The following is a 288,358-nucleotide window of genomic DNA, read 5'->3' on the forward strand; positions in this document are numbered from 1 at the left end:
TAACAATATCTTTTGTTTATGATACAAATAAATAATTTCATATACTTATTGTTTTCTTATTAACTCGCTAACGATATGGAATGACACCAATATCAAGCATATACAAATCAATATGCAGGTACTTTTTATTAATATTAGTAGTTCGTATCTCATTCGGTTCCTTATTCTTCCATTGTGTCAAAGCTCCTTTTAATTTCCATTAGCAATTTGTGACAAGAAATAATAAATATTTTTGAATTTAGTAATTACAATCTTCACACATCATCAGAGTAAAGCAACTTTGTTTTTGATACTATATAGTGTTAAAGTAGTAAAAATAATAATGAAAAATCTTGGTCGCCTTGAAAGGATTAAGAAAATCGTAATTAATGAAAACGGCCAGTTCTTCGAAGGTGGCCAAAAATAGGTTCAGAAGCTGGAGTTAATCGTTAAGATCTTTCTTATAATCGAGTTATTTGTGAAGTCCGTAAATAAAATACTTAATTAATTTAATTAATTCTTAGTAATTCATTAATACCTCTTCCACATTATCTGTTGTACCGGCTTCCGTATGAAACACGCGACGCCATTTTTATCTCGCGAAATACTTTCGCTATTTCGCTTTTTATGACCGAGAAATATCCTATCGTAGTCCCGCTACGATAGGTTTTCGCGCGAGAAAAACGGCATCGCGCGAGCCTTGCTACGGGGGCGATAAGAGACGCTAACCCTTTCCATACATACATAAAATCACGCCTGTTTCTGGGACTGATATTTTTTTTTCTTCATCCAAGCTCGTCCGTTTAGGCTACTCTTTAAATACTGACTTTTCTATTCCAACTAATATTATAAATGCGAAGTTAAATCTTTAGTTAAATCTCTTTTGTTTCTTGTCTCTTCGCACGATATATACTGAACCTTCTTGAAATTTTACCTATGTACCTTTCGTTTCGGTAATTCGTCCTTTAGTTCCCGTGGGATTTGCGAAAAACCTGTATTCTTTGTTGGTGGTGCTTAATTCGCGCGTGTGAAAGCTAGTAAGATATATAAAAGTCCATTTTTGTAATGGTTTATCCGATGTACCCGAAACCGCCGAGCTTGCATGAAGAAAGTTATGAATGTGGATGAAGCGAAGGAAATATGCAGAGATCGTGGCAAGTGGAAAGAGGTAGTCTCTGCCTACCCCTCCGGGAAAGAGGCGTGATTTTATGTATGTATGTTTATCCGAAAAATTGCTATCATATTACCCTAGATGGCGTTGCCCTGTTGGCAGTGTGACCATCAAATGACATAAAATTGCGCGGCGTTTTCAATAAATAAAATAATGCGCTCTCTTCTAATAATATTTGCTCTATTCATTTTACGTTTCGCTTTCTCCCATTAAAAATCCTTTTTCCTCGACGGGACTCGACAAAGCTGCTATTGTTCATATAGTTAAAAATAATGAAAAAATAATAGTTACAAAGTATCGTAAATTTAAATTCGCGATGATTGGTATGGTATCGAATGTATTTCAATTGAAATTTATTTATTACAAGCACTCACGTAGGTACATCAATTTTTTTGCATAATCTATACTAATATTATAAAGCTGAAGAGTTTGTTTGTTTGAACGCGCTAATCTTAGGAACTACTGATTCAAAATGAAAAATTATTTTTGCATTGAATAGACCATTTATCGAGGAAGGCTTTAGGCTATAAAACATCACGCTGCAACTTTAACGAGAAAACAAAAAATGGACTATGTGAAAAAAAACGGGGAAAATTATTCATCCTTGAGGGCTTCAATGATGCTCAAAATAACAATTCCACGCGGACGAAGTCGCGGGCACAGCTAGTCAATGAATAAAAGAAGTTTTAATTATATAATTAATAAAAATTTTTACCACCGGCTACAATTGTGTTATTTCTTAAATTCTCATGAGGCGCCATCTCGTATCGGGTGGGCAAAAAATAAATATTTAAACCACGGGAACTAAATAAATAAACAAAGCATAATGAATTTTTTAATTTAATCAATAAAATGCTATTTTTTTAATCATAATAAATATGATAATTAATTATTTATAGTTTTTTATATCGATTCAAAAATGACGAAATTCCATACAAACTTGCACCCCCTATTTCATCCCCGTGGGATAGAATTTCAGGATAAAAAGTAGCCTATATTCTAATCCAGGTTACTAACTATATCTGTGCCGAATTTCGTTCAGATCCGTTCGGTAGATTTTGCGTGATGCGCGTACAAACATACAGACAGACAGACGGACAGACAGACAGACAGACAGACAGACAAAAATTCTAAAAAAAATTGTTTTGGCTTCTATTGACCCTAAAAAGACCCGTTATAATATTTTTTCTTAAATATCTTCAATGTACAGACAATGTTCAGTTACAGTTTTATTATATGTATGGATACGTATCGCTAAATGTTATCCAATAGATACCTCATATGCTGCGAATAAAATTGTAAATGCGAGCTTAACGTGTTAACGAGCTAAGGGCGAGTGTGTAAAAAAAATGCATATCCAATTTCAAGCTATAAATTTACATCCACGCCACTAGCAATACAGGGTGCTTTCATAAATGAACAGCAAAGTTATGGAGAAAATGCGGAAATGTTTCACTTTTTGCTCGTTTTACCGACCTCAGCCCGACCCGCATTAATCGAAGCATAAACGCGGTATAAAAACCGTCTTCACTTTTCTTCAAGCGTAAACACCATTGTTAAATTGCAATAGAAATTTAATTTGCTAAAAGCTTTGTTACGTGTTCACACTTATTCAAACAACAACCTATAAAACAAAACAAAGCATTGTAAAATATTATAATATTTTAAAATTAAAAACTTTTAAAGTAACTGCAACTATTAAAAGTTATCGAAACTTGTTACAAAGTAATGATTACGGAAACTTTTGTTTCTTGTATTGTTATTGTACAGTTCAATTATTTGGATACTTACCTATTATCCGGTTGAATGGAGTGATGCCCGCTTATGTTTGTTGCAACGAATGCGCAAGAGAGACAGCGCACACCGCTTTAACAACTTTTTGATCGGAGCGCGACTGTGGGGCGCAGCGCGAGCCGCGGGGACCGGCGATTCATTAAGAAGGAGCATGGAGGCTGCAAGAACCCGACCCCCCCGCTCATACTTCACCCCTTCAACAACCACGCATGCGCCATATCGCCTCCAATCGCTGCCCTGTTGCTTCTGACGGCGACGTCAAAACGCAAACGCTATGAATACGCTTAATCGTCGCAAAATCTGCCGACAATCGCGATGATCTACGTTTAGATTAGGACAACTCCGCGGGCGATCGTGCCCATTATGACAGAGTCCATGAATAAAATATTAACTTTACGCCGCTCATAAACTTTATCATGATTATAAAATTGAAATGTTTTATCGCGGAAACTTTAAATTCAAATTTGGTGGCGTTCTACGAGATATGCTACGCGGCTACGCAGGCACGCGTTCGTAGCTGCTACGATGCTACGACATAGCGGACAGTAATTTTGCATAATAATAGTTTATCTTGTGTGTATTTTAATGAATAAAATCAGGGATCGTCCAGTGAAAAGATGTATGCTCTACCTGTCCCTCCGAGAAATAGGCGTCATTTTATTAAGACAACTTCTTAGTATCAATTTTTCATACGTACTTTGATTGTTATCGTTGAGTTAGGCAGATATGATTTCTTTGTTCGCTTGCATAGTAAAAATAATCAATTGAATTTGATACTGAGATGTGCAAGGTCATTATAATCAGTCAATATTGGATTAATCTAATATTAACTAATAATACTCAAGGACAAACATGACAAAGTTAACAAATTATACCTACCTACACCAATAAATAAAGTTTTTAAGTCTAAAATATCGGCCTGCTTATTAAGTACAAGACCAATTTATACCTAACTTTTACACAGTGAACCCCCATCAGGACGATACAAGCTAAATCCAAATCCCTTAAATGCGCTGGCCAGATATTTATGGCAGGGTTAATGGCATGAGTTAAGCCGAGGCCAGCGTCCCAAGAAGATTTACAATTTTACAAAAAAAAAATCTAATGCAAAAGTGAATTTTCGTTTAAAACGCGAAAAAATCTCGGAATCATATTTTGACCACTCTTTTATTTCTTGATGATAAGCTCCGCTGTCTTTTCAACAAGAAAAATAATCAAATGAATGAATGCCCTTGAGTCTTGAACATTCCGGGCTCGTCCTTTGAGAAAAGATTTCCCGAGATGAAGAAAAATATGTGCAGAAGGAGGCACATGAAAACATGATGCCGCAATACAAATCTTTTCAAAAGAATTCTCTGCGCAAATTACTTCTGTACAGACAAATAATACTTGGGAGAACATTGTAAATGGAAATTTACAAACGCCTACCTACTTTTAGAAGTTTTGGAGCGTTTATAACACAAGTTATCAGGTGAGGCTTCGACTGAATTTCTGGCAACATTGTCTCTGAAAACTTAGGAATTTATTCATAACACACTCCAACTTTTTGTAACAAAGGCCTAAATTACTTGTTTGTACATATATCGGTACATATTACTTTGTGTTATTAAATGAGTAAATTAAATTAAAGCAGTCTGTAACTTTGTTATTATGATTAAAGAAAGAAGCAGGTGGAGGAATTTACGCCCTACTAAAATGGCATTAGCATTACTAAAAACTAATACCAATTAAAGTAGAACTCGAACAATTAAGTATTTATATAGGTGGCTGATGCTAAAACAAGACAGAAACTAAATTTCATGGGTAAAATTGAATCTCAGAATACTTGCAATCGGAACATAGGAGTACAATCAACTTAAGAGAAATATTAGCCTATATGTATACAAAATCATAGAGGAATGAAGTTTCTAGACAGGTAACATTTAATATTTGATTTTAATTAAATATCTTACTAAGTCTCGACCAAATAATGTTAATCCAACCATTTGGCAGCAACACAAAACAAACGGAGCAGAAATGTTAATATTCAATTTCAATGCAAAGATAAAAACAAAAGAGTATCTTAACAACAGCTTCCGAAGAGACCATTACACACACAATCGTAACTTTTTCTATTTCATTAAATATTTATAGATATAAGTCTTCAGTTTTTTATTAATATTCTGCATGTAAATAAAAACTTAGGTACTATAATAATTTCTATATATTAATTTCTTTGTCTTTTCGATACTATGTATTAGTAAACAGAGGAAACTTTATTGGTTTATGCACCATAGTATAAGATAATATTAATAGGCAACCATGTAACTGTTTGCTTCCCTAATAAAGATAAAAATAAAAATAAAATAAAATCTTTAATCCTTCATGGGATAAGTCCGCCATTGCAAGTGATTTGTTACTTTTATAACTATGTACTTACTATTTTCTTGTTACTGTGTAAATTTCTATGCAATAACGATATTACAAACAAACAAACAAACACGAAGAAGAACCATTTAAGAGATGAGATTTTTGTGTCATTGTAATAACAATAATTAATCTCGGTTTTAGTTCAATAATAAATGGAGTTTCAATATGTAAAAAATCATCCCAACATAAATTTTCCACATTGTAATTTTTTATTTCAACGTTTTCTAACATAATTTAAGTGCTGCTGGAATTCAATCGGACTGAGAAAAAAATTATAAAGCTTTACTTTATAAACTAGTTGTGTAACATGTTTATCCGTAAGTTACAAGAAATTACATAAATTTTAGAGCAAAAATAAGCGAACCAAACTAAAGACATTAAAAGGGTCGAACATAAGCGCAGGTGTGTAAAATCAAATATACAGACACCTAAATGACTACTGGGTCGAAACCCATTTACTTAATCCCCTATACACATATAGATATATATAAAAGTTGGTCCGTTAACCTATCTAATGGACCATTTTAAATTGTGGCTGCTAACTCTTTTAAGTAAATTATTTTTGTAAACGTATTAGAACTTTTATATGTGACTGTATATGAACCGAAACTTATAATTTACTACTTTTTAGTGTCAATAAAGGTTTTATTAGATTATATTATATAAACACATACGGGGTAGATAGAGTCAAAAGTCTCTTAAAACTAAAAAACCACGCTCAGATGGAATAGCTTAGATGTAAAATTAATTTGCAGATCATGATCATCACTGACATCACTCTAAGTTGTAATTATAATTCTTTAATTTTACGTACCTCCTGTGCTGAACTTTATATGGTAAAATAATAAATTAACGAATGTCAACGTGGAATCGTGACGAATAGAAAAAACCAACCCCACTGGGAAACAATCGTGATTTTATATATAAGTATATACTTACAGAATCAAGTCTAGATATAAGCTATTTCTTAAAGAAATTTAGGAATTAAGACGTGTGGAACGAAGTGATCTCTACTTATTCCTACGGAAGAGAAGCGTGATTTCAGGTTTTAAAATCTAGTCTTGAAAAACTCGTGATTACGTATGTACGTGCAGATTTGCTCTAGTCCAGATACAATCTCGTTTCCCGATCTGCTCTCAGATGAACTCGTTGGCATAGCTATGTATGTACAGAAGTAGGCTGCATGTTAAATGCGCGCGCCACAATCACTTACTTGTGGTTGCCTAGAAGAGATTGCATAATGCGAATAGGCCGCCTTTTGTACATCACCTTAGCAAAGTTTTGGGTAAATTATTTTTGTCATGAAATTGGGTATTCTATCTATCTACCTTTGAAAAAGAGACGGATCCTGCTTTTAATTTTAATTGGATAAATAATGCTATAAAAGATCATCTCCATGCGGGCGATATGATGTCATGACGAATAAAGACATGTAGTCTCTGCCTATCTTTAAAAAAAAACGTTTGGTGGTTATATCTATGTGCAGATTAGCTCTCGAATATTATACTCTTAATATAAAAGATAACATCCAGGTGATGGCGATATGACTTCGTGACAAGTGGGACGATGTAGTCTATCTTTATATTCCGGGAAGGAACTGTGATTATATCTATGTACAGTTCTGTTTTGCTGTAAAATCTTGTCTAGATACAAGTTACCTTTACGTTTCCTGATCGACAGATGAGCTATGCACGGTAGTAGGCTACACTGCACATGTTAAAGCAATGCGCGCTCCACAATCACTTACCTTTGTACAAAGCCCGATCCTACCTCACTAACGTACTTTGAGTTCACGAATTGAATCTCGGCACTAGTTAAACAGTAAACCCGTTGTGAAATTAATTTACTGTCCCTATTGTTTGAATCTGTTACGACTTGCATGTCGTTGATTTCACTGTATTGTAGTAGAGGTTTGAAATTATTTTCGTAATTTATCATACATACATATGTACATATAATCATGTCTATATCCCTTGCAGGGTAGATAGAGGCAATAGTCTGAAACGACTGATAGGCCAAGTTTAGTTGTTTGGCTTAATGATAGAATTGAGATTCTAATAGTGACATGTTGCTAGCCCACGGCCTTAAACAAGAATCCTAAGTTTACAAGCCTATCCCTTAGTCGCCTTTTACGTTATTGGAAGATAAAAAGTAAAAAAAAAAAAATAACAGTCATTTATTTTTTGTAATTTTGATTACTAGATGCTTGGAGATCCCAGTGAATAATCCAAAGATGCTTGTGATGGAAATGACCCCCTACTTCATATAAAGATTTACCAATTTAAGACTACTATAATAATGAAGATATACTACTAAGACTACTATTATAAAAACAAGGGTATTAAATCTTGTATTGATATAAATAAATCTTTCATAAAAGTTATAATAATATATATTTACAAATTAAAGTTTACATTATAAATAGTACGGATTACAAAGCATTTTAGAAAAATTTAAAAAAGGGTGACTTAAAAGTAATAAGTTCCAAAAGTCACAGCAGTGACCCCGTGACAGAGACTTGAGAAGGGCCAATAAAATATGCAGATTTGACTGCGGACGTATTTTTCTCGGTGTAATCTGCATTATTCAGGCTTTGTCACGAACTTCGACAGTTTAACAGCGTTTATCTCCGCCTTGCAAATTGAGCTACGACTTTAAGACAAACGGCACTCACTCTCATTTCCATAATGGACCTCGGACGATTCTTTGTTGGTGAGCCGAAAGTGGATTCAGGTTGACATTTTACTAGACTTTTTCACTAGTTTTTCTGTTCGATCCGGTTCGCCTTTTGAGATTTGATGGAGATTGAAACTGGGAAGTATCTGTAAATCGTTTCTGTTTGAATACTTAGTGTTAGTTTATTTTGCGGTCAGTAATAATATATTTCAGTTAAAAATTATATATTTTGAAGAGAAATAATTTTTTTTCCTTAAGGAAGTTTTCATGGAACATTAATTACCTACTTAAAATAAAAATTTATAACAAAATCGAAATCAATGTTAAATCACCACTCTTTGTTGTGTTACGATGCCATATGAAAAAAGTTTGGAGACAAGACGTACAGTAATATGTTGTAATCCATCGTTTTAATAGGTTAATAAAACATTTGCCCGATCATAAGCAGCTATTTACCCCTCCATTCGGCAGGGTGTCCACTAGAGCAAAACTAATCGCTGATAGAGTATGTACGCGGTTGCCAACGATTCCACTATCGATTTGCTGCGAACCAAGCCTCCCTTACACTGCTTTATTTGGGTATAACAACAACTGTACAGGCCAAATTTATTATTTATTTATTTGTCTTTGAGTAATAACTTCGCTGGGGGTATCAACAGGGAATGAAAAAAGCAGTCAGTAATTTTTTTAAGAACGCGTGACAGTTATTAGATCAAAACCTTTCAAATCGGCGTAGATAAACAATCACGTTTCACCAAAATAACAAATTAATTAATTCAGTGCCTAGCCAAATCAAGATAAGAAAATTTGAGTAACGTTTCATACATAATATCACCACGATCACATAGATTCATGCAAGCTAGTTGGTTTCTTCCATACCATAAAGTCAGACATCTTGCCAGGACATTCCGGATTTGATCAAGGTACGTTAATATTTTAAAAATATTACCCAAATTAAAACCATATCAACAAAGTACATCCAAATTGTTCACATTTGTGTGGCACTCGAATTTCGTAATTGTAGATCTGTGATGCAATAACGCTAGGCAGTCAAGCGGCTGCGGCTTGCAAGCCTCAGAATCCATCACTGTTATAAGTGAGAGCGAGACAAACACATCCATTTGTAGAGCACCATCTCTGTCACGGAGTAAGTCAGAAATTGATTTGGACTTTCTACGTCTGAGAATGCTAAGGTTGGTTGCACTGTCTAAATAAATTTTACCTATAAACAAATAATTAGGACAATCTTTACAACTGAATGTTTGTTATCTAAGTCGTGTCGTATATAGTATTTTGTTATCACAGAAATTAGAAAATCTACTTATACAAAGGTAGAAACTAATTGATTGAATTCCTTTTGTGGTCTAACGGTGCACTGAGAGGATTTCCATAAATTTTCACATATCTATAGCTAACAAAAAAAGTGAATAAATACTAGAACACTGATTTGACTCAATCAAATCGATTTGCAAGCAAAACAAAATATTTATTTTCATGAAAATCCTAATTTTTTTTTATGTAGGTCCAATTTTTTTTATGACAGACAGGATTTTTAGGTCTTGCAAATAAATATTTCAAAGAACCTTCCACAAAGGCCTTAATGAAAAGGAATGAAGGATCAGATATCGCGACAAAAAACTTTGAAACTCAGATTTGTAGCAAAAAATGTGACAAGTCATCAAATCTACATATTTTATTAGTCTTTCTCGAAACTCGACCCTCTGGCGGTTGGGTGGCGGGACCATACTGTCGTAGTGATGGCGAAACATTTCCTCTTTTCAAAATTATCGATGCTATTTTATGCTTATTCTTATTACGACGGAAAAAAATGTTCAAGAATTTAGAAGCCACATTTCCAGACGAAAATCTATTAAGATAAATTTTCGTCTGGAAATGTAGCTTAATTATTCCACAATAGGAATTCCAAAATTTTAGAAATTCGTAAACGAGAGCTTTGAAGTATAACTAAATAACGTTACATATTTTACTAAAAAATTTACTATGTTAACTATTTGGAACATTCTTCAAACACATTCTTTGAATATTCTCAAAACTATTTATAAATTAAAATATTAATTCTTTATACAAAAACTAATATTATTCCAGTAAACCTAGCTTCCAACTCAATTCGCTTCAATATTACAAAAAGTGAATAAAACTAAGTTGAAAAGTGGCACGTCATCGCACCGCAACAGCGCGGATTAAGGCTATCTACAAACCTATCGATAATCGCACGACAGTTGGACGGCCAAGTCCAATATTACAGGACTCTCAAATAGGAATCAACGGGGCCGGGGGCGGCCACTGCGGCACTTCATAAAGAATACTTTTATACCCAAGCCTTTTATTTATGATCTTTTCACGTCTTCGGCTTCATTTTATTGTTTGATGTAGTATGTGGTTGAATTTGTTTGAAGAGGAAAATGTGTTATGTTTTTTTTGTTGATAACAATTTTTTGATCTTTCTTTACAGAGTATTCTTACATCAGTTTTCTGGTTTTGCGGTAGCATACTCGTATATGTAATTGAGACTTAGTACATTGCCTGCTTACTATTGCAGTTCATATCTGAAAAAAGTAGTGCATTATAAGGCAGTCAATTTTCAATCAGTTTGGAGTTTAATCATGATACGCAAACTAGAATTTTTTTTCATGAGGTCCTTTTTGATTCATGCTATTTGCGTACTTACTTTACTCATATGCGTAAAAAATTTTGATTCAAATAAAATCTTTCCAGGTTGATCAATTTCATTAAGTCCAAAAGCTAGAGAGATCCAAAAATGAGGGACCTTTTACCCGGCAGTCCCATTAGAACAATCAAGTGGCTCCGTCCTCGATATAGTATAGAATTAAAGAGTTGATATATATTATTCAAATGCAGATGGTCTTTTTACTGTGGAGTGGCGGTCGCGCGGTACAACGCTCCGCACTTCGGACGTGACCGAGAACCCGGATCATTTCAGTAGGTAGTTTTGTGCAGCTGGAAGAGACATTTATGTATACGTATATTAGTTTGTGGGGTTTAAGAAGGCATTGTTGTGTTGTGATCGCGGCTAACATATCATATCCATTGCGGGCAAGACTAAAAGGCCACATTCAGCTGTATGTCTTTATTTAATTATTCAACAATAGTATCAGTTTGCTAGCCTATCGCCTACAACAAGAATCCCAAGTTTATTAGCCTATCTCTAAGTCGCCTTTCTTGACATCCATTGGCAAGATATGGAGTGGTCATATTCTTTAGTGTCTGGAAACGGAATAAGTAATTATTAGTTGATTAAAATTAATACAAATATATTTTATAGTAAAATAAAAATATATTTTTTACCAAATTTCATACATCATCATATATTTTCTCATCAAATGCCACGATCCAGTTCAAGTCCTGTCCAAATTAAGAAAAGAAAGTAGCCTTCTTGCAGTTAGTACCGGTTCATCCTCTTTTGCCGAAATCGAGCCCGAAATCCCGATACCTTAATAATTACAATTTTTTTTATTAATACTCACGATCCGCCCCGGCTTCGCACTATATATATATATAAGTACGATATTGATAAATTATGTATGTAAACCTTTATCAGAAAACCCTCTTTCCAACATTTCAAAATCTGTCCATAACTTTCAGAGATTAGCGCATACATACATACAGAGAAAATACGGAGACTTTACTTTTTAATATGTAGTGATGAACACAAATACAAATGTATTAGTAAATAAATGGAACTAATACTTTTATACTTGGTATTAGCAATTACAGAAAATCCATATGTGCAGTTTTTAAAAGAATGGAGCGGAAAGCCTTTCTACGTCTCTAACTAAATGTTTCCAGGCAATTTATATCCGAGATTGAATGTTTTATTCCAGTTGAAGCCAGTGAAATGCCACGAATGGTTCCCGCCCGAATTACTCGCAAAAATTGTAAAGGTCCCCGACGGAAATGACGGTCATTCGATACACGGAAAACAAACGGACTGTCGTTTTATTAATTAAAATTGTATAACTGGTGACAGGCCAATTGAAATTTCATTAAACGGAACGCTTTTAAATTTGGTTCCAATTTTTAACGATTTTCTGGTTAATATGCACATAGCGGTAGGGTTTGTGTTCATGAATTTGCATTCCTTTTAATGAAAAATCAACAATTTTACGAATAAATACTGTTTGTTTCAACACAACCCAGTACCTTTTTTGCAATCTCACTTAAGACTTGCATTTAGTGTGCAAGGTCTTCTTGTCCGAGGTTTGAGTATTATAGAAAAAAGAGTCCGATTCTTGTCGGCCTCGAAAATATTAATATTGGAAGGAGTCCCCTTCGGTCAAATCCAAGACTCAAAGGTGTTACCAGGTATTAAATGAACACAATATTCTATAAAAGACACCTGCGGTGTCATAAAAAACTCAGATATTGCACGAAATTGCTTCACAGTTCATTGACTGTTTTCATTTCGAACGCAAAAACTTTTGCAAAGGTGATTTGGAATTATTTGATACTAGCTTTTACCCACAGCTTCGCCCGGGATTTAACGCCAGCTGCAAAAGAATACAGGTTTTACAATGGGAACTATAGTATTTACCGGGATTAAAAGTACCATATTCTCTGGGCTCTTAATTATATTGTATATAATATACACAAAATTTCAAGAAAATTGTTTTAGTAGATAACGTGTGAAAAAACAACAAACAAACAAATAAACTTACTTTCGCATTTATAATATTAGTTGGGATTTGCAAACGTTCGCTTTCTTACCCTTGTCACCAGAACGACCCACGGTTGCGATTAAACACATATTTTGTGGACTTGAGTTGTAATAAAACATGGAGGGACATGGATATTATTGCTGTAAGGGGCAAGACGCTGGGAAAATATATTTCATAGGAATTACTACAAAAATTGTGTAGTTGCTATGTATAACTGAAATAATAATTTCATGATACTCATATTTTAAAGAGATTTCTAATTTTTTTCTTATAATAATTGATGTATCAGATTTTTGTGGATTTGACGACTAAAATATTGGGTTATATTCTGACAATCAACCAACGAACTCGCTTGAAAATATTGAGTAGGGGAGAGCGGGGCTGGTACTAACAAATTTTGCCTTATGGTTTATATTTTCAATAGTAATTAACAATTTTGTTTTATTTTTTGTTTATAACATGCTTTGATTATCTGGCTATGATATTAGTAACAAAAACTATCAGCTAGGTAAGTAATTTTAGAAACAGACTAATCAAAACCAAAAAAGTCTTTTGTTAAGACATACCCCGTATCTGGGGCAAATATTAACAGAGCTGGGGTAAGTATTAACGTAAGGGGCAATAATTAACACAGACTATAATTCTATTAAAATACATAAATAAAATGTCTTTTATATTAATAAAAATGTTTTATTGTACTTAAGATTAAATAAATCAGTACTTTTTATGATAGGAACTGAAAGAATATAGTATATTGTTTTAAATCTACACTAATTAACAATCATTCTCACAGTCAAATGATTTTTAAGCCTATATAATATTGACACACACAACAACTTTAAACTTAATGTATAAAAATTAAATAAACTTTTTAGTGTTAACAGTCTTATAGAGTCCTAATAAGGTAAATAAAATAATATCTTCTTCAACAGCAACAACATAATCTTTTCAATTAACTATAAGTACTCAACAATCATTAGTCTATATACTTTCTATTTTTTTCCAGAACTTCTTTAGCTGCTAACTCTAATACTTCTTGAGATGTAGACCTCCTTGTGCTCTTCCTTTTATAGTTTCTCATTCTACAAAAAAAATACTATTGTAAAAAAACACTTAGTTAATACTGTATGTATACCTACATTCGGGGTAAGTATTAACATGTTAATACTCAATACTTAACATGTTAATACTTACCCCACTCAATTTGTTAATTTTAGCCCCAAGGCTACTTTTTTTACTTAACCAATTACAGCAAATAATCTAGTCAAAATAATTACAAACAAATAATATAGTTTTACTGTCAATAAATTACAGTTTGATTTAGTATAAACTTTGAATCAATTTAGGGAATAAATAAGTCTTAAATCAATTTATTGCAACACAAGAAAAGTTCTCTTACCTGTCAATCCGAGGTCACTACTCACAACTATTACATGCGATGGCCGGCCGGCAACTGACAAGTCAGGACACATTCGGCTGCGTATATAGTATTTCTAAACCGAGTCTCATATTTTTAACACTTTACGTTTGGCAGGAATAAGCTTGTTAATTCTTACCCCTGTTAACACCAGCCCCGCTCTCCCCTAAATAAATTTTTAAGGGACTGTGAATGATTGAGACGATTGAAGGAATACGATTAAGTAAATAAACGAAATGTAAAAATCATTTCACTTCTGGTTAAAGTCATATTAGTCTGTTAAAACATCACCGAAATTTTTACAGTAGTACTAGATTACCTACCTAGTAGACCTATGTTTTCAACTATTTTATTCGAACCTAAATCTAGTTATAAAAAAGAAATACTGGTTTCCTACAACCGCCATCAAAATTAACCTTGTTGTGCGCATCATACAAGCGGTCTGAGTTCACTAGACCAACTTCTCAAGTTCAGACAACTAAGATGAACCCCGGGGCGATAGCAAGTTTCGGCAGTATGTTGGGGATGAGTGTTTGATGGGTACAACATGTAGCATCTATATAAAGGACTTCTTTGAGGTCTAAAGTAACAATTGGTGTAGTTGAAGTTTACCGAATATTAATGTATTTACCCTAAGCTTCGTCTTTTGGGAAGAAATCTGTCTTTTATAATACGGATAAAGTTTACCTAGTACCTGATTATTTAATGAATTTAAGGTTTAAACTTCAGTACAGAAAGTTATAAAAGTAGAAATTACTGTAAATTATTACCGGTATAACAATTATAATTAATGTTAACAATTTCCTGGAGGTGTTTTCCCTTAGCGTAACACTTTGTTTGAATACTAGAAGAGAAAAGTATTTCTAACAATTTACAATAAACACATGTCATTTTCATATTAAATTTTCTACAACTTAATAGTATTACAATTAAAAGTAAACATTAAATGGATTCTTTATTTTAAACGAACCTCACGTACGTACAAAAAGACTTAAGTTTACTTTAAGTTGAAAAAGTTCCTATTATGCGAATTCATTAACAGTGCATCGGGATAGAATTCAGATTCCATTGAACTGCGGGCGCGGTCCGTGGAAATCGAGCTGAAAAGTTGGAAATGCCTTTTTGCTCCCCAACTCCAGAATAGTCCATCGGATACGGAATTCTGATTTGTTTTTAAATTCTTCTATTTGAACTCGCCGATAGATGTGCGGGCTCGACAGCGTGAAGTTAAATATGAATCGTGTAAAGGATACGAGTAGATTGGAATGCAATTTTTGATACTAGTTTTAGTATCGTATGTAAAGAGAACAAGTATTGAAAGATGCATCAGTCTTACGCGCGCTATAATGTTCCACTTATAAATTACATTCTAAGAGTGGTGAAAATGTGATTCTCCTTTTTGGAGTGACGGTCCATCAATTTGAAAGGTGTAACAGTGACTAAATATCTCAAAGGCTGCTCTGTGGAGAGTAACCAAGCCGAGTTCGTTGTTTTCTGCAGCTTTAGTGGGATCAGACCCAGTGATAATCTAGCAATTTTTAGTGGCAGATCAGGGCTAGAAACTTTTTGTCATTGTAAAAGAAAAACAAAAATCAATTTAACTCTTCTTACGCCTGGCGTAAATTCCAGTTGCATCCCCTTTCGGGAGAAGCCTGGGGTGTGCCTTTTGACTATGGTTCTGGATTGGTTAAGTCAGTTTTGACACGAAGCCACCCCCATCTGACCTTCGCAATGCTCAAAAACAGGGGCACCTATCACATAATGGATTATGGTTAAAGCTGCACTAGATTAATATGCCTGTAGTTCCTTAAAGACATATTTTACATCATTTACATAAAATAAATAAGTTCGTTGTCACACTAATAAACGAAATATAACAACAAATGTTCAATAAATTGAGATTATGTGCTCGGCTAATAGTCTCTTGAATACATCGAACGAGGTAATATTTTTAATATCGGAGGGTGTCTTAACGCTTATCTAACATAATTCAGTACTCGATCTGCATAAGCACCTTGTATGTAATTAAGTATAACAAAGTTATAAACTCATAATTACTTATGCACACACCTGTTACTTGCGGTAAGTACTTAATTGGTTTTACTACTGTACCTCGAAAACATGGACGTAAGTACAATGGGATGCCTATCTGACAAACTCGCCAAGGATTTTATTAACATAGTTGTCACAAAAGCTGGCAAGGTCACATTATTGTCTTATCTTCCTTCCCGTCTCTCTCTTTTTCTTTTAAACAAGTTCGACAGAAAAGAGAGAAGTAAACGTAAAATTGGCAACATTTGTGATTTGTATGAAGAGGGCTAATCCAAATAAGTCCAATAGCTACTGAGTCTCCAATATGAAGAGTCGACTAAGGTTTTAAGACCACTCAAAGCTCTCATCGAGATCCGTGTCTGGTATATGTACAAAAACGATCAAACAAATTATAATAAATAATTAGAATCTGCACAAATAAAAACAAACAGAAAAACGAAGTTCTGAAAATAATATGTGTATAATAATTGTATATTGCAACGTGTGTTTATTTCGCATACATTGTTGAAGTTTCTCTGTAGATCACAAAGGATATTCATTATTCGAGTAAGGAAATTTAATATTTGCCTTTTGTTCAGCAGAGAAACTGAAATATTAATAAAATTAACTGAATGGGACTCACGGGCTATCAAATAAAAAAACGTAGTAAGAACAATCATTTACTTTATTTTTCACCCATTTTTAAAACATTGAACTAATTGGATGCAGATTATTTAAATCCATATTTAGGGTGTACCCGTACTTAATTCTTTTTCTGTTTTTCGGAAAAGGAATGATAAACAATTAATTATATACAAATTGTCTTGTTTTAAATAAATAAAACAGTCATTGTCGAAAATATATCTACCATTAGTTACGAGATACACGACAAAACGTGAAATTCTCACGGACAAGGATACTTTTTAGTAGGTACCCTATGTGTTATTTCAGGATATATTCTCCTCATGTACGAAATTTTATTAAATTATATGTAGTTTTTAGTATTAAATTATACGCATTATGCGTTAAAGAGTAATAAATATATACATATGGATGTATATTTTATTATATTTTATATTTTTTTTTCACAATCCATTCTCACAAACTTTCACATTTTAGGAGGATACATTTTAAACTAGGTGACTTATAATCACAAAGAAACACTACAAATTACAGCATATTTATCAAGATTTCCAGTGAATCACAAGGTTTTCCCTCGCATTTCCGTCGCAAATCCGCTCTTGTAAGACACTCATCTGACAGGTATCGGCGGGAGCCATTAACGCGCCCTCGCCGAGTCCGCGGCGTGACAAACTGACACGCTGCTTGCGTTAGTCTTGACATCTCTATGCACTCCAATACATAAATATAAAGAAGAATCTTTCTTGAGGAGGTAGGCAGAGACTATATTATCTTTCCATTTGCCACTTTTCTTGCCAATTTAGACATCCAAGTAAATTTGACTTTTATTTTATAATTAGAGTATCCTATCTATACCTATCTACACCCGTGACTCCATCCGCATAAAACTGTATACTACATCTTTCCATTTCCCACTTGATAACTCTACCTTTATTGAATCAGAGCAATTGACTGTTAAAAATTACATTAATTAAATTGAAACAAATTCATTTTAGTATGTTATTTCTCCTGGCTTTAGTCTCGGTTGCATCCTCACCACTCTGAAGACAAGCTCGGGGTATGTCTTTGACCATGGACTCTAGATTTGGTGTTATTAGTCGGACTTAAAGAGAAAGCATCGATGAATTAGTTGTTTGAATGTTTAAAGTTTCAAACGGTCTAGATTCACAAAACCGATTATTGGGAAGTTCTGAGCAAAACTTCATAATGGCCAGGAAAATATTTGAGCATTAGTGGCCAGTCACAACACATGAGTTAGCCGACAAAACCAGGGCGCGCTGAAACAAAGTTAAGGCTAAAACGTGCTCTAGTTAGGTAGGTACATAGATATATCACATTTTTATTCATTACGGGGTAGCCGAAGCTACTAATTTTTAAAAGACTTGAAGGCGCTAAGGATGTGCGAATAATGGGATTGATTCAGATAGTGTCAGATAGCTAGCCCATCGCCTAATAAGTCTCCCGTTAAGAACCCTTCTTGAAGAGACGGAATACGGTTCCTTTAATTCCAAAAAATATATTGCTCCCGTAGTAATTGCAATAAACTACACTGCTAGTACTTCATATTTCACTAAAATAACTACAATTTACAAACAATCTTAATTTTCGAAATAAATAAATTCTAATTCGACATTTAGAATGAATACTTAAGTCGAATTCTTATCAACATTATTTGACTGGAGCTAAAACAAGCATCGGTTAGCTTAGAATCAGACAAATAAATAATGTACGGTAAACGAGGTTATTTACTTCTGTTCCAATCCAATTTACTGAGCGAACTTTAAGTTATGTAGCATCCTACCTTCTTGATTATCTGTTCGGGATGCGAGATCAAAGTGTTCGTTCCGCGCTCTAGCCACAATTTATTTTCTATTTCACGGTCAGATGATACTCTTTGGATGTTTCCACGAACATTTATATAGTTGAAAAGAAGTTTCTTCATTACTTTTATTTTATCTAGGTCCAGATGATCTTAGATAGAATGTGAGTCACGTTTAGAATACGTTTGATCGAAATATCGGTTCAAAATGTAGTAAGTTTTCCAGTGAAACATTTTTTATATCTCTTATCAATTTTATTATGATTTTGTGAAAAATCATTCTAAATGAATTAGAACAAACTTACCATAAACATATTATCACGTTTTTATCCCTTGTGCAGTAGATTAGTCTTTTCCTTAGCCGACTTTATTGACATCATGTATATATTTATAAAATTATACATTAGGTACGTGAAAATCGTCTTATCAATATGACTTTTTACAAAATAATTTTTCCTTGTAGAAAAATCATAAGTTCGTAGAATTATTACAATAAATTACCTATCACAGCAAAAATTCTAAGTAATCTTGTGTTGTTTATTTGGGTTTACTTTGAATTTCATTATTTGTAAAACTTGTGCTACTACATTATTTTATAGGTACTAGTAGATATAAATACAACGAATATTAGATACTTGTATCTATAAACAGCAATCATCTTGCAAAAATATTATAAATCGATGCCACAAACATGCTTATTTTGGGGGCTATGAACTTTGAATGCTTTATAGTGAGATTTAATTTTTGTTTTAATCCTCCTGGCATATATCCCGGTATAATCAGACTTTGATTGGGCAAGATCCTGGAATGAGAAAGTTATGTAATAATCCAAAACTACCCCCGTCTGACCCACATGCTGCAGTAGAATATAATCCGACTGTGGTCATGTTCACACATAGCAAGTAGCCTAAATATGCAGGTTTCCTCACGACGTTTACCATCACCGAATGAGCATCAGTTAAATTCAGACCAATATACATGACTCTGTAAATAATTTTTTAGTAAATATTTGCGGTAGTATTCGAACCAAGGTACCCCGCAGAGAGTAAACTTAAATCCATTGTTACCTTTTTACACCACGGAAGCTCATTAAAGAAGTATTTAATGATAACAACACCAAAGAAATGATCATGTCTGGGTTTAACTAAAACCAGTATTCCTTTACAATTTCACTTAAAAAATGCAAGCTATTATGTATTCTATTGCAATGCACGAAAGGCGTTTCTCTTTAAAATGAAATTGAAGAAATTCACTGAAGAAATCCAAATCTGAAGCACGCACTTCCGTATTACAAGATTGTTTTGACAAATTGTTGGACTGTGTTTAGTCGCATCTTTAAATTGTGATTTCTTGTTACGACAAATTGTTCGACTTCTGCCGCCTGTTTATGTTTTTGTTTCGTTTTATTATTGTACTTTGGTTTAAGTAATGTTCTAGAAGTCGCATTATGCTCTACAAATGAGGATGTTTTGTACAATCTCTATATTACTCTTATTGGTCATTACATGATTTTGGGGTTTATTATTAGTACTCGTACATACGTATTAAGAGCTTAGGATTCACTTTTGTAAGTATGTAAGTAATACTTGACGAACATCTGTTATGAGGTTAGTATGTTTATAAGAATTCTAGAATATGATCAATTTTTAGGTATAAATAGAAAACAGGCAGACATTCTCAAAAAATATGACAAATATATTAAACAGCAAATGAATCAACATAAAATAGAAATCAAGGAAAAATTATGTAAGAATGCAAAACATATAATCGCTTCTTATATAGAATTGAGATTTAAATAGTGACAGGTTGCTAGCCTAAGAAAATTCAAGTTTGTAAGCCTATCCCTTAGTCGCCTTTTACGACATCCATGGGAAACAGATGGGGTGGTCCCATTCTTTTTTGTATTGGTGCTGGGAACCACACGGCACAAGAAATAGTAGAAGACTAAGTTTGTAAGCCTTTTCCACTCTATGTTATTACTTCGCTACCTGGCTAGCATGGAAGCCTGCAATCAAGAATGTAAAATAAGACCTAGACACAGTCGAAGCGAATAACTTTCTTAATTTTTCTGTTTTATTTTACGATCAAAGTTAGGTTACTTTTAGTCAACATACTCTTAAAAAGATCAATGAAAAGCTTGATTATTTATTGTTTTGAATACCATGGAAAAATTCTCACTCGCTGTTCAAAAAATATAGACTCAACTAGTGAGAATTTTCACGAAACAGCGCTTGAGCCGTTAGCAGGAAATTGAAACAAACATTGAATTCCTACAGATATACGAGTATGTATAAAATGGAATTCAGTGCTAGCATTTTCATTTTCAAAATATTCAGTATAACAGGATCAATATAACTACTCAATTCATAAAGCTTTAAATGCGCGGAATACTTACTATTATTACGATGGTAATATTACCCTAAAATTGTGTACAACTCTGACCACAATTGTGCCTTTAAATTCAAGAAACAACTTTTTAGATACACTGGTTTCTAAGCACTACACTACACCATATACCAACCAATAATCAGCACAATACAACGTATTTTGTTATTCACAGTCCATATTCAAGTAATCTGCCACAAAACCTCCAATATTTCCAATGCTAAGAAGCCGCGCGTCGGAACAGTCTGAGATTGGTACATAATATTGCAATCTCCGTCGGCAAACACGACGTGTGTAAGGGCGGGGGTTGATTGAGAGCATATTGATGTAGTTGGTGAGCTTTGATGATGTATGAATTTATGTGAGTAGCCCAGACGGTAATAAAAAAAATAGTAGTTATCAGTTACATATATTAAAGAACCAAAAGGTGGCTTAGAAAACAGACAAACACGACGTGTTAGGACAGGCGTCGATTAAGCGTATATTGATGTAGTTGGTGAGCTTTGCTGATGCATTGATTTAAGAGAGCTTAACAGAAGAAGAGGCGATGGAAAGAAAGACAACAAAAGGTACCTTAGAAAATAAATTATATCGGATAAAGAAAAGTAAATTCAAGTGAGAGTAAGCTGATAATATAAGTCAAAAGGACACGTGGTGAAGAAGAATGTTGGAGTGATCATTAGACAGAAAGCCAATGTTCCAAAATACTAGTGTTGGTAAGTATTAATTATTATATACCAAGTATTGCAATCTCCGTTTGCAAACACGTGAGTCGATCGAGAGAATATTGATGTAGTTGAGCTTTGATGTTCATGAATTTCAAGGAACAACATACACTGGTTTCGATAGATTCGATTTAGAGGCATGTCTGAGCTCAAAAAAAATATCGGCGAGATTGTCCGGGAAACAGTGAGGGACACCGCTCGTTTCGCCAAATTATGCTACTGAAAAATTGCTTCATGCCCTCGTCTTTTTACTTCAGGGATTATACATACATATACACACAAAATCATGATAATTTTACGGAGGAATAAGTGGAGATTACTTACATTTTTCCATTTACCACGACCAGCAAACATCTTACTTTTCCATAAACCATATTTATAAGTCCCGTATCGGTACGCAGCTTTAGGAAGCAATACTTATACGAGCCCCGCGGTTAAACTTCCAGCGAACACCAATACGCTCTTTCGTGTTTAACCGCAGTGCTACGTCTTGTATCGTGTACAATGGGACGGCTGCTCTTTGATTCGCCAAATTATTTATTACATTTCCTCCAATTAGTTTTGGAATGTAATATTAGCTCTGAGATATCTTAGACTTAAGCCTTTATAACAAGTCACCTTGCTAGTGGTCTCTTAGATTAAATTCGTAATTGTTATTATCTCGCGAAAAAGAGATTTTTTTTTAAAAGCTGCAAAATTAGGAATTATCCGCGAAAATTGGTAACGTTATCCTTGTAACAGTTATATATTTTAACATAATAAGTGTAGGTAGATCACGATCATGAAAGTGTCATAGAAAGCAAATGCGACACCTACATGTATTCCACTGCTCCAGGAAGCAAAATAAACCATCCAGTTTGTTCTTTGTTTACGATATGGCCAAGAATGCAAATGCTAACGTCGCACAGTCGGATTCATAAGAGCACTTCGTGTTCATTATCTGCTCAAAACGTCGCTCCACGATTACCGAAATGGAAAATACAGAAATTAAGGCAAAGTTTCGGCGGGCGCCTCTTTTATGACGTGTCCTTATCTCTTGGGAGCTCCGCGTATGGAGACACCCGTACAACTTTACAAACTTATTAATTCATACGTCAATTAAAAAGCACGGATTACTTACACCTAATCTCCGCGGCATAAGACCGATTATGATTTGCTACAATGTAATATGAACGTTGTGGTAAGGTAGTTGTAGTACAAGTGGTGGTATTGTGGCATCGCGCTTTGTTTGCCAGTGTCGCCGATATATCTGGAAAGTTGTGCGGTGCAGCGACGCATCTCTATGGACTGTTTATATCAACTTTGTATCGCACTGTGACGCAACATCGTCTAATGGAAACATTAGATAGGTACACAACTTGAGTACGGGACTTAAAATGTTGCAATTTATCACTTTTGTTTCTTTAAGAGTAGAAGCTGGGTTATTTTTGGAATAATTTACCAAATCCTCCATTCTGGTAGTAGATTTAAAACTACACAGATTTTAAAACCGATGGTCTGGTGAAGACTAAGTTTGGTAAGGGTTTAGGTACGCTTTTTAGTTACTTCGACATTAATTTAAAATGTGTGAGGAAACAAGTGGACCTTTTACTAATCATGTTTTATACAACATACAAAACATCTTGCTGTAGGTCAATTTATCATTATCTCAATAAATAAATAAAACTTTATAATTTCACAGGCTTATTACGTTTTTACAAAGAAATATAAATACTGAAACTAGTTTATTTATAAATTACTTATTCAAGTTTCAAAATATTTTTCTAACCAACCGGATATTTATGCTTTACAAAACACTTCAACACTAAGGGTATCATTTAATTACATCAGAAAATGGAAAATTAAATTTGAATCCTACATAAAAACAAAGGTTTATTAAATGAAAAGGAACCACTTTTAACGTTCTTTATAGAATGCTAAGTCTCAGCACTTAGAGCTTTCTTATTCAGAACAATGAATAAATAGCACTTCAAGTAGATTCGTCTCGAGTTTTCTTAAAAGAATACTTGCTTTGAAAATGTTAATTAAAACATTTTCATTTTAAATCGAGATTAAAAACGATGAATCATTTATTGAAGAAGTGTTTTATTTTACATACCCTAAATCTTTTTTCAATTATTGCATTAAATGTGTCTGTCCGTCTACTTTACAAACCACTGACTGGTTTTAATGTAATATGATAAAAAATTACGACAGTTTAAAGGGAGTTGAAATATGGAATGACTTCTTTAAAATGTACACAAACTACCAAATAAATAATACACGATTAAGTACACAATATCTCAAGATTAAAAACTAGTAAACAAAAATTATCGGCTACTTATCTAATTGCATCACCTTAGAATGTTGTAGTAAAGATTTTCTCTCATATAAAAAAAATAAGAAAAGGAGTCTTTCTAATGTAGATTCCGAAACAACACAACCAAAACCTCTTAACCAACTAAAATGAAGTCGAGTATTTGCGATTCCTTGCTAGTTGGGAGTTCCGATCATCTTCCATACTTGCGCAAGTTAAATGTAGTGTAAACAGAGGTAGTTATCTGTACACTGTGCAGCACTTAATCTAACCGCGTGGTGCAACCGTTGGTCACGTCATCTACTTTATAATTCATGTGATACAAGGAAAATAATGATAAATATGCTTATTTATATGTATATCATTATAAAAAAAGGAAAATATGTCAATCTATGTATAGCCCAAACTTGAAAGTATCTTATTTAGTCACGAACATCACCAGTCTTATAATCTGTTAACTGTGTATCGAATATGATTTAGGTTCCCTAGCAAAGGTTGCAGTGGTCAGAAGGGAGTCATGGTCAAAGGTGCTCCTCCGCAGCGGAGAGAATGTAACCGGGACTAACGCCAGGAGGTGGAAGGGTTTATTAGGTATATTGTAACAAAAGTTAGTAGAAAGAAAGACGTAGTCTCTGCCTGCCCCTCCGGAAAAGAGGCGTGATTTTTTGTATGTATGTAACAAAAGTATGAAAACGATAAACTTCCCAAACAAAGTCTTAATTATGAATATCTAAGAAAAAGTGCATGAATACAAAACACAATTTAGTTATAATGACAAAAATTGATATTATATTTTTTACAGTATTCCATAACACAAGTCTCAAACTGACACTGTAAAATATGTCCGATATATATTTTTACATACAGTTGTATATTTTCACCAAAAAACACACTAAACCTAGTTCTAAATGCAAATTATTTTATGCAATATTATATCTTACCGCATCATACACGGCCATTAGTCATGTCACCTACCACTCACACTGTGTGTGAAAGAGTGACGCCGATAAAATATTTTGGTGACGTCAAAAATATACATGCCCGAGCCAATATTTGTTTTTGGCTGCATTTTTATTAAACTGGAATTTTTATTGCCCACAAACTGTAATTATAAACTAAAAATAAAGTTCCCTGAATGAACAGTTTTCTCCATGATGTTCAACCAAAATCGCGTTAATTCATCATGTTATTCCTCAGCATATGAGGTTAACTGTTATTATGTCATATGCCCAAAGAGTTTAAGTTACAAAGCAAAAGACAAAAAAAAAACTCTACGCGGATTAATAGTAGTTAATATTTGAATAGGTTTTTATTTTATTTATTTGATATCAGAAACTCGAGGGTCGCCCTGGCGAACATAATTATAGCGGAACATTTATTTGAGTGCACACCTTGCTTTACAAAGCTTTGACCGGACAAACAGCGGACGCAATAAGCACCATTTCGGACGAACGCTCAACAAATTTACCAACAGAAATACAGAGCTGTAGTTGAGTCGTCGTGTTAAAAAACAGGATAAGTAAATAAATGTCACTTTATATTTTTAGATAAAATATTCAGATAAAAAATTATGTTTTATACTGTTTTTGATAAAAGTTAAGATATAAAAACAGTTGAATAAGTTCGTTAAACGAATAATTTTGCTTGTTCTTACATTATGTTTCCACGGTCAGGGTAAACATCTAACGTAAAACCGGTCCAGAAAGTTTTAATATTATTGGTAGCAAAAAAAAAAACAAACATTTTCTTTTTTAAAATATTAATTAGGATTAATATGGAGGTATGGAGGACATTTCTATTGAATTTGGATGCTTCGCCCCGCCAATTAGGGTGCAAAACAATGGGCTTATGAAAACATGTCGCAAGCACTGCCATGCATGCAAATAGCGTTGTTTATTAGCTTAAATAACAAGTATTGAGATATTACAGCAATATAAAAAATACATACAAAGGAGACTAATATAAATATACACTAAATCTCGCCTCTCTTTCAGTTAAGTAGGCAGAGACTACATCTGTCCACTTGCTACAATCTCTGCATAGCTTTTTTCGCACCATCTACATTCGAAACTTTATTCATGCAAGCTCGGCGGTTATGGGTACTCTTGACCTATCCTTTTGCCAGGATATATATGTTGATTAAGAAAATTGCATAATTGGTTAATTTTAAGAAGCCGCCCGTCAGTCAAGGTTAATAGCTAGTTTTTATATAAAGGTATCATTTTATGAATTCAAAATGCCATTTTATTAACTATATTGAAAGCCTAGAAAAATAAGAAAAGACGCCGACGCAATTTATCGACTGAAATGGATTTATACCTAGATAATAAATTGAATTCGAGACCAATGTAAATAAGATTAAACGGTCTGGTTTTTAAATCACAGTCAACGTTTTGATTTTACAGTACTTTACCTTTCAGGGCTTTTAAGCGTATATGAATACTTTAAACAGAAAGTATGTAAAATAAATATTTGTCTGACATACCTGTCATCTTTGTAATCCAGCGGTCAAAGAGTATGCTCATAACCCGGCGGCGGTTGTGGGTTTAAATTCCAAAGGTATGAAGTTTAGATATACAGACGGGTTATTCACGAATGTTGACAGAGAATGTTATGTCATTATCATCCCTCCCACTCTAACTTTCAAGCAAACTGAAAAGATAGAAAGACATAAAAGATAAGAAAGCATTCTGAAAGATCGCAAATAGACCTGCTGGAGTCGTAAATAAGCTGTCATTGAAAACAAGACATTTCGTATCTAGCTGTAACATTTAAAAATACAGAAAATTGAGACTTTGTAGCTACTATACGTCGGAGCAAGGTCTACGACGTAGAAGTGTCTACGAAACCAGCCCATACATAAGCCGGAATAATAATTTCCTTGACAATATTTAGTATTTAAAGTAAAAAGTATTTTGCTCTTCTTATAATAAAGTATGATTTTTAATTTGGGATTCTTCTTTTAAACTGTGTGCGAGCAAATAATAACTTCAACTGAATCTCACTTTAATCATTAAGCCGTGCTGTGGCTTTTGAGGCTTACGAGTATCATCTCTGTCTACCTCATAAGGGATAAAGAAGTAATATAACCACGTTGATATGTCAGTCACTCAGTTTTATATAGGTGTAAAAAGATGTAGACATACCAAATTATTTCATGTTCTCAAAGATCCGCACATATGTATTTCAAAATTGTTATTCCATATGACATAACAGTTTTCCTCTATCAATTTACTTAATAACAGTGCGACCCGGTTAAGTGTCCGGATAATTAATGTCCCGCCAAACGACCGCCCGCACAACCGGATGCACCCGGTTATGGCACATCCGGGAACGTATCGCGATATTATGTAACCAAAACTTTTATATTTTTAAAGCTTTGTAAATCATGTTGTTATCACTTACGTAGTAGAAAGACTCATGGTCACCAGATTTGAAAGTCTCATTGAGCTGTATTATTTTACCCTTAGTCGCCTTTTTCGGCATCCACGGGAAAGACATGAAGTGGTTCTTTTCTAAAAGTGCCGAAAACCACACGGCCCCTACAAATATTTTGCTTTTTAATTACAAAAAGAAACTTTCTTAAAAGTAACCTTTTTCTAATGAATTAGTAGGTACATGTTTTTTTTTTAAATTACCGTTTTATATTTGATAACTGTTTTCAATGCATACCATTACTACTCCCGAATACACAATACAGTTTCACCCTGTATCATTTGTGAAGTAAATCGTTTATAATCAAGTGTCGCGACCCGTGACGTCATCAAGAACTGTCTCCAGGCCGACGTGTAATTTCCCGGGCGTCAATTGTCATAGGGCCGCGGTCGAGGGCGTCTGTCAAGACGTTTATAACACCTTATTACGAGTATGATGCCTATTACTTTATTCAACCGACTTTGTTGGAGGAGTATGTAATTTTTCAGTTTCGGTCCGGGATTTATGCAACCGATATGAATAATTGTTTGTATTTATTTGAAAAACAAATGTAATTTGAATGTCAACATCCTCTTCATTATACTTCTATTGTTGCCGAATAAACAATACATTTGTGCACGTTTATAATTTTCGTTCATTATGTAATTTTAAAGATCTAAGCAAGGACAGACGCGGGAAGCGACTTTGCTTTATACTTTTTCTTATACTGATAAAATTTCTTTGATAAAACATAGCATGTTCCAAAAAAATTCCGTACAAAATAATACTGGTCACCAACTTGATAACTAAATCTTAATTTCAAGATTTTAAAATACGAGTATATATCAAACCTAGCAGTAGTAAGTAATGTAAATGTAGTAATCAATTCCGAATCACAAAAACAAGCACCAGTGAATCGAACCACGAAAAGAACTAATCTACAACTACGAAAAAAGTTTCTTCTAGAATTAATCCCAACAATCCCCAGCTAAACTACAACCGGCCAATTTCGTATACCTACAAGGAATGGAACTTTAAGCAAAGGATATTATACCGTACATGTGTCACTGGTGGCCCGGAGGCACTGACGTGAATAATACGAGTACGCTGGACTATATCGATACTCATAAAGAAACAGATTTGTTTATTTATATTGCCTAATAAATAAACTTAATAGCTACAGTATAAAAGAAAATCCTCTAGATATCTCAAAGGGTATATTTTTCTGAAAATATCTGGTAAAAAAATCACATTCGCCGCAAAAAGCCACCATGGATTAAAAAAAACTCTGTGTTAATTTTCCTGTCTGTTTTGTCATTTCTATAATATATTCTAAAATAATATGTTATCTCTAAATATAAAAAAGGAAGAGGAAAATCTTTCCATGAGTAGTTCCATGGACACTCACGCCAATAACAGTATCATCAACGCCAAAATCCCCACAGTTAAAACTCGTCATCTTTACTTTACCTGTATAAAGTCTAGGGTGACAAGCATGTCTACATACACGGAGGCTTTGCCGGTTAAGTTCCGGATAATCAATTAACCCGTTGACCGGGTGCATCCGGGTGCAGCTATGACGAAACGTCGGATAAATGGATCGGAAACCTGCCCTGCGCTTGCCAAGAATTCGATGTATATTTGTATAAATTTCAATATAAACCGATTGAATTCGAGATATTTGATACTTACATAAATACTATTGGATAAAGTCTGTTTTGCTAACTAGACATGGGCTAGTTCAGAGTCGCACAAAAGGATATTTTCCTAGAAAGCAGTATGTAAGTCTAAAATAATATTTAAACATTAGTTTTATTTTAGTGTTAGGGTCTTTTTAAGAGATTTTGATAATATTTGAACAGTGAACGCATAACATTTGAGAATTATCAACTAATTTTCTATCACAATAGATATTTTTTTTATGTGCATTGATGTAATCGATAAGTATTTTTATTATTATGTGATATTGGTGAAATATGCGCAACAGAATTGGCCCGACAGTTAGGGCAGCCAATTATAGACAAATACTTGACTATTTTTTTAATGAGGAATTTCAATTAAAAGTCACGTACTCTTTGGCTAATTAATTAAAGACGCCCTTTTCTACAAACTATCACAAGGGATCCAAGACATGACATCAACAAATCTGTTCCTCTTATCTTCCAATCCAGAGGAACTTAACCCAAATGATTTCCGAGTCATTAACTCACTCCCGCTCTAAGCAAGACAGACAACTAGACTTAGATCTGTATCGTGTGAACCCACTCACATAGCTAATTCTTCAGAAAGTTAACTTAAGTTCAAGCGCATCTTAAGTTTTACAAATATACGTAGAACTGCTTGGAAGTCTAATAATAAATCCTTACTAATTACTCAGTTATCTTCTGATTAGAAAATAAAATTCTTAAATACGTACCTAATTAATAACAATCGCTATTTATTCTACAGAAATTTATACTACCTTAATTCTTATTTAGATAAGTATTATTATCTATTTGGTTATTTAAATAACCACCACATACGTAAGTACTTGCTAAATATGAAATTACACTTCACATAAAAAAATTGAAAACACAGTAATTAAACATAAAAGTTTACCCATTTATCTACTTATATTATGCTACTAACTTTAAGACTAACAATTACTGATCCTTCTGAGACAGCATCGGCGTTATCGGGCAAGCACGCAAAGAGGAGTTCTCCAGTAATACGGCTAAAGTACCCAATCAGACTAAACAAACCTCACTAATCGTATATCTATTCTATGTATAGCTGCGGGATTATTCTGTATCAAGGAGTTATAGTGTCGTAACCTCGAATGAGTTCGGTTTAGTGTACACTTGAATGAAATGTTAAAGATTCCGCTCCGATAGTGGCTTTCTAGCTCGTTTAACTTGGAACGCTTTTGATGTGAGGATTTATGTTGACGAAGACTTTGATACACTATCTCATTCAAGAATATCAAGTTGATATATTAATTTTGGGGCTAGGTTAGAGTCCATTGTACGCAGTGTTACATGCTACTATTTCTAAGGCTTTACGTTCAGCTTACACTTACAGAGTGAAAACGGGTTATGAACAATACCGCAATTCTGTTTTATCTTACCATTTACTTGATCATCAATAAATTTGTTTTTATTGGACATCAATAAATATGTTTGTATATTAATTTGATATTGCCTGTTTTATTCAATAAAATTGACAAAAACAAATTAAATATGTATATTTACATAAATACCAAATTCGGAAATGAAGAAACGGTAGTATAAAGTAAGAATTTGAGAAAATATTATCTGTTAGTCAATTTATCTGTTTGAACACTTATCTCCGGAACTACTGGCTGGATTAAAATTACATACATACATACATAAAATCACGCCCCTTTCCCGGAGGGGTAGGCAGAGACTACCTCTTTCCACTTGCCACGATCTCTGCATACTTCTTTCGCTTCATCCACATTCATAACTCTCTTTATGCAAGCTCGGCGGTTTCGGGTACTTTTGACCTGACCCTTTACCAGGACGTCCTTAATTTGATCAAGATACGGATTAAAATTAAAGTTATTTAAACTGAATTAATACTGCATTGCCAGAAAACACTATCTGTACACTAACCCATAAATGACTTAAAGTAAGTAACGTGTTCAGCCTGTGTCGCCAATGATTTCCAAGAAATTGTTTGGCCAAACTGACAGACTATTTATCTTGCAGTACGTTATCACTGCACCGCTGCAACGGGGCATTCCTAGCGGCAATTAATTTTGCCACCTCGCTCCATTTATTACGTCATTTTGATCGGGGGCAATGCATCCGTTGACTTTTAATTTTAAAGTTGCTGAAGGAAAATATTACTAACTTTACAACGTAGTACGAGTACGAGTTTACGTACAATACGTTGGTTTTTGTTTGTAATAATGTTGATACAATTTTTAACTGTGTGATACTAGTAAAATGAAAATAATCCATCCATGGCAAAAGCTATATTCGTGTTGTAGACGAGATTAAACGAACATCTCGTTTAATCTCGGTTACATATTCAGTTTTCTGGAGAGAAGCCTGGGGTAAACCTGGGGCATTTTGACCATAAGTCCTGGTTTGGGTGAATAAGGTTTTTCGGCGACTCCCACCTGATATCCAAAACCTTTTCAGGGAACCTAAACCCGTAATGGATCGACAATTGTTATAAAATATAGATATTAGTAACATGAAACATGCCTTTATTCATTGAAAAACAAATGGGAAGATAAGCGTTTGAAATTTACATACCGTAATCTTATTTCTCTGTTTTGTGTGTTTAGTTTCATTATAAGTTTGGTAAATTACTGCGGAGTTTAGAGGCTCTACACATTAATTATCTCTTGCTGGCATCTTCCAAAACCGACACGGCTTTACAAATATCGGGCTCGTCCAAACAAGCCTTCTTAACTTTGGAGGGCGCTTAGTCAGTTCTCGACGGAACAAAAGAGATTACTTCAGGCACTGGAACGCTACAAATAGTTACGTGTAGATACAAATAGATACACGGGATGGGGAAGTGTTGCCGTGTTTTTAATTGTACATTCTATTACACTCATAGTATTTGTGCAAGAACGTGGAGCCTTGTCTATATATTATCAAAGTAAATAAGAATATAATTAAAAATGAAGTATTGAATTGGAATATATATATTAAATTTTCATTCTGTAATAGATACCTACGTGAAAAAATATTTCAAAAATACATACATACATACATATAACCACGCCTTTATCCCTTGCGGGGTAGACAGAGCCAACAGTCTTGAAAAGACTGATAGGACGTTCAGCTGTTTGGCTTAAAAATAGAATTGAGATTCAAATAGGGACAGGTTGCTAGCCCATCGCTCAAAATAAGAATCCTAAGTTTATAAGCCTATCCCTGATTCACTTTTTATGATATCCATGGGAACGAGATGGAGTGGTCCTATTATTTTTTTTGGTGCCAGGAACCACAAGGCATAGGCATATTTCAAAAATAAATGAATAAAATATACGGGTCAAATTACACCGATTAAGTGAGCCTCAAAGTAAGTTCGAAACTTGTGTTACGAGATACTAACTCAACGATACTATATTTTATAATGAAAACTTATACAATAAACATCCAAGACCCCGACCAATCAGACAAAGTTCGTTTTTCGTCATGGCCTGACAGGGATTCGAACCCGGGACCTCCAGTGTCACAGACAAGCGTATTACCGCTGCGCCACAAAGGCCGTACATGAGATAAATATTTCTTAAGAAAATTGTTTCACTTTATTTTTAAACTCTCATTATTCGTTTCTGTTATAATTCACTAGTTATTCTTTTAAAATGATTATAACTGCTATCAATAACAGTAAAAAAGAGAGCGCGAGCTTCTGTGTCTAGGTTTCATTACATGCCAGAAATATCCCGCACAAACAACAGTATGCAGCGTCATAATTAAAATGTTACTAATTAAACGAATAGCTGGAAAATCACTCGCATTCTGACTCCGAGTCACCGCCCTACCCGGCACCACCATTGACAAGATATGAAAATAGAATACACATAAACATTTTTTTAAATTATATACTTCGTTAAAGACCTCCTGCATAAGGTCAGGTCAAGAGCAACAATGGACACAAGACAGATTCTCTTGTGGACGGATTAGCATCTGGACAGAGAGTACATTAATGAACAATGAAATATAAATAATTTTAAAAACTTTATAAAAAAAAATTAACTTTAAGCCGACTGCAATGAACAAAATTTTGTTAGGCACACAGATATTCTATAAAAAACTTAAGCTAAAAAAACTTTAAAAAGATATAAATGAAGGTTTTAGACCTTCATTTATATTTTTTTATTTCCAATTGGTAGCAATGTATACCTACTTATCTGTTATCTATTCCTTCTTATATCTTTAGTTTCAAAACTTGAACTGAGGATCAAACTTCTCTCGCGAGACAAGAAACTTGACTCGAGTGATAAGATTAAAATATTACATCGGCTTGCAAACTTCATCCGATATTCCTTTGACTGTTACAGTAGTCGTTTAAATGTTTTATCTACATTGTCAGACAATGTTTATACCGAGTACTTCAATATCGAATTCAAATTTAATTAAAATCGATAAAATATAACCTTTCTCACCATAAATCCATTCAAATAAGTTGTATAGCTATGTATGTAAATGTTTCTTTGAGTCTTATATCGTGTCTTCTACCATATTCTGCCTATACCTATTTGATAAGAGAAGATATGTGCATGTAAAATGATCCTAAGTGAACCTAGGAGGTTCCCAAAACCTCTTCTGTGAGGACGAAGAACCACGACAAATTAGAATACTAATACTATAAATGCGAAAATTTGTTACTCTTTGTTATTGTGGTTTAATCGCATTAGAATATTTTTATTCATTACCACATAACAGAACTTTATCAAGACACAATATCTTATTACTAACTGTCATTGTTAAATGAAAAGATGTATGAGAATATTCCAAACAGTACTTTAAAAAGAAATTGAAGAGCTCTATTATGTATTTTAAAGCGACGACAACAGTTGAACTAAAAATAATTTTAAAACGTCAAAACTCTACGAGTAGGGAGTTATATTATAATTAGCTGCATTTAATATCCGACGTCTCCATTCTGAATTTCAAACAACCTTTCTTGAGATCAAGGTGAACTTCAAAGGTATAATAAAACTAATTTGTATATGAAGTGCAAGGGTGTAGAGAGCAGACGGCAGGCCCGCGGCGTTCATCTAATGAGCATCCTGCCTTGCACAATGTTCCCAGATGATATTCAGCTGGGGCCTTCCCATTGTTACCATTGGAATAAACCCTACGGAGACTAACTTGGAGATATGTAGTTAGAAATGGACCGATGTTAAGATTTTACACAGATGACTTATATTTGAAGTTTGATGCCATATCCTCGGAACCGGACAAAAGTTATTTGGAAAAGACAAATTAAACATTAACGTATCTAAAGTATAATATAAAATAATGGAATACAAAGACCTTATATTAGTTAGTACTCTGTTAGGGTTCTTTAATTTTACACACATATGTCACGCCTTTTTCGCGGAAACGGTTTCATCATTTCCTTTCAAAGGTTCTGGATTCTTTTAAGCTTTATCTAAGTACATTCGTCAAATATTTTCATGGAAGCTAACCAAAACGTCGTAGATTTTATTAAGATAGGTACGTTCGTGTTGATCTTTCTCTTCCAACGTTATTTTTCATTTACAATAGCTTTGTATTTATCAGCTTGGCAAACCTGCTTTCATCATTCTTAATGTTATCATTCATTAATTACAAAAGGTTGCCATTTTATTTTACCCAGACATGAAAATATAAAAGTTGCAATGAAAATAAACCAAAGAACGTGGCCCGAGTCTCGACCACTATTATTATATTCCCCAGATAGCCTCGGGGCCGTGCAAGCCTTTTCAAAACTATGTTTCGTTATTCGTAGACCTCTAACTCGGCTCAGAATCGAGCTTTCACTAGTGCAAGTATGTTTATAACTTTATGGCACGCTGGAATTTAAACAGTTCTCAGGTAAAAAAGTAATAATTGGGAAGTCGAATTTAGATATTTTAAATATTAATGTTAAAAGTTGGATATCCTTACATATTTGAGAACGTGATCTGATCACTAAAAGTGTATACACTGAATACACCGTAAGTAAAGTAATGGTGGTCCTACACAACTACAATTAAATGTTTAATGCAAATCTGATGTCGGTGTTTATTTTTGTGTGTATTAATTTTGATAACGTATGTATCCTTACATCCATTTTAAATTATGTTTTTTTAAATAAATTTTTCTAGGCAAATTACTTCAAAATTAAAGGTTTCAAACTTTTTACACAATCCATAATCGTAATATTTATTTAAAATCTCTAAAATTAAATTTAATATTTATGTTTATATCTTGGATAGTACACTTCAATAATTGTTGTATCTAATCAATAATTTGACCTTTGTTGAACCCCTTGCAAAACTACCCAAAACATTATCAATTTAATTAACATCGGAGGTGTACAAGTTAATAGGTATTATGTCTTCAGACGCCCACATAAGTCTCCGATATAACCCCAGGAAATAACGAAAGTATAAACACTATCACACACCTGCATATTAAACTAGGTTAAGAATATACACTATTATTTAATTTAGACCTTAAATAATTTTAATTTATTTTAATTTATGTGATATGGCATTTTATAGCTGCAATAAAGATTATTATTATTATTTATACACTTGTAATCGCATAACAGTATTTTTAAAGAAGCACTCTTCCTACATGTATCAACTAAAAGAACTCACGGATAAATTATAAAACATATTTAACGTAATTCATACTTTATACATGTACCTTTATTTTCTCAGTGTTTTAAATAGCTTGAACCCATAAATAACTATAATAACTAAATGCTCAAAGTTATTGTCTCTTAATATTAGAATTCTTTGATTTTTTTATCTCAAGTTCCCTCTAAGATTTCCGTTCCAAACATTTTAATATTTAAAGTTAATGTATAAGTGAGAATTTTGTATTTTCTATATTCGGTGCGAACTGGTTGTGTGCGGCGCGCAATCCGACCTAATCTCAGATTAAGGGAGATCACAGGAATCGTTTACCAGCACCTTCCTATATACGGGACCACATTATATACGTATGTTATTTGCACAGAAATCTGTTCAATATCAGATTTCTATGGTTATTTGAGATGCGATTCACATAACTGAATTTAAATATACGCATTTTAGTATTTAAAAATAATACAGGCATTAAACGTGGTTATTTAATGCCTGTATTATTACGTACGATACCTTAATTTTATTCCGGATGTTTCGAAACATGTTACAATGATTTGCGGTCATCGAGCGACTGAAAACCATAGCGATTCACATAGGTGTGCTCATACTTATTCATATACATGATTTGCATACCCATACCAGCTCGTTCCCAAGACTGTAAAATCCTGTTTTTTCTTTCGACACTAATGGTACTATCCGCTTGCTGGTTTGCCAATTGCTCGGAATCTAATAGGCAAAATAAGTTGAATCCAATGCATAATGCGAAGTAATGACATTCTGACTAAATAAAAGTTAAAGTCACAGATTTAAGACATGTTTAAAAACAAGACCAAAATAGGCATGCCCTATAAAAAAATCATTCATTAATTTCTACACTCTGAAGACTTTATTATAAGTAGGTAATTAAAACTAAATAGATCACTATGTGTTAAATATACCAACATAATAATACAATAGATGATGCAAACTAATTTATCACCGCCAAAAACAGAGATCGGAGACTGAATTCCATCTCGTCTATAGCCAACCTAACTCAAAATAACGATTCATTGATTCAGCCAAGTAGTTCTTGTGACGAACATTGTAGATAGTGGCTATCTATTAAATTGTGAAAGTTTGGAGTTAACTGAGATATATTCGCAATTAATTAATAAATAATTAGAAAAGTGAAGGCCTTCCTGGCTATGGAGATAAGTACTACATATATTAGGTAATTATGTACGTACTACGAACTTTTCAAATCAGGACTATCTATGGAATGGTTTCCATAGATCTATTCGGAATAATGGTTCCATGGAGAGTCCTGATTTGAAATGACCTAAACGCAAAGATACGAGATCAAAAGCTAAAAGAAACGAGATAAGAGCGATAAGACATTCTCTTTTAAACTGTTTTACATGACATGTGTGTGTAAGTGACAATTTTATTTATATGGCCACTTTTGTCGAATCGAAATTTTTCGAGTACTTTAATTTGCTTCTGTCCATCTTATCGTGGATCTTCCTTGCGCTTGGGTACCTTCGACTTTGGTCTGTCTTACTATTCGCTTTATTGAATCCACGTCATTTTTATGAAGTATCCTTCACAGACCCACAAGATGTGGTGAGTACGAATACTGCGAGACTACTTACAAAACAATTTCAAGTTTAACTTTGACGTTTTCAGTCTCTTAAAGGATTGTCCAGTAGACGTACTTGGTAGTCATAGTATTGCAAATAAAAGGATTTTGTTGGAAAGTTTGCAAGAATCGATAATAAACAATGCAATTTTCCAATCGGCTGGCGTTCTAGACTAGCTAAGCGCGAATATTATTTTCCTTCGTATTTTCAACTTGACTGGGTATACAGTACCTACATTTACATCTCATTTCATCTTAATTGGAATAGTTGTATTCAAACTGCGATGAGCCGCCAATTTTAAAAAGTAAGATTAACGGGAACTACTTATATCATGTATGAAAGTTCTCTGAGTGAATTGAGACGATTCAGTGAGTATTGCATGTAGTAGCATGGAACCCAAACAAATAACTCAAGAATTTTATGTAAGTATAAGATTATATATAAAATTCTCGTGTCACAATGTTCGTTCCCGTACTCCACCGAAAGGGCTTGACCGATTCTCATAAAATTTTGTGAGCATATTAAGTAGGTCTGAGAATCGGCTAACATCTATTTTTCATAGCCCTTAGTGTCCATCCTTAACTATTTTTTTAAACAAAAATTCTTAAAATTTATTTATATGGCAAAACAACGTTTGCCGGGACAGCTAGTAGCTTTATAAATTTCCTTAAAATTTCGTTGCCTCTTCACAGTTACCGCTTAAATAAAAATGTCGTTTAAAAAAATATAAGTACTAAACCGCATAAATATAACAAATAAACCTTCCCATTTTGTGTATTGTTTACACTTTGAAATGCGCAATTGTGATAACCGTTTTAGCTTTAGGGGTGACCCAGAAAATAAGCCGTAGTCTGAATAGGGCGCAGTGATAATGCAACAATGCGATGGCACGACGCTAATGCTTGGTGAGTAAGGATTACTTCATTTTGTACGCCTAGAATTAACTGTACTCCATTTTCTAGTCTTTCCTTTATAGTGCAACATGCAAGAAGTTTACACAAAGAGCGTTTGGAGGGTTTAAGGTATGATCGTTGGATATGGTTGATGTGTTGTTTTCTTGACTGTCGTGTGGTTCCTGGCAAGAACAGAAAAAAAAGCACTCCATCTCCTATCCAAGGATGTCATTAAAGGCGACTTCGGGTTAGGCTTATATACTTGGGATTAGGCTTATATGTTTATATTTTGGCTAATATCCTTTTAGGCGATGGGATAGCAACCTGTCACTATTTTTTTTTTTTTTTTTTTTTATTTATTTTATTTGTTTCATTTTGGGTTTGTTTTTTGCATTGAGTAAAATGGATTATTTGTTTAGCTTCCTGGTTTGTGTGCTATTTGATGCATCTTCAAGCCAGGTTGCCAATGTTCTTGTGATGTGATGACGCAAATGGTTTATGATATTTATATATGAGTTTGTATATTTATATATATATATATTTATGTAATATATGTGTGTATATATATATCATTATTATTTTATTATTATATTATATTATTGTGGTAACCTGTCACTATTCGAATCTTAATTCTATCATTAAGCCTAACAGCTGAACGTCATCACTCTTTTAGAGACTGTTCGCTCTGTGTACCCCGTGGGAGATATAAGCAAAAGAAAATAAGATTAAAATATTGTAAATTTTTATAGTCTTGACCTGTTCAAACAAAGATATAAACTAAATAAAATGTTGCATTGCCGACTAATTGTACATTTCTTTGCATTGATGAGTTAGTTCCAAAATCTGTCACCCACGTAATAAGAAAGGGTGAATAAACGGATTGCCCTGTAAATTTAAGTTGTAGCCACACTAACTACTCGTACCAATCACGTTCCTCACCACTTCATAAGGACGTGTAGACAATTGAAGCCGACCCCGGATTTCCCGAGGAACTTTTCTTCGTTTGTCGGAGTTCAGTGACACTTCGAACAAACTTGCCGGCTGACTTTTATTTTCGGTCCCATTGGCTTCAACTTAAACTTCCCCAAGTGGCAATGGATACTGATAGTTATTGGTTTTAAATATAGTGAGTTTGAGAAGTTTCGTTTGTGCGGTTTCTCATTATAATTGAGTTTCCTTATTAAGTTATTTAGTAAGGCTACTGGAAAACATGCTAAACTTTGGTCTTTGTCTTTGTGTTTCAAAAAGGCTTCGTGGTTCAGTTTATTTCATTTGTGAACTAAACATTTGAAACATTACACAATTTTTTTTTCAAACAAAACCATTTTGTTTAAAGGCAATTTCCATGGTATAATAAAATGCTTTTCTGAAAAAATATTGAATAAGTCACAAGGAAAGTACCTTGAAAAAATATTGAATAAGTCACAAGGAAAGTACCTTGTGACTTATTCAATATTTTTTCAAAAAAGCATTTTATTATACCATGGAAATTGCCTTTAAACAAAATGGTTTTGGATAATGTTTATTATTCATATCTTGTGCCGGTGGTTCCCGGCAACAATTGAAAAAAGAATAGGACCACTCCTATCTCTTTCCCATGGCTGTCGTAAAAAACGACTAAGGGATAGGCTTATAAACTTGGGATTCTTTTTTAAGGCGACGTGACGGGCTAGCAACCTGTCATTTTATATGAATCTCAATTCTATCAGTCAGCCAAACAGCTGAACGTTGCCTATCAGTATTTTCAAGACTGTTGGCTTAGTCTACCTCGCAAGGGAAATAGATGTAACTATATGTATGTATGTATATGTATTTATGTTTAAATAAAAATAAAACCTTTACAATGATTATCTTATTATATTACTTGCTTGCTTCAGGCCGCGGTCATGCAATTACGTTTTGTTTCAGCTGGCTTTTCTCACGGCTTATGAAGAGTAATACATACTCGTACATATAATAACGGATATATCTCTTGGATGTTAACAGAGCCAACAGTCTTGAAAAGACTGAAACTTCACGTTCACCTGTATGGCTTAGATGGAATTGAGATTCAAATAGTGACAGGTTGCTACCCGATCGCCTACGGCAAAAATCCCAAATTTATTTTTTTTAGTCCTTTCCCTTAGTCACCTTTAACGACATGGAGTCAGATATGGAGAGGTCCTAATCTAATATGTCAGGCGCCAAAGCCTTTTTTAAATTAAAATATAACATATACAACTGTGAGCTATCTTATTACATTACTAGAGCTTGCTTCAGGCCGCGCTCATGCAATTACGTTTTGTTTCAGCTAGCTTTTCTCACGGCTTATGAAGAGCAATAACTATTTTAGTTTACACGATGAACTGAGAAGCGCCGGCTTTGCTGCAGTAATGGAGCCGAGTGGGATATACGACGCGTGATATATAAACTGTGGAGGTTAGCTTGGTTTGCCTAGCCTCTGTGAAATTGGAGATTTATAACGTTAAACTGAAAATAAGTATACCTACGAGTAGTAAAACAAAGCTTCCTACTATACATACGTGCAAATAATCATTTGTTTCAATGATTCTCTTACTCGGAGGAAGAGACAACACCTGTTCATCTTTCTAGCTCTGCATACTTCTTTTGTTACATTCAACATTTTCAAGGTCAATAACAACATAAAAAATTACTAATACCTAATAATCATTTCGACTTATGGCAACTTCAGGGAATATATTTGCACTTTCAGCGACTATTTTAGAAGAACTTATATTCGCAATTTTGTAGGTTTTTTATTCATTGAGAATGCTTTCCACATTGTCATTGTTACCGTTGACGATCTTAGTCCAACATCCTTTGATTAAAAAAAAAATAAACAGAAAAAAAATGATAAGTTTCTCTTTCAGTTTGTCATTATATTTAGTTACTTACGAGTAATACACTCTTACTATATTGATTTCACAACCTTTTTCTATTATGAGAATGCATACCGCAGTTGGCACGGAGGCGGCATCGTTCTACTGTATAATCCTTGCCTGAGAGGCATTATCCCTCCCGTATTGTGTGAAAGTGGCCGCTTTCTGACGCCTCCCAACGAGAAAGTATTCAAAGAAATGCGTTGGTTCGTATGTAAATACCTTATTCTGTTATAAGCCCTCTTTAAGTCAAATTTTTCAAAATGTGATACTCTTTTGTCACAGAAAATAAGTAAGCTTAATTAAATTCATAGTCCTGGTGAAAGGTTAAATCAAAAGTACCGACGAGTTTGCATGAAGAGAATTATGAATCAAATTAAGTAAATATGTAGGTATCGTGGCAAGCCGAAAAATGTAGTCCCTGCCCATCGCGCCGAAAAAGCTTAATTTTATATTTGTATTTTATTCCCTTAGACCACTTTAAAGTTATTCTCGATCTGCAACATAGACACTTAAATAGAAAATAAGATTTATGCCACTTTCGTCACCTGGGTGATCAAATTCCACATTTTTGTGTCCTGAAATCACCTATAGGCAAGTCACCTGGATGATCAAAATCAACAAGATTTTACACAGTTAAAATAATAAATATTTGTATATCCCAAACTAACGAAATATTTGTTTACAAACACCGAAACGCTAAAAACCTGTTAAGTACACTATGACATCTTCACGGCCATTACATCTGGTAACCTTCAGAAGTTTTCCGACAAGGGCGTATTACCTAAAAAGCTCTTTAGCTGTCCGCCGCACGCGAAGTACCGAAGCAAACGGCCGCCTTATAACTTCGGTTTTGGCAGTTCCTTATATTTGTTTAGTCTCGGTGTTAGTACTCGCATTAAGTAAGTATTGAATGATAAGTATTAGGTAACGTTAGAAGTTCGAAATTTTTTTGACCGTCTTCTTGAAATCATAGTGATTAATCTTTATTTTGTATTTTTTATAATATAATTTTTAATTATTTTTTTTATATCTTTATTCCACAAATTAAGATGAACAAAGGGCGGCTAAATGCCATATGGTATTCTCTACCAGTCTACCAGTTTACCAAACATAAATAGAATTTAAAATAGAATTAATAATATTTTTTTTTTCGTTTTTTTTTTATTTGTTTCTTTCAGTCATCTTCGTAGCCCATTCCTCATCAATTAATGCATTCCTCGGTCGTCCTTCAGTATCCGTCCGTGGAAATTCAACTAGTAGCTATTATTAGCCCACTTTTCTAGATGCATATGGTAGAGCTCCTAGTCCCATTTTAGTCTACACTTCGTTTTTCCTATATGTGCTTCTTTCGTCACGAAATACCTAGTTAATACCTTGGCTAGGATACTTCGCTCCGTTGCTCTCTAAAATATTTGATAGGTTGCTAAACATATATATTTTTGTATGTTTAAATATACAACCAACTACAATTCGAAACATACAACCACTCTTCTTTAGAGCCATCGTGAATAGGCACTGTAATTTTTATAAAAGCTGGCATTTGTCTTTGGATTTTTCCCAAATGTTGCAAAGACCAATAGGTATGAATACAAAAGACACATCGATGTCTGTACCTATGAAACAAAAGAATGCATTTTTGTCTGGAACTACAATAGACGATTTTTGTGTAGAGGAATGAAATGTTTATTTTTAAAATTCTTAATCAATGGACAAAGAAATGTAAGCAACCAGTCATAACATAAATCAGTCATACCCTTTTTTCTTATGTTTTACAACACAATGAGCCTAAATAACTAGGTATGGTTATTTTTTTAATACACTATATTGGAGTTACTTGTCCACTGCGTATCATAAAAAGGTTTTCCCATTATTTCGGATGCGATTTACCTTGCTTGAGAATACTGTGTGAATGTCAATTTTATCATTAAGCCTAACAGCTGAACGAGGCCTGTCAGTCTATCAAGATTGCTGACTTTGTCTACCCCGCAAAAGATATAGACGTGATTATATGAATGATGAGAATTTTGTGTTAAATAGAAAATATAAGTTTTGCGCAACGTCAACTCCGTGGTTTATGTGAAAGAAGCTGTAAGAAAAAGTCAATTCAAAGAAACCTAATCAATATTGCTGACGTGCCCCGAATTGCCACTGACAAGATTATTAAAATTATTTCTTGAAAATCAATCTCTCACAGTAATCTACATTTCGATTGTTATCTTCCTGGTGTAAGGACGAGTTTTAAGATTTATTCTAGATTGAGTTGAACCATAATTGAGGTCCATTCATCTGAATTATTAGTAAAGGGCTAAAGGGCAGTCGCCGGCGGCCCGCTCTGATTGGAATCTTTGTTGGAAAGGAGCGGTAATTATAGATTTTAAAAAAATCTTTACAATTTCTTTGGCTCTTTAATCGATAGTGCAAAAAAATCTACGGATTTATGAACGCCCTAGATGAGGCGAGATTTGAAAACAAAACATTTTCTCTTTGGAACTTGCGATAAATTTAAAACTTGGTCTATGGTTTCCTTTATATTTTTACCAGTATTTCTTTTTCATTTCTTAAGAAAAATATTGAAATAAATAACATTAAGTTCTCATTTAAGTCATAGACACTTACTGCACTTGTGATTAAGAATAGGCTTAGAAATCTAACTTACCATTTCATGAGTTGTCGAAACAAGAACCCCATACACATACATACAGGAAGAAATACAACGAAGATATTAATATGTGTGGGTTGATTAATTAACGCCCGTCTCGGCCGGGAAGTAAACAGGGATAATTATAATGACAAACTTAATTAAATCCAGCCAACCCGATTCCTTTGTATTTTTATAAAATACCTTTTATATTCATTTTCTACTAGATTTAACCCGCAGCTCTTTATACTATCAACTTCCCATTTTCCTCCTTCCGTTCCTGTGGAATTCATAGAATAAGGTTGCCTATAATTTGAGCTAGGATATTTAACTATCGTCATTTAATGACGTGTAGTTCCCGGCACTTGTTGAATAGGTCCACTACATCTCTTTCCCATCGATGTCATAAAAGGCGACTTAGAAAAAGGCTAACATTCTTGGGATTCTACTTTAAACGATTGGCTATACACATATGTCTGTATGTATATTAAGGATATGTGATTTACTGGAGTCCAGTGGTTTACTCGTTAAAGCGTAACAGACAGATTTTGCATTAAAAGACGAAATTATGGGTTATTGTCGTTAATATAGATAATATTTTTACATAACTTCCTCATTTATACTTAACTATGCGAAAAAAAAATTAAGTGAAAGATAAGGAGCAACAAATAATGGCTCTTTACCAAATTAGCCTTTGATAAAATCTTCGTGTTTGATCAATCATAATATAACCAACAGAAGTTTCTGTACTGATAGTACCGTGATGGAGCCACATGATAAAAAAATATTTATGCGAATATACATCATCAAACGTCAATAAGTATAAATTTATTTCTACGCACAAAAGCTAACCCTTAAACGCGTCGGGTGTATTCGAATGAGCAGCATGAAACGGTTCAGTTGGCGGCCGAGATGGTCTATTGAGGGTTTACAATAGGGCCAATCAGCTGGCAGCCCTCACGACCTCTCACGTCCGCTTCCGACTTACAGATACTTCACCAAGGATTGCGGGAAAAATTCCCAGAATTATTGGAGGGTTAATGATGTATTAATATGAGTTTAGCGAACCCTCAAGTTTATATTGAGTTCGCATGGCTTTTTGAAAGGGATTTATTATGAGGATAATGTTTTTATGTAGGTAATGTTACACTTTTCAGATATTCGCAATAAGTTGCTTTCCGAGAAATTGTTAAAAGGGAATTATATCGTCTTTCAATAAGAAATGCCACATTTTTGGAGGCCCTTTCCATCTCATTATAATGATATGAAGGAAATGCAAATATTCCTTTTTGAAACCTCTCTTATTTGTATAATATTATTATTTATTTAGTTGTTAATATTAAACCTATTTAATTTACGCTATACTACCTAGATACCACAAATTTGTAATAAATAAAATGCAACTAAGTGTAAAGAAACTGGAGAGAGGTTTCTTTTGAATTTTGTCATTGACCTCTAGAATTTGGAATCCAAATGGACAAATAAAGGCCACAAAAAAGAGAAAGGCTGGTATAACTAAAGATTTATCAATGAAATCCATCGGACGTTGACTAGTCGCAAACTACAAAGTTTCGTCTGCAGTCCGCCGACGTAGCAAATAGGTCGCTAGAAACTTTTGACACCTGAGGTTGGCAAAACATTGTAACTATCAATCTCATTTAAATTGACTACTGCTTAGAACCCCACTCTCCTGGGAATTTCAAGAAATTAATCTACTTTATCGTTATAAGAATGACATCCCTTTTCCTTATTATTAGGAATTTTGGATTATCCTCTTTTGGCGCTACCCCTCACTTTCCAAAGAATATACGTGTCAAATTTCAACTACATAAGTGGTTTTGGCTGTGCGTTGTCTGTGAATCGCTCAGAAAAACTCAAGCGTTTTTTTAAATGGATATGTGCATTGTCCAACAGTTTAGAAGATGAAAAATAGTTAAATTGAGTCAATTTTACATACATATAATCACGTCTATATCCATTGCGGGGTAGATAGAGCCCACAGTCTCGAAAAGACTGAAAGACTCAGCTGTTCAACTTAATATGGAATTAAGATTCAAATAGTGACAGGTTGTTAGCCTATCGCCTGCAAAAAAATCCCGAGTTAGCCTTTTCCTTACACCTTTTACGACATCCATAGGAAAGACATGGAGTAATTCTATTCTAAAGTGCCGGGAACCACACCGATTGTTTAATTTTATCATTAGAAAAGAATTTTGCCAAAAGTCAAAACGAAGTTGTTTCGAAATAGAGTAAACCGAAGAAAATCCGCCCAGTAATGTTTCTAACCTAGGAACCAATTTCACACTTGGCTGGAAATAAAGTACACACTGTATTTAGACGTGATGGATACGTAACTCAACAAAAATACACAACTGGACTTTATTTACAATGCATTAAGATCTAATGCCGCGTAAGTACGACGGGGCGCTATCAAATGTGCGCTGGTCGAAATCTGTGTAATCGAATACGCTTGGATTCATAACCGTTAGTGTTGCCGGTCAATAGTCTAGTATCGATAAGTCTATCGATAGTATGATACCACAGTTACCGTAAATACTATTGACACCTAACAATTATTATCAATAGTATCGATATCACAGTTACCGTAAATAATATTGATACCCAACGATACCTACTATCGATAGTTTTGAAGCTCAATATTGAAAGCAATCGACATACTCGATACTATTGCAATATTTATCGATAGACTTATCAATATTGTAAATGTTTTCCGAGGTCAACTATCGATAATAAAACTATCGATAATTCAGCAACTCTAATAACCATATTAGGCGGGGGTTGGTATTGATTATATCGAGCAGATACACATGTCGAAAGCGGAACCGATAGCCAAATAAACTAGCAAACCGCATCGATTACCTGTCAGCGGCAGGCGCAGCCGAGTGACCGCCCGAGTTGAACGTCTCGGCATTGGAACTAAGCAACCATGATCTAAGGGGAAAACTAGCCAGCGAGAAGGCGCGATTTTGCCTGAAGTGACTATTTCATATGGAAAATGCATGTATATATAGAAGTTAGGTGTTTAGCCTAATATATAAAGCTAAAGCGGCTGTGCCGTGTGGTTCCCGGCACCAATACAAAAAAGAATAGGACCACTCCATCTCTTTCCCATGGATGTCGTAAAAGGCGACTAAGGGATAGGCTTACAAACTTGGGATTCTTTTCTAGGCGATGGGCTAGCAACCTGTCACTATTTGAGTCTCAATTCTATCATTAAGCCAAATAGCTGAACGTGGCCATTCAGTCTTTTCAAGACTGTTGGCTCTGTCTACCCCGCAAGGGATATAGACGTGACCATATGTATGTATGTATGTATAAAGCTAAAGCTTGTACAACTTTATTTAAAAAAGCTTTTAACTACACAGTTTTTTTTCTCTTAGAACAATTTAAACATATTATTTTCGCTTACTCGTTTACCGTACACTGAATAAATTGACATTATAAAACTCCAATTCCAAGAAAATGGAATGTAATTATTTCACTATAGGTACGTGAACTTTATGTAAGTATTTATTTGAATAGACTTAACATTGCTTTAAAGATGATGGTAGCATTGAGTACTTACTTAATAAATCCAGTTAAGCGAAGCTGCGGGCAAGGCTTATCACATCGCGGTCTGACGCCTAATTCTAATTGTATTATGTGACGTGAGAATTCTGCCGTGTAAACTAACTTTTACTAATATTATAAATGTCAAAGTGTTCACGTCAAATCCACTGAAACGATTTCCATAAATGTATGCGTACCTACATAAAGTATGGAGTATTGAGAGGAACATTGGGTACTCTACAAGCGAGCGGAACCGCGCGCGAAAGCTTGTAGGTAATAAAATTATGAAATAAACTATCTGAAGACAGTCTTCCTATGTATGAATAGGATGTACTAAAAGACAACTTCGAAAATTGAAGCAGAAGAAAGCTTCTAAAACATAACCCGTGAACTTAAGACTAAGTAAAATCCTTTTCAAGAAAATGTATAGCACAAAAAATAAACGAAACTGAGTGAATTTTGTTCAGGGATTTTTGCTCGAAAGTCCCTCTAATTAATTACCTTATCTTCCTTATCCTTGATGTTGATAACAGTCTGACCACAGATTTTCCTACAAACAAAACGCACTGGTACTAACATACACGCGTAGGTAATGATGATCTATACAATATTAATAGACGCTGTTATTACCGCACATGACTATTGGTTTAATCAATCTAGTGCCATTGTTGCATCTGATTACCATATAACACAATCCCATTAATTAGGTCAATAGGGTCCCAAGGTCAATGCACCTTTAATATTAAAAAAAATACTCCTTTGTGCAGCTGTTTGGCTTAATGATAGAATTGAGATTCAAATAGTGACAGGTTGCTAGCCCATCGCATAAAGAAAAGTCCGAAGTTTATAAACCTATTCCTTAGTAATAAATAATAATCGCATGGAAAGACAAAATAACAGAATTATATAAACCCACATGGATTTAAAGAACTCTATTTCTCGAAAAAATACAATGGTATTTTATTTACTGAGAAACATCACTTACAAATAAAACATACAATTTTAATACTAATGGCAAAGACACTTACACTTGCTTATCTCTTGATACTCATTTCATTTCATTCAAACATACTAATTCGTATTTTTAATTTTGTTGGGAGTGAGTTTTAATCAGGGGAACATTTCACATTTAGCAAATTCTTTATTATACAAGTCATCGAAATATCATACCTTCCATTGTTATTGCTACGCAAAAAAGAACGTATCTACTCGTATTTATTACTGCGTCGAAAGTAGAGGCAGTCCCGCTAACTTTCCCACACTTTTAATAAGACCATTCATCGCATACTTTCCTTTGGTGGCAGGCTTATCGCTAAGTCGTGACACCAGAAAATTAAAAGTGCCATGTCATGCTTGGGCTATCTTAGAAATAGGGTGACTGGCTGTTGTGGGCTGTGGAGGTTAATTAATTGGTTCGTGGACATGTCTAACAATCGTCTGAACTTCGTTCTATTAAGTAGTGAATTGAGGTTTTACTATGCACTTATATGTTTTTGAGAGCTAGATATTCTTATTAAATCAAAGCTGTTGCCCTCAGCTTCACCCGTGTGCGCTTTTCGCATCTGTTATTCTATCTTTATGTTAATGGACTTTAACGCACTTGAAGCACATGCTTGAAGTAAATTTTCAAACTTATTTTTTCCTTTTAACCGATTTGGATATAACAACGCTCCAAATTACCTACCTACATGTGATCCACCTATGAAAACCGTGTTCAAATCCGTTGAGTAGTTTTTCAGTTATAACGTAGCCGACAAACAGATATACAGACAAAAAGTCAAAAAAATGTTATTTTTTGGTTTCTGTTACTTTTATTTATTGCCCCTTAACAGTTATTGAAAAATATTTCATGAACAGGCATTCGATTTTTACATACCTACCTATACAATATGTATATTGATAGACTTTTTACCCTAACTCTTAATTTACTCGTATCGCAATGGTATAAGACTTAAAGAAAATAAAGAGGGCTGATTATAATCTAGACAATCCCTTATAAATAACCAAATAGCCAACCAAACTTACTAACTTCTTATCCATTGACAACCAAAATCAACCTAGCCGTAGGGCTAGACGGGGTGTCATCTTATTAAACTCCACGAGCTTTTGGGAGAATAATTATTGTTATGGCATATTATTCTTTCTAAATACCAATATTCTACTACGTCAAAGCTCGTAGGAATGCTACGGCGTAGGGGCTACGACAGACGAAAAGGGCTACGCTACGATGCGTCGTAGCCACGTGGTAGACTGAACGATTTTTTCCATTAATCAACCCCTGACGTAAAAAGAGGTTATATATGTATATATAATCGCGTCTTTATCCCTTGCGGGGTAAACAGAGCCAACAGTCTTGAAAAGACTGATAGTCCACCTTCAGCAGTTATCTTAATGATAGAATTGAGATTTAAATAGTGACAGGTTGGGGTTATTTCTCTTTTAACGTCTTTGCAAACCGATTTTAATTAATTTTTAGATGTTTTAAATATAATTCGTAATACCCGTTCAGCCACAATCAAAAGGCATTATTATATTAAAGATAGGTCTGATGATTTTATGTACGTAATGAAAAACGTGTGGTTCCCGGCGCATTAGAATAGGACAACTCCATATCTTTCCCATGGATGTCGTAAAAGGCGACTTAGAGGAGGCTAATAGAATTCCATCATTAAGCCATACAGTTGTACGTGGCCTTTCAGTCTTTTCAAGGATTATGGCTCGATCTAACCCGCAAGGGGTATAGATGTGATTATATGTATGTATATACGTACTTATAAAAGATGACCCTAAATCATGACAAGGTAATCTATTGATGTTGAAGAGTAAAGTTCCAAACTCATGTCTGTCGATGACATGAAATCGATAACGAGACGTCCCATGGCTTTTTCAAAGCCTAAATGACGGCTACCCGTTGATACCCGCTCCATCCATAACTAAACCAAAGTTGATGAACCTTTTCCCTTTATTGACTCTTAAAATCTGCACGGGAAGCAGCTGACACAAACTATATTTTTCTAAGCTACCGGACCATCATTGAAGCTTGCACTAGATAAATGTGCGCCTATTCCCTTTGTCGCCTTTTACGACATCCATGGGAAAGAGATGGAGTGTTTCTTTTCGAAAGTGCACTTGCGGAATAGGTATAACGCGATTATTGCCAGTAAAAATTTTTTTCGCGCGAAAAAAATGTTTACTGACCATAAAACAACAATGCTAGCATACATAGGTCCAAATCCTACCTCGGGCATGTCTCACTCAATGAGTCTTTTCTGAGAGAAGTACATGTTTATGCCGTGTTTCCAGTACTTTAGAATCTTCCCATGGATGTCGTAGAAGGTGATTAAGGGAAAGGCTAACGAACTCGGGATTCTTCTTAACGCTGAGCTAACGACCTGTTACTATTTGTTTCTCAATTCTATCTGTATGTATGCATGTGGAGGGCTAAGAGGTGCTAAACGATGCTCTTACGATGAAGGAAAACTTTTCACAAAAGTTTAATTGTCATTTTGAGAGAACATGTGGTCCATCGAAGGTCCAAGAAAAAGCTTGTTAATAAATAACCACAATAATTTATCATTTCTACTAGCAATAAAATTCGAAACGCTTTTATACCAAAACGGATAAATTAATGAACACCTAAAATATTTTGAAAGAATACAATTTACTTGTATATAATGTAAGACACTATAACTCAAAGAAGAATCGATACTTAATTTACCGATTTAGTCTATGGTTTTCAGTTGGGATGCGAATCGGTAAAAATTTCACAATGGTCGGCGGTCGGGCACATCACTAGGTAAGACGCGCCGCGCCGCTTGCAGCTGTGCTGTCATTTTTCTTTCGTGTTTTGCAATTTCGAATTAATTTCATCAAAATAAAACTAAACAGAGTTAGTAAATGCTATGAGTGGAAGTTGGATAGTGACTGATAAAAAGGTCCCGTACTTAATTCATTAACTCGTTCCAGATGCAAGTAAATAGTGATTAAAATGGACCAACAATTCTCATTGTCGTGGAACAATTTTCACGGTAATCTGAGTAAAGGATTTGCCGGTTTACTTGGTAAAGGAGAATTTGTTGACGTGACCATTGCTGTGGAAGGGCATCTATTACAGGCGCACAAAGTTATTCTATCAATATGTTCGCCATACTTCAAGAAAATGTTCCAGTTGAATCCGTGTCAACATCCAATTGGTATTTTAATTATTTCTGCCTCTTCCTTCAAGCACGTTTATTGAATGTTACGTATTCGACTATATCAATTTACAATATCTAATTACTTAGTAACATGTATGAATAATAGATATTTATAAGATTTCACCTGATGCTCTCAAAATTGTGTATTAGAATGCAAGCTACTTGAGAGTTGTTAAGTACCATTGCTTGTTTCAGCAATTTATAAGATTGGCAATTTCTTACCAAAACCGAATGTATGATATTTACCTGTACTTAAATTTTTTTCCAGTTGTGCTAAGGGACGTTACACACAAAGCCATGAAAGATTTGCTCCAGTTTATGTACCATGGTGAAGTGAGTGTCAAGCGTGAGGATCTCAATAGTTTTATAAGTACTGCTGAAGTATTGCAAATCAAAGGATTGACAAACAAAGAGGTATGTAGGACTCAACATCAAGAAAACCATTTATGATAGATGCATTGTTAAAACGCTAAATGCTAAACTGAACTTATAATTATTTCTAAAAGGATTCCTTATAGAAAGATAACTGCACATTTTTGCAATATATTTACTGACTGTGATTCATGTGTTCTCACACTGATAAATTCAAAGTCCCACACCAAAAGAACAGTTAAGGAAACATACATATAATATCAGAAAAATGTCCACTAGTTGTACATTTTACCACTGACTCTGGCTTTGCCATCCAATGGCTCCTTTAGCCATGTGCTAATGGCCCGAGGTTCACAAATCACAACTATATATCTGCAACCATCATTTAAAATTCTGACTATTATTTATGACTATGTTTAAAAGATAAAAATCACTTTTTCAGACTGATGAAGATGACAGTGAGAAAGAACAGGATCTTTCAAAACATGTCACAGAAAATAATACTCCAGACGCAGAATCATGTGTGTCAGACACATATGAAAATACTGTGACTGAAGAAGCACAAAGCAATGAGTTAGAAATACTCAAACACAGGCAATTTATTGAAAAGTTACAGAGGCTTAGCAATCTGAAACGAAAATCTGATGAATTTTTACATAAGACATATTATTCAGATATAATGAATCCTGAAAAGAGGGTGAAAACAAAAGAGAAAATAACATACAAAAATCATATGTCACAAAATAGTTATGAAAATATGAAAAACCTCTACGAAGACAAACCAGTTGATATATCATCATCACACAATACACAAGTTCAGAATTCTGGCAACACAGAAAAAGAAACTAATGATAAAAATATTTCATCACCAGAAACTGCTTTAGAATTAAAAACTGAATTTGATGATATGGATATTATTGTAACAGATCCGGCTGTTTGCACAACCCATAAGAATTATGAGAAGTCAAGAGATGGGCAAAAAGAAGCTGCACTGCCTTTAGAGTACCAGTCTCCACAAGATAGTAAGTTGTCACTTCTTTTTTAATAATCACTTACTTCCTTTCACGTATATCTAGTTCCTTACTTACTTTGCATAATTACTTTGTATGCGTAATTACTATTTATGTTGCTTACTAATGCTTGTTTTCATTCATCCATATAGATTAGAGATTGTGTTGAAAATGCAATCATTTATTAGTTTTCATTAAAATTTTCTTTTGCAAAGCCTCCTTTAGTGAAAACACGATGGCATTTTCAACAACACATAATCTAATTAATGTCTGTATATTAACTAAATGTAATGAAAATGCCCATTGTGATTTCAGATTGCACCAGCCTAAACTCATTATTCATCGACCTTAAAAACTTAGTGAATGGTAAGGTGACTAACAACATGTTCAGAACTAACACAAATGAAGAATTCCCAAGGCAGTCGATGGAACACAGATTGGTAACAATACCTCAAAAAGAAGATGGAAAGAAAAAATATCCTCAGCGCTCATGTCGATTATGCTGGAAAATAGGAAAAAGACGAGACACACGGTTCATGTGCAATGCATGTGAATTACCTTTTTGTAAATCACCGTGTTTTGAGATTCATTTCAATGATGTACTCAAAGTATCTCAGTTGCAAGGGGATTACTATGCAACATAAATTTAGGCTTACCCTAAAATATTTTTTACATACTTATAGCTAGTAACATAAGGAGGATATATTTTTGATATAAAAATAATAAGAGCTAGTAACTGAAAGAGAACATGAACAAAACATGTGAATCAAAGATTCCACTGTTTGGGACCAAATTATAGAAGGATCAAAATTTTATACTTTATGATAGATATTCAAAAGGCACTTTTTGAAGATAAAATTATTAATCTTGTTATTAAACATTAAATACGTATAATATATTTAAGAACATCATAAGCACAATAATTTAAGTAATCAACTGTGATAGTGGAATTCTACTCTGAAGTGCCAATATGAAATACCTTTATGACAAGGCTATAAGAAACATTTTCCCTTTGGTCAGTGCCATGAAGTTTTACCATAATTTTAATATGAAGACTTTTATTGCTCATATTCTAGTCTATTTATTATTTTAGTATAAGATATTTTCGGACAATGCTTTGAGTAAACATAGTTTTTAAAAGCCTAATAAGATTTTAAAAATCAACAAAATACGGATTATTGCTTGAAACTGTTTCACACGTAAATATTCTAACTTTTAGTAACCAGTTTTGGTTATGTACACCCAAGCACAATTTTTTTTTGTTTGGCATAAAATTAATAAAGAAAAGACTATAATTGTACATAGAATTTACGTTTTTACATTTTTGATAATCTTAAAAATGATCTCTTTCTGAGCTATTTTTAATTTAATATTATTTAAACAAATTGAGATTACATTCCTAAATTTAATTTAATTTGGCTGTTTAAATTCCCAAACAAATGGGGTAATTTTAAATATAAAAATTGGTAAATTTTAAAAATTGTGTATTGAATTATATTTTATTATGCTTTGTGTGATGTTGAATAGTGTGGCTTTGTTTGTTTTTAAGTGAATGTATTTTTGTATCCATATTTAATAAATGGCATTATATCAACTAGTTTTAATCTCATTCCTCCTTTTTGTATACATGGAGTTTGCTTTCTAAATTTTGCACTAAGTATAATTCATTTCTAATTTTGGGCTCAATCTCCCATTTTATTGTGACCCTATTAGCCCACTTAACCGCCTAACCACTTAACTTAACCTAACCTAACTTCAAAGCCCAGAGTACGCTTTTTGGAATTTTTCTATTCTCTTTTAGATAGTGTAGATTAGATGGTGGAATGAACAAAAGTTTCAATATTTTCTGTCAAAAGATTATTTTATCGTATTATGAAACAGATGTAACAGTATATAAAACAGACAACAGTACTTCAACCTACTCTCATCTAATGCAAATTCTTCTATATTAACGCGTCATATATTTTGTGTTTCCATGAGGTTAACTTTATAAGCAGTTAACTATACTTATCCAAATCCATATCTTGTTAAATATTTTACGATTTTAGTAGAAACATTCCACATATTTGATAAATTTGTTATTTATCCTTTCAATTAATATCGGTCCACATTATAGACTTGACCTACCCCTCCACTGAAAGGTGATTTTATGTACGTATACGTGTTATAGACTTGGACATCATGACTACACTCTTTTTAAATGCTAACCAAATAAAAAAATATCTTTTTTACGTAACTGTTTTCTTCTCATTAAACCAAAAAATACTAATCCTTGTACTTCATTACAGGTGCTCTCTCGCTCGTCGTAAACGGTTCATGTGAAAACCAGCAGTTACCAGTACGTTACAAGTACATTTACAGTAGGAAAGGGCACAAACAATTAGTTCATATGAATTTCGTGTACACCAAGCACTCTACGACACACGGCAAAACCTCATGGAGGTGTGTACAATATTTTTCTTTGAACAGATGCCCAGCCACAGTGGAAACCATAGACTCTATGATCTATGCCATAAACCATCAACACAATCACGAAGACTGCTTCGAGAAGCTAGCAAGAAATAACATATACGAAATGAATGACTCGCCTGAATAGAAATGTGAATATAGATATAGATTTTAACAAAGTTCCTATATTTATTTTTAATAAGAAATTGATATTGTATGACGTTTAATATTAGTATAGTAAGTTAATAATATTCTCAGAATATTTTTTGTACCCAATACTGTAACCTGGACTCGTCTAGTCAGTTAGATTTATGTTCACTATAGCTTTCCCGTAACTATAGTCTTTTGAAGATCTGTATTGGAATAAAATAAGCTTTGTATTAAATTGATTTATATTTACACTAAAAACTACTGGCAACATTACAAAATTCCGTTTTATCTCTTGACGCGTTTGGATGTGGTCTGATTCGCAAGCATTGCTGCAATTTGTTTTCGTGGTCTATGCTTTTTACTGAACCCGACTCCTGAAAATAAAGTATTTGATTTTAATGACGTGTTCACATTTTTCAAAATTCCTTAGTCGAACTACAAACAGGGTGTAAAAGAAATAAAAAAAAATTTGGTATGTAATAGTCTTAAATTTTGCCTGATACTTCATCGGGAAAGTTTTACCTACATGTTAATAGGGTCACCAAAACCAGAAGGTAGTCTACCTGGCTGGTGTGCTCCTGGATTGTGGTATGGGATAAAAAGAGGAAGTTTATTATTTTATCTGATTGAAAGAGTACTTACGGACGTCAACATCAGGTTTTTCGCTCAAACCAAACGACCTGGCAACAGCATCCAGATCCATGGTTAGAAGGTTGAACACATTTTTTAACTTTTTCACTTCAAATGCTCTAATATATCCTTCGTACGCCTCGACAGCTAATTGGTGAAAGAGATCATTTTTCAAAGCTTCATCCAGCTGGAAACAAAATACATTTATACAACACCAACTTGCATTTCACAATGTACGTAGTTATTATCACTAAATACCTAAGCATTTGTACATACTAGTGTTGCCCAAATGCAAGAACAAGACGAGACTTAGCCAGTCTTGGTCTTGGTCTTGCGCCAATACTCCTGGTCTTGGTCTTGGTCTTGCGCTCCCAGTCTTGGTCTTGGTCTTGGTCTTGCAGCAAGAGTCTTGCAAGTCTTGCAATTACCTATTAGTCTATTACTATTTATTAAAGGTTACTTTAAATCTTAGAAAAACGTATTAGAATTGGAACATTGTGAGCTTGAATTAACATAGCCATAGTAAAGATCAAACAGATTAATAAATAACTGAAGATTTGATAAGAAATTCGAAAAATCAACTGACCTACGATATATGTCGTTTTCCATGGAAGTAACTGTTTCTTAATAAACATTTATGATTTATAAGCTTACATTTGCTAAAACATGTAAAAAAAACAAATTAATTACAATAACTTGACTGTATTTTAAAGAACAATACTTATCTGTCTAGAAAGGGATTGAACCCTCAACTTATAAGAAATTTAATAAAAGAGTTTTACGATATATCCTTTATTTGAATAAAAAATTAAATACACCACAAATCAACAGCTTTATCATTAGGTTATGATACTTTAGATCTGTGACTCAAACTCTCGTTACTCGGACTAGAATAATTTGAATCTTCGTCACTCATATTAAATTGTACACGTGATACGTTTTTAGAAAACAACGAGAATTAGTAAAAACAATTATTAAGTTAGACTCGAAGCACAGCGCAATTGGAAATGACTGGAATTAAAATAATTCCTTTCTTTATAGTACGTTTCCTTGCTTTCTACCGCGCCGCCTCGCCATGTAAATAGTGTCAAATGTTATGATTTCGGCGTGGCGGCAACGATTGTTTTAGATTTCAAAAGAAGCCGCCGGCGCGTATCATAACCATGTACTTCCGAAAAGCGGCAAATTTCTTTGAGAAGTAAGTACAAAACCTTTGATGCCGCATTATCAAAGTGCCGATGGTTAAAACATAACTATGCATGCACTCAGTTTGATTTTAATAGATATTTTTTTATTCGCTATGTTTATGGTATTAGTCGTAATGCGCATAGGTCCAGTTTTTCATATTCTTTGATACAGTTTTTTGCGTCTCATAGAATTCCTAAGCGTACCTACCTATACACCGAACTGTTACACCTAACTACTCAGTGAAATAGCGCTAAGTCCTAGCTGCAAGACGCAAGAGTCTTGCAGGCTATGTCTTGTTCTTGCTCAAGTCTTGCACGGTCAGTCTTGGTCTTGGTCTTGCGCCAATACACCTGGTCTTGTTCTTGGTCTTGGTCTTGCAAAAACGCAAGAACAAGACCAAGACTGCAAGACCAAGACTGAATTTGGGCAACACTAGTACATACATACATAAAAACGTCTCTTTCCCGGGGGTAGGCAGAAATACATCTTTTCATTTATCACGATCCCGGCATATACCCCCGATTTGATAAAGGTACGGTCGTCAAGGCCTCCTTGTAATTTTTATGTGCCTACACATGACCAAACCATCAAAATATACCCTTTTCTATTTCCGTCGTTTATTTCTCATCACAGCATTCCCTTATCAAAAGTCCACATGCACTGAATATTTACCTTAGGCTGTAAATTGCAGTAGTTGTCCCACGTTTCGTACTTGTCCAAGAAGACCCTAGCATCCTTCAAATGGGTGACGAAATCTTTTTCTTCAGGCCTTAGCAACAACACTGCGTTACCAGCAGCGCCTAGACCTCTTGCCGTTCGCCCTACTCTGTGAATGTATTCCTAAAAAAAAGGATGAAAATATAATTTGTTTTATACTTCATACAATACTAGCTTTTGCCTGGGGCTGCGCACCTGAAGGAATTTCCAGAAAAAACAAGTAGTTTATGTCTGTCTTATAAGTAACTATATCAATTACCTACATTAAAAAAATTACTTCAGCGGTAAAGCCGTGAAAGCGTAACAGACAGATTTTTGCAGATTTATTGTACCTCAAATATTAGGCCAAAGCAAAGCAAAAACATTTTGCCACTTTAATTTAACTTGACACTAATTTTAAGTGAAAATGGTTTCACAGTAATGATAACAATATTTCAGATTGTAAATAATCAATCCTTACATTAGTATCTGAGGGTGGATCAAACTGCACGATCCAGTCCACAGCGGGTATGTCCAAACCTCGAGCCGCTAGATCTGTGCAGAAGAGAGCTCCTTTTTCTGCATTGTAGAACTGAGATATTGTTTCTGTTCTGTCGACTTGGCTCATTTTACCCTGAAATTGCATTTAAAAAGTTTTAACATTCTTTAAAATCACCATGATCTACATTATTATCATAAAGATGATTTTTTTTTTGAAAAAATATGTACTCAAAAACTACTAGACCGATTTTAATAAAAGTTTGGCATTTCTCATCACATTTATGCTATTTGACATAAATGCGTTGTCTGTAGATGACAAATCCAGGGAAATATGTGTCCCTACTGTTAAAATTAACTATTTTACTTTATCTTAAACTTTTGTTTTAAATTATTAAGGTCTATTTTATACTTACATGTATGCACAGAACAGGCATGTGGCAAAAGTTGGAGAAAAATTTATAATGGTACTCTGCTGACTTGCAACTGGAGAAAAAAACCATAACCTTCTGGTTTCGCGTTTTCTTTAACAGCTTGTGTAACCACCACATTCTATACTCGGTTTGAATTATCACATAACTGAAATTAAAAAAAAATCTTATAGGTATATTGTTATAATGTCTTTGTATCACTATCAAAACAAACAGGGAGCACTATCTTTTTGCATAGGCGTTAGTGAGCTAATTTTGATAAATTACAGAATGTATTATTATTTGGATTTGGATAAATCATATAATTGTGCAAAAAATCATATTGAGTGCCATGTGGTTCCTGGCACCATTACAAAAAAGAATATGACCACTCCATCTCTTTCCCACGAATGTCGTAAAAGGCGACTAAAGGATAGGCTTATAAACTTAGGATTCCTCCACTTTTAGACAATGGGCTAACAACCTGTCACTATTTGAATCTCAATTCTTTCACTAAGCCAAACAGCTGAGCGTGGCCTATCAGTCTTTTCAAGACTGGTGGCTCTGTCTTCCCCGCTAGGGATATAGACGTGATCATATGTATGTATGTAATCATATTGAGTGAAATACATACGACATAAGGAGTGGGAAGCATCATGGTAAAGGTGAATTAGATAAGAAACTTCAACACAAATTGTATGAAGTTGATACACACCTACTAGACTAGAGACAGTAGTAAATAAAAAAAGGTGACAATGTTAGCTCGTTATTCAACATATATCTTACCCTTGTTTTAGTCCATCCACTGTAGCTTTTAAATTATCTTCATTTGTGTTTATGATCACCACATCCTCTTTCATGGCAGATTTTATCAGAGCTTCTGTAGTCTCAGACTGAGTGGCACTAAATAGCATCGTTTGCCTATTTTCTGAAACAACATGTAGAGTATTAATAATTCTATAGCATACAGACATTTTATCACATCTACTGATAAATGAAAATGAAAAATAAAAAATATTTTATTTGGAAACAAGAACAGGTACAATTTATCACTTGTAGGTATATTATTTCTTATCCCTTGTGGGGTAGACAGAACCAATAGTCTCGAAAAGACCAATATGCCATGTTCAGATGTTAAGCTTGATAATAGAACTAAGATTCAAATAGTGGCGACATAAATACAAATTAATATTGAAAGAAAGAAAAAATTTCTATCTCTCTAGTAGTGTCTGATGCCACTTTGTTGACATGTGTGTTCCTTCATCTTATAAAGATAAAAATACATGAGACCACAGCCCTGGGCAAGTTTTGTTAGCATGAGACTTTCTAGGAAAAATGGGAAGTTTGATCAGTGGTTTAGCTGTAAAACATACATATAATCACGTTTTTATCCCTTGTGAAGAGACACAGCCAATAGTCTTGAAAAGGCCATGTAGCTGTATGATTTAATGATTGAATTGAGATGCAAATAGTGTAAAGTTGCCTACAAGAATCCCAAGCTTATTAGCCTTTCCCTTAGTCACCTTTTAAGACATCCTATTTATAGTTTACAATATAATATATAACTGTGAAAGTGTGGTACTTTCTTACTTGGCAGGCGACTTGTTATCTGTTTCACATCCTCTTCAAACCCATACTGAAAAATCTTATCAGCTTCATCCAAAACCAGACATCTCACATTCTTGTAGTCAAACTCTTTTGTTCTCATGTGATCAAATAGTCTTCCCGGTGTTGCCACAACAATGTGCACGCCTGAAAAACAATTAAGTAAATGCATTATGTACATAAAGACACTGATTTTGTCTTTACTTAAAAACTTGTACCATAAAGGCTTCATGATGAAGAAGACAGACCAGCTTTGTTTGAAACATGATGCTGGTACACAATGCTTTCTTTTTTTCTTCTTTATTTGAAATCTTTTTTTCTTCTTTATTTGGACAAAAATTCTTGGGTCATATTGCATAGGTGACCATTGCATATTAAAATTTTGCAAAAAAAAAAATTAAATATTTTTTAACTATTGCGAACCAACCTTGTGAAAGTTCAGCACTCTGTTTCTTCCTACTTTCACCTCCTATGACAAGAGCAGAAGTAATTGTATCCTGTTCAGATATAAGCTCCTGCAGAACACTGTATGTCTGCATTGCTAGCTCCCGTGTGGGTGAGACGATTATACAGCATGTTCCTGAAATAATTTATTTAGTTATTTTAACTTTATTGCACTACAAACCATACAACGACTGCACTCAAGGCCATATGAAATTCTCTACCAGTCGAACTTAACTACAATAGCGCAATAAATAAATGTTAAGTAAATCAGTTAGGTTCACAATCAGAATGATAATTCTTTAAATTTATATTACATTCATATAAATTTTGACAAATATAACTTACCTTGCACTGAAATCTCAATGCACTTCACGACCTGTTCTATGGCTGGAATAAGAAAAGCAATAGTTTTCCCAGAACCTGTTTTTGCTGTTGCTACAACATCTGCACCTTCAAGAGCTTTAGGTAACACTGCATCTTGAATATCAGTCATATATTTGAATGACAAACGTTTCAAGGATTTTAAAACAAATGGGGATATTCTATTCTTCAAAGTTTTGAATTTATTTTTTATCTCTCGCTCCTCCATTTTTATAAAATTATACCTTTATTATAATACTTTTGTTGCTATGATAAAATAATTTCAGTAATTCATTAAAATCATCTTTAACTACAAGTAAATAATGAAAGTATCTTTTTAACTTAACCTTAAAATTTGATCTCGACTTGTTCATTTTGTATTGTTATGACAACTAGACAAGGAAAGTTTCATTTGACAGTTATTTTTCGGCTTGGTGGACTATTTTCCCCAAAGATTTTCCCTCGTCGAAGAACAAAATGCTCGGACTAAGTATTTTTACACAAAGTTGATTTCAACGTGTCCACTTCTTGCTAGCATGCAGTTTAGGAAATGTATTAATGTGCGCGACTAATGTGGCTCAAAACATATTTATCTTTATCGATAATGTGAACATGGGTTGGAAATATTTTTTTATTTTTATTGTTAATCGTCTTTATTTACAGACTAAAGAGCGTCCGTAGCTCCGACTGCGTAAAAGTCTCTTTGTCACCCGTTCCTCTAGGAATATCAAAAAATCCTTTCATGGTGGACGTCCTCTAAGCACAAAATACTGTAGCGACATTTCTACGCCACAGTTTATTGTGAATATTAATTTTAGTAATTTTCGAGATATCGCGATGAGTGAGTGATTTTCATCATCATTTTCATCTTTCATCGCCTTTAATAAAGTCTAATAGCTATAAATCCACTGACGTCCTATTTCTGGCCATTTAAGAAATCTGAAAATAAAATTATTATCCATAAAGCAAACATTCCGATTTCAATCAACAGTTGTATCATGTTCTATTGTAGATAATTGCATTTCTCGAGCTAAAACCAGTTTAAAAGATGAAAATATAGCAGTAACAATTAATGTACGTATGATATGACAACACTGGGTAATTGTTCACTGACACTGATGGATACGTGACTTATCGGCTCGTGTCGGCACGGCCAAACTTCTAACACCTCATCGAATTTTCGCCGTGGGTTAAAATAACTTCGGGGGGAAATTTGAGTAGGAGTTGGTAGCATTAAATTTTATGACAGTGGTCTAAAGGTGATAAAAGTGGTAAAAAATGACAGTGACAGTGGCAGATAGATGACATCCAGGTTTAAAATTGCATCTTGGCGGCTTGGCGGTCGGCGGTTCTGAATATTTTTGTGAATTTAAAATTTTATACAGACAGTACCTACATACAATTTTAGATATTTTTGAGTAAACTTGTTAAAATAAATATAAGGTATTTTTTAAATTACAAAATGAGTTACGGTAACGTGCACAGGTTCGTTCTAAGGTCAATAGCAAGTCGCGGCGTTATGTCCCTACCGGAGATTGAAGAAGCAATAAGATCATATTCAGGTGCGAAATGTGTGATTTTTACTATCCGTTCTAGACTTACAAGTGTAAAATCCATTGGCTAACTTTTCATAAATGATATTTTACAGATGATCAAGTTTCATCTCTTGAAGATATGATTCAGGAGATAAATGACAAAATACGGCCTTTTAAACAAACTATTAAATTGACCAATGATGAGTTAACCAATGAAGAGGTGGTGATATTTTTATCACTAGGATATGACGAAGCAACCAAAGCACAGTCATTCTTTACTGCTACAGAATTAGAGTATTTCAGGCAAGTATTCATATTGATCTAAAAGTTTCACTAAAATATGGCTAAACCAACACTCATTAGCCAAAAATATCTATTTTTTATTTTTGTGTATTAAAACATATGAGGAAAAATAATCAACTTATATTTATGAATGACTTTTAATTCTATCTGGTTGCAAGTTATAGACATACCCAACCCAGCATCCACTTAAATGTCTAATGTAAAAAAAAATCATTGCAAATGCCAAATATAGAGGCAAGTTGATTGTAACTTTTCCTTATTTTCAGGGTTCTCATGGAGCAAATAATGACTACAGAGGCAAGGCAAATTACAGGTATACATGCCTTGAACTTAGTGGGAAGCATGAAAAGCACATTTACTAAAACAGATGCACAGGTGAGATAACAAATATATAATATCAATATAATATATATTTAACAACCTATGTGGCGCAGCAGTAGTGTACTTATCTGTGACACCATAGGTCTCAGCCTGCGTCAAAAGTTTGTTTCTCATCATGCTCTGTCCAAAATTCTAACTGAAGTGGCCTCATACTCTGCGTGATACATTTAGTTGATATTGCATGAAGTTCTCAGATATGTATACTCAAATAAGGCAACCCATTCCATCAAGTCAACACAATAACACTGATATCATATTGTGAGGACTAGAATGTAAGTACCTACAGGTACATCAGATCATTAGACATACAGTACAGTCTAGAATGCATGTGTTCTGTGTCTTGATTTGATTAAAAGCCTTGAAGCAGGTTTTGAAATGATCTGATTCATACCACTGAATTAAAATTAAAGGATTTGATATACAACTTAATTTATCTTTCACTGATTACAGAAACTTTTAGATACATGGTGCAGAATGCGGTATTTAGAGAAGGACGAAAATAATTACGCTTTAGGAGTGCGCACTATACATGAATTTGAAGGATACCTCCGACAGAATATGCCAGACACTATTGAAGAGTGCTGTCTTTGTAAACAAATTGTTTTCAGAGTAAGTAAAAGCATAAAATATTTTAAAAATGAACTTCGTATAACTCCTACTGTGCGTGCATGTGTGCGGAGCAGGGAAGATCTTCCGACAGGTGTTATACCTGTAAGAACGCGGCTCTAACGATATTGTTTTGGAAGTTGTATATAAATATATATATAAATATATATGCTATTTTCCATGAAAACTTTGCTTGCGCGATTTAGATTCTTCGCTGTTATTGGCTGATAGCGTTGCGTGATTTGCTATTGTGATTATGTGATGTAGAGATGGCGCCACACATCTTTCTGAGCTAAATGTAATTATAAAGTTTGAAACCAATAACACAAAAAGAAGAAAATTAATACTTAAACTGTGTCATTTGTTATGAGTTGAAATATTTTGATTACAGGGTTACAACTGTCCTTCTTGTGGTTTAGCCATTCATACTCGCTGCCTAAAGCGGTACTTGACGAAGGTGGACAAGTGGCCGTGCTGCAAATGCGATTTCAATGCTGAACAGCTGGAGAGGCTTCAAAGCGCTGAACAGTGAGTATTATAATCATATTAAACATTTTACGCGTTTATTGTAAAAAAAAGCGTGATCCGCATGGAGGCAAAGATTCAAAAGAGAAGGATTTTTGAACCTGTGCCTCCAATAGAATAGAATAGAATAGATTTATTTTCAAAATTGGATACAAGGTATCACTTATTGACGTCACATAACTTAAATCTAATTATAACTACTACCGCTTCCAAAGCGCATGTGTAGAAGAAGCGGCGGAACAAACTACACTGCAGCATTTTCATAGGACGTCAATTTACAAATATAGATCTCTTAAATCAAAATCGTGGACGAATGCACATTGTCTACATTAAAAAACATGTATGAATGTAGAACTGATTATGTCAATACGAATAGTTCGTCAAATAAAATAAATATAAAATAAAATATGTACATACTGTACAAATTATGTCAAGATCATGTCAAAATACACAAGAATTAAGAGGCTATTATGTCCAGCTCGGGCCACACATGTTTATCATTAATATAATCATCCGTGCTGTAATAGGCTTTCCTACAAAGCTCAACTTTAATATACTGTTTGAATTTTCTATCATTCATTTCAAGAACACTTTTTGGTAATTTATTATAAAATCTTATACAATTAATCAGAAATGATTTCCCTACCTTAGCCAGCCGATGTGCTGGGATCGACAACTTGTAATTGTTCCGCAGTGATCTACTAGTACATTCACCTACTTTTTTGAAAGAGTCTAAGTTTTTCCTAACATGCATGATGTTATCGAATATGTATTGGGAGGGCAAAGTTAAAATATTTAGGTTTTTGAAAAAATCTCTAAGGGAATCTCTTTGTTTAAGACCGTAGATATATCGAATTGCCCTTTTTTGTAAAATGAAAATAGTTTGTATGTCTGCTGCTGATCCCCAAAGCAGTAGACCATATGACATTAAACTATGAAAATAACTAAAATATACTAGCTTAGCAGTTGCCACATCCGTCAAATGCCTAATACGACGAATAGCGTATGCTGCAGAACTAAGCCTTTTAGAAAGTTTTAAAATGTGAGCATGCCATTTCAAATTTGAATCTAATGTTATTCCTAAGAAAGTAGTACTATCAACTAAATCTAATCTTTTACTACTTATATTATTATCCACATTTGCCTGCCGCACATTGGGAAGTGTAAACTTAATGCATTGGGTCTTATTTGCATTTAACAATAAGTTGTTGATTGTAAACCAGTTAGAGATGGCGGCTAAAGTGCTATTCACATCATCACAGATTTCGCTACGGCGGTTCATTTTAAAAATTAGTGACGTATCATCTGCAAACAACACGATGCCAGTCTGTTTCTCAATCATGCAAGGCAGGTCGTTGATATATATCAGAAAGAGAAAAGGTCCCAAAATGGAACCTTGCGGTACCCCAATTTTTACCGTCGCTCCTTTCGATTTTGTATTATTTAAATCTACCGTCTGTAATCTATCACTAAGATATGATTTAATTAGTTCAACGGCAGCAGTATCGAACCCGTAATGAGCGAGCTTGAGCAGAAGAGTTCTATGATCTACGCAATCAAATGCTTTGGTCAGATCGCAAAACACTCCGATGGCATCCTGTGAGTCTTCCCATGCATTGAGAATATGAGTGACAAGAGTAACGCAACATTTGATTAAGCATGATTCTCTCGAACACCTTGCTCAAAATTGGTAAAATTGAGATTGGTCTATAATTACCAGGATCAGATTTTTCACCTTTCTTGAATAATGGAATTAGTTTACTATACTTCATTAAATTTGGAAATATCCCTTGGTCAACACAATTATTGAATATATATGCTAAGTCCCCAGCTATAATATTTATAATATGACATATCACAACAGCCGACATACCCCAATAATCCTCAGACTTTTTCAGATTAAGTTCTTTAAAGGTATTAATAATGTCAGTAGGGTCAATATTTAAGAATTTAAATTTGGAACTGCAAATGCTGACATTATTTTTAAGTAGTATTTCAGCTTCATTAGGGCATGAGTCAATATTTGAAGTTAATTCCAACGGTATATTTGTAAAAAAATGTTCAAATAAATTTACTATTTCTGTTGTAGAGGTAATTTTCCTATCATTAAATTTAATTTCATTAATATTTTCTTTAAAATTACTTCTACCAGTTTCCTTGTTTATAACACTCCAGGTTTCCTTTGTTTTGTTAGGAGCATTACTTATTTTGTTTTTAATGAACAAAGATTTTGCATGTAGACATACTTTTTTGAAAATTTTTGAATAATTCCTAACATGGTCTACGAAGCCGCTTTCAAATCGATACTGTTTTTGGGCATATAAATCGTACAAAGTCTTTCTACTTTTGTAGATGCCAACAGTAGCCCATTCATTGAATTTAAAGTTATTATTGCATTTCCGTTTCTTTTGTATAAATGTTTTAGAGTACGCGTCTGAAATGGTAGTAAATAACTTATTATAATGACCATTAGGATCGCTGCCCGTGTAAGTTACTGCGCAAATTTTATTTTCTAAAGAACTTGTAAATTTATTGATTTTATGGGCTGTGATAGGTCTGCACATAATTAATCCATCACATGTACTACGCGTAGTGGAAAACGTAACTAATTGACCGCAGTGATCAGAGGGTAATTTACTAAATACATTTTTATTATTTGGTTTTTGTTCACTAAAAACATTATCAATACATTTAGCAGATGTGGCAGTGAAGCGGGTTGGTTCCAAGAAGGCATTATCTAAGTTAAAACATTTAAATAGGTTAAGAAACTGTATTGTCACTGTGGAGCTAACTAATATGTCAATGTTAAAATCACCGCAAACAATTACTTTCTTATTACTTTTTGTAGCTACTATTAGAACTTCCTCCATTACATTCAGGAAATCCATAATACTACTGTTGGGTGGACTATAAATACAAATAACAATGTGTTCCTCAAGCTCGGCACAAGATACCTCAACACAGCGCTCAAGAGAAAGTCTGACTATGTCATGGCGCTCCTTACAGCGATGACCATTTTTAACATATATTACAGAACCGCCTCTGATTGCAGACCCTCTCCTGAAGCAGCTCACCGCATTAAAATTGTTAAGACTGGGCATCAGCTCACCCTCCAAGATCCAATGCTCAGTCAAACACACCATATTAACATCCATTTTTTCATTAAATAGATCAATAATAAGTTCTTTGCAATTTATATAAACCTCCCTCAATGTTATATAAACCTCCTTATTAACCTCCTCCTTCAATGTTACACAACATTGACTCTTTTTTTTTTATTTTCTTTTGTACATTAGTTTGAGTGCTACGGTGCAGCCTTGACGTATTAGTCAGTAATATAATATAGTAGCATAGTTTAAATGCAATCTATTTATTAGTTCCAGGTTAACACAACTCCCAAACGAGACGCGGCGGTCTGACGAAGACGTTCCTAAGGAGGCTTCCCAAGCATCTACCGTTGTGGACAGCGAAGCGAGCATCCCGGAGGAGACACAGGAGATTATTCCGGAGATTTCACAGAGGGTTACCAGGAAGAGAGCGAGGCCGAATTAGTGAGCCAGTTGTTTTGTTTATGTAGATAGTGTTTGTGTAGAAATAAGAATATATTATATCGAACTGTATGTCCTCTTGATTAGATATTTTTTTGTTTGTGTATATAGTCTTCAGATCACAGAGTGGGAAATGTCAGTCGGTAAAAAATATTGCGGGCTTGCTGTTCGTTTTAAGTATGTTTTATAAAGTATGTGATCATCAGCAAAAATTTGGTTTAAAAAAGTTGTTTTTAAAGTATAAATATAAAAAAAAATATTCTCGTGTTTTATGGTACGGCTGGCTATGTGTTTTTTTCGCCGTTTCCGTACTGACATTGATAAAAAGTGCTGGCATGAATGTCTCTTAACAAATTATTGTATTTAAGTTAAAAATATGCCAACCTTATCGTAGCAATCAAAATTCATCATCGCTGCAAATTTTTAATGCTATCATTTCCTTTACTTTGTTCCTTGAGTATAAAATATTTCGTCGTATTTTTACACAAATGTAATTGTTGGATTTATCTTTTGATAACTATTTTACAATTAAAAATTAGTATAACTATGAAAGTTCCTCCTGTTATAATGTTGGTTGGTACTTTGTCGATCCGAGATAAGGGTCACTTTTAGTATTATGTCAATAAAAGACAATAAATATTTTTTTACTTTTCATAATTATCTTTAATATCTATCACCTAAATCATCAAATAAACATAATATGAACTATATAGCTAAGTACACATTTTCCACTTTTCTTTGTACTATTTTTGCGGCCTGGGGATAAAAGTCGAGTAAATATTTCCATTGGTCCAACTTCAAGTAAACTATGTCTACAACTGTTCGTGCTCTGAATGAGAAATGATGACAGACTCCCACAAATAGACCCTGAAAAAATAAATTATTTCCTGTCTTGGAAATGCGAATAATATTTATCACTCCTTTCATGCAATATTTTGGGTACTCTTGATAATATATACACACATTGCACTTTCCCGCGGGAATTATGTCAAATCTTGATCTAGCGCATCTTTACCACATAAGAGAACCTACCCTATACGTATGCCAAATTGTAAATCTATAGACCGTGCTTTGGGCTGTGCGTTTATTATGAAGTCAATCGGCATCCTCTTTTTTATGTAGATTATTATACTTAGTAATATGGAATGAGCTGTGTAGCAAAGTAGAAAAGTATATTTCTACTTATGCGCCGTGCTGAAGGAGATAAATTATTACCTGTGCAATACCAAAACTGTCTTCAGGGCCAAGAATATCGTAGACTGATTCGGTCAGGTTTTGATGCACAGTCAGCACTTCTACCTGTAAATACACACATGCACAAATCACTACTGTGGTACAGTCAGAGCAAATAAAACTTAATGGTCACCTTTCGCTGGATGAATTTATGTCGAACGTAAGTTTCAGGGACAATAAAGAATCGTTGTATTAACCTTTTTTTTAAGATATATGTCATATAATGCCAGTTTTGTACTTAAATTAGAAGCAATGAAATAAATGCAAAATGTGCAAAAAATTAAAAAATACCACACATTGCCGTTAGATAATTTTATCGGTACCGGTATTTACGAAGGAAACTTAGTACCTAGTACTTTTACAGAAGCTTTGCCTACATCTCTGTCAGTTTCTGTCATCTGACGCTAATAGCTTTTAACCAACCTCTCCTCTATGAATAAAGTAAATGCATTGATCAGAATCTCCACATTGCACGATATAATTTCCTGGGAAAAATACGCAGTGTCTCATCCACATGCAGAGCATTCTTCTGAAATCGTCGTCGGTTTTGTTAAATATCATGGACTCTTTTATGTGGCAACCGTAGACTGCCTGCATGACTTGACATCGGAGGCGGAATGGCAGCGTACTTACTAGTTCTGGCATCTGGCAAGAAGAAAAAAATATATATTTGAAACGAACAGCTAAATGCTTGAGATGAAGAAAGAGAGTCTGATATTTATTTTGATATTTATTTTATTTATTTATATACTACAATTACAAAAAGACAGAGGTACATCATCATCTTCTTGGAGTCAGTTATCGGGTGCAGGAGAAGTCCTGGTTAGGAGCCTGGGGTCCATGATAATGATTCATGTCTGTCCCGCCTGACCTACATAACCCGGCTCTTTGAAGATTAACAAAAAAATAATAATTTCTTACTTACTTTTCTATTTTTTGTTTGTTTTTGTGTTGTTTGTATGTAATAGTTACGATATAAATATGATCCCGGAAAAAATCTATCAAAATTGGGGGAAAAATCCTAAATATAATATTTTGCCACCTGTCTGCCTTGATGTCTGTTCCACAGCTCCCTAACATAATCCCACATCTTATTCATCTGATGCACACTCAGGTCCATGTCTCTCAGCCCGTCTCTCAGTTCGTTTATGACGTAATCATATGCGATGCGAGACGACGAATGTGCTGTTATCATTGCGGACATTTCAGATATAAGCAAACCTAGAAATATAAAGATTTAGATATTTAGGATGTTAGCGTTTATCTTTTACATTTCTTGTTGATTAAGTACAGATAATATAGTTACTTTGTCAGTGCCCTGTAGCGACATCTATTAATGCAAAATCGAAGTATCAGATAGATCGGATAGCACTACTAAAATAAGTTTTTACAAATAAAACGTATTCAAATCATGACTTACAAGTACACCAATCTACACATTGATGTCTGATGGAGTTGGTAGGCGCCGCGGTTTCTTAGTTATATACATATATTTATTATTTACTTCTTTTTTCCAAAAAGCCGTTTGAGTTATATTAAATTAACCTGTTATGAACTTAGAAATCCTTTTGAACTAAATTATTTACCTGCACAGAATTTAATTACGATGATGATGATAATTGTCTCAATAACTTCAAAATCATTTTGCGATGAAACGTCTCCCGTCCCTGTGATTGTCAACAGGTTTATGATGTACCAGAGAGCTGCGATGTATATGGAGAAATAGTTTTTCTGAAAATATGTATATAATGTTTAACTAATTTTATAAAGATTTTAATTTTTTAAAGATAATTATAAAATTAGGGAAATAAGTTTTATCAATGTCACATAGTATGAAATTGATGTTAAATCTAATGATATTATATACTGTGCAATTCAATGCAAGTTTCTTGAAGTCATCCATGTAGTTTAATAGTTAAGATTACTTACTTCTTGAAACTTTGGTTTTAAATTAAGTTCTCTTTTTAACATCCAATTAGCCGAATTGCATTGTATTGGCGTGAGGCAGGATAATTTGAAAAACAGGCATGCATTAACATGGGCCAATATCGACGCCATTATTCCGATATTCCTAGGAGAAATTTGGTAATATCATGGTTTAAAATCTGCTTACCTATTTTACCTATAAACCTGTTTCTAATTTGGTAGAAGTAAAAGCACATAGAAATCGCAATTATATGTATGTAAACTATTTTGGTTGTTAAGAAAAGTCTCACATTCTTTAACTTTTAGTGCATAAGGAAATTCTGGATTAATAACAGATATGCTTTAATTCGAAAAACGAATTATTAAAACCTTTCAAAACTTACGCTAATTTAAAGATAAGATTTGCTGATCCTATATTAATCTTTCTGTGAGACCTGAAGGTGAATAAATATGAGATTCGAAACAGCTGTGGCGTTCTCATGTAGCAGAACAATGCTAGCTGCATCTCTTGTCGAAGGTTCAATGCAAACGCTAGGTAACAAAGCGGTAAGTTAGCCAGGAAGTCCCGCCTTCGAAGCATCACTTTTGAGAAGTACCTATAAAATGTCAAATTGGCATTTAGGAACTTCTAGGTCACGATATGGGTAATGATAATACTTTTATTTGTCCTTGAATTGAATTGATTTAGGTACTTACAACAAAAATTATAATTTTGGGAGTGAACGGAGACTGTCGTTTATTGCAACTTTTCAACATTAATTTTTATTTTTTTAATATTTATTGTAAGATAAGAAGGGGGTCGGTACAGTCGCCTTACAGGTAAGTTATTCAGTTTTCTTTACCCTATGGTACGTCCCAAGCCCTAAAATTCAAGTCCAAGGAATTGGGACGCGCCATTGGTTAGAGGAACCAAAGACACCTTGGTGTAATGTGATTGTGTTTGCAAGTAAGTTATAATTTAATCTTATATTTTAAGTGGCATCTGTTTTAAGAATACTTACATCTTTCTAACTTTCGTTGGGTTTAGAACGTATTCGCCGTATCTGTTCATGTACCCACTATGCACATCTAGAAACAGCTTGTACAAAAATACGGAGTCCATGGCGATGCAGAAATGCAAAAAGTGAGGGATAGATTGAAACGCCATCTGGTAAATGAGGCTCATAAAATCTACGTACGATAACACCATGATGAGTAAGTCTGTTGACAAGAAGCGAAATATTAACATTATAAAAATTGACAATACAGATCGTAGTTAGAAATAATATTATATATTAAAAATACTAAAAAGAGTCATTAATATCTTTTGGCGTCTATCCCGGTTGCAACATTTCTGGAGAGAAGCCTAGGACCTGCCTTTGATTGCGGTCGAGGATTTTGTAAGTCAATTATAGAAGAAGAATAAATTCTGTTAATTTATATAGTTACAATCAGTATTTTCGAAACTGTTGCCTACCGCGTACCTACCTAAGGGGATAAGAGGTTATATGTGTATGTCTGTAGTTATATGTTAATTTTCAGTAAAATAAATTATGGTAATTACCCATAATTGTTATAAGAGCAGAATCTGGGATAATGCTGCTTCTGAACCATCTGTAAAAAAAGAACAACTAAATGTTTATATTGCTTTTGTTACTAATTGATGTGAATACGTAATTTGTAAATCTTAAATTTTTAATTCATTTAAGTATCTACTCAAATCATAACGCGTTCATGTAACATATACGCATGTAGCATACACAAAATAAAGAAAGTTTCATAGGCATTAAGTAACTAACCGATGTGGCGAGAAGAGTAAAAGCGATGCAGGAATGTAATCCACATTCCCAGTAGAAGTGATAGATCTGGAGCCATGTGATGAAATCTCCGCCGTGCTTCGTTGTGGACTCTGAAACAAAATTGACTATGCGATACGGCTTTTCTGGTGAACTTATTTGTTGTTTTCTTACCTCTTGAAGAACAGGGTTCCAGGTTCGATTCTTGGGCTGGTTATGACAGGAAATGAAACTTTGAAACGGTACTTTAAACCGTTTTAGATAACTGTTACACATCCAGTTGCTTGAATATGCAGGTATATATTATTATTACATAGATTTTTAAATATAAGTTTTTAGGACCCCAAAAACTTATTATTAAGTATATCATACTAACGTACCCACCTCGATACTTGTATCAATATTCACATATTCATTTTCCTCTTCCTCCTCGCCAGATTCGTATGTCAATGGGTATGATTCTATCTGGAAACCAATATAGTGCGTATGGCATAACTTAACGTATCTACTTATATTTAAAAAAATATATTGTATAAGCACTTAAGATATGACGAAGCATAGTCAACAAGCAGACCAACATTATACATAACATATACTGACGAGTTTGCATGAGATTGACATGATTACGCAGAAGAAGTGCTTATGCAGGGCTCGTGACATTAGTTTTAACCTATATACATAAATAAATCATGCCTCCTTCCCGGAGGGGTAGGCAGAGACCACATCTTTCCACTTGTCCCGATCCCTGCACACTTCTTTCGCTTCCTCCAAATTCATTCATAACTCTCTTCATGCAAGCTCGTCGGTTTCGGGTACTCTCGACCAGTACTTTTGCTAGGACGTCTCCGATTTGATCAAAGGTACGTTCGTCTATAACCTAAGTATACGATTTTGAGAATTTTCAAATGGGTGATTATTTTTAAGATTATGTCTTAGAGCTCATAGTCATAAAGACACATTTCGCTTTATGGAATTGAGATTCAGACTTAAGCTATGATAATAATTATTTAGATAAAAGTATTTTTAATACTAAAGTATGGAAAATTATCACCTCGGTATTTTCATGTTCTGGAGTAGATATAATACTTGGTAACACATAGTCTTTGGGTGCTTTCTCGACGCAATTCCTTACTTTCCGCAAAACTGACGGATAGCTCTAAAACCAAAACAATTTAAATTAAGTGTTGATAAAGATACGATACTTTTAAAGACATACCCATTACCTAATAGAAAAATAATTTTCAACCTATTTTTAAAAAGGAGGAGGTGCTTAATGGATATCAAGTTTTAAAGTTTCTTTTAAAATAAAGTGTTTATAATGTGGGAATTCACCTTACCTTCAACAGTGAATAAAATTCGTGGCCCCTTATTACTAACAAATCTATATTCCTCGACGCAATAATATTTGATTGCGTCAAATATTTAGATGCCCCTTTGATATTTCCGAATATACCGCCTGGGCCCATGCACGCCTCCACTTCATTGTCATCGGACACTATATCCACCTACAAAATTTTAATGTTATCATTGACCAGGGTTTTTGATATTTAAGTGTTTCACTTTTCATTCGGTGTAAATCCTTCCTTCCTAAGACTTACACTTATATTTCAGAAACAGCTAAATCAGCCGTTCAAGAGACGAACGAACATCAATTGATAGAGCATTACCATTACCTACCGTCATACTAGGTAATATATTTACCATTTTTAGGTTAAAACCTAAAAATGGTAAATATATTAGTAATGACGGTGATAGTCGGAACTGTTCTGTGATCATTATTCATTTCGAGTTTTTAGGTACTTGGATAATCTTAGAATTAATCTCAAAATCATGGTAAATCTGATACGCCACTTATTGGGAGTTAAAAAACGTGTTATCAGTAAAAATATGACATTAGAGCACTCACGCACCTTTCCTCTGTAAATAATGTACATGGCTTCTATCACCTCGTTGGACCTCAACACCATGTACCCTTTTTGAAAATATCTTTCCTGTAATTTCTTCGCAAATGCCCGAAAGAAAGAGTACTCTACATCGTCGAAAAGAGGTATTTCACGCAAGGTCTTTTCATACATATACAGTACTGCGTCTTCGTTTAAATTTGCATGAAGCTTTCCAAATATGGTTTGGTGCTAAGGATTAGAATACATTAAAATGTGAGTCATGGCCATAGGAACTAATTTGTGTGGAATGCGCGATTCTGTCAACAGAGGCTAGTATGGAAGGTGAAAATGCATTGTAAATTCATTGCATAAGCTAACAGGCAGTATGCAGAGATTCAGTATTAGTATTTAAGTATTGACGGTGTATGATATGCACAAAGAATTTATGTATAATGCATTAAAGTTGTTTTGTTATTCTGAGACGGCGTACATGTAAGAGTTAGGTACCAAAAGATCCAGTATATTGGAGGTATTTAGACCTGAAAATTGAATAGAATATCAACTTTTTCTCCTATTCAGAGAGAGATAAACACCAGGAGGAAGAAGAATACTATCTAAGTTTATTTTCTGGAATAACAGGCTGTTTCCCTTACCGACCAACCTCCAGTGCGTTTCCATTGATATTTCCAGTATTCAATTACAGTTTTCTTAAGCGAAAACGATACACTTTCTCTGTTTAAAAACAGATCTAAGTGCTTCAAATTTTCTTGAAATTTAGTAAGGACTTGATCAGCCATTGCCTTTAACGACGCTATTCTTGCGTAGACATATCTAATTCAGAATTTACAATAAATGAATGTTCTGTTGGTGCAATGTTTCGAATTTTCCATATCTAACTACATAATATTTCGAATATTTCCAACGACAAACAAAGAATTAATGTAGGTGTTATTTAAATTGTTTCAAATTAAATTTATATTCCACGCCAAGGAACTAACAACAAAGAGCCTTATAAAAACAGAATATGATTCAAAACAACTTAATATTCCTATGTACTTATATGGGGAAAATTATAGAGCCGTACCCAAAGAACAAAACTCCATGTATGTTGATACAAATGGCCAGGATCATGTGGGCGGTGTCTTGGGCCGTGATGTCACCGAAGCCTGCTCCGCTGAAACTGGTCGCTGACCAATAGTAAGCCAGCAAATAAACTTTGACTGGCGCCATGTAATCGTCTTTCAGAAGTTTCGACTTGTCTACCCAGGATCCTTTGAAAAAAGAAGTTTGACATAACGGATTGTGGTGATGCAGTATCTATTAGGTATATAAAATTTTATATTTTTTATGTGTTGTACCTACTGTAATGTATGTTTTATGAAGAAATAAAGGTTTATCTACCATTATAATAATGAGTGTGTACATACAATTACATCTTCATCCTTTACGTGCTATACAGCGCCAACAACCCCGAAGAGACTGATGGAATTGAGATTCAAATAGTCACAGGTTGCTAGCCCATTGCCTTAATGAATACCTTATTTATTGTGGAGTGTATTTTGAGATACTTTTAAAATTTATTGGCTTACCAAGTGCACATATCATGTTACCGCCAGGGTGGTAAGTGGCGTTCATGTATGGACCGGGTAACGATAACTTAGTCAACTTTCTTTTGAACTCATGCTCGTCCGGCGCTGTCACATATCTGCATGACAGTATGATAAGGATCGATGTGTACAAATTGAGGAAAAACAGCGTCACAATGAGGAATTGTACCACACTCATAAGATAGGCCTGGAATTAAAAATATGATTAAAAATAAATGGTTTTTTGACGGAACGTTTGTTTTGAATAGCCTCAAGTACTTTAAAGCCGTGTATTAGTTGGGCTCGATATAAATAAAATATATATAAGAAAACAACTTATTGTGCACGGACCTCGCCTTCGTAGAAAGTTCCAATCTTTCCTTAGCAAGCACGCACCTAGCGCTCGTTTATACATAATACAATCACGCCTTTATCTCTTGCGGGGCAGACAGGGCTTATAATCACCAAATGATTGAAAGGTCACGGCATGACTGAGATTGAAATAGTGCGTAACGTGATAATCACTAGCAGTGTGATAAATTTCAGGGAAATTCACTCAGCGATTTCGTTTGGACATTTATGTACTTATATGAATATTAGTCTTATTTATTAAATATGTAATGCATTTTTATTTTAATTATTTATATAAAATAATCTACTGTATATATCATCTTATTAAGGTACTATTTTACTTTTAGAAAAACTGATTATTTCCTTAATAGTTATCAAAAAGAAAAGAACAATCCAGTGAGATATAATAAATTGTATAATAAAATTAATGTTATACCCGTTTCAGCGCAGACACAGAATCAGCCCAAAAGACGGCATAGACTTTGTATATTTGTAATACATTGATCATTCTAAACATGCAGTGGTACACGTGAGGGTTGACATTATGGTCAGCTTCTGTATGATCTTCGCTGTGCTTCGATACAAACATTATCCATATGGCATACCATGGTAAACAAGTTAACAAATCAATTGTGAAAGGGCCCTGTAACAAGAAATAACAATATGTTAGTGAATTATATCTACGCATTAATGAAAGTCAAATGAGTATCTGTGAATGATACTTACCTATTACCTGATTAAACTAAATGCTACTGATAAATTATCACTAAACCATTATTGCACAACTTTCCTTCTTTAAAGAATTACTAAGTATTAGAGAACCAATTCGAATATAAAAATAAAATTGGGTTTATTTCGATATTTAGCATTTATCATATTATAATACATGGGATTTATAATTAGGTTTTCTTTATATAATAGTGTTAACACTTGTACAGTTTGTAAAGCAAATAAAGTTAGCGTCGACGTAAGCGGTGGAAATCTACGATATTTTTAATTATTGACGTTTAAATAAAATTCCACTTAAGGTTTAAATGGAGAGAAACTAAGGCAAGACAAGTTTACTTAAAAAATGTAAAAAGTAACCTTCAAATAGTTTTTTGCAGTCAAATAAGGATGGTAGATGAGTTGATTCTTAGGCCCATAATAAGCAACGTGCAACATCAAGTAAAGATCGATGTAACATATTAATTCTAATACTAATAACGTTGAATTAAAATATCCACATAGCGGCGCCAAAGATAATATAACCTGAAATCCATAATTCACATTATATTCACATATTTTTATAATTTTCTAAAAGCAATTGTATAGGAGCTAGTGTTTCACATACAAAGAAATTAAATTAATACGTCAGCTTTTTCCGATTGAGGTCGATATTCACAAAGATCCTACTGAGATAAAACTTAATTTCTGTTTTAAATTATACAGATATTTCAATTTCATTATCAAACCGATGAAATTTTTTCTATACAAATATTTGATAATACGAAGTTCTAATATGTATTTAATATAATAATTAGTATTGAAAAAATGTACCGGTATCAAATATGCCAATACAATAGCAACTATAACTCTCATAATAGCCCAACATTTGAGAAATGTACCATCAGGTTTTATCGCAATTGGCATGAGTGTACAACGAGCAATGTTGTTGAGAATGTGAAACTGTTCGTAGGATTTCCAGTAACTTTCCTTTCTTTCGGCATAATAATTATAAACATTAATAAATGAATCTGAAAAAGGCCAGAAAAATATATTAATAATAGACAATACGAGTAATAAGCGCCAATCGTTTGGGACCATAGATCACCTTACAATTTGATCTGTCTGCTTTTCGTATTTATGACTTATTGGTAAACATCGAAAGTTATTTTAAAAACAAAAGCATTTTTTATAAAAACAGCATCACATATTATATCTTTCCCGAAGGCAAAGATTACATCCAAGAAAGGTTCTCTGCTTAACCCAATGGTGGACTGCTAGATAATGCTATTAGCATTAGGAGACCGCCTTTAGTACTTTACAAATTGTAAATGTTACAATAAATAATAAATAAAAAAATAAAAATAAGAAAGTACCGTATACGAGTAGTAGATCAAATTTAGGTAAAGGTTTCATACAGTAGTAGTAGCTATGTTAGGGTGGCTTTCATTTTGATGAAAGTAACACTTGGATTCTTCTCGGATTTTGTCCTAATCTTGGATACTATTTTCAGCGTCACTCTAAAACGAACCACTAGCAAAAGAATTTGTCTTTCACCAGTAAATGAGAGATTCTCCTGTTTCAAATTATCTCTGGCATGTGGATTTATTGTCTTCCGAGGAGTCGTTATGGTCTCAATGCCGTAAATAAACAATCAGAATACTATGGTAACTAGTATGAGTTTTATCTAACATGTCACAGTTAACATACTTTTGTTTCTTGATGTTATTTATTTGTTAACAAGTGTGTGTTTGCTATTTGTCTTTCACCAAAAAATCAAGCTGAGTAAGGCGTTAAGACACCAATTATTTGTGGTTTCAGTATCTTTTTGACTGCTCGATATTACTAAAGTTATATCACACACATATACATACATACTTTATATCTTTATTGTATTAGTATATTTAATTTTTTTGTAGATGTTCAATTACCAACCAAACCATCTCTAGTAATAAAAGAAAAGCTACAATACTTACTATCAAGAAAACGATTAAAAAGATTTCTGATTTTAACTGTATGCTTCTCCGTAAGTTTATCGTACCGAGTCAGATATCCCTCGGCTCTCTGAGCTTTTGCTTGGCATTCAATCATGCGCAGTTCTTCGAGTGTCAGCAAATTCTCATGTTCTTTCATTGCTGGGAATAAACTCAGTGCTGAAGTGTACGCTGCGTGGCTTATACTTATGAGCTGTAAGAGGCAAAAACTAAAAGCATCTGTCCATGAGTTATCATCACCATAAAACTATTTTTTACACGTAGAGCACATCAGTTTGTATAATTCATCCTTTAATAACATAAGCCTTCCTATCTCGGAATGAATCGCGACTTTACGTTGTACTATTGTTTTATTATTAGTTTAATTTTTATAGTGAACTACGCCAATTTCTATGGCTGAATCAATTTTTTCCACCCGCCTTGCAAACTGAGGTACTTTTAAAAAAATATATTCTAAAGTTCTTATTGATGTTTGAAATAACAAGCTTGCAGCTCATGTGGGTTTGATTAATGAAATGCCTTTTTAAAGCGTGGTCGTGAGGTCGAATTGATAAATATTGCTACCTACACGACCATATTTTATGCAGTTTTATAGATTTACTATTATATTATCTGCCCACAGTTTGACCTGTGTGAATATAATCGGCATAAAAATGGTCAAGGGTGAAAAAATACAAGTTACTGTCTCTATGGTAAGGCCCTGCTCTACATCGATATATAGTTTTTGTACTTTAATTAGAATGAATGTGTTTAAATGTATGTGCCAAATTACTTGAACAACACGTAATTCAAAGTACTTACTTTACAATGAGTCAAAGTTACGACAGTTCCAATAGCTGGAACTCCATACAAAAGAACCAGCAAACCTAAGTGGTTCCCAGGGCCTATAACTCGTTGTATTTTCATCTCGTTCGCTTCATGAGAAGTAAGCATACAGTATCCCTTTTCAATAATATACAGCTCTCTTGAAACTGTACCTCCGTAGTATACTATTTCTCCTGGTGGTAGTATGATATCAGTTGCAGCTACAAACAAAAAGTATATATTTAAAACTGATGCGTAGTGGCATCTGGACTATGCCCTGAATTGGAAACATAAAATAAAGAGTCTTCATTAATTCACAACAGTATATCATAAATAAAATAGGTTAAGTGGATGGTTAAAAGTGCAGTGACAATGCTTAAAACGTTTGTAGAATACTGACCCTGCTACAATCGATTGATTCTCAACTTTGGAGCATCTACAAATGCGTGATGATTGTTAAAAACAAATAAATTGTAGTTAAATTAGTCTAATGAAACACCAAAGTCAGCATGTAGGTAATCTAATACACTTATTCAACAATGCACAAAGCAAGATTAAACTTACTAAGTACAGTGAATTAAATATCGAATCACAGACTAAGTCTTAAAATTAGAGAAGTATCTTACTTTCAGTTAGAGTTTGAATGAATTCCTTGTTTTTAACTTGAAAGAAGCGTATTGATGTTAAAGCTCGAAAGCGTGCTTGATGAAGCACTTTCTTACGAAGTTCTGGTGGTATTACTGTTGCTTCTAACCAATTTTCTTCAGTTAGCTCTACTCCCTAAAGAGATGTTTATTACTGGTACAAATTTTCTTATATAGCTTCAACAAAATAATACGATGCCAGCATGTCATCTTTGTACATCATTAAAATTTAAAAAGGTGAGTGTAATAACATTTATTTATTTATTCTTTATCGTAACAATTACAATTTGTAAAGTACAAAAGATGGACTTAATGCTAATAGCATTTACGTACTGGCGTTGACATAACTTTTATTTCAGTGCTGTGAGTGAGTCAAGCCATTATCTGACTCTCTGTTCTACTTAGCCGTTTAGTCGACATAATATACGAAATATATTTACCGAATTATACTGCCATTGTAAATCGTAAAAAGACATTATTCTCGCCTTTATTGCTGGGTGCATGTTATTCTCTCTTAAGAATTTGTCTATAGTTATAATGACTTCCAAGAATGCGGTTTTGGTCCTGTAAAATAAGATTTAGCATTGTGATTTAGTAAGTGCAAAAAGTATGTATGTACCAACATGCAAACTTTTATAAAAATAAAATTTTAATAAGATGCATTAAAATTTTATTTTTATTAATGTTATATATTCAGAAAATGGTAGATTTTATTGATTTTAGAATAAAAGTAAACTTTTTAATTTACCTTGACCAATGAGTCACGATGGCTGAAAATTCAGAGATGCTGAACCCAATTAGCAAAACACCGTACAAACTTATGAAAGCTACAAAACCCATGTCAAATTTGTCACCAGGGGTATAATCGCCATATCCAACAGACAGCAAAATAGTCGTAGCGAAGTATACTGATGGTATTAATGGGTATTTTGTCCTGTAAAGATTAAGCATAAGTAAGACTAAAACACATTTACAACTTTTTGAATTTCTATAAAGAATTATTTAACTTCTTTAATAAAGTGGTAGCTAGTGCTTCTAGCATTAAGATCGCCTATCGTGCTATACATATATATTTTGTACAATTAAGTTCAATTCAATAAATAAACTATTTTAACTTTGTGAATATCAAATGCTTACAATCTAGATCATCAAAGAATTTACTTGTTAGCTCCTCTTAGAGTGAACTGGTCCTCCCAAGTCACAACTTTGCTGTACCATGAAGTTTCTGAACATCTGCTTACAAAACAGGATTCCATGTATAATATCACACCACACCAATAACACAACAAACTGATGTAAACACAGTATTTCGCCACCTAGGTAAATAAGTCAAAATTAAATATTGATCTTTAAATTATTTAATTCATTTTACTGCATACATACGAGTATAATTATTACAAAATGTAGCTCAATTTCATACCATCAATATTGATTGCATTGCTATTATTACCTTTACTATGAGAGTGTTTAGAAGCAATTTCTTTTCTAATTTTTCAAAGAAATTTGAAATTCTCCATACAAGACACAATTTTGAACCTTTGCATAGATAATATAGGTGATCTCTGTAGTTATCATGATACTTTACATCAGAATATGTATGAATTGTAACGATGTATTCGAAAGGTATTATTGCAACCACATCTAAATAAAAACCCAACATTTTCATTCTTTGATTGAGTATTTTCTTGACAGTTCTAAAATATTTCTTTTTCGTTTTTATTGCGGTCACACAGGATAAGAGTACGTTTAGTATCAAAATAACAGTCACAACAATATAAAACTGAAAGAATAATCCATCGGTCGGGAATCGTCTCTTGATTCCGATATAGTAGGGATAGATGATACAAATATAAAATACAATGAGGAGCATAACTTGCTCCCAGTATTTTACAAGATAACAATCCCATTCAAGAATCCAAGGTATTTTTTCATTTATGCAAGTAAATACTGCAGTCTTCTTTTTAATATGTTCTGACATAATGTACAAATCCAGGCAGTTTTGATCTAGTTCGCTATCTTTCGTTGTATCTGCGTCTGTTTTACCTGCAAAAATATTTTTGATGAGATATTTCTAAACTTTTACGGCGATTCTCATGTATGTTTTCTTATTACCTTGTATGTATCTCAATTTGTCTTTCAAACATTTGATGCTACTTTTTGGGCGATCTTTTGATACATATATATTTAGTGACAAAGGAGAGTTGTTGATTTTCTGTTTCTTTCGAAGACGGCTTCTTTCAATACGCTCTTGTAATTGATTGCGTATGCCATCGACTAGATCAGGGTAAGTTATCATTAGTTTGATGAACTCCGCTTTTTCTAGCACTTGACATTCTACGTAAGTAGCAGCTTTAACAGTGCACCTTGCTGAAATGTTTATGAAAATAAGTTGTTAATGTTTAATTTTCATTGAAATAAACAAGTGCAGGTGTAAATTGCTTACCTGGGATATTATAGACTAATGATATTTCTCCGAAACAAGTACCTTTACTAAAAGATATCATTGGACTTTCATCATCTTCATCAGATAACAATTCAAGTACTCCGCTGGTGATACAAACCTACAAAAGTTTTATTCCATTTATTAGTTATAATGTTTTTTAATACATAATTCATAGCCAAATATTGTAAAACTAATAAGAATGAAATTGATATAACTGAACTCGATTTCATTTAATTTAGTAAGATTCCTTACCAGAAAATTATCTGCTTAATTCTAGTTTACATACAGCTTGTAATAAGCATAATGCAGGATGTAAAAATATTATATTACCATAATAGTCTTGTTATGATTATGATTATAAACAATGTCACCAGGTAGATAGAACTGGTGATTCATAGCCAGAGATAGCCTACGAAGGAACGCCTCAGGAAGTTTTCTAAATATCAAGGAACTATACAGTGGTACAGCGTTCAAATCGTAACATATTTCCATTTGTAACGGCAAAGGCAAGAGCTCGAGTAATTCCGGTTTAAATACTCCAGACTTTTGATACCAGAGATCTTCATAATAACTGTAATATAAAACGTTAAGAATTATTTAGTTGTACTACTAGAAAAGAAGAATGACTTAATTGATATTTACCTCATAATACGTTTCGTGGTTTCTGCGTCCATTTTGATGAGATGTAAATAGTTCTTGATTTTCTTCAACTGCCTCACATATTTAGCACGTCTTGTCGTGATGGTTATAAATTGGGATGTCAATGATCCAACGTATACGATTGTTGTTAGAGCAAAACCCACTAGTATAGCCCCAATGGCTGCTATTCTTTCAGATGTTGTCACAGGGTACAAATCTCCTATAGCGTTTGTTGTAAGACACATGATTGACCAATAAGTGCAAACGAAATACCAATCAAATGTTTCTTCAGTTGGAAGATACACAGCGGCTGAAGACCATGATAAACGTATTTTGTGGATATCAAAGTTTCGGTATGAAAACAAAAACCATACACAGGTCCACGAGTGAACGCATAGCAATAAAAGTATCAGATATTGAAACAGAAATGTGGTCCATTGATTACTTCCAGCTTGAGATGATTTATTATAGAAGTATTCCAAAATTCTGTAAGCCCGTAATGTCGACATGATAGGGGCGATTATAGTGAAATCGAATACCGCTGTATCATCTCGAATTAAATAAAGAAGAGCATAAGGTATGGCTAGAAGAATTTCTATTACAACCTTATTAGTATTTGGTTCCACTAAATTAAGTGTTTTTCTCCAATTTCTTGAAAATTTCAAGCCACATACAATTAAAACGTCGAAAGTGTATACTGAATTCAGACAAACAATTAAAAGTATAAGCCACAAATTCCGCTCGTTAGGTTTGTAAAAGGTATAGATACAAGAATCTAAAACGTATTCTATGAAAAGCGTTGTGAGGACGAAAACTTTCCAGGATTGATCAGAATATATTAGAAGAAGAGCACGGAATTTGTTAATGGAGAATTCAATTCGTGGTTCCTGTAGTATGGCGTATCTCGTCGACTTTTTATTGTTATCCCTTTCATAAATGATATTTTGGCTTAAAACTCTAGGGATATCAGAATAACGAGTATTGAGAGACAATTTAGACCTCTCCGCCCGACGTCTGTACTTGTACACATCAAATTTGGCATCGTCATCGTCACCCGCTGGAATATAACGAAACGATCATTAGGTATAGCAAGATTTCCCTTCGTCCACTTTGATAACTAAACTTCATACGAGTAATATTGTACAACTAAACTGTGAAAAAATAATGGGGGGTTTCAGCTTCTGCTCTACTTTTATCGTGCGTAAATTGTAAAAATCAATCTTTGAAACGTGGGATTCTTATTTGAGTTGATGGGCAAGCTGTCCCTATTTCTGAATCTGAATTCTATCTATCTATCAGACACTCGTAAAGATATGTGAATGTATAACAAAACTGAATCTTAAAAGTTGAAAAAATACTTACGCATTTTCGTATAAAAACAATAATTAGCTATTTTCAATATTGAGCCGACTAATTAAACTATTAAAGCCTCAAAAACAAAGTTAAGATCTAGTCTGCATGAAAATTGACAAGTTGTACAATCCAGTTGGTTTATTTTTTCAAATTATCACAACAGTCTAAAGACTAACGAAAAATGCTACTTTGCAAGGTACTTTAAGGGGAAAATCATGTGCTCATAAAATAATTTGAACATGTGAACTATATGGTTGATGACGTAATGTTTTTCTCGATAAAAGTCGTAGGTCGGTGGACATGCAGGCAAGCGTGAGTTGCGCACGGCCCGTCAACCTACATACATGAACGTAAAAATTGTTGTGGCTGCAGCGTTTGGTAAATTCAATAGCATTATTGCTATTTTAACTGGAACCTTTAGAGTAATTATTAATTATCTTTATGGATCTATCCGTATGAGTTTCAATATATTTGTTAAAATGAAACTAAACTTTGGAAAAAGTATATGTAGCATTATGGAACACACTATTGTCATTGATTTCAAAATCGTAAGAAAACCTCATAAATTTGCTTTACATAATTATGTACACAGATATAATTTCTTGTATACTTATATTTATTCTGAAATATATTTGCTAACTAGACTCCTTATCATAACTTACTCTCATCTAACGAGGGATGGACAGTTAATGTCAAACATAATGGGCAATGATTGAGTAAGAAAGGGTTTGTTAAAAAATATTCGAACGTCTAAGTAAAGATAGCGTTTGGTAAATTAGGCTTGGGCCAGCTTCCATAGTAGGTCCGGTCGCATAATCATCTGACTTTTATGGAAGTGGCAGTCTTGTACCTATTGGTGAAAAATGTCGTCATATAACGCGTTTAAATATCTTTAGCATTTTACAGAGTGATTCGAGTTGCCTCGTTGGCTAATGAGGAAATCTTTTTATCTTAGATGTAGTTAATCTTGTACAGAAAAAGATTTTGTAATTTATAAATTTGAACTTTAGTAAATTAATTTTTTTGCTTATTTGATAGTAATAATGAAATTAAGTATGTATATTCTCTTTGTTAACATGTCTCTTGAATTTGGATTAACTTAACCTTATTTTATTGTTTTATGAGCCAAATGTCATTTGCCAATTGCCAATGTCGCATTACATCTCCAACGGTCTGGTTATGTAGAACAAATGAAAGAATATAAAAAAAAATTGCATAGATTTTTTGAATATGCTGAGTATACTAATTTTTTGAATATATTGAGTTTTTCATTCATTCGAGGCGTAATATTAAAACCTATATCCTAAGGCAGTATAACAAGACAGATAAGTTAGGTAGATTAACGTAAACACTGAGATCAAGGTGTAGCTTTGTTCCAATTTCAATATGTGTCATATTTATTTCTCTCAGGCATATAGGGCAATTAACTAGAATAGGTACGGTGGGCCTAGGAGGTAACCTGTGCAACCTTGTCTTTTTGGCGTATCGTACCCGAGGTGTACTTTGGTTTATCTTTAGTAAACTGTACCATGGTATTGCCGCTGTTCACTCATCGGTCAACGCCAGATGAATAAAAACTGTTCAACTGCTACAGTAGTTATGTTTATCGTACATAATATGATGTACACTTTTGCTTAAGTCCAATACGTATAAAATATTAAATTCTGTGATTCAAATACAGAAATCAGAATAACAATGTATATAGCGCTGATTATTTAGATTTCTATGGATTCTATGCATCAACTGAAATCTAGTTTTACTAGAACTTAATTTAAATAATCAAAACTTTTGTTAAGGACCGTAGAGCTTTTAAAAGTTTGTTAATGGTTTTAAGTTGCAGATTTGATTATCGAATCTTACAATGCAGGCTTTTCATGAGATAGTTTTCTGACATTGATTACGGAAAATTTGCATAAGATCGGGTATTCGATGCCAATAGATGATTACTAGGAGTAAATTGTTTTCAACACAAATAGGTATTACAATGACAGCTAATATGTTATTGTATGCTGTCGTTTCTTGAATCACGTTTGAGAATCGGAACACCTACTTTCTGCCATGACCAATTACGAAGAGAGCGTGAATCTATCACCTTTCTACGGGACTATTGTATTGTTTATTACGGCCTACTATGATGCATTTGAATTGTCAGGAAACATTGGGAATCACTTAATTTATCAATCAATTACTTTATTCACCGATTCACCAAGTAGCAATTTTAAAACGGTTAAATGCGTCACCTCAAAAATGTCATATATATTTGATTTCATACTTACAGTATACCGAGTATAGGTTGAAGTTGTGAAAAAAAGAGACTACGTACTGAATGATGTTATTTTTTTATTGTATTGGTGATTTCGAATAAAAATAATGTTCATTGCTATAAATACGTCTTACAGTAATAATCATCTTGTCATAACTAATTACTTCAATGTCGATTCTTCAAGGTCTTATTCGTCATGATGTCATATTTCTGACAAAACGTATAAAATCATAGAAAAGATTATTGTTCTATGCATCAATAGGCAATTAAAATTAACAGACTAATAAAATCCAAAAATAAATGACAGTTGTACCTGCTGAATATGTGAACAGTACTATAATCTAATAACATAATTTAATGATAATTTATTAAAATATAATATAGTAACATAAGGCACTAACATAGTCCTCAGCAATATGTTAGTAAGAACTTATAATAATAGAGACACTGTTATCTAAAATAAAATGAATTTATTAATTCATTCATTTTATCTGTAACAGAGAAGTATCATTCAACTAATAAGGAGTATGATAGGATGATAAAAAGGTAGTGCTTTTGACATTCACTTAGTTGTTTGACTATATCAGTGGGCTGCAGATGTAGCGTTATATTTACCTATTGAGTTAGGTAGGATAGCACACTTTCGCTGAAATGCAATTTATTTTCACGCTGCTCTTTTTGAATATGTTGTGCGGTTTTCTTCCAAATTTTCAAACCAAATTTCAGTTATTTTCAGTTAAAATTTTTAATGTATCTTTGAGTGTTCTTTTGGATCATCTTATACTAAAAATAATAATGACCGATTCAACTAAATGTGGAACGTGGAACTGTGTAATCCATTTAATTCGATAGATCCAAGAGCTTGGGATAGGGGTCAATTATCCATTTATCCCCTTAACGAAATTGATAAAACGAAACTAAGTTGGGTGATTTTAATTGATCGAATGTTGTTCAGTTAAAAACGAGTGCCAGTATGCTACAGTTTTATCGCAAATAAATTGTTTATAATCACAATGCTGTAGATTAGTTAATTAAAGGCGATAGAAATTTTCTATAATTTAGTCTTTTCCAAATTAGAACAAGAATTTCCTTTAAATATTTTAACTTATTTATTTAACATTACTGTTATTTATAAACTATTTTTCCCAAAATTATTAAATTAATAGCTTTTATTAAATTAATAGCTTAAAATCATAATTAAAATTTAATATAAAGAAAAATATTTTCATTGTTCCGAAAACGAAAATATTTGCAAGTAAATTTTTGGCAGCTTCTTTTCTACCGAACAATCGCCTAGATAAAGAATAAAAAATTTTATTTTTAAGAAATCATATCTACCCATATAGGTACACTTTTAATTTAAGCAAGTTTTTTAAAAAATAGCACCGAATATTAAATATTACGTCCATGTATTTAGGATGTAATATTTTTAATGTTTGATCATTTTAAAAACGGATGTTTGCATTTGGCTATTTGCCATCAGCGTACCTACTGACTTCAAACTGCTGAAATGTTGAAACATGTTGCTTATTTGTCTGTTTAAAATTGTAATATTTAATTGAAATTAACAATTTTGTTACATAATTAACTTACGTAAGTTAAAGAAAAGTAAATGTTAATTGCACATAAATAACCAAATTGCAAAACAATCATCATATTTTAAAGATAATTTAAATTATTAATTAATTAAGTTAGATTTTAACTATTTTTTTCCGATTGTCATTGGATGTGCCTGCTTCCTAAATAGTGTAACAGTTTTATCATACTACCTACCTCCTAGGTAGGTAATTGTAAGTTCAGTTTCATTTTATATACCTCTGTATCGGTCGGTTTTATTAAAAGCTTTTATTTATATCTACTGAATATACAAAACTATCCATCGTTTTTTCGTCAAAATTTCTTTTTAGATTAATAAAAATTTTCCTTAATGTGTACCTACTTGGCAGACTGAGATATACCTAAGTTTGATCATAAGAGATCGTAGTAAAAAGGTAGGTCACTCATTAGTATTATTTTAAGTAATTTTGAATATGTACTAAATATATTACATTCCAAGCTAAAAAGTATTTAGTATCAATTTAATAGACCCATTATGAAATTTGTAGTAGCTAATTACCAAAACACTAAATATTGTATGTTTTTACTTACTTACTGTGTTATATGTAAGTTTTATCTATAAAACAATGTAAGTACTTGAGTATTGTAAAATTATTGAATGGTTTTAATTAATGATTATGACTAATTCTACTAGATGGCGGGCGGGAGCAACCGCAGCAGTGTACGCCCGTAAGTACGTCTACGTCAATTATCTGACTGCGATAGCAAAACTTTGTACACGAGTTAGAGTGAGACGACTATAGTTTATTATTACGCCTACACCAAGGAAAGAAGTCGCACGCGCTTACAAAAAATCCATCTGACGAGAGCGCAGGCGCAGCGTTATTCGCCCACAACTTCACTTCGGTCAACTTCGTCATTTAGTGGTGATCGAAACGTCGATGTGTGTGGAAGTGAATTTAACTTTTCTAACATAGTCTCACAAAAAATAACAATAACCAGTAACTAAAGTACAATTTCTTATTTGAACGTGTTAGAATAAACATTTTACGTGCATTCAGTTGTTTAAATTGTATTCAAAATGTGTGATAATACCAATCCTTCGACGCAAAGTATAGCGGACTACTTAGCTCAGTTGCTCAAAGACAGGAAGCAACTGGCTGCGTTCCCGAATGTTTTCATGCACATGGAACGACTTCTGGATGAAGGTAGGTCGAAATAGTGTAGAACTGATGGCGATACATAGATCAGCTTGAGTATAGGAAGGGGTCGCCGATGAATGTCTCCAAAATGATCATAAATTGGATGCGTCTTCAAATGCTACAACGCACACGATATTAAGTTTATTTTTGTCTTCGCCCCGCCGAGTTATGGTCCAGTGGAGTTTGTAACGCGATCCCTCAAAACTGAAACAAAACAGATTGTCTCTACGATTGCAATATGCGGTCAGCGTTCGTTAGATTGTCCCCGACGAAAGAGATCGGTGAAATGGTTGTAAACGAGTTTTGTGTTCACATTTCGCAGTGGCAGCTGTTGTAGATAAATCTCTCTTAATGAGATCTGTTAACATTTGAGGTTATGATTCAGTATTGCGGTTATCGGTGACGAAGAATATTGAGATCTGGAGGTAACCTGTTCGCAAGGGCCGTGGTCGTGCATTCCGCACGGGTTGGTGGAATGTCGCCTGTCGGTATAGGTAGGTACCGTATGTACTCACGGCGCAAGAGCCATACGTATTTGTACGCAGAGCCGCGCGGCCAGTCGGCTCCTTGCCGTAGCCTCATTATATTGCAGCTAACCAGTCCGCAGATAGGTAGGTACTATGTAGTCCTTATCTCAGCTACTGAATGCCTACCGACGGGACTGGACTAACTTGTCACCGTGCGCATGCACTGAATTGATTTAGAAAATCGATCGATTGGCTACCTGCTTATAAGGTTATTCATATTTATTTCATTACCCGATTTGGTTATTAAAAAGTAGTTACTTGTTATTGTGTTATAGGAAAAAATAAAATTGAATTGAATGCATTAAGGGTCGGCAGACCTTATATATTAGGCACGAAAGCCACATTTTCTTTGATGACTTGATTGCATGGATTATCATAAATACTTTATTACCCAACCTTAGTTAAAATTAGAAATTTTAGCATTATTATTAACACTTTGTAAGGATTCATTTTGTCCTTATATCATTCATATTCATTGCCTAAGAGAAATTGGCGAATATAAGTGGCAAAGAATGCACAGGTAAAAAATATTCAAGAGAAACCGTTGTTGGGGACATAATGAGAAATTAGAAAGATGATTATATCAAAGCTTAATTTATATTAAACATTTGTAAAAATACATTGATAATTAAAAAGAAGAGAGAAACAAAAAAAAATAAACCACGGAAACACACATCATAAAAAAATAGTTATCTTACTTATTGAAGAAAGGCAACTCTTATATACTTTATCACAGCGTTAAGAGACATATTTATATAATTTCTATTTATATAAATCCGAATAAAACTCTTGTATCATTTCGATTTTGATGTTATTATGATTGAATAAATTTTAAACACATGGAATTTATATATATATCAGATTACTAAAATATGGACATCTGTTATTATGACTGATATAAATGTTAATCGAAAAGACAGCGAACAAGGTAAAAATTCATTAAGAACTCTGGTCACGTTTACTAACGTAGCAAGGTCTATGCGACCAATACTTCACATGTGTCGCAATAAAAGACCTATTTATTTACTGTTAGACTACAACTACAAAAATATTAAATTTATATTATATACGTTGGCTAGATCATTTTTTGATTCTCATGGGACATGCAATGCGTGGAATAAATATCAATATTTGTACAGAGCTCATATCGAGATCTTCGGCAGACACTGGGTTCTTTATTAGAGAAGTGAGAACAAAAAATTAAAATTTGGATGTTAAAATTTTCTTTGATAAAAAATACAGAATTGAAAAAAGAATGCTTAAAGGAGACTTTTGCTATTGATGATACAAATTAATTTATAACATCACTGTCTTGTCTTGAATGATAATATTACACCAAACTAGTGAATAGTAGTGTTCATGCGGCGTCAACATACACCATATGTTTTGATGTCCGCGTTGGTCTCACATTGTCGAATGTTTACTCGCATTTAAATGAGCACTTACAAAATGTGTCATCAGCACACAAATAATATGATTGGTTTCAATTCTTCATAGAAAGATTCCTCTTGATATTTGACGTAAAAATAATATTGCTAGTAAATTGGGTAAAGTGGAATTAAATATTTCGATAGTTTAGATTTTTTCATTTCCAAAAACTTGTTGAAAAACATTGGCCACAAATGGCAAGCTCTTCTCTCCAGAGTCGACTTGAGAGTTGGAGACTTAAATTTCGTGTTGATAATATTGGGCATGTCGTTTGAACACAAAAGAGCTGGGAGTTTACTTAACAATGCCTCTTTTATTATTTTAGTTTATTGTTAAATAGTTTTTGACACGTCGTCGGTCGAGTGAGAAGCTGTGAAATCTTGACAAAAATATCGACGTAAGCCTGACAGCCGACTGGCGTGGTGTATAGAATTACATAGAACTAACAAATTACTGGTGGCTATTTTCGACACTGGTTTAAACAGATAAAATATATAATACTTATATCTTCTTTTCACCTTAATGAACATCGGAACTAGGTTTCAGAAGTTGATTTGATGCCGAAATAGGATTTTATGCAGAATGGGATAACAGGTCAAATCGGTGTCTTCTAAATGTCAGGCTATGAATAATCAAAACAAAAGTTAACAGAATATGAACATGCAGGTTTAATAACTTGGTATGTTTGCTGACATTTAAAATTCGATCACCGCAAGCAATTTCATTTACTAGAGACTGTTTCGATGTTTGCATTCCAAGAGTCATGAGCGTCAATAGATTACAATGCATTAATAAAAATAAACATACAAATTCATTAATCATAACATGTTAAATCGATAAAACATGAATCGTTTATTGTACTACAAGATAAAGAGACATCAATGAACTATTATTTAAAAGTTAAACGATTACAGTTGTGAACAATAGCTTGTAGTAATATTATCAGATTTTTTGATAACTTTATCAGGCGGTAGAATGTCAAACATACTTCAGTTGCCGATTATACGGTGATAACAGATAAATACCTATATGAGTTTATTGGCCCTTATCTAAAAATAACTAGTGCTTCAAAAATCGAAGTAAGTACTTATGTAAAACTTACCTATTTCAGAATAAAAAATAAAATTCAATTTTTATTTAAATATCTCAGAGCCCTGTTTCTACTGCAATAACATAATCAACAATCATTAAACCATTCTATGACCTCGATGATTACATTAAAACGAAATCCAAGTTCGTATTAAAAATAATAATATTCGAATTATTACTTTTTGATGCGTAGGCGCCACCTACTTGTCTTTGAAGTTGCGATTCCGCAACCCCACGGCAAAAGTGAGTCTTAGTTGGGTCATTATAAAGTTGTTTAGCTTGTGATTAGTCTTTGCGCCCACGTTGATGACCAAATGAGGGTAGTCGTGGGCAGCGTGGAGGTGTAGGAGCCAAGGCTGTTCCAGTCTCTCCGACACGTCGTAACACGCTGTGGGCTGTTTAATTAAAACATTCAAAATAACCTGTCGATATCGCCGTCGTATTACAATAATAAAATGAAATATGTGTTGCCAACCTCTCCAACAATTGCCATATTGGATAGAGGCGGCTTATTATTCACAGAAAAGTATAAAGTAAACAATCTTTGAAATAAAAAATGTGCAACTACTTTTTACTTTCAGTCACGTCTTCAGAAGATACGAACCAACACAAGAAAGTAAATATTGACACGAGTGTCATTATCGCACCAACCTAGATAAGGCTACACTGCTTCTTTAGAAAACTGGATCATACGAGGCAGCCATTATTAATGTGTTCCCACGACATTGCTACTGCACCTTCATTTTGAACTACGTGCAAGTTCTATTAATGGAAAACTTTTTCCAAGACCATGAAAACTGCAATGTGTGAAAAATTAGAGCATATGTTAATTATTCTCAACTTTATTTTTAAGTGCTAGGGTGCGATCATAGAAACATCTGGTTTCATGTCAAATTCCTGTAAATACCTCACCAAATTAACTTCCCAAAAAATATGAGTATACCGTACACAATAAACGTGCATTGTCACAACCGGAATGTTAATGAAAGTGGGGTGACCATTGCTCAGTGTACTTGAACGCATAAAGAATGCATTCGGGAAGGGCGCGTGGGCGCATGAGCACTGTAATTTGAAATGAAAATCGATCGCTTCAGAATGTCGAGTGAACCTGTCCTGTGGGTGGGACTGGGACAGGCCTACGCGCCGAGGGCCAACAACCAATTCTAATGCTGCTCTTTCATTTCGGCTCCACAATAATATCACACCATAGAACTCCCACGCGGGTCAATATTTGGTGATATATATATCCGAGTCAAGTTTATCATGTTAAGTAAGTACATGATAATGGAAAAACCGAGCTGCCTTCCCTTTAGGTATTTGAAATGCAAAACAAATAGAAAATCAATTAATTGAAATAATTTACTAAACATGAGGAAACCAAGTTATACTAAACGTACAACAAGATATTTTAGTATCAAACCATACTTCAAATGTCACAGCTGGCAAGTTTATCTAGAATTATGCCTTAACAAATAACGTAATTTAGTTCTGAAAGCTCTCGCAAACTGATTTAGCATACGTGAATATTCAGTGACTGCAATCGAGCTCACCATGAGGCTGGTTGTTAAACAGCGTCTAAACAAAAAGGTCGGAGTCGAAGCGTGGGAGCTAACTGCCTACAGTTGACGAAGGTGACTTGTTGGGTGGACCTGCCTAGTTTAATTGTGGCCCTCACGACGCCTACGGCATTGTTCTTTGCTCGACAATGCCACACTTACGTCGAAGCGAAAGTAGGACCTCAAATAGATCCTATGCCATATGGATTGCAAACATTTTTATCTTGAGATAATTTTTGTTAAGAACTTCCTTATGTGCTGATCTTAACGCAATCCGGCGGATGTCTTCTGCTTATCTTACCCAAAAAAGGAATTCTTTGGGTGTGTTTTGTACTACAATGCTGTTATCGCCTGAGGCTGACTCCAAAATAAAAAGTTGGTGTACAGCGACACGAACGACGCTTATTACAGCTTGAATAACGGGAATTCCTTACATGGAGGATGGACTTAAAAACCTTAAGAATAAAAGACGAACGTTTTTTTTTATATGACAATGTATGAGAAAATTATATGAAGAATTAGGAATACATATGTAAAGTTCCAAAAGAAATTTCTTTCGGTCTGATTAGAAAAAATACATCGGTTGTAGTAGTTGTAGTTAGAATGGACAAATGCCTGGGCAAATTGGGAAAATTCCCAATAAATGCCCAGATAAGTCGCCGAAGGGAAGGAATATATGTGCATCTATTGGGAATTTTTCCAATTTGCCTTAAATGCCCGGGCATTTGCCCATCTCTAGTTGTAGTACAAATCATAATACCTACCATGTATAATGATGTACTTACAAGAGCAAAAAACATTGTATTAAATAGCCCTAAATAATAATAAGAATCGAAAGACCTAACACAAGATGATGATAATGAAGAGAAATATGTGTATCGACCCCAATTATTGAGATCAAATTACATAACAAAATTGCCGAATTTGCTGTAGAAGACAGCTATTCAAATTTAACATATTAATATTGTCAATACTTTTTATATCCCAAGCAAATGTGTGTCTCTTCGAAATGTCAGTTCTGATACCTACGCCGAAAAAATATCTTGCAACTGTATTGATTTAACTTTAGCAATACAAACTTATGTTCTTTGCATTAGCGATCACAAAGAGCGCTGGTGGTCAAAGTAAACACGCGATGAAAAACTGTTGACCCACAAAGCACCTCTGAGAACCAAAATCTCCCTCGTCCAATCCTTAGTCATTCCTACTATAGATTATGCCGACGTGTGTTACTGCGATCTTACTCAAGTCCTTCTCATTAAACTCAATAGATTAGCCAACAATTGTATTCGCTTTATTTTTAATATCCGTAAATACGATCATATTTCTTCTTTTCGTTCGCAGTTATCATGGCTTCCTATTCCTGAACGTCGTAAAGCCACAATTCTTTGTTTGTTGTACTCTCTACTCAATGATGCTCACTCTCCTCTTTACTTAAAATCTAAATTCCCGCTTCTGAGTTCCGCCCATTCCCGTTCTCTTCGCTCTGCAGACAACCTGACTCTGCGTACTCCTCTGTTCCGGTCTACTTTTTTGGAGAAATCTTTCCAGGTTCAGGCTGTGAGGCTCTGGAATGCTCTTCCTGAAATGATTAGGAGAGCTCCTAGTCGCTCTGCGTTCAAACATGCTGTGAAGGGGTTCTTTCTTCGGCAGATTAATGATGGGTCATCCTAATTATATATGTTATATATTTTATGTATGTATATGTATTTATAGTGTATATTATGTATCTTGTATGTATTTACGCATTTTTTTTTTGTAATGTATGTATTTTGTCAGTATGCATGTGCACTTTATCGCACCACCAACTTAGTTTTTTCTGTTTGGTCAGCTGGTTGACTGGTAGAGAATGCCAAGCGGCATTAAGTCCGCCTTTTGTACATTTTTGTTTTTGTGCAATAAAGTTTAAATAAATAAATAAAGCACAATAGGTGAATAAATCGTCTTGTTTAAACTAAAAACTTTGTCGATATATCTGTAGGAGTAGGTGTGTCTGACATTTGATACCGCACAGTTGCACTCCGGAATGGTACCTACTTATAATTATGGTTTATTGTTAGTTGAGAAAACTTAGCCAATAAAAATCATTACATATTGTAAGGTCTCTCTTTTTTCTCTGTATGCGTATATGTATGCGCTAATCTCGGAAAGTTGTGGTCGGATTTTGTTCCTTCTTTGAAATGTTGGAAAGAAGGTTTTCCGAGAAAGGTCGTTAGTACATAATATACCTACTATCGTTAGCTCTTTACTTCACATTCAGTAGTATTTTCAAAATACTATGCCTATGACATTAACCACATTGTTTGCTACTTTTACGCAGCTCAATTTGGTCAGCAGTTTCGACTGTGAATTCACATTTAAAGTCACCGCCTACTATCAGAATTATAATGTCATAAAAATAAAGGTATCACTTTGTTTTAAATTACATACTGGGGACAATAATACATACAACCTTCATTTGGGACTTATAAAGTAACAATCATTGCTCTACCACAAATCACAATCTGTAACAACAAATCTTAATATACCTAAATCCCTGTTTGACATTTTATTTGAAACATACAAAGTAATATGAGAAATAGCTTCGAGCGAATAGGATTATGTTGTTTCGTCTTTGAAGATAATACTTATAGTTACAAATAGCAGTAATCTACATAGTAACTCTAATAATCTCATTGAGTGGAACAGTAACTATTGCTTTAATGATATAAATTATGTACGGCGTGTAAGCATTATCATAGCTTGCTGGTAAGCATCTATTTGGAAATACGTAACTGAGCCACACGTATTGTGCTTAAGATGTTTAATTTAAAAATATAAATAGCTTTTAAAGGCTTTGAAAATAATATTGAAAAGATTAGATTAAATCAAAAACAGGAGAGCATAATTTTTCGTATATAATATAGGAACTAAAGAAAAGAGTGACGACAAAATCAATGAACGCGCAGTCGTAAATAATGGTAGAATTTCGCTGAAATTTTACATACAGTTAGTTAAAATTTGTAGTTTGAAAGATTTTTAATATTTGGAAAGGCATTAAATAAAAAATAATGGTGAAGAATATAGTAAAGCAATAGCTTTGGGTCACAATTACCCAGATATGATAAAAACGTCCGGCCTTCACACTATATACTAATCGTGATAGACGAAGATTTACAACACGTCATTACGCGCGATGTCTCATCTGTTTATTTTATTCGTTTACCGAAAAAACCATAAAATATTTTAAATTAAGTACTTATTTGAAGATAATATATATATGATTTTTACTTGAGTCGGAACTTCTAACTGGTTATTCCTTACTCACTACAGATTGTTAAAATACTGGAAAAAATGTGATATAAACAAGAATTGAATTAAAATAGTTAGTTAGTTTGGTACAAAAAAAATGTTAGTGAACCTTCTAGGTTGGATAACTTTCATGCAACAAGAAATAAAGATTAATTTGAATTTAATTTAATTAATTTGAATTGAATCGAAAAAACTGAGACAATTATAGGTAGAAAAATTTAATTCGCCTCTTTCCCGGGTAGGTAAAGACTACCTACATAATTCCACTGCCTGCATACTTCTTCCACATTCATCAGTTTTTTATGAATGCTGCTTTTTATGGGAACTCTTGATCTAACTTTTGGCCACGACTTCTCCGATTTGATCATGGCGTTTGTGTGTGCCTTTTTCTTCCAACGTTCTCATTCAAATTCCTTGTATATATATTTCGTCAAAAATTTTATATTTTTAACATCTTTATCACTTAAAACTTTGCAGTTCCGTTTACATTTTTTAAATTAGTTTTGGAATTTCTATTTTGTTTCTTGATAAATCTACACCAGTTTAAAGCGATGTGTGATATTCCAAGATATTTCGTAATTTAACCAAACTAGGCCAGTCTAGTTCTTCAACTTTCTACTATAACATGTAGGTGGCGCCTGAGCGGCGACATCTCGACTGGTTTCTCTCAGCGACAGTTTTATGGCTCAGAAGCACAAAAGATAACTTTATTATAGAAAATAATATTTAAGTAAATTATATACAGCGCAATTATTTATAATAATAATCATAATGACGATAACCAAAAATAAGAATCCTAAATAAGGTTATGACATCAACACTAAATATGCCGTTTTTCCCATAGACTTCAAGATTCGCTTTCTATAATCGATAGGCAAGGCATTACTAACAAGCTATACAAACAACCAGTGTCGAAAATGCCTCTGTTGCGCCACATGTGTGGGATGCGCAGGCGCCAGTGGGCTGACTCCATTCGTGTGTATAGGCGACTTAAGGGTCTCATTCATTTCGCGTTAAAGCAATTTAGTGAACGCACAGCATTTACCGTTCCATTCATGCATTGTGTAACGGTACTACTCGTATATAATAGCGTCGCTTTTTAATCACTCGACAAATATTGTAACACATGTCAATACTTAAATGTAAGTACCTACTTACTTATGCCACGAGTATTTTTCATCTTGAATAAGATTTCAAAATCGAAATCAAAATTATTATCTGCAAAGGTCAGAGAGAGAAAAACTGAAGTTTTCTAGTCAATATACTTCTGGCATTACGAAAAGGATCGCGTTTCTGCTTTAGAAGAGACTAAATAAAGACTCTGTGATGACGAAGTTTCCTCGTTTTACTATCCAAAACTAGATCTAGCCGGAAATCTATATGCTTAATACCTACATTAAAATTATAAATGTCTGTTCTAGATATAAGTAGCCAAATGTCGTCGTAATAATGAGTCACCGACGAGAAGTCAGCTGCTTTGAGTTTTGTCTATTCTACACATACTTTCTGAACTGATAGATTGAAATGATCTCACTCATTCTCGCATTTGGACATTTCCCTATCACTTTCTGTCTCGGATGTCAATCAAGACACAAGAATTACACTTAAATAATTAGATATATCTTTGCGCAGTTATGGTTCCTAGTTCTTTCATCCGAAAATAGCTATTCATAAATTATAAAAAGGATCTTTGCAGGGGATCGTTTCTTTAACTAAGAATAGATATAAAAAAATATTTTTACAAATGGGGGTGTTAAGGGAAAAGGAATTCTTTGATATTTCATATAATATATTTGCTACAGTACAAACTATACTATTGCTACCATTTTTTAATAAACACAAATTTATGTAAATATTACACCTTGCTTATGAATAAATAGAGTCGTCTGTGAGGTTTGACCTCAAAGGATTTATATTTAAAGATAAAAAAAATCATTCCACAGATCACAGATTTCTCCGATATGTGTGTTTTGACTTCCATTTTTCAATTTCAAGAGCTAGATCATATTATTGTAGTTATCGGAGGATCCTTCATTCTCCTCTTTTTTTCTAATGGTGTTTTATACAGAAATTGAGAGTAGGTTGATTAAGGTAGAAATTGGGACGATTCAAATGACTAGTGCATACCTATATGATTATGAGTCTATTTATGAACCTGCTTTAAAGATATAAAGGCCTTGTTAGTTTAAGGTCAGGTGTCTCACCATTATCATATTTTGTCTTTTAATTCTTACATTATTAAAACTAATGACAATGTTTCTCATTAAAACGCTACAGAAAAACGAGACAATAAAGTAACTAAGTTATAATGTATTGGGTGAGGTAATGAAGATTCTATGCATATACGCTAATGTTTGTATGAATACTGTGAGATAAAATTTACATTAAATGTGTAAAATTATCAGCGACGTATCATTTCTATATGGGAACTGCATTGAATGTTGATCTCTGGATCCCGGCCAAATTACATCTAATCGGGTCATTAATATAATTCACATTTTCTAAAATGTTTCCCCAGACATTCTTCGTCACATGCCGCAGAAATGTGAATGAACAAATGAGTTTATAAAACATTAGAAACACAATGAAATAAAAATACCAGCGAACAATAACTTCATAAAAACCTAACTGTATAAATGATAAGAATTTGCAGTAGCCCGCATGGTATTACATCGACTACTCCAGCATTTGGTTTATTGACGGTAACACTTTATTGAACAGTGCTAACTATAATTTCCCCCTTCATTATAAGCTACGGGTGTACTTAGTTTTGTTGATAGTTTTTTGTTTATATTTTACTTTTCGCTTAAACTTATAAGAAAAATCATATTACTTCTTTAATGTAAGTTATGCATTAATTTCTTTTGTATTTTTGAAGCAGACAAAAAATCAGTGTGGTGAATTGTGATAAATTTTTCAATTTAACTGATTTTCTTAAGCAAGCTGCCATCTTAACGGCATATATTGAGAGTTGGTTTTTGTTTGGGTACCTCACGCAAATAGAACTTATTACAAATTAATTGGATATTTTTAGGGATACTATTTATAAATAAAACATCTGGAGGCGTCTGTTCTCTGAATCTGCATCAAGGAAAGGGAAACTAAGAATTACTTATACATACGTATTAAATTTTGTTTAGATATTTTGTAAATTGCTGTACTGTACTTACTAGACTAATATGATACTTTTTTGTTGCAGGTAAGAAATGCGATGATAGCTATTCAGCTCATTAAGAAAGAGTAAGTTTTGATACTGATACAATTAATTTATTAATTAGGGTTTTTTTAAATAATTATATAACAGTTCACCTATATTGCTTCATTAAAAAACAAGCGCGTGATTTATAAATAATTTATTTGTCAGATAGTATCATGCATCAGTTATTTGAACAAAGAATGCGTAACAGAAATATGGGCACGCGCACACGCTCATTTAATCTAACAACAATGTGAGGTGGAGTACCAGAGTAATAAAAAGAACAAGACAGGAAGGGAGCGCCTAATGACACTTTAGCTGTATATACTTCAAGATATGGTTCCAATCCTTTTCAAGAGTACGTACTTTATGTACCAATACTAAGTCTAAAACCAAGTTTTGTTGTTGGTATGCTTAAGACTATAATGAAATTACTCATCTAGTGATTGATAATAATGGTAATGAGAAAAACATGAATTATTTTTTTAATACATTGATCGTTTTTTAATCATGAAGGCGACGAGAGTAAAGCATAGACACGATTCGAATCTACAGTTCCTTACATGGCTCAAAGATAACATCTTATGAGCTGATGATATAAAGCAAGCGGATAACATAACATACCGTGAATGAAACGTGATGGTGGTAAATTTTGATGGTTGTAAGTAGACGCGAGCCAATGACGCGCGGTTCCGCTGAGTTTCCGCCGCGCCCGGCCGGCATTCACGCGTAAACAATCGCCCAGATTTGTTTGTTGTTCGTCACCCTCCTGTAGAACACACCTATCTTGCAGAGAAAACATATGTAATTAATGCAATATCATAATGTAATTAAATTGACAAATGTTTCCTCTTAACTGAGTTTGACAAATATTGCGACCACCATCGCAGATAGCGTCAGTATTACGAAAATCTTCTGTTTAGAAGAAGACAGAAATGCGCACAGTTTAACGCGTAAGATTTGATTGATTTATTAGACTAGACCATCTGTTTACTGATTCAGTCTACAGATGTAGTATAATTATTTCGACCTTAAACAGTTTTCTCTTGCACAGATCGCGTTTCAGGTTGCGTAACCAAAATGCGTCGGCGCAGATTTCGTCACCGCGGAAAGCGCGCTGGCCCATTAAATTGTTTTATTATGAACCCGACGCCATCTTGTGTATTTTTGGCTGGGTTTAGGTGTTTATCTGTTGGGCCTCTGTCCAAGGAGTAATTAGTTAGTCTTACTTTATTTTTGTTGTGTCCGAAGATGTTTTGCAGGAAAATAAGAATATCCGCTGTTCGACCTACACTTTTTGAAATTTGTTATTTCTGTTTTTTATCAAGTCATAATTTATGAATTTCTAGCCCAAATTGGTGATCGTCGGTCATAATATCCAAATGTGTTTTCTCTTTCATAATAAGGTTAATGATCCCAATGTTTTTGTCATCCCAATTCGTCCCAAGCATCACCTGTTTCATTTTTCAGTTGAGTCGTAGACGATTGCTATTTAAATGTTCATCATGTTCATCAGCAAGATTATGAATGAGTCGTGGTAAGTGACATCAGTCTCATCTTTCTAAATGAATAACCCCCAAAACCGATGGGTAGGAATTATTAAAACTTAATTTTCTTATTAGTAAATGTAACCTCTACTTACAGAATAGAAGTAACGTGAATACAATGTATGCTCGGCCATAGCTCTGTTCAGTTTATTTTTTTCATGCAAAATGATCAATTGTTTTCATAGGAAATGCAAGCTCACAGCTTGCACGATAAAAGTGATGAATGATGCGAAAGAAGTATGTAGGATTATGGCAAGTAGAAATATGGAGTATCTTTAGCTTATGCCTCTGGGAAAGAGGTGTGATTTTATGTATGTTATGTTCAATTAAACTTAATTTCATTAGTAATTTCAATCAAAATATTTCGACATCTTATTGTAATGATAACATGAAGATGTTTATTTCTTTTCTCAAGTATCGCAATTTGTATAGCTCGATATCTTTTGTTAATAATGAGATGACTCACACTGGATGTCCACATCGCTTCACATGACGAGTGATGTAAGGATTTTGGACTATGGTGCGTAAAGTGCCGACACGGTCTCCTTAATAGGTAATGCACGAATGTTGTCGCATTAACAAGCCAACTCGCCTGCTTTTGAGACTCCAGCGCCTACGTGTCATTTATAATGTGCGCTTACATTTCAAAATCAAATGATATGTCTATTATTATATGTACTCGTTTTAATTTCCGTGATACGAGTACTGTCATTTCATGAGTTTTTTTCTGATCTGAAAAATCTTTGTTAGTAGCTAGTACTTGCTTAAAATTTTAAATTTGAACATTTTATAAAGCATGTAATATAAATATTCACAAAACTTAGTGAAGTTGTTTAATTCTTTAAACATTTTGAACACGAATTTCATGCGTTCAATTCCTAGATCCCATCGCATCTCGCAGGCGCCGCGTGGGAGAACCGGGACCATCGACCCCGCATGCAACTATAAATATACTACTCTCCTTATTCACGCATCGGAGAAAAGCTTGATAAAACACCGTCTTTTTAAAGTTCGGCAGTGTTTGTTTGTGCTTAGATATAATAGACTGAAGATAACGAGTAAATTAAGACCGGAGGAAACTTTAAACGGAATTTTGTATAGGTAGGTATATTTTATAAAGTGCATGACTTTTAATATTTCACTTTAAATCTTTGAAATTTACGGCTATGGATATTCTAATAAAATATATCTTAAAAAATATATGCATTTTCGCTCACAATTTCACTCAACTTATTAAAAGTATTCAACAAACTACTAACTGTTTCAAATTGTTTCGGCAAAGGTCAATGCCATCTTCAGATGATAGCAATTGAATCCGATCTACTTGCATCAAATTAAAGTTAATTAAAAGAGTGATGCGATATGAATAACCGTCGTACGTTTTTGCACAGACACTTTTCTTGGTCAATGACTATTTTCAAAGTTATTTACATTAGTTTTAATATTAACCGAGTCTCTTACGGTGAGGGAAAACATCGTGAGGAAACCTGCACATTAAGACAACTGGATGTGTAACCATGGATCCAATACGGGCAATGTTTACCTGCAAAGGTTGCGGAGGTCAGATGGAATGAAAGTCGCTTCTTGTAGCCTGACTCACCAAATCTAGGATCCATGGTCAAAGGTATACTCCGGACTCTTCTCCAGAGAGGTGAGGATGCAACCGGGACTAAAGCCAGGAGGAATAAGACTTTTCTTGGCCTAAGGATTTTCGTAAAATGATTCGTTGCACGTTAAGTCATTGACATTAGTTCTTTGATCATCACGAATAAGATATTGCCTTTTTCGTCCTAAACTAAAATTATAAAAATCTTTTCTTTGTGGAAGTATGCCTTGGATAAATTAAAATTGTGTACTAAGATTTTGCTTCAGGAGTATTATTCAAATTATTTTTTTTATATCCATAACATGAGTACAACAAGGTCTTAAATTTATATACCAGATCTTCATATTTACCTTTTCGGATGTTGCAAACATTTATATGAATTTAGTAGACATACTTTAAGAAATTAATGTATACATAACCTACTTAGTATCACATTATAATTTTAAATCTTACTAGATTTGTTTAAACCTTGTATTGCACAATTTACATTTATCTATTAGTAGATACTTATTTATTATTATTGGAATAAATAAATTTGATCTAATATCTCATTCGTTGGATAAGTTGTTAATAAAATTGCTCTTAATATAGGGTTCGAGAAACGAGTGCTTGTTCCTGATAGCTTTCCAGGCACTAGGTCAGTTCTGCGGTGTTCGGTTAACGGTACAATCAGGTTGTTGCCGTCCGTCGTCGCGTATAACAATGCGACTGCAGTGTCTGAACGTTTATCGGTCACTGCATCATTTGAATTTGGAATTAGATTATATGTTTGGTTTTTTTTAATTCCTTTGAAAATTTACAGTCATAAAAGCATATCTGCTACTACATACATACATACATAAAATCACGCCTCTTTCCCGGAGGGGTAGGCAGAGACTACCTCTTTCCACTTGCCACGATCTCTGCATACTTCTTTCGCTTCGTCCACATTCATAACTCTCTTCATACAAGCTCGGCGGTTTCGGGTACTTTTGACCTGACCTAATATCTGCTACTAATTGATTATTTATAAAAAATCTAATTGTTATTGAGAGAATACCTATGGTATTCAGATTATAAAGATAAAATGAGAATAATTGACAAAATAAATTAAGCAACAAAGTAAAACATCAAGTTTTATCTGATTTAGGAAATATTAGTATTAGTTACTTGCTTCTGTAAATCGTTGTGTTCCATCCTTCGGTTACCTATCATATAAGGTTGCTTAAATCGGTATGACATCACCTTTCGATGCTAAAAAGATTAGTAATAATGTAAACAAACAGAATCTTACGTCTTATAAGTCGGATCACTTAAGCATGTTTATTTTACGTTAGCAAAGATTTTTGAATATCACGTAACCCTGGTAAATTATGATCACTGTAATAACATTTTACAAATTAAAATGTCCTTTGATATGGTACATACTAATGCCCATTGTCATGATTTCCAAAATCATAAACGTGAGCATGAAATTACAATAAAATACAAAATATTCTATAACCTAGTATTAATTTAGTACCTATCATATTCGTATTACTATCTACGTGTATCCCGCCGATATCATTCAAAAGAACTATTTTGCTGGTTCAATAAAAATATCCGTTGATTTTGACCCTTGTCAAATGTCAGAAACAGGTGATGCTTTACCTGCACGCAGGTTCATGTTTATCCGATGAGTTCTGTTGTAGGGTACTACTATTCTTTGGACTACTCTGCGTGACGTCATTAGTGGGGAGCGCCACAAAGAATGAGGTAATCTCTAACTGTCTAAAAAAGTGTGAGGTTCTTTTTTGTATTGAATCTTCTTAGTAGATTACGGAATGCCATTACTCATAACATTTTTTTACATTCTATAAACGTTCTGTCGCACAGGTAGGTCTTGATGTCATGTTTTTTAGGGTTCCGTACCTAAAAAAAGGAACCCTATTACTAAGCCTCCGCTGTCTGTCTGTCCGTCTGCCACCAGGATGCATCTCATAAACCGCGATAGCTTAAAAGCTGAAACTTTCGCAAATTAAATATTTCCTTTGCCGTTAAGACAACAAATAATAAAAATTAAAAAAAAAAATTTAGGGATTCCCCATACAATAAACGCAGACACTTAAAATTTTCACATAAAATTTATTTGAATGTTATCTTTCAAAATAAATAAATTAATAACAATAAAGTAATTACTTAAGAACCCATATAACAAACAATTTTTTTTATCGTCAGCGCCATCTTATTAATTTCTCTGATCTCTGGCCATGCAACGTGGTATGTATTGACCGCATTGTTGTTCTACCGATTTGCGTTAGATGGCGTTTTATGTGATTTTACCGATATGTATTATTTATTATCCTATACATGTACGATTCCGATCAGATGTAAAATCATTCTAAAATCAACTGTTTAAAAAAACTAATCTTTAAACTCCTTTTACTTTCTATTTTGAAACCTTTTAATACTTTGCAATTTAAGCAATTTTTTTAATAATTCGATTACAAGATATGAAAAATAAATATTTAAGTAATAAACGTGATAATGAAACCCTTCGTGTGTGAGTCCGACTCGCACATGGCTGGTTTAAGATATTTTATTACCGTTGTTATGTGATAAGAATTTTGATTAATTTAAGACGTCTTTTTTTAATAAAACTAGCAAACATATGAATCCTACTAACCATCAGTTTAAAATGACACAGCAGCACGATGAAAACGTGCGTAACAATCACAGTGACCCAGTATCTGAAGAAAAACGTGTCGGTCGGAGAGGTAAAAATACGAAAACAGGTTATTCTAGTAATAAAGACGTAGTTTATTCAAAATGAATATGAAATTGAAGGCTTTTAGTTCATTTGGGTATCAAATTAAAATTTGTCACCTCTTCATTTTGTTTTGATATGATATTATATTATCAATAAAATAAATTCTGTATTGACAATTTTCGATTCTCGTTTAGTTCATTTAGTAAGTGCCAGTGTAAATAATTTTTATGATTTTTAATGAATCAGGCACTAGACTCCTTTCACTACTTTGAGTTTTGAATCTGTATTAAAAAAACATGTGTCGTTTAGATGCAATTACAATAACGGTGCTTATGCGTGCCCTACAAAACAATTGTGACATTGTACTCAAGTACAACATTACCACTTCTCTAAACAAAAGGATGACCACTAGTATTTTTAACTGTTTTGTTCGTCCCATGTGTTGCGTGCATAGTCTTAACAGTTTCTCTTGTTTCCTGTTGTTACCCTACATTCGCTCTTAGTACCCTTACGTTCCAGCCATTGTTTGAAAGAATTTTGACGAATCCTTATTTGCACTTACAACAGATATGTTTCGACAACTGCAGGAAATGGTATTGTGTATAGAATTTTTTAAGGGATTATTTTGTTATAAATATGTAATTGCTGATTAAAGTCCTTGTTCATTTTTGGTTATAACAACAAAGTGTAATTCGTATTTTATTTTATACTCTTTATCATTAAAATATCCGTTTACCTATTGTAGTAGGTTGAAATTGAACGCCTATTTGGATGAGGCACCGGTTTACATTAATAAATTAATAACTCTTTATTGCACACTAAACTAAGTAATACCTACATCATCGGTAAGGAATTAAATGGTACCAAGTTCTTATCGCTTAATTAAAGCGATTACTTCAAAAATACCAATGGATAGAAGAAACTAAATACAAAGAAAAGCTAAATAGCAGGATTTTTTAAAATTAAATTTTTAATTAAAATAGCCGCTGTTAAGAACAAATAATGAAAACCTATGCTTATTCACTATGTGACTGATTTATTTGACACGTATAAATGTAGTATTGTTGCCTTATAACAAAGCAACATAAACTAAAATTATTTAATTTCTTAAACTACTATGGTAAATATTGCCGCAGCTATGAGTAACAACACAATTATACCTGTTGATTCTTGGTCGAAAAGCTACAATTTAAAGTAAGAAAAAAAAACGTGTACTGACTGATCATTGTTTGTTAAACAACATGCAGTTAACAATTCTTCACTTCTTACAGTTCATTAAACTGCGTTTCATAAAATAGTACAATGTATTTACCAAGCCAGGTTTTATTAGAGTTTTTTTTTATTTTCATATTTGTGCAAAACCCGAAATAAAACAAATTGTGTAGACAATTTCTGATTATGGCATGACTACAGTTACCTTATTAAACTGATATTTGAAAACGCTAAGCAAATAGCAAACCGAAGCATTATCTATTTATTTCCTCCAATAAAACCAATCTTCCGAAAAATAAAGAATACCAATTTGTTTAGGTTCTTTTACCAGGTAAAATTTATAAATATTGTTAGAATAGAATTTACATATATTTTTGGCACTTCAAATTAAATATGTAGGACTTATCGAAAATTACTTCAAATGAAGTCTTAGAATAATGAATCTCAAGTCAATAATTAGAAAAAATAACATACAGTTAGTGCTCCGTTTCTAATGTGCATCTAACCGCAAGTCTTATGCCAAGTTTTAACCCTTCAAGTCCTGTTCCTTTATGTCTTATTATGTTAAACCTTAACACAATGTTTTTAGGATAGAAATTGGAACTAGCGAGTGCTACAAAGAGCATTGTAATATCGCCTGCATCGACATTGAATTCAATTGCTCTCGCAATAAAATCTATTTTAAGAGATCGATTGTTTATAACGCTAAGTGTGTCGGCAGCCAGAGTGGTTGCAGACATCTCATGTTTCAGAAGCGTGGTAGGTGTTAGCTTCAATGATCAACCGCTCTTTGTGCTAAATGACTGTAATTTACTTACTTCGTTGTTGTTAGCCATTGAATACTGTGTTCAACTTTGTTAGTACGGCTAATTGCAAAATGAATATTAAGTGCACTAAAATATTCTTTTGTATACACTTTTCGATCTTAAACTATTTTAACCATATTGATATTACAATTGTACATCGTAAGACTCACTATTGTAGAATTTTTTAAGTGAATACAAATATGAACAAGTGCTGTAATGAACTAGTAAAATGGAGAATTTTCAGTCAAACTTTGCTAAAGACCCAGATATCGATGATATTTGTCTAATTCTGAGTAAAAGAATTGTGTTCTTTAAATTACAATCTGTAAATACCATCAATACAAATTAATGTTATTAAGTTCTTATCAAAGACGAATAGAGTCAGACAGAGTCTGTCACTTCTATAGTATGGTTATCCCCATAGATTAACTCATAATAATGCATACATATTGCAAATGACGTAACTGAAATTTAATGCTACATAACACTATTCGTGAATTATCAGAACAGAATCGGATTAGGCATAATCTTGTCACGTTATAGGCGTGGTTAAGGTTATAGTTTACATTATAATTGCACGGTACAAGATGTTGAACAAATACAAATGCTTACAAACAAACCGTGCATATAGTTATTGAAATTTTAATACATTGGTTATTGTTGTGACCTGTTTAATTGTAAACATGTGACAATCCTCTATAGTGTAGAGTTCATAATGATGCCTCGGGAATATCCGGGATTATCTTAGACTTTCATGAAATGGAGTGAAAACATTTTCATAGTTCTATTGATCGATCACCTGCGTCACATAATATGCATAAATCTCCTAGATAAAATTACAGCAAATTATTACACTTTTTGTTTTCTCTCAAAACTCTTTAGAATTAATACAAGTTGATTTGACTTTATTACCTATTTGAAAATTTTAATATTCAGAGTTAGAAGTCTTTGCAAGATATTTTTCGGCCTCATTATTCTAATAGGTATATTTCTTACCACCTTATAAGGGTGGAGGCCGGGTTTAAGTTCCACCTACACTATATGAATGACCATATTCGTCATCATGGGCGGCTTGTGAGCACAAGAGCGGCGAATCGGCTACCTTTGTTTGTGTATCTTGATGACTTCTTAAACTGTGGGCGGCCGATTCACCTTCGATGTTAAGATTGTCTTGGCGTATGTAGGTGGTACTCACTTATACATTGCTTAGAGGAAGTGTCGTTATGTTATACTTTGATTTCGTAATGAAATTTTAATATCCGTGTGGGAAGATATCGTGATTGTCTATCATGTAATTGCGTATTACTTTGCCTTTGCAAAGGATTAAATATACAATAACATATGTATATACTATACATATAATCACGTCTATAACCCTTGCGGGGCAAGTAAAGCAGTGGCTTGAAGAGTGCTTCAAAAGACTTAAACACTAAGTTCAATATCGCAATTCCATCAGTAAGCATAATATGTTTCTAATAGCTGATGTTTTTAAGCACAGTCTCAAATTAGTACTAATTAGAAATAAATTGCATACTTAGCTTTGATGATCATAATTCATGGTATTTGGCAATTATTTCATCTTTCCAGTTTAATATCTTTTATTCTATTTAATAATTGCATCTATTGTATAAAATAGTATAATTAAAAGTAGCTGCTAATCTCATTACAGTCGGCCTGTTTCATCTTGACCTCTTAGGAATAAGTAATGGATATTCTTGCGAACAACAAGTGGTACACTAAGCCTCGGATATTTTAATTACTGATTTCTTAAGTACGTACTCAAGTTTCATGTATGCTTCATATAACAATAACTACGGATGGTTTGTATCTATTTTTATTTCTACGGCTTTCACATTGAAAAGAATCTCAATATCAATTAGGTACGCAGATGTTAAAATTTTTGTCGCTTTTGTTATAAGTTATATATAAAAACAATTAGGAACTACTAAGAAAAAGGGATTAAATGAAGACGTTATAATGTTTTTGTTAGATGTATACGTATTTATTATAAAACTTGAAATTAATATTCTTTATATTAAATTATAAAATATATTATCTTTGAGTTAGTATCTCGTTATACCAGTTTCAAACTTATTTCGAGGCTAACTCAATCTGTGTTATTTGTCCCGTATATATTTATTTATTTTATATTTATTATGGTAACAAAACTTATTTACGGACAAGAACTAAAATTTCACACCGGACCGATCCAGTAATTTGATTAAAACAAGTTTAATGTATTTTTTCATAATGTAAGTTTACTCGTATCTAGTTTTTGATCTTTATGACATTTATATTAATAAATTGAAAGTTAAATAGAATTAAGTTATTCTTAAAAAATAAGGCTAACATCCCCACAGTATACATAATCCACCAAGAACTTCATATTTTTTAAGAATTGGGGTTGTTGTGGTACGGTTTGTGACTGACCAAACGTGTTTTCGAAGCGAAAGCTTGTTACTGCTACAGTGTCCGCTTGTTTTTTACATAAACAATACCGCAACAGGTCTTAAGTTATTAAACACTCATTTGCTACAGACGGACTTGGATTATAAAATAATGTCGATTTAGTTTTCAAATAAAATGATTGTCGGATTTGAAATTGACGTAAATTTGTTTCTTGACGGATCTCAAAACTACTATTTAATTACTATTCAGCAAATGGATTATAATATTCTCATGATAAGTACTGTAACTTGTTTTATCCTAAATTAAATACAGGCTATGTTTATACCTTAGATTAATTTTGTATGAATAATCATGCGGTGACTGATATATTACTCGTCTGACAAATCGATTAATTGCTAACCTCACAAAAAAAAATACCGATCCGCACTAGATTATTAATAATGAAAACCGGCCGATGAATCGTCGTTCCTTGACGAATTTGACGAAAAACCACATTGATTGACATTTAATCGAGGGACCTTTGAACTTCCCTGTTGGACAATGGTCGAGTCTCAATTAGTTGGCGCTATGCCCATAGTGGGTGGTCTGATTCTTTGACCCTTAAGATAATGCGCCTATAGAAACACAGGCAGGTGACGGACAGCTTGGATTCAGAGAGGCTTTAAAGGTTGACGTAGCTTCTTAAATTAACTACAGCTCAAAAATGATAAAGGTACGAAGTACGAGTATAAGTGGCCTAAGTAGACAATATATTCATATTGAACCGTGTGGTTTTCCAATAACATTTATACATACATACCAATAATCAAGTCTATACCCCTTGCGGGGTAGACAGAGCCAACAGTTTTGAAAAGACTGAAAGGCGTCGTTGCTGTATGGCTTAATGAGAGAATTGAAATTCAAATAGTGACATTTTGTAAGCCCTTCGCCAACAAGAAGAATCTCATGTTTATTAGCCTATCCCTTAGTCGTCTTATACGAATTTACTGTATAAATTTCTCGCCTATTAATGCAGATTGCTGTGTAAGAAAATAATATAACAATCATTGTATTGTATGATTTCACATAATAATATTTTTGTAGATACAGGTAGTTAGCCGCTGTTAATAAGCAATGTTTATCTTATCATTTGCCTACTAGAATTTGAAATCTAATTAATTGTATCATGAAATTATTTCATAGAAGTGTCCGCTTGAGTTATGATAACAATTGGGACCACAGCCAACTACTTGATCGTACGTGCACCCTGTTAAATGCCAAAATAAATAGACTTTTATATCGATCAATGCTTGTATTAATTAAATGTACTATTTAAATTAGAACCGGATCATATATAGCCTGAAAAGTTTTAATTTGGTCTGAATAGATTAATGGTACGCCAATGTTCAGTCAAACGTGGGTGATTATGTTTAGATAGAAAAGATAATTTCGTTGCTTAGCCAACAAATTTATAAATAAGCGATTTCAATTTGCTGAATGTTCCGTGTTACTGAAAACGATTTTGAATCAAGAAAGAGAAAAGACTTTTTTTTCAATATTACCACTAATTTACAATAGGTTAAAAAAAATACTACGTATTACATTGTCTTAATTACCACATCTTGTTCAGCCACATGTGTTCCTTATTCCACCAGTGTTATTCACTCGAACAAACGCAGCCGCCGATTCTTGGCATGCGTTATAAAGATTTCATTTAAGTGATGAAACGTCATGTCATCGGGAATGCTCGTCGCAAACAAAACGATTAACCGGGGCATTTCGAGTTTTGCACGATATTATGCTGTTGTAGTGTGAAGCACTGGGTGCTGTGCCAAATGAGACATAAGCTACATAAAATTCGCACCCGTGTAATTGCTACGGACCGGAGTAACCGTAGCCACTCCACTGGTGGGAATTTTCAGAAATAAAATCATTATAACTTCTGAAGGTCTGTTTGAAATTTAATCAAATGTACATTTAAATATCTGTATTTTTTGTATCCCAATAAACCATTTTAACAGAAATTCTCTTTGTCAATATTGTTTACTTTTTGTGTTAATTACTGTGACTTTAAACATCACATATAAGATCGCATGTTTTCCATAAATATAACTTTATTTACTCTATTTATTTATTAGTTTCATGTCGCAAGCAAAATATGTCTCGTTTACCCAAAAAGGTGGTAATTGAGACGGTTGTATTTAATAACAGCAAATCATTGAGCCTTGTTAGGTAAAGTATGTAGTAATTGGTTCGGTATGTACATTATGGCATAAACAACATCGACGTCGATTAGATTTTATTAAAGTTCGATACATTTCATGTTCTATTTAAATTATGTTTCTAAATTATATTGATTGTTAGATAGACTATTTTACTCGATGCTTCATTCAAAACTAGAAAGTTTCTAATGCTTACAAATTCTGTGTAACTAATAGTAGTAGATCATACTTTATGTTTCTCTTATTTTCTTTATTCAGAGTGAATCCTGTCGGACCTTTGCGCCTTGTTATCCTTTAAGTTAGCTAGGATTATATTTTCCTTCACAGAGTAATAAATAATTGTAAATATTGTAAAAATAGATAAGTATTTAGATTCCACATTTTAGAGTTATTTTAAATTTTAAAATTATTTTGTAATCATCATTATGTTCGTCCATGTCAAACAATAAATTTTTATTTGTGGCAAGCACAGATTTCTTAATAACTCTTATCACGACTGGCGATTTGTTAAAAAAACAAGATTTTTCATTTGTACACACCTTACGAGCACTTGTTAAGTCGTCGTATATTATATTTATTTTCGTTATGCAAACCTCTCATAACGGAAGCAGTGAAATCTCGGACACATGTAGATATTGTCATACAAATATTACTTCTAACTGTTGCGTCACACGCAAACTTAACCAAATATCTTCTTCGTCGATCGATACACATTGTTGCGATCATTAGAAAGCAAATTGTAAACATTTGTAATTTATTAGTGTCAGATTAAGTCTATTTAATGTCTGGATTTAATGTTGAAACATTGTTATTGTTTGGATAAATATTAAATGATTTACTATCACTTCATATTATAAAGTAGTCACCCTATCTTCCCTGTCTTATAAGTTACTGTTTAAAATGTTAGAAAGATGGTTTTTTGAGGAAGGTTTATATCTATAAATGTTATGCATGAGAAGCCGAGGCGGGTTGCTAGTCTGCGATAAATCATGTTTCAACCCGCTTAGGTTTGTGGTGACGGTTAGATGAGAGCCGCTTCTTATAAAACCCGACTTTATTACAAGCCAGGATCGTGGGCATAGATTGACCTCTGCTCCTCCCCAGAATTAAGACCTAAGTATGACTTAAACCAGGCGGATGATGAGCATCGCCCTACTTTCTATCATCTATAAGCTTTTAAAAGTTAAGAGCATAATTTACAACTGTTAGTTTTGGCTAAAGATCAATAAATGGGTTTAATATGAAGTTTTTCTGCTTTCGTATGAAAATCATCATCTCGTATCGATTGTTCTTGATTTATCATAGTAGCTATACAGAAATACTTTAATTATTCTTTTTAAGATTCTTTTAATAGCATTTCTTAATTTTAACTTATTTATTTTGTTTTCAGGTAATTCAAAACTTATGAATTGTCTAATTCAATGAGTACTGGCGTAATGTAAGTAATGATAACGATATAATTACTAAAAGATTTGGCTATCTACAATTGTTTCCAAAATGTAGGCAGAATTAAAAAAGTATTTAAATACATATGTTTCTTACTTTGTAGATGGTAGCAGTTGATATCAAAACATTAACTTTAAAGCTTTCTTTATATAATACCATATATTAATCTTGGATTATTATTTATCTATTTGCTATTTCTTAGTTTCCAGAGCAAAGGACTTGATAGGTAATTATCATAATAATATATCCCAGTACCTATTAAATTATTCAAATTAACCTGACCTACCTGTTTAACATCTAGGACAATGTGTAAGACACCACGCATACATTCGTATAAATTATACTGCCATCTAAAATAACGCGTTATGAATCACAAACATGATCTAGAAGCGGTGAAGCATAAATAATATGCGTTTTTCATTCAATTGTTGCACCTAAGTATTTTTTATATCCGTTGATCCATTGACTAAAACTTATTGAGTTACGTTTGGCGCTTTAAAAATGCAAGCTATGTTTACATTTCTTTTTAATTTTGTAGTGAAATAAGGAGTAACTAGTTTGACACTCTTTTTTTTGTGCAGAGCACTGAGGGTTATTAATGCTTTTGAGGAATTTTTGCGATGACGAGAAGGTTTTTTTTTCAATCTACTTATTTATGTCAAGTATTGCACATGCTTTTATAGCGCACTACTGATTTTATCACTCAGCCAAAGTTCACCTATTACCTAAGATGAAGAAATAAAAATATTTTGTCTGTCTATCCCACTAGTCTCATTGAGTTGTCCCACGGTGGGATAAGTTTGCCAAAAATATATTTTTACAGGAACATGAATAATATTAATCAACCTGCGAGCATGATTTGACATGTGTCGATGATTCACAATGGATTCTCATGTTTCTTATTAATTATATGTTTATTGTTTTTTATCAGACTGCTGTATATCGTTTAATTTGATTAGTCATTTGCACATTGATTCAAAATTCTATTCCGTTTTACGCTTAGTACCTACCTAGTAAACAAATGGCAGTTCAAAATAGAATTTTCATTTTTGCATACCAATACTTCTTGATAATAATTTCTAAGTATTGCGGGTTTAGTGAATGTCAGTTTAGTGCATTTTAATAACACTTGATACTTGTAATTATTCAACGAGAGCCTTGAACAGCAATTTGTCGATAGATTGCAATAACGATTGTTCTTTCTTCTCAGTTAAAGTAGTAAGATTATGTTTTAAGTATTTAACTTTTATTTAAGTTTATAAAATTGATAGTACCAAAATAGTACTAAAACGGAACCAAGGGTTGTTAACTACATCAGAATGCGATATGAATGTCTAGACTGACAGCGATTCCGCTTGGTGCCAACTGTCGCCGAAATTGGCTCACGTCGGCAAATACTTGTTGCTCGGGTCGCACTTAAAGAGCTAAACAATAAAACATATTACATCTTACCAAAAAATATTATAAAGATCAAGTTTGAGATGTTTATTATTTAACATAAAATCATGCCACTTTCCCGGAGAGGTAACAGACAGTTTCTCATCATGCCCCGGCCAGGATTCGAACCCGGGACCTCCGGTGTCGCAGACAAGCATACTACCGCTGCGCCACACAGTACTGCTCTATTTCTACTAGTTTAAGATGCAACATCTTACTACTTGTCTTCAATTAGACTCGATTCCGGCATAAGTAGGTACTTCTCTTCCTTCGTATAAATTCATCAATCTTTTCATAGAAGCCCGTCGGATTTGGTTAATTTTAATATGTTTCATAATTATTAAATTATAAAACACGACAAATGTGAAAGTATTTCACATTACCTACAGGTGTGGAGTGTTTTTGCACGAGTAGAAGCCAAATCAAAAATACTTACAAACGAATAGCTATATTCTACATTTGAAAAGGCCTTACGTAAAAACAAGAAAATCAATTAATACCTTTTATAAAATTTAACTCTTAAATTTCAACAAATATTAAAAGAAGATAATTTTTTACAAATGAAATTTGATGTTTCGTTTTACAGTTGTAGAAGTTGGAAATGTAGGTATTTGTTATATAAACTAATTATATAAATTATCTTAATCAATAACATTACCAATTAATTTACTTGAATGAATAGATACCTGCTTTATTATCTATCTGGTATTAAGAATATCTCCAATCAAGATTATTGAAACTCTTTCCATATATTCTTGTTTGCTTATAATGCTATCAGATATCTAATTGTTTTTATCCATCCAATATCCTTCGCCATTGGCTAAAACTTAAAAAGCAAACTTTGATAAGATTGTTATCATACTAATAATCTATATGAATGTCGTTTTTATCAGCGTTTTTTATTTATATTATCTGCGTCTATCTCCGATCAACTGTTACCGCTGCCCTATTGGATAACCTCCCACGGAAGTCGATCGCATCTAAAATTAGGACACTCCCACTGCTAGCAAAATAACTTCTTTATTTTTAGCGTTCAAATAGAGTATATTAAAGAAAATTGAATTAAATAATTGCCGCAAGTAAAAGGAACATTTGGAAATTTAGTCTTTATTCTTACTAGAAATACTCATTAGTAAATGAATATTTTTTTCTTGACCTGACCAACGGTAATACATGAAGAATCTGATTCCTAACATTACAAATATGTATTTATTTAAACTTAATGCACAAAAAATGTGCAACAGGTGGACTTAATGCCTTAAGGCATTCTCTGCCAGTCGAACCTTTACGCTTTAAGAGAACAGTAAGTCTCAATGGAAAGTTTACCAAAATTAAGAAAATTTTGGTAAGCTTGCGTGATTTTGACAAAACTGAAAATAAGTAGATGGTTGGATAAATTTTTCTCGAACAAACAAACGATAAGGAACGAAGTATTTGATACATGACAACAAAATAGGAACGCCCTCTCAAACATTGTATGCGAAAGACTCAAACCAAACTAAGGTTGTAGGCGTTGATTGAAGGTGCTGACATATTGACAGTATTCGACTTGTCAATGTTTTCATTGTGATTATTTATCATGCGATTTGTAATCAATACTGGTATGCTTTACTGTATCTGAAATACGCACTACACGTCAACAGGTGTACCTAAGTAATGGCAGCTTACCTATAATGCGATGCTTTTAAGTACTTAACAATTTTATTTCGTCAATATTTAACCAATAAGTCTGTGAAAGAATATGAATACCTACTACTCAATTATTGATATTCGGTAAACCTTGAATTTTTTTTATATTGTCATTTTATAAAAAGTATTAGCGAAGTCATATTATTTTACGCCTTCCTTTACACCTGACACAGATTTTTCCATAGCTTCATAACAGGAACTCTGGAGATCATAAAGTTTCTATTACCTATTGAACGAGCATAATGGTGCATAAAAGTTGCAAACAGCACACTATCATACATAGCAGTGTTTATAATACCGATTTATAATAGCTGTAGTTTAATACCAGAGTCGCATTTGGTCGCTTGGCACGACATTAAATGGAAACCATAGTTTCCTAACAGTAAACCTGTCCTATTTACAGACTGGCAAGTAAACCGTGAAAAATAAATATTAGGCGATAAATCAGCTAAAATCCCTGGCTTACTCCATCGCTTTATAGCTATAATAAAAGAACCGTCAACTGCGGACAGTTCAGAGAATAAATAGTGTAGAACGTGGTGTGCATTCTGAAAACTGGGTAACAGCGAAACGACCGATGGTTTGTTACAAAATTCGACACATATACAAGTAGATGCTCTCAACTGGTACGCTTATTTACTCGAGTTGAACATGCGTAAATTCGGTGGAATGGCAGAGCAGTAAATCTTAGTCCAGCCTGTATGAAAACACATTTCCCTGAGTGCAAGTGTTAGAGAGAAACATAATTCTGTTTTATTATAATTAGGCACAGAATATTTTGAAACAGCTCGCGGTTGCAGTAACTAGTCATCCTACTAGCAAATATTTGTGTTGCTGGAAAATAAGGCAACTTGTAAATATTCTACAATAAAGATAAATGGTTTAATATGTATTTACTAATTGTTTATTCATTTCATGTTTTATTGTAAATCTTCAATACACATAAGTACATACATATAGTCACGTCTATATCTCTTGCGGGATAGTAGAGCCAACAGTCATGACAAGACTGATAAAGCCCCGTTCAGTTTTTGGCTTAATGATAGAATTGAGATTTAAATAGAGACAGGTTGCTAGCCCATCGCCTAAAAGAAGAATCCCAAGTTTATAAACCTATCCCTCGCCTTTAACGACATCAATGGGAAGGAGAAGAACTGGTCCTATTCTCTTTTTTATTGGTGCCGGTAACCACACGGCTTCAATACACACGGTATGTGTGTATTGAAGCCGTGTGGTTTACTACTTTAATTAACAGTCAGAGAAAGTGACAAGGATATAGCTCATCCCATAAAAGATAGTTTTAAGTTCTTAGCTTTGTTAACATAAACTATATTTTATAGTAAACATATGAAAATGTAGTGAGAGAAGATGACGAAATATAATTAAAGCCTATGACTAACATCATCAGGCACAGAAACTGAATTTGATTGTTCCATGATGTGCCCGTAGTAAACAGTAAGCGTCCGGCTTCATAATAAACGTGGAGTCGATTTTATACCGTGTTCTCAGGCAATACTCAAAACCACACTTAAGGTGCCGTTAACTTTTGTGAAACTGGCCGTAAAAGTAGCTGTTCCTGGAGACCAGTTATTGGAAAATTGATAATAATTTCGAACAGTGTAGTGGTTAGTGAATTATACAACGTTACGTTGTACAAATAAATTGAAACCTACACAGCTTCTTGTTTGATGACAAATATATGACGTATTTTCCAAAACAAATTTGTTTAAAGCATACTCGGTCTATTTGTCATGTATCGGTAGACAGATGAGAGAACCGTATAAATTTTGAGATAAAAAAATATTTTATTATAGTATTTACAATATTTTTTATATTAGTGGACTAGGATTCTATGGATTCCTAGTATATAACGACTGACCCTAATATTAAACTACAGATTTCAACATCTGTTCGAGTGTAAAATCGATTTAAACCTTTTCACTATTTGATTTATCTTCATTGGTACATGAAAACTGTTGATCAATTATTAAAGTTAACAGTTTATCGTAACTTTCGCAAGAATAAATTGAAATCTCATTAGTATTCCCGATCATAATCAGTTAACCCTTTGACCATGCATAGATTGAGATATCGCGATAAACGCAATTCAATCACAATTGTCAGGACTTTGCTGACATTTGAGACTGGTTTCCATTTTGAGATTTTGCAAGAATTCAGTTTTGCTGTCGACAGTGATAAATGTTTAAAATTTTGCAATGCTTTTCCCACTGAATGAAGTTGTATCCTTTGAACATACGGTTCATTGAAGATTGAGTCACGTAATATTCTGAGAAGAATTATTGTCATACATCCCACGCCATTAGTATGAATAATAGTTAGAATTATACATCAAGTTGAATTGAAGCCTTCGCCGTAATGAATCTCAGAAAAAGCAAATCAGATTTATTTAATAATTATGTGTTATATACTAATCATAGCTTTATTCAAACAACTTTATTTTTAATGTCGTCTTTTCTGTCAATTAACAGTTGACGTGATCATGGCATTAAGATGAAATCAGTTATTGACAATTAAATTTGCTTTTGACATTTACTTATCAAATATCATTCCTCCAATCGACAGCTGCATCCGTTGCAATAACAACATTATGCATAATTCATGCGTCTTTTAGTACGGAGTCGACGTATGAAGAGGAAGTATCTTCTATTGAATGAAAGTCACTGCTTGCTTAAACAACTATGTATACACTTACTACCCGTTTAACTAAAGCATGTGAAGTTTAAGTACATCTTACAATTAGAGCAACTGTTGAATTTCTTTATTTTTTTAAATTATTTAGTATGCACTCTTATATTTAGCATAGTCCACTAAATATAAAATTATTTTTTGTGTAGTATTTGGTGTTTCACTGCATATTATGAAGTTAAGTTCTTTATTTTAACTGTATGTGAACGCTTATCTCAAAAAGTTGTGGACTGATTTTGATTCTGTTTAATATTTTGGAAAGAGGGTTTTCTGGGGAAGATGTTTAAGATTGCATATATTTATAAATAATACCCGTGCGGAGCCGGGATCGCTTGTTTTTAATTAAAAATATCCCTATAATTTTGACAAATTAATCAAATTTAGTTTTATTTAGGAAGGTTAATTCATAAATAATTTGATTTGTCAAGCTGTATCACTTTACAAATTACTCCCTCATTTGTGGACAATGCAACAATAGTTCCCGCACAATTTTATCCACCGGATATACCGTGCTTTGTTTCACATTTTTATTAATTGCCTTCTTTTTGATTGAATTGTTCTTAAATAAACTTCTTATTTTAAATTGATTATCCTTCTCAGTTCTGTTTGTGTACCTCTAATATGGCTTTAATTCATTTTCATGAGACGACGACAAAAGAAAGGGGTGGGGTTTAAAAAAAATTGGTACCGCCTTTAGCTCTTTTGGATGCTCTGTGTCCTAATCGCCATTCAACTATAACTTTTCATCTGAAAGTCTGAAACCTTTTCACCTAGTCAGGTTTTCTCATTTTTCTATAATTATACATTAACTAGCACTTAGTATTTTTCCTCTGTAAGGTCGGCACTCCTTGTACATAATTTACGACTTTATTTATATTATGTTGTTTTCTAACTAGTACATTAGTTGTAAGACAAACTCGTTTTTATGCTGCATAAACATAGCTTTTTCATTAGCGTATTTGAATCTGTTACTCATTGTTCTGCTCATTTATGTATGTTTTAAAGAATTGTTTTGTATTATTGTTGACTTTTGTATTAACTGCTGTATTTTACGTTGCGTGATTTGATTTTGTATCGCGGACGCAAGTGAAGCAGTCGTTAACTGACCGTGTCGGTCCGTTTACGCATCAGAAATCATCGTGAGAATATTCCCCATTGTCCACGTTGTTCTAAACTCACCCTCATTTGTATTGTCCGCATGCGAACGAAATGTATCGACTGATCCATCATTGTCGACTCGTATACTAACTTTATTTTTTAAGTCTGTATTTATTGACACGTTTTTGCACAATTATCTACAAAATTTTTAATGGACAAGAAGATAAAAATGTTTCTAATTTAAAAATCTTTGACAATGAATTTGAAAATCGCAAGTTATCATTGATTTTGCATTTCGATATGAACAATTTCCCCGACGAAACTGAAATCAAGCTAAAATTATGGCCTGACAGTAAATAAAATTTAATACTTAAATTATGATGATAGAAGCTGATAAATGCGCGATGTAATTTCACCGTCTAGACACGGCACGTCCGCTTTCCACGCAAGTTATTATAGAAGTTGCGTGGTAAAGTTACAAAATGTACATTATCACACTTGGCGATGAAAGAAATTAACAGTTTCTACATCGTGAATCTGAGAACGAGAGTGATTTTGACGCGGAGACCACTGTTGCGTCTATTTATCGCTTATTAGCTGTTATAAGTAAACGTTGTGCGGTATGATTGTGGATGCTATAAAGAAGAACGTTGGATGTTAGCCAAAATCAGTGGAACCCCGCCGAATTTCTGTACTGAAAGTATACTTAGATTTGCTTTAAAACCACAAGGTCAATTGACGGTCGTATTATGTGATTGTCAAATGATAGATATAACGAGAGGTTATATGAAGTTACGCGAAATTAAAAGTAAAAGATTGATGAATATGGAAAGCGCAAAATAAGTATGCAGTAAATGGAAAGATAGTATCTGCTTTGCCTACCCTCCAGAAAAGAGAAAAGCTGAGTGTATGTGACAACATAGTGCAGTAAAGTTGTTATGTGATCTGCTTCCGCTCGATCTGAATCTCACGTAGAAATCAATAAAATAGTTGAAAACAAATCACTGATCCCAAGACGGTCATAAAAACCAATCACGTAGCCGGAAGGTTTCGGATCTGCTTGATCTTATCTTCTGGCCTTAAAAGTAGTCTCTGTATTAGAATAGTGTCGTGTGGACCCGGCACTTTAGAATAGGACCAATCCACCTTTTCCCCATGGTTGTCGTTTAAGGCGACTAAAGGAATAACAGTACTTACATCCATCTAGTGCAAGCTCTCATGCTTGTCTGTTAGGGAAGAAAAACGTAGTATGTGCTACTCCCGTTTCCTTCCCGTTTAGATCGTAAAAGTCCATGAAGTAAAAGCATTCCTATTTTAGGCGATGGGTTAGCAAACTGTCATTTAAATTCCATCATTATGCCTTGCAGCTGAAAGTGGCCATTTAGCCTTTTCAAAATGATTGGCTCATCTACTCCGTAAGGCATAAAGACGTGATTATGTGTACTTATGTATAAGAATATATAGGACGTATGGATTGTGGGCTAAGCTTGCATGCACTCCCATTGTGAATGATGACAATGGGAGAGATTGCATTATCTGGATGGTAAACGTATATCGGTGCCGCAATACCCTGGAGAGAAATCCGCAATGAATGTTATAAATCGGATGAAGTTCAAATGCAGGCAATCGATAGTTCTTAAATACAAATTTTAATTTAAATATATATCTATATTATATACAACATGACACACAAATGAGACAAAATTGAGATAGAATTTGTATTTTTGTTTGTTACAAATTAAATAAAAAACTAAGTAGATACTAGATATATAATACTTGGCACAGAGATGAACCACGTCATCAAGAAAACATAGTTTTTTCTTGAGGTTTCAACGGGAGCAAAACCTGCGCAAAAGTTGCTAATAAATGTAGAATTAAAAATAACACGATAACCAGAAAAGTAAAATATCACTTCGCAGATTTCTTAATAAATGGTGAAATTTGTAAAGAAGAGCGAGAAACTGGCATGTCGAGATTGAATTGAGGTTAATTTAGCATTTCTTCAGGATAATAACCACAGCTTTTTAAGTTTTTACTTACATACTCGTACTTATTACGAGTACATATGTATATATGTAGGATAGGTGATTTTATATGTATTTAAGCGAGCAGGAGATCGGATTTCTTAATTATTTTCTATAATTTTTTGTCTTAGTGCGTGTTTGTGAACAGGTAAAATGTAATATTACAATTTATTACATTTTTGCGAAATCATACTTTGTCTGTTAATAATAAGTAACAGTTTTTAAATGATAGAATTTAATTGAAAAAATTCGTAGGTCTTACAAAATTACAAGAACACATTATTATTTATTACTGTTTTCATCGTAAATATTTGGCATTAAATACGATAAGCGTAAGATTTCGTAGAAATTGTCGCGAACTAGTCTTGAAGTTCAAAATTAGTCTAAGAACAATCGTGATTGTGGTTTGAGTAACCGAAGTAAATTGTAAAATTAATCCTTGTTATCTTATACCACTGTACTTTGTGGTTTCTCATCCATACGCTATTATTATTACCTATTGAGATTAAAATGTGAATTTACAAAAACAGAAGTAGTAGTAAGCCAGTCAATATTATGAAGTAGAAAAATTATTAATTACTTTTATAAATATGTCGTAAGATATTACGGAATTTTAACCTCGCTTAGGTTAATCTAATTATGCATAAGTAAACCAATCTTCTTCACGGACTCAAGGCACAAAATGTTTCGAACACAGAAGATTATCCAACCCACCCAATAATATCACTTGCGCCTTTAGTTATCACTTTGTGAAAGAGAGCTGTAATTTTTTGATAATTCCAAAAATATTTATTATATAAGGTATTGTTATGAATCTTACAAGATAGGCATTTAAGCTTGGTTAAATGTTGGAATTGGGGTTTATACCTCTAATATGGCATTCAATAGACAGAATTGAATCAGGTTCATTTCTGTTACTCCTTTTTTGATTTGTGTTTTAAGGTACAAATGTTTGGAATGTTACGCAAAGAGGCGACCTCTCCAACATTGACAAATTTAAGAACTGGTTCATGTCACATCAAGTACATTAATCAAAGTGCGTACGTATTTGGAATGACGGACGGACAGCCTCCAAGATCACCTGTGTCAAAACATCTATTATTTGAGGCTTTTGTTTTTGTCGGCGAGGCTCATTTACTTTGAAGTTTGTATTGTTCAGGTGTCTTTACAAGTATTCCGACACCTATCAACGTTGACTGAGACAAGGTTCAAAAGATTTTCAAACTTCGCTCTTGACGCGACCTTGTAACGTTGACCATTGGGTTTCTCTGTCAATTTGATAAATGCTATTTTATTATTGGAGGATTGACATGTTGATTATAAAAAGTACCTACCCGTTGTTTGACAAACAATGATTTGATGCGACGTGGGGAACATATGTAGATTTGAAAAAAAAAACAATTCAAGGATCACTTCAATAGTTAGGTGTCAAATGGAGTGACTCAGCTACATAATTATTTGAAAATTTGAGCAATGTTGGAGTACGTACACATAATGAGAACGCGTTAGTTAAGTACCATAAAATTCATATTTTAGATATAGTCTAAAGCAGTATTGAATCAGAAAATTCAGGTCATCTTGACAAATAAAAAGATACGTATTAAGAATACCGAAAGAAATTTCGACTGGTTCATCCCGCCGGTCCTCCATCAATATTCACGCAAAGGTGGCAATTAAATGCACAATCAGATGCGGTCACAAAGGAACAAATATAAGAGTACAGATGCTAGAACCCTTATAAAAACACTTATTCATAGGTACAGCACATTTATAATTTTTTTAAATTACAATAATTGTTATTCTTATTCAGATGATAGCTTAAAAAGTGAAGTCCAAAACTCTTTTATATTTTTATCTTTGAACATTTTCCTATCTTTTTTTCAAGAGGTTTATTGCTTTATTGTTTACTAGCTTTCCGCCCGCGGCTTCGCCCACGTGTAATTCGGTTATATATAGCGTTTTTTAATGATCTCGACAGGGCTTTTTCTTCCACAGGCTGAAATCTTGTAGAAAATAAAATTCGGGTGTTTTATTTATGCATACCGATTACGCCGAGATTTATGGACCGATTTACGTGATTCTTTTTTTGTTCGGTAGAGTATACTTTCAAGTTGGTCCCGTTGTTACCTAGTCAGGATCTGATGATGGTATTCCAGGGAAATCAAGGGCAAACCTCAAATTTACAGGCAATTACGTTTTTGACAATTTCATAGATCTGTTTAAGTATTTGCGTCTGATAGTCATCATCCCATGTGAATGAGCTGATGATGGAAGGTACAACTCCTCAACGGTTAGGAGTTGAAAGAAAATTCTTACGAAGTTATACGTGCATGTGAGGCTATTAGGTTGACCTGATAATAAAAAGTAAATCTCATTAACGTTAAGAATTTAGGTGAAAATGGATGCGGACAAATTTCGTCTCTTCACTTGTTTCCTTTTAGCTGTTTGTATGGGTAGTGTTAACACAAAATAGGGATTTAAAGGCGTGATGTTATTAATGTTATGCATGTATGTACATAATTATGTATGTTATTATGTATGTTAAAGAGACGACTGAAAGTTGTCATACAAAGTCTTTTTTTTTAAGGATGGGAAATCATCAAATGACCTCTCCCGCTCTGGGTGGAACGGAAGGGTGTGTCAGACTTTTACTGACTAAAACCCACCTCGTTCCTTCAGTTGCCCTTTGCGTTCCGGGGCCACGGTATCTCGTTAGAACTTTCCCGCAGCCCCGGCTCAGTTTATCCCGTTTCCCCCCCTTGGGGGTTGACATTTCAAAAATCCCTTCTTAGTGCTCACTTATGTTACTAAAGGAACCTCTGTTCAAAATCTCAGACTCCTATACCGAGCGGTTTCGGCTGTGCGTTAATAAATCAGTCACCCAATCGCACCCCCTAAATCACGATTGGAGGGTAGTTTGAAAAAACTTATAATGTCAAACATATTTACTTGCCTATGTACGTGTTCATGCCAAGTTTCAAGTTTATAAACCCAAGGAATAAGATTTTTCATAGAAACGTTTTTACCCCTTTTCCCCCCCTTGGGGGTTGAATTTCCAAAAATCCTTTCTTAGTGCTCCCCTACATATCCCAAGGAGCCTACATTTCAAATTTCAGCTGTCTACGACCAGTAGTTTCGACTGTGCGTTGTCTGTCAGTCAGTCACTCAGTAACGGAAGAGTTTTATATATATAGATTACCAATAAACCTAAAAAATAATCAACCCACTGTAATGAAATTCAGCTTTGTAATAGACTAAACCTTCAGATTTGGCTATTTTTTTTTTGTTGAAGTCCCCAGGAGAGTTGACGAAGTCGTTTCGTGTAAAGCTTATCAAAGATCGTGTTCTCTTTCTCCCTGAAGATGGTGACGGAACCGGTACTAAAGTTAAGATGATGAGTTACGTACTTCTGTATTATCATTGTTTTATCCACAAGTCCTGTGGCGAGCAAATGGCTTGTTTACTTCGCCGTCCCTTATACGGTGTGAAAGCGAGGCACTGCCGCCGGCCCGCTGCCGCCAGCCGGATACCCGTGTGCCGTTTGATAGCGCAAGATTAAAAATTGACGAGCAACGGGTTTCGGAATATTGTTATTGTTTTTTTAAGCTTCTGATTCGGAATCTACATTAATTAAGCAACTAAGCTAAATGTGGCCGGAAAAGTAGAATGGAACCACTATACTTGTATAGGTGTCGTATTAGTTAGATCTGAACAGAAATATAAAAAAGAGAAGTGATTTGTATTTTTATTTGTTAGGAATGAAATCAAAAACTTTTGGACTAATTTTGATGATATTTCAAACAGAGACTGACAAAACCTTGTAGAGTAACATGACCTACTTTTTGTTTAAAAATAAATAAACGAAACTGTTGGTTATTTACAATCAACCAGGAATTTTGATTGAAAAATTACATTTTCAGAATAAATCATTGCTCGATATTAACTCTGAGTTCACAAGACATATATTTATTGAAGACGCTCGCGATAGAATACCGGTATTAATATCTGGACTAATTAGCGTAAAATCAGCTCATCAGTTAACAGACAGATCACTATGACGCACTGAGCCACGAACAAATAGGTCGTCGTAATGACACTTACAAACTAAAATGCAAATTTTATATCCCGATCATAAATATAAGTGACTTTAAACCAATTGAGCGGTAAACTTGTGCTCAAGAACGGGCACGATTTTTATGAGGATATCAAAAACAGATGGTCACTGATTACGTAGTTAGTTGACTCACAGCTTATCTGGATAAGAAATATAATATGAGACCCTTAGTTTGCGCAAGTTTAACGTAAGTTTAAGTAATCGATAAAAAGGCTTACAGAGAGGTTAAAAATATTTATGATATGAATTTCAGAACAAAAGAAATATTAATTTAAGAACATAATAAAAATACTTAAGTAATACATAAATCTATTTTTTTGTGGTCTTTAGGGAAGATGCACTTACTTTGATGAAGTACAATCACTTTTTGATAAAGTTTTAGTTGTTTTTTTTTTAATTAACCGTGGAAATATATTTAAATATTGTTTATAGGATATAATTGGAAGGAGCGAGAGATTATATGGAAAATAGACTAGATATTTCCTCTTGTTAAATATTTTTTATATGATCTACGAGTATTCCATTGTCTCTTTCATTGTGACAATGATTCTATCATGGATATAATCGTTTAGGACTATTGCATCAGCGCAAGGGAGGTCAGTGGGTAACAGTGCGTCATATTGTTAGAGGTGCAGCTCATAATCCATCAATGATTGTCAAATGATGTCATAATAACAATTTTAAGTTCCGTTTATTGGAAAGACTTAATTTGTTTATCTTGTACTGTACTTGAAAAATCAACCGATTACGAATTGACTAGTTAGTTGATTACAACTCAGACAACAAGTGTTTGTAAAATTATCCATCAAGTTAAAAAATCACTTAATCACATACTTAGTTATCAGGAAATAATTGGTTAACCCTAAAGTACTGATACATTTTTTTTATCTTCATCACCAAAGCCTTTTGGGCGGACTTCTAAACATAACGCCGTCAATTTGACATGTTGCATGTCAATTTGAAATTAATTGAAGCAGATGTTTACTCGTTTGCTAATGCCACGTTTCCTTCTTTACAGAAATAGCCAAAGTACGAGCGAGTTTATTCCAAATAAATGGAGTAAAGAAAGAGCCCCTCGTCTTACCAGAACCAGAAGGCATGGTCACTACGCTAACAGAAAAAGTATACGTGCCAGTAAAAGAACATCCAGATGTGAGTATTTTTGTAACACTTATTGAAGTTTGGATTAGTTGTGGGTTTTGTAAAGTACAAAATATTATCTTGGGCCATAATAGGCTTGGATAATAAATAGAACGAAGCGATTGATATTTTAAATTGTCTTTAACATAAATACGAGTAGGCATTAGAGATCGTTTATCTACATACTGTATTGTATATAAATTCAGTTTGCCACAATTGTCACGGAAAAGTAAGAGTATTTTTTTCAAGATCAATAGCAGTAATAACATTTGTAATAACAACGTAAATTTTTTTGGACCATTTTTAAATATGTTCGTATGTTCTTCAAAAGTTTGTTTGGATAAATAATAAATGACTTTCTCTTTTCACAAACTTTGCATATTTTTTACATCAAGAATGATTCTTATTATTATTTTTTGCTCTCGGTGTAATGACTAATAATGATTTTTCCTATTGAGAAAAATCTTTCGTTTTCCACGCTATCCTTTCTTTGTTTCCTCAAAGCGTACGATTGTGATACGCAGTTAAATTTCGATTACTGCATCAGTTACCTTACTCAGATTTTAAATCATTGGGTTTTATATTTTTACAACAATTATTTTTTGTCACTAAACTCCATCTTATTATTCAGCACCAAATATAAAGTTATCTTTATAACTGTTTTCTCTGAAATAATGGAAACAGTTATTTTTATTGCAGTTCGGACTAAAATAAATGTCACAGGTTGCAGGTTTTATTACAGTTGTAGGGACCGTGGCTACTCATACAGATAGAACGACAAGGTTGGCAGCTTGCTACATTTGGTGACTTATGTCAGGGCTAACACACCTTTGGAGCGGTTCACGTAGCTTATTCAAACCCGTACACGTCAGTGATGGCTTCTATTCATTGCTTCATATTTCAGGTTCATTTGCAAATGAACGGCTCACGTAAACCCATTTAGGGATCGGAGTTCAATGATCTGATGATTCATTGTTATTGAACACTATACATTGCTGTAGCTATATTTATTGTCGCTGATGAAAATATTGTCCGCGGGATATGTATCATAAATGTCATTTGCTTTATAAAGCAATCGTGATTTTTTGTGAGAAGAGTCCTGATTGTAAGACATTTCTGAGTAAATCTTAAATATCTTAGATAACATATGGTCTATTTAGTTGTTTAGTGTGAAAAAATTGTTCAATTTTAGACGACTTATTATTGATAACATTTTCGTCACATAATCTATAGCAGTAATTGGAAATAATTATTTCTTCCACACATAAAACACGTGCTGTTTATAGTAATAAATCGTAAACAGCAATAAATTTTATTTCTTTAATTACACCGACGAGTTGTAACACTAATCATCATATAATTTTCTGATATAAATGAGAAACCTTGTTTAAGTTATCATATCATATATTGGCCTGTGATATATTTGATATAATTTTAATGTTTCCTCGAGTGTGTTACGTGATGATCTAATGATCAATTATGATTCGATTGAATACTAGCACATGGTACAATTTTGAAGGATTTACATCTATATTAATTGCTTTAAAGATCTAACGATTCAATTTCCAACCGCGGTAGATTGTTATGAGATTTATCTTTATTTAATACTGTTTTGCAAACAAGGCATGCTAATCTCTGTAACTCCATAAACGAAGTCAAGTGAGGTCAAATTAATCCATATTTCTTACAATATTTGCCAATAGATCATACGGATAATTGTGTGGAATCTAACAATGTGAACATTAATCTTAAGATAAATTGAACGCTGAATGTTATTGATAGTCGATCAGAGAAGACGTTTTAATGCATTTGTGACATAAGTCTAAATAATTTCCTAATAAATTGTTTTTTGTCATTCGCTTAGAATCGTAATATGAGAGTTTTTGTAGAAAAGGAAACTCATCCCGTGTAATGTTATTAGAATATAACATTATCACTGTTGTAGTAAATAACTAACAGCATCAATATAATGAATGACAACAGCAACTCGTTTCGATTCATTATATTGAAACATTCGTTCTTCACGTCATATTTTATATCTATTGTTTCCATTCCAACGAGAATTTACATATTTGAACAATTCTTGAATGAAAACAAACATTGCCTTTTTATTCCTAACAAAATCTGCGGATAATGTAAACGGTAACTATTCCTGAAATACCTAACGATATGGTTCGGTATGTCGAACGTACTGTCGAAACAACACGAACATTCGGGGTGTGACTAATATCTTGGAATGTTTTACTTCGACATTAACGTTAGGCTTTATGACTGTGTAAATTTATCTTTTGTTTTCGGGATAGTGCACATGCGTTACTAAACCTATCAAATGCGACGGCTGTGCAAATATTGTGAAATCACTATGTGATTATAATTTATGATTTAACATGTTTTGCTACTTAATGGTTTTGAAAATTGAAGCCCCAGTTAGTAGTATCTGAATCAGAAGCTTGCCAAGATATCCAACTGCGATTGGCAAGTTTGAGTGCTTATGATGAAGAAAAACAGTTAGCAAACCTACACATTCAGCTGCTTGTGTTTTACATACATAGATACAACATAAAAATAACGCCTCTTTCCCAGAGGGGTTGACAGAGACTTGTGAATAAATAACATGTTCTAAGCTGAGTTAAATTTCAGAGTCATAAACACACCCCGGTCACCACGAAACCTTAGTAGGATAAATGCTTTTGAAAATATCAGATCTGAATGAGTTCTTAGTGGGCATTTAATATGTGATTTCCATAATAAAATGTAAAAAAATACTAACTAATGCGGAACCAGCTTGCATCCGCATTTCAGATTCAACCAATGATATGCTGCTCACATGCCTGGCTACTTCAAATAAGGTAGCGGTGTCATAGTTGTAGTTAACTTACACTTTCAGTTTTCTAATTATCTAACTTTAATGAAGCTGTACCTTCAGTTAACGTACTTACTTATCTAATACAGGCATTTACACTCAGTACGTGGTTATAAAAATATTTTTATCTGCGGCTGGAGTTTATGTTGTTTCAGTTAGTTATAGCTCCTTAGATAATGATGCTAGATGTGAAATATTTGAATATATGAAGTGATGATCTAATTGACCCATTTGTATGTAAATTGCCGACACTGTCTTTGATCTTTGTTAATTGCGGCTTGTGAGCACAGTCATAAATTTTGCAAATGTGCAATTGGTAATCAAGTTGCAGTTTATATTAACTTAATGTTTGTTTTACCTACTTTACCATAATTCCATGCTGGGTTGTATCAATTTTTTTTAAACTATCTTGTTTAATAATTCTTATATATGATGGCCAGAGAATAACTTATGCCACATCATATGCTGCCATGTCGCTTATACAAGTCGATCTTTTGGAATCTATAGCTTTCCATATAAAGGTGGAGGCGTTATTAAATCCAGCCATATCTGTGGACACCGTTGCTCCAACTTTTTATACGTCACGAGGTGCTTGCTTGACATCATTTATTTAAGAGCATTCATTTTTTATACCAGTCATAGTATAGTGTAGTTATTATTCTCTACATCGATCCTGATTTGTATTGATGTTGACATAATGGAGACTAAATATGGTGGAGGCTAATAGAGTATAATGTCTAGGGTAAAATTATCTTTAATTTTTTTTTATAAATCTAAAATACAATTTCTGTTTTAAGAAATATTGTTTGTATATAATAAATTCTACCTTTAAATATATGAAAATTTACCATTTCAATATATGAAAATAGGAAGCAATAGCGTGACCTAGTCATCAGTTTTAATAATTTTTAATTAAAAGCAACACTCATTGTAAAATACGTAGTTAAGGTAGTTATACTTCTAAATGAAAATACCAATATTTTCAATTAGAAGTATAACTAGGTAAAATAAGCAATTGCTTAACACGGTATTTTATGAAGGATCGTAAAAATATTTTTTGTAGGCTCCGGGTGGTTTCAGTAGAAACAAGTCTTGTTCAGTACAATACGACCAGTATGTGCTACATCATTCTCTTGTGCAAACATTAGTAAAAGCTCGCGAATGTTTTCCAAAAAGACTAAACATTGGAGTTGGTGCAGCATGTCTACTGTTTATCTTTCCACGTGAATTTTAGTTTCAAATGTTTCATTTTTGATCTGTTGCTAACTTATCGTATATTTCTATTATTTAACAAAGCGAAGGCAATTTTCAAATATCAATACAATTTTGTCGTCTATCTGTGGACACTTTAGAATAAGACCACTCTTTCTCTTTCCCATGGATTTTGTAATGTATGTTCAATACACGTTTTCCTCGTGGACCAACTGATAGGGAAGTTGTGCCATATATCCTCATTACCATTATTTACTATTAAAACTTGACTTTTCTTGTTAGTGCAAGCTCTTGTGAATACATATGCTTTTTGTAACATTTAAGTTGTACAACATGACTACATATTGAACATTGTCAATTTACAAACCCATTATGTAAATAGTGTATCTTTTTTGTTACACACAAACACATTATAAATAGTTAATAGAATCATTCAATATTCTAGTACAATATGTTCTATTATATTAGATAATGTCAAACTGTCAAAGTTTTGATTTGTATCTATCATATTTTTTGATACCTAAATCTGAAACGTGCGTGGGTTTATAAAATTTTATTTTATTTTTATGAATTTGAATGACAAAATGTCCTGAATTCTTTAAAGAATTGGTTTTAGTCAAATATTTTTAAAATTTGGCATAAAATGTGACGAACATAATGCCATACATTAAATGAGTTAGTAGCGATAAATTTTTATATCTTCCTGGAATATGTTGCGCTACATCACAGAGAAGCTAAGACATAATATGTAATAATTTTCCTAAATATGTAAACTATAGTACAAGAAAATTAGTTCGGATATCGAGACTAAAGAATTTTTACTCATTAATTTTGTTGTTTGAATTTAAATTAATTATAATTGTAAATGCTATAAATATTTTAATGTAATTTAATAAAATCATTGTTTAAGTTATGAGTATTCTACAACAACGAAGTAATAAATACTTTCTATCATTAGAGTAGTTTAAGAACATAAAAAAATCTCCTTTCTTACAATAGTTGGCAGCACTGACAATGGTAACTGGCCGTGCGCCGTAATGAGGTTTATTTGATTGGTCCTACTAACTGAAAGGCCACATACGGCCTCTGAAGAGACTGTATTGTTCTCGGTTCGTTATGGCATAAAATGAAGTATTTATCTTAGGAGAGAACAGGCCATTTTGTATGAAAGTTATCTTATACGTTCTATCAAACCTCTATGGATATCTAAAGCCTCTTAGTCTTTCAGAAGTTGTCCATCTATTAGATACTATTATTCACCACAATCCAGATTCAGATTCAGATTTATTTATTGCAAGTCACAAGTTATAAGTTGTTAAATAAATAGTAGGTACAAGTGACGCCCTGTAAGGGCACTGCAAACATGAGGGCAACTAGTTGCCACATTACTTACAAATTAAATTTGATTTACAGATTTTCGCTTTATTTGTAATAAAGAAATCAAAGTGAATTGGTAGGGAATTTATCGTCGAAAAATTCAGAAATATCATAATAACATTTACCTACGAGTAGATTTTTAAGATCTTTCGCAAATATAGGGATTTTTTTAATATTTTTTATATAATTCGGGATATGGTTATATATTTTTATAGCCATATGATGAGGGCTGGAAGAAACAAGTTTCATTTTAGTGATTGGTCTTTCTAGTATGTTGAGGTCTCTATTATTTCTTTTGTTTCTATTTATCCTTCGTATATACAGAGCCTCATGCTTCCTCACAAATTTGCATGCTTCTAGAATATATATAGATGTTAAGGTAAGAATTTTATGTTTTATGAAATATGTTCTGCAGGATGTCATCTGGTCAATATTTACGAGTATTCTAACGATTTTCTTTTGTAGCGTAAATATATCATTAATTGTACAAGAGTTTCCCCATATAACTATGCCATATGACAGTCTGGAGTGGGCATATGCATAATAAGCGGCAAGGCAGGTTTTTAGGTCAGTTACCCGTTTAAGTTGGTGTAATGCATAAGTAAAAGATGAAATCTTATTTTTTAGTTTCTGAATATGTGGTTTCCAAGTCATGTTGGTATCTAATTCGATCCCCAATAAGGTCGCCGTGTCGACTGTTTTTAAATTAGTATTCTTATAATTAAAATCCAACTGCAATGGTCTTTTTTGTGATGGTTTAAATTGTAGTAATTTAGTTTTATTTAAATTAAGTTCTAAGTTATGTGTATCCAACCAATTTATTATACTATCCATAGTAATATTTAATTTATTTTCTAGTTCAACTTCATCAGAACAGGATAGTAAAACCGATACATCGTCCGCAAAGAGTATGCACTCTTCTTTGATTTCGTCTGGGAGGTCATTGATGTATATGAGAAACAGAATACACCCTAAGACACTACCCTGCGGAATAGAGCCGGTGGAAACTGCTCTATTTGACCTTATAATTTCTATTTTACCCGATTCAAAGTTTGTATACCTAAGTTCGACGTGTTGTACACGTTTTTCGAGATATGATTTGAACCAGTTAAGTGCCGTGCCTCTAATTCCTGAATCAAATAATTTGTTAAGCAGAATATCGTGATTTACTCTATCGTAAGCCTTACTCATGTCTAGGAGGAGTCCTAATGAGTATTTTTTCTGATCAATGTTTTCGAATATTTTTAGTGTGAATTTATAAATCGCTAAGGTGGTGGAGAAATTTTTCCTGAATCCATTCTGATTTTCATGGAGCACGTTGTATTTTTCATAGAAGTCACTTAAACGTTTTACCATAGCCGATTCAAACACTCTCGCTGACGCCGGTAAAAGAGATATCGGTCGATAATTATTAATGTCTGTGGTAGGACCTTTTTTGTGTATGGGTTTGATTAGAGAAATTTTTAGCAAATCCAGTATTGGGTTAGTCAGGCTTTCAGTCGAAGTTAGTCTCGCCTGGTCTCTGCAAGCACATAGGGTCACCTTATCCATATTTGTTCATGGTTACACATCCGGTTGCCTGAATGTGCAAGAATACAATCTTATTTGTTTCTGTTGGAAGAGTTTTATTCTTCTTATTCTCAAAAAGTATTTTTAACATTCATATGATCACTGAAGCTAGGGTACGTTGTAATAAGTGCATTTTGTCTGGGTGCGGTAACGAGGTCGGCAGATTGGTCGCGCTCCGCACGGGTCACGGGTCGCGACCCGCTCCAATGTATTTAATGTTCTACAGTTTCTTGCATTGACTTTATCTCTATAATTAGTTATTACTACTGTTTGTATTATGTAAAATTAAATTACTACTATATTACTGTACTGTATTATAATACAGTATAGTAGTATACTACTGTAAGCAATATTTTCTCTTAGTCTATTTTGCGTTTTTACTTTTAAATAAAATAATGAAGTGCGTTTGTTTGCCAATTTTGCGATGGAGTGCTGCCGAATTTGTTTCTTAGGCATATCATGCTACTATTGCTGAGTCGGATTAAGACTGCTGTATTATTGCCATCTACTTTGTAAAGTATAACGTCCAAAGGCACCTTATCATTCGTGTCATTATTTAGGAACAGTTCTAATTCAATAAAAGTATCGTTCAGCCAAGAAACTTGTCTCGCGTCACTTCCAATTATCCATTACGTTAAATTTGGCACATCACATAAATCAAACAAAAATCATCGTCTTTGATTGTTCCTTCTCTAACTTCTTGTCTTCAAATAATTTATTATCATTCAGACAACAAGCATTAAAATATTTTTGTTCGCATGAACATTACAATGTTATTTCTAAAATGTGTTACATTCATATTTTACTAAAAATGTACTGAAAATTCTTGATGTATTTATGTATTTATTTATCATTTCTAAATGTTATGTTTGGTTTATAATTTGTATTTAATCCATACTTTACAAGGTATTATTGAATTATAGGAAGCACATTAATAATAGCATTATTATATTCTCATAAAACACAAATCGTGACTGCTTCTAAAGCCTTGATTTCATCGTTGTTTGCGTTACTAAGTATCATAGCTGTCGATCAAAAAATTAACAATATCAATACTGTTTTACTTTTTTAAGAAATAGTTTAATAATATATGAACAAAAAATGGATTCCCTACTGTATAAAGTTAGCAGTACAAGGGGGTGCTTGTTTCCGTTACTAATTGATATCAACTCAGATTATGCTTAAAGATATGCAGTTAAATTTTAATTTTTCACATTAAAGATAGGACGTTAGTTTACATGTGGTGTTTTAATTAATCAATAGGTACTAGGTAGGTAGAATTATTCAGTTGACATACCTACATGTAATGGATTTCTCCTCGGCTAACTCGGTATAGTATGTCTAGTTTAAGCGTCTAATCCTTATTAAACCATTAAATTAAGTAGGTTTATGATTTATTGAGTAAATTCATTGCCACGTTAAACATGATTATTGTTTCTTATATTGATTAAGCTTCTAAGATTGATTATGTCAAGTTAATAGTTTTACTCAGAAGGGAATAGCAAACCTTTATTAAGTTTGATTGAACAAATGTTTTGCATCACTATTCTGATAATTTTCTAAAACACATTTTCGGCACCATAAATATGTATACCTAATATTTAAATGATCAGATATTTTTGTTTTTGATTAAATCAAGAAATGGAATTTATTTCTTTTATACTTTTTAATTCAATGTGAAATTTTTTTTTTTTTTTTTATAAATATATACAGGACAAATTACACAGATTGAGTTAGCCTCGAAGTAAGTTCGAGACTTGTGTTACGAGATACTAACTCAACGATACTATATTTTATAATAAATACTTATATAGATAAACATCCAAAACTCAGGCCAATCAGAGAAAGTTCTTTTCTCATCATGCCCTGACCGGGATTCGAACCCGGGACCTCCGGTGACACAGACAAGCGTACTACCGCTGCGCCACAGAGGCCGTCAGAGAAATTGCAAATTTAATCCACCAAAACGGTATACGAACTCTGATTTAATTTTAGTTATTTACTTTTTCTCTTATTTAAGAATCATTTATAAATGTTTTTGAACTGTTTTCAGCTTTTTAAAAGTTTATTGAACAATATCAAAACTTATAAAAGAAACCCCGCGGCAGTATCGCACGTCGTGACCAATCGTGTACGACAATTACGATCGCATTAAACCATCAATCAATTGCAATATGGGTTTGTAATACCCGCCCACATCGTGGAATTAATGATAAACTAGAAATAAAGTTATTTACTTCAGAAAGCCAGTTCTCTTAAAGACAGATAAATGAGACAAGGATTCCACCACGTCCACTGAAGATGATTCACATTACGACGTGGTCCTAATTTATTGTAGGTATTTTTGAAGGAATATTAAACAGATAAATGATAAGAGTTAGGAACAGATGTATTATATATTGGCTTATCGTTCAACTTAAACAATTTAGAAACTGACGGAATATATTCTGTACATTAAATACTTTACACCCTTATGCCTACTGCAGATGATGCAGGTACAGCCTAATGACGGGCAATCAGTGTCGGTCAATAGTTCATCTAAGAATAATATGAGCTATTTGGTTTTATGTCCGTATTTGTTAAGATGCAACGGCTTGGAGTCTTATTGTTTGTTTTGATTTTCAGTGAATTTATTCAGAAATTAGTGAATAACAAGTGTTGCTAATTTGACTGTTAATTCATCTTTCACAGTTCTTTTTGTAAATATTTTTTTTTATTTATCATATAAAGTAGTTCATCATCAATTAAGTTAGAAAGACCTACTTATTTCAAATTTACAAATGAATAGTCCCAGAAAAAAAGAGATTTCAACCTAAAGCTTACAACATTTAGTGAGTTTACTTAGTATGTTTCATGCATGCACGTAATGTCGTCTTCTCTTACGCCAAGTTTGATTTATACCCGAGCTAAACAAAGGCATTTCATCCGGATAACTGAACTCGTATTGAATTCAGTGAACCGTTATAAATAACTAGTGTTAGGATCAAATATAAGAATAATTTACTTGGTACAAAGAAATTACAGCAGAATTTAGCGGATACTCGCTGTTTATGAAATGTGTGTGTATGTGTTTATTCGTAAACCTCGTGCTCAAACATGAGTGTAATATTGATGTGTCAGTGTGTGTATGAACAATATCAAGTGATGGGGACCAAGTGCTAACCATGTCTTTTAAAGCACGAAACATTTCAAATAATCAAATGCAAATAAACTAGATTCAATCTGGTAACGACTATAAACAAGTTAACGCGAGATGTGGATCCATGACCACCGCGTCATTAAGCAAACTGCATCATGCAACAGTTGCTTTTGATATCATTATAATTTATAGCGTAGTAATTTGTTAACTTGTAACCGCGGTCTTTGTGGTTATATCCCGACATCTAATTAGCCCACAAAACCACCATTCAGATGAACTAACTGCACGTTTCTAGGTACAACCATTGTGCATCTGAGTGCAATGTCACATAACTAATATTTCCGGGGTTTCGGTGCATGAAAGGTACTTTGTGTGGTAGACCAAATCAATAGTTGCATTGTTCGGCCGTATTAAATCTATATCATTTTCTCGGTTACGCTATGGCTCAGCGGGATTTATTATAAATCGAAAACAATACATGTTGGTTGTATTCATATAACAATATTCATTACCAGTACAATATGGTTGTTTGTTATTGTATTGAAATTTGATTAAAATCTAGATATTATGCGTTACTAAGTCAGTCGTATCAATAAATTTTGTGGCGTGAAATGTTTTTCAATGCAAACATGTACCGTCGTGCTAAACCGGTGGATTATAATTACAATAGTGAAGATTCTTTCTACTCTAGTTAAGAAGACTATATATGAAGTCCTAAGCAACATAGACCTAATTTGTTTCCACAAATTGAATAATTGTTGCTGCTATTTTCAACTGCAATTTGTAATCAATTAATTTATTACTCGGTAGATCAGATAAGCTGGATAGTGGTAATCTAAACATATCTTTAGCTAAGGCGTTATTTGCTTTCAGCTATATTGCGATTGGTTCAAGTATTATAGATGCGCCTTCGGGTAAATTCCCACATAGCAACGATTGTTTAATCGTCAACAATTTCCTCGTCTTTGTCTTAAATCGATATTTTGTAATCGATTTCATTAGTTTATTGTTTTGTTTGCTGGTTTCAGAAGTAAACTGCATTAACCTTATAATTTCTTTCCATGATAACAATTTTAAATTTTAAATTGGTACCTAGTTATAATGTTTATATTAGCTATTTAAAAGAAGGTTTAAATTTTTTTAAAGCAAATTTATCTTTTGTTTTTCTAACTTGTGGTTAACTAAATGAATCCACTTTCAGCATCGTGTAGAATCAAAATATAAAACATAATATTAAAAATTATCTGAACTAAACTTATAACCGTTAAACCTTTGAAATAGAAAAAAAAATGACTGCACTTTTATTCTGATTCCGGTGCCATGAAAACTGGTCTTGAACTTTTAAAACTCATACTCATTATACTCTTCATTTTCATTAATGAGGAATACAAATAAACGCGTTTGATTAGTCCCAAAAGTACAGTTTTAATCAACATCGAATATAACCGGGCCACATTACGGCGGACGAGAAGTGTGGCTAATTTGATTAGTATTTCAATTGAACGTGGCTATAATAAGGCCAATGTACAGAAAGTGCATTAAATAAAGCAATATCCATCTCAAACTTTAACATACTACGAGTACATACATATATTTTAGTTGCTAACCCATCGCCTACAAGAAAACTACTAAAGATTAGGTTTTGTTTATAATGATTACAATCATAAAACTTTTCTTGGATAATTAACAGGCGCTTATTTCCTTGAGTTAATCTTTTTGTGCATTGAATAAATTTTTTTCAAACTAAAAGCTAAGACTTTCTAAATTAATGGTATTAACGGTAACTATCGTGAAAAATCAGTTACCTGAAGTTAATCATTAATCTTTAAATCAATTATGAATGCTTACCGTATTATGAAATCAATGTTTAATTTATGAATGACCATAAACAAGTATGTAATCTTAAATTATACATTGGTTGGGATTTTGCTTAGTCAAATAAAAAATATTCGGTGTCTTTATACAACTGACATGACAGCTTATGATGAAAACCATTTATACCAAATATATAATCTACTTGTAAATTATTTTTCTGAATTAACGGTAGTTTCTGGATATTTTACCTACTATGTTGTACAATTTCGTAGTAGGTAAAATTATTTAATTTGTCTTACTCATTAAAGACAAATATTTACAAATGTTTCAGACAATGAGTCATTATAAGGATTTGTCGTCGCGCATTCCATCTAAAAAAGCCTATAGAAATTATAATTATTCAAGTGTATGTTTCTGATTGCATCCTTAGCGCTGTTGCTTAAGATCCCGAGATTGAGTAGTAGCTTAACCCAGGCAATTTGACAGCGGTGTTGGTATTATACAAAGCTACTGCTTGGACATCAGTAACCCAAGGGATAAATTAGAATCAAGCCCTAATATCAATTAAGTATGTTATTTACCTAGCTACTTCTTTTACTTGTTACTTTTGTAAATTTCCCAAATCTATAACTATACACAGATTTAGAATAATTCTTCTCTACTCTGTTAGAAACTACACGGCTATCTTTTATTATAACTCCTTAAACTGCTTTCATAAAATAAAACGAGCTGATTTGTAAATTTAGGATGGCGAAATTCCTTTTATAAATTTTTTGAGGAAATTTTATTCAATAGTGATTGTTGTGCAGTGTATGTTTTTTCGACTTCATTACTTTTTAATCGTTTGTTTACGTCCCCTTTTTGCTAGCAATGTTTTAGTAGTCATTTCTTTAATATTTTGTGTGCGGAATAAATTAAACCTTTGTAATAATCAAGCAACTAAGAAACCCTTATTTGTGAATTCTACTAGATATTAAGGAATACTGATTTTAACCTATATGTATGCAATGTGATCAAATTAGTCAAGGAGTTTGAGATACCAAATTATTTAACTTATTCATGCAAAACTATAACAGGTAACAAATACTTAAACTAACGAACAAACAAAATCCTTTACCTCTTACATCATGCACTGCAAATAAAATAAAAATTATGTCACGACGAATCCCGTTGCTGGACTGTACGGTTCTCTTTCTAAATTTAAGATGGCACTTGTGAATAGAAAAACAGATGAGTTCTGTCATAAAAATGTAGCTAACGAAGGAAATGCAGCGGTTACGGGCAAAGGGCCAAGTAGCGCGGCGGCCGGCATTTCGACATGTCACACTCGACGTCCGGTCAGGATTATATTCGGACCATTGTCTACGAGGAATATTTTGCACGTATTGTTTAACAAACCGCTTGTAAATTTAGATTTCTTGTAAACGCTGTGTCAAAGTCACACGTGGAAGTCATACGGGTATTTACGTAGGTACGTAATGCTTTACTACGATCCAGTAAAGTTTGAGTCAAATTCTAAGGAATTAAGATCAATTTACATGGCTGAAGGGCTGAGTTAAAGTAATGAGGCTGTGCAGTTAGATTTTTAAATTGGTTAACAGCTATTTTAATATCAAATAGATATTTAAATTGTCCGTAAAAAACAAACCATACTTAATAAAAATCTTACCCAAATTTTTTTCCTCCTGTGTTATCTGACCAAAAAAATCTGAACCGGAAATATGGTAAAATAAAAGAACCCCTTTTATTTAATGTCGAGCTATAAAGGATTTAGGCCTTAAAGTTAAAAATAAGACCGAAAAGTTCAAAGATCCCTGAGGAGGGCTAAAAGTGGACGCTTCATTTGTCATGTGTTTATTTACCTGACGGATGTTGACACTTTGAAAGAAAAATGAAGAAAGCAAATAACTGAATGCGAGACCTGACTGATATTTAACATACAAAATTAAATTTTCAACTGCTTTTGTTTTGCATACCGATAAGTATATATACTCTTTACACGTGGCTGCTGAACTGAATGATGAACTAAATGACATGAATTGAAAATTTGTGTCAAGATTCCTTTTCATTAAACTTTAGTTCAAGGATACAAAATTTTTAAAGTCACCTTTGAATTGTTTTGTGTTTATTAATAATTTTTTAAATCACTGACTTAAGAAGTAGAGATATTTATATGTATTTTTTAAAACATACTACAGAATTATAACGTACTGAGTCTACTAAGGTAAGCATAGCTTTTAGCACCTAGATTTCAAACCAAACCTAGATGTTTACTTTCCGATGAGACAATTTATAAATTACTTGACCAATAAGTATGTGAAATATTTAAACAATCCGGGGTCTGCCCATCAAAAGATATAATCTAATTGAATAAATTGAACACCTAAGACATAAAAAAATCAACTTAATCACATTTCAAAGAAGATGACTAGGTTTTATGAGCACTGCGCAATACAAAATAGTTGTGCCAGGACGGTTTTAGTGGTCGGAATGTAAAGAAAGTCTTCACAGGATGGTCGTTTTGTGGTGAACCACTAAGTGGCGGAGGACTGCCCGCCGCTTAGAATACGTTTTGGAATTACAGCTAAGATTTTATGACGCTGGGTAACCGCGGCCGTATAAATAGCTGTAAAGGGCTCTTTCTTGTACTCAATAATGATGAAACAAAGTACTTGCGTCACTGAAATATGTAAGGTGCAATTTGCTTAATGAAACATGGTTGTCTTACGGAACTTTGCTTGAATGATATTTTGTCACAACACAAAAATAGGCCGTGTTATATTTTTAAATCTCCGACTACGTATCGCACCGTGGTGTTTTTCAAACTGCCTGAGTAAATAGACCGACATCGTAAAAGTCCGGATTTGATAAATTTGGTAGCGAATAAAATGAAACGAATAAAGAAATCTGCTATTACGAATATTTGATTAATCTGAATCTTTGGATCAATTCCAAAAAGTTTATCAAAAAAATTATTAAAATTATCAAGCAATTTACTACTTTTCTCTTACCTGGGTCATAAATATGATGGTCATATTAAAAAAAAATTAAACGCCTCATTGATTTATTTCGAGCGTATGTGATATGAATCAGTGTCAAATTGTGATCCGATTGTTTCAATGTTGATTTACAATTCGTCGTCTATCACCGTCACAGTAGCTGGACCGCATCGGGTAATGAATGCTGTCTGGGTCTCGTTAGGAGTTGTTTCCGTCTCATATTTCTCATTGGGCCACATAAGTGTATTGTTACTTTGTTACGCTAGTAATGAATCTATTACCTCCTGACGTTTTTGTGTCGTAAAAATGGCATTTGTTACAGCCTAATTAATTTTCGTACATTAAATTTTGCTAAAACTTTTCTTAATTCTAGTAATTCATTAGATTATTTTGGGGGGTTCTTATTAAATTTGATTTTCCTCCTCATTTCTCCTCGTCCTTTATTCAGTTTCATATTCTCTCATATTTACTTATATATTTTTTTTTACTTTTCAAGTTTGTTCGTGCTATTATAAATTTTTCATATTTTTTGTTGACCGCTTAAGATTTTACAAGATTAAAAATTATTCTTCACACGAACAATTTCTGAAATTTTCTGGAAAGGTTTACTTAGTTGATAAAAAATTTCAAAGCTTTTGACGTCATCGCATGTCCATTCGAACCTTTCAGTCAAATCCAATACCATCGCCAAGTAATTTACACGCTGTCACGCAAAACTATTAAGCGTGACATACGTGACTAATTTCTAGCCTCAATTTTTACATATTATTAATATGTTAGTTACAGCATTCTAACGCATGTTTCCTCAAATATAAAATCTCAGAAAAAGAATTGTTAAAACTGCAATTGGCTCAGTGCCAGTTGGTCCATTTCTAAGCTTCGCAGTCTGCGGAATGATACCGGTTCACAGTTCATATAGATCGGCTTGACCGACGCTTTGAAGCTTAGGAATTGAGGTTAAACATAATGTGTGTACCTACATGTACATGCACAGGAAATATGGTTTATGTGTAGCGAAGCGAGTAATTAATCTCCCAGCTAATGCCATTACGTGTTGTTATGCGCGTCTTCTGATTTGAATTAAGGCCATTCCTCCGAGCTCAGTGACTTTTTACGTTAAATTCAGACAGTCGTGGAATGATATGAACTTTAAGAATAAGAGAGTTTAGAACTAAATCATAGACAATTGTTTTAGATTTAGGCCTGGCTTGTTATATACTCTCCTTTAATACGAATATTATTAGCATTAGCTAAAGATGTCACAGAACTTATTGAGCCATTGAGCCAAACGCGTTCTGGTCTTTATCTTTCCAGTCATAAACATAAAACTTAAGAAATATATCACAAAGACACAAATTTCCATGAAAATGACAGCGTTGGCACGATCACTTGTTATAATATGTTGTCAAATTGGTCAATAAATCTTAATAGTAAATTATTCTTTCGTTATAGTTCAACTTCGTGGGAAGGATTCTGGGACCCAGAGGCATGACAGCGAAACAGTTGGAACAAGAAACAGGATGCAAAATTATGGTCCGAGGCAAAGGATCAATGCGGGATAAGAAAAAGGTATGGTATCTTTGTATTGTTTACATATACTATATAAAAAAAAGTTTCTCTAAAATGTTAAAAACTCTTTTTCATTTCATGCAGCTTCACGCTAAACCTGGGATCCATGGTATTCTCGTTTTTTTTAGTATTTGTGTTATTTTTTTTTGGTATTGTTACTTACGTTCACTTTTTTAGGGTTGTAAGCTTATACGAGTACTAATACAGCCTATACACAGTACATTTCTAAAATATTGGTCAAACGGATCTCACAGTTGTGACTCTGGATTTTTTGTTGCAGTAATGGTAGTAAACACAATTTATATACGTATTCTTCAAAGCTTGGAAACAAGAGATAGTCACAATTCACAGATTTTTAAGAGAAAGATGTAAATAGATTTTATTGGTCTGTGCTAACTAGGAATGTGTGTATGAGCCGGATCTAAAATGCTGATAGGTTTGTTTATTGAACACATTTCAGGAGGATGCGAACAGGGGTAAACCGAATTGGGAGCATCTGGCCGATGATTTGCATGTCCTACTCACAGTAGAGGACACAGAAAATAGAGCGAAGATAAAACTCGCCAGGGCAGTAGATGAAGTCAAACGTCTACTTATACCAGTAAGTGTTGTTTTAATAGTTTTCTAAAACCACGTTAGAAACTGGACGTTTTTACCATAGCTTAATTATTTTTATCAGTAATTTTGGTAACCTTGATTGTAATTGCAAGAGGTAAGTATATAATATACTTGCTTCGGAGGTTTAATAATAATTATTTATAAACAACAACTGAACGATGATATCTAGATCTATTTACTATGTAACTCCGAAGATAATGTAAAAATCTTATTTTCAAATAGAATAAAATTTTTCATAAGATCATACAATATTTCTGATTGCCAGCGTTACTTAGGAGACATTTTTTTTATATTTTTCAGCAAGCCGATGGCGAAGATGAACTGAAGAAGCGTCAGTTGATGGAACTAGCCATTATAAACGGCACATATCGCGACTCAAGCGCGAAGGCTGCCATGCCTGTCAACGGTCAGTGCCTCATAAGTATGGTCGCATTCATGTTTTGTCACTAACCACTTATAGTAAGATCTACTAACATTCTGATTTGGGTTAATCAATCTTGGTTCATGATTTATTCACATAGATTTCGATATTTCCATTAGGACTCAGCATGGTTTCGTTTTAAATCTGCCCTACCCAAGTAGATTAATTTGTTTGAAAAGAAAATTACAAAAAGAAAAAATCTACATTAGCTTCACTGTATAAATACATTTCTTTATTCAATCGTCTAATTTTTGTTTTTTGTAAACTTATATCAGTATTTTTGTACATTTTAAAAGATCAAACACATTAGTCATGTGACGAACATTAACCAAGATCGAGGTTTTGTGATTTCTAATTAGATCAAGGTCACTTATGTTAATTACGTTAATACGAGTATCATTATGATCATGAATGCATACACAAAACGTTAGTGCGTTTTGATTTTTTTCAACTGAACATTACTGTTTATGGCGATGAGTCAGCGTGACGTCGAAAGATGACTAACTCAATGGATTTGCGGCATGTTACGGTTGTTAACTATTAACATGGGGTGATTTCATTTCGAATACCGATAATTTCTCTCTCTTTTTTTGTAAACTCACTCTCAGTTAGTGACGTAAATAAGAAATGCCATGGATAAGGCAAATAAAGGTTTAATCCATAATTGATCAGAATAACTTCACTTCTATTGGAATGCTTGTTACCTTGCTAATTCAATTTGAATTAGATATGAATTTGAAACTTTACTCAGTACATCTACATTTTTATTTACAAAACTTGGCTAGATACTATTTCAGCAATTTTAATATAAATCTTGTAATCGTTATTGCCACACCGTCTAGACGTTTTCCCCCAGTGGCCTAAATATAATGATGTCACGGTTCGATGAGCCAGTCCGCCTGCGTAATCACAGGTGCATGAGACATTACATCTTATTCCTTGGGTTCACTCTAGTGTTACATAATAATGGGATTGTTTTCGTATGTGTATTTCATTGGTTCAGATCGCACCACCATTTTATATCCTATGCTCAGAACGTTAAGGATATTGCGTCAAATAACAAGAACGTCTTGCTTCTACTGGGTTGTTTGTCTAGTAAATAAAAAGAAGGCTTTCATGACACCTAAATTTTATATCCTATGCCCAGACATTAAGGATATTGGGTTAAATAAAAAAGTGTTTGCATACTTTGGTTGTCCTGACTAGCAAATAAGTTAAAAGGTGTAATAAATTAAGAAATTGATACAATGTCGGGGTATTCACAGCTGAAGAGGAATGGCGAAGGGTCGCCGCTGCGGCCGCCGAGACACAGCGACTTTTGGCGCCGGGTGGTGGTGTGGCCGGCGTCGGTGGTGTTGCTATCCGTACACAGGCGCCTTTGGGGGCTCCACTGATCCTGTCTCCACGCATGTCTGCCGCGCCCGGGACTCAGGCCGGCCTTCTGAACGGTACCGGCGCAGGCGCAGCAGCCGGCCTGCTGTCTCCTGGCGAGCCGGCCCACCAGTTGATCTACGCGTCTCCATACGCCGAGTACGCTAACTACGCAGCCCTCACGGCCGCCGCCAACCCGCTGCTGACGGCGGAGTACGCCGCTGCTGACCATACGGGTGGGTTGTTCGCCCGTTGATCTCCAACGATTCGATACTTGATAACACTTTACTTGTAGCAAAATCTTGTACGGTTACTTGAAGTTTTGAATGACTTTAAGTATGTATCAACTGGATTAATATTTGTGAAAATATAAATATTGTTAAGAAATGCAATACGAGTTAGTATCATGTTATACAAAATTGGAATTTACTTTCACAATTCCAGCCCTTTTTTTATTTGAGTAAGAACATATTTGTCATAAGTTTTTCAAGTAGCTTACTAGAACTCAATTTATTACAGTTCCACATTTTTTATCAAGCAAAACTTCTGGTAGCCGTACAGATGTACTTAAGCGTCATTAGCGATTATATGATTTTAATTGCAAGCTCTGTCACGAATAACGTTGCAGTATTACCTACGCTTTGCCCTGAGAGTAGCTAATGACCTACTTTTTTGTAGGTTAATAACCGTGAAACCAAGGTGTTATCAAACATCGAACCTAGATTATACTTACTAACTATACACACGGTACCGGGTATCTACCTACGGTATGTAGACTCAGCGTGTAAGTCATTTAAGCATAGGAGTTAAAATAATCTAGCAAATTTAATAATAACCTAGGGTCTAGAAATTTCAAATAGGTTAACCATGTGCGTTAAATTCGACTTAAAAAATGTAACCGCATGCTTTGACGAATATTTTTAGGCGTTTTACTATTTTCAAAGTGCATGCCTCTTAAATTTTCGTTCATTTAGATTATTTAGACTAAACTAAGCTTCTCTTGTCTTGAATGTCTACGCTAGACGATAAAACATAAATAAAATAAAACATTTAACGTCACCATAAGGCAACGACACAATTTCAAATGTAAATCGGACGCGTGATTGCGCAACACTAACAAGACTAATGCAATTATTTTAACACATGGTGCAGAGTTTATATTTTACTGTGTGTGAAATAAATATTTTAATGGGGTTTGCAGCGTCGAGGTACCTACTTGCTGGCTTTTGACAATGGCCGCAATCTCCTCAGCCAACACTAAGATACGACAGACTCCAACACTCGCCGTATCTGCCGCATCACTATAACCGTCCTTGATACTTGAATACGCTTCTTACATTTTACAGGACGCATTATATACAGTCATAATAAAAGCCATCATATTAATAGGATTAAGATGTATTGTTTTAAGTACGATTAGATTAGTGAATCGATCATGTACCTACGAACTTAATTTTTTTATGATATTGTTTTTTTTTCTTCTACGACTGTTTGTACAGTTCCACAAGTATATTTTGTTTTCGAACAATCAAAGATTTAATTTGTTGCGTACAGATATATAGATATTTATTTATTAATTTAATAATGCATTATATTATTTATAACAGAATATTATATCATCGTTGCCTCGTATTAGAGTTGATGGCAGTTACGCATTATTGTTTGAAGTAGACATTATTTAGAGTAATCTTAATGAAACTGCCAATAGACTCCTTAAGTTACCGAATTTCGTATACAAAGACATAGATTTTTTTAAATCATTTATTTATTTACCTACATCGTCACTGATTTCCTACGATGATAGTTAGATCCATCATCTGTAGTTCTTGTTATAACCCTTGCTTGTAACACCACTAATAAATTAACTTCTTTGTAGTAGATCAAAATTTCATCTTTGTCGAATTTAGGTCACTTTAGAATTCACCATAGTGCATGAAATTTTCATACTTGTTTAGATTTTCAATCAGCACACCTAATGTGAATAACAGATTTTATTCTCGTATTAACATCAAAATCTCTGAATATTGAAATTATTTCCTTCGATTCAGCGATTACAAGCAAAAGGGACCAAATATGATTTGAACTCAATAAGATACAAAACTCTTATACTAAACATATAACAAAACTTACAAAATTAATATTAAAAAACACTACGATCAAATCTGCTGAACAATCTAGGCGGTTTTAAATTGTTTTAAGTATTGTAACAATAATATCGAGAGAAAGCGTAAATTTATGTTATTGTTACAATTTTGACATAATTTATTAATTTATTAGCCATATTATGTTTATGAACATACCATAGGATAAGTATTATTTTTATCTTTTAAAGATTTTTAGATAGGTTAGAAAAGAGTGAGCTTTATGAAAAATATATTCGTATTTTACTATTTTGTAGGTTTATTAAACCGCAGTAAACACTGTACAGTCAATTTATTTAAAATGAAATTAAAGCCGGACATTACCTGTACCTTGACCGGGCTTTCCGTTCGAGGTTTGAATATTTTATTTTGTTATTATTTCCAAAGCAATATCATAGGTATTTTAGGCCTAAGCGTAATTATAGAAGTTAGTGTTACTGCTGAAGTAAGTGTTTCGTAGCATTATATTGAAATTGACGATGAAGGCAGTAGCGATTAACTAGGTATTTGATATTGTAAGCGCAGAAAAATATGAGCTTTTGTTGGTTTAAATGAGATTAAAAATATTAGAAGCGTTCAGCGGCATTTGTGGCTAAGGGCTACAATTTCGTATCAGTCTTCTCAGTAGTTTAAACAGCTTTAATTGTTTTAAAAACCAGTGTTTTTGATTGAGCCTGGGTGGCACTCAGTGTTGATTTGAGGTTTAAATATGTTCTGTCCAAGACACAGATTAAAATGAGTATGCCGTTAGGTGTGGTGAGGAGGGCGGGTCGGCTCACGCAAGTGCGGGAGCACCCTTACCAGCGCACTGCTTTGCCGGCGCCTTAATTCGCCATATTGCTCTCACGCCGCCATTTTGTTCACAAGGTGAGAAGCGCGCGCGCACGCATGCATAAGATGAATAAGTTTGCTTGCACTGTAGACTTGTTGTGTGAACTTTGACATAAGAAAACGTTAAGTATATAAAGGGAAAACCTTTACGTGTCTAAGTTTTTTTATGTCAATATGACCTGAAACTTGCGTCATTACTGAATTAAAAAGTCAGTGAATTCCAGTAAAAAAAATAGTTAGTATAGTTTCGAGTCATAGATCATTTTGAACGTAACCATTTACTGGCAATTTATTTCCATTTTCTAGCAACCATATTCGTCTGTAGTATGCGTGGGTGCTTCTGCTTAGTTGTCTCTCTGTGTCTTTATATTTTTTATTTATTTAATTGTGTACTTATTAGTTTTATCTCGAGTATTAAGTGAAAATGACGTAATGTTGTCCATCGCTACATCATACTGCATCTGAAGCGACACTGCATAATTTGAAAACTGTGATTTTTTATTTCTTTTAATAGATATTTTAGATCTGTTACATGTTGTGATGCGCGGCATTGTTGTACAGACATTGCATTGTCTCGATTGTATTACTTTTACTTTTTTACAAATTAAATAAGCATTATTGAATTTTGATGATTTCCAACATTACTGTTCCTATTTTATGAAAATTCACAACATGTGCCTCCAAATAGCCGTGATTGAGTATCTTTATCAAAGTATAATATTATTTACATGGAAAGAAGGATCGCTTTCTCAAGTTTTAATACGATAAATCAAATTAGTTTTTTTTCGAGATTTATGATGCTTTGTGATTTTTGTTTGCCAAATAAAGTCCATGGAGGTGCTAAGGTCGGGTTGTGAGGTCCTTCTTTCCACTATCGCCCAGTATTAGTCAAAGGGATAGGCATTTTCAGAATTCGTGCCATCAATCCAGTATTATACAAAATGCCTCCCTTCCGACTTTTCATTTCATTATCATCACAACTTTTTCTTAGTCAATATAAGATTTTTATATGATTTTTATAAACTAGTTGTTTCTATTTTGTCTTAGGTAAGTATTATATGCTTTCTTATTTGAAAGTGATTATTATTAAGATAATTTGCACTTGTGTCCTTGTGGATTGAAAACGGCACCTATGTGCCGATTACGTATTGTCACGCTTCTTTTATCCAATTTTATTATAGATCGGAACGATATATTCGTAATTTTATTATCTGAGTTATATGAACCATGATGTATTGTGAAATATTATGTCACTTGTTGATTGTAAATAAATGCATTTTCAGAAGATATCCATGCAATAAATTTGTCTGAAATTACGAGTTTCTTTTTATTATTTTAGATCCGCGGTTAAAGTTAATTTGTGTTCATGTTTTTACTGCTAAGTGTATACAGTTGATGACGTGCAGTCATTGGTCGATTGTAGCCTCACACGACTAACATTGCAACTCCACAAGGCCAAGTTCCCGTTTGTTGACATAATAATAATTTTAAGTGCACTATCATAACAGCTATTGTCACAACTTGCAGATTATCTGTAACTATGTATTTATATTATATGAGTCACTAACATGCAAATATGTAATGACATTGAATTATGTTATCACAGATTTATTAACAAAATTAAGAGAATGCTACCATATACAAGTTTATTATTGAAATATTAAGCAATGTGTTGAATAACTTACATACTTGCATCTGGGTGCTATGGTTATACATAAGTGATAAAATTATTATGCTTGTTTGTTTGAGCGATGTTCGATGCATGGTCAGAGAAACCGATGTATCGAGTCTCGCTCTTTTGGGAACTATTGGGCATTTAATCCTATATTGTAGATTATCATTATCATACTAAATTATTTTAACATTTTTCAACCATTAACTGCGTAAACTAATGAAGTAAGTACCCGTTACAATAATTAATTAACCGGGCCATACCGAACACAATGTCGCGGCGCGAATGCCTGATAGCCTCCCCTCAATACTTGTTTTATCAGAATTTTCTATTTTATGATAAATACCGTACACAAGTTATATCAATCCGAGAACGATTTGCGCTTTTGTTGAATAGCTGCATGTCTTGCCCCCAAAAGTTTAATTCGATTGTATTATCAGTTCATTTATCCCTTTACCTCCTTCGTAATATTCATGAACGTTCTCATTAAGAGATGTCGCTGAGAGTACTAGTAATATTTCTAGGACGTTATCAGAAATGATTTTCCGCGCCTCTCGATAGTTTCAAACTTAGCATGCCATTTCTGATAGTGTCCCTCAGCATACGAACACGCCGCGGCAGTCAACATCAGTGTGAAGTCGTCTCGCGATTGGGGCACTCGTGTCGGACCATGACATTTTGATCGATACTAACATTCTGTTTTTTCTCTCTTCTCGTTAACCTGGCTAGGTGAGTGCTAACGGCGCCGAGGAACTAACCGCAGCCACGGCCGGCCCCCGCCCGGCACTTCGCCGTAACATATACATCGGAACATCGACCACCATAGTAGCTATAGCTGTTGGGCCTTTCACGTTAACATTACTATGTATTATAATAGTCTAACTATTAACATTTATATGCCTGTTATGTTTATAACATGATAATTAACCTATACAAATGGCACACGCCATCGACTATATCTACTTTTGTAATTGTTTATTTGTTGTCGCTTGATCGTGTTGTGTTAGCACGAGTTGTTAGAACCCTGGATACGCGCGGTGCTAAATGTGTATTCAGTTATCTTATACCTATCTTATCTTATGTTTGATATTCTTAACAGTTTTTAATATGAAATGCGTTCAATTATATATTTAACAATATCTAAAGTTTATTGTATTCACCTTTAGCGCCGTGCAATTTACATCTTATTTTGAATCTGTTGAAATAATTCTCAAGTTATTTAGTACTTATTACACAGATTAATTTCTGAAGTAGTCGATTTTCAATTTAATGCAACTGGAAAAAACTTGGGCAATAATGCTCATTAATGAACTAATGAGTGAGAGTTTTCAATTCTCATTTCATAATATACAGTACAAAGTTATTTATATCATGTTAAATGAAATGGAAGCAACGCTGTGCGCAGAATTATTATCAAGATTCCGGTATTCACTCGAGCTAGTGTCAAGTAAGTAATATATGTTTGCAAATTTCAATGAAAATATTGAGAAAACATTATAGATATTGGACTGATATTGGATTCTAATCTAGGTTGTCCTTCATATACTTATTGACCTAACAAATATGTTTTTGGCAATAAAATTATTTTACATTAAAACCAAAGACTAATATAATTTTGAGAGCTATATTTCAATCAAATTAAAATCGAATGTCTTCCTTCTAAACCTTGAATAGCGGTCAATGGGTGTATGAACCTATCTACTATATGTAGAGATATATTTATAGTATTTACATATTTTAGTGTTTAATATTTATAGATAAAATGAATATTTGTGCATCCCAAGTGCCTTAATTTTGTACAATGTTCGCCCACTGTGGTTCTATAAACTGTTAACTGCATATTAGTTAAGTTAGAAGAGATTAAATTATTGTTAACTTTGCTATTATATTAATCTTAAATAATAGGCAGTCTAGGACAATATTAAGATCATATAAATATATACATTAACACAATGTTATAAAATGAGATACTAAATATTTTTTTTGAATCTTTTTGAAATAAAATCTCTATAGAATCTCTGATATATTTATCTCATTTTTACCAAAAATATCTAAAAGGAATAAAAGTATATTTAATGTAATAAAAAAGAAACTCAAAGTTTTGTCAGTGCCTTAAATCTCTGTCGTTTTTCTGAAACAGTAATGTATTTTGGTAACTTAAAAATTGTAAGTGTTATGTATATAGCTTACATATTATATTGTTTAAAGCAATTATTTTAACAAATCATCTTTAAGTAACGTTAAGTGCAATAGAAATGTTATGTCTAATTAATATTTTATTATAAATAATCTCAATGTAAAATATATTAAGCAAATATTTTACAATTAAGGAGATCTGATATTGAGATTAATAAATCTAGAAGGATAATAACGTTACTTCTATGAAATGTCTATTGCGTAGTTTTTATATGAAATGTTTACATCATAGGCTTTACGGTAAAATTTATACAAAATTTTTATAAAGCATATTAGGTGCTTTTCATGTTATAATCTCAAAAGTATATACATTTACGATCAATAAATTCTATAAAACACTCTTTTTTCATAACACCTGAAACGTTCATTGATTTTCATTATATTTTACCTCGTATTTAATGCCATTGATATTATTGTATTTTTTTTTTCAAGTTGTTAACACTCCGTCCATGATTTTTATCATAAATAAGTACTTAAAACGTTGGTCTCTCGAGCATAATGTAAACACATATAATTTGAGACACCTTCCTATTCGAAATCACAAGTAGTGTTAACAAAAAATATCATAAAGAATATATTTGAAGTAACATTTTCAACTTCTAATTTCACAAGTCTGAGACATTTTCCAATTTGATGGTAATTAATATTAATTGTTTTTTTATATCGATCTAGCTCTTTAAAAAAAAACAGTTATCCGCAGGCCTGCGTAAAATTGTTCGGTTTAACTTAATATTTATTAATTTTTATATTTTATAATTAACAACATGAATCTAAATAAATAAAAAACACTATAATAAACATTTTCTGTTGAGGGCTCACTTTAACGCGCAAATTAGCTTAAATCCTTGTCGACTCATTTCTACATGGAAAAAAAATGAAATATAATGATACAAGATTTAAAAAAAGATGTTTTCATGGCATTGAATGAAAATAAAAATTGTATCTTAATTTCGTACAAATAAATATTACAAAATGAAGCATTTAACTGTAACTGTATAATAATGCCATAAAGCGTAACGTATAAATGTGACGAAAATAACAAAAAAAATAGGTCTATATCTAGTTGTGATTTACTTGAAGTAATAATGTACAAAGTAGCAGTTTGCAAGTAACTAGTATAATATTGTTGTGTTTCATTGCAATAATAATCATTTGTTTCTTGAAACATGTTTTGTGCCATGAAGACAGGCATGTCATTGTTTTATTATTATTACAATATTAATATTATTTTGTACTTATTGTGTTAAGGGCGATTCGCTTAGGGCTGTAGCGCAAAAAATACATGTTTATTGGAATACTAACACTTGTACGGTAATCAAGATTAAGATTTGCTATTACTATCAAACTGACAGGTACAAATAAAAAAAAATGAAGTAAAATTATAATTTAAATTTATTATACATACCTAAGTGTTTAAATTTTTTGTATTAAAACTTAATTTTTTTTTAATACAACCCTAATAATTTTTAATTGTTGTTATAATTAGTTTTCTTGCAAAATAAATCGTGTTAATTGCAGAGCTTGAAATAATGGTACCTAATTTTTTAAACAAATACCATAGCCTAGTATAGTCAACGACGTAATAAAGTATGGGTACCTTTTTAAATTTAGTATTGGTAACGACTGGAAATTCAAAAATTTCAATATAAAAAGAACTGGGAATCAAAATACTTTCCTCGAATGTCTTTTTTGCGCCACATTGCCATGGCACTCCCCTTAAACGGCTAACTTAGCGCCGTAAATGAACTTGTAGATATTTATGTTTTTTTTTTCTATATAGTATTATTATTAATGGAAAATCGTAATATCTTACATTAATTGTTTTCCAAAAACAAAATAGAGAATACTTTTAGTTAAGTGAGATTGTGCATATGTCTGTTTTGATGTGTGTTTAAGATGATTTGGTCTTAGTAAACATTTGAAAAAGTAGAATTTTTGTTTTTCTTTGTTCCCTGATTGATTATTTGATTATTTGATTGATATGAATCAATTAAAAATTTTTAAGTGCAGGCAATATTACCTTCTATAGTTCTATAGAAAAAAAAAACTGAAGCTGTAGTTCCTTAAAGTTACTTAATTTTTATAAGAGTCGCTCGTAGGTAGCCTGTTCGTAGTTCATACGAGTAGCATTATGTAGCACTTACTTCGAACCCTACGTGTCTCTAAACAGCGCTACCTAATGGAATTGATAAACATGAAGCAGCAGGTTTTGCCGTGCCCAAACAATCCTTCGAAGCATTGTAAGTAGATGCTATGGTGTACCTTTTGGAAGTTATCGAGCTGTGATATAGATGGCGTTTTAACAATTTCGACGAAAATGCCTTTCTGTGCATGTAATGTAAAAGTATGTTTCTACCAACTACATTATGTATTTTTTATAAGCAATAAAGATAATTTGTATTGTAATGTATGCCTTTCGTTTTTAATATTTCTATGATAACGATAATTTTTATAGTTTGAAAGGATATGTATCCTTTCTGACGTAGCCCCAAAGTCATCGTCAAGATCTCGAACAGTTGTTCAAGTTCAAGTTGCCAACTTGGAAATATTGCAATCTTAAAAAAATATAATTAATTTGATACAATTCTAAATATCATTATGGAATGTAAAATATAAAAGCTATGGTAGTTTGATACTTTTAACATAGGCTTCTTGATAGGTCAAAAAGTAACATAAACCTAATAATTAGTTAAGACAGCAATCAACAATGCGCTCAATGATGAAAGAAAGAGATTAAATCAATAAAATAAAGCACATGTATTCTACATAGACACACCACACAGAGCAACGGGAAAGAGGATCCAATTAATTTAACTGGTAACAATTTGGAGTTTTCGCAATGCCAGGAAATGGAATTTTAAATCCGCGACATCGCGTGTCCGTTCCCATGGTGTACGCTTAACTCTTTATTTGTAATTTTTTTATTCAATAATGAACATTATTCCTTGGGTACGAACATGTAAAACTGAATTTTCACCCATTGCGTGGGAACAACCAAACGTTTTTGCCGTTTCGCTTTGCATCAAGCATAGTCGTCGTGTTTATGCCGCTTTGTTCTACTGTCTATGGCATTTTGGAAATGTTGAGCAGACTCTGAAACAAAGAGACGCGAAATTGCGACTTTGTTAGGCGAGAGATAAATTGCGGAGCGGTAAATATAAAAAATACCGTCGGTTTTATATTCTTAGTGGTCATATAGTTTATGCCCTTTTTAATATTAAGGTACAAGCCGTTCCAGTTCAAGGAAATTCTTACTCTTAAAGTTTTTGGACATATATAGCAACAAAACTTTGGGAAAATGAAGGCATTTTTATACCTGCCTGAGCAGTATTCAGGTACTTTAACTATACTCAGTTACCTATTTGCATTAAGGAAAGTCAGAAATTACGTTCGTACCTTGTGGTCTGCAATTAAAGTTTTCTTAGGAAGCTTGTGTCCAATAGACATAGGCAGGCAGTCAACAGTTTAAAAATTTTGGCCATATAGTTAAAATATGACACTTTTGATTATATAGTGAAACCTTTTTAGTTCGGCCATAGACAAATATCGCTAATTTTTGTGAGGCAATGCAGCGTTCTATTGCACTCACTCCATAGCTCCATGATTTCTGAATTCAAGAACTATACGAAAAAGTGCTGTCGTTAATATTATATTATGAACCATATAAACTGATTCAGAAAAATAATGTCGGAATCCAATATGGTTGTATCCAAAAGACAAGATTCATTATGTTTTTTCTCTAAAATATTCTTGATACGAATTCATTTGCTTAGTGGCCTGCCATATGAAAATAAATAAATATGAATTCCATCTAAAGCTATTAGTATCTACTCACCTATGTTATTTTCTCTATTTCGCAACATAACGCTAACGGCGCTGTCCAAACAACTATTTCATTAAATTTAAGGCATTTCTCACTATATAGTTAATAGTCTTGAATGGCGTTGATTGGATGCATATGAATGGCGCATTCAGTGTCTCTAAGAATATAAAATGTCGTGAATACAGAAGGGTAACCAGTCGATGAAGAATCATGTTATACGTATAAGTTGAATAATGTTTTTGCATCATTAATTTGGTATTTATAACGTAAACGGGTATTTTTGTACATAAGACTACCTTACTTCATTTAATTAGTGTGTGCCAGCTGCATCTCTTCTGGCACAGATTTTAGAAGTCAATCATGGGATAGGCTAATTGGTTTAAATAAACTTGGCATTCTTCTTTTAGCCGATGGGCTGGTAACCTGACACTATTTGAATCTACTATGTGTATGTAAACTAGCTTAGTTTTGGTCGCTTAGAAATATTTTTATTATGCCATTGCCTGCTTCGATAAATGGTGTTGACGTTACGTTAGTTGAGTTGTTATCATTAAATTTGGAATAATATTAAGACAATAGAAATGATAAGTACTGGCAACTGTATGCGTTACAAAACGACGAATCCTATAGTTTCAATTATTATGTCAACTTGTTTTGACTAAGCGTTGATAGTTATGACCATTACCTATTTCTTTACCGTGGACATTTTTTTCGAAGTTAAGATTATAAGATTATCTTCGCTCGGTTCCAGCGGCTGTCATAGTTACAGTGTAACTATTAAAAAAAAGTGATACTTCTGTTGAAGCTATTTGTGCTGGGCACGTCTCGTGTCGGCCTTTAGTCTGTTATTAAAATGCTACACTGTGATTACATTGATTTATATGCATGAGCTCTTCTAAATGACGCATAATTGGACCGATCTTTTTATTTTTATCGGTAAAAGCGTCAGATCATAAATCTTCGTCATACATCTGCTTATTAATAACTTGATCTATAGTAGATAAGGGCATCTAGAATTCTTACAATTATTCCTATATATATTTTTCTGAGATTCTTTTACAAACCAGTGTTATTATTGATAGTGATTGGTTATTGTCATTATATACAATTTTTATAATAACACTCAAATAAATTTCCACCTTAGCAAGTCTTACCTTAGAAAGTCCTCAAATGAGGTCCCAAAGCATGGATATGCAGAAAGACACTCAAATGGATAATAGAAAAAAGCCACTAGTATGCAAAAATATAAAATTTTGGAGTAATGTTTATCAAAGCAGCTTTTTTTCATACATACCTACCTACATATTACATACATTCAGACATATAGTCATGTCTTGCGGGGTAGACATGGCCAACAGTCTTGAAAAGGCCTTTTATGAAATCCATTTGAAAAATATATGGAGTGGTCCTATTCTTAAGTGCCTGAAACCACACGGCTATTTTATGTAATTCAAAAACCGTAAATTACTATGAAAACTTCTGTCCCTGAAATCGGGAAACAATGGAAAATACTGTTATTCGAGTGGATTGTTGTCCGTGTATCGTGCGTGCAGCGGGCAGGGGCCGCCGCTCGTAAAGCTGCAACAACCTGGGGGAGACGTCTCAAGACGCCCGTGCATTCTTAGTGGCGTAGGCAATGCTGGAAATTCAGATGCTACGAAGAATATTTTGAGTTCAAATTAATTTATGTTGACCAAAATAAAAAAAAGGAATAAGAATAAGTTTATCTCGTCTAAACATCGTAATTTTGTTTTTTTGTTTTGTATTCTCAAATAAATGCTGATAAAATTAAATAAAGCATGAGCCTATTTCTACATTTTTCCGCATCTTTGCATGTTCCTAGGCTACACAATTCAGCTCAATGACCTATAGCCTTGGGTCCTTTCTACATTCTTCAGGCTTAAAAATCAGCATCCTTTCATTCCTGAAATCAGAAAATAATGAAAAACACTGTTGTTCGAGTGGATTGTTTTTGGTTTGATTTTTTATTTATTATGAACGTTGCATCCTTGAGGTCTGGTTACCTACTCACAGTTTTATTGCAAATAGTCATAATACTTACTTGTTATTAGCGATACAAAAATTGAGAAACTGATTCATCTGCTATTGCAATATACTACATTTCAAAGGAATCAACGCGGTCTTACTGCACTGGGGTGCCGGGGTTATAAAACTAGTCCCCTTCGCGCCATAGACGACAGTATTTACTGGCCCTGCTTCTATTCCTTTCCATGTTATTGATGAAAGCCTTACTTTAACGTACACAGTATTTTGTTTTTTGCTTGCCAGAAAATATGGATGTTAAAGGTTCAAATGTAATTTAAAAAAAATTAGACACAGGTGAAGTTAAGTGGCTGTTTAATTTAGTTTGTGGTTATCTGTGTATGTGCAATAATTCTTCGTTATGTCTACAGACATCATAATGTCTGTCTGTAGTAAATATCTACTCTGACATCTGGCAGCTCTTAGTTAAGCTCACTATTAAATCGTTGAAAAAAGTTAATATTCTTTTTATTCATATGTACATACACATATATATATAAGTCACGTCTTTGTCCCTTGCGAGGTAGATAGAGCCAACAGTTTCGAGAAGACAAAATGGCTACGTTTTGCTGTATGGCTTCATGATAGATTTGAATTCAAATAGTGACAGGTTCGCCTACAAAAGGAATCCCAAGTTTATGAGCCTATCCCTATTCTAATATATTTACATACCTAATAAAAAAAAACGACATCTTATTATAGAACCTTTTCATTACCTAAGCTATATAACTGAACGTAGCCTTAAAGTGTTTTTGTGACCATGCTCAGTCCGTAAGAGATAAAGACTTGTTTGTAATTTTCAAGAATTATGTATGAGGCAAATAAATTTATAACACTTACCTGAATTTTTAAAAATATAACCCTTAAGAACAAAAAACAAAAGGGAATGACGCCCATGCGAGTCTAATTTCCCTCTCCTAGCTTGATTAATGCCCAGGAGTTTTTGTCCGGTCCTATTCCAATGAAAAATTTCCCCTGAGGCAGTGTGCAATTTTCAGCGAACTCAAATTACGTTTAATTGGACGTTGTTTACTGAAATGAAATTAGAAAATTGGAGGAAGTGGACTGTGTATATATTTTTTTCAGAAATTGCTTCATTTGTACACTTTTAACGCTTGAAATACTCTTCCCGGAAGGCTTACCCCTAAAAGCTTACCTTTAAACTTTAAGCTCATTTCCACTTATAAAACAAAAGCCTTTATTTATGTTACTGATTATTTACTGCTATGAAAAGATTGTGTTGTAATTTACGCTTCATTTATGGCTTCTATAACGTTTTGTACATATTCTAAGAGCACCAGTTGTTCGATTTTAATTGCAATAAGTTCAAATAAATAAATATGAGCTGATCCTATTCTATTTTGCCAAGAATAAGAAACAAAGAAAGCGCATAATTTATAAACGAAACAGACCACAAAAAAACAAGTTCTGTTGTGTGTGTATACAATACTACAATCTTAAAGATCAAAACTTCATTAAAAAGTAATTCTTTGTACGTACCTAATAATGAGATAAAATATTTTATGCATTCCGCGTGACCACTAGTTGACCGCAACAATGCCGTGATAAGACAATAGGTATAATAAAGGTATATAATATATTTCGTTTTTAACTAAGCGTTTTTTTAAAATGACGCTTGTGGTTTTATTAGCATCAGTAAGTGTTGCTAAAACATGATTCTAGGTTCGATTTCTAGCTCGAACAAAGAATCGTCTGCCATCACATTTTTTTTAAAATCTGCTGTCGCACATGTGAATATCCTTTAGTTTAGTTCTGGTTCTTATACTTATATAAAACATTTAATGGTACCTGTTTATAATATGTTTATTTACAATGGCAAACAAAAAGTATCATCGTTTCAAAGCATATTATTATTCTTCAAAACCCATATCAACAGATATATAAAGTATAAAAACAAAGTGCCCTTTTAATAAAAAGCGAAAATAAACAAGATTCCCGAGTTTCAAATTGTACTCATAAATAATATTCCGGCATTTGCCGCTCCGTTTCACGCTTCTCCATTTTAAACTCTTATTCCTTTTGGTTGGTACGAATATTAAAATAAATTCTAATAGGTTCTAATGTTCTCACCTCACGCAAAGATCAAATGTCTCAGAGAGTAAATATTCGTCTTTTTGTATAGAGCGCGGTATGTTATGTCTCGTTTCTAATCGTGAAAGTAAAATATGTAGGTATTAAAGTGTGACCATTTTTTTGTATGTGTTATAAGTGAATACATATTAATTACATCAACGCATTTAACTATCTTAATAAGTTTTATGTTAAAGTAAAAAATCATTGTGTAAATTCCATAGAGTTTCGCGCTAATGAATTTTGAAGTTATAATTTAATTTTGTGACTAGTGCCGTAGAATAGACGAAACTTAGAATAAAATCGAAGATTTTCATACCTTTCTTCTAATCATTCCACTTTATCATTCATTCATTACTCTATCTTCATGCATGATCGTCTTGAGTCGACCTTCCGCCAGGACGTTCCCGATTTGATCAATGTAAGTATACTTTCCCAAAAAATTCAAAATAATTCTGTTCCATCTCGTACATCACTGCACACTCTACAGGTAGACTCATTCTAAGTTCAGAGGGTTTCTATTCTTATACAAAAGCTATACAAGTAATTATGAAAGTGTCACTTTTGATTAGAAACGCTTTTGATTTTCATTTGAGCCGTCAGTCATTTTAGGTTGTTTTATACTTATTCATTTTTTAAACAGATTCGACGGTTCAACGTTGTTTATTGTATTTAAAACGTTTTTTTAAATATAACACTAATATAATTTTTCAATCATTATGTGTGTGTTATCTTCTTTTGATAATTTAATGATTGTCACAAAAAACTTAAAGAATGGGTTTTCTTTTATTAAACTAATTTTTTTTTTAAATTATAGCTTTCGGAGAATCCTTAATGACGATCTTTAGAAATAACACTGTTATTTCCTTTCAAAAGAAAACTCGTAAGAAGTTTCTTATCCTGAAACAAGTATCATCAGCCTCGAGGAAAAACGTGTGAAATGCCCCGGCAAAGACTCGTTACGATGATTGATGGAGGTACAAGAAAACAAATTCCGCACCCACTCGACTTTAAGGAACCTAAAATCAATTTATTTATAAGATTTAAATGAGATGAACACGCCAAAACCAAGCAAAAATATCTAATAAGAAAATACAATTGCATCAAATACAATAAGAATATTATAGGTACCTACTTAACTGTAATTACTAATATTCAAGTAGACATCTGACTAAAAATTACGTAAGATTATTAAAATATTTCTATCCATTATTATGATATATATATCCATTATTTTTACTCAATCATTAATTTTTATTATTAATATTTCGCATTAAATCATCTTATTTAAATCGCAAACTTCACCTTTATTACTAACGCCAACCTTCCTTTTTTAACTAAGTAGCTTTTCGTTCAGCATGACGTCCCGCCAGAAATTCCTTTTAATATACATAATTAATAAAATAAAGATGTACTTTTTTAAATCGTGATCATTGGGTGCGAAGCCAACAAATGCCGCAATGCTATGTTTTCATATAGTTGCGAAATATGTTCCTTTATCTCTCATAATCTCAGGGCCGAAACAAAACATAAAACATTTTAACGATCTCTTTATTTTTCGCAACCTTTTTGGGCCGGAAAAGGGACCCATATTGTTTGGCTCTTTTTTTTCGGAATAGAAGACAGGCTAATGATGGTAAAACCTTATTTGATAGCTTCCAGTAGTTATATTTCAGTAAAATATGACTTAATTCCTACGAGTAGTTATGGCTGACTATTGTACTGAATCTTCTGATAAAGGTTTAAGTTAATACCATACCATAGTTGTATGGCACTAATTAAATTTAAATAATTACTTTAAAATAACTAGATTATAAATAAAAATTGTTAGATGTTACTCGTCGTCTCCTCAAAAGGTCAGTTAAACCAATCATAATTTTTGATTGTGTGACAAAAGAAACAAACTGTAAACATCACAGAACATTGTACAATGAACACACGTCTACATTTTAGGCAAAAGTCTTCATCAAGGGAGTTCTTTTGAGTTATAATTCTCTTTAGCATTTGCCACGCCATTTCCCAAATTCCCATCGTTGGCATGTAAGGGACGTGTGTACCCCCACTCCCTGTTGCCAACTGTTTCTGATGAAAACACGCTAAGTTGGACTTTGAAAAGCGCTGGGTTGCTAAGATTTTGAAGAAAACTCTATAAGGCCCGTTTATTACTTAAACTGCCAATTTCGACGCTGGGTTATACTACTATCAATATTTTAATCTCAATTCCATCATTAAGATTAAAAGCTAAACATATTCTTTCAAGGCGAGCATGCAAACAAAGATATGATCGACTATCTAGTTTTGTGACGAATTCGTAGTAATTTGAAACTACAATTTAATTTAAAACTTCATGAATCATTAAATATCCGATCATGTAAAAAAGCAACAGACCTTCGAAGGGACGTTAGACTCCAATTTTTGAGCGCTGATATAGATGAAAATGCTACATTAAGCTTCAAAAGCATTAAGTAGGCAACACTGGCCCTCACTCCCTTGCCCAAAAGCCTTCGTCAAGTCTGTAAGAGTCCGTGATTGTACTACTGATTGCTCTGAATTATTGTTATTCGCCTCATAAATGTTCTCGGATAATTTAAGTAGGGAATGCTTAGTTAAGACCGTTGTTAAGACTTGTTGTCAGCGGAATTTGGTCACGAAACATCTGAAATATGATAAATAAGTTATAATATTACAATGAACCTTTTATTTGACAAATTAAATCTTCTCAGTATTTTGATTTGCTCATTAAAAGTTTCTTTGACTCTCCTGTTTCTAGTTTTACGATTTTAAATTCTTGTTTAGTTGGTTAAAATAACTAACTATAAATATACGCCAAGGTCACACAAAAAATAACTTAACGATAATCATTATTAAAATATAGCGAATGACTTGCGAATGTTTAGAGTGCAGAATCAAAGGTGCACTTACAATCCCTGTATTTACAGCGTGGTATTTTCCTATTGAAGTCAGAAACTTTTTCCGACATTCAATGTTTGACTATACATCCTTCAAGCCATCTATAGCACTCAATAAAAAGGGCCCCCAAAGTTAAACTACTGTCACGTATCAGTTTTACAACGTGATCCCTTCACGCTGGCCGTCTCATCGATCTGCATCAAAAGGGTGGAACTGGTACTTCCAAATACGGAAACCTTTTGAGATCCCTATCCGATATCCGATGATAACTTTTATATTGGTAAGAGGCACTAGAATGTGAAAGAAGAAATAAATATAGCTCAGTAACAATTTTTGTTACATTATAAAAAATTACTTTTATTCCTTCGACTGGGAATACCTATATAACAACTACTTAGTGGTACGCGATGATGAAAAAAATTTGAATTTTATACCACGGAAATTAAAAATACATGGAATATGATCTACCACAAGTCTATATAGACTATATACAAGTCAAAGAAGTATTTTTGTCAAAGTAATCAATAAAAAAATGCTATAATTATTTATAAATTCAATGCATTTTTCTGCTGCGGCGTTAATGAACTGTCTATATGTTTTGTTTTTGTGTTTTAAATGTATTTTTTTCTACGGAACAATATACAAAGCATCGTAGTAAAGATAAAGTCTTACCTTCTATAGGTACTAACTCTTTTATGTCGCAACTCTAGGCCGATGTTTGCCATCTCAGGGATTCCCCATGGCTGTAAACTACCTCCTGTCTCATTTTATTGACGTACTCAAATACTCACAAAATGAAGTTCCAATGTTGTGATCCTACGTATGACACACAGGTTCTTGTGTTTTCCTATTCTACTACCGGTTACAAGTAATGGTTTTACTCAACTGAATTATTATTATATCATATTTTGTACTATTTATCTGATTTTATAAAGAAAAGAAATATAAATTCTGAAAATTGGTTACTATTTTGAACTGTTATTTAAAAATTGTTTTCATTGAAATATTTTTAACCATATACATATTTAACATTCATAGGTGAATTTTAGGCTACAAATTTTGTCTACATAATTGAGGTAAAAGAAATTTGATAGTAGGTAGGCATTTCTAATTTTAAATTCTACATACTTTTAATGTTCTTTAGGTATACGAAAAGATAATTTTTCTATATTATCGCATACACTTCTATGTTAATTTAAAGCTAACCAGAAAACCCATATTAATTGGTACATCCCGAATTCCTCTACCAACAAATACTAATTAGATGCCTACTATTAGGCAGAGGTTCAATCAAACATCTATCAGATCCAAAGCCGCCGAGGGCTTAGTGGCGAAACAAACGAGGAAATTAGTCTCTGCTACTTGCGACAGATCCTGATTGATGGATGGTCGTGCTAGCTGAGAAGTTTAATAACAGAATGTTATCTTCATCAAAAAGTAAAAGCGGCCTTTGAAAATTATTTTTGAAATTATAAATTTATTTTTATTTGATCTATATTTATGTGATCTTCGTGTGATGTTGTTTTTATCATGTTTTAAATGTAATGTTTTAAATTGACACTTAGGTATATTAATATAATCAGAATTATATAAGTACTAGCTGTCCCAGCAAACGTTGTTTTGCCATATAAAGTGTGGACAACCTTTAACACTTAGGGGTATGAAAAATAGATGTTAGCCGATTCTCAGACCTACTGAATATGCATGCAAAATTTGGTTAAAATCGGTAAAGCCGTTTCGGAGGAGTATGGAGACAAACATTGTGACATAAAATTCAAATTGCCCTCTTAAAATAACTATATAATGAATTGTAAGCTTAACTAAAATATTGAAAAATGTTATGACTTTTGTAAATCGCTATGTACTTTCTTGTCCTTTGAAAATGGAAAAAAAGCGCGGTCAATTAAAATTACAAAACATTTTATTCTGCCAAATAACAAACATAGCTGACAAATAATTAAATGTTGGTTTATAATAAATTAGGTGAAAAAAGTAAGTACCTACCCACGAAGATCACCTTTTGCCTTTTATATGCTATGACTTTACGCAATTAGCTTCCGAAAGAAATCCGTAGACGTCGTGTCAACAATTTGAGAACTATTAAAATTGTTTTCTTAGGTCCCGGGCAAATGGGGGATTCATTAGTGACACGTGGTACCGATGCCGGGACGTGTGGGATTATCGGAAGATATGGCCTTTAACCGTATGTTTAAAGTGTTACCAAATTTGTTTTGTAAATGAGCATCGGAAATGATCGTTTATATTTTCGAACTTAAGGTTTTCTTGATATTATTAATTTAGGTTCAATTTTACATACATTATCACATCTATATCCCCTGCGGGGTAGACAGAGCCAACAGTATTGAAAAGACACGCTCAGCTGATTGGTTTAATGATATAATTAATATTACCATTTTTTAATACGGAATATAGGAAAGGATTTTTTTTTGTTAAATCGTATATTTTGTTAATAATATCAAAACATTATTCATGTTGTATTATTAGTATTATATTCAGTTATTAATTGTAATGAGTCGGTTACTTTCAAACTATTCTTTGCTGTAGGTAGGTAGATATAGACATCTACAGTAACGGTGCCTATGCTATCTAAGTCATCTTTGGTCAAATATCGTCACAACCAGTTGAATGAACTTTGATAATACTCAGACAAAAGACCGACTAAAAATAGTATTCAGAAAACTGGGTTAATGACTTTCCAATTCTATGTCTATGTATAGTACCACCTCTTAGTAACAAAATTGAACATCATACCGATTTAAAACAAATAGGTACCTACGTAATGCTTTTATTTTTTTATTAGTGGTGGCCTACCACCAATCATCAATATTTTTTCTCGTTCAATGTATAGGGAATAAAAATAAATTTTCATCTTATTCTTTTCATGATTACCTAAGTGACGTTTCACTAATTTAAGTTACCTCCATCCTTATTAAACTCAAAGTTTTTGTTATACAAATAATTATTAAAACAACTTTATTTATCAATATGACATAACAAAACGCAGTTCCTACAATTTTGTTCAACGACAGTGTAGAGTAAAAAATACCAATAGCCGTAGCAATTTCATTTTACTGCCACGACTACCTGGTCTTATACTGTAAGTATACGTAGTATTATAGTTTCTTACAGCGCAACGCGCGAAAGAATGCTTTTTCAAAAGTTAAAACTCTTTGAATTTACCTTCATGCCGTCGTGATTCCATTTACAAAGTTACATTTTCATTTAGCAAATTAACTTGCAAGGCAAATATGAACTTTAGCGCTTTGAAATAAAGATGAATCGATTGATCGTTTCATTTTGTTTTGGAAATGATGCTGGCACGGCGCGCAATATTGGAAATTCCTGAACGTTTGAATTTGAAACATGCGATATTCAACTCAGACAATAGTTTCCTTTCCGATTGCTGGGTATTTTTATATGTAAATAATGAAATTATAGCTTTGTCTGTGTCGTATGCAAGAATATGCATCGATAAAAGGTAAATTCACGTGGTTAAAACTCAATAGTGTTAGTTACTTCACAAGTGCAGATCGTCGGAACAAAAAAGACCACGGGCAGACCGTAATTGAGATGGAAAAATAACATCCAGAAGGTAGCGAGCAGACTTTGGATAATTGCTGCCCAAAATAGAACAGAACGAAGGAGGTTGAAGGAGACCTACAGCTAACAGGTTAAATATGGCATAAGATGATGAAGCTGTTACATTTATTTTTATGGATATTATTTAGTTAAGTTTTTCTGACACTAGTTTTTCGTTACGATTATTCTGAATTAATTCTAAATCTTATTTTTGTTACATTAATAGCGAATGTTTTAGTTAATCTTAAATTTTCGTTGTTGACATTAATGTGAAAGAAGATTGACAGAATTTATGCATACGTGTACCTAATGAAAAACTAGCAAGTCATTGCTCAAGGCTTGCTCAAGGAATGCAAACTGGCCGTTATTAACGTGAGTAGCTGTGACGACCTCTGCAATACGTCCTTATGACCTAGATAATCTAAATTATTACGTCAATAATATCAGAATCGATTTATTAGGTATGGTAAGATATGGAGTAATCCTATCCTATGTCGTAAAATGCGATTAATGGATAGGCTTGTAAATTTGAGATTCTTCTTGTAGACATTGGGCTTGCAACCTATCATTATTTGAATCTCGATTCCATCACTAAGCCGTACAGCTGAACGTGGCCTTTCGTAAAGTGTGAAGTTATCGAAGAAAATGCTACAGTGCAGTTTGTAACCACTTCTTCTATACTGACGCTTTGGAAGCGGCAGTCAACTTGGTTTTAAGTAATTTATTTGACGGCAACCAATGTTGTGAGACCAAAAGATATTTATAATTTATAATAGAACACAATTACGATGTTGAAATATCTCATAATAATGAATAAAATTTTGAATTTGAATCTTACAAGACTATAAAAAGCATTATTCCAACTGATTTGAGACTAGCAGAAAAAAAAATCTAAGCAAATTCTGTCAAAATAGAAATACATTTCGCAATGTTTTGTGTCGGTCGGAAGTTGCGACGCCTGGGGGATAAACAAAAGGGAAGGGTTTTGATACAAAATAAAGAGAGTGCAAATGTATATCAGATAATCAAATATCAATAGATAAGGGTAGATTTATTTTCAAAAAGCACACAAGGTCAATAACGTCAATATATAAATATAATTTATACCTACCACCGCTTCCAAAGCGCAAGTGTAGGAGAGGCGGCAGAACAAACTATACTGCAACATTCTGATCGGACGTTAATTTACAAATATAGGTAGGTCTTAATCTAAACCTTCTATGAATGTTCTATTTTCTTACAAAAATAGTGAATAATGCAAGTTTCATTATCATCCTAGCGTAAGTCCTGATACATCCTTACCTCTCTTGAGAGGATCCCGGGGTCTTCTTGCGATCAATATCTTGAAGTAACGTGTGGTTCTCGGTACACATAGAACAAATGACTACTAGATCTCATTTCTATGGTTGTTTCACTTCTACACTCTTATTATTTTCATTTTGCGACAGCGTTATTAATGTAATAACCGACACTTTGTTTTATGCGAGTTATTTTAGTTTGTACCAAAACCGCTAAGGCTAAGGGAGATACGGCTTGTTCTCGTATATTTAATCAGTTAATTAGTATTTATGTCTTAAATTAACTTATTTCGAAATTAACGATGACCTCAAACGGCTGAACGTTGCCAATCAGTCTTATCAAGACTGGTGGCTCTGTCTACCCCGCAAGGAATATAGACGTGACAATATGTATGGGTTGATGAAAACGAACTTTCTTCCTCCAGGCATTGTTCCGGTTACCTCTTCAACTCTCTGGGGAGAGGGTTGGGCGTTTTGGCCACGATTCACGGTTTGATCAGTCAGTTTTTACACAAAACATCCCCGTCTAAGAGATACTCAGTCTTGATATCTTATCAAACAACGGACACACCATTGATATGTCTTAAAAGTTATCAGGTGTCTTACAAGACAACAGAATAATCGTCAAAGTTTCTCAGACACCAATACTCCAAATTGATTCTCATCAAACACTCTAGTTGAAACTGATTTCGGAAACTTCTCCCATCAAATTCTTTCTCAGTCCTCCAAAGTTCTCTTTCAGCAGTAAGTTATTTTCGCCCTTATTGTCTGGTCTGGTTATAGTCTGGTAAATGAATGCTTAGAATGGATACGTAGTGATTGGAAAATTCCAAAGCAGAAAATTTTACTTCACAACTTTGTTTAGATTACTAAGCTTTCGACTTTTCTAACCAAAATCAATAATTTCCCAGATTACACCTACATATATCTCTACTTACGTGTGACTGGTCGCTCACACTGATTTATAGACCCTTGTGATTTGGGTCTCGCTAGCAAAAACCCCAAAACCACATTGTAAGCATCCCGTCCACATATGCTTTTCTTTTGTTTAATCTTAGTTTTTGTTCATGTGATTTATAGCTTAGGCCAGTGTGGTGTAAAAACAATATTTATTATTTATAAGAAGTATTATGATATTTTCAAGGAGTGTTTATAAGTTGAAAATGTGTAATATTAACATTGAAAATACTTCAGGCATTGAATAATATGATTAAAAAAGTATATTTAGTTAAAATCGTAAAACATAGACAAATTACTTTAAATTTACCCTACCCACAAACCACAAGTTTTGAATATTACTATGTAGAAAATTTCATACTATTTGCGTTTCATACTCTTAGCCACTTACTTTTTTTAAAGAGTTTGAAATAATTTGAATTGTTCTTTAAGAATCCAGGCCTCATTTTAAAAATAAAGCCATGTTAACATACGTTTAACTCAAATATGTACGAACATAAACAATCTAAGCATATTTAGTCGAATTTCATTAAGTATACCTTTAGTACATAAGAATGCAAACAAGAAAATAAATTTCATGAAAAATGTTACAAAGTAGTAGGGAGATCTGACAACGTTTCAGCTCGCGACTTTGTTTCAGAATACTGACAGCCGTGAAATTACACACTACAGCGAAAATATTCACAAAGCTCCTTTGAAAATTTGAGGAGAAACAAAGCGAATAGATGAGGGTCGATTCTGTATCTTCTTATTATTTTTATATATACTTAGGTATTTTTCCTCTGTCCTATTGATTTAGAAGAGAAGAGAGATGGTACAAATAGATAGGTTTGTTTCTTAAATTTGGAGTCTCATACACGTACCGTCTGGTTCATCAGATCGAAGACATATCATCGTTCGTGAATTCGTGAATGGTTCCTCGGACCAGGACCAGTCGCATCGTGTAAAAACCTGGATTAGCTCGTTTCAAAGGAAGACGTCAGGATGAGAATGACTGATTTGCAGCATTTTATTTTATGTATGTATCTGCAAATGAGTATCTTACTCGACTTACGTCATAAAAAAGTAAAAATATAAAGTGAAAAATAAAAAATCTAGTGAATGTTTACATTATTTTTTATTACTTATGATGAACAATTTATATTGTCGTTTATTTATAACAGTAAAAATTATAACAAAGAAATTAAATTATTATATATAATTAGTACTTACCTATCTATTTATTTTTTATAACCGCGGTTGAATATTTACATGACTTATTATTATTTACACTTATATTTGTTGTGCAATAATGCATTTAAATAATTCTAAACTTATTCTTCATTCATAATCCATAGTTAGCTAGGTATTAAAATAATTAAATTATTTATTCCTTCATGTTATTATTTAGAATAAACCATATTATTTAACTTTGGATCATAAAATCTTTTAAATTTAAAGTATCAGATAAATTATAACTTACTTCTAAAAAATGTTTCTTCTAACGTTTGATTTATATTTACGTTTGATATGTAATTTGAAAATAACAAGAATTCTAATGTATTATAAACATCACAATAACACAAAATAATAAGCTTTGATAAACCTAAAATTAAATAATTACTAATTTATTTTTTATTTCTATTATACGGTTATTTTTTATATTGAAAAATTCTATGGTATCTGCTAGTTCATAATAACATTACATTTTCTTATTCTGTCCAGCGTTCCTACTCTTAAAGAATAACGAATGCTTATTTCTTCACTCAATTAGATTTATTTATTAATTTTTTTTTTGGCATAAAGTCACTATTAAATTAATTAATTATGTCATTAGAATAGAGGTCACACAGTCGCACGCGACATTAATTCTCAATATCTTTACGTAAAACTTAGTTGCTACATCACATTTCGTCATATTAATTTTTATTGCAAACAATTAATATTCAATCAAACCTGTTCCATAATAATTTCTTGCGATACGACAGTACATTTTACATTCCAGAATAGCTGCCCTATTAGTTAAGATTATAATGGAACTTTAGAAAGATTTGCATCAAAATATTCTTTCTTTCATTACACATAGTGTATTTCCCGTTTCTCTCATCCATAGGTTTTGAAGGTCGAAGTTCACAAAAGAGCATTTAAGTGATAGGTACTTTATACATCGGAAAAAAGATTTTGAAAGTTTTTGTAGTCGGCTGCCTGCCAACCTATCTTAGAATTTTTTGAAGCATAAATTGTTAGTGCTTTTGTCTTTTAGTGATCTTCTACGAAGTCCACGGAAGTAGATTGAGTAGATTCCATTCGATCAAAACCATACAGCTAATGCAATCGGGAATACACTATGATAATGGCGGGCCCAGATCAAAACTAAATACGATTTGGATCTGCCTAAAAGTTGAAAACATGATGGGTAGTTTTCTTCTTCATACATATATTTCTACTTCAAAATTAAGGGGATGGCTTCTTTGACTCTTCATTCTGACGGTAACGTATGAATATCCGACACCACCTTCTGTTACGTTTGCACTGGCATGTGAAAAGTCATTGTCTATTGTTGCTATTCCCTGGAAAAAAGAAATATTTTTACACAATTATATCGTAGATAGTAATAATCAATCCAAATTAATAACACTTTTCCGAGTTATGGGCATTAGTTGGAGTGCTAACAGATGCTTTTACGGAGGGGAAAAACATCGTGATGGCACAACTGGACGTGTACGAGCAACCATGGTTTAATATGAGTTAGGTTACCTTGTGAAGGTTGCGAGGGCCTGGCGGGAATCGCTTCGTGTAAAAACGTGATAATTGATAAAATAGCGAGGCGAGGACTAAATTCGAAATATTAAAGAAGAATCCGTCATCTTAAATTAAGTATTAGGCCAAACCTCTACAGAAATAGTTTCAAACTGGATAAAAGCTAAGTTTCGTAATTTGCCTTAATAATATTCGTTATGTTTTCTTATTTGTTTGTATACTATTTTAGTAAATTGTGATATTTTCAATACACCTACGAGCAATAAAACTGAATAAAAGGTATATTATTCGTGCCCTAGAAAGTAGAATGTGGCAGCATGATTTTCGTTCTTTAGTAACAAAGTAACAATAATTTTAAAGGTAAAAATTAAATAATTACATACACCCCCAGCGATGATTAATTTATGAGGATTAAGATTTAAAAACTTCTCTAAATAGACACAGATAAGTCAAATTTCAACAGTCCTCTTTTTGGTTGGAAATTTAAAAATAATGCTCATAGAACGTAATGAAAAAGTGTAGGTTCCTACTACAAATAGGTACATATATAATTATCACTTGTTTGTTAGTAGAGGTCATGATATAAAAATAGCTAGCAATCCAAAGTAAAATATCAATAAAATATGTAACTTGAATTGAACAAAATATGAAATAACTAAACTCGTAAACAAGTACCTTAATAATTCTTTTCTCCGAGTCACTATAACTCAGCGTCTTTATTCTTTTCTTGAAGGGTATTGCAAAATCTTTCACCCTCTGGTGAAACACCATTTTCTTGTGCACTGTATCCCCCACAATCATATCGTACGTTAAACTAACACTCAAACAAAATGGAAACACTAAAAACACCAGACGCATATTACCCGATTTCTCGCATAATGTCACGACTAACTTCGTTCTTTGAGTCGCAAGCGCAGAATGACTAATGTACGATAACCTCTGTGGGTGGTTGTCGCGTTGTCTTGTAATCACCAATCACTGGTATGAAGTAGAATCAATATGCAGGCCTGGACTAAATATGTTGACAAATTATCCGTAATTAAAATTAAACACAATACTTCATTATGTAGTTTAAGTAAGATAACCGAAACACACGCGACTTTCTAAAATTTACAGTCGCAATAATATTATTGGCGTAACCAACTTATTTATATGGAAGATGTTAAATTAATATAAGCAAATAAAAAAAATGCGACACTTTGCTATTATTTTGAAGCACAATCATTATAAATGAAAGTTATAATTCACAAGCAATTAGTTGGAAGAAATAAAATGCTTTCAGAAACAGTAAACATCTAGTAGTTGTTGTGCATTAAGAAAATGTAATCTATATTTGCTAAAATGACGCAACCGCTAATTTTAATTTGTATGTTAGTACGTATACTGTCCAGCGTATTTACATTTCGTCGCATAAGTCGAATCAATGCGTTATTACGTACTTCGCGTCCAATGGTAACTGGTATTAGCATCCAATATTTTAATGATGTTTTGAAGTTACGATCACTATCGGTTCTAGTTTGTTTGTTTAGATTCTTGATTAGACAATGGGATGATTACCAATTGTCGTTGTTATTACTATTTTCATTAGTAGGGCTTTGAAACTGCTACGAAGAATGTAAATAAGAGCAATGATCGATAAATACAATGACAGTATATTTGGAGTGGAATAGTAAATTTATATTTTTTGACTCAGTCATTAAATTTAATATATGTAAACGTATCAGTAATTTATTCCTTTGCGTTTGCCCACATCTTCGCTCACTAGTAAATTGCAGCTATTTTTAATTTTGATATTATAATATCAAATAAACATACCTGTTTTCAGTTCGGTACACTCACGAACATTCACATTTAAGTAAATTTGCCTTAGCTTAGTAACAGGTAGGTAGTAACACCATTTCGACCACATAGTTAACTATTCAACGAAGGTATCCATACACATAAGGAAAGACTTGATACGCGACCATAATTACAGTCGCGATACTCAACAAAGAATCCTTAAGTCCTCATTAGGCGGCCGTCACTCCTTTGTCACTTCAGCATTGTTTTGAGGGCCTCGGTATTTCGAGACGGCATGATTAATCCTCCCGTCACTCAGAAATTCACACTTTCTTCGCAAACAATCGGACAGCTGCAATTTTTAAACTCGAAACAAACTTTCTTATAATTCTTGCGGAATTAACGGCGTTCTCGCTTCGTTTTGATTCGCACCCATAAATCCAATTGATTCAATATGTTTTTTATTTCATGGATTATCCAGAAAAAATATATAATTGAAGGAAGATACGATTTTATAGCTGTGTCGTGCCATAGGCCCAGAAGCATTGTAGCGTAGAGTGCAACTGGGAACAGGTAAAAATGAGAAAGAGAGGTAGAGAGAAAGAGAGAGAAACTACTATTTTGTACCTTTGCGTGGAGATCGTCAGTGCTTTTGAGGTTATAATATGAGAAATTCCAAAATGTCAATTTTTTTTTCTAAGTGCGTATTCTCCGACAAATGTTAAATAAATTATTACAATATTATTTTGAAAATTTAATACATGAAACCCTTAATATCCTCGGATGAGTGGGTGCGACTTCAACTTGTTTCTTGGAAACTGGAGTTAATAACTACGTTTCATGCAATTCATGCTGTAAATTTAATGCTTATACAGTAAGATTGCGAGATTTATATGTGTAAATAAAATTACATGATGTTAAATTGCTTATTGTTACCGAATTATACAGTTAGAAAGAGGAAAGAGGCGTGATTTTATGTATGTATGTATGTATGTATTATACAGTTAGTAAAGTGAGTGATAGACTTCGTACCCAAGGTATTTTTGTATGTGAAGGATAATGAGTTAATTAAGAAGATACTAAAATAGGGGACTTTATGTGTTTAGTCATGAGAGCAAAAACAATTAACTTCAAAGCACATAAACTGATTAGGTACTTGTAATTACTCGTGAGTCATGTTAGTAAAATTAACTGAGTATCGAAAAATAGAGGATTTTTACCTGAATTTGATTCTACAATATTCTTGACGTCATCTTCCTCGTGTTAGACCCAGTTTTAAGTGGATAAAGATAGTCGGGTTTAAACACTCCGGGATTCCAGTCTTAAAACCACAGGTTTGCAGGGAAATCTGATTCAAATACATTCTTGTCATATTCTTAAAGAATTCTTACAACTGTGGCTGGCTGGCATGCTGAAATAAAAGCAATTTCAAACTATATAGTAGTTACTCAATTGTTTTACTTTTAAATTTGGATTATTTCAGTGTCATCGTTGTTTATTGGAATTCATTTAAAGTTCAAAACGCAAGCAATTGGATGATAACTCGCAAATTCTATCACGTTTTGAATCTAGTCCGGAAGAAAACAATAGATTTTGTACCGTCCGCGTCCCGGCGGGGCGTACGGCCGTAAGCCAGGGATTTTCCTGGATTCAACGTGGACTGCTGATTCCTATAAAAGATAAGGTTTTTCCAATAATATTAAGTCGTGAAGCCATTCTTAAACGTTTTTCAGAAGTAAAACTTTTCTGGTATTTCATTATTTAAATAAATAAACTTGTTTCTTCTTCATGTATCTCGCGCTTATCGTAAAAGTATCATATTTTTATGTGACTTTTTTGTCCATAATAACAAGTAACCTTGCTAGGCGTACTATTTTATTCGCATTCAATCCCGGATTTACCTATCTAAAGCCTAAGAATGAATTTTTATTTATTAAATACAATAATATCGATATATATAAAATGATCATCATGAGAATAAAATGAAAAACTGGAAGAAAATCATGAAAAACCTTAAATATATAAAAGACAGCTGCTCCTAAAGAATTAACATTTTTATAATCGATTTTTTATTACTAATGCAAAATAAAAAAATATATCTAGACAATTTAAGCCAAACCAGAACAGAGCGTTTTCCGACCGGCAAAAATAAAATAAACAGTCTGCGACACAGATAGTGTTTGGGAAATCCGGAGTAGAATCACAAAATCCCCACTGTAAATATAGGGGGTGAATAAACGTAGCGTTTGTCGCAATCTTTTTGCAGTGATGTATTCCGTTCGGAGCGATACCGGACTCTGAATAAAACGGTGTTCCGTTTTGTTTTAGAGTGCACTTTTAATAGATATCTTGGTACGACTAATTTGTATTAATTGTTGAAACGTTTACACGTTTCACGTACAGACCAGTGGAATTAATAGATACTATAAACGTTTATTACAGTAATAAAAAAAATTAATTTGCTTTATCATTCACTAAATGTACTTATAATTGATTATTTTGGAATTAAACAACTTCACATATCACTTGGAAGTATATATTGAGCAAAAATTCAATCAGAAACAAAAATATTTATTAAAAGCGTAGATCGTGTAGGAATAAAGTGAAGTGATAGCAAATGATCATAGATAGTGACATTTCATAGCCTACTGTATTCCATCATCATCATTTCAGCCGTAGGATGTCCACTGCTGAACATAGCCATCCCACAAGGACTTCCTTGCTTTGCTGGAGGTGACCTGCGTCCAAAGTTTCCCCGCTGACTTCACCAGATCAGTCATCATCATGCGAGGGGGCTGTAGGCCATAATATCATTAGCACATAATTTATCCTAATTAGTATGGTAAGAAATAGAAACTTCATCGTATTCATGAACTTTCTTGTGTCACTATCGAATATCAAGAGAGGTCTATAACAATCACCCTGCTTTCAGATTCACTTCTCCCTAACAAATGTAATTGGGAGAAAGGTTCGGGAACGATGTCAGTAGGCATTCGGGACATCAGGAATAATTCATTGATGTATATTGATAGACGTAATATGCTACGGGATAAACAAAATTATCCATTATTAAATTAGGTAGCTGTATATGCATCAGTTGAATATTAAGTTTTTAGTCCTAAAAGTAAAGTAATTATAATTTTATTTTATTTTTAAATAGGTCTTTTCTGATATATATATATAGAAAACATCTTGCAAAATAAAGAACAAAAGGTGTATTCCAGCATGTTTGAATTTATAATAACAGATGAATATACAAACCCTACATTTAAATTTTACATTTATAATAATACCAATTTGAGTAGTCCTATTTTTTTGTATTGGTGCCGGGAACCACACGGGACCACACCATCTCTTTCCCATGGATGTCGTAAAAGGCGACTAATATACTTACATAAACTATTTATGTAATAAAAATACATACACTCATCATGTCTTTATGCTTCCTTGGTAGGAAGATTTATATATTTATATACATTAGTTAATACAGCCATTTGGATTGATTTAATTTACGTGATTCTTCAAATATTTAATTACAAAACATAATTAAGCTATACACGTTAATATGAAGAATTATAAGACGTCATTCTTATTAAATTAAGACACAATAAGAATAATTAATTTTGATTAATGTTGTTACATCAGTAATATTAATATGAACGATAACGTAAGAAAATTAAAACAATGATGTAGGTACATATATACTAAGTAGTAACATCATTTTAATAATATATACAATAAGATATATATACATATTTTATAGTAAGTTGCTAATAAATTATGCAAGGTCATTTTATGTAACGTGCTAGAAATGATGTAATTCCTATTAGAAGATTTAAAAAAAAAAATGTTTTGTATTAAAGATTATCAGCTGATCGAAAATGATCTTCGCATGATTTTATTTTTATTTTATTTCACGATTATTTCATGTATTAGATGATCTTCAATCCTTCATCTAGTCTAAAATAAAAAGGAAAAAAACAGATAACATCATATTTTATTTTGAGCTATAAGTACGAAGAACAGTACGTTACAATTGACTCATTGATTTTAAATTCATAGTAATGACTTAAATAAGGTACTTCGCTTCTTAATAGCGCTTTGTAATAAAAAATGATAATTTATTTATATAAAGAAGCTCCAAATACTGCACGAGTTTTCTGCATAAATGGAAGCCATTTTCAGTGTATTTCAGCTGCGAGATACATAGCTTTCTTTACCTTTTGTTATCTGTAATGAATTGCCATTTTTATTGTTCTTATTCATACATATTCAGGGCAGCTTTCTGCTTGTGGGTTCGCTAATAGAATCCGTGCAAGGGATCAACTAATGATATTCACCTTCTCGGAAAATCGTTTCCTTGAACCATACTTGCATTTACTGAAAATTTGATATCGCACCCACGTATCCATGGTAATACTTATAGGTTTAAGAATATTTCGGTTTGGGTTTACTTGTCTTGTATTCTCAATTACATAAATGAGTTTTCAACATTGATTATCAATCAGAACAGCGCATGATGAACTAACTTTTTCTGATTGGCCTGGGCCTTGGATGTTTACGTAATAAGTATTTATTTTAAAATATAGTATCGTTGGGTTAGTATTTTGTAACACAAGTCTCAAACTTACTTCGAGGCTTACTAAATCTGTCCCGATTTATAGAGCTAGCAACTGACATAGGTTGTTCAAAAGTTATCAACTTACGAATCCAAACCTGAATAATTTTTTTAAAATACTTAAAGTACATTTTATCGATACAAAGTTGCTTTATTTTCTTTAAATTATGAGTTTAGGCGATGAAATGGGTGCGGTGCTGAAAATTTTAGCAATCCACTGGGGCGTTACCATGGCAACCAGTCGGAGGCTCATGTGGGCTCCAAAACTTTAAATTGTATTACGAGTACGTACGCAAATATATCTAAATCCCTATGAAGGCTCCATCAATCTCTACGAAATTGAATTTTTCTACGAATTCAAAAGAAATAGCGGATATAAGTTATAGTTCGTCAGCAAAGGGATTGGATAATACGTTTGATCGCTTAGAAGTTTTTCTACGTAAGCGTGACTTTAACAACTGGGGCATATCTACGTAAGGGAAAATGAGATTTATGTTTCGCAAGACCGTTAAGAGAGGAATATAAATCGTATATTCGGAAAAACTACGTCATTTTTGCGAATGAAGTGCAGGAAGTTTTGATAATACTTAAATTTATATGGACTAGGGAGTAGCCGAGTGATCTACGTACCAAAAATATAACGGTCTTAATTAGAACGATAACGCGAACCATAAGGTATTCTTTTTTAACCCAAAATAACATATTATAAGGTTAACATATTAAACAAAGGACTGTAATCTGATTATTTGAGTTCAAATAAATATATACCTACTAGAGGCCGCCCGCGACTTCGTCCGCATGGAAACCCTATCAATCCCGCGGGAACTCTGGGATAAAAAGTAGCCTATGTGTTATTCTGGGTCTTCAGCTACCTACATACCAAATTTCATGGTAATCGGTTCAGTAGTTTTTGCGTGAAAGAGTAACAAACATCCATACATCCATACAAACTTTCGCCTTTATAATAGTAGTAGGATCTTTTTAGTACTCATTAGTTTATTATCATCAGAAAGATTCAGTACAGTTTATCAGTCAGAAATATAATCAGCATGCAAAATTTTCATTAGCGAAATCATAAATCGGTTCTTGAAACCATCAAAAATAGCACATTTAATTTGATCTATTCCGAGCGACCCTTTTTAATCCAGCAAAATGGAATTACCGAGCTCGAAAATTCGATCTGAGATGACAAGGGGCGCGAAGTGTCTGTAGACATCTTTTGAGATGAGAGTTCGCAAGTGATGTAAGAAAACAGCAGATAAGGTTATGTTTTCCAAGGAAAAGGTGATATTCAGGAAGCAATCAGAGCCAGTTACTTCACAAACACATTTCATGCAAGTTGTCTCAAATTTTTTTTGATCTTTTAATATTAAGTTTAGTTCCTTTGTTTTTAAGATTAGGTTTATTCGTTGTAATTAGGTTTAGTTAAATTTAATTACTTTTTAAACATGTTTTAATTTAAACTTGCTAACCTACTTTGAATCTTAATATTATCTTAATATCATTATTAGCTAAAATATTTGTTCTCACTGATAAAAATAATAAAAAATGCGATAAGTAGAGTATATCGTATCATATTAACTTATTGGGTAAAAGAAGTAAAAAGGGAATGTAAAATTGACCTTATAAAAATGTACTATCTAATTCGTGTAATAAAAATGCTTAAACGCGTTAAAAAAAAGATTGATAGATAAACACTTTATTGCACCAAAAAAAAGAAAAGCAGAAAAAACACAGGTTATGAGGTACAAAGGCGGACTTATCGCTAAATTCCTTCCAGTCAACCTTAGTAAACAAATAGTGGTTTAACGTAACTTTCTTTTGTAACGTCAATTTATAGAAGACATTTAGCTCCCTGTTTTCGGTGTCGGATGCTGTATAAACAAGGCCGTTACTATCACAACTATAGCCCGTATATCGTGCTAATGGACGCAATGTAACGTTTTCTACAAAAACAAGAGAAAAGACAAGGAAACCTCTGATAAGGAAGCCATTATATTTTTTTTTGCGGGTGGCATAGTAAGATGTATGTAACTCTCTTCGCTTGAAATAAAATGAAACTTTTACAATAGTACCGTACAAAAGTATTTTAATGCGTTGAAAATTTTGGAATTTAAATGATGATAATTGTTGGTATGTAAAATTTTATTTTCCGATTTTGTTGTGATTTGTATCTTCTGTATCCCAATTTCAAATGAATGAATTTGTATGGTAACTGTCATTATCATCATTTAATATTATGTTAATGAGTACGAGATTGTTGCTGGCAATCATGCACATTTTTATGTTTCATTTACAATTTACAGAACATTAAAGACGAAAATATTAAAAATAGCTAGATGACAAAATTACTGTCAATGCTGTTCTAAGCTTATGTGCTTACACACCTTCAGCTTTTTCATTTCAATGCGAGTCCGCATTTCGCGTGTAAATCCTTCAATAGCAAATCAATATCGGACTAATCGAGCCGTCATTCCGGGCCGTGCCGGCTACCGGGCAATTAGTGCTTACCGCTCGCCCGGATATCCGGCTATCGATTCGCATGCGGCAATTATCCGTGCGTTATATCCGTCTATGAGTAGGGCTGTCTGTCCCTGTAACTAATTCCTTATTTATTATTAACAAACTTTTACATGCAGCTTTGCGCGCGAGTGAGCTACAAAGGAATACAGGTTTTTCACAAATACTCGGGAACTACAGTTTTACCAGGGATGTAAGTTACCATATGTTCTTCTCCAGACTCTTAATTATATATACGCGTAAAATAATACGTAAAATACCATGAAAATAATAATGCCTGAAGAGGTCACAAAAAATTATTATTACATTTATAATATTAGTTGGGATAATAAGAATAGGATAGACTATCATTAGTAGCCTAAAACATTTTTGAGATAACACATTCTATACAATCTTGCCAATTCCAAAATGTGATTATTCTTTGAAATAATCATGAAAATGTAAAAATAAAACATGTTAATTTGACAAGTGATTTACAAATTTAAACACAAACCACCATTAAAATAGATATATCAAAATTTATTTTTAAAACATTAAGTTTAAACTAAATTTTGTGTGCAACGAGAAATCTTCCATGAAAGTGATCTACATGTAATCAAAATGTATAATGTTATAAAGCTTGGTTTAAAATAAAGTCGCCTTCCTAATTGAGACCTCAATCTGCATCAACCCTGTAGAGTATGTGCCAGGTGATGGATAAATGCAGGCTTCAGACAATTACGACGTTCAACCCTATCTTTGTTTTCCAACGTGCTTATATGATTTGCATAAAATATCAAGTTAGCGCTGGTATTTCCTATCATTTTATCGATTGAGTCGTGACTGATTTAACTCCTATTAGTCACACTGCTGTCGGATATTTATAGTGAAATAACACGTAGTGAATATAAAAGTCGCAATAGAAAAATAAAGGATTCAAATAATTTTAATAAATTCATTAAATTTTAGCGTATTGAAAATTATTTCAATATTTCTTTCTTTTCTCTAATTAGATAATTTTGGGAAATGACGCTTTGTCATGAAGATGTGTATGCACTTTTTGCTGTTATATCAGTTTAAATCGTAGCTTATGCACCATAAGCAAATGATACTACATCCTTCTACTTGCCACGAACCCGAATATTTCTTTTGCTTCATCCAAATAAATTCCTAAGTTCATGTTCATGAGTTGAGCGTGCCCTTGACCTAACGTTATACCAGAACGTCCCACAACCTAATTGGATTGATTATAAATTCCAAATAAGACAGACGTAGATTATCCTGACCTCCCAAATACTCCGTACATGTCACGAGTTACTAAAAAGGTAAAATATGATCTAGTCCGATAGATTGATGGTCGGATATCCGGCCGGCACTGGCTAATTGCCGGCCGGCTCGCGACAATGGCACGATGACAAATGGCTGGAAATAGTGGCTGCTGACTGCTGACGTGGCTCGCTGCATCAATCTTGTTTTGGCAGCGTTGGGATAGAGATTTCATCTATATTTTCGTAGATAATAATAGTATAAAGGAATTGTGTATTTTTTGTAACGAATAAACATAACAATATATTATTTATATTTACCAATTTCTACGAAATTTCACACAGAAAATACTAAGATGACAGTTAAGTAGCAGGTAAATTTAGGTGTTATCAATATCTCATGTATTTCCTACGACTTATTGTATTTCCTAAGTCTAGATCTTACACACGCGTTCAATCATATAAGTACCCAGCTTGAACTGAAGACGAACTGTCCACGCCGATAAAGTTGCTGGCACCAGTTAAGTGTTAATGTTTATCTGCTGAGCCAGATTCTGCCGAGCAATGTTCGTAAAGGCATTGTGAGACAAGGCCTGTTTAGTGAGGAGCAAAGATAACTACTTAATTGTATTGCCAGAAGTTTGGAAGTAGCTACTCGGAAACAACGTCTCATAATAGTTACTGGCGAAGAGACACAGGGAGTGTGGCTTATGTTACTAGATGCTAGCCTTTATTGATATTATATATGATATATTATAATTGATTAATATGATTTAACTTATGAAACTAAATGAAACTATTGATGTGCCATTATAAAATAATAAAAGGCGTACTTTTAAAAATACTACACTAATGAAACAAACAAAACTTGGCCAAAACATCAGTTTGTTAATAAGTGTACATGCATACTACAAAGGAGTTCAGCTTCTGATTAGCTGATCAATTGATCACTTACACCTTGCTGTTAAGTATTATTAAAAATAGGTAGGTAAGTAAAGTTCCTCCGAAGTGAGAAGTTAATGCCAGGAGGATTATATAAGGAGATAGCCCTGGTATTAGTTAAGTTTGTAATCTAATAGACTTTTTATCCAAAATTCAAGTTTTCTTTCCCCAAATTAATATATTTAAATGGGTTACAAAAAGAGATATATAGTTTATTTACTCTTCTCTTCATACTTAGACCACACAAGAATAGTGATCCGGCTTCCCTACCCGGCGAGCCGAGGCACCGCGCTAAAAGCATGTTGTCTCCTCCAATTTCGCTCCACTGTCACAACCCACTCGGTGGCTGCTTGCTCTGATATAATTTGCCCTTTCTCATGAAATATAAGAAGGCTATAGTGACGCGAGGTGATAAGGGAACGGAATATTTCATGCGTCTGAATACGGGAGGCGGGAATTCTGTTTGTTTTGATTTGCAGTTTTCCTAGCATGGTTGATAAATAATGTATAAACTTTTTTTGTGGCTGATGAAAAATCTTTGATTAATATTATGAAAAACACTATGAATATATTGTAAAAAAAAAGAAATAAACTGACAGGCGATTGAATGCCCTTGAACGAATCCTACTACTATTATAAAGGCGAAAGTTTGTATGGATGTTTGTTACTCTTTCACGCAAAAACTACTGAACCGATAACCATGAAATTTGGTATGTAGGTAGCTGAAGACCCAGAATAACACAAAGGCTACTTTTTATCCCAGAGTTCCCGCGGGATTGATAGGGTTTCCATGCGGACGAAGTCGCGGGCGGCCTCTAGTATCTAATACTTTTTGAACATATCATTATTTTTAAAAGAATTAATTTAAATTCGCATATTTTTAGTATCTGTTCCCATATTAAGGTTTAAATATTTACTTATATCGGTATTTACTGTAGTACCTACCTACTAGGAATAATACTGTATTACCTAGGAATTTCAAAATACATAACAGGCAAAACGAAATGGTTTTGTTTCTAAGAATATATTCCTATATCATATTCTAGTCCTTTCCCTCTTTCACTGTCCATTCGAATGTTGACGAAAGAGTATCCGACGCCACCAGCGGTCACCGTAGCCGTCGCTTTTGACTGGAGATTATCGTAGGCCAGTATTGTCTGGAAAGAATAAAATAGGTAAATCATAAATTAAAACAATTTAGAAATAAGTATATAGAGAAAAGATTTCGTAGCTTTGTTTTTAAATTTTATTTAAGATAAGTATATTTTCTCGCTTATTAGCTTCTCGTCTGTATTATGAAAGCTGTATGTGTTAAAAAAAATCCTAAAAGTTTCAACGATCCGCTGCCTGTATGACACGTCTGCGTGATTTTCATGCAATAAATTATTAATGTTTATAGCGTTCAGTCATATTCTTTGACATATAAGTGAGGTGACGAAAAATATAATAATAAAAAATTTCAGTAAAAACATTTCTTGTCAAAATCAAACTTACCCAAACACAATTTACTAAACCAACCAAATTAATTTAACCAACCATGACTTAACAAGATCGCTGAACTAACACCTGCATTAACAATGGCTACCAGGAATGGCATCCAATATGCCACAGAGCCTCTGAATCATTTAGCAGTACTTCACTTTGAGGTGGAATTGACACGGGTTTCCTACTTGACCGTAAATGTCAAATTGGGTTCAAGACAATGTCAGTTTGACACGTCGACTTGTTAAATTTGGATGTGGACCTTAGGTAGGATCATAGGTCAGATAATTGAAGCGTTAAAATTTGTAGAGCAATGTTATATAATTTTATGTAAAACAACCGACCAATTACCGTTATCTTTTAGGATTATAATAATTTAATTTATGTTGGGATAATATATACCATTTCATCCCTTGCAAAGGTTGGTATAGATGGTATAATATTAATCTCTTGATACGATACTTCATACGTTACGTTAGAGATATATAAAATGTGCCAGTTTGCTGAAAATATTTTGATACAGATATAAGGTATGCTGTGCCTGAGCATTGTATGAATGAGTGGAATACTTTATCATCAAGGTTGTTTATGCATTGTGATCCATATATCAATGACTCAAATTATCGTCAATAAAAAGTATAGTATAAAAAGAGTTGACTTGCCTGTTGAACCTATTATTATTTAGGTAGGTACTTACGCTAATTATCCTTTGCTCTGGGTTACTGTAGAACACGTCTTTAGTTCTCTTCAAAAACGGGTAAGCACTATACTCTGCTACAATATGATAAATCAATTGTTTATTGTTAGGATCTCCCAAGATTAAATGATCACATTTTACTAAGCACATACTGGCTAGTAATAAAAATGAGAGTAGTTTAGTGTTCATTTTTATTTGAAAAAGAATACGTTCAATATGTTCTAGTTTTAAAATAAAAGTTTGTAAAATGTCTGCGCAGTGTGTTTTGAAACAGTGACCGTCAACAACTGATTGGATAAACGGGCGGTTAATAAAACTCAATTGCATTGTTGTCGTATGTCGAGATCACTCTAGAAATGTGGTGAGTAATCGTTGACGCTGCATCCGAATCTGCGTGGAAAACAAAAAGTTAACAGAAGTACTCAGAAAGTTTACTATGATATTAGAGCCCGGGATACGTGTTTGACCATGACCCTAGATTAGATAAGTCGGTTATTCATTATTAGATACCTAGTATTATATCAACAATTACGGCCTCTGTGGCGCAGCGGTAGTACGCTTCTCTGTGACATGCACTGGCCGGAATTCAAAGCCAGGACGGAGATCCCGGGTTCGAATCCCGGCCATGATGAAAAACGAACTTTCTCTGATTGGCTTGGGTCTTGGATTTTTATCTATATAAGTATTTATTATAAAATATAGTAACGTTGAGTTTGTATCTCGTAACACAAGTTCGAACTGACTTCGAGGCTAACTCAATCTGTGTAATTTGCCCCGTATGTATTTATTTATTTTTATTTTATTTAATATTACCTTTCAAATTACCAACCAACAAAACGCAATCCAAAATAGAATCAATATATTTAATCATATAAATCACACCATTGTTATCCGTTTTTCTGAAGGGTTGCACGCGCCGACCCAGACAACGAGCGGCGGAAGCCGAAGGCATTTTCCATTTGTAGGGTCGAACTGAGGAATAAAACCTGTACAGAGCTGTCATGTTAAATCTTTACTTTTATCCAGAAACCGTAAAAGTTACTTTTCCTGTCATGATTTCAATATTTGCCTTAGATACATAACAATATCAGTATAGTTTATGGTTTATTCGGTAACAGTGTTTGTTGTCGAGATTTTTTCCCATTTAGTAGCAAAATTAGTAATCCGGAACGAACGAAATATACTAATAAAGTATATTTACATAGGTACATATCGAACCCAAAAATTTTTAATGCATTATTTTAATCGCCACAATCAATATAAGTAACTAACGTCCCTCCATGAAAAAGGCGTGATTGCATGTAAGATTGAACTTGCAATTAATTGTAGTTTAAGATGAAACTTTAATCTTATCTATGCACTACATAAGTTATTCATCTGTAATCGCCTTATTCTTTATGGAAGGGTTCCTTAGTCCGATTTCAGTCCTGCCATTGTATTAGAAACAATTTACTTCCAATTTTATGCTACATTTTTAGCCCAAGGTAAAAGGGCCCGGTTGTGTCCTTATATAAAAGGATCTTTGTATGAGTCATGGAGTTTTTTTTAATTGAATGCCACACCACACCGCTTTTATGAGTGACACGGGATTATGTTTGTTCCTGTCTGTGGGCGTGAAATGTAAATATTCATTGTGTATGCAGCTACTAAATGCTACTGTTGAATCCTTGAAAGAATTCAAAATGTACACTTCGTCTGTGTTTGACTTATAAGATTTAATTATAGTCAGTCGTCTTTGTGCGGATAACTTAATTGTTCTTATAGTAACAACTATTCATGAATTTTGTTTCTCTTAAATATATAAAGGGATTTTTCTTAAAAAATAAAGCGCCTTTATAGGCTATTTTCATTCTATTGCTGGTTTCAGATTGCTCGATGATGATATTAAGTAATAGGTTGCAAGCAATCATTGTCGTCTAAGGCATTGCCATCTACCTTGATGTTAAGCTGAGTAATAAAGATGTCTTATTATAATATTATTACTGATTATCTCTAATTATAATAAATGTCCTGTAATGTAAAGTCATAATATACAAATAATCTTATTTACATAATTTCAATTTCATACACGTTCCTTATGCTAAGATAGTAAAGATAACTCTAATACTTTTTCTTAGACTCCCATCTGTAGAAAATGTAAGGATTTTTATTCCTAGTTGTAAGGAAGAGTTTAAACCCCCGACGGAGTTTTTTGTAACGCTCATTCCCCAGACAAAACTAATCTACAACTTTAGTATGAAAGCTTTTTATTCTATTACAATTTCGAGCTGCAGCTTCGAGAGGACCTAAGCTTAGCTTTCTAGCTACCGTGAAAGACTACAATCTTATAAAATCTTACTTAATAAAATGACTTTTCTAAATATGAGCCAGAAATTAAATTATGCTGGAAAGCACAAGGTGATAAAACAGATTTTCGATTCTACAACAGTAATTCTACAACTAATTTGAGTACATACTTTTATTCCGTATTTTTGTGAGAGTGAGTGAGGAAAAAAGATAAGTCTTTTTTTGCAATCATCAATTGTTAACAATTTGAAGAGAGCAAAATTATTAATTGACGGCCTCTGTGTTCGAATCCCGGCCAAGGCATGATGAGACTTTTCTCATCAACTTTGACTGATTGGCCTCGGTCTTGGATATGAATCTATATAAGTATTTGTTATAAAATATGGTATCGTCGAGTTAACATCATAATATCTCGTAACACAAGTCTCGAATTTACTTCGAGGCTAACTCAATCTGTGTAATTTGTCCCGTATATATTTATTTATTAAATAAACATATCGTTTTACTTTATATGTTTACATACATAGGGTATTGATGTATAACAGATTTTTTTCAAAAACTACACCCAATTGGTAACTTTTCATGTTATATCTCAAAATACATTCCGAACATAAACTCACAAATTATCATTTAAGAAATTCAGGAAAGTCTGTTCACTTTGATCTACATCACAGCGAGAGGAAGACAATTGCGAAGTCCTGCCGTAAAACTTGTGGAACAATCATCAATGTAAATGCGTGGTTTGCCCGAGCGCAGAAGTTCCTTCGCATTATCACTGTTGATAAAACACCCTCGTTGCTCTAACGACCACTCTGGTAAAGGGTGGAAACATATTCGGTAATATCCCACTGTGATGTCCTCATTTATTTGCCGTAATCTCGCTACGTTGAGAGCCCTTACAAGTAGGAAGTAAGGGCGGTTTTCATATGACGGTAGGAGCTTTGCGTTTTTCCGGAGTGGAGCGCAGGGTTTGTGATGTTGATGCATTATGATCGTATGTAATGTAGCACTTGCTTTTAAATATATATGCATGTTTTCATATTATTATGAGAACTAAACGCTTTTTGGATGATAATGTAAGCTTAGCAGCATATCTTTATGAAGCAAATTTTGTTAAACAGCAAAATTGAAACTTTATTTAATTTGAAACCCAAAACTTGGCTAACTACTGCATGTAAATAAATAAGAAATTTTACACGCTAGATATCGCTTCTAGCAATCGAACGACCTATTGTGTCTTTATTGATTGTATTTGTACTATGAAGTGAATAATGCAGGTTAACGAACTCCCGTAGTATAATCGATTTGTGTACATTCGATTAAGTCTCTAATGTTTGCGAAAAAACTGCTAGCCACTGATAAGGTGGGAACAAATGGTTTGCCCTGAGCGTTTGTAGGGGAGACCTTATCTCGCATACAATCTTTGTGGTTTATAGCCATTACACGGCGGCGAATTTTAAACATAGAATTAAAAATTGTTTATTGGTTATACAAACGTCTACGTCGTTTAATACCATGACTATTTGTTTGAATATATTCTTCGATTGGTCCATATAAGTCTATTAGTAGTTTGTGGCATAGAAAATATTGCAATTATTTTGTACTTAAATTTGTTGCCATTATATAAATTGCTTTTAATTTATTGTTTTTTTTTTTATTATATTTAAAAAGCGTAGTGAAGAGCCACTGTTTCCTTAAGTTAGACATGATCAATGGGCACTTAATGCTAGTATAGTATATCAATGTGGTTTATTATTCGTTCATCTCAAACTTTAAAAATTCCTCCCTAAACGTAAATTAAGTTTTACACTCATACATATATGTAACTTTCTCTACAATACCCTCATGCGTTTTTTTTCGTATAAAAATATGCCCTATCTGCCTATTTCAATATTTACCCAAGGATGTTGTGCGCTCCATCAAGTATTAACCTTATTTTATGGTAATAATAACTATATAATATAATCTCCTTAAATAGCTAAGTTATCAAAACTTCATGCATGGTACCATATCCCTATCAAAGGTTACGACAATTTTATTAATACTCCGTCGTAAAAGCGGCAATTCTGATCTGAAGTATAATTTCCATAAAATACTACCACTAGAGATATAGTCGGAGAGGAGACCGAAAAGGTCTCTGAAAGTTTAAATCTTTATTATTGTTTTCATCAAAATTGGTTCAGTAGTTTTTGAGTTTACTCGTTACAACCAAAAATAATTTTCCTAATTCTTAGAATCAAATTCGACGATTGATGAATCAATCGAAAAGATGGTTTTTCAGATTCTTACAATTTTAAATGTCCGCAAAGTCGAGGTTGGCAGCGAACGACTAGTAGTATGGATTAAAATGCATTAAATGATACAAAAGTGATGTACAATTCTTTTGCTATTTAAGTAAATTTCCTTTTCATGACAGAATTTTGTGGTCCTGTCACTAGTTCACTGATAACCGAAGCAAATTTTTCAAAGTTATTCCTGGTATTATTTTAGCATTTTTAACTCCCAAGCTCTTCATCTACTTTGATAAGCAGTTGGACCCTCCACTCAGGGGCACGAGGTGACGCGAGGCGAGATAAGAGCTTCCCTGAGGCTGACTTGTGTAATTTGTTACTCATTGTCCTGTGATAACTGGTAATGACGATAAAATGTGAAACAGACGTTTATTTTTAGTGGAATGTCTTCGATCATGTTGACAGTAAATAATTCTGAATTATGAAATGAAGCTGGAGAGCTTTTATTACAATTGAAAGAATAAGAGTCTTCTAGGTAATGATATCATATATTTCCTGGATTGGAAACTATGAATTTTTTTTCAAGATGTCAATGACATGTTCATTTATTCTTCTAATGTAAGCACAAACAATACCTTAATAAATTCAAAAGAGTCTCAGTATAAAAGTTTTTGACAGGCTAGGATACTAAAGTAATTGAACACAAAATGGCAATTATCAAAACACGTTATTAGTTCATTTATTTTTTATAGATTCGTTAATACTTTGCTTGAATTTTGGGTATTTTTATAATTTTACACATAGATATTTTTATGCAAAAACGATTAACGCCATTCATCTTCTATTAAAATCAGAATTATGATGAGCATGTTCGTTCATTCTAAAATGTATTATCTGGCTTTATTGTACAGCTCAGTGATTCCCTTGGCTTCAGCCCAATATGTCAACTGTTAACAGACAGCGCACGTGGCGCGATTTAACGCGTCTCCCACCCAACTCCCGGGTTCAAGGGATTTTTCACGATTAATATCTACTGTAGGCACTGTCACTTCCATTTGTTGGCAGACACCCTCTACAAAAACATGGATTAGTGCTTAAGCCCCCTTAGGTATTGGTATCTAATTTCCTGTTTATTTGTGCATAGGGCTGTTTCTGTTTTTCTACAACTCTTCATAAATAAACAAAGTTTTCTGAATGTTTTGTACAGACTTCAATGACATTTCATTTTCCAAAACATAGAAATTTACCTAAAAACTACAGACTAGAGATTCATATGTTACTTGTAAGGTAGTTGAATCCTGAAAACTAGTAATTTAATAAAAACATAAAGAAGAAACCTTAAATAACATCGTTAGCAGAATTGCCAGGTTCCTTTATCTCGAAATTTGCATTAACGCATCTTACACACGTATCGGAGGTACCTCATTTATTTTCGAGCGGCGTCATTATTAATGCGTCCTCTTTATCTCCTTCTGCCTTAATTGATTTGTCGCTCGCAGCCGTGTATCCTTGCTTCTCAATTACGTGTGGACCAGTGTCTGGTATCGCGAACTGTCCAGTCCTTATTTATGGTCGGTGGATTGATTGAATTAGTGGCCCCCGAGGCGCCCGATACTGACTGCATCTATAGATGGGGATTTATATCTTCAGCACTGGTCGTTATTTCACTACCTTTCCTGTTTTAAATTCTTTATGCGAAAGTGCGCGTAATATTGGTAAGTGGTATAACTGAGGCACCTGATAATTGCAATAAAATTTTATCAATTTGGTAATTTTAAAATTAAGGAGCATAAGGAGCATACATTACTTTTATAATTTCTTTCTGTAAACACAAATACCTGTTCTTTCTTGTTGGGGAAATTTCCAATTTTGAAATTATTTATGTGTATATCACAAGATCCCTTAACTCACCCTAATATATGATTAATCAAATTAAAACAAAGCCATTTATATTGTAGACGTGATATTTAAAGAATGCCAACTACAGTCAATAAATACTGCTTAACGTCCATATCTTTTAATCTACACAGCTTCGTTCAATCACGGGCTCACGTTATATCTTCATCTTCCACTGGCACGCGCCGGTGATATGTATTGCAGGCCGCCTCACCTGACACAGAAGTCCGAACTCTGTACGTGGTCTGCATGCAAGCCAGGTGGAGGACTAGCTTTATTTTATGACGCGTCGTATAAAACTTGAGTTGTTTTATATTCTAGTTTTTAGTTCTGTATTTTCTTTGCATTTTTTTTTTATCGTTAGCGATGTATTATTTCCTTGTTCTGCTTGTAATGTCATTCAAAAACTAACTTCACTTATAAATGTTCTTTGTTAGATTACATTTGAACTTAATTAGGTACTTATATATTTTTTCCACTTTGTTATACACATTGTAGCGTTTTAAGTAAAACCAGTCATAATCTTGAACTAATTAATGTATATTATCCTGTTATTCAATACAATTTCCACATATAGAGCATTCATGAGTCTCATATCGGTAACCTACGGGCTTAATGAATATTTTAGCAAAACAGGGTTAATTAAGGAAGCCTCCTTTGTCGACGTGATGGCTTGATTACAGACTTTGACTCGGGATTAGCCATTATATACATGCACTAGATGTGCTTATATTTTCTTCGTTATTTTTTTCGAACTACTTTTTTGAATAACATAACAATAACAACTGTTTCAAAATAATTTTTTATAATTAGCTTTTATTTTATTTTACTGAGAGAACTCAGACCTGACATCATAAACATATTCTTTATTTTGTTTATCGGCCAAAAACACCACAAAAAGCGTTTGTAACTACTTATTTCTTAGAACATTCAAAATAAAATTTTATGAACACAAAATTTTACGTTATTTCATAAAAATATTGACCGTAGATTTTAAGACCATATCACATGACTTTTTTTCTTCCATTATCTTTCGCTTTATTTTTAAGAAGCTTACGACTGTAAAATAGTATCAAAATACTTTTAAAAACATAATGTTCATTTATAGCAACAAGATAACAACATAAGAACCGATATAAGTAAATAATCAAAGTCATCCAGAATCAAAAATTTCTCTTATATATATAGCCAGGATAATAGAAATATGATGAGATTTCTGTTACCAGTACATCCAGCTACCGTAGCTCCTCGGGTTGTCGCCACAAAACAGTTAGGTAACTAGCAACGTGACTGGCATGGGCTGCATCATTGCCACCCGAACTTACGCGTGTGCGGAATAGTTTTGGAGATAAGCTCGTAATAAAGCCTGTCTATGTCACTATCACCTCTATTTTGAGGCGCTTCATTTGATTATGTTATGCTGTATTTCTGGGAGTTTGGTATTTTTTTATAGTATTTAATAAACTTAATTTAGTTATTTAAATTTGCTTTATTAAAAATAAGATTAAATAGGATGGCCATAACAGTATTGAAGTTTAAAATTATTTTTCTCTCTTTTTTGATAACTATGTCATTGGAAATATAATTTCATTGTTTTGTATAGGTAACTAAACTTAATGAAAAAAAAGTAGACAAGATTCCTCTTAATTGGGTAAAATGCTAATGTTCTCAATTGCACAGTAGTTGTGTTGTTTTCAGCATTTCTTGCAAAGATATTCGAAATTGATAAAGGTAAGTCTTTAGTTGCGCTTCTTTAATCTTCAGTTTTACAGTTGTAACAAACATGATATAGGTACTTACCCTACTTTGTTATAATTATAGAATGACTTCATTAGCATTATATCAACAGTCCCCTTAATTAATTTCGCTTGAACACTGAAAAACTCCGCTCGAATATTTAAAAGGCATTAAAAGCCGGTAGTACCAATTAGTAAAATATGCACGGACTGCAAGTCCGAAATCATCATCGAGCTTGTCTGAGCCCCAATCCGCAAAGCTGCACTGAGTCGGCGCGAAATGACAAACTTAGAGTGGGGGGCAGTAACCCCACGGCAATCAGACGAGGAGGTTGTGCCGCTTTGTGCCACAAATACATCGCGATGTCGGCAAACTCTCTGAAATTTTCAACAACTATAACGTGAAAAAAATATTTTAAAATTTAAAAAAGATATTTTTAATATTGAAATGAAAAAGTGGAGTGAATACAGTGATCGAATCGGCGGTAATCAGTAGTGTCAAGCATGGTCGCGGGACCAATTAAAACCGATAAACGTGCATGGAACCAGTTAATGGGTGTCTTTATTTTGCATCTCTTGTTCAGTTTTCCAAACGTCACAAAAGGTAAGTTTATGTATAAACATTATTTATAATTTTCATAAAAAATAATATGGCAAACACCTCGTTAAGAACTTTTTACTGTTCACTAGTAGTACAGTCAGGAGAAATTTGTATGGTTAATAGGACAGAAATCTTTGTTATTAAATATATTGTAAGATATACAATATATTGTGTTATCTAGCTTAGTGCTTGCCTGTTCAACACGTAATCATGAGGAGTAGTAATTAATTATGACTATGTATGTTCACTAGTAACTTTAATGGAATATTTAAATCGACATATCGCGTTATTTGTCTATAGAATAGAATGATGAATATTCAGATTTCTTTTGTTATATAAAGGACTAAGCTCTTTTTTATTCGGTGCTGTCTCTATTATAGTCCTTGCCGACCCATTGTTATAGGTATCATAAGGAATGTATAAACAGGTGTTATTTACTGCTCATAATTATCCCCCTTTGTGATTCCATGGCGCGTAGGCATTGTTGACAATTTAAATGGGCTGCATCTCATATCCTGTTTTTTATTTATTTTAAATACACCTAAAATTCACAAAATTTCCTATTTGATTTGGAAAAGAATATTCATGAGATGTCTTTAAATCTTTTGAATTGAAAGTTGAAAGATATCCTTTATCCTTAAATAAAATAAAATTACCTTTTTTTTTTGGTATCATAGGGGAAATCCTTTTAATGGACACCCCCCGGCTCTTCACCCGGGAGAGTGTGGGTCTTCTGGTATCTAATATGCCAGCCTATGCACTAAAAGTTCTCTGTGCGCCCTTCTTGCCATTTTGAGGGCATCATGGGGTCGTGGGCATTTCACCAGGATGCCCTCTGGCTGCCCGGCGCGTCCGTGCCGGGAATCTTGCTGTTATGGGCGCCCAGACAGAATTTAATGTTTTGCCAAAAATAAAAGCTAATTTGGTGAAAAGCGACCAACTTTTTAAACATCTTTGATCCGTTGGCACTTTCCGATGTTGGATTTAATTACTTATACCTTTTGATTGGGTTAATCATTTTTGTGTTGATTCTTACTTAAACAGATACATTCGGATATTTGGTGAAACTGATTTTATTAATGCACTTACCACGAATACATTTACGGAACCCTTATATTTTTAATCTTGTCGTTATTTTTGTATCTTAATACCTCAAAGATTATTTTATTAAGTACTACTTGCCTTCCTCTGCAGTGATTTTGACCAGTACGTAATGATAGATCAATTAGCATCTTGTGTATTTTTTCTCATAAAGCCCAAAGTCGTGCACCTCGCATTAAGGAGCATCCTGCTGACACTATAGTCGGGAGAAGTGAACCGGCTACCCTGCGGTGCGTGTCTGAAGGCAAGCCAAAGCCAACGATCCAGTGGTACAAAGATGGGGCGCCCCTTGCTCGTACAGATCACCCTCATAGGGTGTTGCTTGAAGATGGATTGTTATTCCTTAGGTAAGAGATATTATAAAAATAAACACTTTTATCGGGACGAAAAATTCATACATTTTATATGGATTAAAATATCATGATGTGAAGCAACGTAACCCGGATTAAATTCATTCTGTTTTTTTTTATTTCTTTTCATATATTGCAATGGTATTACGCGGTTTCAATCTAGCAACGAAAATGATGTCATTTTTATAGAACGTTTATTACCGACCTCATCAATTTATTTGAAATTATTTTCTTTTTTAATGATGTCATTTAGGTATAACAATTTTAATAATGACTGATTAGGTAACACCTTTTTGTCAACATCTGAATTAATTTGAATTGCTAATTAAATTTGTGTAACAACATAAACAGATAAATTGAATCCAAATTAGTTCAACAACTGTCCCAAACGTCTTAATTTATAGCAGTAATGATAATTTTATGGGTGCATAAAATATTTGTTCTAGACCAATTTCGCTACTGAAATTTACACAGGGTTTCCTTTCGTGAGCAAACGATAATGTTGGAAGTCTGAAAATTGTTTTATGAGAGTTTTATGGTCCACTTTACAACTCGAAGTCTAATTAAGTTGTTACCTTTTAGGGTTATGCGTGGTAAAAAGGAAAGCGATGAAGGTGTATACTGGTGTGTAGCAAGAAATTCTGCGGGTGAGGCAGTTAGCAAGAATGCTACACTAACGATTGCAGGTAAAACTGTTTTCTGAGTGTAATTAGACGTAGTAACATCATTACGGAGAATCACTTCATATGTGATTATAAACTGGACTGAAATGTAATGGGTTGAATTTTCTTGCAGTTCTTCGAGACGAATTTAGAGTTGAACCTCGAGACGTTAAAGTAGCTAGCGGTGAACCAGCATTACTTGAATGTTCATCGCCTAAAGGTGGCCCTGAACCATCAATACATTGGACCAAAGATGGCCAAAGTCTGGATACTGAAGTTAATGGAAGGTAGAATACTCTTTCACATATAAACGTGTCCGTTAATGTGAAAATTTAGGTATTCAAATGGAATTTTCTTGACTTTTGTCTTAATTTCAGGATTTCCGTAGTAGATGGAGGTAACCTAAAAATACTCGAAAGTCTTCCGGCAGATAGCGGTGTGTATCGATGTGTAGCATCAAATGTGGCAGGAGAAAGGCAATCACGTCCTGCAACGTTACTCGTATTACGCAGACCACATTTTCTAGTGAAACCTAATAATATAACGGCGCTAATAGGCCAGAACATCGAGTTTCATTGCCAAGTAAGTTTACAGCAGTATCTGATTTCGTCTATTTGTTACTGCGTTTCGAGTAACTTCGTTTAACATTAAATGTTTATCTCTAAATGTTTCATACATAATAAAATACATAAAATCACGCCTCTTTCATTCATATTCAAAATTACATTTGTGATAATTTATCTTTTAGGCATCTCCAGAGTCAGACGTTTCTGTGTCTTGGTCACGCGATAATGGATCACTATCACCTTATGCAATTATACGTCGTGGCTCACTAAGGATCGACAGAGTAGTAGCCTCCGATGCTGGAACCTATACGTGTCGTGCTGAAAGCCAAGCTGGATCTAGCGCTTCGGCGGCTACTTTAACAGTGCATTGTAAGCTATTATTATTTTTAATACAATAAATATATTAATACATATAATAAAATTGTAAAACAGACACATTTGAAAATATTCCCGTATACATAAATAGAGTTATAATAGATTTTTTTATCAACAGCTTTACCTTATTTTACTAAAGTTCCATCTGACCAAACAGCGTGGGAAGGAGAAGCTGTATCATTCCCTTGTGAAGCTGAAGGTTCACCTAAACCTGTAGTATTTTGGACCATGGAAGGTTCTCAAGTAAGTTGACTTATATAACCTAAGTAAGTTTATATATATCCACTTTAAGGATTATAAATTACAATTTCAATTGTTTTAGGAACTTGTGTTTCCAAAATCTGCTCATGGTACAGGGTCATTGTATTTAGATCGAGTTCTTACTCAACATGCTGGGAGATTGACATGTGTTGCCGTAAGCGCTGCAGGCAGCGCTTCACATACGGCTACTTTGCAGGTATTATTTAATTTATAGTAGTTTCCGAAACATGTTTTTACAAAGATATTAATAACTAACTTTACAAACTTTTTCAAATCATTTATTTTTTTCATTTGTGGTCCATTACGAGCCGCATACTTAAAACCCGCTTCAAACCCGCTTCATGCGTATTGTTATTGACGAGATTTGTTTAAAACCGCGATTTTCTGTAGAAAATCATAACCGCATTGCGCCGACATTCGGCCGGCTTCTGTGTAGAATCTACCTACACAATTAAATAAAAACGTCCGCTCACAGTACTCTCACACCGCTCACCGCTTATTTTGAATAAGATTTTGGTATAAGTGTTTTATTTCATAAAATATCTATCCGCCATCTTTTACCATGGAATCTAAACTCAAGTTGTTACAAGAGAAAAATAAGGTTCGCTTTGAACGTCTTACTAAATTATACGAGGTAGGCAAACATTTGTCGCCATCTACTACCGAATTGCGCTCGATTGAGACTTTTATGTCCGATAGTCAAACTGTAGACATATTGCGTAATGATTTCATGCAAACTTTGGATGAAATTAACCTATTACACATGGAATTAGATCCCAAATTCCAACCAAATTATAGGTCACTTTCATCATTTGAAGATATTTATGCTCGTGTTGTAAGGTTCCGTGTAAATCTAAAAGGTAAATCCGTTTCTTCGAGTGCAGTTCCGCAAACAACGAATAAGGCTCCCTTCAAACTAGCTCCGCTTCATATTCCTAGCTTTGACGGAAAAATTGAAAATTGGCCCGTTTTCTATGAATCTTTTAAAGCTAATATACATTGTAATCCAGATTTAACAGATTCACATAGAATTCAATATTTAGTTGGAAGGCTCACCGGAAATGCATTAAAAATTATAGCAGGCGTGATTCCTTCTGGCGAAAACTATAAGTCCATTTGGGACAGTTTGACAAAGAAATATCAGGATAAGAGAGCCCTAGGTTCGTATTATGTTTCCACGTTGCTTAATATAAAAGCCGCTTCAAATAACTCGGTCGCATTAAATAATTTCATAGATACATTTGACGCTGCTGCCGCTGCACTAAATCAATTAAAAATTGAAGATACTTATGATTTTATTTTATTTAATTTAGCATTCCGCAAATTAGATTCAAGTACCGCTCAGGCGTTTGAAATGACTGCTAGAGATAAAATAATTCCGAGTTATTCAGATTTAGTAGAATTCATTAAAAGTCAAGTAAAAATATTAGATCGCACTACTAATAATAATAATTCATTCAACCGCACTACTCAAAATAACAATGCTACTATTAATAATTCAAACCGCTCCCGTCATACAGTCCATTCGTTCGTAACACGCAATAATAATAATATCGACAACCGCTCTGTATGTTCGATGTGTAATACGTCTGAACACTTTCAGCTTTATACTTGCCCCGCATTTAAATCTTTGTCACCGAAAAATCGCCTTGAATTTATTAAATCGAAAGTAGGGTGTGTAAACTGCCTTAGCTTGACACATTCCGTGTCAAAATGTAATTCGAAGTATAAATGTAGACAATGTGGAAAAAGTCATCATTCTTTGTTGCATTTAGATTCATCCTCAAATAAAAACTCACTTTCTGCGTCATTTCGAGATTCGTTCAATAGAACAACCATACAAGGCAGCGCTGTTTCGGCTACAACTGGTACAGAGAATTGCGCCACCACCTCCGCGGCATCGATGCCCGTTATTAGCAAAGATCGCGAGCACGTATCGCTTTGCGCTCGCTCACCTGACGTAACAAATGTTCTTCCCTGTACCACATTATCTTGTCATAACCGTACTGAAGTGCTTCTTTCTACCGCCAGTATTTACGCGTATAATAATGATAAGAATATAAAAGAAACTGTTCGATGTCTTATTGATAATGCTTCACAGAACAATTTAATTACTCTAAACTGTTGCAAAAAACTTAATTTGAAAATTATTCCGCTGTCAAATTCGATTTTAAAGGGTGTTGGTTTGACTTCTCGGCCTGTTATAGGGTATGCTAATTTTACGATTTCTGCAAAAAATAATAAACAAACTTTTAATTTAACCGCATTAGTCATAGATTGTATTACCGATCGTCTTCCTATAGATTATATTGACACATCTATTGTTAAGCATCTGGTAAACATACCGCTTGCAGATCCATTCTGGCATATTCCTGGTGAAATCGAAATTGTCCTAGGAGCAAAGTTATTCCCATTCTTACTTCTTAGTGGAAAAGTCATTGCACCGCCAGCTCCGCCCGCTATTGAAACTGTTTTCGGATTTGTTTTCATGGGTGACGCCGCTGCTAATACCGCTTCGTCAGTCATTGGTGATATAACCGCAATTCAGTCTTCATCTACCGCTTCATTTCTTACTTGTTTTGAAAAAGGTATAGAAGCCTCTCTTTCTAAATTCTGGGAATTAGAGGAAGTTCCTGTGAATAAATTTCTTAGTCGTACTGATGAAGAATGTGAACAAATTTACGCTTCTACTGTCTCTCGCGACTCAACTGGTCGCTATTGCACCGTGTTACCATTCGCTAAGGATCCCAGTAGCTTAGGGAACTCGTACACTGTTGCTCATCGCCGTTTATTGGCACTGGAACGTAGACTAAGCGACACAGATTTACGTGTGAGCTATAACGCCGCTATCATGGATTACATAAATAACAAATACTTAGATCCAGTGTTACCATCGGACGAGTCTGATGGAGGTTATATAATTCCTCACCACCCAGTTGTCAGATTGGACAAACAGACTACTAAAGTCAGGGTTGTTTTGGACGCGAGTGCTCAATGTCATAATGGTGTATCTCTCAATGATATTTTACACACTGGACCTAATCTTCAAGCTGATTTATTTTTATTATTACTTAATTTTCGTTTATTTCCAGTAGCTATAACTGCAGATATAAGGCAGATGTATCTTCAGATACTTGTAACTGAGGAACATCAAAAATATCAAAAAATACTCTTTCGATTTGACCCTTCTGAACCGATTCGTATGTTCAAGTTCAACAGAGTGACGTTTGGACTTAGGTCGAGCCCATTTGTTGCAATGCGCACAGTACGTCAACTTTGTAATGATGAACGTTCTAATTTTCCTGTAGCAGCAGCTATAGCTGAAAAGGAGCTCTATATGGATGATTTAGCTAGTTCAATTTTAAATGAATCAGATGCTGTCGAAGCTTCCACGCAGTTGATTAAAATGTTTAAATCAGGTGGTTTTGATTTAGTTAAATGGTCGAGTAACTCTAAAATGGTACTTGATAATATTCCGCTACCGCTAAGACCTTTACAACAAGTAGAATTTGATAAATCCGCTTCTCTTAAAATATTAGGGCTGGAATGGCAGCCGGAGAGTGACACATTTGTTTTTAAAATAAATAACGATGATCGCTCTTGTACCAAACGTTCTATACTTTCTTCAATCGCCCGCTTATGGGACGTGTTAGGTTTTGCCGCGCCTGTAATTGTTTATGCTAAACTTCTAATTAAAGAACTTTGGCTTCAGAAGGTTGGATGGGATGAAGCACCTCCGACAAATATATCCGCTATGTTTATTAAATTTAGAGAACAATTGCCACTTCTTGCTAATTTAAAAATTCCGCGCCATCTGGCTGTAGCTCAGGGTTCTAAGGTTAATATAGTTGCTTTCGCTGACGCTAGTATGAAAGCGTATGGCTGTGTTGTTTTCTTACATGTTACCGATCCTACTGATAACATATGTGTCCGCTTGGTTTGTGCAAAGTCAAAGGTTGCGCCAGTCAAAGTAGTTTCACTTGCCCGCTTGGAGCTCTGTGCTGCCGTCATAATGTCTAAACTAACCAAATTACTCTACGATACTTATTCAGCGCGCACGCCTATAGATAATGTTTATGCTTTTTCAGACTCAAAAATAGCTCTTTCGTGGATTCATTCATCTCCACATCGGTGGAATATTTTTGTCAGCAATCGTGTTGCCAAATGTCACGAGAATCTAGAGCCTAAAAACTTCTACCACGTCGCCGGAGTTCAAAATCCCGCAGACTGTCTGTCGAGAGGTTTATTACCTGAACAATTACTTACGCACAAATTATGGTGGAACGGTCCTGAATGGTTAATTACGCCTGTACCTCAGTGGCCGATAGAATAAAATAATAATAGATAGAATCGCTCAGCAAACGCCTGAGGGAGGCAACAGGAGACCCTCGCGCGGGCAGCTTTCTTGCGCAGCGTATTGCTATTGCAATACAGCGCGGGAATGCTGCCTGCGTGATGGGAACCCTTCCTAGGGGTCAAAATTTAAACAATAATGTTTTTGGCTTGTAATTTAGAATAGTTTTTTTTTATTACTAACTTTACGTTTTTTTATTCAATTGTGACATGAATTTTTTTTTGTAGGTACTAAGAAGAGAAGCAAACTCTTTTAAAGGAGATCCGGAGTCATCCACACCTCATGCTGAATTAAGTAAACCCCAGAATCACCCACCAATGACCCAATATGAGCTTGTCCAAGCTCGTCGTTATTTACAACAAGATGTTTTAGCTCTAAGAAGAGTAGAAGGAATATCGTCTACAACACTGAAAATTGTTTGGGATGTAAGTTATTTTTTACATTAACCTTATATTAAATTATAATGTTGTTTTGCAGTTTGCAGTTTTTTAAACAATATCTTTATCTTTTCAGGTCATGACTGATTATAATGAATATCTAGAAGGTGTTAAAATATGGTTTAATGGAACATCGTTAAATAGGCAATATTTAACTGAAAATGCTCAAAATTTAAATGATTCTGATGACACACTAAGTGAATTTACAAAATATGAAAACTTTTCCATGACCACAGTCCATAATAGTGGCTCTTCTAGTCATATTCTCACAGGGTTAATACCTTACGCGCAGTACGATGTCTTTTTAATGCCATTTTACAAATTACTATTAGGCAAACCATCAAACATGAAGACTGGATTCACCGACGAGGATAGTGAGTAAACTTCCTTTGTTGTTTGTTTACGAAGCAAATTTCCTGAATTTAATAACACAACTTCTTTCTAGTCCCAACGGCGCCGCCACAGAGCCTTTCAGCCGGGGTGATAAATGCGACGTCGGCGTGGATTCGCTGGGATCCGCCTCCCGTACATACTTGGAACGGTGAACTTTCTGGTTACTTGGTTAGTACTTCTACACTGCAAACAAGATCCATTTATTCACCTATCGAAACTTGATCAAACTAGCCTTGCAACACTTGCTACTTTTGAGTTTGGTTATTTATCTTTTAAAGTGAAACGAGACTGGATAAAAGGTTTAGTTTGTGTTAGTGGTGTTTATTTGTAACTTTGTTTTAGATTGAAGTGAGGGTAGGTGGTAGTCCTGGAGGAAGGGTGGTCGGTCAAATGTCATTGGGTCCTCGCACTCGAGCAGCTGCTGCTAGTTCGTTGAGAGCTGGTGGACGATACGTAGCCAGAGCTGCTGCGGTCACTCGTCGAGGTCATGGGCCGTTTAGTCTTCCAGCTCAAATACATATGGTTCCTACTCAGACACAGAGGCACTACGTTCAGTAAGTATACTAATTTTATTTTATAATAAATACAACGTAAGGTCAAGAACTGATGTTCAGGTTCCTTCTTCTTCATCCTGGCTTTAGTCCCAGGAGGAGTTCTTCAATTAGGAGAGGAATCAGGGGTATGCCTTTGACCATAAATCCTAAATTGAATGAGTCAGGTTTTTACATGAAGCGACTCCCATCTGACCTCCGTAACAGATTGCAGGAGAACCTAATCCGTATTGGATATCAGTTCAGCAATTTTCAAGTTCTTTATTATGATTATTTATTTATACAATGTTGTAAAGAAACTACATTACCCTATTTTACATTATGGGGCAGTGCGATCAGTATTATACTCATACTTAGTATGTAAAGATTATCTTGCCAACAACAATAGATATCATTTCCCATTTCAGGACTGAACCAGCCAGAGACAAAGCTATATTGTCTATGTTCCAAGAAACGTGGCTTCTAGCACTGTGTATAGTATTATTAGCTTTAATTTTAATTGGAACTGGCGTCATAGTTTATATCCGACGAAGAAACACAAAGCAGAGAAAAAGTCAAAACGCAGCTGGTGAGACACATTTTATCATTAATTTATTTCAACAGTGCCTTTTTTGTAGAAAATGAATTAAGAAACTTATAATTTTCAGATAATTTTATTTCGGGTACAGCGATTGCCAATGCTCAACAGTGTTTGTTGGGAAAAGAAGCAGTGTGGCTTAGGGAACGACCAATGTTTGAAGGTTCTAATGAACCTCGCATTGAAATATTAAACTGCCATCAAAGTCTATTACATGGTAAGAGAAACAAATTCTGTGAAAATTTATTAGAGCTTAATTACACTGATTTATATACTCGTGGAATAATTTTCGTCATAAAATGTCACTTAATGCTTAATACTTTTCTTAAACAGGTGGACATTCCATTGGAACTATGGCTATGGAAGCGGAATATACTTTACCACAACACATTCATAATTTAAATTCTATGCCTCAAGAAGAGCACAGAAGAGTTGCGCCAGAACCATACGCGACAAGTGCGATATATACTGAACTAAATTATAGGGTCGGTATTTATAAATGAATTATACCTATATTATATTTTTAGTTTCATCCATGTTATATTACTTAAAAGCAATATACTTCTATTTTAGGATCATACAGACGCCGAAGATTCATGTATGAAATGTGCCATAAGTCCTGGTTCCTATGATAATAGCATGGTAAGATCGTATGGAGAAAGTAATCAATACTCCAATGAAGAATGTTCTACGTGTTGTAGAAGTAGTAGCTCTACTTTAACTAAAGACTATAGTGAAATGACAAAGTGTGGCAATGAAGGTGACGAAGTTCAAGACATGTCAATTGAAGACTGTCCATCTTGCAAGACTAATAACTCAAGATCATCAAGCCATCATGATGGCAATAAAGAATGGGCTATGGCTGAAATAGATTATGATTATCCACAATGGCACTGGTTAGGGAAAGAAAACAGTTTCAGGCAAGGGACTCAAGATACGAAACATTCGAACACCGGGAGGAGTGATGAAAATTGTAGAATGAATCTATGTGACATTTTGCCACCACCACCTTATGAAAGGTTAGTTACTTTTAGATTAAAGTCTTAATTTACCCTTAATAGTAATTTTTAGGAGATTGTGAATCCTTCAAGCAAAAATAAAACTAGAAACATTTTTGTTCGCAGAGAAACGGACTACAGAGAAATGCATACATACGGAAATCATTCTGGTGCATCTGCATGTTCAGGTCATTCATATAGGAGTTAATTCTTGTCATCGACGACAATATTGTTTACAAATATCATTAGTATGTAATCCAAGCAATAATAATTTAGTGAATTGTAAATATGTATGAGAGATCTGTGTATTATATTGAATGGTGTGGTTAAATTGGATAACCGTTACACCACTAACTTGATTGATTGGTTTGATGCAGTCACATTAATGACTGACCACATTCGATATGTTTCATTATATCTTTAACAAGTCGTTTGACCAATAAAATTATCCATGGTTAATTTAGCTGTAAAAAGTGATGGAGGTAATTTATGCTTTTAGAGATATCATGCATCATTATGTCAAGTGTTTTATGGAGGCTATTTATGTAATTCCGATATGGTGTAACGGAAGGCATTGTAGCTAACGTGGATGTGTTTACAAATAGACTGCTGTAATTAAGGCCATAGATTTCATCTTTTTCTAGTGACTGTGATATACTTAGTATAATTTCATTATCAATTTTTTTGTAAATATTTTAAATGTTTGATATCCTTATACAATTTTAACATTGATTTGTATCTATGTATTTATTGTGTGTAGCCGATTAGTCTGAACGGAACCAAAACGAATTTGAAATCCATTAATCACAGTTGTAAGAAATTTTGTATTGAAACTATTATTCATACAGTACTTATTAAATAATAGATACAATTTCTTGGAACAATCAGCATTATTAAAATACTAAATTTCTAAGCAGTATTTTATTTAGTCCAGTTGTAGCACCAGTCAGATATATTTTTTTTATACTGATCTTAAAAATGACATGACTTAATACACTATTTTTTAGTCATGTCATTTTTAAGAGGAAACGGAATTGATGTCTCTTTGATATCAATCCAAACCGGGGCGGTCTGGAAATTTTAAATTTAGCATTCAGGTTACATAAATATAAGGACTACCCACCCAATCCTGGATCATGTTCAAAGAAGACACATTCGGGGCAGGATCTCTAGAGAGGTGAACATGCTATACTAAATTTTTTATCAGTTTTTTATTTAGTAGCACCAGTCAGATACACCTAACGCCAAGGAAAAGAAGAAGAGCTTCACTAATTGACTATTTGTCGAAATTTCCGTGAGAAAGGAACAGATGAGATTTTTGACTGGGGACGGAGCCGTGGATATTCATAGAATGAATTCATCTAACAACATTTATTCAAACAAAAAACAGAAAATCTTTAAACTCGCATAATTCAATGGCGCAGCACTATTATTCCCGCCAGCTGTTCTGTTTCTCGTAAGTTAACGAGACGTTTACAAGCTCAAGGAATTGATTGGCCAATAGGCGAGGCGTCATTTCCGTGAAGTTTCAGTGCAATTAAAAACACTTTATGCGCCGTAAATGTGCAAATCGCTCGTAAATAGCCGAAGATGAAGGGATTCACGCTTTCTTGGAAACTATGTGTTACTGAATCGGATAGCTGTTGATTTAATACAGTTAAAACATCAGTTAGGTAAGTAATTAAAGTTACAGGTTATTAAATGTTAAGTACGGGAAAAAGATGTGAAATACTCAGCGACATATTTGTATAACTTCTCTTAATAAAAGAGAACTACTTAAGATGAGATAATATTATGAATTCGGAAGTTACTTTTAATGAAAAAAGGAAGTCGTAGTTAACAGAATGTACTTAAGTTTGTAATAAGTAAATGCTGCTTTAACCACTTTCACTCCGACAAAGTTACTGGCAAAAGTAAGGTCTCATTACAACAATATAACAGCATAAATCATCGTTACTATGTTTTGATGATCTCTGAAATATAAATACCTACTTTTAAAGATTGTATCATGTAGACATATCATATCCAAAAGCAAGTCCAAAATTGTGTAAGAATATTCGTAACAAACGATTTTTACGACTTCAAGAGTTTCATGACAGGGGTTGGTTGAATAAGCGCCGCCATTGCAACACAGGGCTCGGCTTCTACGTTCAGACAGGTCAAGTGGTTTGAGGAAGTTAATTAGCGAGTTGTCATTGGAATCTTCAATCGTTTGATATTTACAGAGTTACAAAAATGGACAATTTCAATTGCTAGTTTGTACATTTTTTGCAAATTATTTTTGCAAGACCATGTCAATAATCTTACAAATTGTATGTCAAAAAAGAAATATGTTTAGTTGCAATATATACGGTCTTCACAAATGTTGAAGAAAATTAAAAATGGACTTGGCAGTGAGTATTTTCCTTAGGGTAAATTAAGTTTAAAAGTAAAAGCCAGCAATTTCGCTAAGTGAACTCGATCAATGTGAAGTATATAAACTTCGAAGCGATATTGTGGCAAATATTACCGATACCATCGTTTGACGGTTCGTGTATCGATAACCAAACACGTAAAGGAGTTTGTTCGTGCATTTACTGTATGCATTTTGTAGCTTTTTCACATGCGATATTTTGAGCTTAGAAAATTGACTGACTGAATTCGGGAAAGCTGTAAAATGATACTACTACGTTCGATGAAAACTGCTTATCTTAGTACCTCTAAATATTGCGTTTTGGTTTGCTCAACAAACTTCCATTATGATTATTGAAAATTCACATTTTAGAATAAACCTACCTATACTCAATACATTTATAATTTCCGCTTACATCATGAACTAAAATTTATCCATGAGAAAGCCTTTGTTATTACTTCAATGAAAAAATTAGAAGATACACAGAAACATAACAAATATGACAAGCCTCAAGCCTTGCTGAAAGAAGCAATTACGAGTGTAATCAGCTTAGCTCATAAATAACTAAACACGTTATGCGTGTAGGCTGCGCTGCAGGCTGCGTCCGAACCTTGGGGTGTTGCCATGGTTACGGGCTAGGTCCTCACCCCAAGTGCACCCTTGTTATTAATACCCGTAATAATTAAACTTGATTGCAATTCTCACCAGGTGTTGGATGACGCTCTTGTCACGGGGTAGATAGTTTAAATAAACTGGATTAAGATGTGGATAGATGTGGGTAAGTCGGAAGAAGTTTAAGAGAGAAATTAATACAGTGAAAAAGTTCATCATTTAATTAAATTTTAGTTTTTTTTAAGTAAATGCTGTATGAGCAACAACTCGCTGAACGATATTCAAAGTATGTATTATTTCCAATTCACTATTATTTAAAGATGTTATTTCTCAAATATCCACTGATTGACCTGAAGTGTGGCTAACACTGGTAAAAACAGAGACGTGACTTGAAATATGTATGTGCATTTGCAATAATATACTTTATTCCAAAATGTATCGCGTGTTCCTAATCATATTTCAGCGTTTCATTTACAAACACAATTTATTTTCGCAAAACATATCACACAGCCAATTCACTTACTCGAAATGACATGCAAAGCCCACTTTTCCTTTGAAAAATTGGCGTATTTCATTCTGCTAGGACGGGAATGCTCTCAATCATATCACGAAAGCGAGGTTTTTTTATTAATCAACACTCCCCTCCGTGCAATTTCCAAAAGAGCCCTTTGAGAAGTCAAGAGCCGCCGTGACGGAAGAAAAATTGAGATGTGGCGACGTCATTGTGAGGAGAAACGTTTGAAGAAAATGTGTAAGTCATGTTTGAAGTAGACAAAAAATTGTGGGCAATTAGCGATGTGACGATTTTATGTGGGTTTATTTAGGTTTATTGTAGGTCCAACCAGTTCTTAATCTCTTAATTATTTGTTCAATTTTCTAATCTACGAAAAAGCTTAAAAATAAATTATGGCGTCTATCAATGTGAATCTGAAAACCTTAAAATAATTACGTCACAGTTAATATCACATTACTACCTTAAACTTCGATAATTATGCTATATGATCGTAGACGTTATTAACAACTTTATTACTCACGTTACAAAAAGGCCTATTAATTTTATGTGTTAGTGTTATACACATAGATTAGAGATACCTTTGCATTCTGTAATCGAGGTTGTTGTCACATTCTACCCACGATTAGTTGTCCTAGAATGCCATATTCTGTTTTTAAGGTTGCTAATAATAATCTAATGGAACAAATTGGATATGAAAAAGTTAGTATTACTAAGTTCATTAAGTTTTTATAAGCATCATTAGAATGGTTTACATAGTACACGGATGATGAATGACATTATTTAATTTTTGTAATTCATCAAATTTTAAATTGATTTTATTATAAAAATCTTAAGTACCTTGTATATGTTTGACACTGACATGTCGTGAAAATTTATTAATATCTATCATACACGACTTTTTATATATACATATGATATTAACAACTATTAACATCATATATTTTTACAATCAGAATATTTTATCAAATTCGAAAATCTTTAAAAACTTTGAATTGTAACAAATTAAAGTCAAATGAAAGAAAAGCAAGCTCAAAACTTACAAAAGGAGTCATTTTGAAGCATATAATTTCGCCCAGTTGCAGTTTTAACAAAGGAGGAACTAAATTAGCATTTTCCACTGTTGCTTTAAGGAAGTTTTAAACAGGCCCCGAACTTCTTCAAGATTTCCGAATAAAGTTGCGGAATTTGCATTCTCTCATTACATTTTTGAATCAAAAAAGATTAAGTCTCGTTTTATTTTCAGCAAACTGCCAAAGTTGAATAATTAATGACCGTTTCCTATTTATTGAGCGAGTTTTGCTGCTTTTGACTAAATTCAGGAGTAACTTGAAAAATTTACAGTTTACAACCTTTATCAACTATTTACAACGTCCACAATAAAGAGATGTAGTTGTTTTATTTAGAACAAAAATCATATAAATTAAGTGCCGATTATTAACTTAAAAATAAATTATTATTAGGTAATTAAAATAAGTAATCAAAATTTACAGGAGGAAATACGAGTATTATGACGTTTAATGAAACCAATTAGGTTCTCTGATAAAATTTGTGATTAACATATTTATCTTGTACAATATAATTGATTGAATTTGTCCACGGATATTAATATCAGTGCTTGTATTTAATATTCATGTTTATTATTTATCCTTACACAAGTTTAACTGTTAGTAATCAAATCAATATACGCACATCTACATCTAAACTGAGACAACTCAAAAAATGTCATTTTTCAGGAATTAAAAAAAACGTTTATCTGCGTTTTTATAAGGGTAGTCCTAGAATTTATTTTGATTCTGGATAGTTAATAGTTTGTAAAATGCTGGTGTATGAAAGGTGGAGCTATAACAGATTCCTTTTCTTCGATAATCGCTGTTTTTGATTTGTTACACTTTAGACCGGTGACTATGTAAAAAAAATAAAAATTATTTAGACTTGAATCAGTTTTATTGAATCATTTTGAGTTGCTCTTTAATTTTTGCAAAAATTATGCAACCAATTATTTAAACAAAAGTGTTATAATGAGAACCATTAACATCAGTTTACAATACATACAGTTGTTAAACATTAAGGTACAATTATTCCGTGAACAGAAAATGAGATAATTTTCTTAATCTATAAAATAATATATGCATATCAGTCTCAATCGTGTAATAGTACCTAATCAGGTTTTGTAAAAAAAATTGCTTCTGGATTTTCTTTCTCAATTCTTAATACTTTCATATCGTGCCATTTAACTTGGTTAAGATCTTCATCAAAATTGAAATTGGTTCCCCATTCTTCTTGCAAAATTTTAGTGTCATAATTTTTTTTATATGTCAACTCTTCTACTCGGTAAGATAATCCAGTGTTTTTCGCTGTTCAAATCAAAGTTCAATACTGTTGCGGGGTGTATATTGGGCCAGATTTTATGTACCTTTTAATTTGTTTCTCTATAACTCTGTAAACATTGTCACCCTCGTTTTGAGAGTAATCGAGTATTAGAAATTTATGCGTGATTGATTTTACTTGTTTACTGACAACAGGTCAACAGCGTAAGCATAAACAGGCAGAAGATATTTATTTTTTTGCTGCCCACAGCACTACATACATACACAAAATCACGCCTCTTTCCCTGAGGGGTAGGCAGAGACTACCTCTTTCCACTTCCACACTTTTCCCACAGCAATTATAAAAATAAAAAAATAATCTCAATATCTTTATCGGGATGGTTTTGTAATAAGTGTCAATGTACTGTAGAACACAGGAGCCTATTTCCACAGCACCCCTTTAACCTTCTGTCTCATCCCAAAAATAACAAATTAAATTTTTTGCCCCCAGATCACTTATTGTAAAATTTAAGCAGTTAATTCGATATTTATAGAAAAACAGTGAAACTTGACCCTTTGGAACTTGCATAACTGCTTGTAAATCGTACACAGCCACGATTGTACCGTCATTTCTGTTTTTATCTTGTTCTTTATGAACCCTTGCTATTTTTTTTCCAGTAAATGTTGTTTATAATTCTCCCTTATAATAGCTTTTTCTTCTATACTTGCATTTTTAAAACCCTAACAAAGGTCGCAAAGATCTAAGAATCTCTAGATTACATTCTGTATTGAATATTCTGTTAAAAGTTGACTTTGCAGCGAAAGGTTCACATTCACGAGCTTCTTTGTAATCTTTATATAAGTCAGCAAGACTTTTGTCACTGCAAATAAATTCCCTTGAGGTTTGTGCCTTCAAGTAATGTGATTCGATCTTTGGGTCAGCATCAGAGTCATCTATGAAACTTTCTTCACTTGGCGAAATAGAAAAATCACGTTCAATCTGACAGCTAGGGCCTGGTTTAGACGTCTCACTAGTATGTGTTGTAATGTTTTCTTTAATATTTTGTTCTACATTTGCCGGTGATGGGTTTTCCTTATATTTTTCATTTATAATATTGACAAGAAAACGACCTCGCTTCATTTTTTTTTCTGAAATAAAAAGTACATTTATCGTAAATTACAACTATCCAGCAAAAGTGAGTTAACTCAAAAAAAGACTTATAATATAAAACGGTAAGTAGTACGATTAAAAACAGTATATTTACAATATTCAATTTATAATACTGAGTACGATGTGTATGTTACACATGAAAGTTTTACATTACGTATAAAGAAAACATCAAAACAAATTTATTTCAACAATAGTAGGATAACTCAAAATTTACATGTTGATCCATCAAAACAAAGTCAAATCAAAATAATTACTAAATATGTACGTACCTCGTTAAACAAAACAGTAACAAATCAAAATGTCCTCGATCAATATGGTAGTGCAATTCACCAACACTGTAACAACTCTAAATAACGGACTATGTACGACTCATCAAAACTGGAACAATACGAAATGTCCGCGTCTTCGTAAATATTGATACGAGCACTTGTTACGTCTAGTCAAGAACAACTCACAATAGATTTGTTTAGGTGGGTAGGCGCAACTGACATTAGTTCAACAAAAGAAAGTTAACGCCATCTAGTGGTACAATTATAAAGGCTTTATTGAACCAGTCACGCTGGTTAGTTGCGTATAATCACCGAGCATTCGAATATAAGAATAACTCTAAATTGACAATTTTTGAGTTGTCTCAGTTTAGATCTAGGTGTGCGTTAATCAATATGTCTTGTGTAATATATCTTACTTAGTAATTCGTTTTAACGAAATAACAATAAATTATTAATGAACTATTATTATGCATATTTCCTGTGAATAGTATTTACGAATTATTGACAATAATCACGTTTTAGTCAAGCATGAATAGCCAACTCCAGTACTAAGGTTCCGTTTTTGGATAATGTTAATTTACCTATGCCCGACTAAATATTAAGATCTAATACAGCCGAAACTTGGTATATTTACGTACTAAGTGATGCGTATATAATATGTTTTGTTCAATATTTTGATGTCAGTATTCAGAAATTTATGTTATTTCAATGTCTAGACTATATTACTACAAAGTTTCATGGAAATCAGTTGATAATTTTTTGTAAGAAAAAAAACCAAACACTCATCCATAAATCCTTACAAACTTGAATTAATAATATTAGTATTTATGAATGCTTTATACTATTGTATGTTTAGTACAACCGCGAAATTTTTGGCAAAGAAAATAGAACCGTCCCTTTTTTTCTTTCTTTTCCGGTATAGCTACATTTAATTGCAACAGTTCAGTGTAACCTCAGTTCACTCCATGTCCATCTGTTCTCTTAACACTAATATTTTGTACTTTCAGAACCCTAAAACTGTCTGTAAAATTATGAAGCAGTAGCATGGGGTGCATGAATTATCCATTAGAAGAAAATAATGTACATGAAGGTACCTTCGTAGCTATAACTCCTGTGTTCCGAGTTCAGTGTAATATTTATAGGCATAGACAAGGCCTACAGATGGCGCGACAGAGTTTTCCTTCCCCTTGTTATAGAATATGAACAGCACAGAAGTGACGCTACTTACTTTATTTAATGCAGCTTCTCGGTGATAACTTGGATAACTTTTGTCAAAACTAAATTTGAATGTTTTCTTTTCCAAGTAAAGCATTATGATAAGATAAAGCCTTTTTCTCGCAGAAATAGGCAGAGACTACACCTTTCCGCTTGCGATCCCTGCATATTTGTTTTGTTTTTTCCACAATTATTACCCTCTTCATGAAAGCTCTTCTATTTACGGTACTCTTCCAAGACTGACCAAGTCAGATCAGCCCAGGGGAAGGTCTGATGACCTTTTCCTCGATATCAATTTTAAAAAATATTCAGTTGCAATATTTTGGAATTGACAGTTAAAAGAGAAAGTTTGAGCTCAAATTTAAGATGCGTCATTTCTATACCATTAATGGTTTGTGCCCTAATACTTGTTGAGTTACGGTTTCCAATTTCCAGTTCCACACTTCAGGTAAGGGGTCCCTGGTATACTGTTCGTGAGTTATTGTCTCCGCTCGCAATTTGATGAGTTTTCTAAGGCTCGAAATCGATTGTTCGAAAGACAATCAATCGATGTTAATTTAAAAAGAGTTTCTTCTTAAAGGTATTTATAAAGTATACCAAAGATATGTAGGGCTGTCGTACTGTTCTATACCTACATATATTTATTAAGAAAACTATGTGCTCAAGTGGTTCTACATTCAGAAGGAAAGTTCTTGTATCTAAAATAAGTTTTAGGTAAGATTCTCAGTCAGATCAGTTTTTCTTAGACTTGACTTGATTAAAGATGTTAAGATATCTTGGCTTTACCGGTATTAAATTTAGGCTTACATCGAGATATTGCAATAATTATGGTGTAATAAGTAACGTTTAGTATAATACATGGTCCAGTAAATTATTCACGATTCGTCCCACTGTATACTAGTTCCCCTTGTACCTTGTACTTGTACATGTACAATATTAACTTGTAAAGTATTAGTCATAATTGCAAAGGTATTCAAATTTAATAATAGTATTAGATTCTGAGTATTGCAAGCGTGTGAATTAACATGACTCTCTCGATTATGAAACAATACTGGGCGCTATTTGCTCTTTTTTTATTTTTGATGGAGTAAACTTAGTTTAACGACATTAAAAGAAATTCCTTAATAATTTAGTAATAAAGATAGTTATACACACTGATAGATAGAATTTGAGATTCAAATGTGACTTAAGTGGTTTAGTGTTGCACTAAAAGAATTTCTTAAAACCCGCGGATAGGCAAGTTGACGGGATTCATACGGGCAAACTCAAGTAAAAAATAAAAATTACGACGTCATCGATGTATACTAAAGCATAATGAGGTCAAACTCATTACCGAAAACCGAAGTTTAATTTAGAAGCAATTATTTGAACCCAGTACTTATTACTTAGTCATGGCTGAACGAAATCAACACAAAATTATGACATCGTCTACATAACGTGACGGGAGTCACGCGATAGTGCCAGTTTTTGGTGATTTATGAAGCACCGTGAACCATGACTAATGCTGCTATTGTTTTTATATCAAACATTAGGTTTGGGGTGGGTCGATGAAGGCAGTTACTGGAATAAATCGATGAAGGTCGCGTAACGACATGAATTTGTATTTTATTTTATTGTTTGATTCAGAGCTTGATCATGATACTTGAAGAATATAAGTACTCGTGGTTTTTATGGACAGAGGGGTAGATAAAGCATTTATTTAATATATTAGAAAAATACGAACACAAAAATCTTAAATTTAAAAATATTGTCCCTTTTACATACCTTCTACATTATTATTGAAACCTTGAAATGGTACTTCTACTAATAGTTCCAAACTATTGTTTATGAAAAATAAAAAAGAACAAGCTTCTTAAAACAGTTAAATACTTACAAATAGAAATAAATTAATATACAACTAAATGTAATGGTAATTGATGTTTCTTTGTAGTAATTAATTATTGTGTAAAATATTCTGACAGTGATATTACTCCTTCATACATCTCTCTAAATACAAATGGAAATCAATATTTCTACTTTTGACGTACCTAATGAAAGTTAATGTCTAATTTAATAAACACTTTTGTGCGAACAATATCTAATCTGTTCCGGTCTAATGACATATTAAAGTTGATCATGATCCCCGAATCTATAATAATGAACCCGAAAGTTTGAGAACTCGTTAAAATTTGTAGGAGTTATTATTAAGGACGCCCGGTGCCTGACATTTTACATATTAAACATCCCATTCCTGCCGTTTATGAATTGTAAAATTTGAGGTTGTTTTCAATTAAAACTCATTTCTGGTTTTAGTTTCGAGGGTTTTCCGCATATCTATCTAGTTTTAGCGGACATCAAGGCCCAAAACATAATTGCAACTGGGAACAAGCTAAGATAAAAAAGATATGTACATATATAATCACGTCTTCATCCCTTACGGTAGACAGACCCTTTGGTCGCGAGTCTTTACTCGCGATAAGAATGAAAGACCTCGTTTATTATTAATGCTAATTTTTAGCTATAAGCTTAGTTCCTGTAGATTTTTAAAATATTTCCCTAGCTCATACTTTTGTTGTCTTAACTATCTTCACGCCCATCTAATTGTGGCGGCTTTGCATAATGGATAAGTAATATTATTTATTGCAATATCTAAAATATTATTTTCTCATCATCATTGTGTGATCAGATGGTCAGATATTCTTTAATTCGTTTTATCTATCGGACATGAGAAGAAATAACTGAATAATAATTAATCACATAATATGATAAAACTGCATAAAATTCAAGTAACAGATTGTATATCTGCTTGATTAATGGTGGTAGCTCGAAACTGCAGTACAAATTGAGTTAGGAAATTATGAAAAATTGCTTTATAATGTCTCACAAAAAATCCTGAAATTTAAAATAGTGATACTTTGACTAATCACTTTCGGGCATGATACCGGAAAGTTTTTTTTTTATGTTTAATTTACATGTTGAATTTCATCATTAAGTTTTTAACTTGTTACGGGCAGGTAGAACCAATAATCTCGATTTAGATGATGAGTAAAAATAATTTTCGTTTAACAGATTGTAATATTATCATAAGTAAAGTAAATAATAAATGTGAAAGTCATGAACGAAGCAATTTTATTATAATAGTTACAAAGTATAGGAAAATAGTTAATAATATGGGTGTTACAGTCTCAACGAGATCCTGTTGGGCTGTAAAATATTATCCCCGGGATGTCTTAAATTTTATGTAAGTATGTAAATAATTTTATGTATGGACTCCATACTTTGTGTCAGATATATTTTTACATATGTACATACATACATTTACATATAATCACGTCTATATCCCTTGCGGGGTAGACAGAGCCTACAGTCTTGTAAAGACTGATAGGCCACGTTCAGCTATTTGGCTTTAAGATTTTTAATATATTTTTAATTTTCGATTTTTTAAAATTGTTACTATTGATTCGGATGATTGTATTAAATTGATTCATTTGTCTCCGTTACATTTTATTTAGGTAGGTTGTATTCGATTTGTATAAGACCTTTTATTAGGATCTATAGCTATTAATGAATTTCGGCTGTTTTAACGTTAAAACATAAGAATCTTATTTTGACGTGCGCTAGAGATACTTTTATCAAATCGCTTGTTTTTTTATATGCATAAAAAACAATCAACAAAAATATCGATTTGATTCCAGCCGAAACGAATATTCAGACTAAAATTGTCTGGGTGAGGCATCACTGCCATTGTTGTGTCTGCAGGCAATAAATTCTAGTGCAATCTAAACAATGTATCATGCACGTACATACATTCAATGACACATCTTTTCCAGTGGGTAGGCAGAGTCAAACATTTCCGCTTTCCACGGTTCCTGAGGCCTATTCGTTTTTTACAATACAGTAATGAATTTCATGTCGATTGCTCGGCATATTCCACCTTTTGTACATACTTAAAATACTAATTGACTAATTAAATTATTACTACCTTTTGTACATACTGTAATTATAACTCAGTTTATCGGAATTTCTAAACAATCGAAAGAAAATTTCGTGCGCGATAAATTCCAACGATTATCACTCAATCTTCACACATTTCGGCTATCTAAATTACAAAAATATCCGAACAAATTCACCACGTTTTGGAACGACGTATAACAAAACCCTGGAATTAGCATCGGAGGGTTTACTATCTGCGGCCATATTTTTAAGTAAATTACAAATAGGTATGGCGCCGGCATCGGTGCCGTGTGTACTATCGCCGGGGGGATCGCGAAACGCCTGGTAACGTATACACTAGGATACCAAAGGGAATACATAGTGTAAGTATTGCAGTAATTCAACTTCGGAGAAAGTTTAGAAAATAAATTTGAGACTAAAAAGATCCTTGAACAACAAACGAACTATTTGGGATAGCTATCAATTTGACTAGACTACTAGTTACAGCGTTGCTTGGTTAATCTATGTACATTTCATACATACATCCATTTTACAAATGGGTACGGCGCCGCCATTGTATATCGAGTATGTTATCGCGAATCGCCTGGTAACGTGTATAGTATACTAGTATACCATATGCAATGCACAAAGTGTTATTGCAGTTCTTCAACTTTTAATTAATTTAAAGGATAGTGAATGAGAAATATTTGTAGTAACAATTAATTTGAAGACCAGTAACAAATTTGATAAATTAATATGAGAGCAGTGTACGTTTTAAGGAAATAAAAAATTCTGCCCGTTATTGGAATTGTGTGCGTTCTTTACGTACCAAGCTACCAAGAAGATCGTGAGACGCATTGTACTGTTGTTGTTGTAAAATCAAATTTAATAAAAAATTGAAGTGACAATCTAAATGTTTTGATCGATCCGAATCTACTACTATTATTTTTAAACTGTGGTAGATTTTACAGACGTAGCCGTACTGTGTACAAGGAGACGGCGGAAACTATTTTTTCGTCTAGTCTCGTGTTTCAGGCTGTCCTGCTTTCCCCTCACAATGATAACCTCGTTAGCAGGTTTTTGAGTTTTGAAGACGTGCAACGTTCAGTTTGATAGCGTCAACATGTGCGGTTTTTGTTAAACGATAAAAGATGAAGAAATTTACTTGGCGACTGCTTTTTACTACATTTTCTTGGAATAAGTTAAGTCTTTAAGGTTCTATTGTTTTATAATAATAATAATCCGCGACTAAAGTTATTCAGATTTAGAAATAAAAGCATTATGTTGAGTCTAAAGAGAGTATTATTGTTTCTTGAGTTTTGCATAACTACAATAAACTTCACAATAAAGTATAATAGGTAAAACTCACATATTAAACAAATCAAAGCAGTAAACAAGATTTGAAACCCTTTTCCAAAGAAAAAGGTATAAATTCTTTACAACTTCTCTTTGTAAAGTCATTAACAGAACTTTTAATGTAGAAAGTTGAAGTTAACTAAGTCGGATATTTGTTTTTACTAAAGTTTTTGTAGAACACTGGATAAAAAGATGACAAAGATTTAAGACACTTAATATTTAGAAATTGTGATGGTTATGTAGTATTCAATAAAACCAATCAAAAAAGGCCGTTGAACGTACATTACCTACGAAATTTGAAAATTTCTTGTACCCCCAATTTCGTGTGAGTCGATACAGAAATTAAAAATTAATAAAGTCTTGAATCGAAGATAACAAGTTAAAATTAAAAGGCAGCAACCAAAATTTTCGCAGCGCAAGACATTTCATTATTATATTATGATTTGAACTATTCAAAGCCTTGTCGAGAGTCCTCAAACTCTCAAGCGATTTGTTTAGCCTGTCTGTTTGTTTGAGCCGCACCAACTGTTGGCATAAAGCAGATTCGAACCGGCACAAAAGCCGGGTGGTCTTTATCATACTCAATGTAAACAAATACACTATATTATAATACTCGTACCAAAGTCAACAGAGCAGTAAATACGCGATTTCTCACTGGAGAGTTAATTGCTTGATAAATGTTTTCAACTGTTTTCTTTATGCTGGATTTTATTAGTTCATGAGTATGGGAGCATTAAACTGCCACTATAAACAGGAAGTACTTCGATTGCAAGTTAGAACACAAGTTAAAAGTAAGAATATAAGTAGATTATAAGTTTTGTGTAAAAAGGCCTCTGGATGTGTCTTTATTTCTTTTGTATTAAACAGATAAAATCCAAATGTACTGGTCCGTTGACTCCATGAAGAGCACTATTAATGAAACATATATTTTTCTTTTGAGTTGATTTTGAATAAAACTAATAGTATTTCAGTAAGAAAAAAAAAATATTTCAAAAAATGAATATGTAGGTTGACACTATAACGAAAAACATAAACCCGAAAATTAAATTAATAGATTTTCGTGGTTTGAAAAAAAATTACAAAGCCACACAGAAATAAGGTTTACACTCGTACTTTGAAGTGGTAAAAGCGGCTACAGAGCTATCAAGCGATTGCACACATATCAAACAAACCGAACTCAACTTATACAAACATTTGCCGACGGGGCCAACATTTGGTTATTCACAAATACTTCAAATGTAATGGCCCGTACGAGACCAGTATACTGTTTTACGTACACAAATACAGACAATTGTAAAGAAACCATGACTTATATTTGTATAACTGTAGTTTCGCAATGATGAATTTTCCCATTAAATTTCTTGGACAGTAAAATGTATTTTGAACAAATACATAAAGCAGTTGTTTTGAGTACTCGTGTATGTTTGTGAAAAGGCCTTCTAACAAAGCAAGCAAACTTAGTTTTTTGAATGTTGTGCATCGATTGTGAAGATGTTATTACTGGCCAATCATAAAATTAATAGATTAAAAATTGGAAGAATTTTTTGTCCTGGCTTCTTGTAACAAATTTAAGATCAACATACATACATATGGTCACGTCTAAATTCCTTGCGGGGGAGACAGAGCCAATAGTCTTGAAAAGACTGAATGGCCATGTTTAGCTATTTGGCTTAATAATAGAATTGAGATTCAAATAGTGACAGGTTGCTAGCCCATCGCTTAAAAAAGAATTCCAAGTTTGTGAGCCTATCCCTTAGTCGCCTTTAACGACATCCATGGGAAAGAGATGGAGTAGTCCTATTTTTTTTTGTATTGTGCCGGTGCCGGGAACCACACGGCACTTCAACTTAATTGATTTCTTAAGTTGCAGGCGTTACTAGTTTCTTTACATTATTAATTGGTTTACAGATTTTAGTGTATAGGTAGGTAGATAGACTAGAAGATGAACAAAAATAGTCGCCTTGTATTTAACAGTGTAATAAGAAAGTTTGTCAATATTTAATACGCATGTTATTTTGTTTACTAGCGCATTAATTCATTCGCTGATGACAGCCGGTTAAGAACGTACAAGGTAAGCCTTAAATATGCCAAGGAAATTACCTCCCTCTATTTAAAGACGAATATAATTTTAAGAGCCTATGATCAGCTCAGGTGATATACAATGAGGAGCAGGTACCACATGGGGCTGGAAAACAAATTATAAATATTACAGAACATAAACGAAACGAAAAGTTTACCTGATAGTACATAGTGTTTTCTGATAGTACATAGTGTTTTATTTATTGTATGCATTCTGCGTAAATAAATATTTACAGTTTATGTATGTAGTGTAGTTTATTATTTTATATGTGATAGGTATGCTGCCCAGCCGATGCCAATTTTTTTTTATTTTTTCACTACTCAAATGTTGGCTGGAAGAAATGGCTTAGCGATGAGTCCATCTTTGCTCAATATATTTTTATTAAGTATGTATGTTATTTCTACCTGTTCTGTTTTTTATGGAAAATAAGTAATTTGTAGTGTATTTATAGAATAAACAAAATTTATTGTTCGATTTTCACACCGTACAATATTTTCATCACAACACGTTATTTAAATTGCTAATTGCAAACTTTATACATATATTATAAAATAATCTACGCATTAACCAAAGACCAAGGTAATAAAAAATAAACTTAATTCACGCGTGACAGCAAAATACGAAAACATAAACTTTTGGACAAAACCTTTCCATCTTTTTCTAGCACTTTAACATTATGCGACAAACATGAACTAAGCTGGGTTGAGATCCCTTGCAAACGGGGTTACAGAGGTCAAACGGAGAGGTTTCGGGATAATACCTTACTTACTCACACTTATATTTTGGACATAAGGGGATCCCGCGCTCAGACTCAAAACACGCAACAGGGACAAACGCCAGGAGAAAGATGATGAGTCTATGTAAATTATATTTCTATACAAAGGTACAACAGGTACATTTGCGATGAAAAATTGATGAATGAAGTTAAGTATGCATGGATTTTGGCAGGTGGAAGAACGTAGAGGAGTCGTTTATGATAGATAAGTTATTGTTTGTTTGCATCTTTATCGATATATTAATCTACTTAATCCTCGATTATTGATGCGTTGTAAGTCTCGGTTATATCCTCACTTTTCTGAAGTGCGCTCTTGTAGCATAATCCTCGATTTGGAAAGTCAGTTTTTTATCAATACAATAATATGTATCTACCAGTAACTAGCATATAGTGTACTGCAATTTTAATAAAGAATTATTCTGCATTCATTATATTTTGTGATGCGCTGGGCTGTCGAAGTCGGAGCTACAAACAGGCGCCCCGCTGGGAGAACCTGCGAGCCAATAACTCTTTAAGCAAGTTAAGACACACTTATAAGCCGATGATGCATTGATGTATTAACTCATTAAAATTCAAACCAGTTTAAAAGCTAAAGGTTAAATGCTTTGTAAAAAAGTCACTTACTTTCGCTGCCTGCTGAGATGCTGAGTTGAAATTTAAATGAGGAATTGCCTTTTGAACTACAAGGGACATGTTTGAGAAGCAGGTAAGGGTGGTTTTACGATGTAAAGTAACTTTAGAATGTTTGAACTTTATGAAACGCTGCGTTGAATTTAATCAAAGTCGCCATTTCTAAGAGATCTCTTCATGGGCTTGGCATGCATGGCACCGTTGTCTACCGTTGAAATATTGTCTTGTTGTATTTTTTCTTTTTCATATTTTGCCTTAGGCAATTAATTTTTGCAATATTTACATAATTCTATTAACCTTTAAACTCATTCTATTACGTAAAAAATCTAATTATTTTTTATTTAATATTTTTGTTTGAAAGAAATTATTTTATTACAGCTCACTCACTGAACGCAGTAGTTCAATTCAGCAGAGAACAAACATTCTATTCTATTTTTATAATTTAATACAATTATATGATACTAAATTTCATTTCATTTTCCTCGAACCATTTATCCAATTATCATTATGTGAACATTAAATGGCTAAACTAATATTATAAAAACTCACTTGAAAAGGGAAACATAACTTTGCTGACTAGTCGGTTAACAAATATATCTTTACTATAAATGAAACTTTATATCCTTGCATATCAAAACTTAAAAACCTTTGCCCAAAGTAAAACTTAAAGTACGATTAAGCAGTGGAAAGAAGGTAATATTTTAGAGTTAACAGCTTCTTAGCTTACGAAACGTCTAGGCAGCTCATTATAGTTAGCAATTCTCAGTGTCTCTGGCAGGTTATAACTATAAATAAAGGAATTAATTTCATAATGCTACTGCTTAATGCTTAATGTTGATGATAAATGTTACTTTTGACTTCATTTGAATGGTTTTATTAAGATGTAATTGGAGATTATGAGTATTACGTGCAGTTTGCCTTGCTTCAAAGTTTATAAGTTAGAATTGAATGAAGTAATTGATTGGTAAATTTTAATTTTATAAGACACAAACAAATGAAATAAGATTTTAAATAACTTGCCTAACAAAAAATCGTCGCCGTAACCGTATGTTAGGCTCGCCTCTTAATTTATTCGTATACTTTATTGAAAGCATATCTATCTGCTTAGTATGGAAAATTATTTTTTGGTTGGAAGTTTTAAGCCAGATGTTTTAATCATAATAATAAAAATAAAATAATTATATCATCATAAAATATGTATATATTAAATTAAATTTATTGCGATATTAAATTCCAACAGGCAACTTCTTTGGTTTTTTATGACGTTGACACCTCGGCGGTCGGTACGCCGCACCGCTCTTAAAACTGTCCTATATAATTTTAATTCATTTAGTTTTTATTGCAAAGGTTGTAAAATACGAATTTTACAGCTTTACTACACCGCTTGCAGCCGGTGGATAGAAAATGTGTACAAAACTTTTTTAAGACACCAGTTTCTTTGTTTTTTATTTTCTTCCCATCCACAAAGGTAGACTTTAAGAGAAATAAAATATTTTTAACTAGACAAGAATAATTACTGTCTGGTAATATCAGTTGCGACCTAAATAAGAGCCCACTTATAAACCTTACTTAGCCGAAATTATGACTTTTCATTAGTCACCCTGTTCCACAGAAAAAATGGTATGGTTCTGGTCCTTGGCTTTAATCTGGTGCTCAAGAATAGTGCGATTCTTGAGAAAAATTAAAGCTTCTGCGATTGTATGGCTATGTGCCTATGGTGAGGCATAACGTGTATCGTCAACCTCTCTAGAATAGATAGTGAGCAAACAGAACTTAAGGATTAATTAGATTTTCTTAACCATCATAAAAATTTATCTTCCATAATTCATTTCAAAACTAAAAAGGCACTCCAGTTGAAGTTAATTAAAATGTCCCTGGACGAGCCCATTACCGGGGATGAAAAAGCGATTCCCCAGAAAGTTTTAAAGGAATTGACGAGGTTCCGACTCCCTTCAAGAGGTGGATTCTTATTTGATCCCGTTCATTTTCTTCCTCTGTCCATAAGAATGTAGTACTAAGCCGAAACTCAAATCTCCGCTCAGTTCAAGAGAAAAGCAATAGTTTGTGCCTGTCATTCAGTGATATCATGTAGGGTACATGGTGATTCTTCATCTGTAGCGACACGGTTATATTTTTCATGTTTATTATTTACTGAATTCTTCTTCGTCCAAGTGTATTCCCGGTTACATCCCAGTGACGTGCTGCAGAGCCCTGGGTCCGCTGCCTCTATCCTATCCTAGGTGGTTTGACGAGGTTAGGTACTTGTTTTTACAGAGACCTCCAAAACCTAAAGGAAAATCATAACCAACCCTAGAATAGGAATACACTTGGTCCACTTTTACAATCTGTACGGTAAGAGTAGGAGTTGGCACATATATGTTCTTTTCGCTCCCAGATCTGCATGGACGTTTATCAGTTACTGAATTCTTAAGCTTTATATAAGAAGGCACTTACTTTTATTTTGTATTTGTAGTGTTATTAATTTATCAGCTGAGAATACATTTGGTTAATCGTTGTGATGCTTATGTGTACGAGAGGGTAAAAAAAGCCGAAATAAAAAGTTGGCTCCTTCCAATGGACCAAAAGGAATAGACTATTCGTAAAGAAATCGACGGGTCCCGACTGGCATTTTAGTGAAAGGCCACCCCACTGGCTTATAGACTTCTATAGGGTTTTCTTTTATAGATGGATTCAGTCCTTCAGCTTTATTGATGCGCAGTAATGATTTGCCACCAAGAAAATTGTCTTTGCGAATTGCTACTTTCATTTTTATGGTTATGGAAAGTTTTTAAAGGAACACAATATATAAATCTTTTATTTCTATTGTATCTACATCTTTTCTATTTAGATACTTAATAAAATCTGGGTTCTTATCTAATGAGTTAAAATTACCTATAGACTTTTGAACTTAACCACAATTAAGTTTATTTTAAAGATTCGTTTTAATAAAAATCAAATAAGTCAACATATGCTTAATTACGCAAAAACAAAATAATATCGAAAATAAAATTAATTTGGATCACGAAAAGGCTCAATAACCAAAATTAATCTCATCCAGGCTCAAGAGAACAGTCAACCAAGCCAATATTTTCTTTTTAGTTTGACCTACTTTAATCAAATTGATATTCTATAACATTACCTTGGTGGCCAGTTACAAATTGAAATTACATTTAAAAAAATCTTAGCATTGTAGCCATCGTTAATGGCCCTACGAGAGATACCACGTTTTTTTTTCACATTTACAGGATTTTATAACCGAAAGGTTCGAATTTTTTCCTAATTAACATCCATAGCGAAATTTCCCTCATCAACGGGAAATAAAGAGCGGAAGTTTCGGACATTAATGCAAAATAACGGTGGGATCGGCCCCAGGGACCCGGATTAGGGTACGGCTTAGAATTAGTATAGCTTTATTTATGTACAGTAGAGCACGTGAAATAGACAATGAATATTTTTTATTATACCTTACTAGCTTTCCGCCCGCGGCTTCGCCCACGTGTAATTCGGTTATATATAGCGTTTTTTAATGATCTCGACAGGGCTTTTTCTTCCACAGGCTGAAATCTTGTTACAACTGGAATTAAATATAGCCTGTGTTACTCAGGGATGATGTAGCTTTCTAATGGTGAATGTTTGAAATCGATACCGATTACGCCGAGATTTATGGACCGATTTACGTGATTCTTTTTTTGTTCGGTAGAGTATACTTTCAAGTTGGTCCCGTTGTTACCTAGTCAGGATCTGATGATGGTATTCCAGGGAAATCAAGGGCAAACCTCAAATTTACAGGCAATTACGTTTTTGACAATTTCATAGATCTGTTTAAGTATTTGCGTCTGATAGTCATCATCCCATGTGAATGAGCTGATGATGGAAGGTACAACTCCTCAACGGTTAGGAGTTGAAAGAAAATTCTTACGAAGTTATACGTACATGTGAGGCTATTAGGTTGACCTGATAATAAAAAGTAAATCTCATTAACGTTAAGAATTTAGGTGAAAATGGATGCGGACAAATTTCGTCTCTTCACTTGTTTCCTTTTAGCTGTTTGTATTAGGGATTTAAAGGCGTGATGTTATTAATGTTATGCATGTATGTACATAATTATGTATGTTATTATGTATGTTAAAGAGACGACTGAAAGTTGTCATACAAAGTCTTTTTTTTTAAGGATGGGAAATCATCAAATGACCTCTCCCGCTCTGGGTGGAACGGAAGGGAGTGTCAGACTTTTACTGACTAAAACCCACCTCGTTCCTTCAGTTGCCCTTTGCGTTCCGGGGCCACGGTATCTCGTTAGAACTTTCCCGCAGCCCCGGCTCAGTTTATCCCGTTTCCCCCCCTTGGGGGTTGACATTTCAAAAATCCCTTCTTAGTGCTCACTTATGTTACTAAAGGAACCTCTGTTCAAAATCTCAGACTCCTATACCGAGCGGTTTCGGCTGTGCGTTAATAAATCAGTCACCCAATCGCAACCCCCTAAATCACGATTGGAGGGTAGTTTGAAAAAACTTATAATGTCAAACATATTTACTTGCCTATGTACGTGTTCATGCCAAGTTTCAAGTTTATAAACCCAAGGAATAAGATTTTTCATAGAAACGTTTTTACCCATTTTCCCCCCCTTGGGGGTTGAATTTCCAAAAATCCTTTCTTAGTGCTCCCCTACATATCCCAAGGAACCTACATTCCAAATTTCAGCTGTCTACGACCAGTAGTTTCGACTGTGCGTTGTCTGTCAGTCAGTCACTCAGTAACGGAAGAGTTTTATATATATAGATAATAAAGCAACGCGGCACAAATATTATGAAACTTGTTTTTAATCAACTTAGGATGAATTTTGTGGTTCGTGCTACGCTGAAGATTGCAAAAAAATCATTTATTCATTCGTATAATCACGCCTATGATCCCTTGCGGGGTAGACAGAGCCAGTCTTGATAGACTAATAGGCCACGTACTTATCAGTACGTGGCCTATTAGTCTATCAAGACTCTCGCCTAATAGCTGTGCTGTATAGTTTAATAATAGAATTGTGATTTAAATAGTTGTTAGCCGGTAACCGGTGCTAGCCCATCGCCTAAAAGAAGAATCACAAGTTTATAAGCCCATGCCGCGGTCGCCTTTTACGATATCCATGAGGAAGAGATGGAATTGTCCTAATGTTTTTTGTATTGGTCCCGGGAAACACGCGGCATCAAATAATTACGAAAATATTGATTTGAACTTTGAAGCAATTTCAATTTCATAAATATCATATTAATCTAAGATAGTTTCAATATGAAATTAAGATACAGAAATAGCGACAGATTGTTCGGCTATGACAAAAAAGAATCATCATAAATTTATAAGTCACTCTCTTTATTGAGTTTGACAATCAACACGCGAATGAAGAATGTGTTTAAAAATCAATGTTCCTCCAATTCTAATTCTGCTTCAACAAAAGCTACTCTAAGGGGTACGATCGGGATACGCCTGGACTAATGGGAGTTGTCGCCAGTTTAGGGCCTCCGATTAACGTTACGATAGTGAATTAGTTGCTGGAACTTGTTTCAAGTGTTAGGTTATCACGGTTTGCTATTCAAAATATAAAATTGTGCGGTACCTGTACGAAAATTGTAAAACATAGTTCTTTTTTTATTAAACGAATTAATAATTAAAATCGTTCGTGATAATCCCGATTTAAAAAATTATAAAAATTGGACCCCTTGCTGAAAGAGGTGAGGAACACCAAAAGATGAGTTTCTGCTCTAGTTTAACGAATTACAGAAACAAAGAACGTCCTGAACATTATATACTTTATAATGCGTTTATGAATGACAGTCAGTAATTATTCATACACATTTTTGGCTCGTTTTCTTTACAAACATTTCGAGTAATACGAACGTCAAAACAAGCAAATCATTTGTCATTCTAAAAACAACAGTCTTACTTCAGCGTTAATTATAATTTAAACATTCACTTTCTCCTTACTATTTGAGCTTATTGCAATATGTACGAATTATATAGGTATGTAATTAATCATTTTAATATTTATTAGATTAATTGATAAAATACACTGGTCTTGCTAAACTGTTTAAAAACGGTTATCTTTTGACGTACAGTCGGACACATAATGTCTGATAGCGGACCCGAGGTCCCGAGGCATTGTGGTGGAGAGTACAACTGGGAACACGCAAAGATGAGTTGAGAGAGAGAGCGAGAAAGAGAGGCAGAAGGAAAAGAAATATATCTGAAAATGTTTCCGAGAGTGAAACGTCACCGGTCAAAAGCTAGTGGAACATCATAATGAACTCAGTATTAATAAAATATCTGTCTTACCTGAAAATAATGGAGAACATAGTAAAATAAAAATTATTACTTACATAAAAAAGACACAAAGCATTCCTCATGATCAAATGATTAATATATACATTCTCGTTATGTCAAACTTTACATTCAGAAATATTCAAAGCATTTGTCACAACTCTCAAGTACATTTAAAAGTCACGGGGTCAGTAGCAGTAGCAGTCAGGCCATAAAATAAAATATGATACAGAAGATTATCTGAATTAATATGTAATTACTCTTAGTACTTACCCAGATTTTGAAAATTGACAATGATTAAACCAAATAAATGCACACATGCAGACTTAAAAAAATTATTACATATCAATAATATTTTTATGTAGGTATACCTACATGTATGTATGATTTTGTATTTGTTTCTTTCATAACTCTTTTGTATGATTAAATTTTAATTTAAAGACAATTACAAATTTGTAATACCCGAATATAAGGTGACTTTTAATAAAATTGATTTCACACACTTAAAATAATTCCTGTTGTTCGATGTATCATAATAATAATGTTTGAACAGATTTTTCATTAAAATTAAAATTAGTATTTTTTTAAAATATCCTTAAATTTCTTCACCTATTTATTATCATCGTAGGCATAACCTTTTCTGTAGTTATCATACTTTATTATAAAGGGTTATCTTAAGAAGGACTCATTGTTTCCATCCGGCCGCCACATGTGAGGACTCCGTAAATCAATTATGTCATCTTCATACAGTTTATGTTATCAATTGGCTTACTAATTGCGCAATAACTTCATTTTATGTATAATACCACAAAGTTCCCGGCAGTGGTGGGCATTTGTGGTCTTTGGTGATGTCATGACATAAATTTGTCTTATTATATCGATAAATGAAGTCGTCTAAAAATTATTACCACTTGATAAATCAAGCGTAGAATAGATACTAAAAGGCGCCTCCCAAGGAATTGACTTCGCATGCAGATAATGGCTAGAAATTAAGTTTAAGTAGGTATAGGCTTTAATGAATGGAATGTATGGCAACTAAGTTCTTCAGACGAGATTAGTCATATTTATCCCTGAAAGAAAAGTTTTAGACTAGTGGAACACAAGTTGATACCAGAAAAAGATGCATCTTACTATCTGCATTTAAGTATATTTTCCACTGAAGTAACATCTATCCATTGACATAAAAAGAAACAGCTTGAGCTATCAACATCAAGCGTCCGCCACATCAAGATGAATAAGGAACAGATTTCCAAAAATAAAATCTAACTGACAACCGCATAAACTATGATCAAACGAGACTTTACGCACGACTGAAGGCGAAATCAGGACTTGCTATTCATAGCATGGTAACATAAATCATAATTTTAAAACGAAAACATTCTAACTCAGAGTGCAATTTATTAGAAAAAGCCCTACCGTTTCACCGAGTTTCCTTTGCACTGAAAAATCGACCCATTATGTGCGAAGGGAAGGCAGTTTCCCGCCGGTCGTATTTCATAACAACACATTATTGTTTTCTTCCCGTTTTGTTCGTGGTTAAACCGGTTATAAATTTAGGAGGAATGGCTTTATACCGTTTTTGGGATTCCGCCTTCAACTGGTAAAAACGGAAATTCGAGTGAGAAATTCAGATGATATTCAGCAGAGTCATATTCGAAAACCAAAACCATATTATAGCATGCACCCTTATTTATAAAGCAACGTAGTGCTTTATGAAAATACTTATAGTATATGAAAAACCATAAATTGCGACATGATTATCCCGCTTACCATTTTAAATAGCATTAAGTTAATGAGACGACACGTTAATTGGACAGAGTATAATGAATTTTATGTTATACCTTAATATAAAACTTATATCAACTGGAATGAAACTATTTTATGACCACATGAAACAATAATAACTTTGTTCCCCGGAGGAGCAGGCAGAGACCACATCCACATTTGAACTCTGTTTTTTTGGTTGACTAATTATTAAATAAATATTGATAAATTAATAAATACAATGTGCCGTGTGGTTTCCGGCACCAATAGAAAAAAGAAAGGACCACTCCATCTCTCTCCCATGGATGTCGTGAAAGACGACTAAGGGGTATATATTATAAACTTGGGATTCTTCTTTTAGGCGATGGGCTAGCAACCTGTCGCTATTTGAATCTCAATTCTATCTTAAAGCCAAATAGCTGAACGTGGCTTATCAGTCTTTAAAAGACTGTTGGCTCTGTCTACCCCGCAAGGGAAATAGACGTGATTATATGTATGTATGTATGTAATAAATACAAAAAAATACAGATAAAAATAATATATGATTAAATAATATGTAATAAATAAATGTTATGAAATTTTACTTTCAACTACGGAACCATTTAAACTTTTGCTGCCTGACACTTGGCGTACATTTTTTTTCATATCAGACACTGCGTGGTTCTTAGTGCAACGGAAAATCGATTATTCTTGGAACAATGTGTGAAGATAAAGTCATTGTGAGAATTCTCCCCTTAATTAACGAGCTTTGTATAGTGTTTCTTAATTGGAAAATTGGTGTTTTCAATCATGATGTGTTTTGTTAGCTGCCGTCGGATATTTCTACAAAACCATTATCGAAATTTCAATAGCTTTAGCAATTTCAATCCTACTCATAAAAAACCCTTTTATTTAATTTAAATCAGTCATGCTATGTAAAAAAAATTAGTTTCCTATAGAACCACTTTCGAAATCAGTAATTTGATAAATTTTTTGACTTTTTAATTATCATCCGAAAAATATATCCAATGCACCCTTAAAATATGTACAGCCAACAGCATGTCAACCAACCCAAATTTACTACAAGTTCACCTTTTAGATTAAGGTCTTAGAGTTCCAATCTGGGTAACTTGATATGGGGTTGAATTTGCATATGTACTAATTAAAACTGTAGAGAAGTTCGTGTCGGGAGGTAAGTTCAATATAATGGTTGTTCTTTCATATTACCTGGACATTTTTGGATTTTACGACGAATTACTTTTACTTTAAGAAATTGTAATTAAGTCTAGTCGATCGGTCGGTCGAATTTATTTCAAGTAGTTTAGTCAGTTTAAATACATAAATTTTTTACTATAATCCAAATCAATAATTTTCTGCTTATCTTTCCATAAAAGTTAGAGTTTTAATCTTGTGTATAATACGGAAAATGAAGCGCCCAAGGGAAATTACCCATCAGTAGCCACATTAAATTTCTGTTCCATCCTTTATTATCACTGGGACATGGAGACGCATTATTTTCGCGATCTACTATAAGAAATTGATACAATTTTATTTAGTGTTCCATATTTATTAAAAAAAACAGAAGCAGTGGTTGGTTAATGAGTTGTGCTTTCAAATCATTCAAGGCATTGTTTTGTTTTAATTTTGAGTTATAATAGGAAAGTATATTTTTTGTAAAACGTCATTTAGTTACTAGTATGACGCTAACAGTGAAAAAAAAGTTAAAGTCATTTCGTTTTATTAACAAATCTATATTAATTTAACGACGGTCTTAACATATATCCTGGAAACTTCACACTTGCGCCGTAAATAAACTCCGCATCGATATTTCCAATGTGTCCAATCAAGTTACTAGCCGTAAAAGAAATAAAATTAAAAGCTGGCTACAAATGAGACGAATAAAATTATTTTTACGATTCTCTCTCTCAATTAAGGTTGGGACCGACATGGAGTGTCAGTGTTATTTAAATTTACTGCTCCAATTAGACGCGCCATCATCCTAGTGATGAAACTGTGCCGTGTCGTTTCAGCTTCCCTTATTAAGTGTTCCATAATTAGAATTTAGAATACTCTGCATTCCAGCCAGCAAAGACAATATAGAAAAGCTATGACGCGGCTGTATAGATGTAAACTTGAACTGATTGCGTATACTTTTCGTTAATCACAATTAAATTATAAACAATCTTAAGAAAAATAAAAAATAAATACTCTGTTTATTTATTAAAAACTGTTTGCCCATAAATCATGGGATTAAAAAAAGTAAAATTTTTTTTTGAGAATACACTTATTAAAACTTCATACTTATTATTTTAATAGGCAATGACATAGCTTAAATGTAATTTAATAAATGTATGTTTGTTCGTCACTGGCGTAACCATAGAAACAGTTATACAAATAAAAGAAATTCATCAAATTCTGATTAATGATATTTCGAAAGCCTTCAATCACTGACCACATGTATCTATTCAATTGGTAACCCCGTAACCACAGGTAGTTACAGAAGTTCTTCATTTGTCACAGTCACTGCCAGCTTTTTAAATAATATGTAGAGCATGCGCTAATATGTTATGTTGTTAATAAAAACCAATAATCCAAAACTTTACAATGATCTGGTTGATAAAAAAATAATTTCAGATTTAAAAGGCAATATTCATTGAATATGCATTTTACGCAACATGTTTAAATTGTTTTACACCCCCAAGCCATATCTTAATCATTGCACCGAAAAACCTTATGATCTGTTGTTATATTTTGTTAATTCAATCATATGATCATAATGTAGTCTTTCGGATTTAGGAATAGTATACCATATGATAAACTTAGAAAAAAACTAAGAAACTAGCATATACACGTTCCCGAAGCTAAAATAAAGTAATTTAGAAAAAAATATTCGCGCGTTCTGTAAATGCAAAAGTTACTCTAATACTTTAAACAAATGATCGAGAGAAAGCTTATTAGTCCTACGGATATGGAATAAGTAGAGTGATTTGTTACTTTAATAGACCACCTGAAGCGGCAACAAGCTGCTTGGTTCTTAAAATGACGAGAAACGCCTTTGAAGTCAGTTCAAAAATTGTTATGGGCTGTTTCTCTTACCGTGCAAATTGTAAAAGCCAAAAAAATGCTACTACACTTGGGATTCTTCTTGTAAGCGATGGGCTTACAACCTATTACTATTTGATTCAAAATTTCATTATTAAATCATTCGGCTGTACGTGGCCTGCTTCTGTCTTTTTGAAACTGTTGGTTCTGTCTACTTTCTAATTTTCTGTATATGGTTTCCAACTCTTGGATCATGGTCAAAGATGGACCTTAGGCTTTTTCCCTAGAGGTGAGGATGCAAAGCATTGATAATTTAAAATTTAAACATGTACTCGTATGTTTCATAACAAAATTCTAGAAAAGCGCAGTGCAAACATTTGTAAAATGAATTCCAACAATGTTGGCGTAATAAATGAAGACAAACAACATCCATAAGAGATATCGTGGTGGCATAAAAGCATTGTACCAAGCACATATCTCATAAAGTTAGTTGGCGGGAAAATATTCGACTGGCTACATACCCCTTTGGCATCAGAGGCGAGAACAATCTGGATAATAGAATAAAGTCGTTTCTTCACGCCATAACCGTGACACATGAATAAATACAATATAAATGAAGTCGACTTTATATTTATTTTTTTGACTTTGAACCAACGAGTGCAAGTTCTGTCTAGTAAAATGATAAGTGACATTATGACAAATTTAATAAAAAGATTAAAGTGAAATTGGGAAAAATTATTGTTTAGATGAAAATGTTTAATCTAATACGAGTCTTCAATTTAATCAGTCTCCCTCGTTGATAGTTAAGTAGACATAGTTTATATCAATTTTTGAGCTCCGGTTACAGCTGTTTATCAAAGAGTATTAAAAACAAACACAAACACATTTTCTGTTATTATTCCTTAAGGTTCTACCTTGTTTTGAGCCTCTCATTCTTTCATGTATACAAATTGTTATATAATCATAAAATAAATAATGACATTTACACTCTACTTGTTGTATTTACTCATTCGCTCATGGGCGCCCTACGACTCGCGTCTCTATGGCGGCAGAAGATCTAAGCGCCAACCTTTATAGACTTTTGTTTTTGTCGCTTCTGAGAAGACATGTTCTTTATTATCTATTTATATTCTATATATATCTGTTTTATTGTTATACTATCTGTTGTTATCTATTTTCTTATGAAGAAAGGTGAAGGAAATTTTATTATTTCTTTCAGATAGTTTACCTACTTGAGTATTTTTTTACCCGACTGCATTATATAAACAGGTTACATACCCCTCATATAAATATAATGATATATTCCAAAATTCCTATTTACAGTTGATAAGTTTACCTACCAATATTTAAAAAAAAACCGACATATAATTAGTATTCAAAACTAGTAGATTCAGGTTTCGGAACATCATTACTGTCGTACAAAAAAAAATTATTAATTCCTAACCTAAATTAATTAAATGACATTTAATAAATGTAAAAGTTGGGGTGCTATTGTGTACATATCGAGAACTACTTTTCCTGATTGGGTGGATAACGATATGTGAACAAGAGTATGTTACGAGGAAAGTTTGGAAGGCCTTGCTATGATGTTGACATTGTTGAACTTGGGTTTTTGCCAAGACGCACTGCGGATCACACTTTATTGTTTTAAAAGACATTGTCGTAGTCGTAAAGAAGAGATCGAATGGCTAGATTTTATTGGTTTACAGATTGTCTTTGTTCTTCATTAAAAATTTTTTTTTAAAAGAAAATAAATTAATTATTTCAAATGTATTAAAGTATTTTTTTGATATCACATAAAGATCAATTTATTTAAAGCTACTATTAAGCCATTGCAGGAACATATGGTAATATAAGATTTCAGGCAATTTAACGCAGGCTAATAAGTACCCGTATAAGTTTGAAACTTATTTTTTTAGGGGTCATACAATAAACTGCTCTTACAGTGTGACCTATCCTGCAACCACATACAAACGCTTCAATTATATCACTTGGTGTTCATTCATTTTTCAATGTAGACACAATAAAAGCGGGGTTCGTTAATCGCGAGGCAGCCAGCCTCGTAATTAACTTTCCAGCAAGAGAGCACAGATTTACGTGGTCCTCGGGTACAATTAAATTTGCATAGGAAATTGCACCGAATGAGCTAAGAATAAGTTACTCTGGTGAAACTAAATTTTATGACACTCTTCGGAGGAATAATGCGCGCAGTAAGATGAGTTATGATGTCACTGGATGCTAAGCTAATATTGATAAACTAGAGATAAAGGATTTTCAATTGGTAGACACATTCATATACCTTTATTTTTAAAACTGATATCCATTAGCTGATTGAAAAGTAAAACTATTTGATTTTATGGTCAAGAGTAACTGAAACCGATGAGCGTGCATGAAGAGAATGCAGATGAATCGAAAGAACTATGCAGGGATCATGGCAATGGGAAATAGATGTACCTAGTCTGCCTGCCCCTTCGAGAAAGAGGCGTGATTTATGTAGGCATGTATGATTTTATGGAATGAATTTTTAATGAATAAGAGACGGTACCTATTGTTAAATATTAACATGTAATGTAAAAATGAGAAGCTTTTAATTTAATCAGAAAATCAAGTGTAACTTAAATATAAACATATAAAGTACATTATTATTACAAAGCATTTAGGAAATAGGAAAATCCAAAATATAAACTGTTTATGGGTCATACATTCATGGTACATTTGGTCTAAGTAACGCGTGCTTTTAACCATAAATTGCAATATGTTTGACAACAAGTTATTTGATTATAACATTCTTTGTTTCCAATAATGACTTGACCTCACAAGGGCTCATTATTACCTATCATGGTCAGTTGAAAAATGGCCCATCTTTGTTTAATAATGTTAATCCATCATGTTGTGAATGTGGAGATTTAAGTAGTAGTTGTGTACTTATTTTTTCGAGTAATTACTTTGTTTCCTTGAAAGCTTGGTATCGTACAAAGAAAAAAAAATGTGAAACATTACAGTAATTATTAGTGTTAACTTGTTTCTTGTTTATTTTGTGTAACAAATTGCTTTGAAAAGACCATATTTTTAAAATGGCGCACAAAACCATAGCAAAGTTCTTATTTATTTCAATCCAAAACACTCACAAACTAATTAGCTATTTCCCAAAAATGACATTAAAAATATTAACACTTTATTCAATTATATCCTTTTGGAGGAAATGTGATCGCTCTTAGGAAAAAATAATCGCAACTCTAATAGAATTTGCAACAATTTGTTCAATTCAGAATTTTACCTTGCAATGAGTGTCTGATATTGAATAATAAAATTTTTATGAAGCTGTAAACCAATAACACTCTCATTGTAATTGGTATTCTTGATGCTTACTCTGTAAAACATTATGTACAATACAGCTGCATACAAGTTTTGAAACAGTTGTCACACATGAGTTAATATACTGATAAAACTTTTTTGTGAAGAGATATACCTATCAGATCTATGATACGTATGCTTAAAAGAAATATTTTTTTATAAAAACAAATAATGTGATGTAATAATAAAATATATATTCTAAGTTTTTAAATTTAAAAAATCGTATCGTAGCTTAAAATGCGATATAAAAATAGGAAATAAAATTAAAATTTACGTTTAAAAGATATTGACATATACCGCCAATATTACATACCGCGCATAAGAAAGAAATATCGTCTATTTGTCACATAAATAATAAAAATAAACTAAAATAATTGGACTCCACTCATCATGCTTCGTGCGTTATACAAAAATGCAACAACGGTGGCCGTTTTATGATAATGAAAGAAAAACAACCAAAAAGTTAAATAACATAAAACGCATATTTAAAAAAGAACATAGAATATCAGAATAATATAAACAAAATATATTCATTAGTGTATAGTCGCAAGCAAAATCATGATATACACACACAAACACAATAAAACAGATAAGTATTCAGAAATTGTTTTCATATTGTTTCACGTGACTGCAAGTACTTACTCCTGCGGCCTCAGTGTAAGTTTTATGACTGCATCCGTCGGACGTTTTGCTGATATTTTTCATATTTTACGACGTTTTGAATTTACGCCTCTAGCAACGAACGGTAGAAAACTTGACTCTTCCACGGTATTGCCGCATGAGCGCTTTTCATGTCTTACTGGAAATGTACAGTCTGTTTGAGCATACATCTTACTGTCACGGCACAGACATAATTAAAAATAGACTAGATGTTGTCTATATATGTACATATGTTCTTATTATTTTTGAATGCCAACCTTTCTCAAAATTTGGTAATGGCGATGCGTATGATCGTTTGCTTCATTTTATCGAGAAGGATAAAGCAGTCAGCAGGCAAGCCAGATTTTGGGAAATTAGGACAAAATCAAACGCATTCACTGAAACAGATAAAAACAATACTTTAATAATAATATATTTCATATTATATAACAGTAATTATCATAAACCTATTTATTATGTTTTATTAATAATGAAAAGCAAAGAAGGAAATTAAGTAACTATTATAATCTATTTTGGTATTTGATCAATATTTCGTCATACTTACCTGAAAAGTTTTGATGCAATACCAGGAGTTTGTTAATACACTTTCCTTCTGCAATTTCTCAAACGTTTCTTTTGCATTGCATTACGTATGCATGCTGTCGCCCAAAATATGTAGCGGTACACGGATCTGCCATCGGTGACTCGTGTGCTTTAGTAGGAAATGCGGACTGAATTCCGAAATGTGGGATATAAATGTTTGGGAAATTTAAGAAGACGATTCGTTAGTTGGGGAGCTTATTAGACTCTCTCATAATTTTTTGAGTGTTCTCAGTTGCACCCTCCACCTCTGTGCTTTCCTACGTTAACTTTTCACATGATCCGATGTAGAGTGTCTATAGTTTGAAAATCTTTTTTTTGTAGAGAAATGTATTAGTTAACCAACATTATTTTTGTACATGTATGTGGTGACTGACCCGTAAGTTTACCTGTACACATTTTACTGAGGTGTCAATCTAGGTAGGATATTAGGTTGAGTATCGCAGACCACTGCCGTTTTGATTCAAAATGTGTGCCGTTCCGAACTCTATGGTGACAAGTATTGTATCAATTATAAAATATAAATTACTAAGCTTCACTACTCCAGTCTTACGTGCAAGTCGTTTGGAAATTGCAAAATTAAAAACGAGTTTATGTCAGCGCCAATAACAAAAGTTAATTTCACAGAGGAAGTAAACCTTAAAGCTAGCTTATCGAGTGGTTAGCGCAAACACGGCTTTTGTTATACAATTAACTTTTAATTTACTGCAACAACCTTATCGCAGTGCCTTGAACTCAACTCCATTATTTTCAGGAAGCGAACCGTTAAACGAAAATGGTTTCGATTTTCTGAAATACGCTGACTTTGCTTGGCTCTATGTTTTCATTCGATAAGAGCTTCTATCCTCGCATAATGAACGAATAAATTAAACGAAGACCTGATTTATATTCCAATAAATTTCATTAATAAAACATCAATTTTAATATGAAAAATTCTACGTGAAGCCAATCGAGACGCGCATTTCCAAAATATAGTTTATTGTTTTAAATGTTCCGAATTTCCCGTGCGCATCGCCATGATTGCTTCACAATCCAATAACCGCAGATTTATATACCATTTAAAATTTCATTTCGCTTTTGAATATGCGAAATATGCCGATATAGCCACAAAGGGTTGCAATTACGACATTACGCGAAGTGAAGATGTCATTTCGTCCCGTCCAATTGGGGGTCATTCAATTTGCATATAAAGCGGCAGAGGCGTCAATGGGACGGGATACGTCTAAATTCGGGACTGTGCGAAGGGAATTTCGCATTGTTTATAGGACAAAATGTGAATTTCTGGATGATGGTTCCGTAAATAAATGAACAACAAGTTAGATAATGCTGTTTGAACGAACCGATAAGATAAACGAATGGTGTATGGGAATTTTATGATAAGGTATCGGTCAGTAAATGACCCCTATGGGTCGGCCATTTAGTTAGTGCCATTGTAATAATTAATATTGGAATATAAGGTTTCCTGGAAGATAACGTTTTTATTATAAAACTCCTTTTAGTAATGCATGTAAAATTCAGTAAGTAAGTTTATACTTACTTAAAACAGTTATCTGTTTTAAAACTACTTAAAGCCCATTGGATTGTATTATAGTCTGGATTAAAAAAATATTAATTAAATAATTAAATATGGGTTAGGTTCCTTTGCGGAGTAAGACTGAAAACTAACTTACCCTTCTCGGGCAGAATCATCCATAATGAATGCTTCGTGCAGTAACTATAATGTGTTCTCCTATTTCAAACCTCAAAGTTTTAATGTTAGCACCATTGTATGGCATAAATCTCAAACAATTTATCTTTACAGAATTTGTTGCGTCCGGAAAATTGAGTAGTGAATTTTTAAGAGCAATGGCAACATTGTCGTGGCTTCATCTCGCAGTTTTTACTCTTCCGGCTGAGAGCAGTAAATTCAAATTTTACTCGGAAAACGTTTGATTCTCCAAATATTATACGAAAATTTTTAGTACCGTCGGGTTTTATTATGTTATGGCGAGATGAAATCATAACGAAAAAGCGGTACGGTCTTCAGATACTTACTTGGAGTAAATTGCCTGACTTAGAAGGCAATTTACTTTACGAGTATGTTTAAGATGCAGAAATAGAATTTTGCCTCTACACAGATTTACAGGATATCAATTCGCTATTTCCATTTAAGAGCCCAATTCATATTGATCTCACTTAATCAAACAAATTTTTTTTCTCCAAAGTCATGGTTTGTGTCTTATTACATGGTCAAAAATGTGAGTTCTCTCGTCGAGGTACACCTATGACCATTCAGACCAGGATTGGTTTAATCAGATTTTTAAACAAAGCGACTGTCGACTGACCTCCACATAAAAATGTTTTTATCAGCATTTCATTAGTACACGGAGCCAAATGTATCGAACTCTTAGTTGTAGTATAATGATTCGTAGACCACTTTCAGCTTGATAGCTTAATGATAGATTGAGCTTACAAAAACCTTATTGCTAACTTAGTAGTAAAATTTGCTAGGTGTGTACATTTAAAGCCAGGAGTCATAAATCTATGCAATAAAATGCGAACGAGAGCCACGTGAGTTCACAATCAAAACGAGATATAAATATTTAGTGCTCCATTTTATTTGGCCAATAAAAGATTTTTATGATTTTCTTTAACTTTTATTTTGTTGGCTTTGTGTACGAACTCAATGAACTTTGCCTTATGATTGGCATTAAAATGTCACGAGTTTTACGAGTGTGTAGCACACTTTTTTATGATTATCATTAAAAAATGCAAGATTTATTCTATACAGGCAAAGCAAGCGGGTAAAAGCTATACATCATCTATGCAAATCATGATTTGATTTACACTTTTGATCACAAAATAGACAATATTCTAAGTGTGGAATATTTGTTGAAGAATAAAAATATAAAATCTCTTAATACGTCTTGAACTTACTTTGAATCAATCTGTGAAATTTGTCTCGTAGTTATTTATTTTTATTAGCAAATCGCTTAAAGTATGCATAAACTATGTTGTCTATTTATTGCCTTTAAAAGTAAGTATAAAACTTGATCAAACGAAATATTCATAATGTTAGTTTTAACCTTAAAATCCTGCTTATTATTCATTGCAGACTCCTGTTCTACTATAAGTCAAGACTTTAAAAGAAAAACCAAGCAAAACTAACAAAAGAAAATACAATAAAACGAATAAGAAATACGGGGAAATAGTTACGTGCAGTATTGCGAGTTGAAAATTTATTCGGCGGAACGAAATCGTGTGGAAAATTTGCAATTTAGAAGTAAAAGGGGAATGGCAATAAGCCATCGATTATGCTGATGGAGGCTTTATGCAAGCTGCACACTTCAGTTCACCTTGTGCAAACGATTTGTCAGTATATTTACAGTTGGTTTTGTAAGGTGGTGATGTCACGATGTTTTACGTGACATTAACTCACATTGAAACTGTTTTGCAGACCTTTTAACGAATATGATTATTATGAATAGGTAATGTTTTTTTTTTTTACAAAAATGTTTTAAAATCGTACATTGTTCTCGTACTTTAAAATTTATTTTTCTACCTAAAAATTTAATATGTTAGGATACTATACAGACATTTAAATACTATAAATTTATATATGAAAAAATTGGACATGAGTAGTTAAGGGATTTTTTTTACCTCTTAGCCATCAAACAGTAAAGTAGCATAGTTAAAATTTACTTATTAAAAAAATATTAGTTGCATACACTTTGACAAAAACATAAGTTACCACAGAAAATACTTTATTATTATATAGTATATTATGTATATGGTTTGAATGATTTCGTAAATCGACTGTAATATTATTCCTTACATAGCGAAGACAAAGACGTTTCAGGCTTTCGTGAACGAAGTTTCCTCCGGCCAGTTTCCTGTTGACTGATACGCCGACACGCAAACTGTTTTTGTATATATCAAGAAAATGCCGGCGAAAATGGATGTTGTTTTAACTTTTTTGCTTGACTGTATTTTTATGTTCGTTTTTCACTCGAGATTTTGCTCATCGCATTTTCGAGATAATTTTTAGGTATATTGTGTACCTTTATCTATACATAGAATTAATAATTTCTCTGTCAGTTTGGTCTGAATAATGTATAGAATAATAAATTTTCAGTTCAGTTCTGCGAGAAACAGCCGTGATAAAATTTCTTCAGACGAAGTAACGCCGTAACTACTCGAACGAGTACTATCGGTTTCTAAAACTACGGCCCCTTTCTATATATATTGAGTACAAAAAATATAATGAATTGTTATCAAATGCTTTGACTACTGCTCGTTTTCACATATCCCATAGCTGTACAAACAAATTGGATCTATTCATGACCTCTGCCACATGCGTCTGATATACGACACTAGGGCATGCCATCGTGTGTTTACTCGGGAATCGAATACGGGACATTAGCCGGGCTTGTTTTGCCTCCATTATCTCTTTGATGCCTGGTACATGTGTTTTTGTGACGGCGAAAGTGAACGAGTTTCCTTTCGTTTGTAATTTATTTTTTGTCGTTGGAGTTCGTGCATGATGTTGCCTATTAAATTAAATGAGAATTAGAGTAAAAACTTTAATGTAAAATTTTTGACAACTATAGTATTCGACATAATTTTTTCCTGTCTTTGTTTGTCTGTTTGACACCAAACGAAATTTAGATTCAACTTCAGCAAAGGAAAAGGGAGCTGCTGCATATTTTAACAAGTTAAAAACCTTGTTAATATTATAGAAACATTTTTTCTAGGTAAAAGGTCGAAGTATAAAAAGTTACTAAAAATTACTGTACCTACCCACTTCGTCATTAATGTAGGTACTTATAAATATACAATAAAATATATATAAGTTTAACCTACAATTTATTTATAAAATAATTTTTAAGTTAACGAAAGAATGACTAGTAAATCAAAGGTTATCAAAAGGGGTGGGGTGGTTTCTTGATACAAAATTTAAAGGTCGTTAAACTTTCACTTTTATTCAGATAAAAAATAATAAATGTATAATTAAAACCTTCATAAATTCAAATTAAGTTGCGTGCTGCCTAGATGCATTTTCATCGTGACATTAGAAAAGCGACTATAAAAATATAAGACTTTTTTTGTATAAAAGTGTGGTATATCATTAATCATGAACACAATGCATGTCAGGCTACGTATGGCTTAAGGGGTCCGTCCAAATTTCCTGTGCAATGGGAAAATGAAGGGAAAACCTTTTCTCTTTGCGGTGTTGAATATACCGGTTATGGTTATAATAGATCTAAAAAAAGATTCACTTTTAACCCGAGCTTTTTTACGATCGTTGATAGAATATTATTACTTACCTTCACTCCCCTTTTAACTCTTTGGATTAGCTTAAATATAAAGAAAGAGTGAAAATAAGACATATGCCTCTCAACGTTTGTGATAAGGGAGCCTTATTTTATTTATTTATTGAACGAAATATACTCTGTGTTAAATAGGCGGACTTAATGCATTAAACCTTCAAGAGCTCGTTATTTTGAAAATTATTATTATTTGAGTACCTACCAATAACATCACTTCCCGTGGCAGTGATTTATTTTTTATTGACCTTTTTTGAAGTGTAATTTCAGAGGCAGCGGATTTTAACTTTAATAATACTGACTACTAAAACTATAAGTATCTAGGTTAATGTAGCAAATACCTACACAAAGCGAACCCGATAAGCTCACAATATTAAATTGCATAGTTGATACTGATACAAAATTTTATATTATTACGCAATTAACGTTTTCAATCGATGCCAAATTGCACTATTGAGGCTGATACTAAAATGTACTAAAATGAATGGTCGTAAAATAAAACGGAACGATATAGCGATGCAATGTACGCATGCTTTAAATCAATACCAATTAATTATGTACCGTTTCCAAATTCTTGTAACCTTTGGAGTTTCAAATTAATCTTTTTTTTTTATTTCATTTAATAATTAAATTTTCAATTTAGTCTTTTGCGCTACTGAGTGATTGATGACTCACAGAAAGTCGTAAGGGTTGTATGTTCTTTAATAAGTGTACAAGAACACAAAGCATTTCGTTAAATTCATACGGGAACGAGAATTAAATGATATTTTATGCGAGTCCGGCTTCGTAAACATAGGGGTATATTATAGTGTGAATAAAAGTAATTTATAATAAGTCTGCATTATTCAATTATCTCAATATAAAGTAAATTGCATACATTTTCCGATTCGGCCGGCCCGTATCGAATCCGGTCAATTAAGTACGGACTCGTTCGAATTCCAAATTCGCGATATATGTATACTGAGTAATTGATATTTACGGTGCGTTAACCCCTGGATTATGGCGGATTTATTTTTATTCCTTAATTATTTAGCTTGTATTTATTGCAAGCATACTATGTAAATTGAAAATTTATTAATATTATTATTGAAATACATAGACATAGTTATGGGACGAATCACACAGATCTTAATCTGTGTAACTTATATTGAGTTTATCTCAATAAACCCAATATAAGTTTGTAAATACTCAATTTATGTTGTTATAATTTTCGGAATGGAATCAAAATAAAATAAACTGATTTAGTTAATGATTTAGTTTATTATATTTCAAACAATAAATTTGATGTTAGAAACTGTAGGAATTAAATGCCACTTTATTTTTATTTTATAGATTCAAATGAATAGGTACTTGCAATGATGAAAGTCACAAGTCATAGAATTAAATTCTGAAAAAACATAGTTTTTTGTTTGTCTCATTTAGAACAGATCTTTGAGCGTTGTATCTTTTATCTAAATACGAAATTTCAACAGAATCCGCTATTCCTGAAATTATAGCATCAAATACCAGACATGTAGTATTGTTTTGTACTGGTATAACCACGCCCAAATTTCGAAAAATAATCAACATATAAGGAATCCAAAACTAGTAGTCGTCATCTTGGCGCTTCGTACGATTGTTTGAAAATGATCTTAGCATAGTAAAAGAATTATCGACAAAGACTGACAGAACCAAAGTGTTTACTCGTGAACTGCGTTACCTATCTTTAAAAAATATATACTACCTACTCGAATAAACATGAAAATAAATTATAATTATATAACAAGCAAATGGTTTGAAATGCAATTGGAAAAGTTGTTAATTATGATTGAAATCGGCTAATTGGAGTAGATGCGAGCTTTAATTTTGTTGTTTGCGGTCGAACACATCGTGTTTGATTAGTAGCTATTCCACATGATAAAGTTTTGTTGATAAACATTGTTTCCATTCTATGGAGACGTAGGCAGAGGCTTCAAATTTTCATTTGGTATGAACCCTTTAACTAATTCCTATGCTTCATCATCATTCATTCAGGTGATCCAGAAGTATGAAAGTCAGTTATAATTAATTACCGTTAGTTAATTACATTATATTAATGTAAATTTAAACATATAATCACGTGTTTTTGTCCCTAACGGGGCGGACGGAGCCATCATTGTCCAACGAATAGCTCTGTTTAGCTGTTTGTAACAGGTTCCAAGTTTATCTCCAAAAAAGAATCCCAAGATTTTTAGCCTTTCTTTTGATTGACTTACAAATGGAGTAGAAAAAGAACCAACTGGCATTAACTTTGTTTTGTCTTCGCTTTCTGAAGTGTGAAATTGTGTTTTGTAGCTACAAATTAATAGATTTACCTCATTATCTCACGTTTTACACTCATAATACCTCCCTGAAAGGCGAACAATAACTGTCCAAAAATACGGTTGTTGTTTTGTTAGCTACAATATTAATGTATATTTATGAAAATAACAAAATCTAAATTTGAAATGCAACACAAATGGGTCATCTCCATACATTATATAGCGCAATGTTCATTGACAAATCAGTTGCGGTGAACCGTTTTGTTTGCGATAGTTTTAGACAAGTTAGGCACTAGCGCATTAGTCAGGCATACCCGGGCCATTTAGCACTGTCAACCGCACATTTGTATTGCCAACATTAGACCATGCTTGCCTGAGAATTGCTTGGGAATACTCCTACGGTAATCTGTTTCAATGTTACCTTGTATTTAGATGGTGAGAATTTCTTAGTCAGAGGAGAAATGGTGAAGCGAAACAATATGTTCGGTTAGTTTTTTATGTTATGTTTATTTTTGTTTTGACGCTGTTTCTTTTACTCAGACAATTGTGGAGAATGATTTGAGGCGGAATTCAATTCAAAAATAACTTATAGTAAGAAGGAAATTTGTATAGGTTTATACTACAGGAAACTTTTCACAGAATGAACATATCTTTTTTTATTTAAATTATGTAGTCGTGACTGCATAGTATAAATATTTTTTTTTCTCGATTTCAAATTTCAAATTAATATTCATATTGAACAGGTTGCTATGCCAATTCACCGGCCATAAGAAGTAAGTAAGTTAATAAATCTTTATCTCAATTTGCGCAGGGAGAGATGTACATAATTGCTTCAAAATTGACAAACGGGGTAATGTTCCAATTATTTAATTAAACATTATATTATCAATATTACTGAGGCCTTCACAGCTGTTGTTGTAATTAAATAAGCAAGTGCATATCTCACTCGCTTGACCTCTTACATAATTATCTGCACCTGCAACGCTTCCAAGTCTCACTTTTTGAAAACATAAAGTATTTACAGAATTGACACTTAAACACCTTCGTGGAAATGATTTAGCCTTAAATGATATTGCTACATTGTATGACCAATATATATATAAATAGAAAATTTTAGAGAGAGAAGATTGGCTTAGGTAAAGGTGAGAGAATAAAACAAGAAAATACAATCACACTCGGGTAATTAATTGTTTCCTTATCCAGTCCTAACAAAAGTCAACCTGTTCAAAACAAAATAAAGTATGAAAGATGTGAGGCTTTAAAAATGAAATTCACTGTGTGTTGTTTTATTCGACCATTTAAGATCGGGGTGATAATAAGTTATCTTTCAATTGGTAATTTTAAAAAAACTCCTTTGAATAGTTTTCTGTTTCCTCCTGATTCTGATGCTACGTCTTTTGCTCTGCAAATTGTTTATTTTGCATAACAAATGCAATATTAAACACGGATTACAATGCAGACATCTTTTATTTGTAGGATCAAAAGATTATTAAGATATGATTCAAGACTCTTATGATACACTTAATTAAATTAGACAACTTACAACGCCTTTATCGGTTTCTGTAGCGCAGTGGTAAAATTTTTGTCTCTGAGTAAGTGCACAGTTCAATATAGATGAAAATTTTTGAACATATGTATGTCTCGAATTTACTCAATTTAATGTGATTTATTAATGCAAAGAATTTTTCAATAAAGTCTACAATTAGTCTCTAAACAACAAAGAACGCTTAAACAGAATCAAATAAATAGAAAAGACTGAAAATCATTAGTATAATAATCTATTCATTCCTCTATAGTACAGAGGTCGTTGCCCCAACATGTGGTTTTGACTATTTTTTTTATATCACCACGTGCTACTTTGAATGATTATAAGAATTCTCTATCCCCTACTTGTTTGCCTCAAGATTGATGATCTAACAATAAAGCACGCTTAATTTCTTCCATTTAATTCATTGTTAATTCAACAGCCCAATCGATTAATCACCTATATGTACTTTGAAGGCTTTCAAATGTGAACACAACCAGTGGTTCCCAATGTTAGGTATCTACAAAACTAAATACAGCCGAAAACTATTGTTTTCTATTTTATATTTTCATAATTAAAAAAAATATTTATTATTTAAAAAAAAATGTTTCTAATAGGTAATTAAATTTGAAACAAAATGTTTTAAATCATTTTTATACTTTTGTTTTGGCTGACAAGACTCATGGCGATTATAGATTTAATCAAATGCGACATATTATATATTTTCATTGCTTTTATTGTTTCTTGATAAAAAATGGTATATAACATGCTACCTGAATGACTTACATATCAACTGAGATTTCAAAGTACACAAACATTTGTATTATTTTTTTAATGAAACACTTATTTCTCAAAGACAACAAGATCAAATAACTTTGAGAAACAATGTCGTCTACAAACCGATGGATGTCTATAGCGGAAGAAATCGCTTGAACATTGTCGGAGTGACGCGTGCTATCCGGCACACCTGTGGGAAGTGGGTAGTGACAAATGGTGCCTAATGTACTACAGAATATATTTTTTTCGATTACAATAGTACTCGTATTTGTACTTTTGAATACAATCTCCAAGGAGTTGTAGTAAATGTATCTTCATACTTATTCGATGTTCGTGTTGTAGTCGCAATGTTTTAGGAGCGTAGTTTTGCGTGCATTCTCAGCAACATTTTGAAGAACTGAAGTTCGCTAAATAGCCTATAAATTTTTTTGCTATAGTCTTCATTCGGCAGCCTGGCTAGTACTAATCTCTTTTGAAAACTTGTACATTACTAACCTATTTTCATGAATAGATAGCATTGCTTTATTCAGCTTTGACGAACACCCTAAAGCCTAACCTCTCCAATGAAGTACTTCTACAGAAATAATTTATGTCCCACTACATACATATAAAAATAAAGAATCTTCTGAAAACTGAAGACGTCGCAGATCGGTGAAAATGGAAAGAAAAATGTAGAAAATCGGAGCCCAGGTCCCGAAGCAATAAGGTGGAGGGTGCAACTGGGAATGTGCAATAATGAGAGAGAGATACATATATTATAAAAATGTTTCTAGTCATATAAACCGACCAATATGCGCAAATATTCAAGAGTCTATAAACTAAAACGAAGAAGCAAGAAAAATAAGTAAACAAGAAATTGCAAAAGCTCAGTAAATCGTTTCCTTTTCAACATTAAATTATAAATGAATGCTCAATGCCGTTTAATAAATGAGTTCGGTTCAGCAGTTCATAATTCACAATGGCTGCTTCAGCGATTTATTGAAGTGCAGGTTTCCACTGGGCAATCAGAGCCATTCAGACTCTGATTGATGGCGGCGACGCGTTGCAATGAAGATCTATTAAAATCAAATATAATTGAAGCCATAGTTTCTTCTTTGTATGGTTTTTTCTTTGAAGATTGTTGGTTTTCATTGCAAACTAAATTTAATGTTAGCACGCAGCGCTACATAATCCAATATTGGATCATGCCACTTTCTTCACGATGGTTTCCCTCGGCATAAAAATGTGACATGGGTAGTGGCAGTTAGAAAAGATTAATTAATAATACAGCCTGCCGCTCGAATGCCGACACTGTCAATACACATAGCAATTATACCTATTACAAAAGTGTTCACTTAGGTCAGGTTAGTTAAATTATTAGACAATAGCAACTTGAATATAAACCCCGAAATAGCCTGTAACCAACCGAGAAAACATAAAAGGTTAATATTAGTGGAACAAAGCGTAATTACCGCCATCTATACCCCATTAGCGAACCCTCGCTGAAAGGCTTTATAGCTCTGATGAACATGGCTATGTATATAGGTCTACATTTATATATAAGGAACCTTATTACATTTTTACAGCACCTTTGTGAATTAACTTGAATTAAATATCGAATGTAAAAACGTAGAAGAAGTTTTAAGAGACGTTCGTCAATGAAATCTCCGGAAAATCTTCTGAACACTTGGGCCCATTTTTTCAGCTTTGGAACTGAGACGCTCTTTCTGTAGTGAAGATATAAATGTTATTTGATATAAATAATGAAATATGTGGGGCAACCATATTTTAAACTCTTTGGATATTAGTTATTTACTCGCTCAAAGCGAAAGAAATGCCTGGCAAATTTGTAAGACCTTATTGCTCTCAGGTGAATACAACGTAGATAAGTATATTTCCCGCATTACCAACAGCGACCATTACCTTTTTAGTTATTACCACAATTTAATATGCACACAATGAAAGGACCCGAGCAAATTCCACAGGAATTCATAAGGTGAGTTTCTTTGAAATACCTTTTTAGGGGTGCATCATAAATCAGCATAACGAGCCAGTCTTCCGTGGCCCTCGTAACATTAAGCTGCTGTAATATTTTCTCACTTACGACAAAATTTTCTGTCTCCTTATTTATGTACGAAACTGCTGTCGTCTCAAGCTGAAAACTCTTGCTTAAAGTAAAAACTCGAGACAGAGCGCGCTGAAGACTAATGCAATCTTCTTAAAACTGTTGTTAATTATTAATTTTACGGTTGAAATATAATAAATTTAAGTTTCATATGTCATAAAACGTTATAAAGAACTTTAAAAATGAGAAAGAAGAAGAAGAAAGTTGATGGTGTTTGCAACATTCAAAATATAAAAGTGTATCCTAAGAATTCGTAAAAAAATATCGTGTTTATATGATGGCTCATAAGCTTATACTTTATACAATATAAACTGTTGTTCGCGTGAAAAAATTATATGCCCAAAGCAAATTATTTTGTTTCAAAATGTCAGTAAACAACAAATTAACAAAAATATAGTGCACAAAATCAAGCATTAAATCGAAAACATTTAAAACATGGCGTCTTTATTTTTTACCCAGTCTGAGCACTAAGTATACCGACAGTTTAAATAGGAATTTCTTTGGATATGCGGGCGAGAGCGTGCTGTTGGCGGTGGCTGAAATTGAACGTCTATCACGTTACGCCTATACGAGTGCACGTGAGCCGGGAAATGGGGAGAGAAAGATTTTATAAGGAAATTCTTATAAGATCGACTCGGGTATTCACAGACTATTGAAAATATATTATTCGGATATCGGAAATTTTATCGGTAGTTTATTGTAATAAAAATTTGTATATTAATTGCATCAACTTCGCCTAAGCCTAAAATAGTAAGCATGTATCGTCATGAGTCTAGAATTTAAAAATATTATAAAATTATTTTTGTACAGAGATTTTCAATATTTCCATGGTGGAAAATAAATAATTGTTATTGTATTAAATAAAAGTACTTACATGACTTCATGCTTTTTGCATTTATTTAAATCCCGCTTGGGGTTTTTGCGTTTCAGCGCAAATTTTTATAGGCGCCTTCGAAGTAGCGTTCACTTAGTCCGTGTCTGTGCCTCATTTAAAATCAATCGCTGCTGTGAGGGGTCGTCTGGCGGAGATTTCGGAGAGAATCCTTAATTAAGCCTGGACGATCCTCTTTGCTTAATGGAAGCCGTCTGATGTCCTTAGGACGGCGTAAATGAGACCGTCACAAAGAGCAAGCAAGATTATCGCGAGCGATAAACTTTCTTTTTAATTTGCGCTGGCGTGACGTCATCGAAATAATTTTGGATGACTTTTTCGGACGTTGAGTGCTTGTTATCGTAATGCGACTGATATATTTTTGACCGATATCGAATCTCATGAAAACTTTTTAAATAATAAGTCTGAAAAACATGAGACGGATATAATTTACTTCCAATTTTTTTTTTATTTGTTGCCTTGCCAGATAAAACTTATTGATTCTATCGACCTTGGAATTGCAGGAAATATTTACAGCAAATTAAAAAAATTACCATGGCAAAATCCTGCAGAAAATCTTATAAAGGTAAATGACACTATATTTTTAAACAATCATGCTCCAGTATAACATCTTTTAAGAATGCCAAAAATAAAAAGTCTTATTTTAATCTTATTAGCTTCAACATTCATGCGAAGAACGGTAAATTCAAATTATATTATTACGCTGTGTCACTTACAATTACGAGGTATAAAAATACCCATATTTTTATACCCCGAATCATATCTTCACGAAATACTTTTTATTTAAGACTTTGTATTGGCTATTATCCTTGATGACCGTTAACATGTTTTTGTCATGAAAACATGAGGGCTTGAATATCTCAGTGAAATATAAATGAATTCTCTGAACGAAATATTAATGTCATGTTAATATTTTATTAGTGCCGCGCCAAAAGCGTCCGTGTCCATTATAAGCAACGGCATATAAATCAGATGGTTTACGAGCAATGATGCCAAATAAATTTCATACGGTTGCATGAAACTTTAAATCGAACTGAAGAAACATACATCGTCATTTACACATGTGTCCTAACGATGTTGTTAAAGGTAATATAGTAAATTTTATTAATCCATTTTAAGGTCTTTGAAATTTGATCTAGTCATTGAGAAATTCTCTTTTTTGCATGTGCAATGTTAATAATATAACAAAGAATAATTTATTATCACTCAAATGTTGATTGTGCTTGATTGAAACGTTGCGCAAGAAAATCATACATATTACAAATTATTATACCAATGCACCGATGACATCAAAATACAACACTAAAGTTTTGTAAGAAATGTTCAATCTGAAAACTGTAAGTCGCAGAAATATTTCAATCCAATACGGTATCGAGGAAACATTATTTTGAAAGTTTGAAAGAATGAATTTATTATAATTCTTCTTTTCCGATTCATTATAACTAAAATATATTCTTTCATTTTGTTACTGCTTAAAATTTTAACAATATTTTTATTTTACTCATTAGGTGAAATACTTTCATTACACACGCAGGTTTTCACGCATTGAAGTCTTGTCACAAATCATATCGAAAAGGAATAGTCCGTCTTTGCACACTTGACTTGTTCTCGTATCGTATCAAGTTTAATTTTATGAAAATTAGTTGAATAATTAAATTGTCAAGATATCTACAAATTAATCACCTTCATCGAACTGGTTTAAGACTGGATAAATTGTCTATACGAAAACGCTACTATATTTTTGGAAATATCTCCTTTTACTTACATACGAACGATTCTGATACTGAAATTATTGCGACATAGCAAATCCGTAATCCGGGCTCCCCTAACAATAATTTGGTTGTCATATTGATCGCGCATGGACGCATCCAAATGTATTTTCCGATGAAATTATTACGTCCCACTCGTCGAACTTCGGGATGAAACAATACCGTTTTTACTCGATTTAATCCTCTTTGTGCTTGTTTAGTGAAAGGGGATTTATGTCATCAATTGGGACGTAGATGGTATTATGTACTGCTGACGATGAATAAAAATGTTTACGGGATGTTTCTTTTAGCATCGTTCTGCCTTTACTTAAAGAAGACTCATAGAAAAAATTAAACGTTAACTTTAATTAATAGAAAGCATGAGAAATTTGTACAATTCGCAGCATTAAAAAAAGTCGCGGTGTCATCTTACTTCTATCATTATACCTATATCTTGATAGTTTTTGAATATTTATGTAACTTTTACACTCAAAACTTACTGAACCAATTTGGAGAAAACTTTAAAGTACTTACATAATATAATTTTAATGAAACCCCCATGCGAAGCAAACCAGCTAATAGTAGCTAGTTTTACATGAGCGAAACAAAGTTGTGACTTCTGTAAAGTTTTGAGATTGGTTCAAATATTATATCAGAGTAAGCTGAAAACTATTTGAAAGATGAGGACAATTTTCTGAACACAAGAAAGGGATGAAAAATAAATGGGAAATTTGTTCCAAAGCGGAACCGCCCATATTGTGTAAGATTCTGTCGCCTCAGTAGAATCCCGACACAAAATGGGTGGATCTGGTCGAGTATGTCTAGAATTTGGACATTACAAATGGGCATTTTGAACATGGGAAAAAAGGATTGCTAATATTACTTTAGTTCATATATTTAAGAAATCATTTGCTTCAAATAGTTGACATTCACAATAATATTATTATTTTATCCTCCTGGCAATGATTCCGGTTACATCGTTACCTGATAATATTACATAAGTGTATAATCTATATTGATTATCTACAGATCTTTCGGAACGAAATTAGGGCAATATCTTTCAAGTTCAGACATCAGTCCGGTGAGTCACAATTTAATTATAAGAATAAACATTTCATTCTTAATTTATTTAAATATTCTGTTCAAATCTAACTAAAATTTCGAACTACTCGTACATCTGCAATAGTTTTAATTCTTCATGAATTTTCAAATTAAGTAAGTACGGCAATTTTGTAATAACACAAATTCTGGATATTAAAAATTGGTTTTAATTAATGAAGCCAGGGGAATCCAGATCTTTTGTTGTGACTGGGGTGGGGGTTTCTTAATTAAGTGTTGGTTGAGCCCTCCTCTGCTTAATGCAATGGGTTCACGGCTCGTTTAACTTTCATAAAATTCACTTGAACTCAGCGATTTTTTCGCTAGTGGAATTAAATTTGCATGTGAAATATACCTTTCAGAAAAATTTCAAGGAAATTTTCATTTTATTAGTCTGATTTATGAAAATCCAGTGCATATGAGAGAGATATATATAAGAACTCGTACTTTAAAATATAGATTTTAAAGTGAATTTTGCTATAGAGCAACTTGTGTCTTCTTTCCTTTTTTTAAGGAGTCGACTTTATAAAAACCACAAAATGAAGACCTTTGTTGACTAACACTTCTATTTGGATTATTTAAAATAGAAAAATCCTACAGTGCGTTCACTTGTTGTTAAACCTGGAAGAGATTTCATAATGCGATAAGACCGTCTTTAGTACATTACCTTAACATAAGTTAAGAATAAATTTATTGTTGTAATTTTTGTGCTATAAAGGGTATTCTATCTACATATATGTATATATCGCTTTCTATCTATAGATCCGAATAAGACTACATTTCCAATTTCGATCAAGCTATTGACTTATTAATCTTTAAGTCTGTATTATTACATATACTCTGTTTCTTCACTTACATTTAATCATGGCCAAAAATTATTATTCTAACAAGATTTCAGTTTTATTATTTTAAAACAATTAAATAAGCGCAATAATTTTACAAAAGATACTCGTACCACCAGCTTTACTTTTTAAAAATCAGGGATACAATGGCCAGAGAAAATTGTTCACAAAGCGTAAAGATAAGAACCCTTACCCAAAGGGTGTTGTGACCACCGGATATATCTCCCATAGGACGCGGCGTATTTGGTGCAACCTCAGGAGCAAATCAAAAAGCAGAGCAGAGATAAAACTCCGTAGAAAAATTGCCGCAGTAAATAGGTGTAGAATGTTGTAATGGTCTGTAATCGTGTTCTCTCTCTCTAAAGAATATTCTTTATCTGTTAGCGCCTATCATAGGCAGAGTGTTGATTCATTCATTGAAAAATAAGTCAATGTCGTCCTGCTATCTCTCACGGCTATTTCATTTAAGTACGGCGTACGCTATACGCCGTTTTGGGATATTAATAATTTAATCGATCGAATTATAAACCAGTTTTAAATCTGCGCAAGCATATATTTACATTAAGGATTCACGTAATTTTTATGTGATACGCAGTGAACATATTTGGCCAAATTTTATTTAAGATCGGTCGGTTGTCTGCCTATGATCAGCGAGTCTTGGAAATTTATAACGCATTAGTTAGTTGTTTCCTCAGTCACCTACAATGACGTCTTGCTTATAAGAAAAAAAGGAATTAAATGTAGACTTGCAAACATGTATAATTTTTTTATGAATTCGCGTTTATGATTAACCTTTGTATTTTCGGTAATTTGTGATCGGTCAAGATATGAATACTTGATAATCAGGTGTTTGTATTGCGGTGTTTTCACACACTTGCAAATGTTTGCTTGCTGAAAGACGAGGAAAAACAAAGTAAAAATTTACTTATTTATAAATAACCAGGGAATTGCCCTGTCTTTAGCCATCGAAAATAACTGATTCTTTCGTGAGGCAAATAATAATATATTGGTATACCTACTATCAAAAATCCTTTAAACAAATTATTGAATAACTTAAAACCCATATCTTAAATCAATTGCCAGCACGTTTGAATACAATCAATATTTAAAAGCTAACATATTATAATATTAATAAACGGTTACAATTCTTGAAGTACCCAATGCATCAATATGATCATGGGCGGACCTAGGGCTTTTTCCAGTAGGTGAGGATCCAAACACAAATATTAACTTTGTGTGTATTTACAATAATTAGGTTGTTGTTACATAAAATATTCTAAATTGTTTTTCTTTTTTTAATATTGTTATGCGTTTAGTAACAACAGTTTGAATAACACTATGAAACAGACTTATCAGCCAACATTACACACCTATCAAACCATAATGTAACCGGAAATGAGCAAGAGACGATTGTAAGTAAGTATACAATTAAAATCTCATTATAATAGGATTAATATTAAAATTATTCAGCCTTAAAACGATAACAGTCTAAGTGAATGGGGTGATTCAACGTAAATCGGGTTTTACGTCGCTAGGTGGGTCACGCCATGCAGACGATAAACAAAATGATTATTTTTCCCTTTAGGAAATAGTGTGTGATATTAAAAAATTAACCAAAGGAATTGATGACTAATTTATTCATTAAAAAAATTTTCATTTTGGCTGATAATTATTTTGAGAAATTAAAAATACTCACGCCTCTTTTTTGTAAGGGTTGAAAAGACGGGGTAGGCAGAGCTAACAGTCTTTGAAAACTGATAGGCCACGTTGAGCTATTAGACTTAATGATAGAATTGAGATTTAAATAGTGATAATTTGCTAGCATATCGCCTAAGAGAAAGTAAGCATATCCGTAAGTCGCCTTTGACGACATCCATGGGAAAGAGATGGAGTGGTCTTTCTTTATCAACACCATATACTTCAGAAAACATAAGAAACTTTGAACGATTGTTTAGAAGAGAGCAACGTTTTTGTTTTTCATCCTTGGTCAAAAAATATTGTAATTGTGTTTATGTTTTAATAAATGATATTTCAAGAAACTTAATTTATTATGCTGCCGATAAAATATAACTATTATTACAAGTATCTCATTATTCTTTATCGTTTATCTAACAATTTCAGCCTACTAATTCGGTACAAAACCTACCCTAATACACTTAATAAAGACTTATACGATAAAGAAGACAGATTTGAGGAAGATATCTACCAATAGACATTTCTGAAGCCATTGTGTTGAAGATAAGCACAAAAAATATCTTAAGGGTGGTACCCTAATATAGATCGATTAGGTATTATGAGCTCCCTCTATAATTTCATATAATCCCATAATTGATATAAAAGCCCTGTTGGCTTTATGCTATTAGGGCGCCCTTTGCAGATTTATAATAACCGATGCTTGAATGATTAATATTGTGTACACTGAAATATTTCAAATGTCTAAGTTAAGGCGAAATAATCTTTATTGATAATCGTCTTTCTTTACCTGGTTTAATAAAACAATCACTTTTTTTTATTATTTGTTACTACGTGAAAATTGTTTTTCTTTTTTAATTTTGATAAATATAGTAAGAAAAATTATAACATAAATCTACTATTAACTTACGCCGCGAATCAAGATCTTCAGAGATAAATACATACCATAATTATTATCTTTACTTAGAGTGAACTTATAACTAATATTTATCAATAAATATTTTTTAATAAATTAGTTATTTCAAACCGTACCTACTAGCGAAAAATATTAGAAAGATAGATTTGTTTTGTTTATATTGTACCACAACCAGCTCTCTTAATGTAGTTGAAATATACATATAGCTATATGAAAACAAAAAGATCGTTTATACTACTCAGCCAAGTGCTTTTGTCTTCAGAGGAACAATTTAATTGATAATACATACATGCATATAGTTACGCCCATATCCCTTGCGGGGTAGACAGAGCCAACAGTCTTGAAAAGACTGAAAGGCTACGTTTAGCTGCATTAATACTAGGAATCTTTTATCATTTATGGTTTAATATTCCTTTGATGTTTTGAGAATTTACAATCCAAGTTCTTTGACCATGACCCTAGTTTACCAAATGGTAATGGCAACACTGGTTTAATATGACTATGCCCTTCGTTGTCTTTTATTATAATTTCCATAAAGAGATCCTATTCTAAAGTATTGAGAGTTAAGGATACATGGAATTATTTAATTTATTCCGAAACACAATGACAATTTTCGTTCTTCCAAAAGCGTCAATAAAAAAAGAAACATTATTAAAATAAATACACTGTGCTGTGTAAACGTACCTTTTCGAACCTAATATGAAGGGTGTCCTGCGAGGGTGGACTGCATCCAATCTAGCCGCCTGATAAAGAGCGACGCATGCATCGCTTTAGCTACGCTCTGTAATCAAGTAGGGTTTCCAACTATACGCCACATTTAACCTATTAACTAATAGTTTTCGTATAATTTAATTTTGTTGTGATTTTATTGTTTAAGTTTAATGAGTTGCATTCTTTAGGTTGAATTAATTCAAGAGAGTGCATAGATAAAGCATTTAATGTGTTTTAATGTCATAATTATGTACTGATATCATACTTATTAAAAATATTTCTGGTAAAGACCAAACCAGAAGGTGAATATTCTTACAAAGAATAAATGAAGTGAATCCCTAATATATATCCCGCGCCTGATTGTGACCACAATTTAGTTCAAGTTAATACATGAGAAAAACTGTGTGACATGTTACTATGCCTGAAAGTGCAGGATTTCTGACATAAATCATAAAACCATCAGTTACAAGAAACATCTCTTAAGTGGGTAACAAACACATGCCACCGATGCTCTAGGGCACCTTTACGTTTTCCACTTTGTTTATTAATTCTCAATCAAAAGGTGTCCATCGACTTGTAAAAACATGAACAATGTCACCTAATACAAAGAAAACATTTTTGCATAGTCATAGCTAATCAACACCGAATTTCAAACACCCCACAGTCGTTAATTGCTCGTACACCGTCGAAACGACCGCCATTTGCAGATGGTCCGATATTTCGCACATAACTCATTGGACGTCAAAGTAAATAAAGAGATAGTAGCCACGTGACCCGGAACAGGCGTGGCGGACCATAACCTTAAATCAGACGGGGTTCTAATTGCTTAGAACACATTAACGAAGATGTACATTGTGGGCGTAAGTCTTAAGCTTTTAGTGTTTAAGTGATATGTGGATGCAAGTTGGTTAAGGTCAATATAATTTTGGTATCGTTTCATTCGCGATCACGATCTCTCTGTTCTTTCGTACCCTAATTTTTTAACCCATTGGCTCGCAAATATTTTTTTCGGAAGTTTAGCCAGATTATTTTCGGCCAATACAGGGTAAGTTTGGCGGAGCTGGCATGACCAAAATATTGTATCTAGATAGCGTATAGGATTCCGCAAGATTTGACCATACCAGAGTTGACAGCTCTCCTGCATTTTATCTTTAAACATACGATCGCTTGATTATCATTTACAGATAGGTATAGCTTATTATCCCGAAAAGAATCGGTACACGTTGCAATGATTTGCTTTCAATGATCTCACACGCACTTTTCCTTCGCTATTTTGTCTTCGAAACGCGAGACGAAATATGTAATCCGACAAGGTAACGTTACGTTTCTATAATACGGTTTTCGGATAATGATGGTATAATAAAAAATTATAACTCTTGTAATTTGTGCCATACCCTATTCCGACTTGGGTTGCATCGGGAGAGTGCGTTTAGTGCGACGCAGATAATTTTATTCCCCTCGCTAGCTAGACGAGGTCCAAGGGTCGATTCCAAGGGATGTTTAGTGTCTGTTTGTTGCGTAAACGCTGAGCCCCGGACAATTTGATTCGTATGTTTCAATGTCAATGCAATAACATTTGCACATTTACGAAGTCGGTGTTTGATGAAGGGACTTTGATCCAGTTCAGCTTGAAGGGGATAAATGGATTACATAATGATTGAACTTGAAGCATACAAATATTTTTTGGACATTTTATATGTTTTTGTGTAAATTTGAATTTATTTTCTCATTTCCATAGAGGGATTCTTTAGTAATTACACTATCAATTCTAACAATCGTATTAAATTTTAAGTGTGAATTTAGTCGTTGTATGAGCAGCCAATCATAACAAAGTTCTATTTTACTTGTATTAAAATTTTAATTAATAATATACTATATTAAAAAACCTATTACCTTATTTAATTTTAAAAAATATAAAGACCTACGACTATTAACCTAAAAAAAATAGTATTTCAAGTGAACTAGCGGAAAAATACTTTCATTTCGCAAAGTGCACTAACGGGTTGACCATTTGCCTTTTATTGTGTACTAAAGCGTGAACACACCTGTGTGACCATGTTAATGGCTCCCAAAAACAACTGGTTAAAGCAATATTTATCTTAATAATTAGTAAAACTAGCTCAGTCGCGGTTCATTTGATAAGGGTGCGTGTAAACTGCGAGGTCGCGTGATAAAACCTGAGGTATATAAATTAAAACATAATTGTGTTATCGTGACCTCGGTGTAATGCGTTTAGTTAGCGGTCATAGTAAAATTTTACTGGAATATCACAATATATAGGAACTGGAATATACAACCGTAAAAGTATGAATAAATAACTATAATGACAATAACTACACTGATATATATTTTTTTATCAGAGAAAAAGTCATTGCTCAAATTTCATTGAAATATATATTTTTTTTCACAATTATTATTTTTTTACATTATAAATATTATCTTTTAAAATTTAAAGGGAATAATCATGTTTTGTGATAATTTGTACGAAACAAGTTCGCTCTAATCATATTTTATGACTAGCTGTTGCCCGCGACTTCGTCCGCGTAAAGTTCGAGTTGAATCTTAATCATACAGTTAGATACAGACAGACAGACAAAAATGTACAAACAAAATTCTCTATCCGTTTCAGTCAAAATATTAAATGTACAGACAAAATATTTTCACCGTTTTATTATATGTAGTAATTTGATTTTCAATTTTTTTAAATAAAATACTCAAACAACACAAAAAAAATATTTTTAATAAAAAAATAATATCTTGTTTTTGTTGGGACTCGAACTTGGACCGCCAACTTCACAGTCTTACGCGCTAACCACTGGACCATCGAAGCCGATGCGGTGGTGTCGAAATTAAAGTAGACTACATACATATGGTCACGTCTATATCCCTTGTGGGGTAGACAGAGCCAACAGGCTTGAAAAAACTGAATGGCCACGTTCAGCTATTTGGCTTAGTAATAGAATTGAGATTCAAATAGTGATAGGTTGCTCGCCAATCGCCTAAAAAAGAATCCCAAGTTTGTAAGCCTATCCCTTAGTCGCCTTTCACTTATATTTATAATTATGTTATAGGTATTATGCTGTCGTACAATGACAAATGACTTTGAATTTTAAGTTTCGTAACTTATTTGCAGGCAAACTCATGCCTTGAATTCATTCAAAAGTCGATAACTTGTTTTTTAGTGAACCGATTTTGATGAAACAAACTTTAAATGTTATTCTGAGTCAAAACAAAGCAATTGCTAAAAATTTCAAGTAAATCGGTTCAGTACTTTCGGAGATAATCGTGATCATACATACAGACAGACGGACAGACAAGAAATTCAAGAAAAATATTTTTGGTTTCTATTATTCCTTCTAAGTGTCCCTCTATTCATTTCAGTCAAAAATACTAAATGTACAGACAAAATATTTTTACTATTTTATTATATGTATATAGATGTATAGATTATTTGCAGGCAAACTCATGCCTTGAATTCATTCAAAAGTCGATAACTTGTTTTTTAGTGAACCGATTTTGATGAAACAAACTTTAAATGTTATTCAGAGTCAAAACAAAGCAATTGCTAAAAGTTTCAAGTAAATCGGTTCAGTACTTTCGGAGATAATCGTGATCATACATACAGACAGACAAGAAATTAAAAAAAAATATTTTTGCTTTCTATTATTCCTTCTAAGTGTCCCTCTATCCATTTCAGTCAAAAATACTAAATGTACAGAAAAAATATTTTTACTATTTTATTATATGTATATAAGATGTATAGATTATTTGCAGGCAAACTCATGCCTTGAATTCATTCAAAAGTCGATAACTTGTTTTTTAGTGAACCGATTTTGATGAAACAAACTTTAAATGTTATTCAGAGTCAAAACAAAGCAATTGCTAAAAGTTTCAAGTAAATCGGTTCAGTACTTTCGGAGATAATCGTGATCATACATACAGACAGACAAGAAATTCAAAAAAAATATTTTTGCTTTCTATTATTCCTTCTAAGTGTCCCTCTATCCATTTCATTCAAAAGTCGATAACTTGTTTTTTAGTGAACCGATTTTGATGAAACAAACTTTAAATGTTATTCAGAGTCAAAACAAAGCAATTGCTAAAAGTTTCAAGTAAATCGGTTCAGTACTTTCGGAGATAATCGTGATCATACATACAGACAGACAAGAAATTCAAAAAAAATATTTTTGCTTTCTATTATTCCTTCTAAGTGTCCCTCTATCCATTTCAGTCAAAAATACTAAATGTACAGAAAAAATATTTTTACTATTTTATTATATGTATAGATTAAAAGTTTGAGTGAAATATGTTGTCTTTCTTTGATAAAAATTCTTACACCATGGTATTACTTTTAATCTAATCCATATAAATCTGAATAACCTTCAGATTTCTGTGGTATCAATCCTTTCATAACCTCTAACGATTTAAGCATTATAATCTTATCTTTCTTCTCTCTCTCACCCTGCGGCAAATCTCAAGGATAGAGACAGAGGTAAGATAAAACACTGCCTTGTCTTCCTGTATCGACGATGGCGCGCATACTATGACAGATACACTTCTGTTCTCTTTACACTGCGACATTGCTCATGGCACCGCAAAGCTGACTGAAACACAGGAATGAAAGCTATTAAAATGGATTCCTGTTAAAAATGCAATTCACTGAAACAACGGCCAACCGGGTCAGTTTTAACAAGGTTCTTTCATGACATGCTTATGGTTAGAATTATAGCTAATTTACCTGAATTTGTGAACCTGTACTTAACTGAAAATTTTATGAAAATATTTAGTAAATGAGATTCAAAGAAGGACTCCACATTTTCTTGTTCTAACACGAATATAATAAAATAACGTAAACAAAAAAAAAAAAAAAAAAAAAATGTTTATTTAGGTAACCAAAGGTAAGTTAAATTCTAAGTCTAATTAAAAAATTCAATGTGTTTTCTGTAACGTGATTGAACATGGTTGGTTAGCTATACGTTACCAGTACCTAAGTTTTACGTGAATCCGGTTACGCCTGTATTTATACAGAACATAGTAGTATAGAAAGCATTTCTAAATTAGTGAATTCTTAATCAAATACATTTTCAGCCACAATCAATATTATTCTGGCGACATTTTGGGCTTATTGTAGCCGCAGTACTAACAATAACTCGGACTAACTTTAACCGGCTTAAACGGGTTACCACTACTGAATCAGACGCTTTGCATACTATTGAAATTTACAGCAAGAACTTCCTCTACGCTTGTAGTTCTATAATTTGTGGAAACTGCATTGAATATAAATTGTGTTTAAAACTATGTTTATAATTTGGTACCAATTGTATTATTTATTACAGTATAGAATAATAAAATTGTTAAATTTAGGTGATATCATTATATTTTTTACATATTTCTGTAACTGTTCGTACTTATGCGGAAAATCAGATAGAAAATATGACAAAAATAAACCTATAACATAGCAGCTTTATTGCTTGTCTATAAATAATAATAATATAAATCACGACTATAACAAAATGCGATGTACGACGACTACATCAACATATTTTTGACGTGTTCAAAATAGAAAGAGGGCGTTTTTTCAGTTCCACACCCTCGTTGTTTTTCTATTTTAGTTCGATACATCCAGAAAATATTAAAAAGTACTTACGGCGCGGATGTATCTATTAACACTGATCTTGGGAGGTGATTGTTTTTGATTATGTGAGTTAATATTTTTTCAAATATTTTCGTTACAACAGATGCCAACAAAAATGGTGCCAAAGGTTGATAATCTTGACTTAGTTTGAGTTCTTACACTACTGTGTAGTCAATATTTTATTTTAAACCTTATACGGTACTCCGTATAAGGTTTAAAATAAAATATTGATGTATCGAGTTTTTTTCGTCAAGTGTTTTATTTACACGTGTAAATGAAACTGTGTACCACACCTGGTGGAGTCACTCTATTTGTTTTGAATTAAAACAATACTAAATAGTACAAAACTTTAAGATATTCATTCCTGTAATTGTTTGGGTTTAGATAATTAGATTTGATAAATACATTGATAGTTACTATTAAGCCATAATGTACACAAAACTATAGGTATGATGTGTCATCGTTTTTCAATTCGGTGCAAATGTTCGAAACAAATTAAAACCTCAGAATTGAAATGCATAAAGTAAACAAAACGTGCTCTGATGGTGTGTAACCATAAGTCGTCACTCTTTCCATTTCATTGGTTTTATATAATTCCGAAACATATACCTACTATCAACAAATTAAAAGATAAGAGTAGTTCTTTCAAACTTCTTTCCCTTGTAGACCTTGAAGTATTAACTTTCAAACTCGGTCCAAGTAATCGCACACAACTGGCAGAGCCAAAAATAGACGCCCTAACTTTTAATAGGCGAGCTTTGAACGCCTCGGCGACAGCGGAGGCGCCGACTTTTATGTCCTTCAGCACAAATTGCTTCTCCTTCATTTGAATATACTTTCCAAGTTATTTTATTACACTCTCTTAGACGTGTGTAATGTTTGAATTTTATGGTTTTGAGGACGACTGTTATTGTTTTAAACGTTTAAATGGCTAGGTAGAAAAATATAGAAATGTTTCTGATAGACATGTCCGTGTTAATGGAATCTACATTCTGTTCTATTTGAAAGGTAGAAGTAGGTTTGTACCTTCAGTCTCGAATCGAAGAAATCACGGCAGTTGTCGTATCATTTAATGCCAAATACATACCACATTCGAATTATGATAATAAATGCTTATACACTTGGGAACTTTAAGTGTAGTCGTTGGGCTAGCGACCTGTCGCTATTTGAATCTCAATTCATTAATACATATAAAACATACATAAAATCTCATTAATAAAACAACAAAGAGCTATAAATTAGTTCTTATCCTATTATGTAGTTAAATTATCTAGATCCATCCAATTTAGCCAGCCAAAGTTTACGTATCACCTCATACGCGGCAAATTGAACAACTTTATCGACGTCCGCACTGATGACAAAGTAATAATATAGCATTAAAGTTAGCCGCAAGTTAGACTTCACTAACAGATAACTTAGTATCGGGCGCTAAGTCAGGAACTCCCAACTAACGTTTTGTGGGGGCAACTTTGCCCTCCAGTTACCAAGTTATACCCTAGGCATGTCTACGATCTAGTTTGTGGATTCTAGTACCTTTTTTATTGACTTTAGAGTGATACTACCTTGTAAAGGAGTTTGCAATTTTTAAATATTTAAAGTTCATCTTAGCTAGAAGCTTTTTCTTCAACGTTGGGTGGTTGTAAGGTTTTTAGGTACTCGTACTATGAACATGTCTACATATTGTATGGTTAAGTATGGCTTCATCATTTTCAGATCCGATACGTTACCGGTTACCACATGAAGTCAGGTATAGGACACCAATTTGTATTCATTCAGATAGTCAATATTGTAGGTACAAGTGATTAGATAAGATAGTCAGTGAAACACTTGTATATAAATAAATTATTTTCATTTTCTTCCGATATATTATTTCTGTTACAATTCAACAAAATATGAAAAATTTACTCTTTGTTTTATCTGTAATTTATAATTGCAATGTTTTAACAACTTATGGTCACCACAAAATATTTATTTATACCGTAAGTTAATCTCTCGACTGAGACCTAAACTTTCTATCTTCTTTTATCATCCGATAAATTGCAGATTTCACGGCCGTAAATTCTCATTACATTGCAGATTATCTGCAATCGCGACAGTTTGACTAATTCTCCTGGTAATCTGTATGTTGATAGCCAACTAATGTACCATTGATTGTAATCCCTCGGCTACTGTTACAAATGAGATGCCTAATGTATTGAGGCAACTTGAGAACTAATGAATATAAGTGGGAAATACTCAAAGGATTATAGCTAGAGACTAGATTACACAGCACCTCGTAAAATACATAGTCATCCGATCCTCATCCATAGATCCATAGTCAAAATCCGCGTTCAGCTGTATGACGTTATGTTGGAATTGAGATTCAAATAAATATATTGTTTATTTCCAGTTTCCTTCAGAATTTCATGAATTTGAAATTTTTGGGGGCATTCTGGAGAAATTTCAGAATAGTAGTCAGTTCAAAGTACCTAGTTCAGTAGAAAAATAAAAACTTCATTATGTGGTTGCAGTTCAAATAACATGCGACGTATCTCAAGAAATATTTTTTTAAAGAAATCGCATGAGATTTTTAAGTAGGAGTACATTACAAAGATATACTGGATGCAGTACTTATCCACAGTCTCAGTGAGCAAACCTTTTTCTTTTGCACAAATAAGCTGCGCTCAGTACAATACGGCTAATTGCAAAAAGAAAGACATTGCTCCGGATTAAAGATAATTCGCTTTGTTAAATTTTTACTTTTTTTATAAGAGACCAGAGATAAGTTTTTGCATTACTCGGTACTATGGTACTGTGGTTAAAAAGAAGGTAGATGTTTTGCAAACTGAAAACTATTTTTATCATCCTCTTAGTGTACGAAACGGCGTCAGTCTATAACCAGTCTAGGGGTCAGAAAATCAGGTAGTTGAAGCGAAATCCGTCTGACCACTGTGCCCTTTTTTCAAATTCTTCAATCTTCATGGCTTTTGTCATATGAGTATCTTTATGCCCTAGCTCATCAGTCAGCTTGCAGTGAACATTGGTATACCCCTAAATACTGGAAGTACTTCATTATACCACTTTTATATATGCGAAAGTTATGATAATGTTTCTTATTCTTTCACATTATTGCTGATTTGATTTGGATGATTTATAATAGTAAGTATGTATGTTTGAATATATTCACTATAGACAGAGTAACGAAAACCATATTTTTATTTTTCGTAAAACTTGTTATCGAGAGATGTTATGATTTTAATTCAATGAATTAATAATTATAATGTAATATTAATTATATGTATATTTGCACGCACCCTATTTAATGAATACGGCAATTATAATTCCTTATTCAACCTGTTACATGCGCATAATTTAATTTGCATACCACTTTTATTTAACACAAACTGGACCTTATTTAATAAAAAGCCAGCATTTATCTTACAATACTTATATTCCCACCAGTATCTTATCACAGTTAATAAATACAGTGCAGAAATAACCCAGACGGAATATTCTTATCTCAAACTCGAGCAGTTATGTTAAGTCGAGCAAAACCCAACCAACTTTCCATGTGACAATGCGTTTTGAACTCGTATGTGCAAAGTTGTGCATATTGTCACGTGAATTCTGTGCATGGAACAAGTATAATTTTGTCCTTTTATAAAAACACGTTTTTGTTTGAAGCAATCATAGAATGGATTCGACATTAAGGATACAAAATATTTTATTGAATTTAATTGCACAGTCGATCTTGGTGACGAAATAAAGAAAAGGGATAAAATTGTTAATTATTTCGTTGAGACATGTGAAACAATAATTTACTTCCTTATAATCTATTTCCTCTCGTTGGGGTAATTAATCAAAATTATTTTCGTTTTATGTAATTTTTTTTTCTTTTTTTTAATCCGGAACGTCTTATTTTATTTGATCAAATCATAACCTTATTCTTTATTTTTAAATTTTGCATTCGTCAAACTAAACTCAAAAATATAACTCAAACAAATGTATGACAAATCAGAAAATGTATTAGTCTTTCGCTGTATGTTTAATGGGAACAGCTAATGATTATATATTACGTATATTATTTTTGAATAAGAAATTGTTCCTTAGTTTAAAATTAAAATAGTTGTTCTTAGTCATATTTTAATTAAAACGCTGTACTCATTCTTACGGTAAATCGGGTTTGCCCACGGACTATCCAATAAATATGAACTAATATATGTGCTGACGTTTATGAAGACCATAAATGGAAATCATACAGTCCTTTCAAGCACTAAACACAGACATTATGAAACTTGTTCTATGATAAGAATATGCATAAAGATGTCGTAGCTACCACGGGATGTCATAGAGGTCTATAGCTAATGAATCGTCAGAGCTACTGAGAAACCCGCTTGGGGTTCTACGGAAAAATTGTGGTGAAGAGTATTTGAGGTTCCATAGACAATTTTCATACAAAAACTGTAGTGGAAGATACATACATACATATCACGTCTATATCCCTTGCGGGGTAGGCAGAGCCAACAGTCGTATAAAGACTGATAGGCCACGTTCAGCTATTTGGCTTTAAGATCCAGCTCATCCTCAGACATCCATGGGAAAGAGATGGACTTGTCCTATTCTTTTTTCTATTGGTGCCGGTAGATAGATATTCAAATTTGCATAAGAATTGCAAATTATAATTATTTTAAATCATTCATAAGAAGATTCACAAAATTATCAACAATTGACAAAATGATGAAATAATTTTTCTTCAAATATTTACAAAAGCTGATTGGTAAATTTATTATTTATTATTCCTCATCTATCATTTCTGTTTTTATTTAAGAAAAACTCCCTAGGCGTAATTTGTTTTTAAATAGCAATAAATAGATAGTTCTTTTAATATTACCCAACAAATTAAAGTGAAAATGTAAATATCACTTCCACGATCAATCATTGTATTCAAGAACAGAGTAATTCATCATCATACCTTTGTACTGCATAATATTGTCGTAATAATCTTAGTCCGGCTTCATAAATACTGCATGCGAATCTTGATAAATGTATTCACATCTAAGATTAGATTGCAATAAGAAATGCAGAAAACCGTGATTCGAGTGACGTAATCATCCTACGCTGGAGAGATATTCTATAGTACAAAATATTTCCTTAGAAAATAGGTTTAAAAATATTTTTTGACAAAATTCATTTTTTTTTATTTAAGAATAATATATGTTTATCGTAATTGTTATTTGACATAACTTTTATAAAATTAAGTAAAAAAGTAACGTAAACAGCTGAAAGCGGCCTTTCAGTCTTTTCAAGATCGTTGGCTCTTTCTACCACGCAAGGGAAATAAGTATATGAAAAAAAATATATTAAATAACAGATCTCCGACAGATAAAACTTAATTACATACATTTAATTGTAAGTAATTTTTAATATTAATATATTGTCATGTGCATGATATATGAATAGAAGTTTTGATTGCTTTGTAAGGTTTTCAGAAATTCTAACAAAATGAAAGGTCTCAGATAAAATGTAGTATCCTAAATTACTAAATCAATATATCAAAGCTATCGCAGAATAACTCTAGGGTTGAGTGAAGGTGTACCACCTACTTGAGCCGAGACGGTGCAAATCAGGTGCGTGGGTTCATTCCCGACAGCACTTGCAGTGATTGTGCCTGGGTTTTGCGAAATGTATTAATGATGTGATGCAAATTTGACAAATTGTCTTGAACAATTCCTAGTCATGACATAAATACAAGAGCACTTTGTCATATAATGAGAAATCTGGGAGATTGAAATTATATTTTGAGTTTATTTCGAAAGTAAGAGGATTTATAGGGTCTAAAGTCAATTCTTTTAAGTTGGAATGCATTAACTACTCAAAATTTGTGTACCTTATTGAAACCGTAAACGAAGAACTTTTTAGTTTCAAATTTGCTTGACATCGAAACTGTCATAATAACTCAATCACAAAGCTTTAGACCATCTATTATTTGAGATATTGTTGAAATATTTATCAAACTTAGCAATAAATCAAATTGAGAAGTCATTACCATCACCAAAAATAAATGACTTAGCACGGTCTAAAAATATCTGAAAATTTATCCCTAATTTGAGCTTTATAATAATAGAGGTAAGAATCATAGAGTTCGGTATTGATCGATGTCCCATTTAATACTGACTTAGTATAAGTTGGTTCATTACAGATGCGTCCTTTACAAGCAATATTGTCTGAAGTTGATGCTTGGTCAATGAACCGCAGCCGACGGCCCAAACTTAGTTACCTAAACAAACAACGCGTGGTCCCTAGTCAACAATAGCAGGCCTAGTAGAGTCCCGTTACTGTCCACGTTATTTAATTATTTTAGAAAATAACGTTCTAACTTTACTCAAAATATCATTCAATTAAATACTTTTTCTCATAAGTTTTTTTCTTATTTCAATTTTAAAGAAATAAGAGATTATTATAATGAACTTAGTTCATATGAACACAGTTGAGCTATTCATTCTACAAATATATAAATATTTCTGTGAGTATTTAGCTTTCTTGTTTACTCTCTTACCTTTAATTACCTCATGTATGTTTATTCATGTTTCCCTACATTATTACAACATTTAACTAAAGGAGTTATATGAATGTTTACTCGAGTCGCTTCCAGTAACAAGATTGAAAAATTTAATTCCGCATCCTTTTAAAGTGCACTGTCTGCTGTCAATTTTCGCTTGCAGGCACTTAAAATTCGATTCGATACTCCGACAGTAACACGAGTGAGAGCGCTAACTCTGCGAGCAGGGGTCCCATCAAATTTTATCATCCCTATTGACAATGTTTTGGCGCGGCGTCCGTTCACGGCGACGGGTGCCAATAAATATTTGCCTGTTTAAGGCCTGCTTCAATTTGTATTTTCAGCAGAATTAGAGTGAAATTTCAATGTTGCTTTCCCACCGGTTACCAGCCTATGAAAAATAACCGGGGTAGCGCGTTTTGACTATGTTTCAGCCCCCGTATCGGGACACGCGCGATACCATTTCATCGCGCTGAAAACTATTGCTGTCCCGTTTCACGTCAAAATAGAAAGCTATACAGCGGTAGCTTTTCCTGCGATAAAAACGGCGTCACGCATGCCATGCTACGAGAGCTGGATTGGATAAGTCAGGTTAAAAATGTACACAGTTTTAATCAATGTCGACGTATATTTCAATAGCGGCGATTACGATAACAGCAACGGTACACAGACATTAAGTTAAATTGCGAGTATTGTATCAAATTTACACCTATCTAAATACACATTCATTTTAGTAACGTAACTTGAACACATATTTTTATGTTCACTGTACTAGGAACTTACTAAGAATAGCTATGATAAAATACCTTCCAAGTCAAAAATATGCAAGTACCAACGTTTGCAATAATTACAACAAACTATTACAATTTTCAGATTTTAATTATTTATAGCTCCATCAATAACATATAAGGCCATACCATCTGCGAAGCAGTACCTACACTAATTCATACATAAATCCGTTTTATATTAATTGTGATAGCCAGAACTATTTTCCACCTTATTACAACAATATAAAGTTGAATTTTTACTTTATCATCAACTTACTTCCTATCGCAGGTGGCAATATGCGGTTCTTTGTGAAATTCCTCTCAGAGAGTGTAAACGCCTTTATTATACGGACAAGAACCTGTGAATACTTCAAGAAATGTAAAAACATGCCATAAATATCCAAGATGGAGTTATAGAGGAGAGCCGACACATACAAAGCATCCGCAAAAACTTTGCAGATATAGGAATGTGACGGGTTATTGACGAAAAAGGGAATATTTTTTATTAGAATAAATATTGCGATAAAAAGTTATCACATCGAATCTTGCTGAGTTTTCTCATAACTCATGAGTGTTGATACGAGTTGTTTACAACCAATCTTTGTCATCTTTGCGTATTACTCTACCAGTGGTTAACTTTTAAGAGTTGAATATTAGCAGATGAATGAGTTACGGAGCTCAAATGTATATTTTTTCAATAAGGATTCGGACTCGTTAAAATTTCGTAATATTTGTTTTTATTTTTTGCCCAATCTTATGCATTTTTAGTTAATAATTGCACCTAAAACAATGTACCATAGAGAATGCCCTATGCTATTAATTCTTATGGTATAACTACACTAACAAAAAGTTACCAAACCTATTTTCATACTACATTTTTTAATCATTTATTTTCATTAAATAAAATAAAGTACAAATATATCACGATTATCTCTTTGTAAATGAACAAACAAGAAACAATGATTCAAAGGGCAAATAAAGCTATAAGGGTCGTGTAGCATAAGCGTTTGGTGCTCATATCTACTTATAAAATTAAAATTTTATACTATTTCTTCTTTAAATAAATGTTACAATATTAAAACGTGACTAACCATTACACCCATTGTCTGTTACGCTTTCACGCCTTTATTCCCGAATCGACATTTTGATAAAATCTTTCATAGATATAGTTGATTATCCGAGGTCAAACTTCGAAATTACCACGGGAGCAAACCCCTGGGAAAAAGCTAGCTTACTATTATAATATTTGCTATTGTAACTTTAGCATGTTTTATTTTAAGTATTCCTTAACCTTACCTACATTAAAAAACATACTTAATCATAAACACCAATGAAGTGACGTTTCAATGGACGACCTCATATGTATTCTTACCCTTATCTAGTACACATCCTCTCAGGTAATAAAGTAAGTTTACACGGAACACTATAATCCCGTGAGTAACACGGGTTGCTGGGAACTCATTAATTTGCCCCTCGCCGCCTCTTGCGCGGGATTTGCGGCATTAGTATTGTTTATGCTATTGTCGAGTTAATATTATACTAGACATAAATGTGTGTGCTCTGTAAATAGGTAATAAAACAAACTATGAACCTTTTAAAAATATACTTGTGTCCAGTGTCTCTGTTCTCTGATACTTACAAATGAGTGACTTCCTAAAGTTTAATCAATGATAAAACTTTAAATACAAAATGATATGATTTAATCAACTATGTGTAAAATAATATTCACATTTATTAATCTATGTGATCACCAAGATTGAATATCCATTATCCGTTAATTTTATTTTATACTCCAAAACGATCTTCGGGCAATGTTTCGGCATAATAGTGGTAATAGCGCAATCACGACAAGGCGCTACGAAAGTAATTTAAACCTTCGATATTCGCACTATAAAGCTATCAATATTTTAATGGAGGTTCATTTTTATGGCTATAAATTATTATCATTTTTATGGCCTTAAATTAATATCTACGCCGGTTAACGAGTGGTTATAGTAACCAACTCGCAATCAAAAGGTAACATGTTTAAAACCCAAACAACAGGCTGTATCATTGAATTTCAGCTATTTTATATACACTTTCTTATAATATTTAGATTTTAAAGTCAATATACAATTGATGGACATGGAGGTCAATGCACTGTATAGGCATTTTCCTTCCAACTCCATACTAGAATTTGTAATTTTACTGCAATTATTTAGCCTAATGCCCAAAAAATTTTGCAAACTTATTTAATTGTCAAACGATTTTTTCTTTACTTTCGTGGGTTTTTTTTTTATATAAAGAGCAAAATTTTTTCTTCATTACAACTAAAACAGTTTACTTCACAGCAATTTCTGAAAAGGTTGAATAAAATAGCGAAATCTTAATATTTGAGTTGCTCATCCAATTCTCCTGCGAGCGTTTTGGCGTGCTTTGCTGTATAAGCAATCCCGTAATGGAATCAAAACGGAATGGCTGATACGGGTGAATGCTAATAGAAAGACGAAATTCAGTAGCTTACTCGTTTATATAATGAAATGTTAAATGTTACTGTATAATTTTCCTTTACTTAAGATAATCACTTATTAAATAGTACGTAGTTGAACTGTAAAAACTGCCTGAATAAAATTACCAAAGATTCTTTTAGTCCGAGTGCTGTGCTGAGCGATGCACTTACAGTAAAGGAAAATCGAGAAACCTGCCATTCAGGTAACTGGATGTGGAACCATAATGGGTTAGGATTCCCTGCAAAGGTTGCAAAGGCCTGAAAGAAGTCCGCTTCGTGTTTAATAAATGTGACTTATCCAATCTATGACAGAAATATGACTTTTAACGCTGACACTTGCAAATAAAATAACATGGGAAGTATAACGCATCAAAAAATCTAAAGAAGGATTAAACTTTAGTAAATAACATACTTATATATATAAAGTTTCAACCTTCAGCATCTCTAATTCATTACCAGAAATTCTAAACATACATTTCTAAACAATTGAAGTGAGATTGTCCACAACAAACAATTGAGGTCAGGACACGTCGATACTCTCACCTCCTGGGAAATTACCCGGCCTGACCGCGACAAGGTCCCGATCGGGCCGTTCTGGATTCACTGCTAAAGCAAATTGTGACAAGCTATGTACGGATTTGTATACTATTTATATCACTTGTTTGTAATTGGACCAGGTTTCGGAAACAATGAAGAAAAAACATATCATTCCCTTAAAATTCTGAAATAGCCGCGGGAATTTGAATCCGCAGTTAATAAACAATTATTGGCATATAGGAAGTAGGTAGGAATAGCTATATATATATATGTGAAATATAAAAGAAAATGGTCAATGCTCCTCGTGAAGCATGTCGGCATTTATCATTCTATTTTACGTAAATTTACATTTCTATGTTAATTATCAATATTCCGTGTTATTTAACATTCAAAAACTTATTCCCTAATAATTGCATTGACTTTAAAAAAATAAAAGATATTGTTACTGTGACTAATTATTCAAATATGTATAGAAAGTGTAATTTGTCCTAAAATCGCACTTAATTTTCACTGCCGAATTTATTTCGATTTTATAGAGTCGCTGGATCGATATAAAAAATGCAGCCAGTCGCAATCCGGGTTTATCCGAACGCAAATAAATCTGTCAATTTCACTCAACCTCCCGTTGGCTATTCACTAGTTTGCTCGCTAGGGGCTTATTTTGGTATTACACTCGTGATCTGTAATATCAATTAATGTAATCGATTATGTTCGTTCTTTATCACTTTTAATGTTCCATAAATACGGATATTTCGGGATAAAGTAAATAAATATTTTTTTGTTAATTTTGAAGTATTTTATTTAGTATTTAAATTGAGAAAGACACATAATAACGGCACAAATAAGCTTATGCCTTGGTTCAAATAGACAAATAAATATTATCAATTATGTACCTAGCCAATCTTTGAAATAAAAGCAACATTTCCTTCTGAAAAAATAGACTGTTGTTAAACTATGCGACGGAGGTATTAAAATTTAAATTTTAAAACACGTGCAGTATTTAAATAGACTAGCGATAGAGATAGCTTAGCATAGAAGTAAGATTTTTAAATAAATTGACCTCGACCTTTGTAGCCTTAATATACTGAGTGATATAAAACAGATTGATTTTAAAAGTTCAATGGTTTCGTATACGAGACTTCGCAAACCTAATAGGTCCCTTTAGATCGAGTACATCCATTCGCATCGACTAACGAATCTGCGTCAGACGAAGCTATCGCATGAACGGATTTTTTTTATAGGCGGAAAGAAAAGTGCGGAAATTGAATTGAATTCCCTAATTGAGCAATTACTTGTATAGGTACTTTAAATCCCAGAAGTTTGAAAACTGCATTTTATAACCTAATTTGAGACTAGATGGACACAAGCACAAGACACTTAGTTGTAAGTTTTATGTAATGTATGTACCTATGTATTTTATGTAAGATACTTTCTTTCATACTATATCTTATCCATGCACTACTATGAAACGAGGAGATATTTCATAAATACATTCACAAATTTAACACAGCAGATATTCTATTGTTTGAAAACACAATCACAATTTCATTAGTAAACGGGAAATACCTCTGATGTAACATTCCGTGGAAGTAACCGCTTGAACTCTAGCAATTGTGCAAAACATACCAGCTTATTCTAATGTAGGTAGTACATGCTCATTACCGCACGAATACTCCTACGCGAGCTAACCGACTCCAAATTACATAAACTCGAATCATAATGATATTGAAAGCAATTCGGGATGCTCAGAATTCGCGTGGCATCCGATTGTCCGGATGCTACCGATTGCTTTTCATTTCCCATATCGATACGGTATCGATATATTTTATTGCATGCAATATTTCGGAGAGAATAACTCCGCACCGCCCCATCGGATTAGATAGGCATTGAGATTGTGAAAAGTATTTTGTATTGCTTTTTGATTGGTTTCTGAAATGTTTATTCAGGGTTTTATGATATACAGTGAAGGATAAAGTATAAATTTATTTGATACGTCGTATTGGAATCGTTTAAGTATTAAAAATAACAAAATGTAAAACTGTAATAATCGAAATCATTAACTCAATGGTGCGAACGAACATTGTCATCTCGCTAACAACGTAATTTCTCGTTCCGTCCCCATTTCCTCCTCATCACAGTAACAAGCGAAGTTTTCGTATAAACAAAAAAGTTAACGTTTTGGTGCAAAATTTATTGACCATAAACCTTTGGGTTGCCAGTTGTGAGCAATAAAAGATGCGACAGGGGTCAACTCGCAACTTTATGGACTCACTGCCAAATTGTAGTTCTATATCACGCGAAATTATTAGGTCTCTGTAGTGAAGTTTGTTGTGACATAAGATTGCTGAAGTGTATGCCAAAACATGTCCAAATGCACATTTTACTTTCCAAGTTTAGTTTTTAGAATAGATCAGCCGATTTAATGCTGACTTCTGAAATTTTGTTAACATCCTACACAATAATTTAACATTTAGTGCTCAAAATAACTCTTAATCATCAGTATTGAATGTGACATAAAATCATGAATACAAAGTAACTATTATTTTACCAAAGTGCAGCAATACAACTGTTACAAAGTCAACAGTCATATAATTAAATTTAAAAAACTGAAAATAAAACCGAACGTTTCAAAGCGCGACCACACCCGACCATTGCATTAACATTACTTGACGTTTCATTTTACGTAAGTAAATAAGAAAAAAAAACCTTTTTAATACAGTCAGCTTAAAGCAAATCCGCCACCAGTTGCAAACCGCAACGTTGGATACCCGCCAAATTATTTTAAAAGAAACCTCCAAACGTTCTTATTTTATTGGATCACGGCATTACCTTTTTGCCCTGATTGTATACACGCGTGTTGTTTTCTAATTATCTTTGTTGTTAATTTTGAAATAAGAGTTTATTTTTCTATGCCCTTTAGTTGTTTTAATATTCTTATCATCAGAGTTGATTTAATCATGATTCACTTAGCTTAAAATTATGAACCTGTATTGTGTGAGGCAAATGAGAGTTCTTAAATCTTTGCTTTTGTTACACATTCTTATATTATGATGTTTCTATTACCTACTAAAACAAACAATTGCACAAATTCATTTCATTGTTATTTCAGAAGTCAAAACAACAATATAATTAAAGCCGAGTTTAAACAAACTTAACAAGCAGAAGCTATATTTAAATGCAAATTTTGAACTCCCGCATTTATAATATTGTATTGCGTAACAAACAAGTGAAATTGAATGCTCCTTTCATTGTAGAAAATAAGATTTTCTGTAATCCGAGGCTCGGGCGCCACAGAGTAGGAATTACAGTGGGCCATTATCTTGCTCATTACGGTAAACACCGTCTGAGCGATACAATTACAGTGTAATTTATTATTCGTATCACAAAACATGCCGTCTACCACTAAAATTGAGATATTTTTTATTTCCATTTTCCACGCGACCGTAACGCGCACGGGAAAATCTTTTGTGTTGTCGTTTAACAGAGAATATGTTAGTAACTTGCATTTTGTCACTTCTCTTTTTTAATGCATTTTAAATCGAATTTTCCATATACAATATACACATTTACTTTAACGCAAAATAACAGACATTAGTTTTAGAAAAGGGTATATGTCTGGTGCATAACCATATATTTATATACACCAACTAATATTTATTGTCGAAATTATAATAAAGCATGGCTAGTAATGGGCCCCGCCGACTCTCACGTGTATGTTCCGTATACTACGGGACGAGAAACACATGAGGGTCAGCGAATAACACGTCCAACAGCATGTTGTCACCTCAACAGGAGAAAAAGGAGAGAGAGCTCGTCATTGCAATACACAACACATCGCGTTTTTAACAAAAGACGGAAAAGTCGGGGTTTCCAAGCTAAACTAAATGTTTTCATCATTTAGTTTTAACATAATAATAAAACAGAGACAACTTGCTGTAGATTCTCAATACCCAACTCTACTTATTACTATACATACCTTATGAAAAGATAAGATGTGTGACCCAAATCAGGTTGCCTCTATTTTCGACGAACAAGAATAATAAATCCCGTAAATGGTTTCTTTAGCATTCCGTTGGAGCCATTACTTTGACGATCTCACAGATTTGACTAAGTATTTTCATAATTACTCTTACCTACAACTGCAAAATGTGACGCCAATGCTTCTCAGTTTTTAATCTCTTATTTTTAAAGAGGATTCAAAAATATTATCGCACTAATAAGTCACTAATATGCATTACGTTGAAAAATATTATACTATAAATTTGTTAATTACTAAAAACTTGCATTATAACTAATATTTTTTTTCAAGATTTTTAAATTCGCATATCTTGCAGCCCCGCGTAGAAGGACGTCATGCGTATAACCAGCAACGTCGCAAAATGTCACAGGATGATTGACGGGGGTTATGAATACCTGATTAATGGAACCTTCGTATTATGAAACATTCTGATTTTGTATATACTTTTGCAGGAAATAATAATCATAGTTAGTTGATTTCATGGTAAGTGCCTACCTATATGTATTTGCTTAGGTTTCAGTATTGCATAAATATAATAATAAATAAATAAATAACAAATATTTGTAACAACAACAAAACAAACTAATTTTATTGTAATCTAAAAATACCCACTTTTTTTGAATATCATAGCTATAAAATGTACAATGGACTTAGCATTTTATATCGCTTACAGCAAATTCTCCCATGCACACAACCAGCAGCGTTAACTTTAACAAAAATAAACAAGAGTTATAAGTCGTATTTAAGGCGAAACTTATAGATATCGGCCAGATAAAGTTATAAAATCGACACGCGTCGTGACCGCACTGCCGAGAGGACGGTGTTTTATTGAAAAAGTTCCCGCCGTGAGAGGACTGCTTGAGCGAATATGAATAATAATGGGCGTAAGCTGTAAATATGAGGTTCAACATATTTTTTCCTAGTATTTTATCTTGCTTCGTTTGAATTGTGAGTAGTTCGTGACATAATCTGTAGGTACCGAAAAATAAGGAGATAACCGACATTATAAATTGCAACAACTTGTAGATTTTACTGAATTTTGACACAATATTTTTAATGGAAGATTTTTTAAATAAATCTCATGGTCGCTTATATAGCTAATTGTCTAGCTATTTCATGGATGAATGATCTAGAGCTACTTCCCAACACTCGCACCAAATACATAAAAATACATCACAACTGTAATATTACTAATCTCACCAATATTTCATAATAAATCAATGCAATTGTACCACATATTCATCAAAGCAATGGGAGTACCATTCATCAACCGCTTCCTAGAACGGACCAAAGCATACCAGCTGTCAACACTTGACAAGAAAATCATCTTAAGACTGAGAAGCCCCGCCCATTAGATCTGGAATAGCTGTAAATATTTATAAGCGTAATAACGCCTTAATACCTATTCATAAGTGAAAATTATTATGCAAATAGTGGCAACAGGGCGTACAGGGTAAAGCGAGTCTGCCTGCTTAATTGCTAGTTCAGTGATATAAGGCACTATGAAAGCTGAGATATAAAAGAGAAGATACTGCACGTAGATAATTAAAAGACGTTTATCGTAGGAAACGTTTAATTGTAGCTTAATTATGAAAACATAAAAATACTGAAATTCAGGTAACGATAGGTTATTAAGATCATATCTTTTTGTCATGAGAAGAATGCGTAAAAGAGTAACAAGTTCTCGTGAATCCGAGGACCACTATGAACACCATTCATGAGTAGGTAGAAATTATATACTGAATTCTTAGTATAATATCAAAACTTAGTGGTTTCGCAATGCTAAGTTAAGTCATAATTTATTTTAACGGCCTCTGTGGCTCAGCGGTAGTACGCTTGTCTGTGACACCGGAGGTCCCGGGTTCGAATCCCGGTCAGGGCATGATGAGAAAAGAACTTTTTCTGTTTGTCCTGGGTCTTGGATGTTTATGTATATAAGTATTTATTATAAAATATAGTATCGTTGAGTTAGTATCTCGTAACACAAGTTTCGAACTTACTTCGAGGCTAACTCAATCAGTGTAATTTGTCCCGTATATATTTATTTATTATTTATTTTATTTATTAATTTAGGACATTAAAAATTAAATAGTATTTTATTGACTGCATCTTATGTTTCAACTCTATGTAAAAACATGTAATGTGAAGTACCGTATTTGACGCTGATTTGTGTTGAATAGATGTCATTTACATAACTAGCCTTGTCCATCAACTCGAGATTATTTCAAAATATCCTCCTATATTTTGAAATGATGCTCATTTGAAGAATCATTAATTATTATTAAAACATATTTTTTTCACTTTATCCTTATAAAGCTCTACAGCAACATATATAAGTACTTGAAAATAAATAAATTCAAAGACAAAATATAAAAGAGATGAAAGCTTTTTTAATACTTTTTAAGAAAATTGCGCAGCGTAAAGTTAAATTTGGGTACACATGAAATATTCATGAATAAAATATTCAAAAGGAAGTACCGAGAGAAATGATAAAACGTTTTAGCAAACATCTTTGTAACGCTCAATAACACATTCAAGTTTTGATTTCGCCATGAATTTTTTAAATAATGTACGAATTGAAGTTTAAGTTTTTAGTGATTGAGTACCTATAAAGTTAAATCTTTTTTGTTTTGTAGAAAAAAACTTATTGCAGCTAATTGGGAACACTATAAGAAAGTAAAAGAAAGAAAGCAAATGACTGGAATGATGATAACTATCTTGGCTACATACAAAACTACAGAACAAAAATTGTAAGTGATACTTATTTTAAAAATAAAAATAACACTGTAATACTCTTTTTAAAGGGTATTTTTGTACTAAATATTCACTGTTTTACCAACTTATATAAGTTACAAATACAATTATGCACTTTTGTTATCCTTAAAATTTTGAAAAATATTAAGGAAATTAGACCCCTGGTCCCGAAACACTACTGTGGAGGGTGCAATCGGGAACACGCAGAGTTGAGAGAGTATTTTTAATTCTTAAATTTTGAGGGCTTTTATCATGCTGACATGTCAGCCACTTATATGTATTAAATACAAGCTAATTACCCTTAACTTCGTCAGCGTAAAAGAGTAAGATAAAGTATCATTAGCTTAATAAAATAATCCTGTAAGTTTTGTCATGTCCGTCATGTCTCGTATAGTATATATGGGTCACTAAATCTACACAACATACATTTTGAAAATATAAATACACAATTTATTAGATAAATGCTTTTGTATATGTTTTGTTTTATTCGTAATTCCACCGAAGCTATAGACCACTCTTAGACGAGTAATTTATGTGCCTATTTAAGAGATTTCAATACACAAGAGTCTAGAGGCTAGACTAACACACAGGTTGGCGAACGTTAAGGTTTAGACCTAAGATATTATTGCAAACTGATGCAGTTAACAGACGTGGGAATAATTAAATAAAGGAAAGAGACGTGATTATACGTGCCTGTGTTTGTTGTCTATATTACTGTTGTTCACAGTCAATTTCATTTCACTCCGGAGGCTTTACCAAAATCCGCGCCATATTTAATGTTGCACGCTTTCATATCTTGTCATGCGACACGGATATTAAATAAATTTTAATAAACAACAGGAAGGTAAAGCCGTGAATTATTGCCGTCAGTGGACTGGCGATGATTTGTAACGCTCGTTGTAGCATTATTAACTTATTTTCATTTTTCACACCTAATGGAAAACAAACATTACGGCACGGTATTGCGAGGTTCTTGTAAATAAAGTGCTTGAGTGATTGCGATGCGGTTCAGCCCTCCGTCTGTGGTTAGCAGCTGTGTTAAGTTAGGAAATATAAATAGACGTTTTTGTTCTTTTAACGAATAAATCCGACTAAAGCTGTTTGAATTGTTAATTTTAGCGTTAAGGTTTCTTTTTTTATTTAATTTTTTTCTTCATTTGATGTATATAAATTTAATCTTTTTATTTTGTTGCAAGTCGTGTTTTAATTTTTTAGTTTAAATATCCGTCAATAATGTACAAATATAAAATAAGAATGTATTTTGCAATGTTTCATAAAGATTGTAATGGAGTGACTTCTTCATTATAATAATGAACGAAAATGAAAAATCTGCACTTTATCATGAATTGTTATTTAACTTTAAACATAAACCAAGCACATTATCGTTGCATAAATTAATTTCGCAACTTAATTCTCTTTGTTAAACTGTATTATGATTGTGATTAACCCAAAATTATAGACAGTTTAATAAAGATATTACAGAAGTGGGCGGTTTGCTACTTATCAATGTTAAAGGTAAGGAAGGACATTAAAGATCTGGTTTCAGAATATATTTGATTTCTCCATTACAAGTTTGACCGTTGAAATATAGGTCCAGTTGCTAATTATTCAAGACATCAAGTATAATATCTAATCATAGTTCTGCCTTTAATTCTAGACCTATCGGGAACCATGGCGCCAACACCCACACTTCTTGTACCAGCCAGCGCAATATCTAAACCAGTTGTTCTAAAACATACGAGATATACCGACAATCTATAGATAATCTAATAATAATATTAAAAGAGGAATTCTAAATTTTTGAGTGTCATGAATAAAATCAAAATTTCTCAACCAATTTTAATGAAACTCTGAACAATGATATACTAATCAATTATGAGTAAAACAATAATTTCTAGAAATTACCACTTTTAATTTGTAAACTGGGGAAGAATCATATGTACAGTGAACCGCACATCAAGTTACTCTGCCTTAAACTCTATGAGGCGTATGTGTAATGAATTTGGGTAAGTTGGTATGCTGTTAGGTGTATCTTTAAATGTGCATGCAACAATATACAATTTAAATGTAAGTAATTAAAAACCCTAGCTTTGTGTTCTCTTGATAGCCAGCCCATATCACAAATGGCTTAAAAATAAGTTTGAGCACCACTGTGCCGCTATTACCGCTTTACCGCCACTTGTACAAGCACTAGCTTCAAGCCTGGGAACGGATTTTCGCGTAGGCTGCTCTTTAATAGCCTTTTAATTTTCTCTACGGAACATCAAATGACCTTCTCCTGTAATAGGATAGCAGTGGATCAGGTAAAGCCCTTCTGAATTGGTATTTTATGTACCTCTCCGATACTTAGAAACGAATCTACAAATAAACTGTTTTGATGTGTGACTTAAATAAAAGAGTATTTAATATGTAAGCAGTAATTAAACCTATATACAACTTCTTATGACGTATATACATACGTCATAAGACAACTAGAACTTATAAAAGAACCATATACATGTTTCTTTTATAAATTGTAGACTTCATGCCAATTTTACTGTTTGTCTATTAGTTCTTCCGCTAAGCGTTAGTTCCGGTTACAACAGCAACGATTGCACATTGCATATAATTAACTAAAGTTCGTTAGCATAGCTACATTCATTTCAGTGGGTTTATCAAAATTCTCAACACAAAAAAATGGAAAATAATATTCATCAAGCTTTCATCCTAAAAGCTTTTAATGCAGGTGAAATTTTGGAATACATTCCCGCATTTCCTCCACATAAAATGGAAATTATGAAAATGAATGCGAAATAAAATGATTTTTTAAACTGGTTGGTAGCCGGGTATGTAGGCCGGGCTACTACACTTTATCTCGCTCTCTCTTTATATTTAGAGAAGTCTTTTCTTTTTTAGGATTAAGCGTCAGAAGCAGTTATTTATATCTATCTTAAAAGCGACAATATGTTACAAACAATTATGCTATTGCATCGTAAATTTGCCAAAAAATATATAGGTATATAATTCGTATAGTTTTCTTAACAGCAAACCTCAGCCTGCGTAGCATTACTGTTAAGGACTCAACCGGAACACATAAACATGAAAGGAGAGAATTCATTTCAAATAAACTGGTATTATCAGTGTTGAAGATCAAAAAACCATAAACCCATTCCGTTTGCAACAAAGTTATTTTCCTGCTAATGCTAATAAACATAATTTACGTCCCGCCCCGTTGTTTTTATATTTATTTATATTCCGCTTAGTTCCATAAAAGTTCCGTAAACTATTGGAACGGACAGTTCTGGGCCTGATCGCTCATCCCGACCATATTTATAGCCCTTTGATTTATTTTGTTATCTCTTTATTGCTGGGCTAACGACAAGCATTCTACTTGGAAGATTAATCACTCCCGTCAAAGTGATTTAGCAGAGCAACTGATATTAAATGTGCGCTATTTAGACACAATACGTTCTCCTTTATATTTAGATCGGTTTAACCGCTTAAGTTCTATCGTCGGCTTCGTAAGTTATTGCGCGGTTTTTGAAGATGTTTAGCCTTTGTGAGTTAAGTCTTATCGAATGCATTTTGCAAAAATAAATATGAATGAATCTGCAGGTTTTCTCACGATGTTTTCTCTCACCTTGTATAAACATAACTTGAAAAATAGTCATTAGACTCCCAGATTTGGACATCTCAACCGGTAATATTTGTATCTAATTTCTTATGTGGCTGAACTACTTTTGATAAGACTTTGAACCGATTTTATTTTTACTATGCATACCTAGTAATTCACCATATACCTAAAGTATTTCAAATAATAGAATTTTGTGATTCGTGACCTCCACAATTTAACCAATATAATAATGAGTTTTAATTCAAATACAATAGTACCAACATGGATGTACAATTAATTCACACTCCTTAACACAATGCACGAGAAAGTTAAGCAATGTATTAGCAAAGTTTACGTGCTCTCATAACCTCTTCGCAAGTTGGTACATTAAAACTTTCTAAACATACTCAATGTGGGAATCCTTTGATATTATAACACATAACTCAGAAACCAGAATGGAAAAGTGCAATATCCGGAGCCTTAGCTATAACTGTCAACAGATGAATCAGTAGCTGCTACGTATTTACGTTGTGGCCCGATTTCTATTTATTGTTTATTTACTTTATCAATTTAACATATAATTTTATACATAAACGATTGTATTAGGTATAAGTTTCCAAACATACCGCTATACATAAAATGTTACCTAAGTACAAAAAATTGCAAAAAGTTAAATTGAAAATATGCCTTCAGATGAATCAGTAGTGTACATAAGTCATACGAAATAATTTTTACAATCGTCTCCTGATATAATTTTAATACTACCAGTAAAAAAATCTAATCGATCACATATTATGTATTCGGTTTAACTGCAGAGTTTGTAGCTGGTCACAGGTCATTAAATAAGATTAAAACTATATACACATTCACATAGAGTTGCACAGTGTTACAATTGGGCCACAATCGAAAATCTGTCATCAGATGAATCAGTAGCGTATAAATCGTGTTCAGGCACGATCGTCCTACAGTCCCAAGTCGTGCAATCGTCGCCTGATTTTATTTTATTACTATCAGTAGAGAAATGCAACCGTCTATTTGTTTAGTTAAATTATTTTATAGTTCTCCGTTAGTGTTTGTTTATGTTGTACTGGGATAGGATCTGAATCATCGTTATACTATCGGGTATGAGAATTTATGATTTGTTGATGTTGGCTAGTTTTATCATTTTAAAATAAATACAAAAGTCTTGGTTACCTTGAAGAAATGGTACATGTTAGTTAAGATCATTAGTTAAATCAGCCACAAAATAAAATATCAGAAACCACACGTACTAGATACATAGTTTCCAATTTAAATAGAACATGTTAGTGAAGGTCAGAAAAAAAATAAGGAGAACATGAAATATTTTTCTAGAGATATGTGTGGTCCATTTTAAAGTAATACACTAACTTTATTTTTAATAAAAGCAGCACCTCTTCAATTCGATATTAAAAT

The 288,358-nt window shown here is 33.1% G+C and overlaps 8 protein-coding genes across 15 annotated transcripts; 4 read left to right on the plus strand and 4 right to left on the minus strand.

The window, feature by feature from the left end:
- The first annotated feature begins 51,167 nt into the window (after nucleotides 1-51,167).
- LOC106136411 (protein jim lovell) lies at nucleotides 51,168-55,793 on the plus strand. Of its 2 annotated transcripts, none has more exons than XM_013336960.2 (5): nucleotides 51,168-51,257; nucleotides 51,335-51,561; nucleotides 51,833-51,978; nucleotides 52,379-52,958; nucleotides 55,235-55,793. In XM_013336960.2, exons 2-5 carry the CDS (start codon nucleotides 51,357-51,359, stop codon nucleotides 55,540-55,542), a joined length of 1,239 nt encoding a protein of 412 aa, XP_013192414.1. In that variant the 5' UTR covers nucleotides 51,168-51,257; nucleotides 51,335-51,356; the 3' UTR covers nucleotides 55,543-55,793. The 2 variants fall into 2 exon arrangements, with proteins under 2 accessions (XP_013192414.1, XP_013192413.1); XM_013336959.2 differs by lacking the exon at nucleotides 55,235-55,793 and adding an exon at nucleotides 53,262-54,525.
- Nucleotides 55,791-61,778, minus strand: LOC106136410 (probable ATP-dependent RNA helicase pitchoune). Its single transcript, XM_013336958.2, has 9 exons — nucleotides 61,361-61,778; nucleotides 60,999-61,151; nucleotides 60,557-60,718; nucleotides 59,753-59,894; nucleotides 58,973-59,135; nucleotides 58,540-58,692; nucleotides 58,035-58,202; nucleotides 56,187-56,361; nucleotides 55,791-55,918 (listed from the first exon to the last, which is right to left on the minus strand). The coding sequence occupies exons 1-9, from the start codon at nucleotides 61,602-61,604 to the stop codon at nucleotides 55,830-55,832; spliced, it is 1,449 nt and encodes a 482-aa protein (XP_013192412.1). The 5' UTR covers nucleotides 61,605-61,778; the 3' UTR covers nucleotides 55,791-55,829.
- Nucleotides 61,779-62,677: 899 nt separating this feature from the next.
- On the plus strand, nucleotides 62,678-68,916 carry LOC106136386 (non-structural maintenance of chromosomes element 1 homolog). Its single transcript, XM_013336918.2, has 6 exons — nucleotides 62,678-62,937; nucleotides 63,024-63,213; nucleotides 63,480-63,588; nucleotides 64,045-64,203; nucleotides 64,592-64,728; nucleotides 68,103-68,916. The coding sequence occupies exons 1-6, from the start codon at nucleotides 62,838-62,840 to the stop codon at nucleotides 68,275-68,277; spliced, it is 870 nt and encodes a 289-aa protein (XP_013192372.1). The 5' UTR covers nucleotides 62,678-62,837; the 3' UTR covers nucleotides 68,278-68,916.
- A 62-nt stretch (nucleotides 68,917-68,978) lies between these two features.
- LOC106136361 (uncharacterized) lies at nucleotides 68,979-85,622 on the minus strand. Its single transcript, XM_060946256.1, has 32 exons — nucleotides 85,619-85,622; nucleotides 84,260-85,313; nucleotides 83,948-84,188; nucleotides 83,618-83,735; nucleotides 83,287-83,541; nucleotides 82,625-83,217; nucleotides 82,336-82,490; nucleotides 81,923-82,108; nucleotides 81,615-81,738; nucleotides 81,157-81,310; nucleotides 80,528-80,751; nucleotides 79,709-79,919; nucleotides 78,567-78,763; nucleotides 78,114-78,278; nucleotides 77,464-77,670; nucleotides 76,680-76,884; nucleotides 76,175-76,361; nucleotides 75,744-75,921; nucleotides 75,118-75,339; nucleotides 74,545-74,712; nucleotides 74,259-74,363; nucleotides 73,592-73,672; nucleotides 73,211-73,320; nucleotides 72,976-73,025; nucleotides 72,434-72,632; nucleotides 71,816-72,028; nucleotides 71,436-71,577; nucleotides 71,093-71,237; nucleotides 70,549-70,727; nucleotides 69,930-70,151; nucleotides 69,489-69,572; nucleotides 68,979-69,140 (listed from the first exon to the last, which is right to left on the minus strand). The coding sequence occupies exons 1-32, from the start codon at nucleotides 85,620-85,622 to the stop codon at nucleotides 68,979-68,981; spliced, it is 6,540 nt and encodes a 2,179-aa protein (XP_060802239.1).
- A 4,693-nt stretch (nucleotides 85,623-90,315) lies between these two features.
- On the plus strand, nucleotides 90,316-157,609 carry LOC106136398 (protein held out wings). 6 transcript variants are annotated; one of them, XR_009657025.1, is made up of 8 exons: nucleotides 90,316-90,637; nucleotides 129,760-129,893; nucleotides 146,308-146,424; nucleotides 146,885-147,025; nucleotides 147,343-147,463; nucleotides 148,729-149,070; nucleotides 150,036-151,842; nucleotides 154,208-157,606. XR_009657025.1 is itself a non-coding variant. In XM_060946090.1 (8 exons), exons 1-7 carry the CDS (start codon nucleotides 90,511-90,513, stop codon nucleotides 151,801-151,803), a joined length of 1,059 nt encoding a protein of 352 aa, XP_060802073.1. In that variant the 5' UTR covers nucleotides 90,316-90,510; the 3' UTR covers nucleotides 151,804-151,842; nucleotides 154,208-157,605. The 6 variants fall into 6 exon arrangements, 5 of the variants coding, with proteins under 5 accessions (XP_060802073.1, XP_013192389.1, XP_013192388.1 ...); XM_060946090.1 differs by having other exon boundaries at nucleotides 151,727-151,842; nucleotides 154,208-157,605; XM_013336935.2 differs by having other exon boundaries at nucleotides 150,036-157,608.
- A 15,885-nt stretch (nucleotides 157,610-173,494) lies between these two features.
- LOC106136390 (uncharacterized) lies at nucleotides 173,495-176,256 on the minus strand. Its single transcript, XM_013336921.2, has 2 exons — nucleotides 175,811-176,256; nucleotides 173,495-174,945 (listed from the first exon to the last, which is right to left on the minus strand). Exons 1-2 carry the CDS (start codon nucleotides 175,991-175,993, stop codon nucleotides 174,805-174,807), a joined length of 324 nt encoding a protein of 107 aa, XP_013192375.1. The 5' UTR covers nucleotides 175,994-176,256; the 3' UTR covers nucleotides 173,495-174,804.
- A 10,998-nt stretch (nucleotides 176,257-187,254) lies between these two features.
- On the minus strand, nucleotides 187,255-188,690 carry LOC106136395 (uncharacterized). The gene is made up of 2 exons (XM_013336927.2): nucleotides 188,418-188,690; nucleotides 187,255-187,395 (listed from the first exon to the last, which is right to left on the minus strand). The coding sequence occupies exons 1-2, from the start codon at nucleotides 188,604-188,606 to the stop codon at nucleotides 187,255-187,257; spliced, it is 330 nt and encodes a 109-aa protein (XP_013192381.1). The 5' UTR covers nucleotides 188,607-188,690.
- Nucleotides 188,691-196,896: 8,206 nt separating this feature from the next.
- LOC106136409 (protein sidekick-1) lies at nucleotides 196,897-208,623 on the plus strand. 2 transcript variants are annotated; one of them, XM_013336957.2, is made up of 17 exons: nucleotides 196,897-197,170; nucleotides 198,423-198,615; nucleotides 199,201-199,304; nucleotides 199,414-199,567; nucleotides 199,658-199,862; nucleotides 200,029-200,215; nucleotides 200,340-200,464; nucleotides 200,544-200,678; nucleotides 205,064-205,261; nucleotides 205,350-205,647; nucleotides 205,719-205,834; nucleotides 206,009-206,220; nucleotides 206,625-206,785; nucleotides 206,865-207,011; nucleotides 207,128-207,279; nucleotides 207,368-207,813; nucleotides 207,919-208,623. In XM_013336957.2, the coding sequence occupies exons 1-17, from the start codon at nucleotides 197,071-197,073 to the stop codon at nucleotides 207,998-208,000; spliced, it is 3,015 nt and encodes a 1,004-aa protein (XP_013192411.2). In that variant the 5' UTR covers nucleotides 196,897-197,070; the 3' UTR covers nucleotides 208,001-208,623. The 2 variants fall into 2 exon arrangements, with proteins under 2 accessions (XP_013192411.2, XP_060802288.1); XM_060946305.1 differs by having other exon boundaries at nucleotides 206,886-207,011.
- Nucleotides 208,624-288,358: the final 79,735 nt, after the last annotated feature.

This window comes from Amyelois transitella, chromosome 10 (genome assembly GCF_032362555.1).
Source record: "Amyelois transitella isolate CPQ chromosome 10, ilAmyTran1.1, whole genome shotgun sequence".
NCBI classification, from domain to species: Eukaryota; Metazoa; Arthropoda; class Insecta; order Lepidoptera; family Pyralidae; genus Amyelois; species Amyelois transitella.

Coding starts and splice junctions, on each gene's coding strand:
- LOC106136395 (XM_013336927.2), bottom strand. CDS start 188,606: ATGAACACTAAACTACTCTCATTTTTATTACTAGCCAGTATGTGCTTA. Junction 187,396..188,417: donor CAGAGCAAAGGATAATTAGC/GTAAGTACCTAC, acceptor TATTCTTTCCAG/ACAATACTGGCCTACGATAA.
- LOC106136409 (XM_013336957.2), top strand. CDS start 197,071: ATGGTCGCGGGACCAATTAAAACCGATAAACGTGCATGGAACCAGTTA. Junction 205,835..206,008: donor GTGAACTTTCTGGTTACTTG/GTTAGTACTTCT, acceptor ACTTTGTTTTAG/ATTGAAGTGAGGGTAGGTGG. Junction 206,786..206,864: donor AAAAAGTCAAAACGCAGCTG/GTGAGACACATT, acceptor TATAATTTTCAG/ATAATTTTATTTCGGGTACA.
- LOC106136361 (XM_060946256.1), bottom strand. Junction 79,920..80,527: donor TAACTTTGACTCATTGTAAA/GTAAGTACTTTG, acceptor TGCCTCTTACAG/CTCATAAGTATAAGCCACGC. Junction 76,885..77,463: donor CTGTGTCTGCGCTGAAACGG/GTATAACATTAA, acceptor TTTTAATTCCAG/GCCTATCTTATGAGTGTGGT.
- LOC106136398 (XM_013336933.2), top strand. CDS start 90,511: ATGTGTGATAATACCAATCCTTCGACGCAAAGTATAGCGGACTACTTA. Junction 90,638..129,759: donor GGAACGACTTCTGGATGAAG/GTAGGTCGAAAT, acceptor CCTTCTTTACAG/AAATAGCCAAAGTACGAGCG. Junction 146,425..146,884: donor CAATGCGGGATAAGAAAAAG/GTATGGTATCTT, acceptor AACACATTTCAG/GAGGATGCGAACAGGGGTAA.
- LOC106136390 (XM_013336921.2), bottom strand. CDS start 175,993: ATGCGTCTGGTGTTTTTAGTGTTTCCATTTTGTTTGAGTGTTAGTTTA. Junction 174,946..175,810: donor CGGAGAAAAGAATTATTAAG/GTACTTGTTTAC, acceptor TCTTTTTTCCAG/GGAATAGCAACAATAGACAA.
- LOC106136411 (XM_013336959.2), top strand. CDS start 51,357: ATGGACCAACAATTCTCATTGTCGTGGAACAATTTTCACGGTAATCTG. Junction 51,562..51,832: donor TCCGTGTCAACATCCAATTG/GTATTTTAATTA, acceptor ATTTTTTTCCAG/TTGTGCTAAGGGACGTTACA. Junction 51,979..52,378: donor AAGGATTGACAAACAAAGAG/GTATGTAGGACT, acceptor TCACTTTTTCAG/ACTGATGAAGATGACAGTGA.
- LOC106136386 (XM_013336918.2), top strand. CDS start 62,838: ATGAGTTACGGTAACGTGCACAGGTTCGTTCTAAGGTCAATAGCAAGT. Junction 62,938..63,023: donor AGCAATAAGATCATATTCAG/GTGCGAAATGTG, acceptor GATATTTTACAG/ATGATCAAGTTTCATCTCTT. Junction 64,204..64,591: donor GTAAACAAATTGTTTTCAGA/GTAAGTAAAAGC, acceptor TTTTGATTACAG/GGTTACAACTGTCCTTCTTG.
- LOC106136410 (XM_013336958.2), bottom strand. CDS start 61,604: ATGGAGGAGCGAGAGATAAAAAATAAATTCAAAACTTTGAAGAATAGA. Junction 60,719..60,998: donor GAGTGCTGAACTTTCACAAG/GTTGGTTCGCAA, acceptor ATTGTTTTTCAG/GCGTGCACATTGTTGTGGCA. Junction 56,362..58,034: donor ACTGCAATTTACAGCCTAAG/GTAAATATTCAG, acceptor TTTTGTTTCCAG/CTGGATGAAGCTTTGAAAAA.